A 265,557-nucleotide genomic window follows, 5' to 3' on the forward strand; every position below is an offset into this window, starting at 1 on the left:
TACCTTCCTGGTGAGCAGAATACACCGCGGACAAAAGAATTTTGAAATTTAAGGTTTACGTGTTTCTCCATCAAATCGAAAGTGTAGAATTCGTCTATGGTAGTCACGGACAAACGTTTCTTTCCATCCGTACATAGCGAGCGTCAGATGTATAATCAGTTAATTAGCAGCAAGATTAACCAATATTCGCAAAGAATTTTTCGACTCCCAAAAGATGGGATAAATTTAGATTCGTCCCGTGCGGATGTAAAATAACGGATGTTTCTCAACCAGAAAAGACGCGTTCGGGGGTTGAAACGTCTGAAATATTCCGCCGAATATTTTATCGAAACAATAGGTCGAGCTGAAGAGCGCTTGAACGTAAACGTCCGCTGCTACGAAATAAAGAACTACTTGTTTGTCGGGCTACTCGAGAGTGCCTCTCGTCGGGGTAAGTTTCCTAGCTAGTAGTGTACACCAATTATTGGCCGGACGTGGCACTGTACGGCCCGGCTGGCATAGATGTCGCGTACTCTACTGACGACTGTTTACTTCTCGAAAAGTTTTCAACGCTCCTTAGTCGGAAACGAGCCTCGTCCTTTCACCCATTGGCTTAAAAAACTTTCGGTGACCTTGAACTGTACGGTTTGTCAGTAAGACAGTCAGTTGCGAATGCGTTGGATCATCAATGGATCAAATTTTAGTTTATTAAAATTACATGACAAAATCTTTGAAATTACATTACTAAACCTTGTGACTTTGTATTATAAGATTTCGTCGAAACGATTAGCTACAAGTGTTTATTGAAATACAAACGATCCCCATATCGCGACCAAGTAGAACAGTTTGAAATGTTTAAATTTCATCGCCGCAGTGAAAAACTGAGAAGGTATCGAAGGAGACAACTAATGACAACTAACCTATCGTTTTCACTCGTGGATCAGAGACAGAAGTAACAACCAATGTATTTGGCTCTCAACTGCATTCTTCGAGACGTCTGCTGTAATGGACGCTCTCAGACGCGACGAGCAGATACCATTGACAGAGAAAACAATGGCGGCGTAGCTTTTCGTGCTTTTAACGGCGGGAAGTCGAAGTCGAAGGAGGGCGGAGTGCTCGGCCGAAAATCGATCGAAATCGCGGACTGGCTGGTTGGCTGCATCCATCTCCATTAACAGATACGCAACGCTCGAGTTCGATTCGCGCTCGATTTTTGAGTTATCGCCGCGGCGAGAGACCAAACGACGATGGAGGATCGAACAATGACAGCCGTCGTTCCCCTAAGAACGACGAGTGGATTGCCTTCTGTTAAACGTTTCTCCGCTGCGTTTCTCGTCTGCTGGAAGCGTTTGTCGTTTGTCTTCTAAATTGTTTCGGCAAACACGGGGACAGCGACCGACGAATGTAAATTGTCGTGGCAACGGTTATAGGGAAACGAAGTGTTTCGACAAACAGGGAGGGATTCCGATGACTTTCAGATCCAATTGAACTCGTGAAATGTTCGCGGATTTTTATGCCTTTGCGGGATACATACAGAATGTGTACAATATGAAACATTCAAGATGAAGTGCTTTTTTCGTAATACTTGGTATGCGAAACAATTTTCTACCAAGGTGTTAGTCTTTTAATTGTATAAAATCTGCAATTATCAAAAATCTAATTATAATGAGAGAGAGAGAGAGAGAGAGAGAGAGATGCTTATTACTCGTAATGTACCGGTAATGTAATGATTCGTTCATCGTAGCCGACGCTCTCGTATTCTTTTACCTCGATATTTCAACTGAATCGAACCTTCTTGCAAAGCAGTAATTGCACCGTGAGTGCCAGGTAAGCGAGAAATAGAAACTCAGCAAAATAGAATTTTATCGAAATTTTAGAAAAATTATATATATATATATATATATATATATATATATAAAAAAAAAAGAATTATGAACGACATGCATTTGCCACCGTGTGAGCAAAATTAAAATCAAGTGAACACGATCGTGTGTGTCTGTTTCTATTGCTTCAGGCTGACGGAGCTTTGACTTGTACTACTGGAAAGTGTTGAAACCACGTAAAGATACCACCAACGAAACGATTTTAGTTGTAGAATTACCAACTTCTAACATCTGCATATTCAAATAGTGAAGACAGATGACAGACGACACGTTTCAACGCTCACAACGTGTTCCACGTATTCTAAATTTTGATGCCCGCATTGTTGCTCTGACGTCAAGAATAATCGCGGCGATCAACGCGAGGATCGTGAAGGGATACTTTCGCGCAAAATGTAACACGCGAATGGCTCGAGTATCCAACTAATTAGTCGACCCACTTTAGACACGGTGCTCGAGCTGAGAGGCAGTTGAAACAAAGTTTTAGTACGTTGACAACGAGCCGGCCTTACCGGAGGCCAGAAAAAAGAATAACAAAAGCTGGTATTACGTAAGTAGAGGAGCGACGTTAGGCGGTGAAAACGCATAATTACCCCCGATCTTCGAGCCATTTACGTTCCTCCTCCTTTTTTTCCCCCCCTTTGCACCACGAGCGCACGATAATAAGCTCGCGAACTGAGAACTGTCGCGGTAACAGCGTCTGCACAGTCCCGTTTGGCACGTTCGTCGACGAATTTTTACCTCTCTTTTTTCTTTCTTTAAAACAGATACACTGCCAGAATTTGTATTCTTACTACGTGCTTTCCGAATTTCGTTTCTTTTCCTCTTCTTCGTTCGGGATGGAACATCAACCAATTGCACAACGTGTTTATAAAGAGTTTCCTAATCGAATTCGATTCGATTTGAAGTACAATTCCACCCGCCCGCGAAAAAATACGTTCCACCCTTTGTCAATTTATCATTTTTCGGGATCGCGCGCAAACACGGATATAGGTGTGTGTATATATATATATATATATACGTCGGGACGACCGGCTCGACAAGCGGACAGCAGGATTTTTGACCGATCATCCTGTTTACTAATTTCACGTGAGGCGAGAAGCGAGCAAACAGCGGGGCAGTTATTTCGAAAGCACAGAGCTTAATTTGCCCGGACGAGGGAATCTAGATTATCCTGGCGGGCGGATTCGTGCGCGTGAGGTCAATTTCGTTGGTCTATCGGTCGGTTAATTTGGCCTCGCGCTGGCAGCGGGCAGCCGTGTCTCTCCGCGTAACCGCTCGGCGCTGCTTGGCCGACGCCCAAAAGTACGGACACTAAAGTGAAAAGCGTTTTTGCGGCTGCCGTCGCGAGCAAGCGTTAAACTCGCTAAATTTTAAGAGCGATTTCCGCCCGCGAGTTAATGAATTATGACGTCCTTTTTTAGGGGGGAGGGAGGGAGGAAGGGGAAGTAGCCCGAAAGAGCTGAAATTCTAAATTTCGCGAAATTTCACGGTGTGTTAAAAGACACGCGCAATGGGGTGCGAGTCAACTCTGTTAATGAAAAATAGCTCAGAGTCCGACTGTGATCGTTAGTCGTAATTTAATTTTTTTTTTTTTTACATTGGCTTTTAAAAGTTTTTGATTAGCTAGTCGCAACTCTGATCAATCGTTACTGCCACTGATTAATTGTTATTCGTTTTAAATGACTAGTCGTCACGATTTTATAAAAATGAAGCGAGGAAGTTGCAAAAATGAAACAGAGACATCTTTAGACATTTTAAAAGTTCAAACAGACTTGAAAACACTGGAAGATTTTTCTCGTGAATAGATCGATGATTTTGGAAATTACAATTTGCCATAGGATCCTTTTTATTGATCTCCGAAGGACAAAAATTCAAGAAATCCTAGCATTTCGTTGTCTAACACTGATACTCGAAGTTCAACAAGATGATGAAGAGAATTCGTACGGTGAATTCCAAGGAATCACTTGTCTCTTCCAAACGAACAGATGATAAATCTAGTCACGAAGAAATCGTTTTAATGTTTCTAGAGATGTTTGAGTTTCGAGAAAAATGTATATTCCAGCCTGTATGATATAAAATCGTCTTTGGAAAAGGAAACAAAGTTAAGATTGAAATCAAGTGGATTATCGATATTTTTTTTCTACGAAGTGTAACAGTCTAAGTCATCGACAATTTCTCATGTCGTGCTCTTTATTACGACAGACTATTCTAAATGTAATTGAGCAAGATAAAGATAAAGGATCAGAAGTATTTTAACATTTAGACACTATGAATCGAATTATTCAAAACGTAAGTTATCAGGTATAATTTATATGACGATACTAATATAACTTACGTATGGTAAAAGATGTTGTTAAGTAAACGTATATAATATCACTTTTCTTCCTGTTCGAGTTAAATGAGATGATTAGAAATGAGAATAGATCTAATTTGAAATGCTGTAACTTTTTAATTATCAAACCGACTTTTTTCCTACTGAAATTTTTGTTAAAGAACCTAGTAGCATGAAAAATGTAACTTACATTGGAAAATGTAACTTACCCGCATTAACTTGCTGCCTCGAATAAGGAATGATGTCTACGTGATTTCGACTCGGGTTCGTAACACGCGCCCCAGGCACCTGCAATAAATTGTTTCAAATTTGAATAGCGCGAAGCTAACTGTTCCCAACGATCCTCAAAATACATCGTCCTTAACACGTGCGATATATATTCGTGGAAATCGTGCAAGTTGTACAGAAGACGCAGTTCCTGAATGAAAATGCCAGGTAGGAAATGGACGAAAATTGTCTGCAAGGTGCAAAGGATCCTTCTCGCGCGAACGTCGTTAAACAGCTTAACGTCGTAAGCTTGATTATTTTGTAGCGACAGTGCACTGAACCGAGTGCTTCCTTGTTAATTCGCCCCGTCGCTAGCGGATAATGATTTCGTCGGCGAACAGGAGTCAAACGCTGTCTGAGACGCGAACGCAAAGAAGATCGTTGTTAATTAGACTGGCTCGAACGAAACTGCGAATTATTCGCCGTGTTGAACATCGAGTAAAATTCTCTCTCGTTTTTTCTTTTTTTTCAAACGAAAATTTTATTTCTCGTCGTACGCGATATTGCGTCCCTCTGTTTGATCGACGAGAGTGGAACACGGATATGAGAAAAAAGAAAAAGCGAAACCGATCATTTTGTTATCTCGATGAAAGCACAGTGGTTTGGGGACTGAAATTATTTTAGCGTCACTTCAACGTTTAAGATCATAGTACGGTAGGTCGTTAAATTCGTTTCGACGTCAGCTTTAACGTTATCGAGTCAAAAAATGTGCAACGACAATTTCAGAAAACAGAGAAAATCTTGAGTTTCTGTGGAAATAAAATTTTTTCTTAAAATTCTTTGCTTTGAAATTTGTGGAAGACCGAATGCTGGTTAATTTTCGTTTCAAACGTTTTTCTTTGCCAGATCGTCGGGAATAATTGGAAAATTGTGGCGGTGGTGTCCCGCGTTCAAAATTCAAGCGTAACTATGCATTCGGGCGTCCAAATATCGCGGGTTTCTACTTCTAAATGCCGCAGGAGGGTGCATTTAAAAATATTGTACGCACTTCTCAACAATTGTTTAAACTTTCGTGTAACACAAGTCTGACGTCAACCGCTCTTAATCATTTCTTTTAAAATCAACTTTCTCAAAGTTCGAATCATTACGAACAGTATTCTGCTTGTACATGGATACGTTTATTGAATAGTCGAAACACGCTTGTCGATATGCACGAAACAATAACTAAAACCCTTTATTTACCTGCAACCTCCATAATTAGCAACTAAAAGAATTCGCTTCGCTTTAATTCGCAGAATTCTGACCTTGGTTGTACTCGTTCGCGTAATTATCCGAGATGAATAACATTTCGAATCCGAGAAGGTTTCCAAGGGTGCTTGTTTCACGGGAGAAAAAAAAATCCCGTCGAAACATCGAAACTCGGGGCCACAAAAACGCAGTTTCCAGGCCATTGTGGCACCACAGCGTGTCGACAAGTGCGAACAGCGTGCTGTAAAACCGACTAACAAACGTTTGTGTGCAACTACATGCTACAATCCGATCGTGTAAGTTTTCAATTGAGCCTGTAGCGTAGCTACGAGACGCCATTCAACTTTACGACGGGGTTGCCGGCGAAACTGTTGCAGCTAGTTCGTATCGCTGTTGTGTCGTTCGAGAGAGACTCGATATCATTGACAAATAAGCCTGGCAGTAACGTACACACGCGTTATGTGCGCCCGGCGCACTTTCCTGAGAAATTCCCCGGCCGAGAGGCTGCATGTTTTCTCGCCAGGCGTTATTTATATAAACTCCGCGGTGGTGAAAAGCTGCCGAAAGCTCTCCCAATGCGTCTAACTCGCATTATCGGACTGACACGAACGGGTGCGCTGCTATTAGGGCGTTTCCGTTTGTTGCCAATCGGGAACATGCCCCGTGGCCGACGTAACTGCGTTTAATAAATCAACATTCGAGCCAACTTTTACCGTGGGGTTGAAGTTGACGTGGAGTTTGAAGGGAACACGGTGCGAGAGAGAATCAAAAATTCACAGCTTTGCCTACGCGAGGTACCTTGCACCTCGAAGGTTTGCCTACGCACGCTTATTTCTCTTTTTCTCTTTTTTTTTTTTTTGACAGAGAATTTGTAATTTTGTACGATAACAGAATGGAACTGGAGTGAAAGGAATGGAGAAAAAATGTTGGGAGAAGAGGGAACAAAACTTGGAATACTCAGGGCGATTTTACTCTTCAATAGAGCTGTTCACGAGAGATTAAAATTTACTTTGCAAAATAGAAACGTTAGTACGCAGCATTTTTGTTATTCAAAAAAGGTTATTCGTTCCCTAGTACGTTACAGTTACAGAGAAGCTTCTACCTTCAAATTAAAAAAATAGAATATTAATTCTGGCCATATTCAAAACCGAGTTTAATCATAAAAAGTGCTCGATGCGCGAAAAAAATAGCGAGGTATAAACATTACCCGAACAGGAAAAGCCAAATATTTACAATCTATATTTTAACAATATCCGTTGAAACACAATTTTTAATCCCGGGTCACGATTACAGATCTGTTCAAAACAGTGGGCATGACGTTTCAAAAGATATCGTCACTTTAATTGCAGTGTATTATCGAGCTATCGAACGGAACGATACGGTTTAATATTTCACGTATGAATGGGAATGTGTACGTGTAAGAAGGTCTTTGATCATTAATTCGTACGTTTCCAGCCAACGTACGTTTGACCAAAGTATTCACGTACTTGTGAGCCACACTGTATACACACGCGAGTCGACACAATGGGGAAATACGTGAAAGTCTGCGAATAAAGAGGCTCATTGAACGAGAATTCAGCGAAGCCGCGAATGCATTATCACCCAATTGCCATTTTGTCCATTGCCATTAAATCGAGCTGCCTTTTCGTAACGCCAATTAAACGAACAAACGGTGTTTGCGCGCTCTTTAAAGCGTGGTCGCGCGGAAGATCGCGAATCCATTGAAACAAGCGACCTCGATATATTTCCATTTTCCTCTACTATTCTCCTATCATCAGCGTCAATTCATCGTGTCTCAGGCTATGTTTGTGTCGCACTTCCAGCATAATGATCCAAGTTCAAAGGGGAAACCAATTTCTTTCCTTTGCAATTTTTTTTTTTTTTTATAAATGAATGAATAAATGAATTAATGAATGGAGAACTAATTGCTGAGAGAAATATAATTTAACAGAACTGTTTTCAGACTATTATACGTAACAAATTTAAATATTGCTGTCCATTCGTTTTTATTATTAGTTTCACGTGCAATTTTCAAATTTTATGTCTACTTGCCTTTAATTGTGATACACTGAGAAATATTGAGAGAAGAGACAAGTTTGAGAAGTGAAATTAAAAGTCTCTTCACGTAGAAACCATTGAAATTAATAATTTTGACAGAAATATGTATGCGAAATTAAAAACTTTAAAAACCAAGAAAAAATGCACACAATATACTCAAGTATCATGAAACATTTGTGTAAATTGTGTGAAACCAATTTTTGCTCGAGCTCAATTTCTATAATTTTGTTCATAATGTACGACCATATAACAATTTCACCATTCTTCCGAAATAAAAATCATCCAAACGATTACACTTGTGTATCAATCAAATAAAATTCTTTCAAATAATTACTTCAAAAAAATGCAAAAAAACTGCAACATACAAAAATATAATAAAATTTAACAATTTATAATAAAATTTAACATGTAACAATTTAACCATTTTTATCCAATTATTACATCCGTTAGGAAGAAAAAGGCGGGAAGGGGGAAAAAAAAGAAAATACGCGCAATAAAAATCTTCCGAATAATTACATGTGTTAAAAGAACAAACAAACGAAAGGAAAAAAAGAAAAAGAAAAAGAAACGATGCGAAACGAATTACAATTACGTCCAAGCGTCTGCAACTGTCTAATCCGCAATTGCGCTACACCGTGCTGTGTCCCGCAACAGCGGCAGACAAATGTCTGGCATCGGTGAGAAAATTCGCGGTGATAACGATATTGCTGGCAAGCAACCGGCGACGATGGAGGCACGACCTACATCCGGCTGTGTAATCCCGCGAATTACATTGATTACAAGTGGCAGCTAGTCGAGCGAGCAACACGCTGGCCGCAAGAGAAGTTCAGGTTGCGCGTACACAGGCGCGTGTGTACGCGCTATGCAGAGCAAAGCGCTAAAAGCCTCTTTGGAGGGAAGAGGCAGATTCTCAGCCACCTCGATACACGCTCGTAACTCTCTCTCTCACACACACACACTCTCACTGAACAGCTAGAACGGCATCGCACTTCCGATCTGCAGCGGAGAGCGTGTACGTAATGTATGCGCGTGAAACAGTGCGGTCGATATGAACGGCGCACGGGAGATTGTTCAATTTTCGACACTCCAACAGGCAAGATGGAAGCCTTGTATGCCAAGGAACGCTCGGCAGTCGCTAGTTCACCAAGTGTGTATCACGGCGCATTGCGCGAGATGCCATGGTAATGCAACGTCGATGTCTTTTTTTATTTTTCGACGAGATCGTGCCGCGAGAGAATTCTAGAGTGGTTTTTCATGTGGTTTAAACCGGCGTTCGAAGGTCCGCAGATTCTGAAATGTCGACGCGGGATCTTTGCATTTTGGACGTTTCGTAGAAACGAATTAATATTATCAGTGAAATTTCAAGAGCTGTAAGCTGCAGGTTACAAGTATTAATGTTACAAGTATTAATGTTACAAGTATTAATATATATAGAAGTGATAATTAATATTATCAGTGAAATTTCAGAGAAATTTCTATGATAATATTAATTATCATTGACTTACAGCTCTTAATTAATATTATCAGTGAAATTTCAAGAGCTGTAAGTCAATGATAATTAATATTATAGAGCTGTAAGCTGCAGGTATTAACATACATAAATATGAAAAAAATGACAAACGAATAAACGAATGAAATATTGGTAAATGTAAAACAAACATCGTTTCACAAATAACGAGTCAAAATAATGAAATTTCTCGTAATCTATAGCTCGTAACATTTTCACCCTTTATCATATCGTTTGTTACCATCGTGGTAATTTTCGTTTTCAAATTGCATTCGTTCGAAATTTCATTTCGTCGTACGACCTGTTATTCGTCCTAAAGTTGTTCAATTATTCAGACACTTTGGACGATCGAGAAACGTTTCGCGACACCGTTGTAAAATCTTGGAATAACCTGCCGAAGCTTTGAACACCGTAACACGACCGTGACAACGTAATGTTATCTTTGTAGACGAGATCGTCACACGATCATCCGTGGATCAGATACGTTGCGACAAAGTTGGAAGAGACTTTGTTCGCTAAAAAACACGGAGGAAAATGATTTTATGGAAAAATCGGAAGACACCGACTACTGGATGATAACATCGTCATGTTCAGATCAATAACACCGAAATGTTGGGCGTCACGCTTGCTCCGTCGAATTAATTTTCTCCTTTGCTCCACTCGTACTAATAGTTTTGTTTGCGGTATAATTCCCTGCCAACGTAGAAACAAATACAGCCACGGGCCTGCTTGAACATCCCATTATTGTTGTACATTACGGTAATGACGCGCATACGAGACGCAGCCACAAAACAGGGAGACAAAGACCCCATAGAGCACGCATTACGGTGTGTGCCTGAAAAACAAAACAGCATGCACGCGGGCTCAACCTCTGTCTCATTAACAGAAATTCGTCTAATTAACATTATCGTCTTAAAAATAGTTGCTCTAATGACACGCTCGTTGTTAATTTCGTTCATTCTGATTTGGTGAAATTAGATACTCCTTTTCTCGCGGAGTCTTGCGGATTAAAATGACTTTGAATCTACTAGATGAACACCAAAGTATTTATTCGAAGATTGGAAAATTTTAATAATTCACTCGTACAAGTTCAAAGATAATATCGCACCAGAGATTGTACCGGCATTTTTAATTTTCATCAAAAGAGTCTCTATTGATCTCTACGATTATTACCGTAACGTTGAATTGATCTTCTTTCTTTTTTCTCGATGATTACAAAAATAGAGCAGAGGTATTAGCGAAATTAACACTTTTAAAATAGACGCGATATATCAAGCCCATGTTATAACTGCATCCCTCTCAGAAATCGATGAACCGATTCGTTTCGCAACCACAATCCACCGAGAAGCACCATATCCGCGAAATCTTGTACGTTTTAACCTCTGGATAGGACAGTCGGGCGGAACAATTGGTTGCTCGTTTTTCCAACGAAATTCTCCACCGGAAGACAAACGACTTTCGTGCTCGGGTCCAAGTGCAACCCGACACAGGTGCGTCGAACTGCGCCACGCTATTTACCTAAACGCGTTATTTCAGATTTGCCTCGGTTATTTCATAAATTGCGCGCGAAAGTCGCGATAAATAATCAACACATGGAACTTAACGATTCCGGGACTTGGACGAAATCCACCAATGTTGGTTTCCATCTCTAACAAACGAATTTCAGCGAAAATTTTCTCTCTCTCTCTCTTTTTTCATTCTCGAGTGAGAAAGTGCTACACTGTCGAACTCACGCGTTACAAAAACGGGAACCGTTGGCTGGGAATAAATTATCGAATCGTTATGGAGAAATTTCTCGAAAACATTGCAAGAAATGTAGGACTTTGGTAAAAGATGGTTGTTTATTTAAAGTTAAAAAATAAAAAATTTTGTTTCATGGCGATTTAAAATGATTTTACACTGTTTCTCTCTTAATATTTACTCGCTAGTAACTCTCAACTCACTCTGTTCTCTCTGACTGCTCGAAACTCACTGCCTTCCTCCTCATCTCCACAAAATTCGTCATTCATACACACGCATCCTTACCCTTAATATCTTAAATGCTAGGCTTGGAAGGCTAGCCATAAACAATTTCCAAGTCGTAGGCCTAACTTTCTTTCACTTGGGATATCTGGTTACAACTGTTGGGTACTGGAGAAAATTCTGGACTCTTTCCCAGAATTTTCCCATCCCACAGAAATAATATTGATACGATAATGTAGATAGTGATCAATCGTCGTGTTCAATATATATACGTTAGTTGCAAATTCAAGTCAAATTCGATGTCTAAGTAAATATAAAATATGTTCATTTATTATAAGAAGTCAACTTCAATGTATAAATTTCAACGTAGTTCAATATACAATGAAGAGCATGACTGTACCGATGATAATGAAAAATAATCGACAATTTGAGCCGGTATAACTTGGTAACTTTCATTTCAAAGCGTGAATTTTCTACTTTGGCAAGAGCTACATGACGTAGAGTTCAGTTCATCTTCGAAAAAAATGAACTGAAGCTTTGTAATAGCTAGTTGTTACGATATGACTGAGTATTATTACTTCATTTTCTATTATTTTCAAATCATTTCTCAATGTATCATTTTCCATGATTAATCTTTTTTACAGTTTGTTTCTCCTTCATTTTGCTTACTTTAAACAACTATTAGGTAGTAATTTCTTATTTCCTCGTTCGAGCAACATAAAATCGTCAGAAAATCGATTTCGAATATTACTTTCGTTGTTTGGAAAATTATTTACGAGTATCTCGTCGGAACTTCAAAATTGAGCAAATTCACTTTATTAATTTTACTTTATTAATTCGACCATCGCGTGTAATCTCATTTTAAATGTAATAATGAACTCCAGAATGTCATCTACGTTAAGCGTAATATAAAATTTACGAATCTCTTTAAACGTTACCCTGGTTCCCTTAAGGATCAGCTTCTTATCATCAATGATTCTGAGGTTGTAGCAGAGTTGGCAGAATTTTTTAGTCAGGAAATTCCTGAGGGAAGTAGACAATCATATCGTGAGTTCAAACTTGCTCGTAAGTCGCTCGATCCCATTTCTACTCGTCGCCATATTCATTTCCACGTTCGACCGCGTTGTCAATTTGTTACAAGCGTGTTCCAAGATATTCTTCTTAATTATTAGATTGACCTGGACCTGTCGCGATCGGTGGAAGAATTGACTCGAGATAGATTTCCCAGCGCGAGAACCAGTTTGTTCGAACGCGTTCGAGCTCTCGGGAGGATGGCACGCGGCGAGGTAAGAAGCAAGTGAGAAAGCTAAATCTTATAGACCAGGTATACACCGTGATACGTGTTCTCCTCTCTCATCGATAAAAAAAAAAATCATTCACGCTTTTGGTGTTTCGACGAATTTTTTAAGGGTGATACTTCTTCGTATATTTCTTTTTCCACTTTCGGCTTCGGGGCTTCGAGCATCACCTATAAAGAGTTCGAAAGAAACTCCGAAGAAAGAAATACTAATGGAACAGGTGCGATAACTAACACGCGTGGCATTGTTTCGACGCAGAAGCGAGAAAGCTCGCTGTGCTCGTAAGCTGATGTTACAGCCGTTGGATTTGCACGTCAAGAGGCGACGATACCCTCTGTTTCGTTGATCCTTTATTCGTGACTGTCGTTCGTGGCTCATCCTCGATCATTCGAGTCTGATCGTCGTCGATTTTTATTCATGAAAACATTTCAGATTCCGATAGTGAAATTGTTATGCCGCTTTCGACTATTTCTTCTAGAGAAACCTTCTCTATTTCTTCTGGAGAAATATTTTGAGGTTTAGGTATTATACCCAGAAACTGAAACCGAAATATTGCGAGGTTTAGGTATTATACCGGTATTTGCTCCCATATTATCGTAATATAACCGCTATTTGGGAAATCGGTTTTAATACCGTTATTAGACGGTCATATCGGTATTTTCATACGTATTTGATCCGTATTTGATGCCCACAACGATAAAAATACCGAAATATATAGCGGTACGGTACCACTTTACTGTCGAAAACACATTTTTCATTTTCTACGTACAGTGACTCTTATTGATATTCGGACATCTATTCAAAATATTGTTGAGGATTTCGATTGTTTATAGTAGTGAATTTGGATTAATTTTTTAATAATATAATAGAACATTCATTATAGTTTATAGTGACATAAATTTTATTTATTTATTGCACATACTTTTTGACTATTTTATCAATTATGAAGCTTCCAGAAATTAGGGTCAAGGAACGAGAGACAAACGGATTTAATCATCAATTGGACAATTGTAATGTGCTTGCAGTCAATTAGCAATATGTTAATGAGGCGAAAGCACTTTGATCGAATATTCTATATGAGACCATAGAAGATAGAATGTTGAAGTTGGTACACCGCATTGGCTATCTATCTTAACCTTCTGTTACATCGTAGAGTAAATCGTTGAATAAAATGACTGAATTTGACGAATAATACTAATTATAACAGTCTATTTCTCAATTTTCTTCTTCCATTTTCGCTTTAAATCCTCTTTGTTCTTCATATTTTCTGGAAATTTCTAGATCCGTCCAATGGTAGTCGTAAACTTGTCCGACAAATATATCTTCTAGTTATTTCTCGCTAAGGATACTTCCATTACATCGTAGAGTAATATATTAGTTTAATAAATTTGATAAATACCGATCGTAATAGCGTTTTGATACTCCATTTCTCAATCTTTCTTTCCATTTTCTCGCAACATGCAAATCCCTCTAACGTTAGCTTGCAAAGATACTCGTTCGACAAGTGTACTTTCTATTTATTTCTCGTTCAAAAATCATCTGCATACGACTCTAAACAAAACGAAAAAAAAAAAAAAAAGAAAAAATCTTTGGCAATTCCCAAGAGACACGTCTTCTCGACTTTGCTTTCCCCTCCCTCGCGTTCAAACAGAATGTAACGGAACGATTCCAGGTTAACCTACATTCCTCGAAACGGAAGCTCGCTCGAAGGTGGTAAACGTGGACGCGACTTTATTCGCGCGAGCGAGACCCGTTTGCAGCTTCTCGATGTCTGGAGAAGCCCCGAGTGCTTCTCGCCTGGATCGGAGCCTGGTCCCACCCGTTGCCTCGAAGACTCGAAAACGAACTTTTAAAAGTGATAACAACGTCGCGTCGCGGGCCGCCAAGGCTTTGTAGCCGGATGACGGTTCGTTTGCCTGATAAAACACGCGCCGGATTTCGTATAACGAGCTGCACCGCGGCTCGTTCATTAAAATTAATTGACCCCGGCGGACGGTTTCTTGTTGGATAATTTCGCGATACCTCGTCGAACGATTTTCATTGTCGTCACCGGTCGGTGAGAGCGTCGGAGAAAGAGACTGGGCGAGGGAGGGAAAAATGCAGAGCAAAGAGAAGGAAAAAAATAGGCAGACAGTGAAGCTGGAAACTGGAAATTCGAGCTCGAGGAAAATCAGGAAAGGGGGGAGGGGAAGGGGTGGGAATCTACGGCCACGTTTTCGTCCCTTTCGCAGGGACGAAAGGTTAATTAAGCGGCCGCCGCGAAACATATCATGCAATTAAACGTTTCCCCCATTAATATAACAAGTGACTGTGACTGTGTCCCTCGTCCGTGGCGACGTATAATGAACCCGGGGCGCGAGGACGGGTGAAATTTTCGAATTCGGCCTGAAAATGTTGGCGCGAGCGAGCGAGCGAGAGAGGCACGCGTGGAAATCCGCTCGCGAGATTTCAATTACCGCGAGGCGTGTCAGACTTTTAATGGCCGATCCCGCCAAAGAAAGGTTAATTAAGCGGTCAGCTTGATCGTATCGTGATATTAAACATTTCCAGCCCGCCCGTTCGGTCCGGGCCCCGGAGAAATAAAGCGCGGAATTCCGACGTGCGTTGTCCTCGTCGCGTATACTTTCCCCAGCGGCGGCAAGACGAATCGTTGTCCTTTAAAGCGTTCGATCGACTGGAAATGCGAACGAAACGAATAGTTGGGAATAACTGATCGATGCGTTCGATGCCGGGGGATAGTTTTCAAAGTTGTGCCTCTGTCTACAGCGGGGACGAAGCGAGAGACAAGTAGTGGGAGTAGCACGGATCGGCGTCTGGTCAGACGTCGCTGAATAACGAATGTAATGTTTGCGTTGTCCAACGCGGGGCGATACAGAAGTGTTAAAGACTACCTTTACTTACATCCCTTGGAGTGTTTACACAACGCTGTGTTCGATGTGTAAAGATAAATGGACTCTTCTGAAAACTATCCCTATCTAGCTGCTTGCATAATCCTTCGAGTATGCGCGTATTTGTGATATGCAAAAACCTCGTTGCACTTGAGACTGACAAAATTTATAGAGCGTCAATTTTAGAGTTTTCCAAGTTTGGTCAAATGTTTTAGAAATTTCTAATTTGACACGCTGGATTGGAGCATATCCATAACTATCACGTGCCTTGCTTTGAACCTTGCTTGAACAACGAGTTTTACTTAATCGCGTGTTAAAATTTTTTATCAGAAGCCGTCGGTTTCGGGAATATTAAGACGCGATGAAATTTGAATCACCCGGTGTCGGAGGGTAGCCACTGCGAAACGAACAATTAAAATTTCAGGCGACTGCGTCTCGCTCAAAGTTAACCGTTATTAAAAATCAGAGGGGGTGGGAAGGAAGAGCGGAAGACAGGGGATGAGAGAGAAATATTAATCCGATACACAAGGAACGAAGCCTTGAAAACCAGCGCGCCGAGGAGAATATATTCGAGCATGCTTCTTATCGAACTTCGTTCGGTTATTGCATTCCTGTGTGGTCTGACCACCCTGGAGAGTTATGAAAGAATAATACAATAATACCGTAGTCTTCTATTGGAAGCACTTTCATTTTGCTCGGCCAGGGGACATATTCCCCCCCGTGATACCTAACCCAAAGTAGTTTTCCGCGACAATTTAAACAAGAGAAGGGAATAAAAATGAAGGAGAGACAGATAGACAAATAAGTAGATAGATACAGAGAGAGAGAGGGAAAGGAAAAGTGAAATTCAGCGCACGAACGAAAGCAAGCGAGAAACGACGTTACGGAAGACACAATTACACCGAGTCGGATGTTCGTTTCCCGAATCGGCTGGCGAGATCGCGTGCCTATTGGCCAAACTTCTGCCACGAAGAACTTCAACTTAGTATTTTGTTCGCCGGCTGCACGCTCACTGATCTATCTTTCTTCCCCACGCCGCTGTTCAATCAGATTTCGATGGTTTCGATCCGCAACGTGTGTCCATCCTGGCGGAATCGCAGCCGCGAAACACGCAGCGTATTAATACGCGCGAAACCTCGGTTCTTCCTCCGCGGAAATGTTAATTAAATTCTGGACAAATATGTGTAAACACGCGAGCGGCGGCCGCGTATGCGGTTTTCGTAATTCGTGCATCATTTAGTACACGCCCGGCTGTGGTTATTCATTTAACGTCGCGGTGGTTCTTCATCATCGCCTCGGCTAGCTCATTAGCGTCGTTATTAAAAATGCACGGGCGTCGCAGATTCGATTTGCTGCTTTGTTGAACGCGCGATCGTGATACGCGGGGGATGTCGTTTATCAGGCGAGATTATTATTCCTTCACGCTGTTGGATGGTTAATAAGTTCGCGATGAGTTTGCAGCACTCGCGGAAAGTGACAATTTTTGAGTCAATTTTTGAAACTTCGTCAGCTGTGACACGCTACTGTATTGGAGTGATTTTGTAATGAACCTAAAATTGTATTACACTGTGACAAATTAGTATAGTAGTGCATGAGCAGTGGTTTCAATAACTGGATATTTCGTAGCCAAGTACGAATACAGCCGAGGACAAAATAAAAAGATGGCAATCTAAAAATTATTAAATTTCTTTTCATTACAACAAACGATGCAAAATTTTTCTTCTGTAGTGTTCGAATATAAATGAGAGTAACATAAATTAAACTTTTTGCAATACATCTAGTGTTATTGAAAAAAAAAGAAAGAAATGTGATAATATTTAACATTTCAGGATCAAAATGATAGCATTTCGTCGCTATTTCTCAAACATAATTCACGATACACAATGTGATGAGAGAATATGAAAAGTGCTATCTTTTTGTCCCGTTTGAACGCGTTCACGTTTTAGAATCGGTTTTTCACAAATTTCGCAAAATTTGAAGATCTAAAGCGTTTCGAGATCAACTGATCTATCGATGGTGACGAGCATGTAGCTGGAAATTATTGGGAGAAGGGGCAAGAGGTGTTGCACGTGTTGCAAACGAGAGACTTGGGGATCAAAGACGTTGTTCGCCAATGCGTTGTTGCCGCGCGTAATTTATGTTCACGGACGAGTGCATGATCTATGGGTTATCCTAGTCTCGCCTCTTGACAACTTTGTGATATATAGCACGCGTTCGCGACGCTTTATTATTATGTAAAATCGATTATTCGGTCGGCGGTTGGCGCAACTGGCGGTTGTAAATAACGATCGGCGTTTATCTCCTTCGTGAGATTACGCCTGGTAATCCTTGTATCTCGATCATCGTTAAACCCGTCGCTCCGCGTTTTTCCAAATAAATTATCGAGTGGGCAGGTTAACGGAGCGCCGGCGGGCCGCTTTTTCACCGGGGCGGCGTGTTGTTAACCGTATCGCGCGAATGTGCACGTTGCTGGCCTGTATTTGTTCACGAGGTAAGGGACGCGGCGGCGGTATCGCATAATCGGCAAATTCATTGCACGTTATACGTACGAAACAGCGTGCTAATGAAAAAGATCGCGTCAGCATCGTCTCGCGTAGTAAATAATAATTAAAAGCGAATATTGGCACCGTTGTATAAACGCGCGACTCGATTAACACACAGCGCGCCGCCGTGCATTTAATGGAGATAACAATTTCGTTTTTCCACCGTGGCGGAATTCGTCGACGCGACGCGACGCGACGATTCGGCGATAATTTTACAATCGGTGCACGCTGGCTGGCTGCGAAGCCAGGAGATAAAAATTGTAAAAAAAAGAAAAGAAAGAAAAATATACGCAACGCAATCGCAGATATATATAGATGGAAGGGGAGAATTAGAAAAAAAAAGAAGATACGAGCGATCATCGTTTTATTCGCCAGCCAGTCGAATTGTCTGCGTTCGCTGGACGAGCCAGGACAGAATAAACGGTTGAAATGTCCCGGTGAAGAGCGTATCGCTGTATCCCCGTCGTATCTACGTTCTAGTTGTGCTCTGTTTTCTTTTACCAGCGTTTGCCGACCAACGGAACGACGGGCGGCCGGCTTTATGGAAAAACTTTCCCACGTAAGGACCCGAAGCTTAAGAAAGTTTAACATCGTACAGATGCGCTGCGACGCTTACTTACAACTTAAGAAGATTTAAGGAATCGGGGCTCGGGCGTGTTACTCGCTCTGCCTCTCCGCGAAGGTTTTCGGGGCCAACTCGAAGCCACGAGAGCGCATCGAAATGGCCACACTCCGTTTCGCGTGGGGACTGCCAACAGTCTCGAGTGGTTGCCGGAATTCATGAGTCGCCGCCATCGAGGAACGTTTCGACGAAATGACTTGGAGATTTCTTTTTTTTTTTTTTCGACGCACGACCGACGCTTAAATACGTCCGACAACCTCGAACCTCGGTCCTTCATAATCTTTTATAGCACGGACGAGTACGTCTTACAGGTCAAGTGGTTTCATTCGTCCGCGACGCTCGAGTCGATCTTGAGTGAACTTTCCGCCGAATTTACGTGCTCGCTGGTACTTTGAAAGCGCGCGAACGAAAATTCATTTTCAGGGGGAGAAATCGAACTACCGTGATGGGCAGAATAGAATATTGAAAGGAGAATTAGGGTGATAGCGAAATGGACGGTCGCGCGGAAATATTTATTAGACCCGAGGCCGTCAAACGAATTGTACTATCTTTTAATCTCAAGTACTCACAAAGGGAAAATGTAATTGCAACAAGTTGCAACATTTTCAAGAGACGTTGCGTTGTTTTTTTGAATTCTCTAATCTTTTTTTCTACTCCGTCTTTTTCTTTTATTCTCCCGCTATTTTTCTCGCAGTCTCAATGTAACGAGCAGAGACACGCGTAAGCTTATTTCTCCTTTCGATCTCGCTTTCGACCGAGGAAAGAAATTTTCAAATTTTCTAATTGAAAAATCTTTTTCAAGACTATCTTTAAACAATTACGAGACTGGTCGAACAAAAATCTGCATTCTCAGTCGGTGAAAGGCCCGCACGGCGAATCGCGGAAACGAAATCACGTGTCGTAAACAATCAATCGAGATCGGATTGGTTCTGACGTAACAATCGAGCAACGCTACGAATCAAAAAACGAGCTAAACCGAGTGTCCGAACATTTTTTTTTTTTAACGCTCCATCGGACGGAACGCACTGTTTCGATAGAAAAAAAAAAAAAATAAAAAAAAACAAAAACAAAAAGACCATTTGGCTGTATCGGCAAACAGGTTGAATTTGTATCAGACGGCTCGCGCGTACCAGTCAGAATTTGCAATTAACTGCTAATTAGTTCGCGGCCGATAAATTCAAAATCTATCGCGGTCTGGCGCGCTCTGGCGAGCAGGTTCACCAGCCATCAAAGGATAAGGCCAGAAACGAGAGACAGGTTTAATCGTGACACGAAGATAATCCTAAGCTTCGGTTGTCAGTGCAAATATCACCCGCATTGTACATTATCGGAGATGACTAGCAACGTCGATACTGCTAATGACGCCGCGGAAGCATCGCGTGTGTACCCGCGGCTCCCTGTCGATCGATAATCCAATACAGAAGCGCTTCCGTGAGCATTGTTCCGAAACTTTCCCTATGAATTTCCTGCGTCAGCGCCGAGGTAAAAGTTTGCGCCGACGCGACGCGACGTGTCTTATGAAATTCTTCTCTCTCCTCCCCTCCGATGGAGGAGAAGAAACGCTGTAATATATAGGAATCATGGGAAGACTGGCGATCGTACTGGCGCCCATTCGAAAAAGACTATCGCGTCTTTGCAAATAATTTATTTGCAGTGCAACCGTATTACAGTCTCGTATAAAGTCTCGTTGCCTGGAATTTCTTTCTGTGTTAAGTATAGTTACGACCGGTGTCGATCGGTATACCTTTGCTTGTATTTCTTGAGGTTCAGAGGATCAGCCACTGTAGGTAATGAATAACTATAACAGATCTTGTCACTCCTATGATTTATTTTTAACTTGACTGTTTGACTTTTACTGTAATTTCTTGTAACTTCTTTGACTACTCTGTTTAACTGCGACAACTGAACTCACTTGCTGACCAACTCAACGTCCTTTCCTTTTATCGGGCCTTGGATTACTTTTTCCAAAGGAGGAGTCGTAGGACGTGTTAAGACGTAACATTTCTTCGTTCGCTTCGTTCGATCGAAATGATCATCGGAGGCCATAACAATTCAGGATTTCAAACGAATCATTTTTCGAATTCTTCGTTCGATTGACTTTCATCGCCAATGTCGATCAAACTGAACGCAAAATGAAACGAAATATTCCAAATTGTACGTTCGTAATTGGATCGAAACTCTGCTTCCGAAAGGATCGAGGTTGAAAAATTTGTCGCTGTGACGTAAAATTGCTGCGTGCGTTCTAAACCAACAGCGATCGTTGTATTTCGAATTAATAACAATCGAAAGAAAAAACGCGAGCGGGATGAACGAATGAAGCGATACGGATATAATTTAGTAATATTTGATATCGGCAATCGCGGATAAATCAGTGAAATAGTCGAGCACGCACACAACCGGGCCGTGTATTGGACTTGTGGCTGTTTTTCATTCGCGATAAAATCGGGAATCTCCATGGGGGTTGGAAATAATTTTTCCTAATGCTGCGAACGATGGTTTTCGCCGAAAGTAAATAGCTTTAAAAGGATAGATTTCGTTCGATCTCTGAAAATTACATGAAAGGAGATTGTGTAAAATTTTATCATGCGAGTGTCACGACCAAAGTTATCTGAGAAGACTTCTGAGGTAACACTCTGTATAAAAGGTTAAGGGATCAATAAAATTGCGTCAGTTGAGCTGTGAAAAGTCTCCTTTGTAGAACTCTTTATTTTTGTACCTTGTCGAAACTCTCGGTAATTTAATACCCCCAGTATTGATATTTTCATTTTTATAACGAATCACCGATCGCTACAACGGAATAATCGCGCATTCCTCCGTTATATAACGTATCAGAGATACGTTTCTTGTCATTGAATGACGAACGTTCAGTGCTGGTGTGTCCTAATCAATATTTTTGTTTGCGGTAATCTGGAATGACGTGCCACGCGCGTCGAGAATTTTTTGTCCCAAATTGCAACATTTTCTCAGTTTTAAGTATATATATAAATGTAACCCATAAGGCGAAACAAATGATAAGTTTATATTAATTTATATAATAATTTCTATCCAGTGATATCACACCGACGAGTTCAAAAAAGAAAAAGAAAGCGACGAATTATTGTATACGGTTCGGTCACTCGTTACGGTCCGCGAACCAGTTGCCAGTGAAAAGGGCATCCTTAGAACGTCGGCCGGTGTTGCGTCGAAATTTCGGTTTAATCTCGAGATATTAAGATTCTGGCATCGGTGTTTAAAAATACGGCGATAAGGCGAGCCTCCGCGAATAATTAAGCAGCTCTTGTCTTGGGATTTTAATCCCAACGAATGGGCTGTCGCGTGGCGCGATTAACGACGTTTCCCTTTAATTAGAATCAACCGGAAACCCGAAACCTGGCTGCGTTTGAGCTCGAAAATTAAAAGATCAGCCACGACGCCCACGACCGAAGAAAGAACACCGCGTGAATGAACGATGAAAGATCGCGAAAATCTAAATAGATAGTCGGAGAAGCGAATGAAACAAAAACGAACTGAAAAACGAGAGAACGAGGTCTCAGGGGTAACGTCTGGATAAGGAGACCGGTTGTTGTTGCTCGCAGTTTGAATAAGTTTCGCGAAACCGAGTGGCGTACTTAGCCGAGAGAGAGTTCTTCCGGGTACACGATAATAAAGTTTTCTTTGGATCGGGTAAGTAAGCGCGTGCCGGATAAATAATCTGCTCCGCGGTTTCAGCGAAAGAAAGAGTCTCTCGTTGGATGTTCTCCGGGGAGGAAAAACAACGACGAGGACTCGATGAAGATATCGATTACTATTCGTTCGAGTTATACGGGGAGAAACGTTTAAGACGCCCAACAAAATCATGAAGATTTTTCATCAGGTGATGTAATTCTCCGCGCCTCTGTCCCTCTTTGACTAGGTTTTCGTACGAACTCGAAGATCATTTATTTCTCGCCCCCGTGCAATTTTCAAGCGAACCGTTCCATCTTTTCGGCAAATATTGTTCGTCGCTGTGGAGCGTTGGAGAGCGGAGGAGTCGAGCTCGAAAATTTTTCTCAAAAAGTCGAGACGACGAGAGGAGGAGGACATTCGCGTGCACTTCGACGTCGTGGCAGATGGGTTCAAAGGTGAATAATGTACTTGGAAAAATGCATTTTTCTTGTAGCATTTTCATTCACGGCGAAAACTTTAACGTCGGGCAATCCGTCGTGGAAATTTATCCTCAAGGTTATCCGCGTCGGGTTTTAAAAGGGAGACACGATTCTACCCTTCCGGGGAGGTAGCGACTTCGCGTTTTCCCCTATTCGATCGAGAACACGATTCGAAACGAACGAAACGTGCATTCACTGCATTGTAAACGCTGGCAATAACCGGCGGGAAAATGCAGATTTAATCATACGCCGGTGGTTATTGCTTTTGCGCGTGCGAACGCGCGCCAGACGCCGGCTTTTTACATTTGTTTGGGAAAACAGCGCCGCTCGCGCGGAGAAACCGGCGCATTCGATATTCATTTTCTTTTTTTTTTTTTTTTTTTTAATCATGGAAATCGGCCACCGATTCGGAAAACGCGAAATGAGAAATTAAAAACTGGCGAGGACCGGAGCGTCAAACATGGCAGGGGAGGGGGAATGCCCTAAGATTAAATAACCTCGAAATCGCTGGAAACACGAATTTCCAGCGGAGAGTTATTGCGCGGAGAATGGAGCGGAGAGAAGCAAATATCATATTGTCGGATGTGAAATGGAAGATTTTATGAACGCGCAGAAGAATATAGAATGAAATGCAGATTAAATATAATTTATATACCCTCGTCGTGATTTAAATTTCAAAATTATCGAATTTAAGTTTAAATACACGTGAGAAAAGTTGCTGGTGATATTAACGAAACTTTTATTAAGATTGTCAAGACAGCTAGAAAAGTAATATTGTAGGACAAGGCTGGAAAAGCTGACGAAGCCATAAATAAAAGAGCACGCCAACGAGAATTTATTCTGCAGTTTTATTCTGGCAAGGGAACATATTGAAGTCGGAATCGCCGAAATTTTAATGAAATTTGGCATGAATGTAGTTTTCAAAAAAAATATTTGATCCATATTTTCTCGTATAGACAATGGTCGATGTTGAAGGGGTGAAGTTGAGGCGAAACGTATTTTGTCAAATATCTCGGACATCATTTTTGTGTAAATTGATGAAATTGATGAACTGATTTTTGCATTATACAAAAAGTTAATTATTTTCAAATGTTAAATGTTAATATATTTTAGTTCTGAAAAAAGATTTTTATTGTTCTTTAAATACTTATTGCTTTCTTTAAATAGACACGCTTAAGACGATCATGATATTGTAGGAATAAAATGAGACAGTTACAAATAAAAAGCTATAAATCGAAGTAAATTTCTTTATACGAAATGTATAGTTGAAAAAGAGTAGAATCGATGAAAATACAACTTATATTTTTATTACACGAATCTGACCAAATTAACCGCCTGATATTTCCGATCGTTAAGGATCGAACCACTTTGTCTGCAATAAATAATTATACGTAGCCAGTGGAGAAGATCGTCTGACTCTTTTTCTTTTTTCAGGGGTTAGTTTGAGAACGAAGTACAAACGCGGTGCATTCAGTCACGAAATAGAACGCAACGGGCGTAAGCGGGATCCTTGGCGACACAAAGGGAGCGTAATCGACGGCGAAGCTTACTCTAAATTACTACGAATTCAGCTATACGCCGAGCGAGCTGCCGTAGGACAGCGTCCTACCGTAGGAAAGAGCGAAGAATGAATAATGCAGCTGGAAAAATCCATTGTTCGCGCAGTCGCCCGCGCCACATCTCTAACCTTTTGCCTAAGTACACAAGAGAAAACTCGCCGAAGAGTTATCCGCGAGCATTCCGGAAGATAGAAAGGAATTCTCGCCGGCAATCTCGCAAATGGCTGGTGCACGCGAACTTCGTGCCATCGCCATTGAGGGGGAACGCTGGCTGCGCCCGAAGCACACCCGGAATTGCAATCCTCCGGAGGCTTATATCGCCGATCTCCCCCTTCAACATCGAATCGATCATCGTTCGTCGTCAAAAGCAATTTCTCCGCGACACGAACGAAGAAACCACGCGCCATCTCCTAATTCCCAATTGTTTAAACTCTGTCGATGAAAGGGGGCTAAACGCGCGGGTTTCAAACATTATACGGTACGTGGATTTTTATATACGAGCGAGCAAATAAAATACAATGATAACAAATTGATATTTTGCGTCGTTAAAGTCATACTCGGATAGACTACGGGTGTTTGATAAAATTTCAATAAAATTGCAAAAAATTCCGATATATTTGTTCATATCTTCGACTTTTATAAGGAGAGAATGTTTCTGTGTTGTTAATCCTTTACTGTCTGCGATATAACTGGACTCAAATGATTTATAAATTGAGACTAGAACGAGAATCAAGTAACGAATACTTGGCACTCTACTCTTTAAATGTGGAACAGACACGCTCTAAATTTTTGAATTGTGGAATTTAAAAATACTTGAATTTAATTAGTCTTTTTTTTTTTTTTATTCATACTGACCAATATTATTTACTCTCTTTCTATCAGTATCTTATTAATAGTAAATGTTATTTTGAGATAAATGAAACATTTGAATTAATATTTCGTTATTATTTTAAATATATGAAAATGTTAAATTTCATTATTTCTCTGAAAAATTTATCTTCTAATATTGTATAGTGACGTGACTTTATATTTTCTCATACGTTCGAATAAACGTGAAAATTTTAATCCACAACGTAACATGGCCAGTGATAAAGAGCATAAATAAAGACACACGAAAAGATATGAAACTCAAAATTTGCTAAAATCGATGTCCCCCGCTTTTTTTCCTCTAGATACTTAGTATTACGATTGTCTGAAGTGAAATCAGAGATCAAAATTAAATTAAACTTAAATTTTGTCAAAAGCATAAAGTTTCGTAAACGTGGACAAATTAATACACCGTTTAAAATATATATAATTTTGATTTTAAAACTCAAAAGTAGCCTTTCTCCACGATCGCGATACAAATATTATCAATGGAGGTCTCGCGTCTTCTGTTGTGTGTTCCGCGTGTGGACTGCGTATCATCGAAAGCACGGGGTGCAAATTGGTTTAGTCAGTTGAATCGACCCGTGATGTAATTGTCTTATCGATTCCAGCACCCGAATAATAAATGCCCGGATGTTGACCGGTGACATAACTTCCTGCCGCGAGGCCGACTCTCGTTTTTCCCTCCCGAGTTTGGAAACGCGGCACGTTTTCCAATAATTCAATTTTTCCAGAGACACTACCGCGTTTGACGTACATTGCATACCGTGGAACACGCGGGGGTTCCCCAGAAAAACTCGCTCAAACGAGTGGCAACTTTTTCCTTCTTCCCTTGTCCGCTTGTCTTGCCGAGTCGTTAAGAATAATTAGTTTCAAGCAGGGACGTGACGTCCCTGCTATTTTCAGATTTTCTATATTTCGCTCTAGTCTCTTGGCAAGACCTGGGAGAACTTCTAAGTTCTCTAAGAGAGAAGTCGAGAAGTTTTTCTTTAATAATAATTGACGCGTTACGAACTCGCAAAGTTACGATCCTCTTGTGCGAGAGATTAGATTGGATTTTCTCTATCTTAGGGCGACGTGTACGTCGCCCCAGCGAGGCCAGTAATTATTCGCGAGTGCTGCCGAAGTTTAAGAATTCAATGAATTTTTCATCGGACCGAATTAGCCTTCGTAGTAACGTCGCGTAGCGATGAAACTTTTACTAACCGTGCTACGCCTACTTTGTGAAATGACTCCCGCGGCAAAGTGGCATAAACACGCTCGAGCACCGGCTGACCCGGTGTATCGCAATTCTAGAAAACGAGGGAGTTTCGCTTCTGTGGCGAGACTCGGACAGCCGGATGCCTTCAGTTTGATGGGCGATAAAGGCGGAAATTGCTGGCAGCGATTGCCGATAAAAGCTTGCCATTGCCTATGCCAACTGGCCGAACTCTTTTGCCTGCTTTTTTCCCACCACCTCTTCGCCTTCTCCGTTTCTCTCGGCTTCCCTTTGTACGCGATTTCTCCTGCTCGTCGTCCATCTCACCCATAGCCCGAGCTCTAGCCCCGAGTCCTCCTCCATCCCCTTCAATCCGTGCTCTCTATTTTTTCCTCCTCTTTTCGCCCGGTTGCACCGGCTCCTTTTTCTCACTTCGTCCATCCATCTCTCGTTTTACGGTTTATCTACCTTTTAATCTCACCCCTCCGACACGTCACGGCCATCGTTCCTTCCTTTTATCGCGCGATTCGACCAGCCTCGCCCGCGCGATGTGCCTGCCACCGTGAAATACTCATATTACGTAGCGCGATTACAGGTTAGGAAATCCTGGTCAACGATTCGTGTTTATTATCGTGCCACCGCGATCTGCCCGGCCGGTGTATTTTTATCTCGATAAGGCTGGCCGTTTACCGACACGTGCTATTATGGCCGCGTTTATTTTCGGACAGGTACATATCAGGCACTCTTATCGATTCATCACCGCCCTTCTATTTTTATTGCCAAGTTTGTACATCGCGTTCGCTCCACGTCTGATATTTGCCAGCGTTTCTTACGATGTTTGCAGAGCTATGAAAATTGTGCAAAATCCAAAATTTGGAACTTTGTTAACGAAAATGTGTTGAATTCGCGACTGAATCTTTCTCTGCTGTTGTCTCAATTAACACGTTGCCCGACCGCTCCACGTTATTGCGATTAATTATTTTGCTTGCGAAGTATGTCTTGTAATTTTTATAACAGTGCAAAAACTACAATTATGAAGAAGAGTGTCTAGAGTTGTTAAGATGTATTGCACAAGCGATAAATTTAATTTTAAGGTATTATTTTAACAAACAATTTTATTACAACGACCAGAAACTATGTCAAAATTAATTTAAACTAAAAGATTTTGTACCAAATATTTTTACCATTATTATTTATGTTTGAAATAATAATAAATAATATTAAATAATAATAATTTATTTTATAAATATTATAGTATCTATATAATACTATACTTAGAACCCTTATTATATCAATTATGTAATACTGAATACTAATATTTACTTTAACGTGATTTTTATAACAAATTTTATAGTATCTTTTTACCGAATTGATCTTAACAATCGGAAAAAATGATCGTCAAGCCGCGTATACGGCTCACGATAAACGTCAGGATAAACGCGGTATACAAGTTATTAAGATGTTAATACATGACTTTCTAATAAATTTGAAAAAAAAAAAATTCATATCGCAATGAAAGTTCCAAATGGCTTGAAAGTTGACGATGAGGTGTATACGCCCCATGCGAGATGTCAATTTTTCACTGAACTTCTAATAAAGATTTCTTAAAACACAATGAGAACGGACGCTCTGGCAGCTACCGCGAAACTTCCGGTAGCAATCAATAACGAAAGTGTACGATTAAGATTCATCAGCACGACGGTACCGAGCCAACGAGATGAACAAGAATTTTGAAAAAAACGTTGGCTCAGCTTCCTTGTGCTATCCGTTTCCTTGTTCTCGAGTATCGCGTACGTAATGAAGAAAAATGGACGGGAAAAGCGGTGTGTTGACGACAGAAATCATTAATCATCGTGAAATATTATTTCCCCGCGGCTTGCGCGCCTACGGGATAAAATTCTATCTTGTAGCTTGTAAATATTAGCAGCAATTGCGGTTCATCTCGTGTGAATGATCACGTATAATGTGTTCCTCTGCGATAAGCTGACGAAGGTTCACCGGCACATGCCAGCAGAATGATTCTCTCTCTCTCTCTCTCTCTCTCTCTCTCTCTGCCGTTTCGCATCAGGGTTGAATCGGCAGGTACGCTCGTTCAATCGTGATTCACGATTCACAGGCTAGTGAAACGTTAATCGAACGTTATTCTGAAACATTGTGCTCCTTGTGCATGGAGTACATTGTAGACAGATTTGAGAGAAAACTTGAGAGTTAATATTGAGCGAGTAGACTATTGTAAGAAGCGTTTACATAATTTTGCACACGTCCGTTATAAAATTATTTTTGTTAAGGTTTGTTGTCCTCGTTCGTGGACCATCCCGAAGGACCACCCACTGATGTGGGAAATGAAATGAATCTTTCTACTCGAAACTAACAGTGTCTTCTACAAGTCGGCTGTGATTATTCGGCGATGTTCAGATTTATAAAAACTTACAATAGCAAAAGATAGAAGTGTCAATAAAAATTAACACTAACAATGAAAATAAATACGCATTTCAAGCGATGAGGACATCGAATAAAATTTACTTTCGATATGTCATTATTATCGTTATTATTTTTTGTTAACCTAGGTGAAATACTTATGTAAATAAAACGAATCCACAGTGGAACGGTCTCTTGTCTCCAACCTAATGGCGCAGCGATAGAAATTGCTAGAAGAGTCGACTAAAACCAACCTTAGAAGAAAAAAAATCGCAAGATTGTGGTAGCAACCCGGAGGAACTCTCGACCAAAGAGTGAAATCGCGGCGGTTCGCCGATCAATTAATTTTCGAATGGTCTACACACGGCGGAAGTTTGAAGCAAGTATCCCCGGTACGTGACTGTTGGCCGTTATTTTCGATCGGGACGATACACCGCGCCTAGTTTTGCACGAGATCGCATCCGGGAGACCTCGAGGCGGTCGAAAGTCCTCCCGGCAATTAATTCTCGCGGGATCGTTGCTCGAATCAACGCTCGGGGCACACGCGAGCTTCCCTGCCCCCTCCCGTCACGGAAGCTTGCGGAAAGTTCGCGACACCATCAGTCGTCGCTTCCACGTCGTCTCGCGTGCACACCGATCGACCAACTTACGTGCCCAACGTACGTACATACGTACGTATATACACGGAAGGCTACGCGAGCCGATGCGCAGGAAGGAAGATCGATCGATCCGCAGCGAATGTAAATGAGGGAAGAATGCCCGGCGATAATGTTGAATGCCTTTCGATATACCGCGATATAGATTCTCGCGCAACACCGGCGTGAAATTTCCACCGAAGGCGGCGGAGGAGTGGAATCTAGAACGTCGAATTCTTGCTGCGTATCGTTATAATTAATAATTCTTGAACACGGTCGACAGTACGTGGAGAATCGAAGTTTCAGCAAGGATATCGAACATCGATAACTCACCTTGGAGGAATTTCGGTGTGGAAAGCATTTTCTGCTCGATTATACGGTGCCTGGTCCGTTCGAAGAGAACCATCGAGTTTGCGTACGGAGGAATCGTAAATTTATTCTGACTCGTTGTGAAATGATGAGCTGTTATCAGCTCTGAGTGTATTGAAACAGTATCCACGTTCTGGCTCTTTAATTTCATTGTTATTCATTTAAAATTAACATCACGGACGTAACTTTTTCGATAGCCTTTTTTCTTTTAACAAGAAATTTACTCTTTAGATTGATACTTCTTTTGAATTCGTATTTTCATTTAATTTCAAACTTTCAACTGGCGTTATATGTACGTTACATATTGGCATAACGTGTGAGCTCGTACCTATAAAACATTTCCCTCCCATAATCTATCTATCCCCTTATATTCTAGAACCTATTTGTACCTATTTCGAAAATCCTCGATACAGTTCTTACAAACTCCATCGGGGCAATTCCTTTTGCTCAGCCTCAGTGATACACTAGGATCTTCGTATCCCACCAGAGAACGAACCAATCAAGAGGGAGAGAATCGAAGCAACACGCTTCGTTGTACAGCAGATGATCCGTGTTTCCGAAAAATAAATCCTACCGCTGACGAGGAAACGAAGCAACGCGCCGACACTCCGGGGAATACAATTGAAGAAGAAAGAACAGGCGGAGGAGGTCAGCGTGATTCCTGGATTTCTCCTAACTCTCTCTCTCTTTCTCTCTCTGTATTTTTCTCTCTTTCCGTCGGTGTTCCTCCGAGGGCGAGCTTTATCGCGGCGAAGGTGGCGTGCGGCGGGCTCGATTCAACGGTTAGCCAATGTAATTTCCGTGGACGTCGGTGGAAAGAGTAACGCCAGCAGCGAGCCTCAAGAAAAATGGCAACCCAGAGCAAAACGAAGAAGAGAACAAGAGTTCAAGCCGGCCAACGCTTCTGATCTGCGATCGCGTAAAATTATCGCTCTTCGCCGTTGATGACGCTGTTATACACACACACACACACACACACACACACACACACACACACACACACACACACACACACACACACACACACAGATATATATATATATATATACACGTACACAAAAATCAGATTCCCTGTTTGATTCCCCTCTGCACGCGCGAGAATTTTTAGCCGCTATTAAACGTTCGTTGCCTCTTACACGCGACGACGATGACCCGTTCTCTTTTCTTTCTTTTTTCTCTTCTCCGACTATGCTAGGTTCTTTTTTATTTTTTCTTTTTTATTTTTTTTGTTTTGTTTCTTTAAATTAATCTCCCGACTTGTAACCTAATCGAGTCGTATTCGTGGTACAAGTTAAAGTCTCGATTTCAAAGAAAACGTAAATCGCGAACCAACAAAATTTCAATTTAGATTTGAAGTTTAACTTATTGTTTATATTTTCGCTGAACATTGACAAGTGAAAATTACGTATAATGTTTCGATATTTCAAATACTCCACATTAATTTTACGACTTCACTATGATGACTAATGCTCCTTAAAATTGAAAAGAAAATCGTAGGGCAAGGGGTTAATAACAACGCGATGACGATGAACCGTTCTCTTTTCTTTCTTCTTTCTCTTCTCCGACTTTATTTTTTTTTGTTTTGTTTCTTCAAATTAATCTCCCAACTTGTAATCCATCGAGTCGTATTCGCGATGCAAGTTAAAGTCTCGATTTCAAAGAAAACGTAAATCGCGAACCAACGAAATTTCAATTTAGATTTGAAGTTTAACTTATTGCTAGTATTTTCGCTGAACATTGACAAGTAAAAATTACGTATAATGTTTCGATATTTTAAATACACCACGTTAATTTTACGACTTCACTACGACGACTAATGTTTACACCTTAAAATTAAAAAGAAAATCGCAGAAGCAGGGGGTCAATAACAACGCGACGACGATGATCCGTTCTCTTTTCTTCTTTCTCTTCTCCGATTACGTTAGGTTCTGTTTTCCTTCTCTGTTTTCAAATTAACAACCACATCGTCGCGTTGAATCGAAGTGATTCGAAGCTCGAAAGAAAAAAGAAGGGAATTTCACTATCTTGCAAATAGCATCGTCGTTTCTTCCTCAAACAATACTATGCGTTTACCCGGTCATTATCAGCTCGTTGATGAACCGTATGAACGCGGATAACGAAGGCAAGAAATCGATGCTAGAGCGAGCAAGTTGCCGGCAGAAAACAGCTGCCGTAGAACGACAAGAAACAAGCTACACGTTTGATGGTACGTCTTAACCTAACGTGGCACGTGCTCGAGCGCGATCGACCCCTATCGTTCACCGGTGTACACCGGTCGCGTCGACAGATATATCAGGAAGTGTACCGAATTCACCGGATATTCCTTCCAATTACGGTGGCACGTGTAGAGGGAAGAAAATGAAGGGAAAGGAGGAAAGAGTGAAGCGGGTGTACAGGTTTACAACGAGCAGGGGCCAACGAGGGTTCGCAAGAGGAGGAGGAAAGCAGATCCTTGGAAGCGCTCGTAATCCTGGCTTGTAGCGGCAATCAGACCGTGGCTCTGACGAATGGCACACGGCGAGACATCAGCTCGAGTCTGAATGCCTAACTGATGTCGAGATTCCAGTCGAAACGTCGTCCATCCGAAGTGGACAATAACTTCCCGGCCAGACAGGCCAGGTTGTTCGGAGGGGGTGGTATCGGTGGTACAGGGCTGTTCGTACGAACCTGTGATTCGTCGCTGTGTCCCGTACACCTGTTCTCACGCGCACGCGGTCGTGTATAGGTGCGGATCGTACGAAATTGCATGCAGTTGCTCCTACGTAAACCAAATGTACGCCGGATTAGAGATTCATAACCTGCGCTCCCCCTCCCCATCCCTCTCCCGCTCCCACCCCATCAGCACCCGCTGTCACTGCTGGCTACCGCTGCGTTCGAGGCCCTTCCGGACGAATCGGGACCGAAACTAATCTGGAACGGAGACTCCTCCGTTTATCTGCGCTCTATGGACACCGAGCCCCCCCGAGTACGGGTTATCACAGGGCAGAACCACCATTCGCGTCGCTCGTAACGCGAATTTTGCTTCGCGTACGTGCCTCGCCGTGCCCGGATAGCCCTGATTCAATCGCATGTTATTCAAACAAAATTGAATCTCTCGGCTCGGCTGCTTAATCGGCGAAATTAAGCAGTACGCGCGCTCTGCTTGTTCTCTTTCTCTCTCTCTCTCTCTCTCTCTCTCTCTCTCTCTATCTATCCGTCTATCTATTTATCTGTCCCTTTCTCTAGATCCGTAGTTTCCAACCGGTTAGAAAAGCAATTCGTGCTATGGCATCGATTACGATGCCGCGTGTAATACCGGGCATAGTTCGCGGCGGGATGCGCGATATCGGCGGCCAATTAATTCGACCGGTGTACTAATTACTAGCTAACGCAGGACACGCAGATGTTAGAAAATTTATGTTGCGCTTCGCGGAATTTATTATTGGCCGACTAGCTGCCGCGCTGCCGAAGCGGTGGGCGTTCGACGTCGCGTCGATTTCGCAATTAATTGCCATTTGCGACGGAGAAACGTTTGCCGCAGCGTGACATCAGTGTCGGTGACATAACGATGTAAAATTGATTAAAGAATTGATGAAGAATTGATATACTTAATTGAGAGCTAGAATACGCTTCGAAAAGCTGTCGTTCGAGGTTCGAGATTTCATTGTGTTCATTTAAATTGGAAAAAAGAATTCTAACGATTAAAAAAAAAAAGAAGAAAAGAAGAAAGGATTGGAGCAGGTTCCCAACTTTCTAAAATCTTCATGTCCCACCTGTGACACGCAAGTTTTATTATTCAAAAAGTGAATTTTTGATGCGGAAAAAGCCTAAAAGATCATTGACTTGGTCTAAACAAGCTTCCGAAGAACATCCGTGAAAGAAACGAATTACAAAGTTGAATTTGTATTTCAAAAAACGCAAAAAAAATATTCACTGAATGAGTTAATAACTCATTCTCGTATTGTACCCTTCTAGAAAATCAAATTTTCCCTCCTGTGGGATTCATTAGCTTCAGTTGACATGGATTTTGAATTCTAAACTCCACAAAGTAGAAATGTGACACGTCACGTAGAGTTTCAGGCTTCGTTCAACGCACAATATCAAATTTTTCTACGCTGAATATACAAATATTTTCTGAACAAGCAGGGTAGATGTACTTCGTATACTTTTGCTCGGTCGCACAGGAAATACCTGTAGAAAGTGTCAACCATGTCGTAGAGAAAACGTCTCAGCAATCTTTTACTCGACTAATTCAACACCTGCGTCCTTCGATTTTCCTTATTTATCGCCACGATAGTTTCCATCTTGGTCAATTCGAGCGAAAGGGATTTTTTATTTATGCATCGTCTGAGCTTCAGCGGCCTCAGACCTACCCGACGTCGCGCAACATACCCCTCCGCGTGTAAAAGACGCGGAGGAATCAGGTTACAACGTGCGCCGGTTTATTAACGTCTCAGACGTTACTTTTTCTTTCCATTCTTTGTCGCACCTTCTTGATTACACCCAAGAGGGAGCCCAAGTATCTTCTCAGAGGCACGGCGCGTACCGAGAACGAGTAATCTCGTTTCATTTCCCAAGCCGCAAACGGGGTCTCGTCCTCGTGAGAAGGAGAACGAGAAGGGACTGGGGTGCTCCTATCTTCTGTTATTCTCCTCTCCTCCGTTCTCGAACAGATGGAGTCGTTCGGAAGAGAAACGCAGCCGGCTAACGCGCGCGCGTATGCAATCCACGTTCCCATCGAAGGGAATATACAAGGATCGTCGTCGTTGCAAATGTTATTGGAGGCGACCGGGGACGCGAAGTGGATTGGAACGAGTGGGTTTCGGAGAATTGAATTTAGCCATTCCCTCATTATTTTATCGGCGGTGTTTCTCCGTGTGCGACGGCGAGGCCGGGATATACGTGCCGCGCTTGTTGCTTTACCCTGATCCATTTCGGCCCGGAGTCCCTTAACGAGCGAACTGTGTGTGCACCAGTGGCTCTACGCTTTTTCGCGCGATTCCACGCTCGTTTCTCCTCTTCTTTCTCTATTTTTCTCCATCCCCTCCCCACTACTCCGCTGCTGCTGCTGCTGCTGCTGCTATTCCCACCACTGTCTCCGTTCCCTTTTCGCCGTCGTTTGTTCGCGACCGGAGAAAAGGCTTTGTGAAATTGCAAGAGTTGTTTGCACTTTCCTCGCCGTCCTACGTTGCAGGACGTTTGTACCCCGATTGAGCAATTAATTAACGTCCTTGGGCCGCGTGCGCGCGCTTTTTCTCTCTTTGGCACGCCACCGTGCCTTCCGTTGTTCTTGCGAACGTCGCTGCTTCGCAAATACACACCTCGTTTCACCACGGGTCCAGGCTGCTCTTCAGGAGGAAAAGAGAGGACCCTTTAAACGATGGGAACGCGCGCTTCGGACCGATTGAACGTGGAAATAAGGAAATAGGAAGTCTCCTTTTCTCAGCGAATTTAATGTTTTACATCGTGAAAATTCGTTAAAGCTCGCTTTGGTCGTTTCGTGTGTTTCGCCCGATAAACGTTGCCCGCAAAGGTAAACGCTGCCCGCATTATAACTCGGCGAACACCGGGAGGAGAGGAAACGGAAACGCGAGGTACAACTTTCCATACACACCGTTTTGACTAATGCACAATGCGTGTAAACGGCAGAGAGAGAGAAAGAGAGAGAGTTAATTTTCCAAAACGTTAATCCCCCGATGCTCGTCCGGCGCTCTCGGTAGAGCCGACAACGTTTCGCTCTCGAACTGAAATATCGAATAACGCGCGTATTTTCCTTCGATGAGGCCGACGCGTGTCGAATGGCACAAAAACGGCACGCGAGAGCCAACGCGAACCGCTGCCAGCAAAATTAGAAACAAACGCCTCTCCATTAGCTCTCTCTCTTTTTCTCTCTCTTCCTCCCTGAGTAATTTCTTCAATGGGAAATTAAACGCAGTCGATTTGAACGTGTAAATTAATCAAAACGATTAATTGATTTTAATTTGACTTTAACGAAGAAGTGCAATTTGTCAGAGTGCATTTGGCGACTCTTTGCACTTTTCTCTCTCTATCTAGTAGTATCGTTCATTGAAAAGAATAAAGAGGGACACGAGATGGGAAAAAGCAGGAAATGCTATAACGACAACAACAACAACAACAACAACGACGACATAACAATAACACGCGCAGAAAGAGGGGAAAAAAAAAAACAAACGCGACACGTTCGTAAGCAAAATGCGGGACGCATCATAAACTCGGACATACATACATGCATACACAGGTACGTACGGGCCATTTTCGTGAATGGTGTTTTCCGTGCGTTCCTTTTCTCTACGCGGCAACAACGAAATCCTTCGAGCGGAGTTTGTCGACGGGATTACGCGCATTGTGAAAAACACTGGTCTAATTGAAACGACGAAAAAATAACGAGCCATGCACTTCCCATGCGACGTTTCCAACGTACCTTCTTAACCTACCCGTGAATTATACGCGGCCATGAAAAGAAGATATTATGGTCGGCATATGCGCGTACCGCCGTCATAATCCTGCCGCCGCGTGGTGGAAACGCGGCGGCAGGAAGTTGAAAATGGACAAGTTACGAGCAGGCCGCTCGAGGTATTTTTCAGGTCGGAATTTTTTTCGACGACAAAATACAAATGTCCCGTGCGAGTGTGCGCGGCCGGAAGTCACGCGACGGGGACATTTTTTTTCGACGAAAACCTTTTGCACCGGCCAGTACCGTGGTATCACGTACACTGAACTTTTACCTAATTTCGCGGCTTGCTCCCCGGTAATACAGCTCCCCCGTTCATCGCCACGGTAATTTTACGTGCCATCCGACGAGAGGCCGGAATTTTTCTTCCCTTAAAATAGGGAAACAGGAGGAAGAGACGTTCTCCGCGTCCCGTGTTCGTCGTTCCTTTTACGAATTTATGGCAATTTTCCCAAGGAAGAATTTAGCTCATTGGATGTTTCGATATTTCAGTATACAACTATGCTAGATACACACAGAGTGTCTTGTGCGAGGGTAACCACGTGATTTAAACGATTCGTTTAGAAAAAATGTTTCAAATAAACTTCACGTTGTTTCGACGTCGGTTATCGAATCTTGTCTAGATGGTCATGCTTTCGATACTTTAAGGCGGCTACTTGATTTTTTTTAAACGGAACTATATATTTTTGTAAGGTTAATTCAATTATCGTTATCCAGGTAACGTTCCAAGGTCATTCAAGGTCAAAGCTTATCTTCATTGAGCGTAAAAAATATAAACATTTGTGAGAAACACAATTTTACTTTTGCTTACAGACAGACGTATTCCAATTTCTGTTACATTTTCTTCGAAGGAATCAGTATTACGTTCCTTGTGTGAAAAACGCCTGTCGATAAATTACTTCTGAAACATTGGAAAGGGTGCAACTGTCGTTTACGGATAGAATAACTTAGGGACAGTATTGATGCATCACTTCGAATATCATAGATAATTTCTGGGTACTCAACGAAGGTAAGTTTTGCGCGGCACTAACGTTATCAAGGTCGTTGAATTCGTCTTCGACGTCAGCTACAAGACTATGAACTCAAAATATACAGTTATATTAAAAAAAGAAAAAAAAAAAAGAAAATCTTGGAAGCATGACCATCTCTAGGTAAGATTTATCCGCTGCTCGAAAAAACGCAAGTTTTATTTCAGACATTTTTCACTATAGCAAGATTAAGACATATCCCAGAAAGTCGTAAACGTGCCCGATTGTGAGACGAGCGGATGGTATTATGAAGATTATTTCTTTCCGCGGGTACATATACATACATAGCCGAATAATAAACGGCACGGTCAATTTGGCGGAAGAAAGTATCTAAAAATCATAAATCGGTGGTAACGATCTCAAACTCTTTAAATTACGGGAGGCGGCAATTTTCTCAGGGCATCGCGCCCGCCGGACGGTCATAAGTTTTGAAGCTACAAATTAGGGGAGGAAACGATCTGGTGATGGAGGAGACACCGCCCAAGTTAGGCTTACCATCGGCGAAGGCATGTCGTTAATCTACAGGAACTGTTCCAACGCTAATCGAGGTCCGACCAATTAATTTCACCACGCACCCGAACCGGCTACCTGACTCTTACCTCTTCCATGGATTACACCGCGATGAAATTTCCGGATGAATGGACAGAGAATGTTTTCAAATAAACGATCAAGTCTCCCGTCGTCGAAGCGAATCGCAAATTCACGCCGTCGAGAGAGAAGAAAATAGACGAACGTGGAAGGAAAGAAGGGAAGAAAAAAAAAAAGGAAAGGAAAAAACGATGGAATTTCAATTATCAACGAACCGACTAGATAGAATCGATGGAAATTAATTAACGATGTTGCTAGCCACGTTCCAAAGAAATCTCGTTCGAAGTACTCTCCAATGCTTCTCCGCCTGTACGTTCAACATTTTTTAATTACAAGCGCTTTCCTGCGTCTTTCTCTTTCGCAAATCGATCATTTTCGATTCTGGTATATCTAGCGTTTCTCTCTCAATTATGAGCGTTTAGTTCGCGTGGAAGCAATTCGAGTCGCGATAAACACTGAGCACCTGCATTAATTAATGATCGATTTCGACGATGCCCGCTCTCGCGGACATTTAAACATTTACCTTCCATCGATATAGATGGATGAAGTAATATCGTCTTCTCTCAAGTAATATAATTACCATTTCGTATCACGGCTTTGTTTATCAATTATAACGTCATAGTTCCAATCAATCGAAACAAATGATTTCTATCTTGTCGTTCCTCTCAGAGAATAGATTTTGAGTCAGTTTGATATTTGAATCAATCTGAGAAATCTATCTCGTTGAATTCAATTTTTAACCTTTTCTACTCGACTATAAGGAGACATTACACTTCAATTTAGCTAACAGCTAAAATTATAAAATTTGTTACAGCTGCTGATCGTTATAATGAACGCAGGTACGGTGTTGTGTGATGTAATATAATACAACGACGTACGAGGAATAATAAAATTTCGAAAGAAGAAATTCTTGAGGATAGAGGCAATCGCGTGTCAGCTGACACTTATTATCATCAAATTATTTCTCGAATAATTCGGAATAACTCACATGAACCAAACTTCCTATTGCTCTCTACGAAAGTTTATGAAATGGCGAAGGAAATTTTTCAAGAGATTGAAATTATGTATCATTAACTAACACTAGTGACACTTCGCTCACTATTTCGTAAATAAATTGCTGATAGATGATATAAAAAAATGTCTTCCTTAACAATTCCTAACATATTAAAAAATACACAATTTAAAATTCGTTTATCCTTGTTCGTAGAATCTTTCAAAAATTGTCCATGACGTTGTCTTAATTATCTGATTCTCGATGATTATAATTTGGCTTGCTGATAAACGACAAGCAACGAGATTAAAGATTGACATTACCAATCGAACTAGAGAACACGGTTAAAGACCATTCGATATTTGGCACTGTTATGCAAATTCGATTATTCCGTGCAGAGTTCAAGGGTTGGAATTTTAAGACGCTGAAACTTCGCCGATCCGAACCTATCCAATCCCACGACAACTTTATACGGCTAATCTTTTTCTGCGACATAGCCCACTGTCACGGCCGAGGATTTATTTAAGCAGGTACATCCTGCTTGATCTCTTCTGCGCTACGTTCCCAGTCCTGGGGCGTAGCTAAGGACAACGTAAATAGAGACAGGAACTTGAGAGGAGAGCGAGTCCCGGGATTAAACTGAAATTATTCGTTTCCGTGTATTCAAATGTCCGGTTGCACGAGAAGGAGAATGTCTTTTTAACCCCCGAAGGGGTCGGGAGTTTTATTTAACCCTCGGTCTGCCACGAGCACTTCCTATTAAAGAATTTGCATACTTTACACATCGCTTGTTTGCGGCCAGATTTACGGCCCGGCCGTTCCCTATGAACTCTCGCGACTTCGTCCATTATAACCGCCGTTCTCTCCCTCTCTATACATACACGGTGACCTTTAATTGCATGCCAATGTTCCAACGGATGAATTTAGGTCGAACACGGGTGGAAAAACGCCTCGCACGGAACTTTCTTCTCTGGATTCGTACTTCTCTCGATTCAATTACTGAACCGTGGTTTGTCAGTTGTGGAAAAATGTAATTTACGCGAGTTACAATTATTGCAATGGAAAACGACACGAGAACAACGCGACGTGAGAAATAAATTTTTCCATTGGATTTCGATCGTTTCGTTGCTAGATTCATCAACTCTCTATTAAAATCTGATAAACGTATTCTTATCCGTTTCATTTAGGTTCGAAGTTCAAAGATCGATGTTCAAAGAGTAGAGACACGTAAAAGATCTTTCATCAAACGATCTCGAGGACGAAAGGTGACATTAAACTGGCCAAAGAGCGCGCGAGCTCGTGCTCGTTTCCTCGTCTCTCGAGGCAATCACTGCGAGCGCGTTTCGTCGAGGAACAAGGGCCAAACGAGAACAAAAGCTGGCGAACGTGTTCCATCAGGGTGCGTCCTGGTATCTCTCGACTCATCCTTCCGGCGCGTACGCCGCCTCTCCCTGACCGACGGATCGATCATCACCGAGAGCACGGGACGTCCTTTCTTTCGACACCATTTACGGGGAACTGAGAATTCTGGCGGTTCGACGAGTACCGGGGAAGGAATTTTACGATGAAACGAGCATGGTGAAAATCGCCATGGTGAATCGGATATAGGCTGCGGGAAAAGTGGGTCGTGTCCTGTTTTTAACAGGCGACGAATAAATCAAAAAAGTTCGTCTCTGTAAATGTACACACACGCCTCACGCTCTTTTCCGTTCGACGTTTCTGTTTAGTATGACGCACGTGCGGACGCGGTGTTTGCAAATTTGTTCGTACTCCCTCGAGTCGATATTTTCCACGCGTCTTTTCCAGTCCTCGCGGCTCCATTTACGCATTTTCAGCGGACGACGCCCGAATACCAATAGGTTTCCTTAGTTATCGTAGACGTTTCTTAAAATGACGCATGAAAAATAAGAAACTGCTCGGAACTTGGTTCAAATTTATAAGAGTTTTTGTCCGTTTGGGATCTCAGATGGTGAGACACAGTTCGTTTATTGGATCATTCGTTAAATTGGATAATAAAACTAATAAGAAATAGACTTAGAGCGTTGAATGAGACATTTGAATAGTTACAGAATAAGGAAAATTGAAGAATTTTTCTGGAAATAAAATCACATTTCATTAAAAAGAATGATACGTTTATTCTTATTATATGTAAAGTTTCGCTTTTTAAAGTTTCAGTAATCTGTTAGCATTGAATACCAATAAAAGCTCTAAGTTAATTATTTTCTCGAATATTATAGAGTAATAACAAAGTATACAATTTTTGGGAAATCGATTTTATCAAAGGTATGTAACTCCTTAATCAATTTGATTTCTAAACGACTCATGTGAGAATACTATTGTATACTCTTCACAAATAATTTCCATATCATGTAGCGTATTTTGAATTATTATCGCACGCAACGACAAAACACTAATTAACAACGATAAAATGCCACCACGATTAACATAATTAAAACTAACTGTTTCTCTGAGAGAAACGTTCTACCCGAAATAGACAGATATCTCAATATTTATGAGCAGAGATGTGCCTAATTATAGTAACTTTTAAGAGACTTGGTCTTTACGCCACTCCATCTCGTTTACGAACAATCCATTCAATGGACCTGTCGACGGTCACGTCGATATTTCGAGAAGGGTAGTTGTTCGTTCGGACAAATGCCATTCACGGTGGCGTTGTGTCGTTTCGTGTTTGTCAACCTAATCACCGAATAGCGATCCATTTTCCAGGAGACGAAACAGTAAAATGCTATCAGCACAGGACAGTGTTGTTCGTTCGTTAATTTCGATCGACCTAAGCCACTACTCGGAGTTTCTACACGCGTGTCTAACGTCTCTCCATGAAGAAGGTTCGATACATTATATTCAAGCCACGGAAAATAAATCGGGGAAGCTTCTCGAAGAACGTTCGAGAGTCAGAGGAAATCCTCGGCTCGAGTAAAGTTTCGTTGAGCTTGAAACTTGAGTCGCAGGCTCTCATCTGGTACTCTACTTCAAGGACAGGCGTGCGTCGAACAATCGAGTCGACGAGACGAAGAAGATCGCGAGTCGTTCGATCATTGGACAGCTATGGGTAACGTGAACATACGAGGGCCAGATACGAATCAGACGTATCGAAAGGCCATTTGCGTCGGCGAAGGGAAATCCGCGAGGGTGCGAAGTAGGCCAGAGAGAAGAGAAAAGTGGGCCACACGTGGACCAGTGAACATTAGCATACATCGAATGGTCGGCGGCTGCGGTGTTGGCTAATTAGAAGGACAGAACAGTTACATATCGACGAGACAGCACGGCGAGGCGTTTCAGCCAGCACCAGTTCCTGCTATTGCTACTGCTGCTGCTGCTGCTACTGCTGCTGCCAATGGCTGCAACTTGTCCGCAGAACTGCGTAATCGAATCTAATGGTGACTGTAAACCGATGCTAATCGATAGACCACCGCCACGACATCGGCTTTGCCAGCGGGGCCATTATGCGCAAGCGATTTGCAATTGGATTTAACGGAGAAGAGATAGTGCCGTGTGACGCGCGACGTTCGTTCATACATTCGTTCGTTCGTTCGTTCGTTCGTTCGTTCGTTCGTTCGTTCCAGGGAACCGCTCGTTCAAACCAATTCAACATCGCGACATGTTCAATAAGTTTCGATAGGAAAGTTGATCGAACAGTGAGTTTTCTAGCCAGCACATCGCCCGGGGATTATCTCGATTATTGATCGGGCTCGCTGACATTCTTGTTTCAATTTCGCTTTTATGCCGTAATGGACACACGCGGAGTGTGGGTGGGAAATATCGTCGAGAGAGAGAAACTACCAAATTCGAACACCAAACGTCCGAATGTTTCTCTCGCGAGAGAGAGAGAGAGAGAGAGAGAGAGAGAGAGAGAGAGAAGAGAGAGATTTCATAAGACCATCGCCTTTTACAAATTCATCAAATGAAAAAGATCTCGCGAGGAATATATATACATACGTATATCTCCTTTTTCTGGAAGCTTCTATTATTTAACCAAAGAGGTCGGCTGATCCTTGCTGCGCGAGATCCCGAAGAAAGAAACCCGGCCGAACGAACAGATAATACAACGTAAATACTAAATCTTTCATGCTTTCGGGGGGGAAAATCCAGCTTAACGCGCGTTTCGCGTATTAAATCGTACGCTGGGAACGGTCGTTTGAAGAGTATTCAACCGATGGAAACGTCAACGCGTTTATAAATATTTTCTCCGCCACACCGATTGCCGCAAATATGAATTCACCTCGTTAAGTTCAACGTTCCACTCCCTTTCAACCTCCCTGCTTCCCACAACCAGGCTCTCCTGCCTTTACGAGCACGATGCATCAATATGCCATACTTGTCGCGAGCACAAACCAACAGAAATATATATTTGTATCTTGGAAGCAGCCCGGTGATAAACGTTATTACTTGGCGCGCTTAAAAACATAATTTATACCCTAGGACGGGATGTGTACGCAGTTTGAGTTAAATGCATGCATATCCTGAATGGGCCAAAACAAAACAGACATATATCTTGCTAGATTGGCGTAATTTTCCCCTCGAGCGGCAACGCGCGACGATCGTTTAGTTCGAGTGGCAATAACACTAGGTACGGGATAGAAACAAAAGTTTTGTTCGCAACCGTTGTAGATGAATTCTACACCTTCGATTTCATGGAAATGCATGTAAAGATGCCGATTTTCCTGCCGCAAAATTGACTGTAACTTTGAATTTCAAATATATATATATATATTTTTTTTTGCATTGTATTCTACTTATCATGAAGATGAAACTTCTCCAAGGAACCACAGGTTGCAACCTAATAATTCTTTTGAAAAATGTTTCTCATTTAACACTGCGGATGCGTGCGTGCTAACAGCGGCTTTATGGTTCTGGACTCTGATTCTCGAAATGCATCATTTCGGGACATCTTACTCTGACCATAAACGTCACACAATTGGCGATAAATATCAGCACGGGAACACTCTTTTGCCCATAAAAAACGAGTGACAGGACGGATCTCCAATTTGGACGCTGCTTCTAGTACACACGCCATATTTCATGACTGACAACAAATAACAGGCGATTACAGACGGCAAAGCCGTTGATCAACACTATCGACGGTTAAAACATAAAATTTCCATCAGAGACGTTGAAGTCAAACAAATAGATAATATTTATACTTTACAAAAATTATTCAAATCTTTAAAAGCTGTTTTACGTCCAACGAAAATTATAAATTGGCCATTTCGACCACTTTGATAGTTTCAGTGTTGAACATTGTGTTTCTGCCAAGTTTCATCGAAGCTGCAAACTCGCTGGCTTTGACTGCCACAGTCGTAACAAACTGTTACAAATCTGTCTCGGTTGCACGCGGTCGTAAGATCCAACGAATTTTGAGAAATTCACGGCACAGGAGTATCGGAAACAACAAGGGCCGACGAGTTTCGAGATTCTAATTACGGAGTTGCAGTTGCGCCTGGCAACGAGAGAATAGTGATGAAATATTCCGACCCTCCCGCAGGAAGTTTCGCTCGCGTCTGACAAAGAAATATTTAATGGGAATGTGGACGTGCGACGGAAAACTTCAGCATCTGGCCTCGCGTCGTCGTCTTTACCCGGCAACCACCCATTCATCTCGCCGTTCCGTGCCGCGGCAACGCGATTTACATAATTCGTTAACAGAACTTTATTTAGAGCTTTTAGAGCGCGGCCGAGACAATCGGCGAGTAGCGAATAACGCGAGATCATAATCGCGTTTGTTGAAGAGTTTCGGAAGAACCAAACTTGGATCCCGGCCGTTTCTAAGCCGGAGAACCGCGACAAACGAGGGAGAGGCGGGGCGAGGATAGACAGGAGGTGCTGGCCTTTGAATCGCTTGAAACTAGGAAGCTACAAATGAATCCTGGCTGAAGCGGATTCGACGTTAAAATGTAAACGGTGGTGCCGCTGCCGTTCTTGGTTAAACGGCTGTTCCGAAAAGGGGCAGCAATTGCGAGCAGTCGATGCCACGCTCGATCGGAGCCGGAAAATTAGCTAATTGCAAATTATGTTTGCAACCCTTCCCTCTTGTACTGTGAGGAGGGAGCACTCGTGGGAGTATTCGTTCACGTGACTAGAATCGCCGAGGCGCAGGCAGAACCTCGCGAGGCGAAGTGGATGCGGATCGAACGTGATCGACTCGAGACCCAGAAGGTGAAGGTGTACCCTCAGAAATTCAGACGGTCGAATAGTTGTGTTACCGTGGAACACAAAAACCTGTGGAACACACGGGGAATAATCCCTCTGCGAAATCACATTTGCCGAGCGTCTTTTCGCCGAGATACGCCAACGAGGCCAATAAACGATCCATCCATCTGTCGACGAGTAGCATTACGTCAAGCTGAGCAATAAAGCTTCCCGTTTCCAAGAGGGGCAAAGAAACGAGTATTGCCTTGGATAAAAGGTGGCCTTGTTCTTATCAAATTGCAGCCGGTAATTGAACGAACTGGCCTGCTTCTGACGGACGAAAATTGAGAAACGCGATTCGCGAGGCAACGTCTGATACGAGCGAAAAAAAATAGTTGCCACGGGAAACTCGCCGGAACGAGAAACAAACGAAGTTAATTCGCGACACACGCTGCTTATTTCTAGCGAGGGCCGGTGGTATTGTTGCCGGTGGAAACGTTCGAGAATACCGGTATAATTCATAATTCTTTTCCCGGTATTTTTGGATCGATAGCTTTTATGAAAGACGTCGATGTCTATCCATCAATTCTGTCGGGAAATTGATGATTATGTACAAAAGGTGTACGAACGAGTATGTGGGGAAGAAGAGGACGGGTACGGAGATATGCAAAAATTATTCGCGATAAAAAGCACCGGAGAACTTCTATTTTGCATGGAACTCGGGCAAGAGATTCGATTGCTGCCTCGCCCGGGGAATGAATTTCCAATATTTTTTGTAATGCTCCACAATTCCCCGCTAGCAGAACGTTGCCCGCGTAAGATTGAATACGTTAAATTTCAATGGATTTTCTCCCCGTTCTCGCTCATGAATCAAGAATGGACGAGCCGGCTGAAAACCTTCGTGTCGGGAGAACAATCGTTCGCGAGATACAAAGTAACGAGGATTGAGATACCAGGCTCGAACAATGAGCAAGCACAAAGAGGCCGCCGAATTAAACGTTCCCTCTTTATTCTTCATCGTAGCGTCGCGTCGCATCTTGGTAGTAAAGTAACCGCACGATAATTTCGAGCCAACGAAGGACAACTCATTGTCGACAGGAAACAGAAGTGATTCCGAAACTTGTCGCCGGTGATGAAGCACGAGCGGGGTGTGAAGAGGGCGCGAGACATTTTTTCCCCCCCTCCATAATCAAGACACTATTTTTCGCGCAGACGGGAGCCGAGGCACGACAATACCTCGTCGCTGGGGTATCTTTAACGAAACTTTCATAAATCCGACGAGACTAAGACTTGGTGATTGCTCGTGAAGCTAGAGACAACGAAAAGCTCGTAATCAGCTGTCTGCCGTCTGTTCGGAATTCTCGTTCGCTCCCCCGAGAGTATTCAGGCCTCGTTGCTACATACTCTATCGGTTGAAGAGGCTAAAGCTGTCGAAGTTCCGCAACGAGAACACGCACCGAGAGAAGGGGCCAAGTCTCGGCCAGGCGAACGCTATTAAAAGCTTGGTCAGTGTGGCGCGAGTTAAGGCGTATTAAGAAGCTTCTCTACGACCCAAATAAATGCCGCAACGGTTGGCTAGTACGCTGGTTCCGTGCTGTTGCCGGAATAGAAGCGACTCCGCGAAGCGTGAAACATTGTAATCCCGACAGCAGATAGCAGCAGTGGAACCGAGCTATCTCCAGGGAAAGCCTGGAACTTCGAGGTTTCTTTCGCGTAATAAAGTCGCGTCAGCATAGCCGCTACACACCTATTTCGGTTTCAGCGTAATAAGACCGAGGAACGCGAGCGTATGGTGTAGTCGAGGGAAATGCCACCTTAATTTTGAGCAACGAATAAACCATTTTTCTGATTTGCGCAACCCGCAGTGCGGTCTCATCCGCGAGCGTATAATTTAGCAATTGCCTCCGCTGCCATCCGTCGTGCTTTATACGTTTAGCGGCTTGACTTTGCGTTTTATTGGCTGCCAGATTTCTCGTTTTTTTGCCACGCGAACGATGTTATCGCGAAACTTTCTCGCGTATGTTTGTGGAAGTATTGGTGCAAAAGGACTGAGTTAGTTGTTCAGGCGAACGAAGAAATCTCTCGAATTTTTCAGATGACGAAACTTTCGTTTAATCATGCAATGGTTCATCGATAAAAGCAAAGCAGTTAAATCTCGAAGCTAAATTAAAACCGAGAGGCGAGCGATTTTACGAGATATCGGTCCGTCTGACTTTTTGCTTTTCATTCCTTCTCTGCGATGCATCTTAACACGATACGGGTGTAATTCTAACAGCAAGAGTGAAATACACCGTGGAATATCGATCTCACGAGTGGAAAAACGGGATATTTTTCCCGAGGAAACGAGGTTGTTCTCCGCAGGGGAACCGAAAGAACCGCCATTTTTCATTTTAAATAAAATTCTTTGTATAAGCTCCTTTGGCTTGCTTTCGCATTAGGGGCAAAAATTTTCGTCTCCGTACAAATGGTAGAAAGAAACCAGCTGAACCAGACAGAGATTCCAAGAGGTGGAACGATTGTGGTGCTCTTCGATGTTCGTTTTTTCAATAGTAACTTACTAATAACGTTTCCGGAACTAACAAAAAGCTCCGGCGAAAACAAAAAAGGAAACAACGAGAAATTTCCATAAAAGAAAAGGAGGATTAGATTGAACGAGGACGAATTAAAATACGTTTCATTAAATCCACCGACATGATTCATGGACGGAGCTGGTCGCAGGCAAAATCTGGAAACCGCGAAACGTACACGCGCGTTCATAGATTCATTCGGATTTCATACAAATTGTAACAATTGATCATAAATTAATTACAAATGACAATAGAATTAATTATTCTATAAACTGATAAATTAATCGATTGTCATAATTTACACGAAACCGGCGGGGTTTTAATATTTATGAACGAGAGTGTACGTTTGTGGTTTCCAAACACTGCCCGGGACCAGTTTCATCCATTAATCGATCATGATCATGATTTATTATTTTAAGATTCTATTTATCTTTGAATAAGTTTCAAACCAGATGACAATCCTAATTATTACTACAAATTATGAATTCTTATTATTTTTAGGACATGCAATTAGTTCTGAGTGTAATCTGAGTTCCTGCGTCTCGGTGATTATAAATGGAAATGTACATTTCTGTTGCTCCGAAATCGGAGCTTTCATCGCGAAAGGCAAATTCCAGGAGATTGCTGCTCCTTCAACGAGACGCATCAGTTGACTTTCGTGTTTCTGGTTAACCGATCAAACCTGACCTCGACCATAAATTATCAAAGCGCCGATCGTGATTCCATTCGAGCTTTAAACCCTAGGGGGAGGCAGGAGGGGGGAGGGGGGGGACCTTGCCTCGTCAATTCTAAGGAAAGAAAGTGGAGATTTAAACGCGAAGCTTATCATCTTAGTCTGTGTCCCTGCTCGTTATCCTCGTTTTATCCACTTACAAAAATTCCATCTGCCGATTAACTGAATCTTGCCGAAAACCTCTTCTGCGCGTAATGGAACAACAATGATTTCATCCGCTTGCCTGCCTGTGTTTTATGTTAATAAAACGAGATTTCCCGGGAAATCTGAGTGAAGGGCAGCGATATGGAAAAATGGAGGAAACGTTGTAAGAAGATTCCTGTCGTTGCACGCGGCAGCGAGAAAATGGGATGAGATGAGAAATAAACGATAAGGAAAACGAGAAGGAAAGGACAAGAGGAACAAAAAAAAAGAGAGAAGATAAATTGGAAAAGTGGATTGAAATCGAAGTGGAACCGGGTTTTTCATCGATCCAGCTTGTTACAGTTATAGCGATCGTTAGCGTTACGAAGATTATCTAACATCGGATTCAGGCTCGACTCGTTCATCAGTCGCTGTCAGATTTAACTGCGTACTACTCGATTTTGCTTCCGGGGCGTAGCCCGGATTGGTTTCCGTGCATGGAAGCGCGATAAAACGGTTCGATTAAAAGCTGATTTTCCGACTGATTTTCAGATTCGATATTTCCTCCTAAGAGATCCTAAGCACGCTGGACGGAGGAGTTAGAGACTCGATTGACGGAAATCAACTTTCCCCGAAACGATTTCGCATTTCGCGGCGAGTTTTTCCAATTAATCCTTCGAGGAACTTGGCCCGATCGTAAAGTTTCCTTTAATGTATCGAATATGGAGAATCTTGGACGGAAATTGCCCGTCTTGCGGAACGTTATGTTCGATGTCATAAACAGCGATAAGGACATGCACGAGTATGCCGAACCGCCGACGAATCCGCGAAATTTGATCGTAAAGGAAGATTATCCATCGGGCGTCCCAACGTCATCCTTCAAGCTTAATCCACCCTCTCCTTGAGAAGCAGTCGAGCTGGTAATCGGTGAAGAATGGATGGAAACTGCTATCCTCTTAAATGAAACTGGAATTCCTGAGTGGATGGATTAGAAGATGAACCGTCTACCGGCGAGAAGAGGAAAGGGAACACCCGAGTGAATCGTGTTTTGCACAAAACGATCTGTTTTGTGCAATTTGGGACGCTATTAACGAGCAAACTGGCAACATTATCCATGGATGGGTTTCCTTAAAGTTTGATTCCATTCTATGGATGAATTGTAATTGGTCGTTCAAGTAGATCGATACTTTCATCTCAAAAGTGATGTAGGACTATAATACAAATATTTCTACAGATGGAGTTCTATAATTGAAATCGTATGGTATCTCGTCTAACGTCGCAATATCAATTACCGAAATGTCACGAGTGAAAATTTACCGTGCCACATCACTCTATCGGGTGATAAAATTTGCGATTTAATTACGATTAACAGCACGCTATCACATAACGTTAGCCCTGCCGCGTTTATTTTGCTAGCAAAGGCGAAGTTCTCATCAAATTTGCGAACACACACGCTGCAATATTTATCGAAGGAAGCTCCTTTAGCTCTGTGTTATCAAATAACGTTGGCAGTAGCACGCGCGAGGAATTTATTATAATCCAACTAGCGACGATCTACAAACGGTTTTTGTTTGTCACTAACGCTTCTGAAATATCTTTGTCACAAATACCTATCGGAGAAAATGCTATGTCAATTAATTGAAGAAAGAAGAAAGGCAAAAAAAAAAAAGAAAAAAGAAAAAAAATATACGTCATTGACTTTAAAATATAAAATATTTTAAAACAAAGATATTTCATGCGAGCAAAATAAATAGTGTCATTTATAATACCTTCTCGTTCGCCTCGCCTCGGGTTGTCGAGAGAAACTGGGGTCACATGATGCTCTATCCAAAATATTTGTCACGATACCGTTCCATCATCGAGAAGGTCCACTATCTAACCTGACTTTCACGAGCAATCCATCGATCCGATTGTTGCTCCGTATTTCGGACTCTGATGTACTCCGTTCTAGATGATTACTGTACACACGAGTTGCTTGGCAATCAATTACCGCAGACAATACATACTGGCCACTTCGTAAGCGTTGACAGATCAGTTGATTAACCTAATTATACGCGCACTACTTCAAACACGTATCTTTTTCGAATCACTCACCTCAATCAAACACACTGTCACGACTTTTCTAACCTATAACTAACCTACAACAACACGCGGTTGCTGCGAAAACAAACAACTCGACTGTTTTGAGCAAATTGTCAATTTTGTCACGTTTGTCGTGCAAAAATGTTTTCGCGGCGGTAGCGCCATTTTTTTGATAGTTACAAAAATTGACATGGCAGGGCTCTGCGATCGATACTGCGGTCGATGATGCGCGCGCAGCGCAGTTCAGTAATTTGAAGTGTGACGTGCGCGTTGTGCAGCTTTACGTTCAATTTTGATGTGGTTTATTTAGTGTTCTCATTAATATTGCAAGAATCTGAAGAACCTCTCGTTTACGAGCCATTTTCGCTATCTGTAATTGCTGTATAACTGCAGTGGCGGTGAGTCGAAAGCTTTACGTTTCAACGTTTCATGGTTAAATTTTTGAACGTCATGTTGAAGTACATTAATCGCCATATTGCTTGTGAAGCAAGTTTAAATTTCAATCGATCACATATACAGTAACAGAATTCTTCCGAGACAGATAACAATTTTGTTTCACGAATGCTTTCAAACTCTTTGGCAAAGAAAAAAGTAAAATTTAATAGGAACAAATGAGAAAGATGTAATATTTTTCGCTTATTTTGGCTGCGTGCATTCGCAATTTGCCACAATTTAGGTTATATTGAATGCTATATGAGAATTGTCCCCCCCCCCCCATTTGAATTTAAACGGAACAATTTCTTTGAAAATTAATCTTATTGTTTTCTAAAAACAAAACGTTCCCATTTTTAAATCTCATCGATAAGCGCCACGTTTTATTTATTTCTGATTCTATCCAATGTCAATAATATTAATTAATAATAATATAATAGTATTTAAATAATAATAATATTTAAGGTTTTGTTAATGACATTCTTTAGTAATTTTCAATTTTTTTAACTTCAATACTTACATTAAATATTTCTTTTGATGTTAGTTCTTGTAGGTGTAAATATGATATCATTTATTTTTAATTAATTAATTTATTTTTAATAAAAATCAATTTATTGAACTAAATTCTATATCAAAACTGAGAATGTTAGTGACAAGTTAATTCATTTTCCTTAGTTAACAGGTTAGGTAAACGCTACTGCGTGTTTGGAATTTGCCTGTTTGGAATTTTGTCAAACAGCATATCACCTTCAATCTCGTTGCGTTTACCTAGAGAGTTACGTAGAACGTCAATATAATTTCTGGAGTAGAGATTCATAGGACAGTGTGTTTCTTGTTAATATGAATATAACGATATAATAAAATCTGGAAATAAAGGTGGCCATTTCGTTTAAGCATAAGCATTTGTTATGGCGGACGCGGTGGAAACCCAGATCTAATCTGTTTCTTTACGATCGACGAAAGAAACTTTTGTTCGATGTTAGTATATTCGACGTATTAGTACTCGTCTTGATATACATATTTATAGTTTATATGAGAAACCAAACTAGCTACCTAAAATCTATTGATTTAATTTTATGGGAAGCCGAGAGAGAAATGCTGAGCCAACATCGTAAAATCCATCTTGGCTTGGCTCGGCTTAAATTTCTTCGCGCAGTCTGTAATTAGATCTGTATCATTTCCAATGGAAATTGTGACGGATAGGATTCGTATCAATTATACATACATACGCGCGCGCACACACACACACACACACACTCTCTCTCTCTCTCCCTGTTTACGACGTTGAAATATCGAATTAAACGTGACGCGATAATTGCTTGACCGATGGACGATTACGGTTCTGGAAAATCTGGTGATTCTACGAGATGATTGCTCGTAATTTCTTGTTTTACATTTCTCTTTCTCTACTCGTTTTTCGACATCGTTGTATATCGTCCTCGTTGATAATAATAATTGCTTAGTAAGAATTAACTCGTTGTTGACAAAAATTAGAACGTACGTTTATCTCATTCCAAATTGGCATTGCATACTAGAAAAAGAGATCCGAGATCTCTATTTCTTCTAAAATGTCTTCAATTACATGTTTTGGCATTCGCGTGAAGCTTCAGTTACTTTTATGGCCGCGCTATATTATTTTCAACTAGGGTGCTACAATTTATGAAAACGATCGTTATTTGGATAATATTGATTTCAATATTCATTTACTAGAGATGCAGTATTTCACATGAATCGATAATTCGGTTAATCAGCGAGTTAGTATGAAAATCACCAGGTTTAATATCGTGTCGACACCGGTGATAGTAATGAGAGACCGAATCCTCGGAGACTTGGCCGAAAACTGACACTAATTAAACATCGTAGCCGGACTAACTCGTTCGATAAAGGGCTATAACAGAATCAGAGAGAGAGTGAGAGAGAGAGAGAGAGAAAGAGACAGACAGACAGACAGAGTGAAAATGAATGGCCCATGGAATGCACGCAAAATGAATGTAACATTGTGAGCTCTTTTCATTTAATTACGTATAAACTTGTATATTATATGTATAATTATTGGTACGCAGAAGTTTCGTTGCTGTAGATGTCCTGCTTCATTGTGCGGTTAAACAATCCCGGCAGAGAAAATACGATTTCAATTAAATTATCTCTATTGACTCTGCCTCTCGTAGCTCAACAGTACTTATTATCCTCTGATGTGAATTTTGTGTTCATATTTAACAAATAATGCGGCTGATATCCTGATCGGACGTTGTAAATTTATCTTCATTCGGAATGATGGACTCCTTCCCTTTAACTTCACATTAATCGTTGTCAACAAAAATCCAAAAGTGAATGAAAAATAATATTTTTCATAGATACTTGAATGAAAAATCGCGTTAGTAGCTCAGTACGATCAATGAATCGGCTATAGCAATGCGTGGACGAACAGTGTAATCAAACTTGGGATCAATCCGTTGATTTATTTCGACCGGTATAAATATCCGCTTTCCACTCGGTACATTTTCACACCTCCACGCACTGTGTCGCGTCGATAACAAAATACGTCATTTTAACGAGGCTATGCATCAGAAATAACTCATCAAACTGTCATGAATAATTTCTTCCTTTTGTCCAATCGCGCGTAAACCACTCAATTCCGATTATCTTTCTCCGTGATCAGCGGCGAAAAATTCTTCTTCCAATAATTTCCTTCACTTGCGTAATCAGATGGATTAAGAATTCATGGATTATTTTTTTATTTTTCATATAATTATCTTAATTTCAAGCTACCATATACTCGTATTTCATTCGTTATGAAACACTTTCGATATTGACCACCCTTCAAATCCTAAAACCTTTGCTGACGATGGTCTTGCTTGTTGCAACCTCAAAGCTGCATAACCTTCATGCTTTACATATTATCTTCTTCCATTCTTTCCACCATTCTTCCTATTCTTTCTCCTTCGATTCTTTCTATTCATTGTTCGTGCTCACATTTCTGGATCAGACGTCAGAGTGATTTTTCTCTTTCTCCGGAAATTCTCCGCGCTCTACCTTCTATCCACAAATCCCACGCTTCTGTTCTGAATGGCGTCATCTTTTCGTGTCTCACCTTTACGACGATACCGTGTCTCACCTTCCTCTACTCTAACGACATTTACTCGGTATTTTCTCTTTGTCCAGGGATTCGGTATCGACAATACGGCGATGACGTCGACTCGAAACTTTGTTCCCTCTTGGCACCTCTGAGCCGGAAAATTCTTCGTTCGTGGAATGTAAGGGTGGTCATGTGCGTAGGCAGCCACGGTTACGTAAACGCGTTTCTTACGGCGAGAGTAGGTTAGTCGATGCGATCAGAGTCGCTGGAAAGACCGCGGTTGGGTTCAGCTCGGAGGAAATATTTCCTCGAATCAAGAATACAGATGCTTGGGGGACGACGAGACAGAGAAACGGAGAAGGCGGAAAGAACGAATTGAATAAGGAAGAGTATAGCGTGTCAACAAGGAACGATCAGGAACGAAGGGAGACACGATGGGTTTGAAAGCCCTAAGGGACCAACGTATTGGATTAAAACTCGGAATCGAGTTGTCTTCTTCTTTCGCGCCCGACTAAATTTACTTTGCAAACATTCCACATCGTCTGCCGGTGCGATACGCTGGTTTCTCGATCCTTGTCGTCGCCTGTTCTCCTCCACCCTCTCGTCGTTGCTTTTCTTTCGCGTACTTGTTATTCCTCTCGTCCCTTTGGCGTTCGTTTTTATTCTCTCACCACCTTCGAAGCCAGCTCTTCCCCTTCGATATGTCACTGCTCGACTACTTCCCCTCGAACCGAATAGTTGACAGTCGCGGAGGAAATGAGTTGGCGCTTGACATTGTAATTCCATTACGGACGACCGGCATCGATTTTCAGATTTCCCCTGGTTCATCTTTCCGGCAAGTATAACCGAGCGCTCAATTTCATTCGCGCTTAAGCGCCGGAGAGGAAATTCGCCGGATCCATGTCGACTCGGGGCGGTAAATTTCATTTGCGTTTCAATGTCCGTATCGAGTCCTCGTCTTGACTAATTAACGTTACGTTGATTTCGTTAGACTCGCTTTCCCCCGTCGTCTTTGGACAACTCACAGGACATTCTCGAAAACGAATCGTCGGATCCTTTGTGTTCGTCTACCGTCCTCTTAGAGATTCACTTCCGCTCCGTCCGTGAATGGCTCGCTCGTTTCTCCCCAACGTTTCCACCCTCCTCGTTTTTCCTTCTTTAGACTCCCGTCTCTCTCTGTTGACTGACCTGTCGATCGTCGAATGGGATTCCTTCTTTCGTTAGAATCTTTTCCAATAACGCGTTTACTCGTAGCCCCGCGACGACCAATCTCATTTGCACGTAGGAATTCACGTTCATCCGACATTCCGAACCGCGTTCTTTGTCGATTAGTATTCTGACGCTTTTCACCTCGACCAGCCCTGGTTCGGGAGAAAAAAGTTTCTCTCGCTTTCTCCAACCAGGCACCGCAAATGGAGGGAGGAGGAATTAATGACGAGACATTCGTTTGCCAACACTTTGATCGCTTATCGATCGTTTATAACGGAACTGTATCTCCAAAAGGGTGAAACATGCTCGTTTCGTTAGTCTCACTTTCTGTTACAATGAATAACGAGTCCAATATTAAATTAAACAGTGAAACCGCGTTGCATTTTTCACGGTAAGTGGAAATTGCCTGAAGATAGTTGGATATTTTTAAAACAATGTTTTATTTTTACGTTGATTTGGACAATTGTGCTCTTTAATGTGGAAGCCTCTTATAATTATTCGGCGTAATTAAATTTCATTTTAATCTAAATAGAAGAAATGGAATTTTATTTGCAAAATATTATAGACAAATATTCTACTATTTTCTCAAATGCGCTCATTTTCCAAATAAAATTTTATACTGCTACTTTCAAGAAATGATCATTCACATCCAAACAACGATAAACAATACACACAACACAGAACGTAATAAAATTCCTAAATCGTGAGGGAGCAATAAGCGTATCGCAATTAATTGTAATTGTATTTAATTCTAATTAATTGTAAGTTTCGTCAACACCAATTGCCAAAGCAGATCATCGCTAATCCACTCATTGTCAGAATTACTTAATAACCAAGTAGATCGTAATTAACGACGGCCGATCGATACCGATTGTGAATTCACTTCGAGACATCCCTTTCACCACCGATACTCCTTCCATCTCCGGCGAATCACCGTCTCATTCCACTCCCAAGTTCAGGCGTACGTGTTCTCAGGCTGTGTCACATTGTACACGAAGTGCACAGGAATCAAAGCACATGAATCAATCGGGGGTGAACGCAGTCGGTTCCTAGGCCACGGCTTTCGAGATGCAAATTGTTATTACCGAGATGATACCGGCGCTGTATTCACGGAACAATCGCGCACTGGAGTTGTCGCGATGACCACCTCGATAAATTTGATTCGAATCTCAGTGGATATTGCGGCAGATGTAGTTCGCGTGTAGTGCCTTAAATAATGCGCGTTTCTAGTTAGCTCTGGGTGGACGACCGAATTGAATTTAAATAAATAAATGTAACGTGCATTTTCACGCCAGCGTTAATATATAATTTTATTTTTGTTTCATTTGAGACGAGAAGGCAATGAGCAAAGTATAATTTTATCATTCACTTCAATGAATTCTGGCTCAAATGAGACATTCCAACTCAAATCGAAATCGTGTTATTTCATTTATCTCGAAACTGGATAAAGGGGCAATTAACGCGTTACAGATTTTATTAAAAAATTAATTGAAAGTTCCTAACTTCGCCCCTTTGTAAATTTTATTTAATTCATCGTACTCTAGAAACATTTCTTATGTGAGATAATATTACACAATTAAAAGCAAACAATTAACGTGGCAATTATTAAAAACCCTCAAGGATACAAGCATTTTGTGTTGATGGATTAATTGGAAATAGTTTTTACGGTCTTCTGCTTTTCGATCAGCTTAAAGGATGCGTGCATCCGGCATTCGGAAAGTTCGTATCGCGCGTACAGATACCGCGATAGACGGGGCAAGTCGAAACTCATTCGGAGGCCAATCGGATTGATGCTCGCTTACGCTCGTGGAAATCGGTCTAGGCCACTATCATCACAATAGGTCCAGGAAAATCGAAGTGTGGAATTGAATTCTATTCCAGAGTGGATTCGCGCGGGCTATCGGAGTATCTTTGCCTTTCCAATTCTCTGATCCTTATATACGGCGCACGGCAGCTAGTACGCTCGTCTTTTTATCATATATTTATTATACTACCCTCCTTTTTCTTTCTTGTGCGTCAGCTCGTAAAGATACGCCTCGATTCGTTCACAATCAGATCTATAAAAAAGAAAACTGTCATCTTCTTGAAAAAGATGGAGGATCTTGAAGATTACAGGCAGGCGAAGGAAAGATTCGAGCGATAAGTCTCCGCTTCTGAAAACGTGGAACGTTGAAAGAAAAATGAAATTTCGAGGAAATTACACGAAATTTCACGAAATTTCACTGTTTCTACTGGCAGATTAATGGTTAAAGTCTCGGCTTTCTATTTCTACTTGTCGAGATCGACACTGAGCGACGATTTAATGGTTGTTCTTGGCGAAACCTGATCGACAGCTCATCTGGAACTGCTATTAACAACTTTCGAGCATGACTATTGTTTAAAACTTGGCCCCGATATTTCGAAGAAGTTGAGCGGAATTTCGTTGCGCCAAAATTATCAGAATTGCGAAGTTCCGTCAGTTCTCAACTCTGCAAGTTATTTACTCTATAAGTAGCTTTATTTAAGCCTTCATAAATCCACGGTTACTAAATATCGTATCAACGCGGAAAGTTGAAGGGCTCTGCTCTGATTAATACTTCTTTCGAACAATTTCTGAATTTCACCGTCGGAACACTTACCTGCTCACATCCCTCGGAGAAGAACGAAGACAATGAAAGTAAACAGAAAGAGTGCAAATCAAATTCAACGAAGAGAATTACTAGACTTGGTAGCAAGAAAATTGTCAGTAGACGGCAGATAATGTAATTATTCTGATGGAACAGTGTGCGCGAAAAGGTCGAGGAGGTGTCGGAAAAGAGAACACAGGTCGATTTGTTTTTTCATCTTTCTTTTATAAAACAAAGTCGTAATGTACTGATAGTTCCTTTCGTTTAATGTCAGTATACATCGTAGTACTCGTATTCCTTGACCATCTTAACGATTTCGTTGACGAACGATCGATCGTTCGAGTCGAACCCCTACGACGACGACGACGATCGACCGATCGGACTCAATCGATAGACCGAACATCCGGGGTTGCTGTAAAAACAGGCAATTCGAGCACAACGGACACAGCGAAACGTTAGACCAGTAAAGCTGCTTCGTACTTGCATTCATTTCGTATTTTATTCCCCACTTCCTTTCCCGAAAGCCCCGTTTAATTATTACTCTCTTTGTCACTGTCTCTCCTTCTCCCCGGTCCTCTCTCAACTCACATCACACAAGCTCAACTTCCTTTTCATTTAAAATTCAAAGCTAGCGCTCTGCGAAGTACCTGTTTTATCGTTGCCGGCTTTTTCTTTTTTTCTCCTTCTTTTTTCTTTTTTTTTTGTGGAGAACGAATCTCCATCCTTCGCACTCCGATCGTTTCCACCAGACCTCTCTCACTCTTCTTTTCGTCCTCGTCCGGAGAAATTTCGAAGAAATAATTACAATATTTATAATTTATATCATATATACTATAGAATCGCTATAACATCTTGATATACAGTAAAATCAAGCTCAACAAGATCGTTCGAACCTCTTCTTCTTCTTCTTCTTCTTCTTCTTCTTCTTCTTCTTTTTCTTTCTCTTTCTTTATATAAGTAGGTAAAAACCACGCAAAACCTGTACATCGTTTGAATATACTCGAGAAACTAAGGCGGTATCGTGTTTGTATGTACAGAACGCAACCGTTATCACACAGTCAACCATAAAATTATTACAACTGTACAGAAATATGCTTCGGTTTTCTCCATAAAAGACACGTTCAGTATTATTGCCTCCATATTTCACTGCTTCTCCTTCTGTTTTCTCACCTTTTTTCTCTCACTCTCACTTTCACTCTCTCTCTCTCTCTCTCTCTCTCTCTCTTTCTCTCTTTCTCTCTCTTTCAATAATTTATGATCGTTTCCACCTTTTATTCCACCGTTTCTATTCTCTCCGAAACGCGTTTTCACCTATCGACCACGCAGGAGAGAAACCGGCGTTTCCGATATCCGCAATAAGCATTTCCCAGCCAGACGGAGAGGACGAGCAAACAAATCGGCGAGCTCTGAAACACGGTTGACACGAATCGTCCTGCGCGTTTCATTTTCTTTTTCGCTCGTATCGAACGCGTTTTACAGCGACTTTATCCAGCCGAGCAACGAGCCCGGAATCTGATTCGCGACGAGGTAACCTCGAGCGTTCAGTTCTCTCTTTTCCTCTTTTCCTTTCTTGGACGAGCGAGAGACCGGTCTGCTAGATCAGCGTATCGTACCGACTCTCGACCTTGGTCGAAGTACTCCTTGCGAACACCTGCTTCGCGGCCATTCGCGGAAATTCTGCGAGAACGCAGCGCATCTAGCCCGTTCACGCGTGCTCGGAGCCTTGGCTTGTTAAACTTTTAGCGGATATTTCGTCGGCCCGCCAATTCGCGCGGCCTCCACTCCAAGACGAAACAAGTAGCCTTCGTTCGTGAAAAATGCACCGCGTGCAACGGGCGCGGTTTAATCGCGAGCGAAGACGCGTTAGAAATTCGCCGGAATTCGCTGGAAATTTTTCCCGAAAAATCCCCGGCCGGAGAGAGAACGCAGGAGTGGCGGGGATCTGTCGGGCGGACGGTCGAGAGTTTCGCTGAAGTAATCTCTGTCGTCGATGTCGATGGCGAACAAACGCGGAGGATTTGATTTTTACGCGAGTCGAGCGCGAATCAAGTTGCAACTTCGTTGTATAAGAACGAACTTCCTTAACGAATAAACTATAGATACAATTGTGTATAATATACATTCTTCCCTCCGTGTAATTCTTTCTCCGCGGAACCGCGAACGAATTAAAGAGCAGCAGTGGTCTGGAGTCTCTGTATAAAATCCATTATATTCCTCGGAGCGTTATTGTCTCCCTTCGGGGGTGGGTGGGTGGGTGGGTAGGGGGAGGGGAGAGGGTGGCGATGGAGCGAGGGATTGAGGTGGAAAATCGCAATCGAAAACTGGTCCTCTGAATCGCCATAACCGACTTACGGTTTACGATTCGATTACACGCTGGCTGGAATAGTTTCGTCTGCCGTGCGTTTCTCTCCCTCTTTCTTTTTTTTCTTCTTTTTCTTTTTATTTCTTTTTTTTTTTTTTATTTTGTTTAAATCGTAATGCAGCGAGATTTTCGATCGTCCAACGAATTATTCTCTCCGTCTCTGTTTCTTCTTGCTCCACTGTCTCTCTGTGCCTATGTGCGCGCGCGTTCGTGCAATCGGACGAAAACATTTAAACGCCGAAAATGTAATTAACGCGTTTACACGGCGCGTCGTTGGCGTCGTTTCGTGCGCGAGCATCACGGTTAAACCGCGTCCGGCCGAAATTCGTCCGCGTTCCCGGTGATTTGTTAAATTAAGGATGGTAAACGTTTGTCGGGTCGAGAGGCACGCGTTTTCGATATACCGCGCGTTCGATGGTGAAGTCGATCGATATCTTTCGCGTCTCGAGAGGAACGCGCGTCGAGAACCGACGATCCGTCAGTGCTCGGCCTCTCCTTTTTTTTTTTTTTTTCCCCCGGAGAATCATCACGCTACATTGTCGTGCGCTCCATGTCCATAACCAATCAGCCGAATACATAGACGAATACACGTTGAGGAAGGAATGGAAGACTTTTATAGATTAAACTTGACGTAAAACGAATTCTGCGCCTATCGAGACTCTCTCTCTCTCTCTCCACTCTTTCTTTCTTGATTTTTTTTTACCATTACTTCGAAAAGTAGTTTCGTTTCGTTTTTTTTCCCTTTTTACTTCTGCGTTTACGGTGTTCTGCCGATGTCTCGTAGTGTACACTTCGTACGTGCGTGTTTGTGTGCAAGAATCCGTGTTTATTTACGCTCGATCGAGAGTTTCGCTTCGCGAAAAGTATGGAAACGTGGAACCTTAAGTGGAAGGAGAAATGTACTCTAATTAGGAACGTAAATTTCTTCGAGAATTTCTCGCGAGCGGTGACACTTCAACACCGCGAGGTCACGGATTCTTACGCGAGCCTGTGATGAAAACGGGACATCTCAACCGCAAAGACGACTAACTAGCGGCCCGCGGGCTCTTGCCCCTACTTTCCTGATCGCTAACGCGATCATCCCCTCCATTGCATCTCTTCACTACATTGAAATTTCTTTGCCGTGCATCAATCCCACTCTCTCAGTCTGTTGATTTCTAAGCAAGTGGAAGGAATAGCGCTAGCGATCAAGAAAGTTGGGGCAAAGTAGGGGCTCGCGAGCCGCCAGTTAGCCAGCTCTGTCTTAACGGAAGGAATGACAAAGCTACGTTTCTTACAGACACGGTGCACGCTTCTTCAGGCTGAATATGCTTTTGGTCTGACTTTTTTTTCTTCTTCTTTTTCTTTCTCTTGATGTGGTTTTACGAAGTAGGCTGACGTTATTGCTGCGTACGGTCGCGGGATCGTCGATCGTCGAGAATCCACGCGCGTTTTGAAAGAGAAACGAGACGGAATAAAAAGAACGGTACAAAAATTCGATTCAGTCGTTCTGGTTGAATCGCTCGTTCGGTTGTTTGGTGCAGCCGGTGTGTGTGTGTGTGTGTGTGTGTGTGTGTGTCGCGTTCCTAGCGGTAAAACGCAGCGAGCGTCAGATGAACGGGTCGACGAGTGTGTGTTCCGTTCGGAGAATGTTACAATTCGCTAGACAACGAGTATCGAGAACAATTAATGCTCGCGACGGAAAGTTGTCGCATCTTTCAACTACGGAGACAAGTCACTCTCTCGCGATCAGACGTACACAGTTAAAAAATAATAAACGAAAGTCACGCCTGGTCGACACATAGGCGAGTTATCGAGTTATCGATGATACTTAACGTAGACTACTAACAGGTAATTGTGGAGATTTTTCACTTACATTGGAATCTGGAGTTCGTGTGCATTCCCATTCAGTGTGACGACGAGGAGGAGATCGTTGGCGTTGGTTTCGTACCCCGTTCCACGGGAATCAGTAGTAGCTTAGAATAAATCTGGAACGAGGATTTCGCATGTTCGCACAACGACCCGAAACGACACGACCTCGCGTTCAAGCTGAAAGCTCGAATGGATGACGAGAAATCCGCGAACGAAAGTGTATTCGTCCCGCGGTATGATCGGTACTACCATTCTTCTGATTGTTCAAGCATTTTCGCAGTGATCGATCGACGCGTGATGGTTATTTCTCACGGCCGCGACAACGTGCTTCGCGGGCTCTGAAAATCTCAGATTTAAATCGAACCATCGAATTCAAGTTTTCGATCGTATACTGACCAGCAACGCGCGAAATCCTCGATCCGAAAATCGCGACGTATAGATTCGCTAGGCTGTCATTATACACGGATCGGATCGAAACGGTCATGAAATACGACAAATATCAACCGGCGGAATCCCGTTTAAAATTTCATTATCTCCGATTGGCAAATTATTAATTACCTCTTTGACGCGGCGTAATCTTCCTTCGGTTGATTTGCACGGTTTCATTTTCCGGATCGAGGCACGCGGTAGAATAAAAGCGGTGATTCCGCCCGCGTTGTCACGTATCCGTGATGATCACTGGCCAAGAAGAGCGACCACTGCGACAGGGGGGGGGGGGGAGGAATTGTTTTTCGATTGCCTCGAACTGGCGATGAAACGTACGCTGCACAGTGAATCCCACTGGGGGTGGGAATCCTCTCGTTAAATTTCATACGTGAGTGTCGCAGCCATTCCGCGTGCCTTCGACCGACTTCAATATCGTCGCGCGGTTTATCACCTCGCAATGATCGCCCTTCTTCCGGTCATCTCGATCACTGATTTGATCGGCGTTTCGTTTAATCGCGTTCTCGCTATTGTCTCTAGAATAGAATTTTCAACGTCTCTTTTTTTTCTTTTTGAATACACAGTTAAAACATCTCTCTCTCTCTCTCTCTCTCTCTCTCTCCGAAACTTTTCGTATGTTCTCTTTACGACGATCGATGATAAAGTCGAAGAGAACCGCGCATAGTTCGCTTATACCTAGAAACGTTAGTAGTTCGAAGAAAAGCTCGAAACGAGCTGGAACCGATAGTCATGTTTTTGGTCACGTCTTGAGTGAAGAGCGATCGACTCGACTCGACTCGACACGAATCGAATCGAGTCGAGTCGAAGGTGACCAAGCCCCTCGATTCGTCCTATGTACACTAAAACAATCGTTCGCAAACAGCTCAGTATCGTTCAGCTACCGTATTATACATACGTTTCGCGTTCGGTTTTGATCCTGCGTAGGCTGCACTTTCTCTCTCTCTCTCTCTCTCTCTCTCTCTCTCTCTCTCTCTCTCTCGCTCGCTCGCTCGTTCACTCGCTCTCTCTGCGACAGACGATCAATGCTATCAGATTGTAGAACTTGTTGCATCGATAATAGTGTCGGCTAACAATAATCGATAGTAATACGACGACCGTAGTCTTTAATGATATTAAGTCATCCGTAATACACACCTATATATGTATACTCGTATATATATATATATATTATGTATAAGTATGTATACGTATATACAATATATAATATGATTTACAATAATTCACCGATAATTTAATCGATACCATAAATCATCTATTTTCCTTCTCTTTTCTCTCTCTCGCTCTCAGCCCTCCACCCCCTCCCACCGAATATCATCTAGTCCAGGACTTCTCAAAGTGTGGGTCGCAGAAATTTTGGCAAAACTGAAAAAAAATTAGCACGAGTATTCGTCTTTTAATACATGGTAAAATTATATTCACATGTATACCAAAGAATTTCTTTCGGGTAAATTTCCTTTGTCATTAGCAAACGTTCTAACTCGTATTCCTAGTTTATATACACATCTGTGTATACACCAGGGTCGCGAAAATATTTGCTCGGGTAAAAGGTGTCGCCAAGGTGGAGAAGTTCGAGAAGCCCTGATCTGAGTCCTATTTCCGTCGCTTTTCATTTATCGGGAAACTTAATCACGCTCAGTCTGGCGAGCGCGGCGGGATAATTGTCGACCCAGACGCACACCTTGAAAGCGTTTTAGCGATATCACAGTGATTTTCATTGCTCCAATATTATCGATAGAGATCGTTTCGCGGCGTCGTCGCGCGAGATCGTTGAAGATTATTCCGTTGCCGTGCGAACGAAAATCGCGAATGGAAAAGGAGGAACAAAACTGTTCGATTGTTCTCGGTATGTATCGCGTGCCGATACACGATAGACGAGGCATGATCCGTTGGATATATCAGCGGATAAACGAATCGGCGACCGGCCTGCGCCGCGTACATTTCAAGAAAGATATACACGCGATGCAAACGTATCGCTTTCAGGATTAAATCGAAAATTGTTTTTGAGCGGTCGGCAATACCGAGCGTTCGCGTTTCGGCATCGCGATACGGTAATTGAACCGGCAAATAGAGGACGCGGGTCTTAAAAGGGGGCACGGAAATGGAGGATGCTTGAATTAATTATGAACCCGACTCTGCGCGTACGTACGTATGTGTGCACGTGTTTGAAAAGGTGTGCAGTTATCGTTACATCGAAACGCGCTGGAATTTCAATTGACTGCGTTCAGCTGTGCAGGAATTCTCGGTACCAACGGCGTTATTAACGAGGTGTATTACCCGACGGCGAATTTTACTTACTAGTTGACGAAAGTTGGAGAAACGGGACGAGTAACTCGTACACTGGGTTACCGAGATAATTAATCCAAGTTTTTAGTCGTGGGCGATTCTCGGAGTGAAATATACCGGTGCCTCCTGCTTCTCCAACGAACGAGAACGAATCTTCGAAGTTTGCGTTCCCGCAAGATGAATCGAAACGATAAAAGTGTCTGGTTATGACTGTGTAAATTTACTGGATGCAGCTCGCCGTTCGCTCGCTCGGCTCGGCTCTGCTTGGCTTGGCTTGGCTCGGCTCGGGCGGCTCTCTCTCTCTCTCTCTCTCTCTCTCTCTCTCTCTCTCTCTCTCTCTCTTTTCGCCGCCGTGTCGTCGACTCGAATGGACCGAAAGAGAGATATTTTGGGGGGAAAGTTTGATTGGAATCAAGTAAATAGATCGTTAGATCGGTGTTATCGGCGTCATGGACGTAACGAACGATCTCCACTGCGGAATCTCGGCCGAACAAAGGGGTAGTTGTGCTGCCGCTCGACGGGTAGAAACGATAATTAATGGTCGATCTGTTGGATCTCTGCGGCGACGCTGGATTGCTCGATGCGTAAGAACATGATGGCCGATGGTAATAAGAATCGAGAACGATAATGAGAACGATAATAAGAATAATGGTAATCTGTTAATAATATAATAAGAATAATATTAGTAACAATATACATATCTGTGTACAACGTGTATAAATACAAAGTATCGTGTCTTCGTTAATTTTAATTATTTTAATCTCGTGACAACGTGTCGCGTGTCGCTTAGGTTCAGAGACGGTACGAGCGTAATATTTAATTAGAATGATAGTTTTCCTTGCTTTTTTTTTCTTTTTTCCCTTAAATAAATATCCTTCACCTCGTTTCTTCTTTCTCTCTTTCTTTTTTATTTATTTTTCTTTTACATCAGTCCATCGAAATCGTTCTTCGTCGTATTCGCTCTTCGCGCGATTCAGGTCATTTCTTTGGTAAAGTCCTCTTACGTTATATCCGCTTACGTTAACATCGTGTGTACGTATGGTAAGGTAAACTAAGTACTGACACACAGAGAGATTCATCGAAAAATTTGGATTGCAAAAAATGTTCGGTCGCCCGCCTAAGGCGAGATCGAGCCGCGTACACGTAGTTTCGTTAAACAGTATTTTAATGGAAAACGACAGTACGTTGTCGTAATTTACCTAGTACGTTGCATTTTACGGATTCACGGTACTTCCTTTTTCTTTTCTTCCTGTCTCTCTCTCTCTCCCTCTCTCCCTCTCTCTCTCTCTCTCTCCCCTCTCGACTTACAATTAGCCTCGTCTTAAACTTTATTACTCAGCTTCTCGACCGAGAATCTCAATCCTACTATCACACGAGCTTACTCGATTTACACAGGAAAACATCACATCAAGTCTCGCTGTCTGAACTTCGCGTACACCTTAAATATCGATTCTAATTAAAAGTCTGAAGCTAACAACGATGAGAAATGTTCGACGATCTTTTTTTTTTTTTCGTTTGTTCCTTCCTATTGCTGCGTGTATATATTATTTCGACCCTTCGCCGCTTCGATTATCCTCGATCGGCCTCTGGCTGTTTCGGGAGGAAACACGGCAGGGTGGTTCACACGAGGAATTCTCCGTAACGCGAGATCGCATAGAGCAAGGGGTGTCGGAGTAGCGACGGGGAGAGAAGGAGAAGAGAAAAAGGGACGAGCTCTCGAAATTGCTCCGCGTCTCTCCGCGACCGCTCGACGATTCCCCCGCCGATCGGATCGTGGTCGGTAAACGTGGCGCGAGATCAATAGATCGTGAAAAAGAGACGGACGAAATGAAAAAAAGGGACGTCGACGATGACGAAACGTATCTCGCTCGAGAGGGGTGGGGTTGGTGAAAAGAAAGCAACGGGGAGTCGTGTATCGGCGCTTGATCGTTTGAAATATTGTATCCGGCCTCGCGGTTTCGAACGTAAATTCCACTCGGTTACGTGTATACCATCTCCGTTACGGCTTCCGTTTACGCGCTCCGTTTCAAGAACATAATATCTCGCGAGATCGTCACTCGTTCTCGCTTTTATTTCGCGCGCGATAAATTTCCAAGGATACAGTCGGCCGTCTAACCTGCGCAGGACTTCGCGTCACAAAGTACATATAATAAAGCGCTGCGATACTCTGCGACGGGTTTACGATCGTAGGGATTAACACGTGAAGGGTTGAAAAACCGCGGCGGGGAAACAAATATCGAATGGAGAAAACAAATACCAAGAGGAAAACGCATCTTTGGTATTTCTCTTAATTTCGGCGTGTATGAACCGCTACTATCACGCGAAACGCAACAAAAGTAACCGCGTCAGTTAAAATCAATTTCCACGAGTGGACGAGTCTTGCTCGTTTTTCCGCCCAAATTCCGCTCGATAGTCGACCGTTTGCATCTTTTGATCGAATCCTGACAATCATCGAGGTACGACAGTTTGATGCACAATCGATCTATCGAAAACATCGATCTCCACTTTTCGCAAGCAAAAATCCAGCTGGAGAAAGAAGAAGAAGCAGTGTGTAGTCGCGTGTGCACGGTCTATCGATCTCGGCTATGCTAATAATCCGTCCCGCGTACGTCGCAATCTTATCAGCACGTCTCTTATTGGTTCTGCACACTCGAGGAACCCTCTCGTTCGTGTACTGTCTCGACACTTTGCCCCAGTTTGTCGTTGTAACGCGTCGAGCCTGGTCGGAGAGGGACAGAGGCAACGCGCGCGTGTGTTACGTACCACGTACGCTTTATTGATTTATCGTTGTAACGCGTTGCGTGTCACGTAGATGCGTGCACGTGTGACACACGCGGGGCTGTAAAGGGGCTGCGGCTAATTCGTAAATTAGTTTCGAATTTCGCGTGCCGCGGATAAATGTTATGCAGGGAACGTTTCGTTTCTGCGGCTGTTCTTTTTCCATGAATTTTTGTTGGAAATCGTTGGTTCGCGGAACGGCAAAAAATATGAAACTCGCGTCGGAAAAAAAGAAAGAAAAAAAGGTCGAAACGGAAGCCGTGCGAGAACGGTATCTCTGGTGAAAAATTGACAATCAAAGTATCAAACTCGAAACGTCAAAGGAATTGAAACAAACAAACAAATAACCGTGAGCTTTCATCCGTACGTTTCGCGAGTCAAATCGTTCGAAAAGTTCTGCAAAAGTTGTAGTCTGTGAAAACTTGAGAACCTATGATTTCGATGACTCTGATAGTCTCCGGTGTCTATCGATAATGTCGATGCTGCGCTTGCGATTCGGACGGCGACCGTTTTCCGAAAAAAAAAAACATGCTCTCCGTCGCTGAATGAGAACGAAATATCCCGAAAGTTGCGCGAAAGCAAAGAGATTTGGCCACGCGAAACGTACGATGGCTCTTGACTCCTAGTCCTCGATTGAAAAATAGGCGGATTTCGATCCGTCAGGTTCTGGTACAAACAGATCCCGAAAGTAGATTTTTTTATATTCAAACTTGTCGCGGTCAGGCTGCGAGAATAATCTTTAATCTGCGAAACAGAGAGTGATCAGATTGAACGCGTCGGTGAAAAAGTACCGGTGGAAATTGTTTCCCGAAATTTGTTCCGATGGCTGGACCGCTTTCGATTTACGAGCAACGCTTTTGACGCTCTTTGATTTGTTTCGAATCGCCGTTAGGGGATAGACGTGCCAACCGTGCACGTATTTCACGTAACATTCTCCGTGGCCACTTGCGATTTTTAAAATCAAAAACAGACTTGTACGTATACATCAGGATGCTTACTTATATGCAACGATACGAAAATTTTATTGCGTTACATATCTTCTCTGTAAAAACTATCAGAATAATACACATTTTCGCGTATATTCGTAATGTCAATTAATCAATTAACTTTTCTCATGGGGCAAAGAAATTTTAAAGTTTGAATAAAAATTGTTTCAACAGGGAAAGTTTATCTCAAATAACAGGATAAACAAATGACAATTTATAATTAATAGTAACTAAATATCATGTTTCATTTTCACGAAAATTCCAATACTTGCTGAACGAGATTATATTTACCGATAAAAATTGCCCGGTAAATCTGATCGATCGAAAACAAGGACTGGATGGAAAATTGTCGCGCCACGGGGTCGCGTGGCGAGGGTAATCGATTAAGTAAAACTGGCTGCGCGCTCGAATAAAAGGGGGTGGCGGGTTCCAAGCCGGTTTGATCGATTTCGAGGGTGGACTCGGTGCCTTGGTGAGGCCAGCAGGTGTTAAATATAAAGCGGCCGATCGCGAATTGGCACCCTGGCGCGCAAACATTGCGTAATGCCGCGTAATAATTGAAACCGCACAGCGTTCCTCTGTGTCGGCTTCGCGCCGCGCCAATAAACAAATATAGCTGCGCGTTCATCTTTAAACACGGTTTCGCCAGTGCGGAGTCGCAATCAGATTTTATATTTCAAGCCGGGCAAATTGAAAACTCAGCGTTGCAAACGTTGCAAACCCTACCCCTCATCCCTGCTCTCGTGCAGAAATTTTTAATTTCATTTCGACCGACCTTTCACGCCGTGCAAAGCGATCATCTCGAAAAGTCTTTCCCGTTTCATCCCCGTGTTTCTTCTCTCTCTTCTCTGTTCTCTCGTTTGATTTCCAAACTGGAGAAACTCCTACTTTATTTTTTTATTATTTTTGTTTTTTTTTTTTTTTTGTTTTTTTTCTTTTAATAATAATACGTATCGTTACGTTTTCATCATCCTTACCACGTATTTAAGTCGATAGAATTCGAAAAAACTGTCGTGATTAAACGATTACACGATTAAACCGTAGCCGCGTTATCGGTCCTATGGATAAAACGGTGCGTACCTATTTGATAGGAAACATGCCTCTTTCGTTTCGGTATTACTTTTCTTCGTAGTTTCATTCGTCCGACGTGACGATCGTTCCGATCACCGTCTCTCGTGAACTCGTGCTCGTTTCGAGATCGTGTCCCGGTGTGCGTGTATAACATCATAAGACCATTATGCATTATCATTACACCCGCGACGCGTGCACGCAGCTCGTTCCGAAAGTTTTCGTTCCACGCACGAAACAGGGTACGATTCCCTTCGACTCCCTTTCGCAATCCTCGACACGGCACCATTTTCCCTTCCCAGAAGATACTTTCTACTCGATAGTTCCCGCGCTTCCCGGAAATTGTCGAGGTTATTCGAGCCGGTTTCGCGCGAGCGAACGAATCCAATCGAACAGCAGGTGAATTTCGAAGCGAAGCGAAACGAACGCGAGACACCGTATATGCCTCGCTTGGTCACCTATGCTATCGAAGAACAGAAACTTCCTGCGACGGCCATATTATACACGCCCACGTACACGTACACGTATGCTATACATATCTACATTCACTTACATCGATAGTAAGTGGATTGTCGCGACTTTTAATTTACAATTGGGATGATGGCGCGCCGTCTGTCGAAGGAACTCGGAGAAGGAAGAACAACCGTGGACAATCAGCCTCGTCCGATTTTCTTCCTCCGACGAAGAACGATGGCGAGGTGGTCTCGATGATAAAGGTTCGACTCTCTCAGGGACGTGGGACACAGAGAGCTCGCGACTGTCGACGACGAACGAAACTCGCCCCTTCTCGAGTCGGGTATAGGAAAAGAAACGTCCCTGACACTTTCCGCGTGACACCTCTCCCCTCGATACAATTAGTTTGAAATCACGATCAGCGGCTCTCGCAGTTCTCGTATTCGTGGCGGTTGGCTGTCGCCAAGTTCCATCTGTCTTCTACTCGGTGTCATATTGAATCGACAACCAGTCGGAAGTTGTATCCGATCGAGGGAACAGCAGCAGCAGCTGTTGCTGAAATACGCCGGTAGTCCACGACAGTCTCGCAGAGGATTCATGGTCGTCACCGGCAAACGGGCTGTCAGAATTTCCTCAGCTTCCTTGCGATTTCTTCGCAAGAACTGGTTATCGGAACGTCGCGCAGCTGCGTGCGCGAGAGAACTCTCCGAGGCCGCGTTAGACACGAACACCGTGCGAGGATAACGTGTCTAACGACAATTCCGGCTGACCCGAGTTCCAATGAGTTTCTATCCCGCGAGAGTTTTTACAGTCTGGCCGGAATTTCCCAAGGCTCTCGCCTCTGGTGCAAACGCGCCTCGAACGCCGTGACGTTCTCTCAACTTGTTCGCTCGGAGACGTTGCCCGATCCCTCCTCTATCGTCGTTCCAGCTCGCAGCGGCGATTGATCCGCCGATCGAGGGGAATTTTTATTCGCGTTGCCTGGATCACGTTCGGGAACGTTCGTCCAGGAACGGCGGGATTATTTGAACAGTATCCTGCGGAACGCGCGGCGGAAGTCCTTGTTGAAGATGGTGTAGATGAATGGGTTCAGCGCTGAGTTCATGTAGCCGAGCCAGAACACAATGACGAACGCCTGCCCAGGTATTTCAACGCGCGGGAACAGAGGTTTCGCGATATAGAGGACGAAGAACGGCAGCCAGCAGGCGATGAAGCTGCCCATGATGAAACCGAGTATCAGCGTGGCTCGTTTCTCCTTCTTTCTCGCCAGTCTCCTCTTCTCTCTCTCCGGGTCCCGTGGTTTCGACGACTTCCCCTCGACGCCAGCCTCGTCCTTGCCGGACGTACGACCTCCGTCCCCGTGCTCTCTTCTGAACTTACCGAGATTCTTACGGCCGAAGATCGGCTGGCAGAGTCGGATCTTCAGAGGCTTCACCACCGCACACCTGGATACAACGCCACTGTCCGACGACGACGGGTCGAACTCTGACACCATGTCGACGTCGATGCCGACGCTGGGCGCCCTGCCTCGCGACGGCACGCTCGATTGGCCGTCGCCGTTTACTGACAGCGTTGCCTTCAGGCTGCTCTTTTGCACCGGGACTGGGACCGTTACCTGCTCAACAGACATTGGTAAAAGAACGTTTAAACCTGAACACTTCTGGCTTTCACGTGCCGAGACGGCCGTGAAAATTGAAGATATGAGGATCGAAGAATAAATCTAAATCTATCTCGGTACTTGCGCCATCAACGTTTCATACGTACTTCAACGACAACAAACGATTTCCGCGAGGTCGGTTTATGCGTCGTGTTTATGAGCGACAGCCATAACGCGCGGCAGCAGCGGTTCCAAGAAACGCGCACGTACGTACGTACATGATCGATTCGATCTCGATACTCGAGCGATAAAGTATTGTGCTCGCGATTCGCGGGACTTTTATTCGATTCTGTTTGCACTGTGGAACAACCTTGTACCACGGGGGAAGGGGCAGAGGACTGAAATCCAATAGCGAATTTCTACTTTTTGGAGATTTACTTTTGCAGTTTTTCTTCTTTTATGCGTTGCACCGGCGGAACCGGCGATATCTCGAAGACCGCGTGACTGTATCGCCAAACAGGGATGATGCTGCATTCAGATCGCAGACCTCGAAAAAGTTATTGAGTAAGTGTATTGGGGATTCGAGCACGGAGACAGGTGTTTCCCCCGTGTTTCGTGCCATCCGAGATCGCACGATCTGCTACACACTTAGAAAAAGACGACATGTTTGAGGCATGTTCCACTTGCGAGTGGATGAGGGAAATTCACGGAAAATAAGAGACCAGTTTCGGAGAATGGGGTATCGGACCGGAATACGTTTGAACAAGCCGATAACGCAGGTTTCTTCGTATCCCGGGGTAACAAAGGCTAATGTTTGCTTGACTCCGAGTTCGAGCATGTGTGTACAAGCAGTTGCGGAATATAAAATGCGTGTTCGTAGCTCGAGCGTGATAGATGATCTGATCTTGGGACGAACCGTCGGAAAGAAAAACGTCGTTATATGTACCGTACGATCCATTCTGCACCAATTCTCTCGAACAAGGAAGAAATTTTTAGAGAAAGAGCACTTTGAAAGCATTTTTCTATACAGTTATACGAAAGTAAGGCGATTCCCGCCTTGTGTTTTACGAAGCTTCGTTTCAAAATTTAACGCGTCAATTAGGTTAAGTGTACACCTCCGCACGTCGTTCGAAAACTATCTGAACATTCGCTTATTTTTGATGGACAATCTATTGGACAACTGCAATAATCTTATTCCTCGTCACAGGGGATTATGTAACAAATCTTCGAATTATTGATAGCGAGCATCCAATGATAGATAGTAACCTTCAAGACAAACCTTTATTGTATGATTAATTCTTTATCACGGTATCCTCTTATTTTCGAATAAATTCACAAGAAGCGAAATTTAAGTGCATCATTCTCCGTATATTCTAGAGAGCACTTTATTTTGCATACATCTCGGGTTACTTTTTCATTTTTGAGCTGCGAAGATAGTCATGAACAGTATTTAGGTCGTGAAGACTTTATACAGGATGAATAGAAGAAAGGATTCATAACTTTTAAACAACTTCAGGAAAGTTCCAGAAACATGAGTCGAAAAATTAATAGGCTCGAAGCTATAAACGATTTTTTGTTTCCTTTGAAAAAACGAATTTCTTCGCTGCGAAAGCTATTATACTATATATATAAGCAGTTTATCTTATAATTTTTTCTTTTTTTAATTACTGGAAGTTTCCTACGTGTCCTCATTCCATTTTTATACATGCTCGACACGGTCGTATTAAAGAATTACGTACTCTGTCAAAAATTAGATGCGTCCCAACCATTCAAACAAAAAAAATCTGTATTTATAACCTTGAAACTATTCAATTCATTTTGACTATCGACTATCTACCTCAGAAGTTACGAATCCTTTTTTTCTACTTACCCTGGTGTAAGTCACGTATACTATTTTAGATACATCCAGTATCCCCCATATATTTCGTTTTGCATTATTGAGCTGCGCAGATAGTCGCACACAATGCGTAGTTATTCAAACAAGAAACGTCGTTCGAAATGAATAAAGCCAGTAACCTTCAGCGTGTCCTTCTCCTCCATGGGGATGCTGCTACCCCCGCCAGGATCCGCTTCGGACGTGCTAACGTCGCTGGCAAAGTCGCAGGTGACAATGGGGATTTGCACGGGCTGGTTCTCGATGGTGGCGACGTTCTCCATCGCGGAACCGGGCGGCTTTTTCGATTCGGTGGCCGGCGTGCTTTGCGTGAAGCTGGTCTGCCTGACATCCGGCGACTCGGGTGGCACCACTGCGCGCGGACGTGGCTGCTTCCGGATGCCGCGGCGCGCACGGGCCTTCGCCGCGAAGTATATACGTATGTACACAAACACCATGATGCATGACGGGATGTAGAAGCTGCCGAGCGCGGAGTAAAGTACGTAGCCGATATCCTCCGAAAGCTGCAACAGAAACGGATAAACGTAAAATGGCCATTTTGTCACGCAGCGCCCTTTCGCGCTTTTCGTAGTTGATCAAGAGTGCTGAGGCCTAAGTATTATATGTGCTCCAACCCAGCGTAGTGAATTAGGAATTTGATCATTTAGAAAATTACAAATTAGGAATTTGGTACCCGTAAATTTGGTCAGTCTCATAAAATTGCCATAAAATTATAATACTGCGACAACAAAACTTATTTATAACACACACACACACACACACACACATATAAAAATAATATTCCTTACACTTCATTTCAAATATCCCATCAGGAAGATGTTAACAAAAGGGATTCGTCGCGCGACGTTTCGTCGTTTCAACTAATGAACGAACACAGCTATCAACTCGCAAAGTTTCTCCGATAATTTTTCCAAACTTTTTCTCGTCGTTCGAACGAGTGAAATGCGCGATCGTTTTGTGAAGCTTCTTTTTTCAATAATTTTCATGACGCTTTCGCGCGGAATAATATGCTTCGCTAAACGGTACATTTAGCGTTATCAATCGTTAATTAAAAATTACGATAAAATTGCACGATAGAAATAAAACGGTTGGATGGGGATTGTAAAATTTAATGAACACAACAGCTTCTGTGCATCGAATACAGTAGAACTCCATTTATCCGAAGTCCACTGATTGGAACGAAATTTTAGTTAATGTCCGATTAATCGAACTGAGCCCCATTATCTAGATACGAGTGTCTATTATACGAACGAAAAACAATAAGCAGCGAGGGAAATTTCGAGGGCGATTTCGTATTTATATGAATTATACGGATCGCAATCGATGAACACGATAAATTACATTTCCCGCTTTTACAGGGAAACAATTTTAATTATACGTCGGTAAAATTTCGATTTGAAGAAATATAAATTACGGACTATTTGTTCCAGGCAATATATCGTGAGCGTATAAATGTTGAATATGTTTCCATCGAATGTCGAGATTTATCGATATAATACATAATTGATAATTGATTGTTCCGTGATCTCTGTGAAATATACGTACGTTTATATATGCTTTAGAGACCTAACAATGATAATTTACAAATTTCCGAAAATTTTCGCTATATATCATTCAAAAAATGACAGAACGTTCATTCATGGAAAAGCATTACCAGCGACGCGACGAGCAAAGAGAAAGTAGAATTCATTGAATTCTTGGCTCAAAGGGGATGAATTCAGCGGGATAACTTTCGCGGTGGGAAAAAGCATTGCTCGTTCAATTTAACAAAATGTACGAGATTGATTTTTACCGAGTTGTTTCTTCGCAACAACGTGCTCTTCTTACAGTGTGTTTCGCGTGAAACCGTGACTACCGAATGAATGTAATTTCCACGTTCTGCGAAACTTTCGATCACGGATCGCGGAGAGGGCAGAAAGTCGGGTTACGCCGGGTTCCCACATAATAACTTTTACGGTCACGCGCCACGTACGGACGACACGCGTGCCAGAACTGGGTTACGCCGTGCCGTTCTGCAAATGCGAGAGCGACGACGCGGCGTTCCGCTTAAAAGTGACGCGTAGAACGTGAAATACGAGCGTGTGTATTACACGCGGGTTGGCGTCTAATTCCATTTAATTTACGTTCGCCGTCTCTGCCTGGAACACGCCGGAGTAAAATGGAACACTGCCCTTGAACGAAGCTCGTTCGACTCTCGCGCAATAACATCTTTGTCACTCTGAGACACTCTCGGGCCTTTTGTTTGCATTTAATTTATCTATCGTTGACTTTGTTATTCGTCTTTTATCGCAGGATCGAATTGCGCAAAGATCGAATATATGTATCTCTGATTCATTTTCTTTAAATGACTCTTTCAGTGGCGAACAACGATTTATATATATATATATATATATATATATATATATTCGATATATAAATTTATATATATATATATGTTCGATAGAATAATTCTTTATCTGTCTTTCGAAGTACAGTGGCTCTTTACTTTTTAACAAGTCTCGTAGCTTTCGCTTGAAACAAAATTTTTTTAATACTTTCCTTAATCTTTACTCAGACTACGAGTCAGTTTGCCTCGGCAAGATTACTTTCCTTCGCGCTGAAAAGATTAACTGTTCGCTTCGCACGGTTGTAGAAATTTCTGATCCAAGAGACAATCGTATTAACAAGTTAGAGACTGACTAGCGTGATATTCGGCGAATCTTTCATCAAATCCGTGATAAATCGAGCTCTCTGATAGCAGCTGGGTGATACGCGAGTAATTATTAAAGTAAACTGACGAAGCCAGAGTTATTTTGGACTTTATCAGGAGTGGGACTACGATGAAACTACCTAGTAGATCTGCCTAGTTGACCACCGGTATTCTACCGCACCCTCTGGTAATATCTGGTATCGTATTTCGCCGCAGCTTGTTCCAGTCTAGCAGATTCCATTTGTTGTTTCGGGCGCAAAAGTAACGAATTCCCCCTCGTTCGTATATACATACGTAGACCGTGATACGTGGTTACGAATCGGCTTTACTGCGCGGTTTGTCACGAGTTTCTCGTTTAACGTTATTGGCGTGTTTCGTTTTAAATCAAATTCGAAACTTCTTTCCTTCCAGACGGCCAGTAATTTCACTTCAAAGTCGAAGCGGAATACGTATTTTGCGTTTGAAGCTCACCGCGAAGCGATTAGCGCTAGTAAACTTCAATCTTTGAACAGTGGCCGTTTGATCTTTCCTTCTCCTCGAGCGTTGGCCGTTCTCGCCGGTTTGCATAATGCCTTTGCGCGAGGGCGGTCTCGAAAGTGTGACACCACTCGGTGGCTCGGGCCGCCGCTTTTTCTCTCTCCGCTTGTTTACTCCAGCGAGCCGGCTCTACAAAAAGATTGAAAAGCGACGATTGGCAAGGTACGAGGCGGGCGTCGTTATCGGGCAAACACGCGGAATAACGAGCCGTATTAGCAAAAAAATTCGATGCTCGATCGAGTTTTTCGTTTTTTTTCTTCTCACTCTCAGTTTTCATCTACGATCGAGAAACGAGCTTCACCTGGCCGCACGGGGTGGAGGAAATTCGCCCGGATGATTAGTTAGCGAAAGGCGACGAGGTCGATTCTTCCGCATCCTTGAAACCGTCGCGCGTTTCTCCGCCGCCTGTTCTCGACTCTGTTCCGTATTATCGGTCACCTGGTCACGCCGCTTCCATTCTCTGCCAAGAAGGGAGAAAAACCGGGTTGGCGACGAGGAAGGAGAGGCGAAGTCTCTCGCGGTGACGTCAAACGTTAGTGGGCCACCGACACCACTCCTCCAGACCCTGCCGCCGTTCCACGGGCGAATTTCACGGTTCACGGTTACGGAATATTTTTTTCCCCCCTTCTGTCTTCTCCTTCATTTTCAACCGTGCGTTTACACTCGCGGCTTTCTTAATGAAAAATTCATCTCGTTTCTCTTCTTCCCCTTTCTCTTTTCTCTTATTTTCCATCTCTTTCCCCTCGTTTCTTGCTCTCCGCCGGGAGAACGAAAAGGAGGAAACGGAACGGACGGCTTGCTCACGCAGACTCCTCCGTCGCAACGTAACGAGAGCAGCCGCGCGCGGAGTGCGCGCCGTCGAGCACGAAAATTCATGAAACCATGAATAACAACGTTCTTCAGTTTCGTGGAGCCAACCGTCCGGTGGTCAGCCGAAAGAAACCGTGGGAACGGCAACAGATTGAAATCACCTGCGCGCAGCCTCGCGCGTCGTGTAAATCCGCCGACACGATTGAAAAATTCACGAATTCGCGCGGCGAATTAAGGCAATCGGGTCGGTCTATCGTGTTACGAATCCCCGGGGAGATAAATATTCAGTCGGTCCGGAGAAATCGGCGCTCACTGCGGCGAAACGACCGCCATTCGTCGGAGGAGACCACGCCATTTCCACGTCGGAGCCTTGGCCATTTTCACCGGAATGACGTCGTTCACGTTCGTTGAGCTCTGCCTCTCCACCCGAGAGTTATTCCACAGCCGAACGTTTGCCAATGATCGTGATTATGAATCACTTGATAACTGCAGTTCGATATCGCGCTGTCGATTCCGTGCGATCGGGAACGAGGAAATAAATAGACAGTGGAACGAAACCGGTGTGAACGAGACGAAAGTACACGTTGAGCCGCGTACGCTTATGACTGCGACTGACACGAACGATTCTCTCTGCCTCAAATTTAATTTCGTGCAAACAATATTTTTTGATCTCTCGAGCAACTAAAGTGACCGAGCGTGGCGGCCGTTCAGACCTCTTACCAGCATGAAAAAGGGACGTACCTGTAATTATAATCTTTTGAATTTATCAAAAAAAAATTCAGAAAAAGTTCAGAAGAATCCTCATACTAATAAATTTTAAATCAGAACAGACTCAGATGGAGAATGCCTGGACTGAGGTTTCTTCCGTTTTCCTAAAGCTGTCTGAGCTTCAACAGTACACGTGCACATCTTCCTTTGCGAACAAGGTTCCATTTTGTTTGAGTTGATCAGATTCGAGCTCCGAGCGAGTTCGCGTGATCGATCGCGATCCCCTTCGCGTTTTCAGGCCGATTGTTGCGACCGATCTTATCAAACGGGCCGTGTTTAAAGTCAATTATCCTGTTTGAGAGGTGGAAAATCACGGTGGATTTCACAGTGACGTGTATTCCACAGGTCAGAAAAGGCAGGGCATTATAGCTTTGCTTTGCGAAGCGCGTCGAGTGCAGCACGGCCCGGATCTATGAGGCTGGCTCAATTAAGTTCAACGGAGCTGAAAATGGCAGACGCAAGCTGGCCCCCTCCGGCCCGTGTACCGAAATGCCGTTGGCCACGTTTTGTCCGATCCAATTAAATTTCTTTCTCTCGCCGCTGGCCCGTCCGGCCACCGTTGCTTCTTTTCATCTCGATTCGGACGGATTCGTGCTCTTTAACCGCGGCGTCAGCGCGAAACCCGAGGAAACGATTACATCTCTCGCGTTACCCCTCTAAATAATTGCATTCCGTCCGGTCCTATCTTTCTCTTTCTCTTTTTCGCGAGTGCGCCACTCCCGCCGAGAAAAAAATTACATTTTTCGGAATGTTCTTAATTGAATTGCACGTTCACGATTAAATGACAAACACTTGCCTTCGTGGAAAGTTACCGCACTCTATGAAAAGTCCTAAGTGTTCTCCACATTCTGACCGAACATAAAGATGTGCCCAGGATCTGGTCGAATTACGTGTAAGAGCGGCCACGACGTGTTTCTTTGTGAAAAGATAAGAAAAAGATGTAGGATAAAACTGTTCGAAAAAAATCGACTTTGAAATTTTATCAAATAATGCTTTTGAATAACAAGAGATTATTGTTTTTCTTTTACTTTCATTATTTAAAGTCGCATCGTGTATTATCTTGGAGTTAGTGATTATTAGTAGGTTAATTCTTGCAATTTATTATAAAGGTCGAATAATATTTTTTCGTTCAAAGCTTCAAAGGAAATCGAGCTTGAACGTGTTTAGTTAAAAATTGCCTTGGTAATAGCTCATCGAACTCATTTGATTTTCTCAAGAAGCATCTGAGAAAAAAAGATTTTATTCCACATTTTCTTCTTATTTTCGCACGTGGAACAGCCTCCCATTAATTTTCTATTCGTGTCTAGAGTTAGTTAAATTTTTCTGTTCTTACTTTTTCGTCATACCCCTGCTGCTTCTTACCCATCATTCGACCCTGCATAAAACTTGAAACAGTGTGCATAATGTGCCTCCGTCTGAAAATGTCACACGGCGAACAACCGAGAATGCTATTCAACCGCTCTCTTAATCGAGTTTAAACATCCTGCCGTGCATTCAACGCTGGATCTATTCTATTCTAGCAGTTGCAGCGTTTTCTCGGGCGAAACCTTGAGAGTTGGAAATAGGGTGAAAGATCGGGAAGAAAGAGGAAATCGATGCCGGAATTATTTCCGCGGAAGGGAGCGAAATCCAAGTTATTGGTTACCGAAATCCACCCTCCTCCGCCGGATTCTTTTCAATAAAGACGTGTCGCTCTTTTCACGAATAACTATATACACGGACGTTTTCCATTTCTGTTCCTACGATTGGACGATTCGCGGCTTTTCGCCGCGGAGGTAACTCCCGAAGATTAGAAATTCATCGTGACGGTACATTTTACAGTTCTGTTCCTTTGACGCCGCGATTGATACTCTCTTTGTCCTTGGTACCATTGTTGCGCTCGAGGTACTAGGTCTGCTCGACCTGAAATAGAAACCGCGAAGGAATGAATTTCTTCCTTCCTTTCTTGTCGGACGCCATGGTCCGAGGGGGGAAAGAAACGAGGACATTTGTGATCGTAGTTATTGGTTGTGCGGCAGAGAGATTATTAAGCCTCGTTCTCGTTTAACTATTAGACGAGAGTTAGTCGAATGTATGCATGCAAGTAAGTTTGACTTAAGTTTGAATAAAGATATTGGTTTTTCGCGCGCGTCAGATATTAATTACTATTACGAACACAATGTTGAAAGTTAATTAACGCGTTATATAACGGGAAGTTAGAACAGACGAATAGTTTGATCAATCCTGGTAGAAAGTTCCGTCATCGGGCAATCGGTCACTGCAGCGGCATTGATCCTTGAAAATTACAAAGTTCGTAATGGGATATTTGCTGTTAAATTCTGAGACTATCGCCATCCGTATCGTATAAAAAATTACATCAAATTACTGTGAAACCACGATCTGGACCATGGAAAGGAAAAGCTAAACTCCATCTTAAAAACCTATAATAAACCTGCTAACCTCGGCTAGAAACTTTCGCGAACATAGACTGGCATAATTCTCCCAGTCATTCTGCTCGAACTTCTTCCCATAATCGCGTTAATATTTGACCGCTGCAAATGGAGCGAAAAGCACGTGACCGCGCGTTCGTAGTTGCACGAAACAATATTTACCGAGACAACGCGAGAGATAATGTGTTGTTTTGGGCAATGTTGCGAGCGTGGGCAGCAGCACGAGTTGTCGCCGCGCGTTTGCCGCGAAAATTACGGTATTGAAATACGTCGTCGTCGTCGTTGGCCACCTGCTTTTCCGTCATTTTGAGCTATCACTTCGATCGATTTCGTCGCTGTGGTTAATGCAGTCTCCACTCAGGAGTAAAGTTTCCCGCGCGAAGGGAATTTGATCGAGGCGAGAGCGGTGTTTAATTGAACATCGCGAGACTATTGACACGAGAACGTTGCTCGCTCGACGTCGAGACACTCTCGCGCCTGCACACTTCCCGGTCCTTCGGACAGAGGCTCGGAGAAATCTCCGAGGGTGGAAAGAAACACGCGCGGAGCGGTCTGAGAGGCAGGCAATTGATGAGTCTGTCAGGCGCAGATGTAAAGTGTTTGACATTGAAGTCGCTATGGGGGATGAAAGAGATGGCTCGAGCCGGAGCACCGCGGCTTGCGGGACTCTCGAATCAAATTCACGCGTGGTCTACTATGACCTGGATTCTCTGTCCCCTCTAGCTCGCTTCTCATTTCGCCGCTCCCTTATGAAAAGATGTTGTCATTCCAGCAAACGTTCTTTTATTTTTTCCCTTTTACCCTTTCACCGCTTTCCCTTCCTTTTGCGCGTTTTTCAAACACACATTGCGGATTGACATGCGTCGTGACATGAACGGAATAACACACGTTTGTAGACGTAAAAAGTGAGATTGCAGAACGCAGCCTTGGAAATACGGGGCTCTATCTTTTCTTTTCGCATCTGTTCTTCGTTTTCCTATTTGGATTTGATCGTAAAATATCGCCCACGGAGTTCTCTCTAGATGGAAAGTTTGTTCACTTTTTTCCCAACCAGTCTGTCTTCTTTACTTCCGATAACTACACACGAGAAATTCAAATTAATTCAGGCACCAATAATCACGAAACTTATTGATATTTCAAGTACTATAACAGTTGGCCAGGTCGTTTTCGTAGGAAGTATCAGAGTTTCGTGGACACAATATGGTGCACGTGCCATATTGTTTCGTGGACACACGTTACACGACTTCGTGCGAAATTAGAGCGGGTCAGAAAATTATTTGCACACACAGTTTTTCGGCAATAACTTCTTGGTAAAAAGTAGGACATTTCCTTCGTACATAGAAACAATACACTCCTTTAGAAACAATAGTAATTGTGCGAAAATAATAAAAGAGAGACGAAAATTTCGTAGTCAAGAAAATGTATTTGTACATTTACATTGACTTATGACTATAACATTTCTTTGTTCTTATACGTTGTACAATTATAGCACTGTTCTGAACATTCAGTCCGAGAATTGAAAGAGAAATTGTGGTTCCTAAAAGCAGTGAAGTACCAGTATGCGGAAGGAAATTGTGTTACGTGCCGATAATTATAATTATAGGAAAATTAGTAAAATTTTTAATCTATGATTTGACCACATTTTGGGTATTTTTTTTTCAATAAGCCTGGCTATTCTGATTTACACAATTTTAATAGATGTCCCTAAATTTTGTTCATTAACTGACCAAACAGTCAGTTTGAGAAACGAGTCCTATTAAAACGAATTTCTGCCACATACTAATAAATTATTTCGATTTTCATTGATTATTTTTCATTTGAATATTTTTGTTTCATAATTATTCCGAATGTTACTTTAAATTTTCAATTATCAAACAAATATTATTCCCTCAAATAATTCATTGTTTTCTCAATTATATGCATAGCATCAAATTCCTTTAACTGGGCCAAATGAGCTACATACCATTGAAATTCATTATTTGCCAAATACTAGAGAACATCGTTTCAAAAATTTATTTACAAATTATTAGACAAATTAAATTTCGCCCCGAGGTCTGGGACTTTCGGCGACTGGTTTACGCGGTAGTGACCAGTGACGTCATTAATGTTCGCCGCGGGACGCGCAAACAGCCTCCGAGCACGATTTCACGCTGGAATCTCGATCGGTACTGCTGTTTGAGGCGAGAATTTTCGTACTGAATCGTCATTCGGTTTAATTAACGTCGCGATTACGCGTTATTTCTTGTAATTTTCCTAATGACTAGAAGTCGAGGCGGTAGCAGCCAGTGGCACTCTTTCGTGAAAAGACTCGTTCGCCTTTCTCTCTATCTCTCTCTTTTTCTCTCTCGACCACGTAGAACGCGATTAGGCTTGAAATTGCGTTCCAACCGTCGAGACAGGCGAACGTCTTGCCGCGCGGCGAATTATTTTTTAATAAGATGCAAATTCGGGGAATTTCGCCATGCTAAGAGATTACATTCCTCGGGCTCGTGTCTCCGACGTTCAATTATTAATGCCCTTCTGCTTTTGATAACGGGGAACGAGTCCCACGCAAAGCCCGTGCTTTTAAAGAATCAAGCGCTCGTAAGAAATGCAATAGCTGTTTCACGAGCACTTGCGGAAAACCTGTGGAGTGTTTCGTACAGTACGTTTTACGCGAAACGTTCTCAAATTTCGCTCACGCATTTGCGCGGGAAAATTCGATCGTCACGCGCCGGTGGTGTTTGAAACAACTGGGAAAATGAAAACAGATGGAGGCAACGAGGAATATTCGGCGAAGGTATACGCTTCGCGGAAATCGCGCGAGCATGATCATTTACGTTAGCCAAACAGGCCGCGCGGATCTTCACGCAGAATTTTTGTGGAAATTTTCAGAGGAAAAAAAAAAAAAAAAAAGAAAAAACGCGCACAATGTGCAAAAATATATGAAGCATCCAGTTATTTAGCGGAAGAAACAAATTCCGAAATATTCGAGTTGCATTCCGTTAATTGCGTTCTCGAAAGTTTGAAAAATGCACGAAAATCCACAGCTTTTGGTATTCAGCGGAACCTGAGCTGTTTAACATTTATTACACGATTAATACGGCTATTCACGCAATGTGTTAATTTTGTTTGCCAAATGCGCGTTCGCGTTAAATATACGTCGCATACTTCTATGTGCATTATCAGATTGATTTCAAATTTTGTCAATACCGTTATGACGCAGTCGTGTGTCGTTGCAAACACTAATGAAATTTCAATGCGCACATGCATCGAATAAAATGACATTCTGCGGTAAGTCCTTCGTATCAACGTGGGTGGTACGTCGGCTCTTTGTTCGCCCGTTCTAGCGTGACTTCCCCTCGTACGTTAATTTTCTCCGCCGAGTTCTTTTTTTTTTTTTCCCCCGCGCGCTGGCAATATCACCGGACAATCCGAGGCAGCAATTTCGCGAAATAAATCGCGCGGATTACCTATTATCAAATCCGGACAAAACACGAGGACGGAGGGCAAACAATTTCCAAAGCAACCCGGTTGTCGAGGCGCTGGCTTTAAAAGGGAGCATTAGTTCCAGCGCTGGGGAGAGCCAGCTTTGCTCGTTCGTTTTTTACCGAGGGGATGCAATTAAATTGTCATCTTCGCTCGCCACGCTCGTCCGAAACGCGCAACACATACACACACACACACACTCGCGCGCGCGCGCGCGTACTTGCGCCTTTTTTTTCCCTTCAACCCCCAGTGTATACGCGAGCGTGCGCGCGACCTCGCCTGCCTCGAATTAATACTTTTCCTCTCCGTTCCATCGAGCCGGGGAGAAACATCCAATTTTGTTTGCAATCCTGTTAGACGGTAGCATTGCCGGACGTTTCGCGCTGTGTCCGCCCCCGCGTACCAAATTGGCCCGCTTTAAATACTCTGACGTTCCTCTTATACGCGCGCCAGTCCGCTGTCGGCTACACCGAATCGTTTCGAAAAAAAANTTTTAAAAAAAAAAAAAAAAAAAAAAAAAAAAGGAAGACTCTCCAGAGACGACTATGGCACGTCGATCGAGATTTCCATTAATTCGACCCGCGCTAAGATTGATTTACAACGATATAAAGTGAAACCAATTCGCGCCCTTCGTTTTTCCACTTACATCGTTACTAACTTTATGGCGTCACATTTACGAAAGGTTGAATTCGAACGTGACTGAATATAGACCTGTGCTTCAGTGCAATGAAATTTTGCCTACGTAGACGTTAGATTTCATTGCATCCATTAGTATTATAAGTTCTACCACGTGTTGTGTAATGAATGCTGCCTTTAATCAAATTAGATTAACGCAATAATGAAACTGCATTATGAATCACGAGTCTGACTCGTATTTCTTACGTTTAAACCGATGAAACTTACACGTTTGACTCGAAATCCTCACCACGAGTTTCAATCGATATTATATAGGTTATTAGGATATTGGTGCATTTGCGATGGTGCTTTGTGGTGACATCTGGTATGGGAGAGACAAAGACAGGAGTACGTATGTGTGTGAGATTTGATGGTGTGAAACATAAGAAGTGAGAAGTTTTAAGAAGATGGTGTAACATGTTTGATGGTGTTGTAATAAGAGCGTGCCAGATAGTGAAGAAAAAGCAATATTGTATTAACATTAACACAATTGTCATTAATATATTAAATATATGTTTATATTTAAGATAAGAAATAGAGGCGAAAGGATTGAATGAATGTTAGAATTGCAAAAATGCGTCAGCTATCGACTGCCAACCACCATTTTACAAATGACGTAGAGTCGTGGTTATACCGTTAACCGAACGATCTCAAAAACATGGGAACATTTTTGCCCTCGGTGGTATCCTGCGTGGCGTGAGAATTTCTTGATAGGTCCGACCCCCCCCCCCCCCCTCTTGGAATTCCATCACGCTCGTTCCATCCATTTCGGGAAGCGAGAGCTCGTTCGACGAAATTTCATTCCGTTCGTCGGCTTCTCACGATGTGCAACATCGACGGAATGCTCCCGCGTACCGCGACCGATCGCTTTGAATTATTTTCTTGTCGATTTAATTTCAATCGAGCGGGCTGCATGAGATTATACGGAGCCGAGTTCTTTTGATCGCGGCGGGAATACCAAACGCGCGGTACGTTCTACTTGAGAGGCAGAATGTTGGAAAAATGTGAAAAGGGCCGGGCGTAGGAACGAGCGTCGCGCAGACGTGCATTGCGTGAAAAATCTCGCACGTGAGACACGGGGAATGGTGGCTGGTAGTCGGCGCTACAGATACAAATGTGCGGTTTTAACGGGACAGTGGAAAACCAACAGCGTACCAACGTGTGTTGGCAAATTTTTAAAACTCGCAGTATCGCGAGACAAATGCTCTCGAGATGAAATTGAAGCTACGAGGCTTCTACGGTTGAAAGTTATACTCCTAATGTTATTGTTGCGGCTCGACGGATCAACCAATGTGAATCCGATTCGCGCGCTACCTAAATAGAATAATAAATTAATAATAAAAAGAGCCTAACGTCTTTTGTACAAAGTGATTCAAACGATTAAAATTATAGAAAATGGTTCGAACAATAATTACTTCTCAATACAATATAAAGCTGATTGGTATGCCATCTGACATGTAGTCTGAACTATGACGGACCAATTCTACTCGCGCGGCTCATATTCGTACGCTCGTTTCTAGTTTCAGAGACAGTCATCTAAAGATGTTCCTTTTTAATTTCACACGATATTCTTCGTCATATTTCCTCTACGTTTTCTTAATGCCGAGTTATAATTATTGCAAACATTTCTTTGCAAGTATATGTTCGTTTTCGATTTCGGATAGACTCGAGTGGTACAGTAGATACAACTGTACGATCTCGTTCCTTTACGGTCTGATTACTTGTCAAATTATCAAAAATTATACAAGCGAAATTCAGTTGATCAGAAAATCAGATGCTACAGTAGTTTTGCTACAATCAGATCAAGATTCATACAAAAATTATATCGGCCGAAATTTTACAGAAAGTTAGAGAGACACGAGGGACTCACGGTTTGTTAACGCGAGACCAAAGATTTCATCGGAAATTTGAAAGCTCGAAGAAAATGTCGTAGAGAGTGTCACAGAGAAAATGACGGTCACTCGTGTGTACGTGACGTAGCATGAACCTGAGCTTTGCTCGACAGCCGTTTGAAGCTCGTACCACCCACAGGTTATTTAATTTCAACTCAAAGGAAGCCGAGGATAACCGAAACCGCGACGAGCTTCTATCTTGATTACCCAGTTTTTATCTGCGTGCCTTTAGCACAATCACGATGGCGAAATTTCGTTTATCTTTCACGTGACAACGCGAAGGGAAAATCATATCTCTCCGCGGAGACACTTCGCAATTCCACCAACAGTTTCATCCCGAATATTTGATTTTCAACCGAAACTTTCACCGCAGCTCAGCATTTTTCCAAACACAGTGGATTTTACTACGAACAAACCGCTGAACGAAGAGATAAACAAGAGTTTGTTTTTTCATTTGGGTTCTCGCTTTAAACGCGGCGGAGGAGGAAGGAGGCGAGTTTAATTCTCAACGAATGCCCTTTACAAGTTGCGAACAATAGCGACGACAGGATACACCTCCTTTTTCCATTCGCTTTTTGCATTTTAAACAAGCTCCGCGTATCCTTCCTGGGCTGTCCTTTAAAGATAATTTCATGGGCTTTGTTCAACGTAACGCGCGAGTTACGCGCTAGCTTCGTGTATCCTCATTACACACTCCTCCTCTCCCACCTCCCTCCCAGCCCCCGCGCATACATATTTCCGCTCCCTTTTCGCCTCCCTCGCGAAACACGCGAAACTTATGCGAAACATGAGGGTATTCGCTTTCGACGATACAGTTCCGTATTTCCTGGCAAAGGGGAGTTCTTCGCAGGGTATAGTCCACCGCGTTAAAAGTGCGCTGTGAACTTTTCCGTTCAAAAGAATCCTCTACTCGAAATTCGCAAATGAGTTAAGCATACCGTTGTTTTACGTCGTTCGTATGGGAATTTAGAAACTGGCGCTTAACTGTCTCTCTCGTTTCATCTCGCTCGGCCGACGCCTCTTTCAGAGAACACTTACCCGTGGCTGGGTCGGCTTTGCCAACTTTTTTTCACGAGAGTTGCGTCGCACAGAGGCACGCGGCCACACGCACGCCTTAAGCTTTTCGTTGTTCGTATTATTAATTATCTCAGAGGCGCTCGGACGCGGACGCCAGCCTCGGTAGCGTAATCGCGAGCCGCGTTAAGCTTCAAACGAGTGTAATTTGATGCTGATGACGGCGATATAACGGAATGAAGGAGAGGTTCGCTCGCGAAGTGAATATTATTTTTTTTTTTTTTTTTTTTTTTTTTTCCGTCATAAAGGAAATATTAAAAATATTACCGCTTTGAAACCGGTAGATACCGGGGGAATTCTTTTGAAATTTTCAGGTCTAATAAGAACGCCGATCGTGCCTGTTAGCTGATTTCTTCTACGATAGTGGGCAAAGAGATTCCCGTCCTCATAGTTGAGGCTTGTTTCACGAATGTTTCACTCTCACACACCTCCTTTCTTTTCTCTTGCGAACATTGCAGAGTTTGCTTTTATCCTCCCTATCCGCGAAAAGTCAGAAATTTTTTTCGTCTACCTTTCGCGTCTCTTGATTTTCTTTTTATGAAAACTCTCGTCGACACTGTCGTTTGTGATCACGGTGACACGATTTTGAATGATCCCTTTCGCTTGAAACTCGATGATCTTTCCTCGAATACCAACGCCTCCATACGAACCATACAGCGAGTATATCGATCTACACTTTTGCCCACGCGAGTAAGCTGGAAAATTGTCACAAAGCGACGCTCGTACGTGCAGCTTGCCATGGGTCGTCAATTAATACGGCAAATGTTTTCATCGTGGAAACTGGTGCGAGCGAATACGCTTATGGAGAGAAGGCAATGGATGGTCATTGACCATTTATCCTTCCTAGAAACCGAACAGTTTTCGCTTTGTTAGTGATCTCGAACCTCTGTGACATAATCTGTAATTAATCAAACGACAGTGACATTACCTCGGTGTACATTCTCGGCCTTCACGCGACTTTAGGTGTCAATCACGTAATTTCAATGACATCTAGTGATCTTTAAGAGACCTTTACTCCTAATTATATGATCTCGATGAACTTCGAATGACATGGAATGCAAATGATGCGACCTCTCTTGTGACCTTTTAGATAATGTAAGTGCCAATGATACAACTTTGATAACCTTCGGCGATTTTCAAATGATTTCTCGCGATCCGATTATTCGTGACATTCATCGGAAATTGTGGCATAAATATTTTGATATTTTATTGAAGCAGAAGTATATTTTGGTATTAACTCTCTCTCTCTCTCTTTCTCTCTCTCGGTATAATTTTTAACCATCATATTCTTCCCTGGAATTTGAAACGACAAGTGTTCTTCTTTCTTCTTTCGTACAGCATTTTTTTCTTTTTCATCAAGGTACGAACATTCAAAATACTCGCGACTGTTTGTCAGAAGTCACCCAACTCTGTCCATTCATTCGCTGTCCAGTTTTCGAATCCCACGTCCTCTCCTTACAGGCGCGATTCTTTCATTTTTCTGTTCCACCGTAGGTTGCCTCTTCGTCTACATTTCCCCGTTTTCCACTTTTTCAACTGGACGGACAGCTCGTCCTTTCTTCTCTTTTTTTCTCTCTCTTTCGCTTTGCCCCTGCCTCGAAGCCTGGCCGGCAGTCTCCAGTTCCCCGTGGATACAAAAAAAAAAAAAAAAAAAAAAAAAATACAAAATGGAGGACAAACAATAAGGAAAGAATTACGTCGCTACGGCGTATCTGCAGATTCATCTTCCGCCCGGTTTTGTTTTCCCACCGAGCTTCACCGCGACCCCGGGCTCGGCCATCATCCCGCGCATCCGTTTCTCCACCCTTATCCGCGGAGAATGCTGCTACAAGCACACCGGGAGCGGAGCCTCCCTGATGGATCCACGGCTCACGCGGCCCGGAAGCGAAGTCATACCGGCGGAATATAAAAGAGAATCTGGATGAATTTTAAAGACGAATTGTTTACCGACCTACCAATCCTCCCTTCGTTTCTCTCTCTCTCTCTCTCTCTCTCTCTCTTGTCTTTCTCTTACCCAGGAACGAATCTCGGAATCTCGAGTCGATTGCCTTTATATGCCGCGTTGGATAAGTCCCTGGACTGTAATTTCGTTCCCCGCTCCTGGGAATTTTCATCGAGGCGAGCGCGTAAGGAGATCGACAACGTTCGAGCGTTTCCCCCTTCGGGGTTTCTTCTCCATGGTTTACCCACGTAGCCGTCCCCCTCCCCCTCCACGGCCCCCCTCGTAGCTTTTAGCATTTTTATCAGCAATTTCACGAAATAGCGGGGACGTCACGAGCGCGAAATTGGGAAATTTGCACGAGCGAAGTGTCTCGCGTAGTTGGGTTTGTTCTTTCGACCGAGGGAGCGGTGATTTGTCTTTGCGGTGTGAGAGGTGATCGCCGCTGCAGTTAACCAGAAATTTCTTGGGCAAAAAAATCACTTCCCTCGGACAGATTAATTTGTCACGCTGTTCAACTAACGTTCAGCGCCGTCGCTTCTGGGATTTGATCAATATTTATGAACTATTCAGCGCGTAGCGACGAAGCGGGGAAGAGAAAGCACGGAGAAGGCACCGCGGCCGGCGAAAGAACAACCGGGCGTTGATTTAAATTTCAGAGTCGCGTTTTGCGGCCGTGTCGAGGAAAGCGGCGAGAGAAAAGAGCGAAAAAGAGGAGGGGGGGGGGGGGGGAGCGACAGAGAAAACGGAGAGACGCGTCGCGAGAAGTGGCGGGAGAGAGACGAGGACAAAGCAACGTGCACTCAAAGAAGAGACAATTTTTGCGTCTCGGGAGATAAAAATGTCAGACACGATGAAACGCGGCGTATTTTTCAATTTTGCGGCCTTAATGCAGCCACGCTTACGGTTTGTACCGTCTTTTCTCTCCTTTCTTTCTTTTTTCTTTCTTTCTTTCTCCCTCTCTCGTTTTTCCACCGGTCCCTGCTCCTCGAACAAGGCTTTTATTTCGAGTTTTCATTCCGTTTCATCGTTTGCACGCCGCGTACGCTCGCCGCATACATCTGCATAAGATTCCGACGGCGATCTCACGTTGCTCGCGTAAGAGAATAAATTTTCCTCACCGAACGACGGGAAATTTCGCGTGTGCCTTGGCCCTCGTTCGGCGGATAGAGAGATATTCAAATTGCTTTTGGCAAAGCGGCGCGACGAATCGCATCGGCAATGAGTAACGGTCGCGCGTCCAGTCTCCGATACTCCGATCGTTCGTTCGTTCCTCCATCGGTCCAGGCCAGTCCCGGCTCCGGTATCAACAGTTGTTCAATTATTAATGAATCAAGCAACGACAGGCCGCGCAACGCAACTTGGCATCGACTTGGTTCCCTCGTCGGTCCACGGCGGATTACAGAAAATTACGAGCGACCCACCGAGCCGGTTCTAAAACGGCTCTCGCGCCAGTCGTTGAACGCGAGGACAATTCGTCGATCGAATTGAAACGAACGAGTCCGGTGCAACAATTCCCGTTATCGTCGATTAAAAATTTACGGGCTCGCCGCGCAGAAAGACAAATAGTCGGCTCTCGTATGCCAACGGAGCCGTTGAGTTTTCCACTAATCTCGAAGTCAAACGACCTGAGCCGAAGTTACCGCTCCGCGATTAAACGTTGCGGGGCGCGGTATGGAATTGTGCAAACTTTGAACGCGGTAACCATTGGTAATGTTACGTTCGCGCGCGCGCGTGACGTACAAATCGGTTTAACGTAACAAACCGCCACGCGCGGCGAAACGATGTTTCTTTATCATCAAACGTTCCTCGTGGAAAAACGAATTTTCAACGAGATGCTTCGACCGACTTCCCATCGAAATCCAAGCCAATTTCACAACGCAGACGCGAAAGTATTTCAACGTGTTTAACACTGGAACTGCCAAAGTGGTAAAAATGACCAGTTTAAAATTGAATTAATTAATATTATTCACTTAATTTTCTTATTAAACAAAAAAAAAAAAAATCAATACTTGAAAGATACAAAAAGAAATTAGAAATTTAATGTATTCCTTCAGAATGATATTTCTTCGAGCAAAGTACGACACGTAACAACACTTCGCCTGTCCAATATTTAGATTTTTTAATCGTAGCAAGAAAATATTTAGAAACGATGCAAAAAAGACCTAACCAATATGTCTAAAATTTACAAATGTGTAACACGAATCATTCGATTTAAGTAACAAATTGTAATTAATTTTCTCGCACGACGAATATACTCGTCGTTGCACAACAAATTGGCATTCGTACATGACGAGTATATAATCGATACTCCCAGCTAAGTGAGGTCAAACGACGTACGTAATAGTGAACGTTCGTTCGTACGAGTCACACGCGACCGATGCGGTCCATCAACCGATAGAGGAAACGAAATCAGCGAGCGGAATTCTGGTTATCGCGTGTCCGAACGAAACAGGGTTGTCGATCGAACTCTGCGGCCGTCGTTTGGCGGTGCACCGGCAGCGCCGTTGGCTTCTGACGCCAGCGACACATTGTTTTCGTCGTCGACGCGTCGTCGTCCGCACTCTCGAGGACGCCAGCACGCTGCTCGATGCGTTATTGACCCCATTACGCGTCGCGATGACGCGGGACGCGCAAACCGCCTCCACTCTCCCCGCACGCAGATCGAGCGTCCAACTTCGTGGAACGGATCGCGAACTCTGTTCCGCCGCAAATTAGGCGTGCGGCCACCGACGAAGGTCTCGACACCTCGGGAAATTAATTTATTGCCCGGCAACGTAGTAAATTAGCCGACGCATTTGCCCCGAGCAGTTGATCGATGTTCCTTGGTAACTTCGTTTGTGGCTACCGTTGAATGTTGAATTTTGAAGGTTTGCAAGTAAGGATGACGCAAGGGTTGTACGAGAAATTTGCGTCTTGTAATTCGCGAGTGATTTTCAACTTTAATTTATCGAGCATTTCATTTATCACGCCCAAAGCACTTGACACGTTGAATGCCATGGGGGTGACCGGCAATTCCAAGAAATATGTAACAGAAACATGTAAACCGATTGAATTTTTCAAAATTACTTTCGTTACTACAATGGTGTGAAGGGAAAATTGGTCGCAAAAGTGTTTTCTGAAAATTTATGTGAGACACGAGACTGATATCGAGGTTATTGATTTTGTTTATCGAATTCGAGTTTATTACAAGAAGGAGGAATTGGTTGGAGGAGGAATTGACTCGTAATCGTGGGACACGGTGACCGAGTGTTCAATGGACTTGGGTAATGACCCGTGACTGTCAAACTAGCCATAAAGGTTTTCCATTGAATCTCGTTGAACTTGCTGAGTCAGTGGATACAATAATAGTGCTTTGTCAATCGGCCATGAAACAAAATTTTACTAGTTAATAATGAAGAAATAATTAAGAAAAAGTCGATTCCACGAAGGTTACTTTCTAAACTATCTAAATGTTCCAAATGTTGACTTACGTGTTTTAAAATACTTAATTTCAAAGTATTTAATATACTATATAAGTATTTATACGTAAAAGTGAAAAAAAATATTTATATATATTTATATATAAAATATCTGAAGTATATACACAAAACATCTATTACAGTATTATATCTATTTTATCTATAAGATATTATAGATATAAAGTATAATGAAAGCGTATTTTTCATTTACCGTTTAAAATCATGATGTTCATCTCATTTTAATTGTTCTAAACTGTATGATTGCTTCAAATTATTCCAAAATATTTATAGAAACAACGGCCACTAGTGATCATCGGTTAACTTTTAAAATTTTTCTCTTTTCCATCGATCGTATTCGACGAGACTTTTCGAATTTCATTCAGGAAATTCGCGTTGTTTACACCAATGTTGGAAGTAAACAACATTTTGGAGTGATATCTACCGAGAGACAACGGTGTCCCAGGCAGTGAATTAATTAACTAAACGCGTCACGGCAATAAAATACCAGACGGAACGACTGGTAACCACTGGTAGCCGACGTAAACAGTGACGATAACAATAACTCGGTTGAAAATATCGGTTGTTACGTCCGATTACGGAACGCGGTGCAACTCGTAACATCATTCTTACCTCTACGGTGTTTGCCGTTAGCAGCCGATCCGGCCGTCAGTTACACATCCATATTCGATCTTTTTTCTCCACATAATGTGTGGCGAATTTTACGCCTTTGCCGAAAAACAATGACAAAAACGAGTCAATTCATTCAGTTCCAGCTTCCGCGAGCGGAATTATTTCGAAAACGCCCGAAAGCCGAGCGTGTTCCATTCGCTAGCGTGAAACGGCAACGCTCGGCAACGGCATTAACAACGAGTGGAAATTCTGCTAAATATTCTTCTCTTTCTCTTTTTTCTTTTTGCTGATGAAAATATAACCAATAATTTCCAGCTAACAAATCGTTGTTTCGTGTTTCGCGTGCAAAGGCAACGCAACAACACCGCGCTTGCCATTACGCTGGTGGAAGTATAATAATGTTTATGTTCAACCGGGACTGCATTGTTCGGAGAAATAATCACCAACTGACGGGATACGCTAGCACGTAAATACTATTGTATCATTTTGTGTTCGTTCGGAAGCATATTTTATTATCTCCTCGCTGCTCGAAAATATTACACGCTTATAATTGGCCTAGCGACTAACGAACGTTAATGTTCCCGTGTTGTTTGTTGGCCTCGTGATTAATCGTTCGAGGATGAGTTCGGGATGCAGTTGAGAAACTTCTCTTTTACACGGCCTCACGTTTCTAATGTTTCATTATTGATGGTCAGTTCCGTTTTCCGGTAATTTGAACAAACTAGCAAAAATCAAGTTGAAGTCGATCAAAGTCAAATCATTTCTTCAGACGCGTTGTAAATTCATAATCGATGTTTATTTGTCGTAATAAAATAATATGCATTTAATATAAAAGATAATTACGTGTTGGATGAATATTTTTGTGAAATATACGAAATACGGAAATATCTTGTATTTCTTGTATATATTTCCCGACTTTACAACCTTTATAAATGTAATATAATACAAATATAAATATTATATTATTATATAAATATATAAATACTATATTATATTTATTTTTCTATTACACTATATAATATAACATATTACAGTACAATAATTTAAAATACTTTGTGATTACGTAACAATATATTCATAAAATGTATCGCGAGTCGGGTACAACTTTTCTCACCTTTTTAGCAAATACAATTGAAACATTTGAGCCCAATTTGCAATGCTGGTCATTCAAAGCAGTTGCTCGAATTCGAAATTTGTTCGAAATCCAGTCTCGGAGAAACTACAGCGAAGCATTTCTCAGCCACGTAGCCTAACTTATGAATTTCTAGGGAGCCACGAGTCGAATCGAATTACCTAATTACTTCGACGTTTAAACCGAAACCCCTTCGGAATGACTTTGACTGATCTCTAGAATTTAATCGTTCCACGATGGCAATCAAATCCATCTGCTCCTGTTGTTCTCTCTCTCTCTCTCTCTCTCTCTCTCTTTCTCTCTCTCTTTCTCAGAAAGGAAGATTTTTAAATAGTGTAAACGTTTAAAATTCTCAGAGTTTCATACGGCTTGAGGATTTTGAAAAACTCACAGCGAGTATGATTCACGAATTTCTCGCGAATGATTTACGTTCTCCGCGTTAATGTTTCATCCGATCGTGGTCCCGTGCTTTATCTGGTCGATGTTCTCGTGGATATTTCACAGGATCTACATAGGCGGAAGCGTTGTTTGTATATCTCATTCAATCTCTTTGAAACGAGTATCCGCCAGCGTCCGGCGTACTTGTATCGTTCGTCGGATTATCCGTGCTAGGTAAATTAACGTCGCTAGTCTCTTCTTTCCTCCGTGGAAATTGTACGTCGTACTGTGTAAATTACGCTCGCGCCGCACGCGCATAGGGAATTATCAAATTATTGCCTTTACCTGGCCGAGGGTCGATAAAAAGAGCCTTTACTTTTTTACTTTATAAGGCCGATGTTCTCGTTATCGCATAAATTACGTCTCGTTGATCTGCCTCGCTTAATTATACTAAAAACATCGTGCTTTGTGGTTCTCTTGCCGGGAACGACGAGTTACTCTGATCAGTGGATTAAATGCTTACCAAAGGGAAAGATGAACCATTGAAAGAGAAACAAACTCGTTCTTTGCCTCTTAGGTATGTCATATGTGCAGACTCTATAGTTTTAACCTACAAACAGAACTTACTCGTCTACCTATTGTATATACAGGGTGGTCTATTTAAGTGAGGCCATAACCTAAATATCTTTTCGAATTGTGATGATACGAAAGGTACTTTTGTTTAACATGAACAGTGTCAAAATGTACTGGTATCATATGGTAAGAATTTTTTTTTCCAAAATCATTTTTTTTGGAGTTTCCAAAGTCATTGATGTTTCTTTTTTTTTTTTTTCATACAACTGTATATATTTTTTTTTATTGCATCGCGTAGGTAGTAAAATATGTTCAGATGTGTAAAGGAAATTTATGTTTTACGTATATATTTATATCAAAATACGACAATCGAACGCCTAATAATAAATGTAAATAAATAAAAATGTTTTTACTATTTTATATTACATTGTCAGTGATAATCTCATCTAGTAGCTTGAAATTCTGATCGGAATTGTGTCAGTAATTTATAATGAAATAGCCAATGCAAGAAAAAATCGATATAATACTCATTTGTGGTAAAAGTGACTAGTGTTTGAGAGAAGCAGTCCAAGTGTAATATATATATAATTTATATAATAATAAATGATTTATTTCAAATGGTTTATATAAAAAAATCAAGAAAATGTATTTAACTCCTCCCTACGTGTCCATCTACTAAATAATCTTACCAGATTATGAAACCATCGGGAACATTTTTTTCATACATATCAGAAATATGCAATTAGGTTAGGTTAACTTATTTTTTAGGCTAAAGTTAACTTAATTGTAGGTTAGGTTGAATTATAATTTGTAGGCCAACACCCTCGAATAGAAATAAACAAACGGAGAAAGGGAGATCGAGTACTCGAACATAGGTATAGTGAAAATTCGACAATCGAACAGCGAGTCGCGTTGGGAAATTTAACTGGTAATAAAGCGTTCAGAGCCATTTAATATCGATCGTCATAATGAGCAGCCACAGAGGACCGCGCGTATTTGCGCGCGGAAATTAACGAGCGGTGGACGCCTTCCGTTGATAACTCGAGCCCGACAACTCGTGTTTCGTTCAATTTCAAGCTCCAGGACGGATCGTCGTTTCGAAACTGGATCTTTGCGTGTTCGGCTAGCTCGTTATTTTTAAATACCGATCAACGAGATCCGAATGTTTCCGCCTACATTTCACCTTTGTTCTTCTCCCGTCGGCCTAGTATTAGGTGTCGGCTTACCATTATCGGGAAAAGGATTACGTTGATTATACTGATAATTAACGGCACGGACCGGAACATCGTTCTTCCATCGACTTTTCGGAGAGATCCGTCGAGGGATAATTTGACGTCACGAAGCAAGCATCTCTACTAACGGGAACTAAGGAAAAACGAGTGAGAATTTTTTTGTTAATCCGAGAAAGAGTCGATGAAAATGATCTCGAAGACTTGAAGAGAAAAGAGGGTGAAAAGTATTAAACTAAACTTTGACTGCTAATATTAAATTAAAAATTGATGGTTGATCGCAGAGAAATCGATGAGAAAGAGCGAACAGCTACAGTGAATGTAGAAAGTATTTTCAAGCAAACCTCAAATTAGCAAGCATCGATTTTCTTAAAAAAAAAAAAAAAAAAAAAAAGGGAGATTTAGAAGTGCACTTTTGGAGAAATGGGACAAGATTTCTTAGTATATTTGTATAGTATGTATTATTTATATTTGATACCTAGAAAAACTGTACTTATTGTACAGTCAAAAGAAAATCTTACGAATTGCTATTTTTAATTGAGATAATCCATATACATTTCTACAGCAAATTTAATTTAAATTATTTTTTTTTTCATTAAAACTTATTATTGATTGATCATAGAGTAATTAGACGAATATTTTCCGCTCGTATATATTTCTGCTGATTTATCAATTTTCTTTGTCTAATTTTGCAAAGTTATGCAAACGAGTGATATGTCTTTCGTCTATTTTTGGAGCACAGTTTCTGTTTTCTACAAAAATTATTATAAACATAATAATTACATTAAGATCTGCTTGAAAATCATCAACGTACGGATACTTTCGACACTCACTGTATCGCTGTAAACTGAAAATGAAAGAACGAAGAGAATAAGAATCACAGTTTTAATAGTTGATTGAAGGATAAAAAAGTCTCGATATTCGACAATATTTCGACGATGAAGTTTTCGATCGAGAAAGAGTCGATCGAACAAAAACAGGTGCAACAAGTAACCATACCGGATCAAAGTTTTCGAAGTTCGTTTGATTCAATAATAGAGAAATGTTTGTTCCCTCGCGTTATCGAGCCTCTATCACGCTTCCAGCAAATCCGTGTAACAAATAAAATTCAAATATTACGTTTCACGCGCCGCACGTTGTTCTCCCGTCGGTGGTTTTGTTCTCAAAAATCTCTGTCGGGTCACGCGTATTCCATCACTATACGCGGACTATGCCTGCTGTTTTCGATGTTACGTATGTACGTACTTCGTATGTTTCGCCTGAATAACAGGCTGAATGAATCGTTCAACCGATGCAGCAGGGAGGAAAGAATAGAACGTACACGTGGTTTACACACACGAGGAGAGGCGATAAAAGGGATAGATACGAGTCAAACGGAGAGGGATGGAGTCGAATCAAACGGCGGAGGCCGCGGAATGCGTAATAATTCGGCAAGAATCTAAGTTACGCGGATCCGAGGACGGAAACAATCGAAACGCTCTCGCGGGGTATTCGGATCTTTCGGCTGTGACTTCGGGAAATGGGTCAGTTGATAAATTACGTGGCTCAACTATTCCCTCCCCTCCCCCTCCCGATTTCAAGGGCCGACCTCGACCCTCGGTTGGCGAGAAAGAGAAAGAGAGTGAAGAAGGGTCGTGCGGGAGAAATGATGAAATGGAGGGCGAAGGGGCGAAGTCACACGTCACGTATGATGCACCGCGTAATGCGCGTTTTGCTTCGAAATCGCGGCCTAATGTACTGCGAGAATAATTATGTGCGCACGGTCTATTCAATTATGCCTATTATGCTGTTACCTGGAGTTGCGCGTTACGGGCAGTGAGAGCTGTGATTATACTCCGTCGAAACCACTCATCAATCTTTCGAATAGTACGAAAATTGACGTAACGTGATCCGTCACAGGCCATCGCATTATAGTTTCGCCGCATGCAAACGCCACATTGATCATGTCCACAAATAGGGTGGTAGAGAAGAGCGATGATATCGTTGGGTTGGCCGAAAAGTAATTGCGTTTTTTCCCCTAATAGATGGACATACGCGTACAGCTTTTGCGGCGTCGCGCGTTATTGAAACGAGCTTGACAACGGCGACGTTAATTGCAAAAGAAGGAAGAAGATAGGAAGATAGTGGGGCATTTATATTGTAATTTCAGTTGTTGAGAATCGAGGAAAGTGAATGGTCGGCATAAACGTCTCGTTGTACATGAATTAAAATAAATAATGGTCGTTGCGGTTTCTTGTCAATTCTCGCAAGATATTTATTAAAAAAAATATTTATCGAACCTCTACACTTGAACTAACTTCATTTCAAACCGCAAATTCATTCTGATACCTGACTGTTCAAGCTTGTTTTGAAAAACGGAAGCCCACGATCTCGTTAACGATTGTTTGTTTCACGTCGATTTCAAAATGAAAAATCAAAAAGAAAGCTCGTCGAAAAATTGTCTGATGCTTAGGATGAAAAAGTCTGAATGTCAGAATTGGTTTGCCAAATTTCACTACTGGTGGAGGATATTAAATTTTTATCGGATAATTTTTTTGTCGAAAAGAATGACAACTTTTTTTAAACGCGGAATCGTGAAGCTGCCTGAACGCTCGCAAAAAATAATCGAGCAAAATGATCGATATGTTAATAAAGTTTTTGCTTGTCATGAAAAATTCGCACACAAAAGAATGCAGTTACTTTTTGACCAGTCTAATATAAACATTATTTCTTTCGGCTTACTTGTTTCAGATACTTTCTTTATTCCCTATTTTCGAATCGATTGTTTCATCTCGGTTGAAACTAAATTATACATTTATATGAAAAAATTAAGGTTGACCTAGTTGAAATTGGTTTCTCTTTATTAATTTCTCATTTTTAATTTCACCGTCTCGCGTTAAAATTACAGAATGTTTCGTACAACACTCGCACATAATGTCTAAAAGCGTTTGAATACCTTCGAACTGACACGAACAAAAGTTCTAATATATACGTACATATACTTGATCACTTTTGACTTCTGGGAAGCACACATTCGTCCCTTTTATCGTTCATTCGCGAAATAAAGATCGATCTGGAGATGTGACGAATGTTACGACAATTACCGACTTATTACTCGGCGTATCTAAAGTCGCGACACTGTCGGTGATGTTGCGCAATTTTCAAAGTCAAATTCGTCGAGATGTCGTTTGTCAGCGGCACCTCGAGCAAAAATTCGAAAAAGTAAAAATTCGAATCCATCATCTTGATCGATTGCACAAAGCCTGGTGTAACAAGTATAGCGGCGCATATCCCGTGGCATTCTGCCGATAGCTGAAACCGATACTACGTCCACTTCGTGTTTCTAGATGTAGTATCCAGAGTATCGTTCGTCCCGACAGTCATGAAATCTCCTTATAGATAAAAGATTGATATGTTACTGATTGACGAGTCTATTCGCTTTCGTCCAAGATTTTCCCCATTTTCTGTCATATTTCCCCAAATTTAAATAGACATTATTGCTCCATAAAGCTCTTCAATCCTCGTAAAACCTGCGTCTTCAGTTTCATTAACGACCCTATATTCTGCAAAGACGGCAGACGACTTTTTATACAGAGGTACATCAAAAATGTGAAATAAAATATTTTCACGCGAAAAATGGAAACGTTTCCGATCAACTTGTATAGTACGTAATAGATATTTTTATAAATACTCGAGTATCTTATTCGAGTTTTATTCCTTTCCGAATAATATAAGTGTGTAAATACTATTAATTAATTGACGTTTGACGAGAAGTATCGTCGTAAAAAAATCGTGATTGTCGAACATAGTTCACTGTTTGTCACGACACGGAGCAACCACATCAAAGAGTCTATTCTCGTATGCAGATCACTGAAAAATCGTATATACGCGCATTACCATGCAAATTACTGGGCTCGGCTCAGCCCTCGCAACCCTGTCTTATCCTTGGCGGGTGATTACATTTCACCGAGAAACTCTGTACACGACTCACTTCGATTTACTCTAAAATGATTAAATTTATCCAAAGGCCGCGCCTTGTTCGATGCCCCCTCCGGCTGTAAGATTAGAGGGAAACTTCTCGGGCGAAACAAAAGCGGGCTGGCCGTGATTGTGTGCCGCGCGTTCGTTCAGTTCCTTCGTTTTGGAAACGAAAGAGAAGGCGATACCCGGGGATTCAGCCAGAGAGAGGGGATCCTACGATCGACCTCGTTATTCTCAATGCATCCCGATGCATCTCTGCTCGTTATCACGGCCGCTGGCTTGCCGACTAGCGTGCTTCCGTCGCCCGGTGAAAAGGGATTCCGGCCGCGGCGTACGAATCGAAAGCAACGGCTCCGCTCGAACGTACAAACAAGCCGACAATGGAACACCAGTAGCCTCGGGTGCAACGAGATTCAATTACGCGCTCGCGTGCACCCTGCGAGCCATCTGCATACGAGCATGGCCACCCGAACCCCGAACGTGCCTTCACCCTCGAAGATTAAGCCTCTTTCGCCAGCCAAGGCGTACCGTGTAAGTTCGCGAATCTGCCGCGGGCGGATCGTGTACTTCCTCGAGAAACGCCGCTCGCTAGTTGCCACTTCCGCCCGTTGTCTGTGTGCGTCTTCCATCCTGTGTTCACCATCAGGGTAACCACACCGCTGCTCCCTTTCTCGTCCTGTTGCTCTCTCCCATCCCCCAGCAGTTTTCCTACCACCGCTCTTCACGTGCACGCGAAACGTTACCGCGAGCCCCAGTCCAGCGTGCGTTTGTTCGATTAGCTCGGAATTCCCTTTGTACGGGTAACGAAATTGTTTCGCGAACGATGCTTCGGGGAGAGTTCCTTTCTGATATGTTGGTTCCTCTCTCTTTCCCCCTTTTTGAGGGATAATTTCGCGTGGTTAGAAGCGAGCTATCAAGGGACACGTAGTTTGACTCTTTATGCTTCCTTTTTGAGAAGCGTTATCAAGGTGACCGTTGTTTGCTTTTACGGAGCAGTTTCATTTTACGGGAATCGTAAAACGCCCGGAGTACCAAGCAGAAGGAGTGTCTTCCTTCGGTCGGTAAACATGGTTTTTGCGTAATACATCGATAGGAACCATTACGGATCGGTTTCGATCCGTCTATCAAAGATGCACGATCGGTTCGATGGCTCCATTTCCCGCCGTAACATCATTTCGGAAAACGTATGTACGGCCCGACCGTGGGAGAAACTTCGTCTCTAAAATCGTCCCAAAGCGCCGCAAAGTGTACTTTCAGCGACTTTCAACTTAGAAAACGGAGCAAGTTTCTCGTTGGAACGAAAACCTTACGCACGCCGTGAACGAAAGTAGAACTGTCGCTCGCGAATGGAGCTCGACGGTTAATTTCAAGTGCACAGAAAACTGTTGGAGATAAACGCGAAGTGCACTTGCCACGTGTAACGTCTTGATCTTCCTCCGTTTGCACGGTTTGCACGAGGAGAAACAAAAGGAGACTGTGCGAGAGGACAGCGTCTTTCCAAAGGAAATTAGTGGGACAAAGGGAGCCCACTACACCCTCAAACGGTCCCAGAGGAAACAATGAACTCGAATTACCGTAATTGCATTCTTCCCAGGCGACTCGGCGCCGGTAAGTAACCGTACGAACGCGTCGAGAAATCTCGATTCACGGTTATTCCTATCCGCCTATCTTCGTCATTGGTGGACTAATTCCACCGTTGAACCATTCGATTAATCGCACGCGATGTAACGTACGTTGCGGTCGCAGGAAACGTTCTAACTCACAAATGTAATTTAATTGGTCCGTTTCTTTTTGTACCAAGTCCTCTCCCTCTCGCGTGACATCGCTGGCTAATGGAGAGCGAACTTTTCTAAACCTCTCTTTTCTACCTCTCTTCTTCGCGTTCTTCGTTCCACTTTCGCTCGTGCCTCGTCGTTGTTGGTTTGCCAGCGCGACTGGGAAAAGTTAATTTCGTTTTAGGAAATTAGTTTTGAAATTGTGAGTCTGCGAGGGAATAAAAATTCTCCTTCCGTTTGAAACTCGGGCGATAAAGGGTCGTTGAGGCGAGAAAGTCGAAAGTGACAATGGATTTTCCTTCGATGAAACGTCACGAAACGTCATCGTTAGCTGTATTTTGTCGTAATCGAGCTCTCGGTTACCGCAATGATTCTTACAGTATGACCAAGAAAAACTCTTCTTATGTAACTAGTCATCTTGAAGGGTCGGTATTTTATTGTCGTGAAACTCACACGTCGATCGGAAGACCTTAAAATAAACCACAAAATGAACCGGCAAGACAGAGCGCGATAAAAATAAGGGCACAAAAAAAAAAAAAAGCGGAGGAATCATCGTCTACGATAAATGTAAGACAATAAATTTCTTTATCTCAAACGGTTCTTTGTCCGTTAGAGAATGTCATAGTTGTCTAATTTTAACCTATTGCAACCATGTTTCGCAAGTATTCACAGTAAAACGACACTCGAAGTCCTCGAACAACACTCGAGGTCGACAGAAGTTACTATCCCATAGAATACTGCCGAGAGGTTAAAACAGCTTTTCGATCGCGACATTCTTCTCGATAAATGATATAATCTCTTCACTCCTCTCACAGAAAATCATTTCTTTCTTTATTTCCGCAAGTGTTCTTCTTCGAAACGTCTTTTTCCTAACCCCGAGAACACATTGGCCTATCAGCCTCGACAACACGTTAAATTACACCAAGTCATTGGTTTTTCGAAAACCACGTCCTAAATAAGGCTCGTACGATGAGAACTGGTTCAAGCTGCCCGATACGAGGAGAAATAGGTGCGCGCGGAGGTATCGAGGCCGTAAAAAAGAACCGTTCTGCCTCTCTCTCTCTCTCTCTCTCTCTCTCTCTCTCTCTCGTTTTATCTTCAACGAACGTTACACACCTATACACGTATCGGGGATGCGTTGCACGATATCTTCGGCGAGGTTATATTTAAAAGCGCTTCCGGTGACCTTAGTTTCGCCACGAGAATCCGAATACGTTCAATGCTCCGTAATCCTTCGGGTAAATACGCGCCTTTGTGGAAACCAGGAAACAGGTGAATACGGGCAAAGCCGATTTAATCTTCAATCTCTCTCTTCAGACTTGCCAGGAGGATCCTCAGAAACGAAACTCTCGTAAGAAGGGCGATGGGGTGGCAACTTCAGCAGGGTTGAATCGCGTTCTTCCTCGCGTAGTCGATGCAAATATACACGCGCCGCCCAACGTTCTGTTGCCTCGCTTTGTTAACATTTGTCCTTATGAATTGCGAAACTTAAACCGGGAAGTATCAGAGAGTTTGTTACGACACGAGGAGCTAATTAGTATTCCAATCCAGGGATTGGTCCGACTGGAGAGGCAGTTCGGCTGCCCTCCAGCCAAGGTTTACGACCAACATCACGCTATTGCTCGAGCCGCCGCGTGCTAAGGCACGGTGTAATTTCTAAATGCGATATTTCGCTGAACGAAACGTTGCCGTACGTTTCCTGCAGTTGTCACACCCCGATCGTAAACCCAGTTAACGTTTCGAACGCGCGACGTTGACGTAACTGACGCAATCGATGAAACGAACAACGTCCCACCCCCCCGTAAAAATCCACCGCGGCACTTTGCAACGCTACGGAGCAATAATCGTTACTTTCGATTTTTATATAGGTTTTTGCGCTGTAAATTAACCCTTCTCCGCTATAAATCAACCCTTTTGCAGATCATATTCATCTATTTGCAAATCAAGTTTTTCTACAAACGTGTTTTCTCAACCCATCGTAATAAAAATAAAGTCCGATGTAAAGTTATTGTTCTGAAATAAAAATTTTATTTGCTGCATGTATCAGGGGTATTTTTTTTAAATTTAATAAACATTGCCATCTAGTGACAATAATTTAATTAAAATAAAATTTTGCACAATATTAAAAAAACGACATTACTTATGGATACCCTTGCTGTTATGTAAAAATACTTAAATGAGAAGTAACATGAAGTATTTATTTAACACTGAGCATCTTTTATATTCATATATAATAACTATGAATATCTGTAGGAGCGATAATTGGAACAGAATCCACTAGATGTCCGTAGTTAAATGACAAGCCAAAATATTTCTTGCACAGAATTTAATTTTCGAAAAAACTCCATCAACAGAGTTCATCATTAGAAATAGTTCATCGTCGGTAGAAATGACAAAGTGTATTATTTCTTTTGAGCTACCCAAAAGTTGAATTTAATTTGCAAACGGATTTGATTATCAACGAAGCGAATTTCCAGTGAAAAAAATTATGAACGATATCTACGAACGGATTAATTTGGAGTTGTATTTTATATGAGAATAATAAGCAATAAATTTAAACGAACGCAATAAATCGAATGGCCGAACAACAATTTCCCAGATCTAATTCGATCCCAGAGAGTTCGCCCGTAAAATTTACGAGGGATCCCTTTCGTTGAAATGAAGGTACTGTTCGCCCGCGCGAAGGTCACGTTACCGATCCGAGCGAGGATAGCCACAGCGCCGCTATTAAAATGGATTTAGCCGCGTTCCGCGTGTAAGGAGTTCGCTCGAAGTATCCGCCGGATTCAGCGTTACGTGTGCAGTTTTACGCCAAGAGACGTTTCAGTTAATGACAGTGCATTTCTGTCGAGTGTGCACGCGAGTTTAATGCGAGCCGAGTGTGAGATTCCAGGCGAAATCCGGGGTGCAATACGTTTCCTCCTCAGTTCTGCCAGGCGTCTCTTCTAAAGGGCGCCAGTGATTTTCCACGATATTTCGTGTATACGCTATCCTTCTCTCTCTCTCTCTCTCTCTCTCTCTCTCTCTCTCTCTATTTTTCTTATTTTTCCCTCTCCCTTCTCCGAGAAGAAATTGTACCGCGTGTTTTCTCGGTATTCGCAAACCACTTATCCAAATGCACGTTCCGCCCGTCGAACTCGCACACGGGATCCCGCGTCGTTCGCGCGAATTCCGTCATCGTGAAAGTAGGTTGTGGATGTACCCAAGTGGGTTGCTCGTTCCGGCGTTTCCTCCACGCTCATCAAGATCCAAGATCTTCCTTTTCACAGAGCGCAGAGTGCAGTTTGCAGCTTCTTCCGTCTGGGAAACTGTGCGCGGGACGATTTTCGTCGTGATTTCTGGCCGTGTGCGCGTGGCGAGGAATTATCGCCGGCCAGAGAGAGCCAATGAATAATAAAACCGGCACGGCGGTTCGGTTTCGTGCAACTCCGCTCCAGGAACGTCGCGTAATGGGAGCCGGGTACGGTTGGCCCGGCATTTTCGATAATGACACCGCGCCCCTGCCAAATATGCAGATCACCCCGTCACCCGCTCGGATATTCACGAAGCGGAATTTCCCAATTTTCCCTGCCGTAACGTTTTTTAAGCGCTGCTTATTTCCAACAGTCCGTGATACAACTGTCTTCGTTGCCGTCTCCAACCGTATCCGAAACTTACGATCCACCCGAGTTCCCTGCCGAATTTATTCGAGGGACTAACCCAGTTGGGCTACGATCCAAGCGTCTGAGCATCGTCTAAATCCCCGTTTGAACTTTGCTCTCGTATTTTTGTATCTTTGGCCCCATTGGCCTGGTGTATGCTTCCTCGTTACAAAAGCCCCATTTTAGCGAGGAATCGCCGCTGGTTCCAGTTCGAACGTGCGCGATATACGAGCGCACATTCCGAGCGCACGGCAGAATTGGAACAAACATCCATCTCTGAAGACTCTAAACTCGTCTATGACGAGTACCACTGGGCGAACAATTCGCGTTTGATCGAGGATCGAGTGAATATTTAGGCTGGGATAAAGATATCAAACGAAAAACGACTCACAAGACGCGTTCTGTTGGAAATTTGAAGCTTCGTGCGAGTGCTGTGTACGATCGAAAGTATAACGAGAGGATACCGTGCGTTGCGGAGTTGAGACTCCGTCGAGACAGTGGGATTAAGCGTCGTAATTATAGCTGTGAATAGCGCGCGTTGTTCCGCGTGTTCGTAATCGCTCTTTCAATCGCGAACAATAAATGTCAGAAATATAATTTTTCGATCGGGCACGTCAGCCATTCGTTTATTCCGCAGCTTAACGTCAAATCTAAATCCGCTGACGAATACGTTAAACAATAATTGATCGATCGCTTGTACATATATAGCCCAAGTTAGTGGATAGATTCCAAAAACGGTTGCCTCCATTATTAAATCGATATCCTTAATGTCGGTGAAAATTTAAAGAGCCATAAATCGACGCAAGCACCGCCGGATCGCCTAAAATGTTCTAAATTATACAGTAATCTACAGTCGTTAATTTCCGTTCTTCTGCGCCTGCGGAAACGACTAGACTATGGATTTTTATACATTTATGAGAAACTTTTCGGTGGAAAGAATGCGCACAATGCAATATAACAAAGATATATTTCTGAAGGACGAGCGAAGAAAGTATAATCCAAATTCAAGTTAAAATAATGGCGGATCGTCGTTTCGAAAATATAAGAATAACGTGTACTTTGGAGCGTTATCAACTGGATATTACGTTGCATTTTTAATATAAATATCATAAATGCCACTTTGTGATCTATATAACTCTGATTTATCTCTTTTGCCCGGCTACCAGAGACGAGATGCGAAATATTGCAAAGCATAATGCTCCATGTAACATTTCATGGATAAAATAATTTTCTGTCTAGGCTCTATTTTTTTAAATCACTTTCGTAAAAATATGAAATAAACATGCCTGTTTTAAACCGACTCAATTATTGTTTCAACGGTTATGAGTATCTATCAGCAAAGGAACTCAGAAAATCGATATTGCAGAAAAACGACAGTTACACCCAATGCATCTTTCGATTTTCCACAAATCCGCGTAAGATCCCAGCCATAGCAATTCACCCTTGCATCTTCATTTACTCGAATCCGCGCGAAACGCGTCCCCCGTTTGTTCCTCGGTGGTGCCACAAACCACTGTCCAGCGATTTTCACTGATCCCGTGATGAAATGAATGATCCGGTGGCCGGTGTGTTCGGGGCGGAGCGCACCGGGAAATATTAGTTTCGTGAAATGCGATTGAATTTGAGGATAGGGAAACTGGCGTCGCGGGACAGTGACGGAAAGGTGGCCAGTGTGTTCGGCCGGTCGGCGAGCGTCGGACGATCCATTTGCGTCGTTTCAGGGGAATCGGCGCGTCGTGGTCAGACACGTTCTCGATACAAAGGCCGAAGAGAGCCGTTCCGCGGCGTACTGGCGTCGCGGCGGACAAATGGAAAGCGTTTTCGTCGATTTAGGTCGGGCTGCCGGCGTGAATAGCTTCGGCCACCGATAAACATGCTTTATCCGGGCCCACGATTAAAGAAGCGGCTTTGTTCGAATGAATAGAGAGAGAGAGAGAGAGAGAGAGAGAGAGAGAGAGAGAGAGAGAGAGAAAGTGTGTGTGTATGTGTGTGACTAGCCAGTTCCTTGCAGAAAAATGTTCACAAACTTCGAAATTTTCGCAAACCACGATTTTTCACTAGATTAGGATCTAAACTGACCTCTCTTTCGCAGTTTTTCTCCTTCGTAAATTATAATACCTGCAATCACATCGTGATACTGATATCATAAGTATTTGGACGTCGAGAAAATTGATATTTCTTTTGTTATATTTTGTTATAAAGTTATTCTTGTTATATTTCCATATTTCGTAAAATTTTTATCGCAAGCAGATTACCGATCAAAGTAGATGTTGCATAATTGTTGAAGCGTTCGTCCATTTCTGACGATAAAAAGAATATACTAGATTAACATTACCGAAGAAAAAAAATTTTACTGTAACGCCGGAACTTTATTACTAACTGCCGCAAATAATCAGAATAAATCAATTTTGTAATTTTCTTCTCTTCGTATTTAATAACGCCGCTGAAAATGTTTAGAGGCATGGATTTTGGCTCGAGGTAAGGAAACTGTAAATTAAAATCATTGTAACAGCTCCATTCCAAGAATTTATTTTTAATGCTGACAATTCTTTCAAATTTGGGGAATTGCCAGTGAAAAATGTTTATTGAATCACGTGGAAATAATTGGTTCAACTAAATACACGATATATTCTAATTCTTAGAACAGAGATATTACAATGATTTTAATTTGCAATTTCTTTCGACTAACTGAATAATTAATTAAGAAATTGGTCGAATAGTAGATGATGTTTTGATGAAGGTATACAAGATCAAAATTATTTGGAGAAATGACGTTTCACATGTACCAACGTAATGATCTTCACGTCTTCCTATAATGCAAATTGAAATAAAATTTTGTGAAATTTTGATCTCACGTAAATTATTGACAAGTTTCCTCCAATTTTGAAAGTATTTGCGACTTTCTAGTGACAAGAGTACATTTCCATTTTCCCATATAATGCAAATGGATTAATACAGTTTCAAAATCGTCTCTCTTTGCGTTAGAATTTCTACGTAAAACCACAACCTACTCTGATCAAAGTGGATTCTCCCAAGTGGATACTTTTCCCAAGAAAAAAAAAAAAGGTGAGATCACCGAAGAAGTAAACAATCTAATGTAATTGAACACGTTTAAATAGAAGTAGGTAAGTCGATCACCGGCATTAGACTGGAAAATACTATTTCTCTCGGGAGACTTTCTCAGTTTCAGTGGAAACAGCTTTTTCTTCGGCCGGTCCGCGCATCTTGCGGAATGGAACGAGGAACGTCTCGCGGCGTTTCTTTTTCAAAACTCGCGACAAACAAGCTTCAGCCGCGAGTTTTCCAAACTTCCTTCTATCAGCGAGAATAAAAGCGTTTTCGCCAATGGCGGAGCGTTTCATTAAAAAGGAAAACAGCGGTTTCGTGGTGACGCAGGCGTCGCTCAAGTCTTTGATTACGCGAAGGGGGAAACAGTCGTTGAGGTTCGAGGAATTAAGTAAAGAAACAGAACCGTCAATTTCACTATATCGTAAAAATTAAGTGAAAATCGAAGAAACATATTTCAGCGCTGTAGGGGTCACCGGTGATCTTCAGTAAAATAAATCCATTAAACCTGGTTATATACGTCAATAATGTGTTGCTGATAATATTTAAACGTAACATTTATTGTATAAATAACAGATTCTCGTTGGCCATTCGTCTTGGGCTAGTCGCGTGAAATCAACGTGTTAATGGATCGTGAGATTTCGAACATCACTTTCCCTTTCTCGCGTTCTTCGTTTTAATTCCTTTTTTCTCCCATCTCGCTGCTCCCCCTCGCCCCGTTCATTTCGTTTCGCTGGAAACGAAAGGCGTGCACGCTGGCCGACTTCAGCTGACCTTCCTGGAACGGCGTTAACCCGAAGGTTCCCGCGGGACGCGTTATTTAAGCCCCGTCATCGTTGAAAAATCTTAATTTAGGAGTAGCGCGAGCGCTATTTAATTTGCATGCCGTTGCAAATGAAAGCGCTGCCTGCGCGTGGCGCTGAATTCATTCCGAGTCGTGTTCTTCGGCCAAATCTTGCGGAATTAAACGGATTCGCTGGAACGATCACGAGCACGTTAACGCGCGCGTTTAATCGGGATAACGTAATCTCCCTACCGGCTCGTGGTCTCGCCGGAATTCTGATTAAAAAATTTTTTCATTATCGCCTCTCTCGCCGATAATATCCTTTCAACCGATTTATCCCGCAGGAACGTCGATTCACGTGCTCGTCAGCGAGCTTCCTCGACGTCTCTCGTTCGGTGCGCTGTATTCCAGCCAGCGCGGTAGAGAATCGCAAATCTTTTCTTTTCTACCCGCGTCAATCCCCCTGGCGACCCACCCGCCCCTCCCCCTTACCTACTGATGGTCCGACGACCATCTTCCTTTATTCACTTTTGTATCTTTCGAAATCTCCCATGGGAGTGCTCGACGTGTAATTACTCGCCGCTCGCGGTCTGACGCGCTAGAATTGTATAAAGCGCGAGGTGTTCCATTCGAGAGAGAGAGAGAGAGAAATCAGCTCGCGACTTTCTCGAAACTTTATCTCCTCGCCGTGAGCCCTTCGTTCCGGCTCTTTTATTCTCCGGACGCGTTTCTTCCATCCGCCATCGTCTCTTCCTCTTATTGCACCTCTCGCGATACGACGAACTCCCCGCGAAATCTGCTCCCCGGTGATTCATTAATTTTCCTTTCCTTTGTTGCCGCGTTGCCCCCGTGTACAATGTGCTTCTGCACTGGAACGCTCATTATGACCCGGTATTTGCAGAATAGATTTTCAAGCGGGTGGGGAAAGAAGCGTAGAAAATCTACACTCTTTACACTCGAAGGTACAACCGTGGTACGAACGGTGTCGTTCTACTTAATCCCGCTCGCTCGTTTAAATCTCTTTCTACTTTTAGTTTTGTCAAGACTTAATGGTCCCACCGTCCCATTTCGGATGCTAGCTCCATCAGTTTCCCCTCCCCCTGAAAATCACCCTACTTTCATTCGTCACCAGCCTCAAGTCGAAAGAAGAATCTAACTGCGTTTTTCGACAAACGTTCAACGATGGCTCGGCGGCGCGATAACAGATTAAGACGAGGCTGCGAACGATAAAAGGGGCGCGCGCGATCTTGTTCGTGTAACAAATGAAAGCCGTCGGCACGGAAAATATCCCGCGAAAGTGAACACGGTTCGTTTGCTCGCAGCGTGCGTGGTTCGTCGAAGGGCACGCGTGAGGGACGCCGCTTAAAGACGGCGCGGTGGTGCAAAAGGGAATAGGAGAACACGAGAGCAGAGTAGAGAAAGAGAAAAAAAGAAAAAGAAAAGGGTTGAGGGGGAAGGGAGAAGAAAAAAGAGACGAGAAAGGCGAGTCGAGCGATCGCGGTGTCGAGATAAGGGTCGTGTGTTGCACTCGGCGGCAGCCGAGTCGGAGAGAAAAGAGGTTGCGGCCGAGGAATCGATTCACCCGGCGGCTGCGGTCACTCGGAAACGATTTCGCCTCCCTCCCTCGGAATCCTTAACCATGTTAAATGGTAATGCAGGCAATAATTCCGCCATGAATAACGGAACGCTCGAACGCGAACTTTTAAATCGTGACCGGAAAAATTCCCGGATATCTGTCTTTTTGGCCTCAGTGTCTTTCGGTCTTCGTGTCGTCTGTCTAGCTCGCGGTGGACGTGCCCGCGACTCCTCTCTTCATCCACTTCCGCCTCTTCGATGACACGAATACCTCGTGGGTGCATAAATAGGCTCGAATCTTTAGTCATTGGATTCGAATCCTCTGGATAATTATTTATAATTTCCGTGTTCCAAAATTGTTCTTCAAACGCGTGCTGCAACTTAATTTGACAATTGACAGATAGAGATCTTTGAAGAATTCTTGATTTTCTTGTTCTTGAAATACGGTTCTTGCAGTCGAGTTGAAACATTTTTCTCTTCGGGTAGCATTCGAAATTTGTGAAACGAAAATTTAAATATAGAACGTGACTTGTATAAAATGTACACGTATATTGAACTACAACGAAATGTATGCGTACATTGAATTTCACTTGTATAAAGCAAGTACATTGCGAGTATATTCATTCCTATGTATGAATTCTACTATATTATTTAAAACCCACGATGTTGAGCTTGACTTGTAGAACTTGATGAAGCGTACTATATATGTGTGTATAGGGTGAAGTTCGAATGAAATGGCTCGATCTCGTTATACAGGTTATCAAATGTTAATTTTCAGTTTCTTTCGCTAGTTTATTTTATCTTGATCAAAAACTGTATCAACTGTTCTTCGATGTCGATTATATTTAAGAAGTAATAATTCTTTTTAAAAAATGTGAACCATCCCCGACTTACCCTATTGTACATTGAACTATAAATAAATTTGTAATTTAAACTTGTATAAATGTAACTTCTGAAGATTCTTTGAATCTTCGAACTTAATTTGGATTCGTAAGTTATATTAAGGAAACCTAAAGTAAGCAAAGTCGTCGATGAAACATTGCCATCTAGTGACAATACTCCGTATATTCTAGTTAAATATATTGACATTTAGTGTCCTTAAATTGTTAGATTATATTATAGATTGAACCTGTATTAATTCTTAAATAAAATAAAATTTTGTATCGAAAAACTTATGAATATCCCTAATATATATGCATTTCAAGTTCAACGTATATAATGTATATATTTCATCGTGCACGTATGGGACTTGATTCCCATATTTCTCTCAATCAGCTGTTTATTAATATCGGTGAATCGATGCGTTCGCGCTGGATTCTCGATGCTGCTGCCAATTTAATAGGATCGAAAACGAAGCGTGGGTGAAGGAAGCCTCTGGCAGATCTTGTTATTCTCTCGTATTTTTACGGTGTTGATTTTACGATATCCGTATTGTTGGCATCTCTGCTGAGTCTCATTGTAGTCCTCACGTCCCGTCTAGTTCTTACGTTCTACCAGTTCTTTCATTACCAAGTTCCTTTTTTTTTTAAGGTTTCCTACTTTATTGTCCTTTTATTAGTCCAGCTTGTTCCCTAATATCTCTGTACTGCTTTTTTTTTATAGCGTGCAACTCGCGTTGCTTTCCATTCGTGCAATTGCATGTTTCGGTGTCTTCGTGTCGTTTCTTTCGTCTTGCATCGGTTCCTTTACTGGTGCAATTCTTTCTTTTCTTTCCTAGAGTTTGTTATCCATAAAGGTCGTTTATTGGTATTTTTATCGGCAGTGTTTGTTTCTTTACTGCAACAGTATAGAAATTAAGCAGAATTAGTGCTAAACTCGTCCGAGTGGAACTCTTGCTCTGATCTCTTTTTTTACTATCGTTGCAAATTCTTCTTCCTAGTTTTTTTCTTTTTTTTTAATGCTGAAATTCCTTTTTTCTTTGGAAAACCGAAAGATTCTCTCTCTTGCTGATAGAATTTTCACTGGAATCACCACGTGGTAGAATGTCTTCTCAAATCCCAACGTCAGCATGGTGTTCCAGGATGATTTCGTGAGATGATAACATTGTTTCTCGCCACTGATACGGCATGAACCTGCGTCTACATCTAAATAGTCGTAGTCCAGAAAGAAGACCCGTTCACGGGGATAGTTGACAGAAACCATTCTGAAGAAAATGGTTATTGGATGAACCGAGTTCGTGTCAGATAGTCGACCAACGTGATAGTTGATGGCGTGTAATGGCTTCGGACATTTCACGGATCATTGGAGAGAATCGAAGGATCAAAAATTGGATTCTAATCACGGAATTTCGCTCCGTGTGAATTACTTTCTAATACGTAATTCTGATGCAACAGTGGAATCTTCACGAAATTGCAAATACCATGTTATCGCTCTGAGAACAATCGTTTACTATTAATAAAGATATATTTTACTTCTAATTTAATTTTATTTTGAATTTATTTCCAATTTTACTTATTTTCTTTCTTTTTAATTAATAAAGATAGATTTTTAATGAACAAATACTATTTACTTACTTGATTAATGACTTACAAGATTGAACGTAAATGGTTAATATCCAATACTACTTAATGTGTCTATTTTACAAGCTTCTTATTTTGAGAGAACTATTCTGCGTTTGATTTTGAGAGAGAGAAAAGAGAAAAAAAGAAAACAATTTCGAGGATATATTTGTTCATCGCGGTTATATTTAACTCATAATCGGCTCGCTCGTTCGACGTTCTTCCTAACGACAATTTATTTTATATGTAAATCGAATTATAATCGCGCACGTCAATTATAATCCTCCCTTACTGTTCTGCTCGCACTGCTTCCACCTTGCCTCGCGCTCTTGTTCGTCGGTGAACGATGAAAAAGCTCGTCGGGATCGGTTTAGTGTCATAGGTTGATAACGAAACGCGAGTGACGCGGATAAAACCGTCGTTGTATTAATCACGCGCGGCGCGGCGTTATTTCGATCAGCTATCAGCTGTTTTGCACGAATCGCACGATTCCTGCCCTCTCCCTCTCCGTTACAAATTCATAGCTATAATATTTACGACGTGTAAAAAATTAGTCGACGGTACATAGGCCACGATCACGCGAACAGCGACACAAAGATTGCGTTTAGCGTTTAGTGTTTAGCGCAACGAACTGCGCTTCGCGACGAGAGTATGAAAAGCTGGCCTCGCAAACACGGTGGACGCGAACGTCGACAGGGGGATGGAAAAATACGAAACGACGCGGCACACGAACTTCGAAACTTCACGGCACATTTTTCTCTATTTAACCTCCCCTCCTCCCGGAGAAAATTACCGCGGTCTCCTGCACCTATGCCCCAACGACGGCACAAATACTTAATGGAGTGTGAGAACTTTTACCCGCCGCCGCTTCGTGTACATATACACGAGCGATTCTCTAATTTCAGTCGTCGTTACAGTCTCGTAATTTCTTTCTTTCCTCTTTTATACCTTATTAAAAAAAACCTACGCGGCGATCTTAAGTAATTTCGTAAAACGTTGCGTTGAACCCGGGGACGATCTTTCGAGTTCGAATTTCCCCGCGGAATCACTTTTTTCCATCGCTGTTAGTATAAAGTGTACAGGATGCGGCCAAGCGAGCAGTTGTGAAAAGTAATACAATCTTTTTTTTTTTCTTGGTCCGCTTAATTTTCGAGAAAATCGAGTTTGAAGATCTGAATTAGTCATCAGAGGAATTTTGCACGATTATTAATGACACTGTGAAAAATTTCTTCGAGCTCGTCGACGTTTTCTGTTTGCCTCGTCACGAAAGGAATGTTCGATGCTTTAGTCGTTTCGTGTTGTGGAAGATTAATTCACGAATACTAAGCTACTGGTGGGATAAATCGATACGAAGATTAATTTATGAATGTTCAAGTTATTAGTATAATAAGTTATTAGTAAACCAATACGTGTACAAAGATATTTCGCAAAACAGTTAATTGAACAGTTGGAAATACGTGTGAAATTAGTTCAGCGTACGAGAATTTATTGTGCCAGTACGGTTTGTTCTCAATTCCATTCAGAATCTATGGGAACTTTGAGAACGAATAGTACAACACCTATAAATGTCCAGCGATACCGACGCTTGAAATCCTAAAGAGAATCGAGGAACAGTGGAATGAACAATCCATCCCTTTTATCGTTAAAATTTTTGCACTGAATACACAAGAGTGCAATGAAATCACTCTGAAAAATAGAAAATCGTAAAGTAAGTTGATAATATCGAAAAATTTGTCTGCAGAGAACATCTAAAACAACCGAATCTTCCTAAAAAAAAAAAAAAAAGAACACTCGCAGTACTAAAAAATTGTTTATATAAACTTTAGAACATTAGAACAATATCAAAATATTCTGTATATAAATCATTATAATTCAAATGACAATAACTAAAATAAATACATTTATACAAATGTGTTTCTGTCTAAACAGAAATCGATATTAATTTTCACAAAAATATCAGTATCTTTCAAGCCAGAAAGTCACTACATTGAAATTTCCTTGTGGCGCATGAGCCTCACTCTCTCAGTCTGTTGACTTTCCAACCAAGCAAGTGGAGAGATCGATGTAGTGGAAGGGATAGCGCTAGCCATCAGGAAAGTAGGGAGCCCGTGGGCCGCCAGTTAGCCAACTTTGTTTCAAGCAATTATAAAGAAAGAAAGAGATCTGTCACGTTGACGGGTTGTTCTAATGTTGATTGCTAAAAATATTTCTGTCACATTTATTTTATCCATACAGCTCTATACGATAAATATATTATATATTACACGCAACGAAAAAATATTTACTCGCAACTTATTGATTACATTGATACAGCTTTCAAGAAATATGTTTGACTGTTTTGTCAAAACGAGGCGTTTTCTATTCTCGCGCGGCACGTCGAAATTTTAGCCGACGATACAGGGAATCGGTTTTGAATCGTTCGGCGCAGTTAACCAGCCGATAAATTTCGTTATCGTGACGATTTTACACGAATCAGCGCCGGCGCGCACAGCCTGCGATTGATATTCCCGGCAGCCGCCGCCGCGCACCGTGAACTCTGTTCTTATAAATTTCCCGTGTAAGATGAATTATTCGCGTACACGTAGCGGAGAATGTCACGCATGCGTGTCCACGCGGCCGCACCGTTCCCCATTGTGATTATTGCCCTTCCGGGCGAATTGTTATCGCGGAAGGACGAATGCAAATGAAGAGGCAGAGCGCAGCGGGGTAGTTCCGAGTTGAACTGCGGAAAATTTTCATACATCTGCATAGGATAAATATTAAAGAAAGAGGGGAAACGGATGGAGAAAAAAAACATAGCTTGCCACCAGTGGCTGCCATCTGTCACTATACGCTCTCCGCTGCTTTCTGCCTACCTACTTCCTTCACTCGCGACATCAATTATTTATCGAAAGTGCAATTTTTATCTACGTATATACATATTTTTCTTTATATATATTTTATAAGTTATTCAACTTCAGATAACGCTAGTATGCATTGGTATATTATGGTAGGTATTTATTCCGATTGTTAGTCAATGAATAGATATCAGTTTTTCAGTAAAGTATTCTGTTGGAATATATTTGTACAAATATACAATAATTTTACAAATTGTGCTTCACTAATCTTTACAATTTATAGAGAAGAATACTATGTTGTACGTATTTCATAAGATGGAAATCAAAATAGTTTCTTAAACTAATGGATTTTAGACGTAGATAGGTTAATACTTTTTTTTATGGAGAACGGTCTGAAAAAGAATTGCACAATTATACTTGAAAAATTCTACACTTTTAGAGATAAACTAAGTGTACCAAATTACTGTCCTCTCAAAATAAAATTAAAAAAAAAAATACATTTCAGACATTTTTTAAATAACGAATAATATCGGAGATAATTTATAGATTAAAATAAAACATCCTGTATAACATAATATACAGAGTGTAGTAACATACGAAAGAGAGCACGAGGCGATGAAAAAATAAGAAAATGATATACATCAAAAGTTTTTCTTCCCTTTGTTTTCGAGAGAAAATCGAGTTAGAAAATCGATGGCTACATTTATATGCCATTACTGCAAGATAATGTTAAACGATGTATAGTATCTTTTGTGCTTGCAAACAATACCTACACGACGTTTAGAAACTACTGGACGAAAAGAAAAATACAGAGGAAGATTAATGAGGAGAAAACTTTATTCCTCAATTACAAAATTGCTGAAATTGTTTTGCCCTCATTGTCGGGACGCACAACTTTACTCGCCTGATTACTGAAGCATGAAACCTTGGTAACGTAACGAACACTTCCTGTTCGAGTAACTCATCGCCGAGGTATTTAAAGGAAAACTGATTGCTCGGCATCGTAGAGTAATGTTTATAAATACGCTATGCATCATATCATGCGTCATTCCATGAACCCTAACTTTGCCGGAACTACGTAGGAATGCACATGATATTCAAACTTCTCGAAAAAATTTTATTCTATTTTTTCTCATTTTTTTTTTTTTTTTTTTTTAATAAGGAATTATTTCGTGCCCGCTAAAGAGTATGATAAAAATAAAAAATGAAGTTGACATGAAAAATTCTCGCCAATATCTATGTTGATCACAACTCTAAGGATTGTTCTGATTGATAACGAATTTTTATAAATGGGAGAAACTATTACTGCTTGCATGTGATAAGTTAGAGAGTTCAAGAAAAATTACAGGAGAAACAGAAAGACCTCATGTGGAAAAAATGACCCACGATAAGATAAGAACTTGAATGGGAGATTGTTCCATTCACTATATTCGTCAGATCTCTCATCTAACAGATTTTCACTCGTTCCTGAGTCTGAATAACCATGCGAGATTAATAACAAGCAGTTCAATAATGAAAGCGATCGGAAAGAAGTGTCAAAATTTTTTTTACGACGGAACGAAATATTTAAAAAAAAAAAAAAAACGGTACTTGTAAATTAATTAAACTATCGAGGGGAACTCGTGCAATGTGAATAAATTTGTGTGTCCTCGCAACGAAAAAGCGGCAAGAATTTTTCTGAACATCTAATATTTTGAAGATTTGTTGAACTAATATTTAAGCCATATATAATTCAGAAAACGACATTTTACGTTACATTTCTTACTATATATCGAAGACTTGCCGAATCTCGCACCAAAGTCGCAAACTTAAATTTATATTCAAATTTAGAATATTAAACGAACATTAAACTACGAAACTTAAATTTATATTTATACTACAAAATGAAGCTGACGCTTCATATTCTGAAGACTCGCGAAAGCTCCCGGTGTTTAAACTTGAATTAAACTCTCGACTTTAAATTTACATTGAAACGAACATTGAAATTTACATTCAAATTGCAGGACACGATGACTTAAAAACGACGGTGCTCGCTATATTTCGGAGACTTACCGAACTTTCCACTTAAAGTACGAAATTAAATTTCATATTTAAAACCGGAGGACGAAGCTGACGCTATTTTGGAAACTTACTAAACCAGATATTTAAAACCGCTAAGTATCCCGCGACTAATAAAGTTGGTGTACGTCGCGGGACACAACTTTCCACTTCATCCTGCAGCACTCTGACAAATTTCCCACCTAAAGGCTCGTGCGACTGTGACTGCTGGAGAAATTCTGGTTAGCTGCAGCGAAGTGTCTCCGAGACACGTTCGCGTAAAAGCACGCCGTCAATTATCGTCGCTAGAACGTCGATAGAACGCGCGGCACACGTGTCACATTTGCGTTTTTCGCAGCTGGCACACGTCAGTTCCCTGAATTCGCGGCGCCATTAACGTTTCAGGACGGTTTCTGCTCGTCTTGCGAACCGCGATACTCGCGATTTCGCAAATAGAAGGGCATTAGTGCGAGCTGCCGCCGAACAGCAAGCACGTTTGTTCGTTCTTCAATTACTCTAATTGACCGAGTTTAATATTAAAAGAGGAGCGGAGCAAAGGGCGAACGGGCGAACAAAGCGTCCGCGACGGGATCGGAGCGTTGAAACGGAAGAGGGACGAAAGACACGTGTCGTACGTAGTCGAGAAGTTCCTCGACCGGCTAATGAATATCAACTCGCGTGGTTATCATGCCTAATTAATGAGATTGAAACGAATTAAAACGCGTGAAACGGCGCGGAGTTTCTGGCCAAACAAATATAACCAGTACTGTTTCACATTGACATTTTGCACGCAACCGAATGGCCTTGAACTAGTAATACATATTACGAATTCGTCTTTTCGTCGGTGAATTACATATTGTAATGTAATGCCAAATATGCTGTTTAATTTAACGCGATTCTGCAATTGTCACGATTTCCGGATTTTGTTTCCCTTGACTCGCTGCGGTGAATTAGATACTGCTCGTGTGGATAGGATTAGCGGAGTATGAAATGCGCGTAGTATCACAGCACGGAGGAATTTTTTTAAGCCACAAAGTAACCGAGGATAAAAGATTCCTCGTTGTTAAATGAAGATATACGTTCCACTTAAAAGAGAAAAAAGAAAAAAAGAAAGAAAATGAGAAAGGAACACAAGTTACTTATCTACGTTTGCGTCCATCGGGACAAATTCTATATACTTGAAACATTCTTTCGAGTAATGAATACCGAAGAAAATAATCACTCGCGATGGCACGTCTCGCCACGTCGTGAACAAAAGCAACCTGACACTCGAAGTTCAAACGAAGCTACAGAAAAATTCCAGCGTGCAAAGTACACTTTGGAGAGGTGACTGAAAGACAGGTTTCCTTCTTCTTCGTGCGGAGTAGTGGCGGACGAACAATCCACCGCAAAAAAAAAAAAAGAAAAAAGAAAAAAGGGAAAAGAAAAAAGAAAAGGAAAAAAAGAAGAAGAAAAAAGAGAGGGAGAAAAAGGGAGAGAAGAAAGAATTCTCGGCCGTAAATCAGCTTTAGCTCTGGGCGTTGCGCTTTCCTTCGGCCTGCGTAGCTAGGTACTTTTCTCTCTGTCCTCCCTTTTCCTTACCCTATCCGGTGGAAAAGCGATCAAATTAAGTTCTCCGATCGATCCGCGTTTCTCTTCTTACCCTTTGCCTTCCCCATCCTCTCGTTGCCGCGTCGCTTCCGTTGCGTGCATGCTCCCCCTTTCTCTCTATTCTCCAGCGTATCTCCCCTATTCTCGTTAGAGTTGTGTCCCGTGGCTTCGACCCTCCCGTACCTCCTCCCTCAGTTTCCGATTACCGTTAAAGTGCAATTCATCCCTCGATTGATCGACTGGTTGCACCGTAATCCGTTTCCATTTTCCTCTTTATCCTTCTTCCCTCGTTCGCGGTCACCCTCCCCGCAAGACGAACGGAGCGCCGCTTCTCGCGGAAGGGGTGTAAGGTTAATAACCGCGGTATACCTTCTGACCTTAACGTGAGCGCACGGTACAACGCATACGCGAGAACACTCACAAAAGAAGTGTAACGTCTCGACGTATAGAAATTTCTGTGGGAATATTCGGAAATGTTAGACACTTCGAGCAATAATTTGAGTACTTTAAAAGATGGATATTTGGCTATTTTAAAAGGCAGAATTTAGGCACAGAGTTGTTGTTATTTCGTAAACTTTATCGCGATGATTCATTTTTGACATGTTAAAATTAAATTTGAAACGTCTCAACTGTTTAATGCCCCAAGATTAATTAAACTTACACCCTGGATCTTTTTAAATAATTATTTCCTGTTTCATTTAAAAATTTATTGCGATAAATGTAGCTTGAAGTGTGAACATATTTTTTATTGACTTTGAACGTGTAAAAATTCATCATTGATACAAAAATCTCAAATATTCTCTCAGCTGTAAGTAATTAAGTTTACATACTGGCCTAATATAAGCTTAGCTAATTACTGTTCTTTTTATTATTAAAATTTGTTACGACAAATCTAGTCTAAAGTGCGTGCAGTGATTTTCCATACATTTTCCATCGATTTCAAAAAGTACGTTAATAAAAAAATCCCAAATATTTTGGCCTCTGACTGTTCTAACCAATCAAGTTTAGTTTAACCTGTAATGTAAGATTTAACATCTGCTACTTGTCGTGAAAATTTCTTACAATAAACCTAGTCTACATAATAATTCGATCGAACGTGTCACAATCCATTAGCATGAAAAACCCAAAATATTCCAATCTCTTGATATCCCAAGAAATTAAATTTAGATCAGCGTGAGACGATAGTCCGCGTACGATAGAGCAACTTCGTTCCCCCCTCTTCACCCCCCAAAGTTTCCGTTTCGATCCAACGCACGCGAATTTCACTTTCAATTTCCTTCAAACAATCGCCGCGAAATAATCGATCGTCCTGTAATCAAGCATCGGGACCGTGATATTTCATCGTAGGGACGAAGTTTCATCTTCAATTCTCCCCGACTTCAATATCGATTTCAATTTGTGGAACGTCGTTGTTCGACGCTCGTAAAAAAAGAAAAACGATCGTTCCACGCGCGAGATCGTTTTTCTTGGCGAAATCGAGTTTTCGTTTCTTTCCGTGAGCGAAAGAAGCCGGCGACTTTCGCCGGGAATATGTAGATTCGAGAGGGTTCGCTCGAATTCCCGACGACGCCCCTCTCCCCCGTCCCCGTTCGCGAATTTTTATTTGCCAAGAGAGAGAGAGAGAGAAAAAAAAAAGAGAGAGATGCACCCACGTCCCGCGTCGAATAATCCATGAAAACATATTTTCCCGGGGCGTATCGCGCAGCTGTGACACGCGTTATGGCCGCGGCTTTCGCGCGACACATTCAACGACGTTTCGTGATATATTGTTCCTCTTTTTGGGTCGGCCAACTTGTCGAAATTAAAGCTGGAGTTTTCGTGGAGCCCGAAGCGTGCACCGAGTCGCGGAAGTATTCGAACATTTGTTAGACGCGTTTCATGAATATGTCATGCGAGTTGTTGAAATTTTTCCAATCGCTGTAATAAATTATTTATAAGTAAACTGCGGACGCTTCCTGCATTTTCGAAGTTTAATATTTCAAAAAGCTGCAGTCTGTATGCAATATGTAAAAAAATATAATGAAATATCCGAAGCGGAACATTTGTTACCAATATTCGATGAATGAAGCAAATTTGCATTTGAATTACTTTAGCTAAATGTAGTCAATCAATCACTTACTCAAGCGCAATATCCTAATTCGAATTCAAATTCGAAGGAACGAAATTGCAGACATTCAGATCGTGATATGTCGTTTTCGCTTTTGGGTCAACCAACTTGTCACAATTAAAAGTGCATTTCCAGGTTAAATAAATAGAAAAAAAAGAGGTAGTAGGTAGTCCGTGATATATGGCCTCTGTTCTTTGGGTTAAAAAATTTTATCAAAATTGAGGATGAATTCTTTTTATCAAACGTACGTACGTACACGCTAACGAAAACGCGAGCTCTACACCGTATCTGAATTTTCATTTACACTCCGTCTTTACAGTCGCGGTCTATTGCCTCCCCTATAGACTCCGTTAACTTTTTTGAATTTACCTGTTCGCCGAATATCTCTATTGACGTAGCTGCGTGTTTGTTCGAAACAACAGCTAGAAACTAATCATTCCCTGCGCATATATCATCAATAGTTGACGTTGCGCGAGCATTCCGAGACCAGGAGAGAGTAAACTGCGCGCCTGTCGTGACGAAATTGGGCCATTAGTAATTTTTCATCATCCAAGAACTTTGATCCGTCTTCGACATCTCGGCCGTTAAGAAATTCGCGTGATCCTCCTCGAAACTTCAACGCATTTTCATCCGCCGTATGGCTCTTTCCTCCGATTATTACGTATTCATCAATCATCGTTCTTTCCGATTAGTTCTCAACTAGTGTTGGACGCGGAATATATATTTTCGCGGCTGGCTCTGACTCAAGAGCGCGCGTTAACTCCGCGGGATCGTTCGTCCGATTAGGAAGCGGGTGACGTCGGTTTCGTAGCGGCCAGCAAAACGGCTCGCTTCCGCTACCCGGCTCTCTGCTTCCGTGTCCAGTTCCGCTTGCAGTTTCCGCTTTTAATAGCTGTTGGCCAGTTGCCCGCGGCCAGCCCGCAGGAAGACACGAGAGGCGTTGAAGAGTAAAAGGAACAGGTGTTACCCTTCTCCAACGCCAACTCGAGAACTAGCAACCCTGTCTTCGATGCTAAGGGTGTAGCGATGAGTATACTCTCACGTTGTCTGATGCTTGACGTTACAGTGATTCACCTCGAACGAGCATTCACCGGATTGAAACATTTGTGTATTTTCGAAATATACTGCGACAGAAGGTATATGATAAAATATAGAGAGATAAAATAAATAAATATGTGTCTATAATATATTTGCAAATTTAAATGACACGGAAGAAGCTCTTCTAAATGGAAATATTTTTCAATCGTTGAAATTCTCCAAGAAGACAATGAATAAACAGAGATACAGTTAGAGGATGCTCGATATTTGATTTGGCAGTTGCATATCATGAACCGATACGAGAATTTCATGCGAAAATCTATTTGCCAAAGAGAAATACAAAGTCTTTGACTCTTCGACAGAATGGAGTACCTAACTGCTGGAGTACCTAAATGCATAGAGTACTTTCGAGCAAGGGCGAGGAAATAATATTCAATTGACATTTGAAAACTGTCCAAAAAGAGTCAGGCAAATTTTCCTTCCCGCGGCTGCAGTCAATTTTTCCCCGTTCGATTTAAAATTGTCAAATGTCAATCATCGATCGCCGCCTGCCACGCCCTTGCTTCTTCGTCAAACAAATCTACGAAGTTAATCCAACATTCGCTTCGTACTTTCGCATTTTTTTTTTCCATGGCAGGCCGCTCTAGAAACAAAAACCATTTGAAAAATTGTCCGATCGTTTCGTCGAAAATGATTATTAAAGCGCGAGCCGTGAAATTCGAAATACAACGACAATTTCAATTATTCAGAGTAGAATTCAACGTTAATCTCGGCGAGGATGATTCATGGTAATTCGATGGAATTGTTATTAAGCGAAAGTAGGAACGCGAGCTCGTAGACGTCTGAACGTCGAACCATCGGAATTATCCGACTAATGAGTTAATTCTTTCGCAAGATGGATTTTAAATGGAATTATTTAAATCGCGGCTTGCGGACTTCGAACGGCGGCGGCGAGTTTCGAAAGCGTTGCGAAAATACGCTCGTTAATTCGATACGGAATCGATAATAATATCGGTTTGCTTTTCATATCGGCCCGTAATCAGTCAGTTTTCAATTAGCGAAATGAAATCAATCAGCTCGGCAGTGTGCGCGCGCTATTGTCAACGCGGTACGATGGAAAAAGGGGGACACGACCGCGTGGACCGTTATAAATATTTCTCTTTTCACCACATCGAAGAATACTGCAGTACCGCGTAAAAAAACATTTGCGATTCAGATACACTCGCAGCGCTTCGAATCAATTTTGCCGGTCATCCAGCACGTTTCCATACATTACATATTTCATCCTGTCGCATTTCTTAGACGATTCGCACGTAATTTTCCAATCTAACCTGTACGGAGTCCATCCCTCCGCGAACAGAGGAGCAATCGACAATGAAAAAAGAAGAAAGAAGAACGACAGACGAAAATGTTACGTCCTCCGGTTCTGCCGCAACATCTCGTCAGAATTACAATGCGAATCTCATCTCGAAGCTTGTGTATGGGGCGGGGAGGGGGAGTTATCAAACGTTTGGTGCATTGCCAAGGAAATACACCACCGGCGTGTTCCTTCTCCTCAAGCTATCAGTACGCAAGCAAACAGAGTGGCACGCGGTACGTGTTCACGATAGCCTTCGGCGACCAGTCTATTGTCGCTTCGTTAACGCTACTGCGCTAGCACTGGAGATGGAATCGAGTCCAGCATGTACGAATCCAAGTCAAGTTTGACGTCTGTGTTTCGTTTCGCCAGCTTCGAATGCCACTCAAACTGTAGAAATGTTTCAATAAATACAGTTGCAGCATGTTTCACGCAAGTCAAGTTCAATGTGTCTATACAATGTATCATTGTAATTCAGTGCACAAGTTCGGTGTAACAACATACACATCTTGGAGTTCAATGTGTACATTTTACATACAAGACAAGTTCAGTATATACAGTTCATTGTGATTCAACGTACAAGTTCAACGTATATATTTTATACAGATTCAGTACATGTATATGTATATAATATATTATACATTCCATCAAGTTCAATGCACATGTTTCATTGTGGTTCAATATGATACAAATTGAATGTAAATATTTCACAGAGGTCAATATACATATTTTATTATAATTCAGTGTTCAAGTCACATAAATATAATGCATTCAAGTTCAATGCATATAATATACATTTCATAAACTTCAATTATGTGTATATAGTTCAATGTACACATTTCACTATAGTTATATAGTTCAGTGTATAAGTTCAGTGTAAATAGTGTATACATTTGATCAAGTTCAATGTGCATATTTCATTCTAGTTCAAGTTGAATATATACATTTCATCAAGATCAGTATACATATTGCACTGTAATTTAATGTACAATGTATACAATAATACATTTTATCAAATTCAATGTACGTATGTACAAATCAAATTTGTTATCAAAGTTTCGTTTCATATATTTCAAATACTACTCGCAAGCAAAAATGTTCCAACCAGAGACTGAAAACCGAAATATTTTGAGGTTTGGGTATTAAACCCAACGACTGAAACCGAAATATTGTGAGGTTTAGGTATTATACCGGTATTTTCTCCCGTATTTTGCTATTTGGGAAATCGGTTGACGGTCATACCGGTATTTTCATACGTATTTTATCTTTTATTTGATGTCCACAAGGGTAAAAACACCGAAATATATACCGGTACGGTACCGCTTTACTGACGAAAACACATTTTTCATTTTTTACGTACAGTGACTCTTATTAATATTCGGACATCATGCTATTCAAAATATTGTTGTGGATTTCGATTGTTTATAATAGTAAATTTGGATTAATTTTTTAATAATATAATAGAACATTCATTATACTTCATTGTAACATAAATTTTATTCATTTATTGCACATACTTTTCTTAATATCAAACAATAAACTGAACTATGTCGAAATGTAGCGTGGCAAAAATATTCAGACACTTGAGGAACTACAATATTTGAACCTGAAAATTGTTAACATAAACAATAATTAATATTTTATTAGGTAGCCCTTAACTTCAACAATATATCGCAGACGCTTAGGCATGTTTCCAGTAATTTGTTTAAAGTAATTTAGCGGAATATTCTTCCATTCTACGATTAATCGTTGTTTTAACTCTTCTTTCGATTTATCGACGTACGACAATTAGTCAATTTTCACCGAGAAAAAGGAAAAACGAGAAATCGGTCATCTTTTAAAATTAAATAAGAGTATCGTGGCTGATATTGTATGGGGATACAATGATGAATTAGTATTAGAAATAATAAAGGATACGTGTATAAGCGTCATCAAATTTACTATCGGCAGCTTTATGAAAACATTTAATCATTGTCTCCTTTTCCTTTTCTAATATATTAATATTTTATTTACCGGTATTATACCGAAATACATTTACCGACCTAACATCGTTTTGATAGCATCATACCGGTATTCGTACCATTTCGGTTTCATCAAACGTAACCTAAAAATAACTGTATTTTACCGGTATCCGATTCGGTCTCTGGTTCCAACGAGTACGTTTACAGCATGCATACTGCAAGCTGCTTTCGAACCTTCAATCTCAGGCAGCATTTGAATTTTAAAAATCAGAATTCTACCGAGCGAACCTGTCCTTCTCGCTGGGGAGTCCAAAGATCGGGTATCAAAGTAATGCCGCTTGCATTGTACGTTCGTTTGAATCGAGATTTGTTCCTTTCTGCTTCTTCTACACAAGCACGCACACAGAGAGACAAGACTAGCGGCAACGTTCGCTATCGGGCGAATTTTCTGCGAGCCGCGCGTTCATACCGATACAAGCGTGTAACTATTTTCAAATGTTGCAGGCTCGCGAAATATGCTTCGTCCATTCGATAATCTCTCATACCAGAAATTGTTCGTCTGTAACATTCGGAAATTCCCCGAATCTGAAAGATACGTATAATCAATTATATCGTTGCATCTTCTTTATTAATTGTCAAGTTAAAAGACTTGCGGAATCCAAGTTGCGAACGGGATGGATTCCTAGACGAGACTGCAAGCACAATGTGGGTCGGTGGGGGATCGTAATCGTCGCGGTGAAATGGAAAGAGGAACGGGTAATAAAGATGAGGAATGAAAAAGAGGTAAGAAGGCCTCGCGGTATTTGTGGAACACACAGACGAGGGGGTGACGGTTGGAAGAAAAGGACGACGCGCGGCGGAGGATGACGCAACCACAATGTCCGGCAGCACGGTGCAGCCAGCACAAAGAGACTCGATGAGCGAGAAAGGCAACGGCACACTCTATCCGCTTGTCTTTGTGCATAACGAGGAAAGGAGTCCTCCAAAGCGAACGTGACGAAGGGTTTCCCTTGGTGGATGAGCGTGGAAAATGCTGCAGCCGTGACACGACGAAGGAGAGGGGATGTTACAGCCAGGGAAAATGAAGTCGAAGCGGCTGTCGTTGAGTGGCGCGCCGAGTCGAAAATGGAACGGCTGGCTGCACTGAGAATTTCTAATGAATATTATCCGACCTGGGTTGCTCAACTTGCCGTGCGATTAAGTCTGTTTGAGAGCCGCTGTCTTTCGCGGCCTCGGACACGGAAAGCGTAATTATCCGCCGCCTCGGTCTTTGACGAATATTTCAGAAGCTCGATCTCGATCGGCATGTCCTCGATGCTACTGCCGAATTGCGTCACGGAGCAATGTCGTTGCTCTCCTTGGATCTTGAACCGTGTTTCTCCTGAGAATTCTCCGTTGTGAAATGACCACCCATCTTTCCGTGGATCGTGGAAGATCAATCGAGGAAATTATCGTGAAAATGAGAGTGCACACGTTTGTAAATAGAGAAAGGTCTTAAAATTCAATTTTAAGAACAGGAATGATCAAATTCGTTGTATATTCGAAGGCATCGTTTAATACAGCGACGAAAGAACGAGAAAATATCATGTACTTCGGAAAGGATTCGAATGACACTGTGGGTGGGATTATACGAATCAGCGAGCCTAACAACTCGCGAAAGTAAAGTAATTTATACACGCTACTATATGAAAAATTACAACTGAGAGTATCAACAGTGGCTGAGAACGAAATTTTCCTTTGTCCGGTAGAAGTTATATCCTGTAGGTGTCGAATTGTCGATGTACGTGCACATTTTGTTGTTTCATTGTTCGTAGCTTTTCATAAACATTTCCAAACGTTTTGATATTGTCGTCTAACAATTTTTCGAATTTACTCACAGTCTAGACAACTGTTCCAATATTTACGAACCGGTAGACTCGACATAAGCGTGGTAATTTCTGGACGAAAGGAACCACAGTCCTTTTGTACGGCGAACTAATTGGAGAGCTAAGCGGACTCTGTGTATCTTCCACGGACTCCTACGTGAAAGGGCTTTGAACGTTCGTTCTGTCGTGTGAAAATTCCAGCGGAATTCGAATTATGCTGCTTTCACGTGCAGGCAACGCTGACGGGTTAACGGGGCGTGATCCTGCGCGCGGATTATAGCGGATAACGGCTCTTTCATTAAAAATCATAGAGACGTAAATCACTTTGAACTATTCCGGGCCTCCCTCTCGTTCGCCGCGACGACATCGAACCCGAATGACCCCATTATTTATAACGAAAATCGGTTAATCCAGCTCTGCCACTTCTCTCGACTTTCCATTACTTCTCTGTCATTCTTCCTTCCTCCCCTTGCCCCGGACTGTCCCTGTTTCAACTAACATCGTTCGGTGGATGTAGCTCCCGCGGAATCCGTCCCGCTGCCTTTGCGCTACTCCATCGGCCAGAAAATAGCCCGAACTCGGTCACCGATATACACCGTCGAGGTACTTAAAACGAGAAAATGGCCGATGAATCCAGCGAAATCTGACGTGCACTTTGTCGAATGATTTCCCCGTTTTTTCCTCGATCCCGGGGGAATATCCGGCACGATAAATCAGCAGGGAAACGCTTCGAGTAACAATATCGGCTCGGCTGACCCTTTTCTCTCTGTCGCGGAGAAAGAGAGAGACAATGCGACGAAACTAGGGAGGAGGAAAAAAGAGAGTCAACGCGGGGAATGGCTCCCCCTTCAACAAGCCGAATGGAGTCGATTAAACGTCACCCCGGATGAGCAACTCCGGTGAAGAAAGCTGAAGAAAGGTGGAAGTCGTCCAGGGTGGCGCGGCAAACTGCGAGTTCGCGGGCGTGGAAATTTCGTTTGGCCAGCTTTTAAAGTTATAGTCTCGCGGCCATGACGGACCGCGGGTTATTAAACTGATCTTCTTCCAGACCTCCTGGCTCCTCTCCCCGTGGCGAACGTCAACTCGAAATTAAAAGTTACCCGTTCGAAGAAACTTTCGCCAAGCCATTTATGAAAGCAGCTCTCCCGCGGGAGTAGCCACGGCGAACGGGTCAAACGAGACCGGGCTGCTAAAAGTCAGTGAGGTCAAACATCGTCTTCCTATCTCTCTCTCTCTCTCTCGTTTCCCTCTGACCGATGTTCATCGAATTCTGATCAAGCTGTGGAACGTGATCGAAAATGAGGCACCGCCAGAGCCGCAGTTGATCAGTGGTTAAATTTAGAGTTCGTTGCCCGTGTATCACGGATGTGCAAGCCGCAGTCACGGAAAATTGAGAGAGACACAGGATCAGGACCGTTTAGAGTATGTAGAGACAAGTATTTGGATACTCTTTGCTCTTTGGAAGAATACAATTTAGTTAGAAAATTCCGCATTGGTTCGATTTTTTATGATCGTTCTGACTGTATGTAATGAAATATAATTCGTCACGCGATGAGATTGGTCTTCGAAGAATACAAAGCGACCAAAATCTGTGAAAATGTTTTGTCGCTCCGAAAGTTTCTCACATTCACGGATTAAATTTCCAAGCGTGTAACTCGAAAGCTCTTTATCTTCGTTTATGTTTAATTTTCAAAGCCAAATGAAGAACATTTTCTTTTTTTATTTAAAAACTCGACGCTGGTAATACGCTAATGAATTGCGTAATTATTTGCAAAGCACACATGTTAAGTTCTTTTTCAAATAATTTGAATTTACAGAGTCATACAACTCGGCACAAAAGTCTTAGGACACTTTATAATATTCAGTACTTATCGTGGATTATCACGTAAGCATATTTTACACAATGCATATTATGATAATATAACAATACAATATACATACATTATATAATACTACAATACATTAATATGTTAGAGTCTGTTTTATATCTGTTGTATTTGATTATATTGTATTGTGTAGTTTATATTGTAATTACTGTACATAATTTACATTTATCGTGCTATTGTATGAGTAGTACTTGTCCCAAGATACCCGAAGGTGAACATATATAAATACGACTTTGCCATGAATCTGCCTAAATGTCCAAAAATTAACCAACAATAATTTATGAAGTTCATCAACTAGTTAATTACATCAGAATATTATTCTTTAATGACAGAAACTTGCGACAGTCTCGAGATGTTGGATAAAAGTATATACAGGCCCATTAAGCGTTACTCTTGCTCGTCATTGTTGCTTCCAGGTGATTACAAACTTTTAAAGTGACGCGCTTTTAGGGCACCAAGGGAAATATTGAGTTTTATGGTATACACTCTGAACTACTTGTAAATTGCTGCACATCCACGTGCGTCGCGCTCTCGTCGTGGGCGCAAATTTTAAACTTTCCTACGATCGAGTGACACTTCACGTCGCTACGTTATACGAAAGAGTAGGATCTGCTTTCGCAACTTCGAATCAGCAATATGTTTCTACGAGAGTTTAACGACGCTGATATAAAATCCAATGAAAATTTTTTATTTCCCAATTACTCTCGGTTAAGAAGTAACTGGGCTCGGTAACGCAATAACGATAACGTATGTACACAAATCATACCGAGTTGCGTTTCTCTGCGAAATAACAACCTTCGTGCCTGAAGCTCGTAACGGAATTAAAATAAAGAACAAACGAAGACATAAAATAAAAAGGAAAAAAAAAGGTGGACACGTCGATAAAGTTTCTGCTTTAATCATTTCCAGCCCGATGATTTCATTCTGAATCTTTTCGGAATCTTTTCTCATACCCTGTTGTTCTGTATTTAAAACTAGCGTGTGTAATTAAAAACTAAAGAAATATTGAGCGGTAATTTTTAATATTAGTAACATGTGCTTACAATTACAGTTGACAAGATCATTATATCTCTCTTCTCGAAATTGTTTAGCTTTGTCGTATATCCGGAGAAAAGGAGATCGATCCAGATTTGTAATATTCCAATCCTATTTACTTACATCTTCATACGTACTTATATCTTTATAAACAAGCGTGCCGGGGTTGCAGATTTGGAATGAATCAATCACCGAAGTGATACGTAAACGATATAAGAAATAATGAAATTGAATTTCATTATAGAAGAGACACGAAATATGTGCAACAATGCTGCAGATATATTCTTAGGAATATTTATTGGTTAGAAAAAGCAACACAAAGGATCTTCACAGAGTGTAGCCAGACTTTATTGCAGAACGTGTTGGAAGAAACAGAAGTGAAGGAACATTCTTGTTTCCCAGATTATTATAATTGTCTTATTGATTATCGATTATCGATCTAAGCGGGAAATTCGACAACAATATTGAAAATATTGAGATGAAAGTGTAAGAAAACTGTACAAAGGATCAATTGGTCAAAACGACTCGCGATTGTCCCCCTTTTAACGCGAGTTATTTATTCATAGAACCGTGTTGGTTTCTACTCGCGGGAGAAAGTAAATCGTTACATGAATAATTCCACGTTTCACGCGGTACGTTCACGGATGTCAACGTTGGCTGGCTTCCCGACAGTGGCCCGCAACGAAGAGAGCTATTCATTAAACATTGCATATGAACGGCCGCTGTACCGTGGCCGTTGTACCTTGGCCAGGCCACGGATACGCGAAAACACGTTGCACGTCCTTACACGACCTGGATGGAGGATCCCGCTGGCCGACATCACTTTCGTAATTATGCGCATCCATATGCACGGTAGCAGTGGTCGCCGGTACATCGCGGCCACCCCGGTGCAAATGCACCGTGTTGCATGCACAGACGCGTAAGGAAACACGCCGTTCGCGTGACCCCGTCCACTGACGTCCCTTCCATTCGAGACGTCAATCGAGACACGCGATATCCTGCTACTCCCGTTTGCGCCAGCCTTCCCGGAACACCGGCCCCCCGCGCGCGCGTCGCCCAAACGGGATTGAAATCGATCTACCATCGCGAAAATTAGAGCCGTCTTTGTTTAAGGGCCACGGTTTACGACGCCAATTCGGGCAATTGCTGCTTCCGCCAGATTGATTGCGAGTTTCGCCTTTATTGCACTGGCCGAGAGTCTCGGGGCACTCGCCTGTTTTCCAAACATTTTCACCTAGCGGAGGAAAATAAGTTAGAACACTATTGCAGCATGAAAAGTCGCGTTTCTATTTCCTTTTTGTTTTGTCGGGAAGATAAGATTTCATTGATATTTATTTTAATCGTTTGTATTCGACCGTCTCTTCCGAATTGGCATCGTCTTTTTATAATTTGCTGATAATTATAATAACGTATTGTATGATGTTTGTGTTGTAGTACTTGGTATTGTATAATGCGATGTATAATAGTATAGTATCTGAACAGATCCCTAGAGCGAAAGTTATAATAATGCAAGAAGAAAGAATTTCAAACGAAGAAAATTTCTGAAAACAGTCGATTGACACTCGTTGAAATAATTCACGTAATTGCTTCGTATGAAAATTTAAAAAATTGACAGAGGATATTATTTCTCCACGGATTAAACCTATGTGTTATTAACTCTTGTATATTATAATTGTTCTAGCAAATCCGTACGTTGATGATTGCTTTAAATTTGAACATTACAGATATCGCATGTTAGAAAGATAAAATCAACAAAATGTTAAACTGAATGATTATTTCCAATGCTACATCATTTTATATGAAGCGATGATGCTTTGTAAATAAATTACTGGTAAATGATACAAAAAAAGTTTATCGAGCGTGATGATAACTTACTCGATATTCGAAAGTGACATTTTTAGCGATAACAGAAACATCGTGACGATGATAGTGATTGATAGTGATTCAAGGGGTGAATATTTTACAATCATATCACACATGCGAAAAATATTAGATATGAAAGTAAATAACCTCTAAAAATTTTGTCAAAACTAGATACTAATTTGCTAAACTTTAAACTCTTGCATGCATTTTTCTTCAATTCCTTCAAAAATGCCCGGAACTGGAGAGAAAACAATTCGTCCGGTCAAGCGTCAAGTTGCTTGAAAATTAACGCACGCAGAAGAAAATTATGTTCAAGAACAATTGAACTGACAATGAGAAGTATCAAATTATCACTGTAAACGCGAGTACTACAGCTCGAAACACGATGCAGATGCATATACATATTTCTTGTGAAAACGTATTTAGTGTACCATAAGGGAAGATGGCTCGTCAAAGTTAATGTCTCGCAAACTACCGTGTAGGTTACCGCCTGGAAACTACCACAATGTAACGTGTACATAGTGCCTTTGCATCGACCTATGTACACTTCAAGGAACTGTTGCGAATTTCCCCCGCAACTTCGTTCACGTCGCCGTCTGCAACGTGAGATTTTTCCACGGAACGGCTCGTAAGTAAAATTACACCGGCGTCGAAATTTCACGCGCGATTTCGATCCCGACGCTTCCAAATTGCCAAACGATTATCAAACAGAGAGAGAGAGAGAGAGAGAGAGAGAGAGAGGAGTCCATGGTTACCCATACGTTGGCTAACTCGATTGAAACTGTCGATGAATTTTCGACGAGCGATCATCCGCCGCTGGAAACAAAGCGTCTTTCCACGTCAGCGTGAACGAACAGCGCTGGATAACTTGTTGCCCTTTAATTGACAGCGCGGCGCGCACGTTAATGACGAAATTACTCGTTACGCGCAATTTAAATGAGAGCGTTGATATTCGCTTCGTTTCAGTACGCCGATTATCGTGTTCGAATTCCAGCCGCGTTGATTCGCGGAACGCGCGGATCGATATCCGAACGACTCGCGTGAAAAAGAAAAAAAAGAAAGAGGGGCGAGACGAAGTTCCGTTGGCCGTTCGCGTGGCCATTTCTCCGCACGACTGCTGTTTATCGGCGGTCATCTCGCGACGACTACGACCACCATAACAATATCCGCGGCCAATGATCAGACGAATATAGCCATTTGCATAAAAAGCAAGCTCGTAGAACGAGATTAGAGCGTTATCCGCCGCGAAGCTGAAGTGGCTCGTTGGTATTTCCCCTTGGCGGGGCCGCTGGCAATAGGCCACCGCGCCTGTTTCTTTTTTCGCGTCGCTGGAAACGGCAAGCCTCTTTTCCTTTTTTTCTTTCTTTCTTTCTTTTTTTCTTTCCTTCACTCTTCGCGAACGTCCCTTCCTAATTCGAGCTCTAGCTATTCGGCCTCTAGTCGGCTGGCTGCGTGCACTCAAGCCTGCCAAGGTTTACGAGCCTGCCAGGTATACAGAATAAAGCGACGTCTCCCAAACAACCCGCTCTGGGACACAAGTGGCTCTGGTTTTTTCTTTCCTCGCTGGCAAGCTGTTGCGTCAGTTCCGATAACACCGTTCGAAAACCGGACATCTCTGACTAAAAGGACGATTTCGACGTCTGTCCCGAGCGCGATTTCTTATCTGTCACCTCCACCCCCGAGTTTCGTAGCTCTGCTTGAACGTCGCTAAAACCAGGAATAATGTCGGCGTAATTGGCGCCACTCGCAACGAATAATCTCGCATCGTGTCCAAACATTCTTATCACGATTTAGCTACGATTACTTTGCCCTGGCTTACCCGTCCACCAGGTCGGCGTCGAGCATGCAACCGCACCTACTTTCCAGTCTGATCACGAACGACCGTACCCACTCTACAACCGAACTCTCGAGGACTGTCTCGAGGACCGGGCGACCCGAGCAAACACAATCTTGGGAGACGTTAACCGTGCTCGATACACACGATCTAATCTCGTGGCGTCGTCGTTTCATTGTAACCGTGGCGCTGTCCCAACCACGGAAAAATGCAACCGGCCGGTGAACGGTAGCGTGAAACGAAATTCCCCCGTGACCTTTCGGTCGCGGACATTTGCCGCGTGAAGAAGATGAGCGGAAAGAAATCGGCAACAGTCGATTGTTAACCACTAGCAACTGATTGCGGACCATAACGAGTGACCAAATCGTATACAATAATTCAATTCCGTATGATATCACTGGATAGAAATTATAGAGAAGTGATAAATTTATTATTTGTTTTGCCTGGGTTATACTTAAATATATTTAAAACTGAGAAAATATTGCAATTTTGGGGGGAAAGGTTCTCGACGTGCGTGACACGTCATTCCAGCGCAAGAAGTTAAAAAGAGAGACAACGAACGTTACAAAACGTAGATACTTTTCTGTGTTTTAAGTTTTAAGCAAAAACAGCTTGACACTACAATTACTAACAGATTTCTAAAGATTTGGATTAACAGTTTTCTTGTTTTATTCCTGTTTATTTTATACCTGCAAAATATTTATATTCTTCAGCAGGCGTGAAAATTAGAATATAGAAAATATAGTGGTCAATCTTGCAGATTTCAGTACAATTATTAATCCTGCAACTTAAATTTGAATGAAAGTATATATCTTGGACTGTAATGTCAACTGTTACCCCGTATTCAAGTTTTACGCAAATTATTCGTCAATATTTCTGTCGCTAACTGCTTTGTGTTAAATTCCACGAACGCCGCTTACCCCACTGCAAACCCCACAGTAGTAGGAAGCAACAAACGTCTTACATGTTAAAAGAATATTCATGAATAGAAAGAAAAGACGGGAAAAAAGTTGCAACGATTAATCAGTCCAACGTTAAAGTGGCTTGAGAAACCCTGTTCCGGTGCAGAGGGTAATCGGGTGGGTGGGCAAGTAGTTACCAAACCGCCTATCAGGCCGAGGACCCACAGGTTGGCGTGACTCGGCGTCTTTGACCGACGTTTCTGCATGAATACGTGCGCGGAACTCGGCCGTCGGCGTGCTGCACGCGCGTGCAGCGACCGCGAGGTTGGTCTAGCGAGCGAGCGAGTGTGCACACTCCAGCCGACGTTATCCGCCCTCGCTATTTATAGGGGATGAACGGCCGGTAAAATATAAATAGAGAAAATTACTGGTACGTTCGAATGGGCGGACTCGGTGGCGAGCCGTGGCTTTTTGCAACATCGATCGCGATATCTCGACAGACGATAGCAGACGAGGGAGGGAAGTGGGTGGTGATGAACATCGGTAATTACAAAGGCACACAGAATAGATAATTGTTCGTCATTACGAATTTCTATCGATATTCAACGAGACTGTTTTCGTTTCTAGTTAACCGAGCTGATAGTTTCTCCAACGATAAACGCTATTACGCGCGTGTTAGCCCGTTTTAATTAATTCGGCATACTAGCTTTTGGCAGCTATTTAACGCACGATATCCCGGTAATTGCGAACGATTGTTCGATTATTAATTATTAACGCGTTGCACGGATGGGACGAAAATAATATAACCGGGCGACCCTTTGATTTCGCCGAGTGTTTCGTTCGCGTAATTTTCATCTGGGCCATCGGCATCGACAATAGAAAATTCATATCCACCGGCACGTTCGGCGCAAATTGATACACTCCGTGGCAGTCCGGCCTTACTCCGCATAGGATTGAAACGCTTTGTAAATTCGATACACGGAGAAAGCGTAACGCTGGCTGCGGAAAGTCAGTTTGAACGCATACCAGAGAAAATTTCTGCGTGCACAGGTTGCACACGTTGCGCGAAATTTTGATACACCGCGTAATTATATTGATGAAACACATCATCCGTCATCCCGTCCATCATTTTCCGAATTTAATTTGAAGCTTGGTGTCCAATCGATCGACACTGCTGAAAAATTCATACTTGCAACACGCGGATAAATAGTCGAATTTGCAACAACGAACAGACTAAATTTCTTTCATCTACTTTCAGGTGTAAACGTTACGGATTTTGTATACATTTTGTAAGAAAAATTGATACGAGGAAGAATTGGACGAGGGTTGAGACATCCATCTAGAAATCAAAAGATATTTATTGCAGATATAACTGTTTAGAATGCGAAATCGTAAATAGAAAGAACGAAAATATCGTCGTTACTTCGTGAAAGAATACCGACCCAACAATTCACTTGGCTTCGCGTTAAAGCGTGAAAATTTGTACTTTGACAGTCCTAAGTTTACGTTTTTTGCTTCAAAGTTGTTTTCACTTCATACAGAGGGTGGAAAAATTTCAGTCTCGAAACCTGTCAAAATTCAAACACCTCTGGAAAGAGTGGAAATTTCTTTTTTTCTTTGTCAATTCACCGTGATCGCGAAAATCAGTCTTTTCTTTCGAAACATTTTTCGACATTCTTTGACGACGAATTTTAATTTCTCGATACTTTGTAATTTTCGTCGCAAAATTTAGAAACGATATTTCATCGACGTTTCATCGGGACTGGAAACTGGATCGCGGAGCAACTGCGAAGATTGATAGGTTGTCGGCTGGCGAGTAATTAGAAAGGCGAAACAACTACACGGAGCGGTGTTTTCTTGCGCGGCGCACGAGTGTTGCAAGGAAAATGGAAAGGTGGCGTCGCGCGATATATTTTAGCCAGCGCCGTGTAAAAAGAGCGCGGTCGTTTTGCTTCGATCGACACGGTCATAGAAACGGCGCGAACGAAAAGAATGGTTTCTGATATTTAACTACGGCCGGGAAACGCGTGAATCGTTTCTACAAATTCGCCTCTCTACTCGTAGCCATTAAAATTCTGCGCTCGCCACCGAATCCAGTGTAATTCCACGTGTGACTGAAACATCTTCCCCCCTCTCTCTCTCTCTCTCTCTCTCTCTCTCTCACTTCAAGATCCATCCTCTTTAAGCGCGAGCGTCTATCCCGTTCGGTATCGCTGCTTGAAGAAGACCCACGTCAATCCACGTTGCCTCGCCTTTCGTTCGGTGAAAAATCGAATCTCACCAAAAATAATCTGGAACCTCTCCAACGGCGGGGAGGGTTTGAGAACCCATCGCCGAGTAATATATTACATCACGAGGAACGTCTGTCGAAATTCTATCAAAGTTGGAGAAATTCGTTTATCGCGGCTCGACTCGTTGACGATATCATCGAGTGGAGTACGTCGAGAAGCCGTTGGAGGATCGATTCGTAAACACTTGGCACGCGTTGTCTCCTCGCTGGCTTTATTTTCGCGCGAAAAGTAAAAAAAGGGAAACGGAAGGGAAGCTGTGAAAGGGAGGAAGACTTGCGGAAGCCCTCGGTACTCGACGAGATGCACGATCGTTACCGGGAAACTTACCGCGGCGTTTCGCGATGAACTTGATTCGCTAATTATTCATACTGGAGAAACTTTCGATCTTCTATTCCCACAACGGGAGAAAGTACCGTCTGTCTGGAGCATAACAAAGCAAATTGCGAATTTTCAGATGTTTCGGAAACCAAAATCCTCTCTTCGGTGGAGCAACTTCTCAGCGCAATTGAATTAAATCATCCTCTCAAGGTGTCAAATCTTCTTTAAGCGTCAATTTTTAAAAAATTTGATGATTGTCAATAGCACTTGAATTTTATTTCAATTAACGCATTTTCTTCCATAAGTATCTACTTGCGTCTAAAAATACTCGACAACTGTCCATTTTAAAAAATATTGAAATCATGCACGAAATGTGACGTTGATTAAAAATTCTTCGTTCCTCGATGTATATATGTGTGCATATGTCGACGTTCCTTCAAGGGAGAAGGAAACAAAAAAGAAAAAAGAAAAATCTGGCGAAAGCTTTGAAATTGCGTCGGTCGAAAAGAGACCACCAAGAGCTTCTCGCGATTCGCTATTTCGGAATTTTCCAACGTCTTTTTAAGCACTGGTGACGAAGAGTGTTTTCTCCCGTTTCTTTCCTCCTTATTTTCGTTATTCCTCGGCTATCCTCGCCGCTTTATATAAGTAATTACGGCGAATCGCCACGTTGTCAAGCACGTTTGACGACGCCACGAAATTAGCAGCCAAGGTTCGGTGTCGCGGGGCAAACGGCCTTGACCTTGTCTCCGATTCTTCGCGGCTTCCGCTTTTATTGTTCTTCCTACTTCTGCTTGCGTTTCGCTACCTGGTCTCGGGCAACCTCTACTAGGCAAATTGAATTAAATTGTTTTTCTTGGACAACTGCTTGCATAGCAAAGCTCGCGCTTTCGTCGAGAGCACAGTGCTCCCCACGGAAGCTCCTTGAATTCGACGAATATTCCGACGAGTATGATGAAATATAAAGCCAGCTCGAGAAATGATGTTTTCAAAATATGAATATGAATATTTCTTTCTTTTTTTTTTTTTTGGTATATCATAGCTAAATAACAATGAAATAGATTAGATAGATAAAGTGATGTAGCTTTCATTCGTCATTTTTATATTTAACTTGTTGTTTTTAGATCCTGCATGTTCGCACGTCGAACTCGATTGTCGATTAATAGTAATTTTATATAAGAACGGAACTACAGTTCAGAGGAGCGTGTTCATTGTCCGGAAGTTTCATCAACTTCCAGTACAGTGATTTCAACTGCTGTTAGACAATCAACAGATACCAACTTTCGAGACGATTCACTTGTTTCTTGCAGCGGGATTATCGTTATTCTGAGGGAAGAAAATGAAGTTGGCAAGACATTTGGCGTCACTTCGTCTTGGCTTCGCTTAATCTCTGGATCATGAAATTTTAGATCCCCATCCGGCGACATTTTTACTCTATTTGTCACGTAATTGTCTCTCCTTTCTTCGGTCTCTCGCTTGGCTTCGAGTAAATCAACAATTTCTTGACAATGTCGTAATCATGCTTTTCGCAACGTTTCCTCCATCGGAACATATCACGGTCCATATCTAGGACGTCGCAAAGTATATTGGGTCGATTCTAAAGATCAAAAGTTCGTTTATAAAAATGAAATAAAGATGAAAAAGTTCATTTATATATAATTTATATATAATTCATGTGATTCGCGCTTTATGTTTTTAATCTAACAAAACTAGGCAAAAGTCCTATGAATCGTTTATCGACTATGAGTTAGTAAAACTACTATACAATGGCCAAAAAGACCAATTCATAATTTTCGTTAGATATATTCTGGATGTAAAATACTGTATTTTTAAAGATTTAAATGATTTTTCATAAAATACACAAATATAAAGCTTGTGTATTTTATTATATTTTACAATTTTTCTGTTTTTTTTTTTTTTTGTCACTTAAATATCTCTGATGAAAATTCTATGCTTTCAGTTCTGATGTATAGAGTGGTCAGTAGAGTGGTGTGAGTCCGTTTTATTGGAAAATCGAGAGATCGAACAATATGAGTACACTTTAACGTGAACTTTCTATTCGCAAACAATCTGTAATTTAAATCTTAAAATGTTCCTTTGTTTTAAATTAATTAAAGTCTCGTTACTAGATGGAACACAATCGATATCAACGCGAACGGTTCAATATCTCAAAACAGAAGAAAAGAACGAAAGAGAAACAAGAGAAACAAAAGAAGAAAGACTTGCATCACTATCGAAATAAATGATCCGTACATCTCATACCGCGCACACGTATTTCGATTCGTTTATTTCAGCTTCTCGTGCATTTTATCATACTCTGTATACTTTCGAGAGCATAATAAAACAACGTGAGAGCGTCGTAAGTCGCAAGAGCGCAAACATTTCGATATCACAAATATCCGAGGATCTCTTAATAATAAAGCGTTCGAGAAAAGATGTCGATCGATATTTCAACGTTTCTGCGCGGCGGTATGAAGAGGGAACCGTAACACAGAAGTTTGTCCTCCGGTTGACCGTGATTCGTCAATTTTTCAGATATCACGCGGTGACGAGCGCTGTCACGGCAGGTGAAGATTAAGACGCGAAAAGAAAGCCTTAGCTCGGGTCGGACGAGTCTTTTCTTAGGTCAGATGAGATAACAAGAATGGATGTAGGTTGGCCAGCAGTGAGATCTAATCCTCGATGATATGCTGGCCGTCGAGCAGTTTATATTTTCCAATCTCTTTCCCTTTCCACTCTTTCTCTCTTTCTCTCTTTCTCTTCTATTCTCTCTCTCTCTCTCTCTCTCTCTCTCTCTCTTTTTGTACAAGACGTTATTTCGACCAAACGTGCAACTGCTGGGCGCCATTAGTCCGCCCGTTCGCTGGCACAATGCAAGATAAATATTTGGCGTCCAGTCGTTGTCAAAAATTTACGATGCGAATTAGAACGTCGTTTTATCTCCCCCCGAACGGTGTAAGAAGCATCTTCGTTTGTAATTTCCTTGAGAACAGATGGCCAACGTTTTCTTTTTTCTTTCTCTTTTGTCTAGTTTTATTAACGATTTTGTCCGTAGACAACGGGTACACTGTTAAAAATTATTCTGTTCCTCCCCTGGTAATACACCGCGATTAATCTCGTTGCAAGATCTCTCACATTATTTTCATAATTATGTCAGTGACGTTAGCGAAGAACTGAGAAGTAAGTGCAACGTCTGGGTTCAAAAAAATTTGAAGAGCTTGTTTTGTTACAGTTAGTGTCAAATACAAATTAAGTGTATGGAAGCTCTTTTTTTTTCAAAGTCATTAACGACTCATGAAACAATACCGCGCACAATACTACGTGTGTCAAGTTAATGTATTAAGAATCTAGTGCCTATTAATAATCAACAACTTATCGGTGGGGTTATAACGTTGATTTATGTATCGCTGAGATGGGAAGAAAATACATATGCTAATTTTTTATAAATGCCCTTGTTTAATAGAAAGATAAACGTTTTTTTTTTTTGCATGAAACTAACGAAAATAAAAAATTTTATTTAAATTTTAACAGTTAATCTTCATGAGAAATGAAGCACATATACGTATATCTCACAATATAATCGCAGAAATAAAACTTAGCCCGTATAAAATTATAAATGTAATATTGAGAAATCAATAATTTTGTTTGGTATGATAGCCATTAAAACAATTTTTTATTTGTAATGGGACTTGATATCATATTATGCGCACATTCATCTGACGCCAAATGACGTCATCCGTAGATAAGGTGTTAATATAAATCCTACTATTATTTATTAATAATTGACATAAATTTTTCAAACAAGTATAATCAGCTCTAACTTCTATATTAATATTTTAAGCTATGCTACTAATAGCCAGCTTCAACGTAGCTATTAGTTCTGCTAACAGCTATGTTGAAGCCTTGCTGGCTCCAACGATGGCCCAACGGTGTCCTCGAAGATCTTACCAAATGTAAACCATCTGTGTAGTGTGACGTCTAGGCAGCGTCATTAATAGTCCGTCGTAATAACATCGTCGTAAATAATAAATAACAGTATAGTTCGTCCTAAGCAACTTGGAGAAAAATCAAAGCTGATTGGCTGCAGCCAGCTTTCAATTTTCCTGTAAAAAGACGACAGGAAAGCAATCTCACCCCCGCTGCTTCAACGTTGACCGCGTCAATCACTGTTTAGGGAAAAAAGACGTCGGACTCTCAGCTAAACTAAACTACGGATTTTTCAACGCGAATGGCTGTGTTACATTAATTTTTAATGCAAATAGCGTGAGTCACGTGTAAAATGCTATTGTGCAATTCGAAAGCGCTGCAATTCGTCCGACTCGTTCGATAACTCGCGCAGAATCGAAACTGACTTCTTTCTTTACTTCCGAGTGTCAGGTAGTACCTTCATTTCTAGGGATCTCGCAGTTTGTAGAAAGAGAGTACTTTCTCTTTGTGTCTCTGTTTTATGTTTTCTCTTCCGTGCGAATTTTCTTTACAACCACTAAAGCGAGTCGTGCTTACCTGTATCTCATCTGGAACATGATTCCACAAAGTTGATACAAATTTCTCGAATAATTACAAATAGTAATTCGCGCAAAAATGAATAATCCGTCTGGCCCGTAACGCGCCGATTCTACTGTGGTCCATAATGGCTCGTGCGGAGCCTCACACAGTAGAATCAGTAGGTACCTGATCAGCCGTTCTATTGGAGCCAAATCCTAATTTGTCCGTGGTTGAATCAATTCCAAACAGACTGAAATTTATTTCACGCGGAAGTAGTTACGCGTCAAAAAAGACCGGAGGAATGCAGTTTCGTTAACAAGCGTGAAAAGAAATATACAGGTGATTACGAAAACTCTCGACCCAAAGAATCGCGGGAAATTTGTTTAACGTGTCGCAAGCTGCAAGATTTTCCAGGTTGACAACTGTAAATCGTACGGAAGGACTGATTGCAACGATCGCTGCGTAATTTGCTCGCACTCGTTTCATCTGACTGAACAAACGTACACGCACGGCTTCTTGCGCCGGCGTCGAAATTTGCATTTAAACGTCGTGTTTTAAAGCGGTGGTAACTGCCTTGAAACCGAAACGCAATCGTTTCGGAATGTTTGCACGAGCAGGAGCAATTGGTTCGAAAATGACAGACCAGAACGAATGGCGCGGCCCTTGTATTTTAATGGCTTCCATTTCGCGCTCGATTTCCGTTTGATTTATCGCAACGCGTTTGCGGCCACGTCGATGTGTATATATATATATATATATAAGTTTTATTTTTTGGTTCAATTATAGAGTTTTCTCCAAGTGTCACGGTAACAAACTTGGAAATGTCGTCGCAACGCGTATCGCCGGGATGAACGAACTCTGTTGTCACTTAGACCGAGACGCTCCCTCAGAAAATCCCCATCCACTTGAAACCAGAGAAAATCCAGCTTCTCCCAAGAATTACATCTTCCCGTCATTATCGCTGTTTGACGTCTTCGAGGGCCGTCTTCAGCGTACCTTTCAACATTGCCGAAGCTGCGAGTTCTCGCCTAAAGTAGACTTCGTTTCCTGGTAAACCGCCTCTCCCAGGTCCTTTCAAGGATCGTAATTGCATAGAGAGAACGAAAGAGAGAGAGAGAGAGAGAGAGAGAGACTTGTTCGTCCGGCTATAGTGCCGACCGGCGGATTCATTATTTAATCGCGACTTCTACCTGTGCGTTCGCTCGCCGTATATACGGAATATCATTACGTTTAATGCATTTCGTTTATCTCCCCTTAATTTCCTCGAGAGCGTACCGTTGAAACGAGACGGGGCTCCGCGACTCTCTCCTCGTCTACAACGCTCCTCCTTGCAAACGTTTAACCCGCCAGCGCCGGCGAAAAAAAGGGCAAACAGAAAATTTAATTACTTCGTTGCCTCCGTTCGGAACGAAAGGTCGCGGGTGAATACTCGCGCCCGTGTACGTACAACGCCCGCGTACTCGAGAAATCGAATGTATAAGGAGCTTCGTCGTTAACCTGGCGTTGTGGATGAATTACTTTCGAGGAAGCGAGTGCGCACGAACGGCGTGGAAATGTTGGTTCGTGTGGACACGGGATTGTTCGTAGCGAGAGTGGCGATAATGGAATGTGAACGATTGGGGAAATGTATGAGTGGATTTGAATGGAAAATTTAGGTTCGTCACTACGGATACATGACGCGAGATCGTTGAGGAATTGATACTAATTATACTATTGAGATATCCACGTTCTGTTGTACAATACAATTTTTCTGACTTTCGAAAAATTTTCGATATTGAACTGTTATAATTTCTCTCTAAATCAGAATTTTGATGATTTTACATCGCCATTATAGGATAGAAGAATATACTTGTTTCTCGAAAGTTGTAACAATTCAAATGTATAAGGCAGTAAAAAATTCTTTTCTGTTGTTCAGATCATAGACCATAATCTTCAAAACCAAAATCATCTCTTAAAACCTCCAATAAAATGTTGAAAAAAAAAGTCGTATATCAAGTTCTAAGGGTTCGTCGTAAAGGGGAGACTCTATTCATGAAAGTGATGATGGATCAATTGTTATATAATCTTCTCATATAATATATAATTTTACGATATAAAGTTACAGTGATTTAAATTTTCGATAGTTTTCTTCATTCGATCGGTTGTGCTGTTCACTGTAAATACACGTAAAAAGATCACTCTGAATCAGACTGGAGTTCACGTTCGTTTATTACACGCGTGATAAAAACCTTTGGTAAATATTACACGAGAAAGAGCGTGTCTGTAGCCGAACGTTTCAACAAAAATGTAGAGGAGAACTGTAATAAAACGAATTTACACGATGCGACAGCGCGGCAGATTCGCTGGAAAGTAATGTGCTGACAATTAATTAATCGTCCCCGCGGAACGAGTCTGTCATGCCCGTTGGGATATCAGAAATTTTTAATCCGTCGACCCCCACGTCGCTATTAATGTCACGCTCCTCGAGATTAATTGCACTTATCAAGCTGTCCCAGTTTCTGAAAGAAAGCTTCTCCTCCTTCTTGAGCTTCCTTCGGCTCGTAGTTCGGCTCGATCACGAGACGAATAAAAAAACGATCCGTCGTGCGCGTTATCCATGAGAAATTCGCAAATTCGATTGAAAACGATCGCACCAGGGAGGAACCCTCGAGATCGGTGGGAAACGAAGATCAGTTCTCGATAGCGAGAAGGTTCTCACCTTGGAGATTACCGAATCTCGTTTCGTCAAAGGTTACGAAGGACGTGGAAAGTTCTCGTCACGTAACCGATTGGTAAACGGAGGCCAAAACGTCCGGAACGGAGGGGAGAAGAAAAAACAGTTTGCCCGGAGTCGATTTCGTTCGGTTAGTCGTCCATAGGAAATAGCAGAGGATACGTGGGCAGACGATGCGTGAATAGAAGCGAGAAATTTTCATTGCCACGTCTCCGGAATGATTTCTCGTAAATTTGGTCGATAGCTGATTCGAGGGAATTTCGAGAGCAAACCGGCCCAGCTGACTTTGGGATGCCGGGTGAATCGAATTTTTCTCCTCTCCACACACCGACACCATCGAGCGTGATCTTCGCCTCTCGAACGTCTCTGTCTTTCTGTCACCCTGCCCGCGGAGAAACTCCATTATCGTTTTCTATCCGATTGCTCGCTGTCTGCCAGCGCCGGCAAGTCATAAATTCCAGGACGTCAGTTCAACCATCGCTCTCCCAGGTGATCCCTGACGCATTGCTCTGCCGGGGTCCGACTCGTTGTCGGCGATAATTCCTTCTTATTTCTTCGTTGCTCTTCGTTTATCTTCGACCGTGGCTTGACGTATTTTTAAACAAATTTCATCTCTCTCGACTCTGTCGGCAAAGTGGAATACAGGCTGCGGGTTAAACTCGCTTCAACTAATTGAAGAAGATTCCTTTCGAGATGGAGTTAAGTAAATTGTGAAACTTTAAACAGAGGAATCCACTTTGATAAGTGGTGAAACATTCAAGCGGTTCTTTAAAACTTATTAATCTGATTTGGGTTATGCCGAGCTTGGTTTCTATTCGACCGTAGAAAAGACCGTTATACAGATTTCTACTACGAAAGAAGTTGAACCAAGTTTCCGAAAATGTGAGACGGTTCTTTCTTTTTTCAGTTTGCCAAGTGTAATTACGCGTTCACTGAACATATTCACACTCCATTCTTTCAAAACCAAGATCTTAGAAACGATCTTTATCTCATCATCTCTATCTACAATTTATCATGTGATGGATATATCGGGTGAGTCATCTAAGATTGGAAGTATTATTATAAATTTATTATTGAGAGCGATTTTGCAAGAATAAAATCAAGATCACTGAACGAAGAATGAAATCGCATTGACATTAATTATTTACAAAAGATTATTTACAACATGCCAACATATGTCTAAGACACGTTGTGCAACAAAACGGATATCCCACAAGATATTAATCCTTAGTTAAAAATCATTATATTAATTTTGTAAACTTAATTTTAATAATGTCCGAATATTTCTGTGACCTACAAATTAGCGATTTCGTCGATTTTCTTCCATTATTTAAACAATGATACGCAGTACATAAAAAGGTTTTTGCATTTTTGTTATCTAAAAAACAGCACTCTATCATAGCACATTATATATCGTTGGTAGTATCGATAGTACATTTTTTTAGTCCTTTGTACATCTAGATAAAATACAGAACATAAAGATCAAATCTATACTGGTGTCCGAATATTTTCGTGACCGACTGTAGATAGAACAATTTCATCGATTATCCTTTCCTGCTCAGACAAATTCACAGATTTAACATATTTTTGAGCCGATTTTCCAAAAAAAAAAAAACAAGAACAAGGAAGTTCCAGTAATTTCATGACTCCTGATCTCCTTATTATTTCGAGTCACAGAATCTCCCTGACTCTCCCACGGCTTTATGTATTTATGTCCCACCAGCCAGGTCCGAAATCACTGGCTTTCCAGCTTTCCCCGACGGTTTTTCCATTTATCCGGGAGAAGCGTATCGAGAGGCAGGGCGCGCGAGTGCTGAGAAACTAATATCCCCGGGACGGTGGCGAGACCGCGAGACCTACGGGAACGCCCGTTCCCTTCGACATTTCTCTCTGTCGCGGGGAACGTGGCTCGCAAGGAAATGCCACGGCCAACGATAACCATAGCCGCACGCCGGCGGCGGTATAGCCATTTGTAAACAGGATCGCGGCTTACCCAACTTCGCCGAGTACTTGGAATTTCGGAGATAAAGCAACCGAGTGTTCGACGGGTTGGAGTCGGGTTAGCGATTGCATCGGTCCACGTCGTGTAGACGTTGCTATGTACCATGCTTTTACACCGTCTCTTTTCACGATATTACGAAGATCGTCGACGCGACCGTGGATTTATAGGACGTCTACCAGACGTCCCGAGGAATTCGCTGCACCGTCTGTCTGATTTCGCGGCAGAAGGGAAGACGAATCGCACGTCGGATCGCGAACGAATTATTCTTCGGCGATAAAATTGCGATTCCCAGGGCATGTCCTCTGGCATCGTCTACCCTCGATTTCGGGGAGAAGGATGGCGTGGATAAAAGGAGACGACGACATGCTTCTGCGTCGCTGCCAGACGTTCGACGTATGGACTGGAATTTTCTGAATCCGATCTTCTTGGACACTGTTGGAAATATTTTTAGGTATTTCGTGTGTGTGTGTGTGTGTTACTTGTTACAACCAGGTTCTAATGTTTATGCAGTTATAAGGAATTCAAATGAGCCTAAATACACGCAAAGCGCGTAATATGAATCCTCGTTGTAATATTTAGAGGATGAGACAACTTTCTGGGTGGGTTTGTAAAAATACAAATTTGGATGAACGTTTGTCTCGTGGTTATGACTCGTCCGTCGCGCAAACGGAAATTAAAAGAGAATTTACAAGCAGCTTCACGTTAAAAGTGCCCTTAATTAAAATCTTCTTCCGTGCACGTACCACATACAAAATTGGAACGATGAGTTACGGTGGGCATTGTGAATTCACGAAGAAACATTCGCCTGTCGCAAAAAGTCAGAATTTTGTTGTCATTTGTATTACTTTCTCCAAGTGATAAGGTTACGTTCCTAACAAACTTATTGCAATACCGGAGGACAATTTTTTTCTCGAAGCTCGACATTAAAAGTTTCTAATTGAAATATTTTTGTTTCGATTATAAACGAATTGCTTTGATAATTAATTTCCTCGCTACGTAATAAATAATGTGGAAATGTTTCAGTAGAAACAAACTAATTACGTTTCTCGAGCTCCATATTCCTCGGAAGCAATCACAATTGACTCGCAGTTTCGTGATTTCTGAAGTCTCTAATTTCCCACGCTGAAAATTGAACGACTTAAAACTTCGCAGGGGTGTTCGCTCGCGATAAGGCTGTGTTTGCAATCAACTTATCGCAATATAACCGCTGATTAGAGAACGCACGCACAAGCGCCTATAGGGGTAGAAACTTGATTAATAGACGCGGGCCGCGTCTCTACCGCTGATCTACATCGACGATACCGGCAACTTAATTAATAGACGTCATCCATGGAAATTGGCTTTCCCTGGTGACCGATACTCAGGTTTAATTAATAATGATGCACGTTTAAAAACTTTCTGGCCAACCGGTTCTGCTACCAACGCCGGCCTGCCGGCCGAGAGTTGAAAAGCTACCCCATCCGTTCCCAAAACTCCAAAATCTAACTTTCTCACTGGAAACGCCAGGTTGCATCGCGTTTCACTGGACTGGTAATTTTATTTTACAACGGGATAACGATCCCCGCCGATTTTCCATCGTCAATGGAGTTGCAACGAAATGGCCCCTCCCGGCTAATGAGGTCGCTCGATTCGATGCTTGTTACTTTAAAGAGAGAGAGAAAAAAAAAGATCTAAATACTTCAAATACAGAGTATAGATATTTTGACGAAAGCTTCTCGAAACATTTCCATTTAGATCGTCCAATTTAGCGCTTTAGCTAAAGATATTTCTGTGCAAAATGTGCGAGGAATGTGTTGCAACGCGTTTAATGATTCGGGAGAGGAATCCGAATATGGAGCAGTCAAATTTGTAAAGTACTTTTGTCACGTTGTTTTATTTGGATTGTTTAATTCAGTGCTTGTGGTATTCCCATACAACGCGAGAAATGCGTTGTAATATTTAATGAGACTCGAGAAAAGATCCGAACGTGGTGCAGCACAGTTCAACAAAAGTTGCCCAAGTATTTTTATTACTTTGTTTCATCGTGGACGTTTGATTCAGTGCTTGTGGGATTTTTATAGAACGCGATGTGATATTTAATGATTTGAGAAATGCTTCAAATACGAAGCGGTATAATTTAATAATTAAAAGTCGCTAAAGTATTTTCATTGCGATCGTTCAATTCAATTGCTCGCGATATTTTTATACAACCCATTGAAAAATGTGTTGTAATAATGATTTGAAAAAATGGTTCAAATGCGAAGCAGCACGGTTCAACAAAAAGTTGAAGCTCAAGTATTTTTATTGCCTCGCTTTATTTAGATCATTCGGCTCACATTCTGTGATATTTCTATAGAACACGAAAAAATGAATATTCGAACGAGGAATTCTCTCTAAATATGGAGCGATAAATGCATTGCGATTGAAAATCACTGAACAGATTATTATAAATAATAATCTCGTCTCAAAAAAAAAAAAAAAGAAAAGGCATCGATCGAGCACTTTTATTAGCAAAACAGAGATTCAACTCGCGGAGGTTCTTTTCTGAGAGAGAGAGAGAGAGAGAGAGAGAGAGAGAGAGAAAGGTAAATTATTAAACACGGATAAAAAGGAATTAAAAAAGTTGCCGAGGCAATTTTATTAGCGAGATAAAGGTTACTTTACGAGATTAAAAGTTACGAAGCGCCGGCGAAGAAATCATCGAGCCGGTCTCTCTTTTGTGCCCGCGTTGATACTTTGAGACGCAATGTCATTAAGTCCGAAGAAAGGGGGAAACAGCGCACGGGGCAGAGCGTAAGTAATTAACGCGTGGCGAGCAAAAAAAGCCAGCGCACGACGTGTGCAACCGTGTCGTTTTCCCGTGGCCCGTAAATTCGCCGGGTTTTCCCAGCGTCCACGTGCGCCCGCGAGACGAGATAATAAAAAAGTTCGAGAGCCCCGGGACGAGCTTCGTAACCGTCCCTCGTCTCTGGCGAAATAAACCTGCCGAGTCGTACGTGCCTTTGTACGCAGATGTTCGTCCGGCCGCCATTCATGAATTTCCAAACAGCCTCGTTCAACAGCTGCTTCGTAAGTCGGATTTTCCGCCGTGATGTATCGAACTATCGAACGGCCGTTCGAGCATTGCAATTATCATCTGCCCGAAACGTTTAAAAGCTTCGCTCCTTTCTTCTGAATTTCAAGATGATGGATCGACTGGAGTGCGGCTTTAAGTTTTTACGAACACCGTCAAAAATGCGCGAGACCCAAAAAGAAATTCACTTCTGCTGCTGTAAAATTTACAACGAGTATAGCGAGTTTAGTATAGATATTTCATGTGCATATATATATATATATATATATATATATACAGGATGTCCCGCGACTGGTGTTCAACCGACTGGAAGGTGATTCTACATGCAAAAATGTAGTCGATGGAGAGAATAAAATTTTTTCGTTGGAGCCCACGTTTTCGAGTAAATTGAATTTGAAAATTTATCAGCTATGGTGATTTTATATTCGATCGGCGCGAGGATATTCCACGCGCAAAAATAAGTAAAAAGTGCGGATTAAGATTTTTTTTCGTTCAAGGCGTCGTTTTCAAGGAAATAAACTTTAAATATTAAGTACACGCTATTGAGTACTTGATAAATACTGAAACCCGATTTTTTTCGAAAAAGAAGGCTTTAGTGAAAAAAACTTATTCTTTCTTTTCGACACATTTTTACATCTAGAATCACCTTCCAGTCGGTTGATCGCGAGTTGTATACAATGAATTCTGAGGACTTTTTCCAAAGTTTTCAAAAATTGCATAAATATCCGCTTATTTATCGATGATAGTGAAGAAAAAACTAATTTTCGTCAAGTTGGTTTCCTTTTGATTAGAAAGTATTAAGAAAAATAATTCAATGTGATTCACTTTGATCTCTTTAAAATCATTTAATCATTCATTTAAAACATTTTTTTTTTTTTTTTTTGATATAACCAACGAGCAACAGAAATTATTTCAGATGACAGTTTCATGTAATTTACTTTCGCCAAAGAGAGAAAAAAAAAAAAAAGAACAGAGGATTCTCGAATACTAGAATCGTTGTAATAAAAAAATTGACAAGTTAACACACTGAGGAAGAAACTTTCATCTCGTTTTCATAAAAATATCGTTCACGGCAAAATCAATTGTCGCTTAAAGTAAAAACTTACACAATCTCTATATAACAAGTTATAGAAACTTCCCTCCAAAATTTCACAAAAATCAATGTGCTCACGCAAAAATCATGTGCTTACGCAAACCGTCGATCATGCTTCGTTGTCAGAGGGGCCGAAAGATCTTTTAAGAACGTTATCCAACCGTGATCCCGGAGTTCAGTTCATCTGGAAGCAAACACGGCGAACATGTTCTCAGGAGCGAGACTAATCTCCTCGAGATAGGTTCGTTGCGAGGCAGGGGCGATGCGTGTCAGCGTAGAAGGGCAGAGGTTGGATTTAAGGGTGGTTGATTGGAATTCGATCGTCAGGTCAAGCGGCCGTGTTAGATCGGAATGCGTATACCCTCCTCAATTGATCATCCGTGCGCTCCCTTCTTACCTGTTTCTCCTTACGACTATCCCTTTGGGTCCATTCCTCATTATTAACTATCCTTCAAGTATCTGCGTTCTTTCTCTCTCTGATCTCACGGTTTGGTATGGATTATTCACCGTTAAAACACACGATTATTCATCTCTGAATGATGCTTCTTCCATAAGGAATTTCCTTGTTTCAAAATTCCAAGTTTCTTTAAACACACTGGTCCGTTTTTTTATTTTTTCCAAACGACGTCGCACGAAACGCACAGACGCAGATGCGGTGTCAGTTACAGCGAGAGTAATTAAATTAATTAGTCAAAGTATCAAACGACGTATCAATGACTTCCATTTTGAAGCAAACCACTCTGAAGAGCGAAACGATTCGGAAAAAGGATTTCACATGTACACGCTAATGGCTCGCGTACGTTCTGTTCTCTTTTGGGAAATCCCACGGAACAAAGAACCAAACGAGCGGCAAATAAAAGCTTCGTCGTCGACCGGCCGTGGTTCATGACGTTTCGGTTAATTTGTATAAGCAAACGAAGTCCCGCGAGAGGGACCCGAAACAACGTAAAATCTCCACTTCCGTTCGAATTGTCCCGGACACGTGCAAACAGAACCAAGTCTAGTGTTGCATTAAGTTCTGATCGTTTTAACTCTCGTTTCTTTTCTCTTTCCTTTTTTTCTTTTCTTTTCTTTTTCTCTTCTTTGACGCTACGATGTTTGACCGTCTGCAGGGACGGGAAACGAGATAGGACGGGGCTGTCACGGTGACGCGGGTCAAAAGTTCAAGCAAAGGATGAGATTGTACGATCGTGACCAAGTAAACCGTGCCTTCTTGCTCGGAAGCAGATTTTCTCCTGGAAAAAGGCGACCTCGCCGAGGGACATAACTATCTCACCGTTGGTTAACGCTGAAATCTTTTCATTTGGCTGCCCTTGTTCTAAGAGAAAATGGATCCTGTGATTCGATATTCGCGCTTGCTTCGATCATTTGACGAATTTTCGTAGTATTTCTGTGTATTCAGAGATACGTTTAGAGAATTCTTCTCTTTCTCTTTGCTTGTTTTAACTTCGATTTCTTTCACGTTTCGAACAATTATTGCAAATGACGAATGATTGAGAATTTAACATTCGTATTAAGCATAGTTTCCAGTTATTTCCTAAATTTATGAATAATTGTTGTGAATGACGAATGACGGTGAACTCAACATTTATATCGAGTGTTTATACTAAAATATACGTAAGAAATAATTTAGCGAATGTATGAGTAGATTTGGACACATGGTGCCACGAAAATTAAATCCTAATTCGAAAACTACAACATCTTACGCAACTTTCCTTCGTTGTTTCATCTTTCAAATTCTCATAGTAAAACATCTGTCTATAACGTCCATTTGTATTTACCACTTGCATTTTATTGCAAGAAATCACTTTCGTCGCACGAAAAAAAAAAAAAAAAAACCGAGGAAGAACTTGTACATTGAGGCCTGATCAAGAAATAAGAGCAAATCGTTGAAATCACGCTTCAAAGTTCATTTAAAAACCAAGCCTGTGCTAAATACTTTTAAATATTTTTAAATTCCTTCGTATTAAATTCTGAATGCAACTCAACTCGTGCACATTCGCCGACATTACTGCAATGTCTAAGGCGAACTTCTCTTTCGGAAAAAATTCTCGAACAAAGTACCTTCGAAATAAATGGACAGGAAACGCGATGGTATCACGTTCAGTGGAGAGGAGAGAGAAGAAAGGGCGGACTTTCCGAGAGAAACTCAGCGTGTTGTAATTACCGGTGGAACGTCAGCGACGACTTTGCCCGGAATGGATGTTTCAGTCGGCGCCCTCGACTAAACCCCGCAGCGCCAACGCGGTCATTCCGTCGATGCCGCGAGAGCGGTATCATCGACAGCAATTCTAACGATAACCCGCTGCGAACACCCAATGGCGGCAATAACAGTAACGTCGTGACACCGGTATCCTGGGCCAGCGAACAGACTCGTCGCCGATGCAAACGCCGCTGGTCGACGACGTTCTCTGGTGGTTCTAGTACGACGCCGCTGCCGCCGCTTCCCCAGTCTGATGATCGTTCGTTTCAGGAATGTCAGATATTAAAATACCGCAGACTCTCGAGTCTCGCGTACCAGCTGTCCCCCGTCCTTTCGTTCACCCTCTTCGTTTCACCCGTCGGCGTTAAAAGCCACCCTCCTTTCTTGACGCAGTTGATCCACTTTCCCACCCTCGTCTCGTCCCGATGAACCCTTTTCAGGAAATATTCCGCGACCATCGGTTGAAAATAATACCCCTTGCTTTTCCACGTGGTTTCGCTCGTTCCCGATTTTCGATTACGTTGCGGCAATTAATTTTCTTCGTTGAGCTCGCTGGAACGACCGAGCAAGGCCGCTCATGTATTTTTTTTTTTTTTTTCTTTTTATACAAATCGAGTTTCACGATGTTCGTTATATATCCATTAAATTTCCCTTCAATGTCGTTTTATCAGTTTTTACGTCTTTTCTTGTTATTTCCAAAATTAGACAAACGTGTCACAATCTGCGTGATAATATCTACGCTTCTTTTGTAGCTTTCGCAAAATTGTATCTCTCCGTTAAACGTGGAATCCAACGTGGAATTCATTTCTCCGTCTCTCTCTCTCTCTCTCTCTCTCTCTCTCTCTCGAGAGAGAGAGAGAGAGAGAGAGAGAGAGGTTACTTCGTAACCGTCTATTCCAACGCCGTGAATCACGAGGTCGCGTAAAATCGCAATGGTTTAAAATTCCTCGACCTATCTGAATCTCTATAGCAACAGCGTCTCTCTATTCTCACCCTTCGACACTCTCTGTGTGTTTTCCTCGTAAAATCACGTAGGCGCGTAGAGTTGCGACGGAGCGTTCGTGACGAGCGCGAATATCAAATTGTCCGCTCGTTACGAAGATAACGACAATCGCAGCCGAAGGTGCTTCGTCACTTGCATTCGACAATTGTTTCGCCGCCGCATTTACGTAAATCTATAGTCGAAAGGGTTTTAGGAAATTCGAGAGAAATTCAGAGGAGATCGTTCCGCGATCGTTCGGCAGTCAGATGGTTGACATCTCGCCAGAAATTCGTGAAACAGAGTCAATTAACTGGCTACGGATCATAAACTCGATCCATGGAACGAACGAACGGTCTCAGCTATCTAGCCTACCTTTTATCGTAAATTCAAACGATTTGCCTACGCGCGTCGTAAAACGTTGGAACGCTTTCGGCTCGTAAAAATTCGAAATTGCCATTTTATTCTCCGAAACGCGCTATGGAGCAGCGTGAGACGGGTAGCGAGTTCAATTAGGCGTTAACGTTCGTGCGTAAAATCTCGACGTGAGGTGGACGGGCAGCGAACTGACGAGCGCAGAGACTACCTATAATTCCGGCAAATGCCGGAACTGTTATCAAGCCTCTTGGCCTGCTGTTCGTTAGTTCGACTACTTAGCATCGTCGAGGATCGGCATCGAGCACCTGGAAGTATTCAATCGGATAAGAGCGGAATGGCGCGGCCACCATGTCGGTGAACCTTCGCCATCGCGTGGAACTCTCTTCCAGCGGAGCTCCCCCAACGAAAGGAACGTGTTCTACTCGTGAAGTGAAGTGGACCGAATCGAGATGCAACAATGCACTCTCGCTCAAGTCTTCTCGTTCGTTGAAACTTCGATCGTTTCTTCCGTGGATCGAGCTAAGCGGGCGGGTGGGGGATCTAGGAAATAAAAGAAAGGTGAGAGAAAGGGGAAAACCATTGGGGGGGGGGGTTTCATCGTGGGAAAAGGGAGAGAGTATCAATCTTCGGAGATCAGTTTTGTTTCAATCCCATCGAGCGTCGTTGAAACGACGTCCCTTTCCATCTTTCGCTCCGTCTCTCTTCCTTCCATCGAGTTTTTTTTTTTCTTCTTGCCACACACGCTCACCGAGAACACAGAGAAACTGAGTATGAGAAGGAAATAGAGTATTCGAGGAACGAGGGAAGATAAATCCTTGCGACGATTGTGGCAATTAAATCGGCGGTTCATTGTTGAGGAAAATGTCGATACGCGCCAGCTTAAGAAGACACTCTCGCGAATCGGCGCGTCCCCTTTCGAATCCCCCCGATCTGTTCAACACTCGCCGGATTACCGCCCTTTTTTCTTGAATTTTTTGTTGAATTTCGAACTAGGAAACACGGAGAATCCCTCCCTCTCTTCCTCGATATTTTCCACCGCGAAAATCCACGTCGAACAGAGAATTGTTTACTGTGCGGACTGTGATCAGTCGCGAAATCCATTTTTCTCGTCGCGCCGTTTTTCAACAGTTGCCCTCGCGCACGCTTGTTTCCCCATCGCCCACCCTTCATTCCAAACTTTATCCCGAACTCGACTCGAAGTGAAACTGAACTGAAAATTCATAGTTGCAACCACGGGCGAGGCACGTTTCACGAAACAAGGCTCACGAATGCCTCCGGAATCATTTATCAGGGTGCGGAGCGACGACCAGGGTGACGACGACGAGCGGGAAAAGTGTCGGCGGATTCGGGCGCTAAGTGGCGTTTCGTAGCCCCGCGCATCGTGCGAACCGCAAGAGCGGCTCGTTCGCGCGGCGACCGCACAACTCGCAACTTCAAATGGGATATTAATGTCCAGCGTCGACTTGGTCGCGCGCCCCGGGCCATTTCCGGCCGGAACAACCGACTGTTTACGAGGGACGCGCTGCCGACAGTGGTTTCCATCGCTGTTCCACAGCCAGCAGCGATACACGTCCTCGAGTCCTGGATGCTTTACGGCGCCGCGATCCTTTTGCTGGAATTCGCGTCGCTGGTTCCCGGCTGAACACCTGATATCGAGCAGATTCACCAACATTCTCCCCGTTTGCGAGTTACGTTAACACGTTCAGTGCAAATCGAGTAGATATCTCTCGCGAAGATACGAATGGGGATGCCCACACTGCAATCTGTACTTGCTCCTTGGGTGTTCTGTTGTTTTTATGTTTTCATTTATGATTTTGTCTCTTTATTCTTCTTTTGTTTTTACGATTTTTATTGTTTTTGTTAAGTTTGTGACATGGGCGTGCTCTTCAGTGTAGATCATACCACGGATCGTACGAGCTTCTTCACCAAATTAGCACCATACAACTACTGTTTCTATTTTCCTTTGACTTTGGCAGCTACAGTAAAGAAAACAATTTATACGTACATGTACATTTAATGCAAGTGTGTGTGGCCGCGGCATTCTCAACGCACAGTGGAAAGATCGATGTAGTGGAGGGGATAGCGATCAGGAGAGTAGGGGCAAGAGCCGCCAGTTAGCCACCTCTGATTTAGAGAATTTACAACGAGGCTTACCTTAAATCTCTAAAACAGTTTTATTCAAAATGTTTCCCAATATGTCACAAACGACAATTATAGTATATTACGTATTTTTACCTAGATAAAGTAGTAGACTCTCATTCTTGTTGTTTGATAATTTGATTCTTTTATTTTAAAAATAATTTACCATCAAAAATTAAATACTAGCGCAGTTTCTCTTCCCTTAAAAATTTGAAATTAAGATCGTCACACACATGTGAATCTGTCGCGATCAACGTGTTAAAGTAGTCGAGTTGAAGATCGTAGCGTTCTGTATCTTCTTGTTAGACACGGGACAACTTGTGACATTGGCCGTGCATCTTCAATGTAGATGGTCGCTTGAAGTTTGTCGCTCGATGCACACTCGCTCACGGTACTATCACGTCCGCAGACGTATCTGTGGGCTGCGTAAAACAGTTTGAAGTTTCAGCAACGCTGTGATATGCGACCGTTGCGATTGGATCGAACAAACTTGAAAATTTAATAGTGTACAAGGAGATCATGAAGGTATACGCGTTCTATTGAGAGGATTTATAAATAAAATTGGTCATCATTGAAACTATATTGTTAATAATATAGCGATAATAATTGTTATTGTAAACGTAATTTGAAATAAAGTATTGTGATCATCGTTAAAAATCGTCATCAGGCGCCGTTCTTAAAATTATAATATTAATATCATAGACTGCGGATTTTTATGCATTTACAAGAAATTTGAAGATGCAGGAATGCGTGGAATCCTCTGCAAAAGAATACAAAATATCCAAAGTGCGATACTCTGAGAAAACAATTTTCTACTTAATTTCTCTTTCCTATGATGCAGATGAATCTGCATGTCTAATCACACGTTTTATTACATCTACTAATATTAAATATTAAAATTCTAATATCAATAAATATACCAATTGTTAATATTAATTACGCATCGTGGATAACAAAATCGAAAAATCTATCAAAAGTATCATTCATCTTGAAATTGAATCATTCGCCGCGAACAAAATCTCAACGAAATTTCCATTCCCACGAAATCCATACTAATAATAATGCAGCCTTAGGCGCGCACCCGGTCGATATCCAAAGAGATTTCGCGAACTTTGTTGCTTTCGACGCTGTAACATATTGCGCCGGACGTATTGGCACGGCCGATCTGGAAATTGGTTGCGGCGGTAATTGGTGGGGTCCTGCGGGCGCAACTTTCGCTGCAACTTCGCCACGCTACTACCGACACTCCACACGTTTGTCTGCACTGTTTGCTGAGGCAAGCATTTGCCCATTTCGCTGCGGTGTTACAAAGTGCAACCCATCTCTCTATTCCGCATAAACGAACGCTTGTCGTATCTCCTCGTCGGCGTCGGTGTGGTTCTTTTTTCACTCCGCACTCTGTGTTCTTTAATTGTTTCAAATTAACGACCGAGAGAAAATCGTACAAACGGAACGCATAGGGGAATAAACAAAAGAGAGGAGACTTGCAACTGAGGTACGAGCGAGTTGAAAATGGCAGGCCGCGCGTGTTTCTGTTTACCTTGACACGGGCCATCGACGTGCAAAGTTCGAAGAATTTCACTCTATAGCGTGCATAGATAAGGGGTTAATTTGAAATTCTCTTTTGGTACGTCACGCGCCATTGCCCTCGGTTTACGGCGACACGCGATAGGGTTACGCGTTCACAACACCGGTGAGAGAAAGAGACCGGGCTAGAGTGGTTTGCCAGAGGACGCCGAATAATTCATAACTGTCTACCAGCTCGCGACTCGGTATCATTCTCCTCGCTCGAGTACTATGAAACCGAGATACAGTCCTGACACGCGCGTCAATTTCACTTCTTCATTTCTGTCAAGATCTTCGATTACGGTGGCGTATGATGCGATTAAGATACTATTTCTTCAGAGACGGTATGGTTCGCAGACGTTAATAAAAATTGCATGGAAAGTTCACGAGCAAACATCGAGAAATATTTATTCGAAATTATACGTGTACGAAAAATTGAGGATCGTAATGCTGCGAATTCATCGAAAATAATATGTCTCAAGTGTTGGAATTTTGTTATAATTTTATTTGTAAATAGCAAGACAAGAGAAATAGCATTTCACAAAAAAAACTCTACAACATTATAAGAATGATATACATCGCTTTGATTCTCAGTTCTTCGTACATTATACAAAAATAATTTGTGTAATAAACGTTTCTTGATAAATTGTCTAGTTTCTTGTCTTTGTTTCTCAAATAAGCTCTGTGCAACATGATAAAGTAACAATGAGCGAACGAAGCAGATAGAGGCACATTAAATTGCCTATAAACCAGATAAACAATGATTTTGTACGTAGAATATTTTCGCCATATTTCGACGTCTAGAACCGTTTCTATTTCACGACACCCTGTATGTGTACCCGGGTTTAACAAAGGTTATCATTATGGAAAGATATTCGAGACGAATATCGTAGACAGAGGATTACGTAGCTCATCGAAATATTCATACATCCGAGTGCAAAAGAATCAAGACCCACGGAAGCGTCCAACTATGAATATTAACGCACGTATAATCCTAGAGAATACTCGATTCAGAAGGATTTGTAACTTATCCAAAACTCAAAAGGATTTCCTCGCGCCATCAAGATGCGGGGACTCGATGGCCTGGAAAATTCGAACGCGAAACCTTGCTCGTCGAATATTCCACTTTCGCGAACAATCAACGGATATTTGTCTCGCGGAATCGTGCGCCGTCGCGATCGAAAGCGCACGTCGAGCGAAGAGGAGAAAAAGTGACGCAGCCGAGTCAAGAAACGTCCAAGATGGAAGAAGGTCAAAGGGACGGATGGATTTTTACTTGCTGGATTCCCGGCTTTTACCCGCGATGGCACCGGGGCATCGTTATTGCCGAACGGACAGAGAAATCGATGAGAGTGGCATCCATTTTCGGTTCGCCAGAGCGAACATCTCGCCGCATTATCTCACCGCGTGACACTCGTACCTCTGTTCCCATCTCGCCAAATCTTGTCCCTCTATATGTATTTTATCTAGGTTGATTGACTACTGTGAACAAAAACCTTCTTCCCTCGAGTGCACCTCGATTTCAAACTCTGACTACGGCTTCGTGGTTTTTCCAGGAAGAAAAAAGAAGAGAGAGAGCGAACGAAAGAAATATTACTCAGATTGAAATGTGAGTAAATTTGTTTCAAGTCGTGAACATTCTTTGAACGATCCGCGTTTCGGAGGAACGTACGTTCAACTTCCGTTGTTAGTTATTCGAGAGAATTTTGGAATTGCTTAATTTTCGGGTGGGAAAATTGTCCAAAAATTATTCTGCGAATTGCTATAATTTTGAGAAAAAGGATCGCGCAACAATCTGCTTGGATTCATCTCAAAGCATGAAAGGTCCTTTACTTTTACAATCCGTGATTCTTTTCTTTTCTACGACGTTTGTACATCATGCAGCGGATGGGAATGTGAACGTACCCTTTCTCCTAAGAAATTCAATAAGTTCGACCGTCTCTGTGGATATTATAGAATTCTTTTCACCACAGAACTCTCCATGGATTTAAAAATTAAACTTCCCTTCGCCGTTTTATTGACCTTTAAATAAAAATTGTGCCATCGCTGTTGTACGATAAGTCAAAAATTTCTTCCCGCCTATTGTTTTTAATGAAACCACGAAATATAAGAAAAAAAGAAAATAATTCAATTTTAAATTAAATTTAAGTTCGAACGTCATTTTTTTTCATTACGTTTTAAAAATTATTTCTTTCGAACTACAGGACTGGTATACTCTATGCATTCTTGCTAGAATGAATTCGAACCGAGCTAAGACAATCCCTCCGTATCCTCGGATCGAAAGCGGGAGGAAAGAAAGCGAACCGAATTCTCGATTTCGCGTCGTCGAAATAATTAACAACCGTCTTACTTCGTAAGCTGACTTCATGTGAGGTCACAACGTGATCGAGACCACCCACGTTATTCCACACCGGGGTTTAATCCACTCGACCCAAGTATTTTATTCACCCTTTACGCGACGGGGAAATGGCCCGGGTAATCGATATCGCGGCTGCGACGATTCCGTGCACACGTCGGCTCGTGGCTCGTTGTAAAATGAAAAGGCGGCGCGATTCCAGCGTGGCCACGCTGGCTGAGGAAGAATCGTCGTTGGCTGGTTTTGTTTCAACGAAAATGCCCTGCGTCGACGACCTGCGGTGGTGCCGTTTAATCTGTACCTGGGTTACCAGCCGAATCGAATCTTCGTGCGTCACTTGCGCCGAGCAACAATGATCACTCTTCACTGGGTGAGGGGGGAAGGAAAGCAAAAGAAGAGAAAGGACGTGGGAATACGGATACGCCGCGGGCTGAATCGTTTCACCGCGGTAATCCTTTGACGATCGATGAATTTACCGCCGCCGGGCTAATTAAATCTTCACCGATCTCTGCCGATTCGCAAATCTTCCCGATTCTACTGCGAGACGAAGCAGTTGTAGGAAAGACGATTGAGAAATTTTGCGTCAGTGAGAAGCCGCGATGTTTAAATTGATGATACACTGGTCACATTTACGTATATTAACGTTAGCTGACAATGCATTGGCACGCAGAATTGACGGCTGAAATTTTTTAAACATTTTCATAGGTTCAAGTCGTATTAATAATTTGAGTAGATTCGATTTTAAAATTTCGCCGACATTGTAAGTAAATTTTGGAATTTTCGTACATGAGCGATTTGAAAGCACAAGGATGCACAAAATGTAATATGAAGGAATATATAAATTATAAAATGTATAGTAGATGAAGAATTTTGTATTCTACAAACAATTTGTCTTTAGTATTAATTAATCAATCGAAAATTAATAGTTTTCTTTTCTAATTCAAGGTCTGAAAAGTCACGATCGATTAAACAGTAGAAATTCCTCAACTTTGTCGATAATTCATCTCCGGTATTAATCAATCAATCGAAAATTGACAGTTTTTTTTTTTCCGAATTCAAGCTCTGAAAAATCACGGCCGATTAAACGGTAGAAACTCCTCGACTTTATCGATAATTCACCTTCGGTATTAATTAATCAATCGAAAGTCATCAGTTTCCTTTTTTAATTCAAGTTCTGAGAATCACGACCGATTAAATGGGAGAAATTTCTCGATTTTATCATTTGAAATAATATTTACTCTCATTTTATAATTGGAAACAAGCATCAGATTTTGTAAGGATACCGAGATACTTCTAAACGGCTGACGTAAATATACGCGCCACCGTGTATTTCGTTTTCGTGGAACGCTCACAAATCACTCGCTGCTACCACCGGCTGAGTTATTGTTCGGACGAGAAAGAAACGAAACGACACTCGGATCGTCACCGAGTATGTTCTTCGCCAGGCCGGATTACGACTGCTCCCTTTATCGAGGCTAAATCAGAATTCATCGGCGCCGTGAAATCTCTTGTGATTTCTTCTTCTTCTTCTTCTTCTTCGTCGCCTTACATTCTTTCATTCTTCATTATCCTTCAGTATCTTTCTTTGTATTTTTTGATTCTTATCTTCGAACCGATATCGGCTGGATATCTACCCAGAGTTGCTCAGTGTAGTTCTTGCTCTTCTTACTTTCGTCGAGCGAAAATTTCGCGGAGAAATTTCCCGTCAGAACATGTGTTCTGTTGCAAGTGCAAGTGAGATAATTGGCGTGTCGAGACTTTCCAAAATTTTCACTGCTCGTAAACCAGCCAGAAACCTTTTTAGCCCATTTTCGTCGTCGTCTTTTTCTTCTCACCGTGATCTTCGTCATGTCGCCTTGGCCTTTTTTCCTCCCAAAAACTCTCCTCATATGTATGTATGTATGTACATCGTATAACTCCTCTCTCGTTCTCGACGAACTTATATATGTGTATTTTGTCGTTGAAGAAAAGACGAAGGAAAACTAGTTCGAACATTAATTACAGTGTTACGCGTATATGTATATTACAGAGATGTATCAACGGGTGAAAATGTAATCGATCAAACTTATACGACTATTCGACGATAATTTAATCTTGCAAAGTGCTTTCATGACGTTGATGTATTAAATAAAGAAGTTAAGGCAACTTGTCAACTTGATTCATCAATTTCTTCCATACGATAATAGCTTTATCTAAGAATCCTAATTTTTATTTCTATTAAAAGTATAATAAATTACATCTATTGAGTAATCTCAACTTGATTCACTAATTTCTTTAATACGAACTTCATCTAACAATAACTTTTATTTCTATTGAAAGTATAATAAATTACATCTACACGTGAACACTATTCGTACATGATTCAAATTCCTTGGTTAAAAAAACAAGGTATCACATAACTCTCAATTTCCACGATCATCGAAATTTCCCGGAAGTTTAGAGACAAATGAAACCGATCGACAATGTTGCCGAACTACATACATAATGATTCTTCTTTCTTCGGTAAGCGTCTGGCTCGTTCTATCTGGAAGATGATTCTGATCTCTGTAACCGTTCACCCTTCGTTCACCGTATATAATGAAGCCCGGAGTGGAGAAACTTGGATGAACGAAAATTCCCAACGAGCACGCCCGCCGTAATAGTGCTACGAATATAGAAGTTTCAGAATTTTTACGAAGCTCGGGTAGAAGAATGAAAGAAGAGGCATCGTTGTTGACAATCGATCGGCCAGCTTAGCGGTGACGTTGCTCCCCAGCGTGAGCCGCCGCCGGTCGATAAGCCGACTGCGTGTTTATAACGCTAATAAAAATGATAAGCAATAGCTCAGCCGGTGGGAAAAGGTGACTATCGAGAGGAGAACTGGCTCGGTGAATGATAAGAAAGACGCTTAAATTTCTTAACGATTTTCACCGTTGTTTATCGCGATCCATTTTCTCGAATCTACCCTCCCAAAAATTAGCTCTCTCGAAATCAAGACGAAATTTACGTTTCTTGCAATCAAGCGAGACCAATTATGTTTCACGATTAAAATATAATGTGTTCTTGTGTCAGAAAAATACTAAAGCTAATTTTTGATAATTTTTTCCTGAGATTTATTTCTTTATTTATTTACTTTTTTTTTAATAAAAATAAATTTGAGGAGAGACGCTCAAATTTCTTGACAATCGGGTCTCTTAATTTCTCGATCCTCTTGAAACGATCGCCAAAATTGGTTCACTTGAAATCTACATATGTGTTTCGTGATCATGTAACTAATTGCAACGCAAGTTTCACAACACAAAATAATGCAGTTTTATATTGGAAGAACAATTATTAAAGTTTCTCTTTTTAATAGAAATCTATTTAAAAAGATGCTCGAATTTTGTAACGATCTTTTTCTCTTACTTATTGTGGTTCATTATCTCGAATTCACCGTCAAAATTGCCTCGACTGCACGAAATCACGATGATGAAGCAACCAATTACAACAGAGCACGTGTATTTCGAGTCTTACGACTCAAGATAAAATACAGTTTTATGTTATACATAGACGAGATTAATATTTGTTTTCTGGAGTCTATTCTTTTCGCCGACATTACGTGTAAAAGTCAAATAAATTTTTGCCTTTCCTGGGAAAAACTTATTCAAGTCGCGTCACTTTTGAAATACACCGGCGATATATGTGATAGAGAAACCTGTACGGGAGAATGGATGTAACGCGTTACGTGAAAATGCGTTTTGATACGCTCCAGAATCTTTGCGATGCCCCAGTGTGAATAAGGTCCATGCAAGTTATGATTACATACATACTCTCATTTGTAAGCGCGCACGTGGAGCAGCCAGAGTAGGCGTTGTAATTTTTACTTTGTGAAATAAATCTCGATTCCAGTAAAAATTTGCATAAAAATTTACAGTTCGACGATCGGGAAATGATATGAATATTTTGATGGACTAGTTAAAATTTTGTACATTTTCGAGGGATACGTTGAAACGTTGAGAGTTTTTAAAAATCTACGAGAAAAACGACATTATTCTATAAAAAAAAAAAAAAAAAACGATGCAGTGGGTAAAAAAAATATTTTCAATGAATCTTGTTGTCACTGGCTTCTATACAAGGAAACTACAACCGGGAAGCGGTTCTACGTGAAAAAAATATATGGAGAATAAAGAATAAAGTTTCTTCATCTAGTCATCACTTTCGAAAATTTGAATACGTTTAATTAAAACTTTGCCTTAGCAAACCCGATAAAGATTTGAATTGAATTTTCTCAAAAACCGGAAAACCTTGTGAAAAAGGTTGTGACGTATTTCCAAAACTTTTCACTCATTTTCACACGTGGAATAATTTCCTGCTTTCGTTACTTATTCCTGATCAGTCCAGAATCGATTATTAAATTCAATTTAATGAATTTTCTTGAAAACAATGAATAAATTTTCGATTTATTTTTTCACCTTCAACACTTGTATCGAATTTTCACAGTGCCAAATTATTGTACTTGCACAAAAATATTACTAAATGAAACTTCAATATACTTAAGTCAAAATAATTAGTCCATATGTATCATGGTAAATAAATATCATGCTTTATAGATGTACAACAAAAAAAAAAACAGGACAAGATCGCGATAATAAAAAAACATTCCACGTAACAATCAACACAGGTGATCATCGTCAATCTGTCAGGCTCAACCAGAATACCGGGAAATTGCGTCTGACGGGTTTATTATCTGTTCAGATTCAAAATTGGATCTACTGCTGGCCCCGGTGACGTTTGTTAATTGTAATGTTGATAATGTCCTAACGGCATACCTAACGGTAGCCGTGTTTCACGTGTTGTTACTGCACAAACGTCAAAAACAGGAGCGCAACAACGGTCGAATGGCCGTGCAGTTGGCCGATTTTATTTGCCCAGCTGTAATTTCGCTGACAGAGCGCTGCACGTACGTACCCGCGAGCCCAGTACACCGGGCTTAAATTTGGCAATGTATTTATACGATCGATCGGCAACGCATCGGCTCGTTAAAGTTTCACGCCGATCACGAAGCTTTGCACACGTCACCGGAAAATATGTCCCGGGGCCAATTCGCCCGATACGTTCCTCCAGCGATCACGGCTATCGAAATTTCCGACGAAAAAAAAAAAAAAAAAAAAAATCCAACCGGACGTAAATCGGAATTTTTTCGAAATTGAACCTCTCGCCGAGTCTTCGAAATTACTCGAGCGCCGGAGAAATACTCTAATCGATTTAATTCTCTGTTATAGCTGTCCGTTAGACATTTTGATATTTTGGAATTTTATTGGCTCGCAAGCGTGCAGATACACACCCCTCACGCAAACACTTTGTAACTAAAAATTTTACCAATACAACGATTTCACTGTTTTTTTTTTTTTTTTTATCGATGAGATTTCAAAGAATTGCCGTATATAACGCGTGTGAAAAATTGTCCACGGTACCTAAGCTGGAATACTTTATTTATACAGAAAACCAGAGAAGCGGAAAATATTATTCGTTAGAGAAAAAAAAATCACTCTGCTGTGGCGTGGAGGACGCGTTTCACGAGGGAGTAGCAAACTTCTGAAAATACATGTCGCCGTCGTTCGACGTGTGTATTCCGTTTACGTCACCATAACGTTGGTAGAGGCTGCGTTTCCGGCGAGACGTGGCCGCGGTCGCCTCGAAACACTGTCGAGGAGGCGGTTTCCTTTCATGGAAAGAAAGTTACCGGGCCGTGTCCCGGTTTATAACGCTGTTCAATCCTCCATTGTTTGCGTTAAAGCAATTTCGCTCGACTCTCGACGAGATAGGCCGGGTTAATGTTGAAAATTCGATAATCACCGGATAATCCACGTACAGTGAGCTCCTGGGAGACGCTAGACGGATTGAATCGCGGGGTTACGTATAATTGAATAGACGAATCGGATTGAACGTATTCGTATATAACTAAGGTAAGTAATTCGAATCCTCGAGATAGTCGACTTGGTTCCGACGTCTAAGGAGAAAGATATTCATGCATTGACATATTCGAAATATTCAGACACTTTTATAAATGATTATGTATTGTGGATATTATGAATATTCAGATTTTATGATTGTACTCTGTATTTTGTACGAAATTTTGTTTCGAAATTTCTTTAGCTGTTATTAATTGTTGCAAAATAATTAGGATTTGGAAGAGTTAGGATTTATTATAATAAAAAAAGATATACTTGTTATAAGTATATACTTGTAGAGTATTTAAGTATTTATCTATTATATTAATAGAATCATTTCATGTTAATATACTATAATATGCATATATTTGTAATACATTCAATGTATTTTACTTTATAATATACATATATCTTGTCATGTGATATATATAACCTATATATATCTATCAGGTTGTATAACAAGTTCGTTCGCATTCATCTCAGTGAAATTAATTTGTATTATGTGGCTGATTATTTTTTACAAATTAATTCAGTAGCTTTGATATCTCTTTTTCTTTTCTTTTTATCAAAAAGTTGCATGCACGTAATATGTTTGTAAAACGCTCTGTGAAAAAACATCTCGTTGATAACACAGTATACATTTCAATAAACTCGTTCATCAATCACAGGTCCAATACTGTCATTCGCCTTATTATTATTACATTCATATTTCCCGTTATAATGAATGATTATTTTAAATATGTTGTATTTAATAATTGTATGTTGTATTTTCAACAATTGTACTTGAAATATTTACTGCATTCGTTTTCTTTCTATTTATAGTTGTAAAAATAACATTCGTCCATACCGTATTTTCTTTTATTCAAACGATGGATTGTGTATATGGTCCATCTCAAATTCGACACATACTTTTAACATCATCGAAAACGAAAACACAGAGCGGCGAACGAACAAATTTACTGATACGCAGCCTAATGCTCTTTCAGAGACTGATTTCACGAATTTCGCCGATGGAATCGTGACATGTGAACGTGAAAAGTTTCCTGTGTATTAAATGTTCAAATATTTCCGTGACCCGGCGTACTTGCGCGTTTCATCTGGAAACGGGGGAACGTGTTTGTAACGTATAATCGAGTTTTGTTCCGTTGAGTTACTCCCATCGCAGATATGCAAACTTCGTTATTCCAATTAACAATGTAGCGTATGTCGCGTTCTTCGACTACTGTTCCTGTAGCAAGCTATCGTGACGAGGCAAACGCTGCTCCTATTTATCATCGAATCGCAATTCTGCCCGTCTTTACGGCACAATATCTGATGCATTCTAAAACGCCATTTAAAGGAAGAAACAGAAATCGAATTTTAGAAGGACAAACGATCATTTCAGTTTCGTTGGAATTCGATCTTTGTTTGAACAGCTGTTGACCACTCTGACGTGATGAAAATACTGTGCTCAAAGGACACTAACACTTGCTAATTTTCATAAACTCTAAACAGAGTGTGTTTGGTCAGAGTGTCGACATGTTCTACGATCAAAAATAGGAAAAAATATTAGGTTCGTAGATGCACTATTAGAAAGTTAAAAATACCAAAATTACATAAAATGATTGGTTTCTCGTTTGATTCTGCTTGAAAATGTTAGCAATGTCCAACCGTGTTAAAGAAATTTATTGTTAACGAACTATGTGTTAACGGACACTACAACTATGCGTACGTTATTGTACGTTGCAATATGTATGGATTATACCTATGGATTTTTATATGTATGCAGTTTTAAAAGAAATGGTTTGCCGAGTGCGAATTAAATTGTATCAGGATTTTCGTTTTATTCGGAGAAACAAAGGAAAAACGAGACGAAATTTCAAAAACAATAGACTCCATTTATCAACGACGCGATTTTCACAAGATTTTGACAAAAAATTCCGGTATTATAACGTGACCAATCGATCGAACCAGAAAGTCATTTATAAAAATATTATTAAATTTTTTATTAAATATTATTAAATTTTATTAAATATTATTAAATTTATAAAAATAATATTAAATTTTTTTTAAATATTTTCATTATAAGTTTCTAATAAAGAATTTAGGACTCTGTATAACATTCTTAATTATAGAAAAGAGTTATAATTGTAGTTGTAGAACGCCGTTTAGCGGGATAAAAAACGAAGGACCCTGTATACTCCTTGAAATACGACTACATAATTTACCATTTCAATTTTTCCATTTAAGAGGAAAAGAATGCGATACGAATGGACGAATAGCATTCTATCTGGATAGAGCTCAGCCAGAGTTCTTAACGACTTCCAGTAAACTTACAGCCTGTTCAATGGCGGCACGAATCAGTTGCACGGACGTCATACGTTTCCCGCGGACGAAAACGCGCTCAACGTCTCGTTGCTCAAACTTTTAAAAAGGCTCTCTCTCTATCTCTCTCTCTCCCTAAATCTCACCAGCAGCATTTGCAACATGTACACCACCACTTCGAACAGTGTGCACGAAAGTCACGTACACATACCCCGAAGCATGGACCTCTCGAGGGGAAGAAAATCACCCGGTGCACCTACGCTCGCCTCGTTACCCCTTCCGGCCATCATTTCGCTCCGTTCACGGTCCGGTGATCGTCTTACTTCAGTTTATTTCTATTCTAGCCGTTCGATCTTTCGCAACGTTTCGTCAAATTGTCGCGTGTGCTGCAATTCGAGACGACTTTCACATGCACGCAAGAAACCAGAAAACGCGAAGAACGGCAAGAAACACGGGCGAGACGATCATTCACGCGAGAGTACGTTTGGCCCAGCGAGATCGGTCGTCCATCCTCTCCCGGGTTCGTTCGTTCGTTCGATATCACGCAAGCCCAACCATTGCCTCCATTCGCTGGCTCTCCGTGCGAACGATCGAACCTGAAAACCACGGTGAAAGTTTCTCCTTGGGAAATAGCAAGGAATCCATCTTGCCGGTCGAAAATTCGTAACTCGACTGGTGCATGCATAAGGGTAATGGAGCACATTTAGTAGGGGAAGGTTAAATGATCGTCGGTCGGATGAAAGATTCAGACGAGTGTTAATTATTATTCTGCGTCGATTGCCACTTAATACGAGAATTAAATTTAACGCGTCGCCGTTGGTTATTCTCGGTTCGTTTCGCGGACTTTCATATTTCATTGGATCGATCGGGCCGGCCCGGAACTCGAAATAATTAAACGATCCGATGTCCGAGCGTGCTGCGCCGCTACGCCTTTTCTCGTTTCACCGTTTCATAGGCAAAGTTTCGAGCACCTTTTAGAAAGGTGCACCCAGTGCCGCTGGAGAAAAAAAGAGAAAGAGAGAAAGAGAAAGAGAGAGAGAGAGAGAGTGGCGAGTGGCAAGCGAAAGGGAAGGGAGCGCGGGGGACATAGGGGATGAAAAAGAGACGCCATGGAGAAACGATATTGCGTGAAAGGAAAGCGGTAAATGGGATGGGGGTGAAAGGATGAGGAAGTTGCTGCAGATCGATGTTCCTCCCACCACCGACTTCCTCTCGGTCTCTGTCGCTGCCGTTCTGTCCCGTTTCTCTTCCCTCTTTTGCCTTCCGCACTGTACACGATGCCCAGTTTTCGTTAATACAAGGCCGTTCAATAGCAAGCCTCGAAGCTCCGGGGCTGTTTGTCATACACCCTCCATCCTCCTCCTCCCCCCCCCCCTCCTCCCCTTCACTCTTCCCAACCCCCCTCCAAATACATTTCGTATTGGCAGACGGTTTGCGACTGGTCTATCGTCGAGACATTCCTGTTTATGCATTCTCCGATGTAGACCACCCCCCCCGCGTCTCTTATTCAACGGCTGATTCCCGATCCGGAATGGATAATCCGCCGCTTTCCCCAAATTATTTACGTCCGTCTACGTGACTCGGCTACCAATCAGCGTCGCGATGATGCATTTAAATCCGCTGCGTATTTGCGTATTTCCGATCCCGCTTTAGTTTTAGCGCGTAGTTGTACACGTGTCGTGACAGAAAGTGACTCGAAAAGCTACGATAAAAATCGGAAAACTAATTTTTGAATGAAATTAGGTATTGCTGTATCGATTGAGGAAACAATGAGTGAATTTATCAATAGGCGTTTGTTCAATGGGCAATGATAGTCGGGACAAAATTCGCAATGAGTGATATATTTATAGAATGTAATATATTCTCACGTGAATCAGGAAGAGCAACACGTTAGTCAATGAGTAAGATTTTCACAATTGACGAAGGACTGTCGCTGCAACATTTTTACAGTGATAATTCGAAAATTACTCTCATCGCAAGTAAGCGATGTATTAACAACGATTCACTTACAATGACTACTGAGAAATGTTCACGCGTTGTTACGATTGAAAGGCTACGTGAAAAAGATCTGACATGAACTTTTTTTTTTATGAATAGTCACTTATTGATACGAAGTTCGAAAAACTGTTTGTATAATTAGTGTTACTAATAGACTGCGAATTCCTACGCAAATCACAATAAGTCAAATCGAATTTAGATAGAGGAATCTTGATAGAAAATTAATTTCTCTAATTGTTATACAAAATATTACACTTTGGGTATATTTTGTACATTTTTACATGTTAGAAATCCACGTGCAAGATTGCGACGAATCGCAAAGTGTCTTTCATTTCATTGGAGTTGGTCGAATTTCATAAACGGATAATGAAGCGATATTTCTCTTGCTCGCAGTTTACAAAGGCAGTATGCAAAGAGTCACAATCGGCCGGACAGCACAAAGCAGTGCAACCATAGGGGCAATGATCCCATTCGTTACAAAAGAAAGAAAAAAAAAGAAAGAAATACAGACGCCGTAAGAGCGGCCTGCGATAGTGTATGAAACATAGTCGCGATATATCTCCCGTTGCTCCGAATTCTTTAACGTCCCCGATAACAGAGTTCGCGGAAAGTTCCCAGTTTATTGACCATTTAAATATTTCGCGCGTTTATTTTCCAGAGCCAACCATATCTGGAACGGTGGGCCCTTTAAATAAAGCTATACTAGCTTTGGTGAAAAATCCAGTAGTAGTGGTAGTAGTAGTGCAAGACGAGCAATGGTCAGCCGAGAAACGCCCCGCGACTCTCCTTCTTCCTTCGTACAAAGGGGACGAGACTATTCAACGAAATCAACCTGCGGAAGATCGCGCAAACAGCCGGGAAGTCGACAGAGTCAATGGAGTCTTTCTCAGTCGATGATTGAAAATTTAATTCGGCGAAAAAAAATTCAACGGACGGGCGGTTACGGCGTAGCTAGTGGCGATTCAAAGGGTGAAAGGGACGCGCGGGAGCCGCGGTAAAAAAAAAAAAAAAAAAAGGAGAGCCGGCACTGATTACCAGCAGACTATCTCCTAATGATGAAGAATGGATCGTGCTAATCCCGCGAGGGCGGGCCATGCACCATGAAACAGATAAGGCATAAAATAGTGGCCGCGGACGTGGCCGCTTTGTGCTCGAAGAGGGGCGAACGTCTCTTGCCGATGAATCCGGCCCAGCTCGTTCTCTCTCTCTCTCTCTCTCTCTTTCTGCTTTCCTTCTCCTTCCTTTTTCCACTAAAAATAAAGCTGCCCGGATAATGTGGGACAGTGTTTCCCTTCTCGAACAATGCCTCGGCGTACTATTCAACGCGCACCAGTTTCTCTCTTTCTCTCTCTCTCTCTCTCTCTCTCTGTCTGTCGATGTCTCTCTTTCACTGCTGCTGAGAGAAGCCCTGCTCCTTGAACCTCGTATAATAACCGATCCCTCCCCTCTACCCTTCGTCGTCTCTTTTGCAGCTCTCTAGTTGGATCCAGCCGATACGCGCTCCCTCCCTCCTCTCCCTTCGAGTGCTTTAATCGCGCGCGGTGCCCCGCGTTCAGGATAGCGCTCTAAGTATCCGCCGGAATCGTCCGGATTACACGGATCATCGCGGATCGGATCGTCCGAGCGTTTCTTCCCGCTGATTCACGCCGATAGCAATCAACGGCCGTGTCCCGATCCACTCGTCGTTTCCATCCGTGGAATTTCATTCTGCCTTGGACACGATCCTGTCCGACGAGCCAAAAAAAAAAAAAGAAGAGAGAGAGAGAGAGAGAGAGAAAGAGTGGCGGAAGGGAGAAAAACGGGAGAAAAGGAAATAAATTGTCACGGCGATCGATCGCTTCGACTCGCGGCCGTTCGTTTCCCCCGCGACGTAGGAATTTCACGGGCGGCTGGCTACTGAAATTAATGAACTTTATCTAGCACGCGCAACGAGACCTGCACAAATATTTAATCGGTCTACCAATACTTATTGACTTTCCAACCGGGGCGGCTGGAGCGTGGCGAATCGTCGAAAAAAAAAAAAAGAGAAAAAAAATACGTCGATTATCCGGCGGGCGTGAATATCCACCGAATATTAGCCGGCCGTGGCTCGATGCGCGTAATTGGCCGTAATATGTATCTGTTGCTCTCGATCGTTGCTTCGTCTTGAGCCCCGATCAAGTATCCAAATATAACTGATTTAACAGTTCACGTTGTGAGTCTTCGAAAAATGTAAATTGACGTACGAAGCGGAAAGCTTTTACTCGCGAACAAAAATAATATCCACTGAAGAGAGGAATACTTCAATTATGACACATCAAAATACACGTATGTGTATTCGTACGTCGAGTTTAAGTAATCAAATTTTATGCAACAATCCAAACACACGTGCATTATAAATAGCAAACACGTACGTAGCATCAAGATAAAAAAAAAAAAAAGATAAACGCATTACAATATTTAGTAGATCTAGTTACTGAATGATTCTGATTGAAATTCTGTCGTTTCCATTGTGTTCATCGATCGTTACCAACATTGGCGTGTTACTATTGATGGATCAGTATTTTCGTTAAAAAACGAAGCGATTGTTAGTTGAATGGATAAAGATGAAACGCAACGTTCCCCAATTCCTGAATTACGGAGCGATACTCAAAGTAAGCGACTAACCGTAACGAACGTAATTTGACAGGGAAACTGCAGATTGCCGATTGCGCGCGGCTCAGGTGGCCTGCAGCCCGGCGGTTCAGATTTATCGTAGATCCTCTCTAATTGCTGTTAAATTATTCCCAGGCTATTATGCGTGTAATTCCGTTAAACTGATTAAACACTGAACAATGACGTGCGTCATATAAGATGCAGTAGGAACCCGTACGTACACTTTCGCGTTCGACATCTAGAATGCGGTTCCCCGATACCGCGCACGAAGACAATCGGAATGCACAATCCTCGGAGTTAATATCCCCTAAATTTCGCATGAGATTAATTATCGCGTGGATTCTCTTAATTATCCTGCCGTGAATATTCGCGGCACTCGCTCGGAGCCGCCCGTTTTGCTCGTCTTGCGTGAATTGTTTATCTTTGGATGCAAGTAGAAGACGGGCGGCGGTTGGATTAGGTTTTCAGGGAATCGTCAGACCGAGATTGGAATTAGAACGATCCAACACCTCGTTGAACCCTGAAACTACCCGAATGGCGCAACTTCCGTGGAACTTGAGGCTTGCGGAGCTTCGGCAACTTCATCGAACGTCGCAATTTATTACATATTCGAACGTTATCGAGACGCCGAGCGTTAATGTCTGTAAATCTGGCTACAACGTCCCGTTTCTTCGCCAGGAAACTTCGCCAAAATTCACCCCCGGGGGATTTGGCGGTCCAAAGAAAATTCTTCAACTCTATCGAATCTTACGACCCGGGAATGATAAATTATTCTTTGGCAAGAACGAGATCAGTCGTTGACTTTGGAGAGATAATCTTCTTTATTTCTTTACCGCGACATACCGTTGGCGACGTTTGGCGGTGTGAGAAATAAATTGATCGGCGAGTCATTCGTGTAACTCCAAAGGAAATAACAAGATGGAACAACCATCGCAATCTTCCATAAATATTGTTACTTATTGTATAATTATATTATTATTTTAAATAATATTATAATATATTATGTAATTTTTATTTAATTATTAATTATTATATAAATATATAATAATATTTATGGAAGGTATTGGTGGTTGTTTTATTTTCTTATTTCTTTTAGAGTCATGCAACAATATATTTTCGAAACATATCCTTAACAAAAGCTACATAAAAATCCGACATTTCATACATGACAGGTCTAACCCAAAGCTTCGCCGACAATCTATCAACAGCAATCATACGCGTCAACATCTGTTTCTTAGGACGTTTAACCGAAACTTCCTCATAAGTAATTTTACATCGGCACGTCGCCCCAAGTCTAACGAGATCGAATTAATCACGTCGAAGGACGCGAAGCAGCGTCAACGTTCGCCAATTCGTCGTGTCTATGTACACGGTCGTCTTAGAGGTTATGCGTATCAGCTAGAGAATAGCGGCGCGTGCTTTGGCCGCAGCGGGGCATCGATCATCTCGCGCGCGGCGTTACGATCTTGTCAGATGACAATCCCGCTCGATTGTTGTCCCGCCGACTTAATGAAACTAATTAGTCACACGCGCGCCAGCGAAAGCGCCACGAACGTTCGATCATCGTACAATGCGGCTGGTTGTATCGACTCTCGAAGGTGCTCCCGATAACGTTGCGCACCCGCGGTCCCCACGAGGATGCTTGATTGCGAACACTCGGAATAACGCGTCGTTAACGTGTCTAGAAGGATAATGTTTGCCATAGGGAGGAGATTCTCTGCCTGATTGCGCAACCGTTACCTTTGCTATTCAAGGAAATTTCAACGTACGAGAGAGAGAGAGAGAGAGCGCGCGTGGGCGCTGTGCTGCCGGCTTCGAACTCATTTGCATATAGACTGGTCGATGCGGAATGAGTTTTATAGACGACGGTGGATGGTTATGGAGATTCCGCGCCCAAGCGCGAGTTTTACAATCTTTTTCCTCTCAAATATATGCGGAGGAACGTATAAAATAGGGAAGCTGCTGATTACACGTGTTTATTACTACGTTATTCAGCTGGAGATTTTGTTTCTTCAGTTTCTAAGTCGATCTTCGACTTTGACTTCATTTCGAAGATGAAATATGAAGTCAGGGATTCCGTATTTGTTTGAGAATACAAATGGTGAAAAATGGGGAAGAACAATCCTAAGAGAGTGAAGACGTTTCTTTGAAGCAGCGGTTCGCAAGCTCTCCTCTCATAAATCCCCATTCATCTCTCGAAAATTTTCAAGTCTCTCTCTGTAAATCGAAACTCTGTAACTTTGTTTTTTGTGTTTTTATTTTAACTCACTTTTTCTTTTGTATTTTCCGCCGTTACCCCCAGGCTACGCGTACTATAGGTTGGGAACCGCTGCTGCAAAGAAGTCTTGACTACTTTCACGAGTTTTGTGCACGTCGGAAATTTTTGTCGCGACCAACGTTTCTATTTTTTTTTTTTATACGCGATTTACTAAATTCTGTTGCATTCGCGTCAGCAAGCCCGCGAGAAGTTTCGACACAAACGCGCTTGACGCGAAAGGTGAAAATCCCGAAGAGAATAAAAAGTTGTATCGTCATGAGTTTCGTCCTCAATTTTTGGAAATTTTCCGCCACCGCAGTACAGACCGTGATATACAAATTTTAATTCAGGTTCAATTCCGCAGAAAATGAAAAGCTGACATTTCTTCGTAGGTTGTTCCTTCCCCAAGAATCAAGAAAAAACAAATTTATCATCACGTCGAATGTCGTCCGTTTCTAGCCGCGTGTTAGTTGTACACGACGACTCAATGAAATTAATTACGAACGACGTTGACGCGACCCGAAATCGAATCGCAGAGTCGCTTATTTACTTTTCCGAATGATGCTCGACGTTGGACCGCATCGCTCGCTGTTAGGCCGGCGCGGCGACCGCGTTATTTGCGAACTCGACAATTAGCGAGGCATTCGAGAGGCGGCCGGGAAGGATGGTTAATGAAATTAATCGGTCACGTAGCACAGGCCACGACAAAAGATCGCTGGCTGCTTCGTTAGCGGCCCTGGATGTAATTATCGGCTCTTGTATCCATCTTGACGAGATGAATCGATCAACGAGGATGCCGCGCAAATGGAGAGGCGATAATCAAAGCGCAGTCACTCTCTCGAAAAGCTCGTGAGGGGAGAAAAAAACGACGACCGATGGGTATCTAATCTTACGTTGGTTACCTATCGGACGACAAATTCCGGCGACGAGTTCGTTGTACTCGTGTTATCGTTGCTTTCGTGTTGTTCTCGCAAACGCGAACGCGAAGAAGAAGAAGAAGAAGAGTAATCAAGTCTCGGCGAGTCTGGCAGTGAAACGAGAACCTCTTTCAGGCGTTTCCTTGATGACCGGCTATTGAATTGATTAAGTGTCTGCAAAGCTCGAGAAATCTCTTCCGGCGTCGAGGATTTATGTACCTCGGAGCGTAGCTCTCCCTTGTTATCTTATTTTCCCTTGGATCGGCGTCCCTCTGTTGATCGTGGCGCAGTTTGATTGTCCCCTCTCCTGTCAATCTCCTCGAACCGGAGGTAATTTCTAGAAACGATCGACCAAACGACCTCGCGAGGCAAATTAGATCGAGGCGCGGTCGCGAGGAAAGATTCCAAAGAAACGCAGCTGCGAATCGCTGTCACCCATCGGGACTATTTCGATTAGCTTAGTTCGGCTACACTCTTCCCGTTTCACTCTCTAAAAGGTTTCCCCCAGATTCTCCGAGAGGGAAATCTTCCGCTCGGACTAATTGCAAGCGTATCAATTCGAGATAATTCAATCCCTATTAAATCGTCGTTCGAGAATTGGCCGTGCCGACTGAGATGAAAGAGCAACCGTTCTCAATGAACTCTATCCAGCGAGGGTTCATCAGTCTCGTCGAACCAGGCCACCGTCGAAGGGGCTTAACGGGTTAAAAAACAAACGGCTCTGCCCGTTAAAAACCCTCCCTCGCCGTTGATCGTCCCCGAGCCAACTAATGAAACTCGTCGATCACGTTCGACGATACGTTCCACGAAGGTCACGAGCACCTACGATACCCATTTTCATCGAGTAACACAGTGAATTCTCTCTTTCTCTCTCATACACACATACACACGTTCTAGCCTCTGACACGAAGGCATCCAAACGCTCGTAGATGAGAGAGAAAGAGAGAGAGAGAGAGAGAGAGAGAGAGAGAGAGGTGCCTGTGTGTTCACAGATAAGGCAGAAACACTGGAATTGTATATATCGATCCTCGGGCTCGATAAGATACGAGAACCCTAGCAGCCTTGGGCTTGGCTTCACGAGCTACTGCTCACGAGAACAGTTTTGGTCGGGACGAAGGAGCACGACAACGAGGAAGAAAAGGGACAGAGGGAAAGAGGGCGAGAGCGAGGAGAGACGAGAGGTTTTGTTCTGTTCTCTTTGCGGCGAATCGATCGTTCGAAGCCGTCCTTCGCCCTGGAAGGAAGGGAAAGGACCTGGTAATGAAGGAGACCGCTCCTTTCTCGCCTACTATCGCCGATCAAAAGTTTCACCGATCCTCCGTCCCTCGTCTTCCGTTCGTCGTTCGTCGCAACACGGCCAAATGGTTGCAATTTCTCGCCAAAGTATTCCAACATGTATAAAAAAAGAAATCCGTGTCGGATGAAACATTTTGAAATTTCACTGACACTTCAGCAAGGCCTGTAGATTCTGTCTACGTATGCGCATAAAGTTTGGAAGAAATCTGAAAATGTACGTAGAAGCTCCAAAATATTTAACGTATTTTGTATTTATAAAAAAATATTTTATTACAAGTAAGTATAGTTATATATTTAATTATTAAATATGTATATTATCGTAGATCGATTAGATCTCCGATATTTGGTCTATCGAAGAATTTAATATTTGTCGTAGGTAATAAATTTGTAAATATATCATTTTGTATTTACAAAAGAAATTACTTTATTACAAGTATAGTTGTATATTTAACTTCGTGCACGTATATATTTACAAAAAGTGAATTATCTACTTTGGTTGGATCATTTTTAACATTTGTTGCACGTTTAGAATAGCTGTGTACAATATTTCACTAAATATATATTCGTGGTAAATACCTTCTAATTTATACGTTTCTAAACTAGTCTCAAATTTTGCCACTGCCTCATTACAATGCTAATGAAATTTCGAAAGGTTTACTGCAACACGTGCAAAACACTTTTCTGCCACAAGTGTTTGTATATTATATATTGTGCGTGGTACGTTTCACTGCGCCTTAAGGCGAGTCCACACATTCACGAGTTAGATATCCATTGAGGATGATTCACCTTTATAACGTGAGTTCACCTTACGAATATGAAAGACGAAAGCTGGAGTGTTCATGAATTCAGTGCTTGAATACACTTCGCTAGTTGGCAAAATATCTGCAATCGAGATTGAGTAAATAAGTTTGGCCCTTGCAGGCGAATGTTGTTTACAGTTTGATTACTCTCGTTATAGTTGGATAACTCTCGACTCATCACTCGCCGATTTCGGTAGGAAACGAATCGCCCGTTCGACCCGTGAAAAGTAGACGCTGCTTCTATTCTCATTCAAAAATCTGCTCGCTTTGTATTACGCCCGAGGCGTACGTGAAAACGATCTTCCCACCTCTGACTGCCATTGGATCGCGAACGTATAAATTCGCGAAAGTGTAAATCCACCTTTACTCTTCACTCTGTCTCCGAAGTTATACTGCCGATGTATAGAAAAGAAGAGAAAAATTGTCTTGAAGAGAAGGATAGGACGAAGGTTTTCCATTTTAATTTTCTCGCGGAAGAAATCTCGTTTTCGGAAACTTATTCCACAATTTCGTCGTCTTTCCATTCCCAAGGACGCTGGCGGGCGCGCGCCAGCGGGAAAGTATTGCATTCACGTTTCCATCCTTCTCGACACGTGTAGTCAAAACTTTCAGACGTCGCTGTATCTTTTCCATCTTCCCTCCTTGTCTCCTCCCTAGCTTTTGTCGCTTCGTCATCTATCCATCTTCTCCGGACCGAATTCATCTCGCGGATCCTCCGCAAAACTTTCAACCTTCGTCACCGGGAATCGCGGGAGAGATTCTCCTCTCCTCCCTCGTCCGTGAAATCCATTGCTAGGACACCTACAACTATTTCCCTATCGGGCGAAGTTTGCCTGGCCGAATCCAAGATCCGAGTCTCCCTGAGCTTTTCGGCAATCATCGCAGTTATTACTGGATCTCCTTCGTGTCGCACGCGCGAAAGACACGACAGGAAAATTTGGAGTCAGCCGCGATTTGTCAGGAGTCTCGCCAGGGAGCGATAAAACGACACGGACGACTTCGAGCTATTCAGTGAGTCTCTTTCCCGACGGGGGTTCGCCTCACTGAGCGAATTAATATGAAAAATAAGCCCCGGAACGGTCGCCCGAACTTCGACGGGAATAGTTCGTTCGCAACGTGTTCTTTTTGTCGCGATGAATTCAGGCAGATTGGTGCAGGAAGAGGAGTATTAGAGAGAGGAACGATTCAAGTATGGAGGGGAGGGGTGAAGTTTGTTCTTCGTATTTTCGTGAATGATGTAAATCGTGCTCCATCAGTAGAATATCAGAATGTAGAGCGCGTGCGTCTTTGTTAGGAGACTTGTCGAAGATCTCGAATGTTGGAGAACAGACATTTGCTACTGCTGCTAGTGAAATTCGAATTTACAAAGAGTAGAATTCTTAACAGCGAGTTCAATTCTCAGAGTTGAAAATGATAAATAAAAACTGACATGCACATAAAACAGAAATTAAAAAAGAGAATTTTAATATGTGGACAATGAAGTCTAAAATCCCCTGTTGTGTTCCATACCTTTGAAATATATTCAAAAGTAGAAACGTGAACTTATTATTAGCCCTAAAAAAATGAGTAGCCTAAATGATTAAAAGATACAAATGGAGAGAAAGCGTCGTTGCACCTAAACTATCGTCAAAGACAAAAAGTTGCACTTTGCGGGCGAAGATTTTCGTCCTCGCCAAAATTGAAGAACGACGAGATAGCTTGATCGAATGTGGTCGTGAGAGCCCGCATGGGAATTCGATTTAACCGGAAGCGCAGGTACGTCGAAGAAGAATACCGGGTAGGCAAAGAAACGGCGAGGATCGACTTACATCGTTGCGATAAGGTACGTTTCACTCACGTGCGAGGGAGAGGGGCTTTGCTGTAGCGTCGGCTACAGCAAAGTTCAAAGGTCAAATCGATTTGACGAATTTGTGACGTAAACGAAACTGCTGACGCACGCCGCCGGCTTCGGGGGTTGCAGTTTTTTTGAAACTGCACATACATTAAACCAGCCCGCCACTTCGCTTGAACAGCCACCGGTACCCGACTCCGAACCAAAGAACTAATCACCCCAACAACTTTGCTCCCACCACCTAACCAATCGCAATATTATCGACCGACCCAAATTGAATAACCTCCGCGTCCAACCTCCGAAAGAAAATCCACTTTTTTTTTTTTTCATCTCGCGACGAGACGAATTTTGTTTCGCGGTTTCTGACTTGACGCGTGTACGACGTGTACGACGTGTAGTTAGAAGCTGTGCAGAGCACGGAGCATTGTATTTTAATTTATTGGACAAATGTTAATGGTTGAATGGTCTTGGACAGGATTCAGTCGTAACAGGTTTTATCCAGGTATTTTAATTGTTCAACAGCCTTTTGCTCGAGTAGTACAGCTTTACTGTCGAAGATATTTGATGTAATAACTACGTATATCGAAAAAGACACATTTCTTAAACTGGTTCCAATGAGTATGATTTCACTTATACATGATATACGTAAAAGCAAAAAAAAAAAAAAAAAAAAAAAATGATTTTGCCCTCTTTAAAACAACATTCGTATCGCACAATTTTTCATTAGACGCATAATTTAAACGTTATTTCAGGTATGCAAGTTACGTGAATCATTCTGTATAAATAGCACGCGATCGTCACCTAACTGACGAGGGTGCGTGCAGATTTATTATCGTTCCGTTTCACTGTTATTGAATATATCGTGGTAAGAAACGTGGACAAGAATCTCGCCTCGAGCTGTCGAGCCAACGCGGAGGAGTATCGATGCTCCGTTGTTACACACACGCACGTTTCAACCGCCTACCTACGACGATACGAATCGACATTGTCAATCGTTCACGTTGTAGGCGACGATTTTAACGCCCACCGCGGAGGAGACGCGGTAATCCAGTCGGAAGCTTCCAGCAGTTTCCATTATCTATGAATTTCCAGGCAAATCAAGGCTCCGGCCATCTGAGGCGGGATTCGATCGTCGAGTCCGTCTGACGATTTCCGCCGACAGCGAGTTCGAAGAGCATCGCCAATCGAGAGTCACCGTTCGCCTTTCCTGCAGAAGTGGAGGGGAAACAGGAAGCGCCGAGCGGATACAGGAAGAGCAGGAGGTGACGAGGCCGATATCGACGACGAAGGCGACGACCATGAAGCTGGCACACGTACTTCCGAACTGTGCGTGAAACCAGCACGAGGTAAGGTGAGCCCGCTGGCTCGCGAATCCATCCCCCTCCTTCATTCTTGCTGAAAATATTCTCAGCACGTAAAAGCTGGCGACTATAGTCGACCGCTTTATGGTTGTTTTGCGTCTCGGGAATCCTCGCAAGCTTCTCATTTGCCCTGTTTCGTCGAGTGACTCGAGAATTGGCCGACTTATTGATTTCGTTCCTCGGATTCGCGCGCGCGCGCGTGAGAGAGAAAGAGAGAGAGAGAGAGAGAGAGAGACAGGGGCGATGTATTTTTAATTTGTTGGTTTGCACGGTGAAAGTCTGTTGCAAAATTGCGCCGAGGGGGCAGGCGAACGATTAAAACAACCGGAGGAATTTAAAAATGAACGAACTCCCGATGAGCACGGTCTTCTCACGCAGGCTCAATTTCACGAAAATGCATTTTACATTTAACGCAAATTTGTTAGGAATCATATAACCGCAATTAAGAGACGTGTTCATGTTTCATTGGATTTTGTGCCGTGAGAGAGGAAATTTTCAGTTTTAAAATGTAACACGGAAGATAGAATATCTCCGGTCCACGAAGATAGAAATAAGTATTCGTTGAAAGAGGAATGTTCCACGCGGATAGGGAAAAAACCTAATGCGTGAACTCGACTTCGTCGACCCTGTACTTTACGATTCAGTATTCCGTGCGACTCGCCAACTATAAAAACCACCAGTCGGTTAAATCGAAGAATTGAAAGAAGTTGTAGTTAACTGTAATCGAAATGATACTTGGAGCAACTGAAAAAAAATGCTCGAACCATCCATTAATCTCAGGCGATTAAATGTAAACGTTGCGAAATTGCGAGAGCCAGATTTCGCTCGACAAAGATCGAACGGAAAAGCATTGCTCGCTAACGAAATATCGCGCACACCCCCTCCCTCTCCGTGCCCCGAGCCGCCGCCGTATCGTTTTCATGTCGCGACAGGCGGAAAGCGACACGTCGGTTCGCTGGAAAGCCGCAATTTTGTCGCTCCGCCTCAAGGAAAAGAGACGAAAGAGGGAAACGAACAGGATACGAGTCTAAGCCCCGCTTATGGCACGTCTGTGGCAAGCCAAGATTGCGTTTTCCCGGCTGTGAAAATTTTCAGGAACCCGCAACGAAACCTCGAACTTTCACCCTGGCGAAACGGTGGGAGGGGAGAGGGAGGATAAGAGAGAATGTTTTAGCCAATATTAAATCACGACTCGCTACCGTAACTTAGCTAGGTACATGTATCAACCATTTCGTTATCGTAATCACCGATTCTATCCTATTTGCGTATTACACGATATTAATTGCTCTCGCTGATGCATCACACGATATCGTGGCAATCGCACTCTACCAACGCCAGTCCGTGCAAATTTGCTCCATACACGTGTGGATTGCCAATTCTATTATTTGTTTGAAGTTGTTCACGACGTTAGGTCCCCAATTGTATTTTCTTCGAGTTGCTTTAGGAACAGGATAGCGTTGGATCGCGTGGGTGACCTGTCGGAATTAATAACGCGGGATTTTCGACGAACACGAAAAGGTGGCTCTTTGAGCCGCGACTTTTCACAAACTGTTCAATTTTAGTCGTCAAAATATTCTTTGGATTAAGCGAATTTGCTGCTGCTTCGCAATTAATAATTTCTTAGAAATCAGAAATTTCAGAGCGTGGGCCTTTCGAAAATCAAACCGATCAACTCCACTTTTCATTAATTTCTTGATTAATTTTCGTTGTGTTTAAGCGCAAGATTAACATTTGATTTCTAAGAAACGAACGACTTGTTGATATTAATGAAATTCATAAATTTTAATATCGATATTCTTCATTTTAAAAATTCACACGTTCACACTTCGAAGCGGAACGATAAATTCCAAGGTAAATTCAGAAAAACAATTTTAATAATTATTTCTCTATGTTCTTTAATTTCTGGAGTTGATGAATGAGGTTTCGTACAATACCGCGGCGCAGGTGTGCGTATGAGCGTCCGGTTTTTAAAACAATTCGCACCGTTCTTTCCAAGTTAAGAGTATTAAACTCACAAATATCATTGGTATTAATAATATTAATATTAATATCATTAACATCGACGTAAAATATCATTAGTATCAATATTAAAAAATTAAGAATTTGACGAAAACAGAATACGAACCGTCCGATGTTAACAAAGTTAGATACCGGAAGTTAACAAGCGATCCTCGAAACTTCCGAAGAGAACCGAGCGTAGAAAGAAGCGGTGGCCACATCTTTTTACAAGCGACAGCGGTGAGAAGCATGGCGCCAATTAGGCAGGACAAAAATTTATTCTTCCGTCGGAGGGAGCTCCCTAATGAGTTCCTTTGAAAGGAAGGGGTGAGACAGGGGCCGATCCGAGCCGCTTTAATCGCGGTCGAATTACCGTTATCCCGCGACCTCGCTCGTTGTTAATCGTAGTTTCATGCGACGGTATTTCGCGCTGCTTAATGCGGTTATAATTCGTCTGCTGGAAAATTATTCGGCGAAGCCGCGAGCCGTGGAAATTCGCGGGCGATTTGTTTGCGTTAGAGCGTCCTCCCTCGATTTATCCCAGGTGTCCGATGGAATTCCGCGGGCCATCTCGTCTCGCCGCGAGCCCCCCTTCTCCTTTCGCGTCCGCGTATCACCGAATTAATTTCCAACCAACCTACCCACTCTCTCTCCCTCTCTCTCTCTCTCTCTCTCTCTTGTATTCAGTACAGTATTCGTCTTTTTCCCAGCGAGGACGAGGTGGAACGTCCTTGTATCACGACGAGAGAAAGAGAGAGAGTATGCGTGTAAACGAAAGGAAAGTATATTTCTACGTATACATTCCTCAAGGACGATGTTCTTCACCGTGTCTGTTACGGACCGAGTAAAAGCGACGATAAAGAGGAATATTGCTTCATCTCGAGACGAAGCTCGTAAACCGGAGATTCCCGAGTGTGCTCTATTTTTCTCTCATCAGCTGCATAATAACTCGGTCTTGGGGTCATTTTCGGGACGTTTAATTATAGTTGGGGATTTAACTACGCTCCGAGTGATCGAAAGTCGATACGTTTGTCTTCTCAATTTTTTGTCGCGATAAGTACTGCAATACAAAGTTTGCGCGCTCGCGACAATTTTCATTTAAAGGTTTCGTTCAATTATAGTCGGAGATGAGAGTTTAATCACGGTCGGAGGTTGATACGTTTGCCTTCTGAATTTGTTAGGCATTTGCTATCGACAATGATCATTTGCATGCTCCATGTTTGTTTTGCGACTAAACGAGAGAAAGTGGGATCATGCGTATTGCTACCGTAGTTTCCAATTTCCGTCGCCAGATGTAACTAATTGCGTGCTAATCTAATTTGGTGGCCGGAAGGAAATTTGAAATTGGTCAGTAATTGGATATCTTTTCATTAACGCTGGCTAACAATACGAACTCCGTTTTGTTTCAACTGAATTTTTAGTCGAAACATCCAATTAAATGAACTTTTGCTCGTTGCGTCTAGTTTATGTGAACATAAACTCTTAATACACGAACAAAAAATCCGTAGAAAATCGCACGGTAGCGTAAAACCCCAATTATATAAATTATTTGTTTCCTGACAAGACTAAATTATTTGTTTCATATAAACACAGCTTTATTGCACATTCTGCGCGAACGTGTGAATATTCCATTTTATAAAATTATATTCATTTGTAAGAATCCTTGTTTCTAGAAAAAAAAAAAAAAAAAAAAAGGAGACAAAGTTTCCAACGAGTTTCCAATTTTTAATGAACGCGAAACGCAATCAGTCGACAAACACAAAATTTCCTTTCGCCCGTTTTCTGGCCGATCAAGAAGGTCCGTCCGGGACATCGAACACTTATAACATCTACAGAATCTATCGAACGTTACACGTGGCACGCGTTTCCAATCGATCAACCGAGGCGATCGTTGCACAAGCTTCGACTGGTCGAAATAATTTTCGATCCCGCCGATTAATCAACATGGGACGACAAGAGAGAGAGAGAGAGAGAAAGAAAGCGTATCACGGTACATTTTCCACGATCGAGGGAAAGGCTCGCTAGCGAGGGAGAGATGGGTGCGCAAATAGCCGAATGACCGGTCGACATACCGGGTCAGAGGTATCAATAGCTCGGCTAGAATTCCTTATCGTTCGCCTTATAGTGCATGCTTCTTGGCTTCTTTCTGCCGATCGTCCAAGTATTTCGATAAAGAAACACCGAGAGGAAAATGCTGGTGTTTCGACTCCCCGTGGAAAACAGTCTAACTGGAACTTGGACGAAGGAACGAAACAAAGGAGTGGCTCTCTCTCTCTCTCTCTTTCTCTCTCTCTCGTGGCAAGAGCGAGGGACGGTTTCCCTTCGAAGGGAGATCTGGAGGTCGAGCTCGTTCCACGATCAAATGACGCGTCGCGATCATTCGTCTTCGATGTAATAGACTGTCACCGAAAATTGAGCGTGCACGGGATCGATAGAACGATCCCACACGTGTGTGCTTTTTGCATCTGCGTGTCCCGTTTTTTTCCTGCTTGACGAGAAAGCAAATGCGATTTACTCGTCAATTGCACACTCGAAATTGTCAGTTCGTTGAAAAAAAACGAAATTGATTTCACGTTCCTATATCTTTTTGCAATAGCAAACACAAGGAGACATTTGTAACTAATCGTTTGTTACTTCCGATATTAATATTCGGAACTGTATACAGAGTGTTTCGTAACTTGTGGGACCCACTTCGGGAGCTGATTATACGCCTAAAAATAATGAAAAAAAGTCATATAAATATATGTCCTATCTGTCTTTATGAGATATAATGAATTTTATAAACAGAGCAAACTCTAGTAAGCTAGTTTTACCAGGGATGGTATATTCAATTTTCATAATAATCATAATTGGGATGAAGAAAACCCACATGTTATTGTGCTTTCAAGACATCAACACCAATTTAGTTTAAACGTATTGGCAGGAATAATTGATAAATTTTTAATTGGACCCTTTTTTCTTGATGGGAAACTAACAGGCACAAAGTACGTTGATTTTTTGAGCACGCGTTTACACGAAATATTAGAGAAAGTTNTGCTCGTTCTCCGGATTTGAATCCATTAGATTTTCATTTGTGGGGACATTTAAAATCTATTGTATACGCAACATCAATTGAAAATGCTGAAATACTACGAAATAGAATAGAGCAAGGCTTCCGACAAATTCGAGAAACACCAGGAATGATAGAGAGAGTAACCAGATGAATGACAAGACGCGTGCAGGCGTCTTAGTCAGTCTAAAAGTAATTAAAATAGAAAATTCATTATATCTCATAAACGGAGACAGATTAGGACATTAATTTATATGATTTTTTTTTCATTAGTTTTAGGCGTACAATCGGCTCCCCAAGTGGGGCCCACAAGTTACCAAACACTCTATATATGCTGAATTGCGTAACGCGACGCAACACAATACGCAAATAACAATAATTAAAGTGACATAACGATAGTAAACAGGCCGCGCCTGTAAACGTAATTACGTTTCCACCTCAATAAAAGTCAACATTAATTTCGCTGAAAGCGGCCACGCGTTTTCAGTAATTATACACGAACGCGAAACTCCTGAGGGGCGAGGGAGGGGAGCAGCGTTTCCGCTGCGTTTTCGTGTAAATAAGAAATCTGCAACGCAACGCAACGCAATCCGTTGCCCCTTGTCTAAAGATCCTGACAGCCACGTTTCCTACCGATGTTCCCTATGTTCTCCACGCGTTCCCTCCTATTTTTGAGGAACACTGCAACGTTATACGGCCCGCTGGGAATTCGACGTTTCAATAAACCTCTCGTTTCTGGTGGAAACTGAAGCAGCGCTGGAACGCTTGCAGGGGAATAGAAATTTACACGGAAGTCCATTTTCGACGGGGGTGCTCGCGGAATTTCAGCGAAATGTTTCTCGACGTTCGTTAACGCGGGGATGCACGAATGGACGTCTCTGTGCGATTCTGCCTCGGGTTTCGTTGCCCGCGAGAACCGTATCCAGAATCGCGGCGATATCTCGCAACCGCGGAAACTGCTAGAGTACAGCAGTCGAGGATTTACGTTTTCGATAAATAAGTGCAAGGTGAGAAAAGTTGAGACGCCGAAAGTCGAAGTACGTAACGAGGGAACGTACCAAAGTCTGAATCGCCGGATGCAGCATTCAAAAAAATATTTGACCCGTATTTTTTTTTTTTTTTTTATCGGCAATCGTCGATGTTGAAGGGGTGAAATATTTTGTCAAATATCTCGGAAATGATTGAAGATATCATTTTTGTGTAAATCGATAAAGGTAGTGTTTCTTTTAACGACAATTTAACAGTGTATGCCGTTTTGCAAAAAAAATGCAACTTATTTTTCATAAGTTTTTCCAAGTAAATGTTAACAAATTTTAAAATTTTGAGCGACTAGATAGCGGTGGAATAAATAATTAAGACGGAGGGTTCACTCTGGATTGCGTTTGAAAAATGAGAAGTTTCGAATTTGAAAATGATGGTTCGAGGAGCGATCTCTGCTGAAACAACATGCTACGAAGTTTATCGCGATTGTTGAAGCCTGGGCCACGAACTTTCCTCGTCGCTTACTTAAAGGCGCGCGCGGAGGTTGCAGAAGAATGTCACGAAGTTTGGCAGTGATTGAAATTTATATAAGTAGCGTGCGGTGTAAGAGAGATTGAATTGAAATGATTAAATTAGATTGACGACGAATGCCTTTTGCTTCCTCGTTCCAAATTCAAATTACACAGAAAGTGATAGAAATTCTTTTGGCTATATTAGAGTGGATTACATAGGAAAAAGTGGAATAAGGGTGGGCGATGATATGTATCAGCGTTTGTGTTAAACTCTGAAATATCTTTCGAAATTAACAAAAATGTTTTGTCGCCAGGTTTTTCACTTGCAGTTCGAGGTACTAAGTTGAAATGTGTGACTAATTCCTCTTTCGGTGCAGTTGTCCGAAAGATCCCAAGTTACGAGTTGTAAACCCCATTGTTGCGTATACAGTATGCGCGAGATGCAACAATAATTTTATTTCTTTCTTTCTCTATTTATTTAACGGAAAACAAACGGGTTCATTGATACGATAACAATAAAACGAAATAACAAAACAAATTGCAATGACGATAAAAATATAAGTGTAAATGATGGTTTGAAGCCGTTTGACATTTCGTTCTCCGTATTAAGGATATTTGTTCTCTACATGTTGTGACATAATAACAAATAATGACTCTTTTACAAAGTCAAAAGATTGTTAAAAAATTATTGCATTTGTCACGTTCATTGTATTCGTCGTAAAATTAAAAAATACTCAATACTTGTTATACCATCATTTAATCTGACATTTAAAATTAAATTATTCTATTAAACATATGTACGTCGATCGATTTGAAAAAAAAAAAAATGAACTTATTCGTCTCTTTGTATCTCTCTAGTGAAGCTTTTTCGCTAGAATTTAACGTTTTGTTTCCGAGATCGTTTTAAAATCGGAGCTTCACGACTCTTTCGATGACCAAGCATAAATCGTGTTTCCTGGTACTGCCAGCGTGTCTATTAATTTCAAGGAACGTCATAAAACGGAAGCTAGCAAAACGTCTAATAAACGACTGGGGCGGAAGAGAGTTTTGAAGGCGTCTCGGTGCCTCCGCGTTTTCTTTGCGAAAATCCGTCTTCGTTCAACCTCCTTTTCGTCGAATAATTCCCAACGTTTATTAAAGGTTCTTTCCCGAGCTTCGTGATTATTCGACGCGAAATCAGAAGAGCTTGCGCCCCGAGTTAAATTCGTGCTTGCCTCCTCTGCTGAACTCGAATTTGCAGACAAGGGAAATCTCTTCGAGCAGTGTCTTTATCTGGGATGTTTCAGAGACACGAGGATGTAAGACGATCCTTATTTACCTGCTTCTGCCGATTAATTACCTGCTTCTGTCGCGTTTTTATCGCGCGGAAGCTTAGACTCGAGTGAGATTGCTGACGTGCGATTTTCGAGTACACGCGGGCAACCGATCGGTTTGAATAATTGCGAAAAAGAGATCGTTTAACAAATGTTTCTCTTTCAGAGATAACAATATTCCTACAATTCTTGGATTTCGTTACATTGTTCATGGTGTAACATCGCTTACAGTTTTGCAATTACAACCAGACATTACCTGGTCGTGTTCGATATTAATTATCGATCGAAAAAAACTTGCAAGAGGAACAACAATCGGTGTTATTTTACATAAAATGGTCTCTCGCTACGGCGAAATAGTTAAAAAAAGAATAAACCGTAACGATAAAGAAAACCGTGCTTCGACTAGAACTCCTTCGTCGGAGAACCTATATTTTTGAAGTTTATTCCACGGAATGAACCTCCCCGGATCTAAAAAAAAATGCAAAAGATACAAGTATATAACGTCCTTAAAAAAAAGCAGGCTTAAGATTGCTTCGTCTTGAATTCTGAAGAAAAGCACTTGAGGTATATCGGAGGTCGGGTTTGCACGTGGTGGAGAATGATTGCTCACCCAATGAAAAGTTTGTAATATGCTAAAATGAAATATCGAAATTAAAGAGGAAAAATAATTTATGCTTTACTGTAACACAAAATAACAATTTTCGAATTGCCTTTGGTTTGGTTTTACTTTTTACATTTTACCGAATCGCCTGCTTCAATTTTGTTTTCATATTCTTGCACATCTCTCTCTCCCATTTTTTCCATCTATGCCAGCCTTCATTCATTATACTGTCGCCGGCTTTCACTCACTCATCATTCGTACCAACTGATCGAAAAAAATCAAATTGTTACCAACAATTAAGGTAGAACTCACAGTCGGAACGTTTGTCCGCTGTTTGAATTTTGAATTCTCCCCGTTTAGTAGCCAAAATACCAAGGTGGCGGAGGGCAACAACGATGTCTCACTGGTCGTGTTTCGTTCGGCGGTCGGGTGAAAAGTTCGCGGGATGGAGAATCGGCTGAGAACAAGCGGCAGTCGGCGCGAGCCGATGCAAATGAGACGTCTTGAAACAGGGAAAAAGAGCAGAGCTGGGAGAAGGAACGAGCCAACGAGAAAGCTTATAAGTTATTCCGACGAAACGAGACGGCGCTCTTGTGGAGTTGCGATGCCGCGAACGACAACGACGACTACGTTGTCGTTGTCCTCGTTTTTCACCCTTTCCCGGAAAACGACGAAAGTGATCGTGCGTCGCGCTCCGCGGAAGAAAATTCGGCGGTGCGAATCGTTCGCCGTTGGGGTTTTCAGCCCCCTGGAACGGAGCGGGTCGTCGCGGTCTGCCACGCGATATGACGCGATGGGAGCTGCCGGCTAAAAGCGTATAAATTATGGAAATCCGCGCCAGACCAGGAATTCGATATGAAGATCGAGAATTCATGGAACGAGAACGCGTCTCTCGATAATGTTCGCGAGTAATTTCTCGTTTCCCGGGAACGAGCCGCGTTTTTTCTCGTTCGGCCGCGCCTTCGCGAGGGATGATGGCCGAGAAAGGGGTGATTCGAGGACGTGAAAATTGCATTTAGAGTGCTTGGCTCCCGCTCGGTTCTATTGTGCGATGGGGGGAAGGGAGAACTTTCTCTATCCTCGACTCTCCAATGCATCGGGATTGACGATGTTTCGCGTGTAAATAGAGAACGGAGAATAAAGCACGTAATCTTTGGAAATGAAATGCAGCGTGGAGGCGAGAGGATGATTCAGCGTGACGGTGCAGGTTGAAAACGTGGAATGCAATTTTTCCTCTTTTCCTTTTTCGTGCGAGATTCCCGCGAGCACGCGGAAATTCGCTTGAAATAATTTACCGGATAAATGTACGCGTGTGTTAATTGTAATTGGAGTTGAAAGATCCGCCGGCGGATTAATATCTCTCACTATGATTATATTTATTGCATCTGGCAGTGAAACAAGATATTCGCGATGAATTTGCGTAAAATGATACGTAAAATGATATTCGAGAAATTGAGAATGGATTTTTTTTTTTTGTTCTTGTTGCAACGCAGCAACTCCATGTTGAAGGGAATTTCGTCTAATGACAATATTATACGAGAATCAGAGTGGTGATGAGTCTTATGATGTTTCTCGTAAAATTATGCTTTGCGTTGCTTTCTTAATTATGCTAGAACGAAGTACTGCTATTTCTCGAGTACTAGATAAGTGAAGTTAGAACAATAGTTGACTATGAAACGAAACGTACAGAGCCTCCAACGCTCGAAAAACGTTATTAACTCGGCAGAACGCACCTGAATTTCTAAAACGAAATTACCCATGTGGAATGTCCGTGGAAAGAGTATATAACATTTATTGACCAGAATAAAGGAATATCTGTGTGTTTTACGCTCTGCTGGTGAAATAATAGCAACGTTTTAATACGTACAAATATTATTTTACTTCAGAGAATCGAGGGAGAGATTATCTACAATTAATTAGATCGATCTTCCATGGATATCTGCGTATATAAATTGTACGAATTATAAAAACTGTGTACAAATTGTAAAAACTAAAAATATATTAAATTGTGCAAATTATAAAAACATATAAAAATTATACAAGTTATAAAAATTTGGAAGTTACAAAAATTTGGACGCCTACTTTTTGTCAAACATGATCAAACATCGGCAGAATATCCGCTACTTACTTTTTTCGTAATAACAATGCAAACAATAAATTAATATTTTTATAATACAATTAATATATTATTATTTGTTTATTTATTCTTTGTATATTTAATATGGATGTAAATTTCGTTATTGCACTTTCTTGTACAGTTTGCAAGGCCTCGCCCTCACAGAAGTGTAGCTTCGCGAAAAATCTCGCCGCGGCTAAGAGGTTAGGAGATATCTGAAATTTATAGAGCGACGCGGGAGCGATATGATCGCAGGTTTTCGCGCGCTAAGCAAGGCACAATAAAATGCGTAAGTAAATGCAAAATAAATGGAAAGATAAACAGCCGTCTAGGTACTTCCCAACTTCCTTCCGACGTTAATCCACTTTGCGCGTTTATTTATGAAAACTCCCTTATTATAACTTCCACATTTCGAACGGACACACACACACACACACATATTTATATATAGAACTTTGTGAAAATTTCTGCAGCTCCGTAGCAGATTGCATCAACATTCCACGAGATCTTTTATTAGACTGGAGAAACACACACGGCGATGCAATTTTAATCGCGCTCAACTGCATCGGGCTTGATTATCAACCTTTTTCCCCGGCTGGCTTCGCCATCGAGATTCTAATATCCACGGGCTGACTCACGGGCTTTACCTTTAGCTCGGCTCGACGATATTCTCGACGAGCCGAGAACTCGAGAACAAGCGAAGAAAGAGAAAGAGAATGCGCTTCTAAATTTTGAAACCTTCCCCCTCCCCCCTGGTTTTCTCTTTCGGTTCTCGTGCCGATTACGGTATCGATCCGACGAGTTACGCGGACGCCGGCGATATCCTCTCGATATCCCACCTCTTATATTTAACCGGTTCCCGCTTTTAATATTTCCCGCAACTTTCTCAATTTTCGGCGGTTCCCATCGCCGCGGAAACCCGGTCCGCGTTTAATCAAGTGCTGGGGCCCGCGGAAAGATCGGGGGCGTCCATGTTAAAATCGGGCGGGGACGAACGGGCGCGAGCAGGACAGAACGACGAGAAGGAATTCCTGTCGTCGCTTTGTTCCTCGTATCGATCCTCCTCTCCTCCTGTCTCCTCCGAGTAAACCAACGCCATCCTGTAAAATTCACGGGTTGCTCGGATCGCCGTCAAGAGGAAGGATCCGAAATGATTCGTTCTGATCGTTGTTATGTCCTCTCCCTCCCCCGCCACAACTTCTTCGCCAGCAACTGTTCAACATCTCCCTCTCGAGTCGTAGTTAGCAATGGGAACGACACTCGCGAAATCAAGTTACGCGCAATACTCGTTAAAGATAAATTGTATTCAACGGTTCTCTTTAATAGAAACGAGAGTTATCTTAACTGGATCTAAACTGACGCATTCTCGTCTCATAATCAAGAACAAACCGAGAACGAACGCAACTGTATTCTCTCTGTCTTCTCAACGTTCCCCGACACGGGATTAAGTACGATCCTTCCAATGAGATTCAGTCGCGTCTGAAGTGACGAGAAACTTTGCGAAAAATCTTCTTTTATTCCTTTGCAGACGTAAAATTGTACGACCAATTATAATGTAAATTACTCGTTCAGTATTTGTATTGTGGAATGTATTCTTATTTGGAATTAGTTTGATAATACTGTTTCTAGATATACAAATATTATTATTAAGGGATCTTATCTGCTTTTTAATATGTATGTTTTCTGTGATGCATTTGTGCTCGCTAATGACTATAGAAATGATGCCATTGACTTCAAATAAAATTAATAATAATGGTAATAAATTGTGTGTATCTATTAAGTTACTCAGATTGTACATGCTGGTTTGACACATGAATGAATCAAGTTCATGAAAAATATTAGTCGTACTCTGAAAATTCACACAAGTTATTACGTTCGTTGAAATTATAAATAAACTATTTATGGGAAACACGAAGAAGTAAAAATACATTGAAGCAATGCACGAGATATGTAAAAATATTGCATGTGAAATATCCAAAGTAGAACATTCATTATATTATAATATAATCTAATAGATAATGTAAATTTCTATCCGTCATTCTTTCAGTTACATTCATAAAAATATACTTATACCGAAGATTATGCTTAGAGTTATAAGCCATAACAATCATAATTACTACAGACGTTAGGTAGACTAATTGTTTTTATTATAAAATTCATTATAAATAATTCTTTGTAGACATAATGTCACATAATGATGGTCCATAAATTTAACTTCACAGTTTCTTATCTCTCATTTACAATCAGTATATTTAAATATAATTATCAATATGGATAATATCTTTTGTTTTACCAATAATTTGTTTAACAAATAATTTCACTTAGTCTTGATTTTATTTATAATACTTTTATATAGTACAGATGCTTGTAGAAGGTTATAATTTACAAGAATTTAATTACCCAGATATTCAATTACACTTCGCTTTCGCAGGCATTCGTGTGTGTAAGGCGTACGAACATTGTTTGTATGATATTGATTATGCGCAGTATACACTTGATCACTAGTTATGGTCGCGCGTACGTGCACGTGGTTCGAATAGCTTGCAAATTGCATCGTGCTGACAGCGAACGTTTTCTCCGCGCCATTCGCTTCATTTGCCTTTTTTCCGCTCGCGAATAATTTCAAAATAAACACCCTTGACAGCTTTTTCGCGATATACGATCGATTGATCACTTTGCCGATACACGAATAGATGTGGAACGGTGATAGAAATTTTTGGAACAGGACTCGTGTAAAAATTGAAATTTTCCAATCGGTGCCTATGAATCGAGACAGTGAAGTAGCATGAGAGAAAGAGAAAGAGAGAGAAAGAGACAGTAATGATCAAAGTGTGCCAATTGAGCTACGCGTTAATCTATCCTATTCATTTCAATTATTTTCTACGTAATTCTAGTAACTGGGATGGACGCCCTACCAACTCCATTCCAACTGAAATTAGAAAAAAAAGAACGTAAATTTGTCTGATTATTCTACTGTAAAATATTTCTCACCGAAGCAACTTTTAAATGGAACTCCGAATTTTTCTGCTTATAAATTGATTTCTTCGGTGTATTGTTAAATTGATTGCACGTACATAAGATCCAAGATAAAATTGTTACAAAATATTAATTTTATTATTGAATTTAATCATCATTCGCCCTGTCATCAATTTGACACGTGTTTCTCATAAAATGTTATGTTATTTCACAACATGTAAATGAAGTAGATGACATTTATTTTTCTAACATGTGACTCATATTCTTGACATTTTCGATAATAAAGTATGTCGCCATAGTTGCAGATGATATAGTCATTTTCTTCAAATGAAAGTCCAAAATCAATGATCCTAACATTGAACTACGCGTCCAAGCTAAAGAGATGAAATCCGTATGAAATTGAACTACGTGGGAGTGAATTTCGCGCGAATAGAAATTTATTGTTGATGAAAGAATGTCTCTTACCCCACCATGGGACAAATTGAAAGAAATGACAATAATAATTATCACATACACATTATGATTATTATACCGTTATATTGTAATTTTATCATAAATTTAATATAATTATCGTTATAATTAATTCCAAGGATACTTTATTTTATTTCAAGATCCACTTCAATTTCCAGCATTTTTAAAAATCGTACCTTGTGTACTTCTATGCCAACCAGCTCGATTTCGCCGCTGCAAAACAGTTAAATTCAACAAGATATTTATTTCCCCTATTGTTTTCTTTCATCGGGAGCGTTGGTTCACGTTCTTCCGTTTCTGGTGAACGCATCGACGGTGAAAGAGAGCGAAGGAGATTCGTCGTCCTCCGCGCGTCGACGTTGAACCGGCAAGTAGCTGCAACTGGCCCGCGAAATCTTTGTCTACGCGAAAGCTCGGGTATTAAGGCGGGTACTAAGAAGTTTACCGACGTAATCAAAACGGCCTCTCGAGTAAGATTGCACTCTGCTCGACAACACTCTCGAGCACCCTCAGAATTTGAAAAGCCTGCAAGTATCGACGAGTCAATCCCGCAGACTCTTGTAACAAAAATTGTAACACAGGCGTCGAAAAATCTTCCCGACTCTCCCCTCGTTCCCGTGGGGAACCGATCCATTTCGTCACGTTTTGAAACAAATTTTCAGTCATGCCATACGTTTGCGAAAATTGCCAATTTTAACGATTTCTAATTATTCTCACAAAATTCCCTGACTGTGATTTTATTTATTGTCATCTTTCTGTTATTTCTGTTTATCTCAACTATCGCAATGATCAATTTAATTTTGATATTTCAGTATCAATTGAAGTTGATAATCAAATGATAATTTCTGTAATCTTATAGGTTACACATCTGTGTGAAAGCTTGTACACTCTGTTGTATTACAAACTTTTTCCTATTCTTTGTAATTTCGTTTCTCTGATGTAAGTATTAATTAATTATATCGAAGTGCCGTGCATTGAAGAATTAACAGACACGCACACATACACAGTGATCGAGTTAAATTTTACTTTTATTCAACAACATATTTCTTTGTCTACGTACCCGGAAGCAAATATTTATATTTATTAAATTAAATATTTATATTTTTCCTTTTGTTGGACTATTCTAAGCTTTCAAATTATCCCAACGTATAATAATCAAAGAGACATATTTGCAAGTATTATATTTTTACACGCACATGTAAACACATGTAAGTGCAATTATTGTCGTTGCCGTTGTTGTTACATTTTCACTGATGTTGATCAATACCTGATTCTAAAATATCATTCCAACTCGTACGGCCATTTATGAGCAAACGGTGACGCATGATCGAGATTTCGTCATCTCTGAACAAGCTCGTTGAACTAGCATCCCGATTGTCATTAGCTACCCTAGCTGGCAGACAACGTTTAGGGACGATTAATTCGGCAATCCTCTCGGGAACTATTCCGAGGGTCGACTCTTGAAATTATTATAATTCAAAGGGAGGTGTGGCGAGTGTATCAAAGCAAGGGAGCCCGGTCTAAGCGTTATGACATAAATCCTGCCGATAGTCCCAGCTCCATTCTCGATATGATAATTAGCATTAAACGTGCACAAGCCCGGTGGTTATTTGTCCTGGTTAACGACACGTTCATCCCACTCTCCCGCTTCCGTTTTCTCGCAACGGAAGTTACTGTTCGTCGAGAACGGCCGTCGTAAATACATCAGAATTCTCGAGAGCCGCAAGAATTTTCAGTTCGCTCGTTGGCCGCGGGAACGAGAAAGAGAGCGCGCGCTGTCAATTGTCCTAGCAATTGACCGGTATAAGATCTTGGTAAATTCGCCGGAAAATTGGGTCGTTAAAAAAGTTTACCTCGGCGAGAGCCATTCTTAGACAGCGACGGATTTAGAAAGCATTATTCGACGAGGTTGGGGAAACGACGCGTCAAGAGGAACGGCGACGAGGAGAAGTCTTCCGGCGAATTCGAGTATCGCGATCATTTAAATCTTCAATTACTCCAGCGGCTTGCTCGAAAGAACGAGTCTCTCAACTTTTTTTTTCCTTTTTCGTTTCTTTTTTTTTTTTTTCGTTCGAGAAAGAGAAAGATTCCCTGGGTGAAAGGGAAGCCGGCTCGTTACTCAACATCTTAAGCCGCGGTCGCGAAATAAATAATAATCCGTACAAATAACGCTGTCCGCGTTGGTGGTGAAAAGCCGAGCGAGAGCCGGAATGGTCGGGACGGAGTCGTTTTTCGAAGAGAAAGCGCGGATGCAGCCGGCAATTCCGGCCGTTCGCGCACCAAGAAAAAGCCGGGGAATTACGGCTTATCCGTAAGCCTCGCTGGAAGCTCTTTGGGTGGAAAAGAAAAATACGTGGCGCTTAGATGTACAGCCGCTGCGCCGGAGAGGCGAGTGCTGGCCATCGGGAGCGGGGGGGGGGGGACGAACGAAAGATGGCCTGATGGAACAAAGAGACACACGACTGAGCAACCATTAACGAGCCTCAAAGGCCCAACACCTTCCTCGGTTGCATCCGTGTTGCATCAAGAGTGCACGTGTGCTTCGACGAGCTTTGAGGACCGTCGTGACGAGCAACCAACAACCACCGCTTTTTCTTTTCTTCTTTTTTTTTTGCTTCATTTTGATCGTGTAAGGCGGGTGATTATTGGGGGATCTCTCGAGATTCTTTGAGCCTTTCTCAGTTCTGTTGATCTTGATTGTGTGAAAATGCTGTATTTAGTAAATTGTCGAAGTGTTTTCAAACGTAGGTGTACCTGAAACTTTAGTTTACAAAGAATTTGTAGAATTCTTGGAGAATTGGTCGGGTTAATCTGCTCAATTTGCGTTCTGGTGTCGACTTTTTCTATTGAAAAAATAATCCCACGTATCCCACGGGAAATTTTCACCAAAAAATGGACGTGATAAATATAAAAGCAAATTGAGATATACATCGAGGTGCGAAGAACAGATAAAACAAATTAATGGAATAATTAATAAGCTCGATTATCAAAATTCTCTGTTTATAGAAGTTTAAAATACAACGTCGTAAATAATATAGAGAGATATAGAAGTTTCTCACGTTTTAATATACGAAAATGTACGTAATATATGTTTATGTCCAGTCCTGTCCGATGAAACGTGTATATGTACGTGTATATGTACGTTTAATATATCATGCAACAGCTACTCTCTGCAAGTTGTATGCGCAGTGTTCAAAAATATTCGCAAAGAGATGTTGCATGTATCTGACAGATCAACCGCGACCTCTGCGGTGTTAATTAATATTTGTTGCGGTTGTTAATCATAGTTGACTTAATTAGCTGAAGTTTAATGCTCTTTCTTTTTACTGACAGAAATTTGCGAAGAGTTGAAAATTAGATTAAAAATCCGCTCTTTCTCCTTCTTTCTTTCCTACTTTCCTCACGTTTCTTACATTTATTTCCTTCCCCTCTTGCTTTGGCAACAACTTTTTCAATTAATTTGGAATATCGAATCCTATCTTCTGAAAACTATGAAAAGCTACAAAAAAAATATCTCCAAGCTTGATATTTTTCCTGTCGTTATCTCATTGATCTTTTTCTTTTCCGAAATTTAAAGAAATTGAAATTGCATCTACGAACAGACTGCATACATATCTTATTTTTATTTTTATATAAAAATAACTAAAAACAATTAAATTCTTAATAAACAACTAAAGAGACGAAGAATTCCAAATTTATTTTAACCTTCCTTTTGAAATTTTAGAAAAATTAAAATTGAAATTTAAGGAATCATACGTATGTAAATTTCGAACCTACTCGAAATGCACAGATTTCCGCGACTTCTTCGTTGATTTCTCAAAATTCGCCTAAGAAGAAGGATCGAAGTAAGGGAGAAGGATCAAAGATCAAGCAACGGGGAATCAGCATTTACTCGCGCAGGAAGAAGTCGTGTCTAGGAAGAGGGGGGAGGGAGAGAGAGGGAAATATTATCGCGGCGTCACCGGTCGGACGATTAATGGCTCTAATGGCGCGCTTTGCATGCACCCTCCGCTGATATACACGCCGATCCAATTGTTTTTCGCGCGTGCACCCGATTACTGTCGTCCGAAATAAAAACGCGGCGCGAACGTGTCGCCGATCCGGAAATTCAGATTCGGGGCTGCCGCATTATTCACTCGCCAACGCATAGCCAATAGAATACAAACGTGAATTTCACGTTTCGCGCGCGTCCCTTTCGCGTCGCATTTTCGCAATTTGTTTCTAATACCTCTCGATATTCCATTACCATTTCGCCTTTCCATTTCAAAAAGCAATATTCCCATTGAATATTGATCCTGAATTCAACAAATCACCCCTGAATTCAATGATAAATTTAAAATCTATCTCTGAAGCTTTGAAGCTGTTTGCGAAAGTAATTTTTTATCAGAATTTTCGTGTCTGCGAATCTGTAGAGTAGAGTTTAAACGCACGTCGTGTTTGTTTTACATTGCTTCTCTTTGACGATAAATCAGTACAGTACTCGAATCGCTATCAAGGGAATTTAGAGGAAAAGATGAAGTTTGCAACGCAAACGAATACTTGTCAGGCCTGCATACGTATATTTCCACTCGCTCGTCCGTTTCGCAATGATTTATTCTCCTTGTTCCTCACAACGATGTTTGACGATTGTGTAGAATTGCAGATTGCGCCTCAGTCGTATAAAAAGATATGCTGATCATTCTTAACATAATTCGGCAAACGCGAGAACGAAACGCGGAACTTTCGTCGTGAAAATTGGTTTCTGCGGAAAGTTTCTTTGTCGATCTCCGTCTATAGTCGTCGCTCGCCTTCGTATTTCGCTGCAGTCGGTGGTCGGAAATCTTCTCTTAAAACGTGCCGCATCATAAAACACGCCCCCTGAGGTTAAGATCGTCCCTTCCTGTAAAGTCAGCCAGGCTTTAAACTTCGCCAGAGTCCAAAGATTCAATTTGACACTGCTCCGTCTATGACATTTGACAGCCGAGCGAATTTTTCTTCCAAATGAAAATAACAGACTTGTCCTTAGACCTCGTATCTAATAACCGAATCAACGCGTTCGAGCAATTGTGACTACTCGACGAGAAAGTGAAAATTATTTGTTGTCTTTCATAGTCCACGGTGATTTAATACCAAATAAAAATTTGTATGAATTTCATTACTGAATAAAAATTTATGCAGACGATGAGTGATTAAGGAATGAAAGAGAATTACTCAAGATTATCCAAAGAGCTAGTAGTTGTTTCGAATGTAATCCTCGATCTAATTCTTATTGAACAATTATTAAAAAACATTTTCTTCTTCACTGTAAAAAAAAAAAAAACCACATAATATCCCCCTTTCTACTTAGACTGATTCACTCTGTAAATCAAGTTCAACCTCCATCGGCCAATTCAAGTTCCAGTGAAGCAAATCTGAATTGGCAAAAATCCAAGCGTTCGTGCACGTTATTGCTAGCAATTAACGCTCGGAGGATCATCCCGAAACATTTCAAGAGAGATTAAAGTTAAATAAGACCGTGGCGACTGAAGTCGTTGGAAGAAACGCGAGTGGAAGGAAGTGAGAGACACGCCTGTCGGATCCAGTAAATTTCAACCCTGGATTGCTGTTCCCTACGTTTCCTGTTCGCTCGCCGGTGGTTTCAAGTTCGCTTCTTTTATCAATCTAGCCAGCTCGGTGGCTCGGTCTTTCGATAGGCGGTCAGCGGGCGCTGACAAAGGCGTCTGTCTGCGCGAGTTTTCTCGCCGCCTGACTCGACCTCGATCTGACTACTGGCACTCGGTCGGCGCCGCGACTTAACGCCGGTGCGTTATCGATTTAATTTGCCGACCCGGGGCACGTTGATTGTCCGATTCCACCAGCGGATTCTCCTTGGCCAGGCAGTTCCACCGAGTGCAAAGTAGTACGAGTAAAGGGATTTTCGTAATTTTCGAATGACGCAAAGCTACAATGACGTCAATCGAGCTGGAAATTTGAACTGGGAGCGAGACGGCTCCCGAGCGTTGCTTCGAAACGAACGAGGAGTTTCTAGTTTCGTTTCGCGCCTCGAAATTGGAACGATTGCTTCGATGAATTTTCGGGGATTTCGTCGCGTTAAATTCATGCTAATAGATATTAAATAATGTGACAAAAACGCACCCTTGCGAAAAAAGTGACGCGATTTAAAAAAAAAAAAAAGAGCACGATTTTCAAGTTATCACTATGAAAATGTTACACAGACAGTCTTCGACCGATTATGAAAATTTTTGTAGTTTGGACGGTGGAAAGGAATTACGTTACTCTCTCTGATTTCATGTGACATTGTACTATATTCTATAAATAGAAACTCCTTCCATTATGAATTTTGTTTTAATTATCACCGTGAACAAATGCATAATTGCAGTTGCTTTGTTCCTTTAATTAAGAACAAATTCTTAATTTCTAATATTGATCGAAACCAATTTTTCTTTTTCTCTTAAAAAATACACCTTTTCGAGGGTGCCTTGCGATTCTCGATACGAGATTAATTTTAATATAGCGAAAATCAAAATAAATTTTGTACGTATGTATAAGTATAATATATATAAGTATGTATATTACGTATAAGTATCCTTCTTAAGATACAGTTAACCGCAATTTGTTAGATTTGCATTAATTTGATTTTCGTTAAATTAAAATATGTACGAACCATGTGAGAATGCCAAATAAAATTCGTATGTACATATTTAATTTCGCGTGCACGAATGTACACATACCTTTCAAAATAAAATCAAATATAATTCGTTAAATTTATACTAAACACACACGTATGTATATTCAAACAGTCATGCGAAATGACAATCATACGTGAATTGTCAGGTTTTGGAACAACGTATGGAATGATCAGTGAAACTGATATAACAAAATTATAAAATCTCTCGCACGTTCGTGATAATTACGAAAGATGAATCGGTTTAATCGGCTTAACGAGTCTAAAGACGATTCTAACGTTAAAGTGGAACGATCCTTTCTTAGCCAGGCCGAACGCGCGTCCCGATAAATCTAAAACAGACGTCAACGAAAGTTAACTCGCTATATCATCGCGATCGTTTCGTCGAATTAGCATAACAAAAAGGGGGTCGAGGAATAACCGTGGTTCGAGAAAAGTGTGGAGTACACGCGAAACCGCTTTATTCGTGGCGGATGCTCGAATCTTGGGAGTACGCCTTGGCGAACGGCGAAACGATTTGTTATTCCTTTCGTGCAAGACACCGAGTGAATTATCGGTGCTATTTCCACTCGTAGCACCGTGCAGAATCTTCTTGGTGAACGATACGAATTATTGAACGCAGACAATTATCATTCGTGGCTGACCATTGTCTTCTCTTTTCTAAGGATCCGTTGTTAATGCATTCCTCGCTAGTATCGGAAACATTATTCACTTTGTGCTCTAACGTTAAAATTATTAACGTTCAAGCATCCTGCGAATCCATATATTATTTTGCACTTGTCTGCCTGTTTCGAAGACAAAATTAGGAGAGTGCCTAGAATTCATGCAGCAGATTCGAAAGTAAAAATACTGAAAAGAATTCCGTGTCCCGAAGGCAAAGAAATTTAAAAAGAAAGAAGTCTAACATATTAACTTCAATGTTATATTAAATTATATCGCTATATTAAATGACGAAGAGCCTAGCTATTATACTACACGAAGTAGGAAGTTGTTCAAAAAAATTAGTAGAATTATTAAAATTATTAAAGAATCATTATTTTGTTTGAAACGTTAGGTTGCACAGAGTATATATCGTACGACATTTTAACTACAATTTCATTGATGACATTAAACATTAAATATTCATAATTAAAATACTCTGCATAATCGAAACAAAGGACATAGTCCAAACAAAGCAATAATCTCTGTAACAGTGGTGCAATTTTATTTCAAAAATTATTCTCAGACCATCTGGCTATACTTCATTTCTCTCCTAAACGTAACCTCTCTCGTCATACCCATTGAATCAACAAGAAGATAAAATTACTCTAATCGTACATTTCCAGTAATATTCGCGTATTTTTCCAAATTGGCCGAGACACGTGCAAACAGTGGCCGTGCATGTTTGCATTGTCTCAGCAGGTAACAAATTTCCATTAAACGCGAACAAAAGCGAAGAACGAGGGAGAAGGGGAGGGGGAGGGGGAGGGGGGGTGACTTCTTAATGCTGCTGTTCGTCCTGTCTCGTCAGTCGAAACAAAAGGGGATATCCTATATTCATCCTTCGCCGTTGAATTCCAAACGCGCGCTCTCGCGCTGCTAATTGATCGGAGAAAACTGAATCAAGACAAATAAGGTGGCCAGTTAAATGAAGACAAACGGGTCGTTCGCGCGCCGGCAAATTGCCGGGGCAAGACGCATCCGCGAGACAAGGCGGCGGCGGCGTTCGTTTAAAGTGGCGCGATTAATGGAAACGCAGCCCTGCCGGGGCCATTCGTTCCCCCGGAATTTATTTGCGAGAAATTAATCGACCATCGGCCCAGTGTGCATCGGTGCGCGCTATACGCTGAATACGCGTTTATTGATCTGCGAGCCGGACTTTATTGAAAATTGGAAAAATTTTGGGTTTGTTGTGATGCGAACGGCGATGGGCACGCCGTGGTATTTTGCATTTCATGCGATTTAATACCTCTCCTGTTCGCGAAACAGCCAAATTTCATTTCGACACGAGCGAACCTCAAGATTCCATTGGGATTTCTTGGAACTGGAAGTTTCTTGTGTCCAAGTCAACTTGACTTCATTTCCAATTACCTTAGTCGGTTTAAAGAGCTGAAAATTCATGTTTATCAAACCGCTGTAAAGAACGAGAAATTATTGCACAACCGTTTATTATGTACAAGTGCTTGAGGATGTTCTTGAACCGTAGTTTATAGTAATGAAGCTTTCCATAATACTAAGCTAATGAATTTACGAGTAAGCACGCGACACTTTATGCTCCTAAGAGCGGAATATTGTACCTCTGATGACAGAACGGCACGCTTCCTGTAAATTGCATCGTTTAAAAAACGCTAAACTCGAAATAAACTGTAGCATAAATTACGAGCCGTACGAAATGATAACGATATCGCGACGGTAATTTGCGTCCAGTCAGGTCTTACACTCTTAATAGCGGAGTCACACGCTCGGAAGTAACGAAGCATCGTAATTATTATAAATATATAACATATCAGATGTTCGTGCCCTCGCAGCCCTCCTGTGTTCTTCTCTATTTAACGTTTAATTCCAATAATTTTTATCATTGACATTATCAACTGTGCCATGATTACAACGAGACATCCTTTGTCACCGTTCTTCTTCTTTATTGATCCTCGAAAGAACCAGTCGATGCGAAAAGAAATTTAATTAAAACGAGTCATTTTTCAAAAGAGAAGAGACGGGGAGGCGAGAGGGGAAAGACAAATATTTTCCGAGATGAAGAGAAACTCTCATTTCGCACTTAGACTCGGCCGGAAAAGGTGTGTGTATGTGTGTGTGTGTTGATCCGCGACGAACAAAAGAATCGTTAATGGGGCGGAAGCAACAGCGAGGCTGTTGCATATTCCGGAAACTTCTCATTAAACCTGGATCGCTTTTACACGAGTCGCCACGGACACCGGCCGTTTTTGAATTTCGGCCGGCCCGGCTTTTTGTCGGGGCAAAGCCAGGCCAAAGAGCTAATAACTCTCTCCTTGGACCGCGAGTTTTCTACTACCGGTCGCCACGGAAATTAACTCGGCCACGCGAGTGTCCGCCGGTTTTTCGCACCTGTTCGTTTCAATTAACGACGATTAAAACGAATCCGCGACTTTGCGCATTCTCGATCGAGAAGAGCTTCAGGACTCAGACTCCCATGCTGGAATTTTTTGGAGAGAACGAGCGAAGGAATTTTTTGGAGAGAACTGAAAGGAAATCGGTGAAACGCGGTGACAAGCAATCAGCTTTTCTTCGAGCTTTTTTACGACGATACACGACGATGATGATCGATGAAATCGGCAAACGAGAGCAAAACAAGTCAAGCCAATTTTTCTTCGAACTTTCTGTTCATCGCTGGAAGTTTCTATGTAGATGAACAATTAATTGAAAAAAATTGATGAAATATAGTTTTCCTCCGAGTTTCCTGTTTCTTGTTTTCTATGAAAATGAACGACTGACTTGAAAGAAATGAATGAAATGATGATCGACGAAATCGATGATAAATCAAAAAATGGACAAACAAGAACAAATCGAGTCAAACCAATTGTTTAAACATTCGCTCTCGCTCTCGCTCCGTGAGAACAAGCGGTTGATCAAAAAATTGACGAAACATGTTCGAAGAGATCGACAAAATTGTGAAACAAGAACAAAACGAACCAAACCAGGTTTTCTTCGAACTTTCCATCCATCGCTGAAATTTTCTATGTAGATGAACGATAGTTTTCCTGCGAGTTTCCTGTTTGTTTTCTTGTTTTCTAAACGAACGACTGATTTGAAAGAAATGAATGAAATGATGATCGACGAAATCGATGATAAATCAAAAAATGGACAAACAAGAACAAATCGAGTGAAACCAATTGTTCAAACATTCGCTCTCGCTCTCGCTCCGTGAGAACAAGCGGTTGATCAAAAAATTGACGAAACATGTTCGAAGAGATCGACGAAATCGACGAACTTGGGAAACGAGAACAAAACAAGAGTCAAAGCAATTTCTCTTCGAACCTTCTACTCGTCGCTCGAATTTCCCACGACGAGTAGCGGCCAGCTATCGATTGAACACGACGACGGAGAAACGGACAAACGAGGATTGTCAGAGGATCGGCGAAAGCTTGGCCACGTTTGTTCGTGTTACAGTAAATCGGGGTCTCGGCAAGTTCAGCCAGGTTCGCCGTTGATCCCGCGCAAGCATACATCGGAAGCGGCATTACACGCGGAATTATTTACCCCCTTGTCAGCGGCATCCACACCTCCGTGCACGCAGACATTCCCCCGCGGGGCCATCCTCCGCGACTCCATCTTATTAGACGTTGCATCGGGAGCTCCGAGAGACGCGCTGATGAAATTTTCGCGCTGATCCATCGAATTATTAGAACGCCTGGAGGGTCTGTATCGATATTCTGCGGATTACAGGCGACGCGCGACATTCCGCGCCGATAATTAATATCGCGTTTAATCATCCTTGTTGTGCGTTGGTAAGATGCTGGATATAAGACGATGAAAGTTCAGAACATTACTACTTTGACGCCTTTTCTAGAAAAAAAAAAAAAGGTGGAGGGGAAATATGTTGGAGACCTTGAAAATTAGAACTTTGTTGGATAAAATAATTCAGAGAAGCGTCACTTTGAGAAATTACTTTTATTGTTTCTTCACACACACAGAAGTTTCTTCGCGTTTCTTTATCCTTCACACTTTGGACACATTCTTCACACTGACTATTCTCCTTCTTCTGTTTTTCCTAACTCCCAATACGCCGACGTTCATACGTCGACATTCGTAATGTACCAACCTAACAAACTTAACCTGAATTTTAAGAATTAACTTTCGGCGTGGAATAATTAAGAAGGTGGTAGAAGGACGAAATGATTAAATGATTAGAAAAGTAGAGCCACGATTATCGGAACTGATCGAATAACATTTTTCTCTCGTCGTGAGTAACGCAATACCAAATCTTCCGATGTAAAAGTGTAAAAACCTTTTTTTAGTTTCTACCCCCGGCGAGAGACCATTCCTAAATTCACCCTAATCGATATTCCGATGACAATCGATCCGTGCAGTTAATCGAATTTCCGATTGGCGAGAGCGGCTCCGGCTGTATTTAAAAACCCAAGATGCGCGAAATACCGTGGAAAAAATCGTGGTGGCAAGTTTCTCCGAATGGGTCAGTCCGATCTCGATGTAAAATCAGAGGTCGATGAATATGGAAGAATGAATATGAAAAGTCAGCGTTGATTGAACGAGGATTAAGATTAAGTGAACGGAGATATATCCGATTATAGGAACTGGGCAGGCGGACTGTGGTAATAAAAAGAAAAAGAAAAAAAAAGAGAAGAAGAAAAAAACGAAAAAAAAGAGGAAACAAGGGAGAATGGAAATGTCGGATGGAGGCTTGAATATTCGCGGACGAGTGTCAGAATAGACGAGCGACGGGGCGAAACGCGAAAAGGACGTTGTAATAGCGAGATGGCCGTCGCTGTTTCGAAAATCGAAACGTAAAAATAACGAAGCGCCGGCTCGCGCGGCGCGATCAGACGTAAAGTAGAATAAATATTCGAGACGGCTATGGATGGAACTGTCTTTGAGGATCGAGCGAAATTCATGAAATTCAGGAGCACCGTTCGGCCCCCGTACCGTCGGATTTAAAATTCACCAGCGAAAGGACGGTTCCCGATACCTCGAACGAGTTGGAATTTTTTTTTTTTCTCGATCGAAAAAATGCAGATCTGTCTAACTGGCTTTTACAAAGGGGAAATGTATTTCCGCTACCGCCCGAAGTCCATTCGACCAATATTTTACTTAATCCTGATGAATTCTCTCCGTCGATTTCGCTCGTGCGGACGAAATAACGCGCGAGTGAAACGTTTCTTTGAAGTTGAAATTCGACGGGCTCGTGGAATTTCATTTCACCGTCGGCGATCAGCCAAATTTGTAGAAATTTAATGCGCCGAGAGTGTCGAGAAGATTCTACAAACGCGTGTTTGCCCGATGCTTTGCTTCAAGAAAACTTGAAGAACCTCGCACTCGGATCGACCGTTTTACATGGATGACCTTTTTTCACGAGCAAATGATTCCAGAAGAACCCGTAACATCTTCGCTGACAAATTAGCGACACTTAATTAGCCGCTCGATGAACCGTACGAACGTTACTTTGGTCGATACTCAATCCCCTGACACGCGAAATAAATCAAATGAAAATTCGATATGAACCGAAGGAAGATGTTTACTTTACATTTTAACATTTGTGCGAACCTAACAAATTGCACATAATCTTTACACTGTCAAAATGTCACAAACACAATTGATAAAACATTCTGTCGCACAATTGATAAGCCATTCTGTGTCAAGTGGTTGAGCACAGTTTTCCAAACGTGGCACGAGAATCTACGCCAGGGGAAAGATAAATCGAACCAGGGAGAAGTGGGTTGCGAAAATCGCCCAACAAACCGGTTGGAGCACCGGTTGGCGCGAAGTCGATTTTCACCCTTTCCCCGGCGCGGTCTACTCGAGCCTCTCGATTAAGGCGGCCGCTCCACGTAATTATCCAATCGATTTCGAACGAAGCCGGGGACTGGTCGTCGTTTCTTCCGGCGTGTCGGTCGGATCGTCTCGATTGCTCTCTCCTCTCGTTACCTGTAATTTCCCAGACAGGCCACCTGGATCTAATTCGGCGAAGGTGTTGACTCGACTGCGATTAAGTATTATCAACGAAGCCGTTTCACTGCTCTGCTCTCGAGCACTTGCACACGATACAGAGATCCGCGTTACCGGCAATATCCAGCGAGGACGAATCGCTTGCGGATAAACGAAGCAACTTGTTCGCCGTTTCTCGAAATGAGTTTGCTAGGCCTTGGTCCGCTCCGTCCGCTCGACGTTTGCCTTTCCCGACCAGCGCCCTCGGAATTCCATCATTCCCTCCCTGTGTTTATTCGGCCGACGACCGATCGGTTCTCACACCGAAAAGTTCTTCGATTTGGTCAAACCCGGTCCTCGTTGGTTTTCGAGTGAACAGCGGTTACTCCGAAGTTAGACGCGAACACGCAACGTGCAATTGGAGAACACGGTAGGTGTTTCGGATTCGATTGAGTTCCAGTTCACCATTTAACTATAGATGATACGTATAATGGTGTTTGTTGCTACTATTAACCCCTTGTGATTACGACAGACTTTGATACGTACCGCACCGTTGGAGTTTACGTGCGAGTTCAATCGCGAGATACACTGAGAAATTTTCCGTCAGCGTGTCCTCTTCTCAGAAAATACATCGAAATAATCAAAACACCGAATTGCACTACGTCGAACTAATATTATTTATTTACTCGTATTGTGTCGCATTGAATTGCTAATGCACATACTGAAAATTTAACAGCATCCTTAAGCTTTATTTCATAGTACATCTAACGATCTAGTAAAGTGTGAGACAATTCGAAACGTGGGTCAAATACATCGTATTTTGTGCATCCGTAATTTGCGTCTTTTCGTGATTAATTTATTACTACACTTTTTCATTTTAAGAGCATTAAACGAGATATAATAAAAATGTAAAATAATCAAATGTAGAATAATCACATTTACGTTTAAATAATATATGACTAAGATGTAACTGTTGAATTAGAATTCGTCCGATCCGATATTTTTTTTTTTTTTTTTTTTTCCTTTTTGTTGCAGTTATCAATAACATTCGAGGAATGCGAAGTGAGCGCCTATAGTAGCCAAGGGATGGATTAGACATCGCAGTATTAAGGAATCTTTAATACACGTGTATGTGTGTTTAGTATTACGTGTATTTTTATATGCTACGTACGTCTTCCAATTCAGTTCTATCCCCGAATATTACAGCATTCCTGAAGGCTGACGAGTTCTCATACATCTTTTTATTGCGTTATTGATTCCGAGGGTTGTACGCATTACTGTCACCGAGGATTTCATTTCGAAGGGACCTAAGCTCGTCTTCCGTCCTGAGGAAGTACCGTCAAATAATTTTTCATTCTTCAAACGTGGTCTTCGCGCGAGAAAATTTGTCACGTGAAAAATGTTCACGATCAAATAAAACGCTCGAATGAACCAGGAGAGAATGAAAATATCGAAAACATTTCGCCTCAATGTATACCAATTATGCTACCTGTATCCAATTTGATATTGGTGTTCTACACAAAATCCTCCTCTCAATCATTTGTTACTCGACTTTTGATAAAGATAAAAATTCGAAAATTATCCCACGAAAAATATTTTTTATATAAAAATATTTTTTATAAAATAAAGATTTGAACGATCGTCGTTGAAAGTAAAGACAAGTTTACTCGGAGCAACGCGATTCGTGCGTGGCCTCGCGGAACCTTATGCATCTCAAGCACAAGCATCAGGAGAAATTCTTTCAATTTTCAGACGTTTAGCGTTTGCAGGCCACGTGCAAGGAGGTATTCGCAGCAGGACGTCTAATTAATCCAGGCTGGCTTTATTAGCGGAGGTCAAGTGCGGTCTATGGTTCACCAAGGCATACAAGACCCTGTCGGATTTATCGTGCCTAATCGGGCGGCCGCAGTCGTGGCCGTAGAGCAATCGTCGCCGCGGCCTCGTCTGTTAAATCCACGTCGTCGATCATGGCGTGACGATGTCTCGCCTTTTCCCTCGTCGTGTCGAGCCCGGCGAATTTTCGTGAGACCGCGGACTATGATTCGTCGGCGGGCCTGAACAGGGTCGTTCGACCGTAAAAATTTCGAGGAGATTCCTGCCGCGACGCTGGAATTTTTCCGCTACCTCTGGAATGTCTACATTTTTCTTTTTTCTTCTTCTTTTCTTCTTTTTTTTTTTCCTTCTTCTTTCGAATAGTTCGCCGGACGTTTTTCGCCGTTGTGCAATTTGAAGCCAACCGACGACAAAGGATTTACGAAATTCCACCAGTTTCATATTACCACACCGGCTCGAACCTGGCTGCCAGCAAGTTATAATTTCCCGCGAAAAATTCGACGAACTTTGAAAAGCCAGCCCTTTCCCGAAGGTGAATTTGTCTTTGTCTGAAGGGACGAGGGGAAAAGAAAACAGAACAAAACGACGATAAATTACAAACGTTGCGCTCTAAACCCGCGAACGTGATTACTCCTCGCGCTCGGCAATGAATCGCGTTATCATAATTGCGATAACCGCGCATCAGCGAAGCGCTTTATAGAAACAAGCCCGGGAACAAGCAGAAAGAATTTCGCCACGGGTTTGTACATTATGAGATTTCGTTGGACAAACACGGCCCTCTCGCGCAGTTTTTGCAACCCTTGCACCGGAATTTTTCGTCCCGCGCTTTTGGTTCCACCTCGTTTCAGCACGATGAATTTTATCGAATGGCTAGTCGAATGGCACGTTAATGACGCGTTTATGATAGCATATTCCAAACGAATTGAATGAATTCCACCGAAAGAATCTCTCGAGTTGTGCGAAATTTCCCCCGAAAAGATTGATTCTTCTTTTTTTTTTTTTTTTGTTTACTCTGCATTCCGAAAGGGATGAATCAAAATGATTTAACGGGTATTCTGTTTTTTAATAGACTTTAACGTTGCTACGTTGGACACTTTTTCCGGAATTTAAAAATTAATAAATTACCGTCGAACAAATTTTCTTATCTCATCGCCTGCATGCACAATAGTTTGCACGATATTTGTTACGCGTTTTGTTGCTATTACACATCTCTACACTTGTTAAAAAATATCAGCCAGGGTATTAATTAAAATTCTTCTACTAGATATTTTTATAAATACAAGGATTCTCTCTAGCTTGATACCTTTGCAAATACTTGTTTTAATGACTAATCATAATCACTTTTGAGGCTCTTTGAGAACGGGCCATGAACATTGTACATTTCATTAACGAGAAATCGGAGAGGATACTTTCGCGAGCTTGTTATCGAAGAATGGCCTAGCGAAGAAAACTTCTCGCGCCGTTTCGCTATCTCGAGAAGCATGATTATTACTGTGCATCGTCAGATTTTGGGAAACAACGTTCCTACTTGCTTTACCTGTCGATATGGATAGAACATAAAAAGTACAGAAAAATTTCTGAAAATATACATTTTTTCTGCTTATTAACCTTCGACTCAAATTGCAATGCAATATTGAAAGTTTCAATCGTTTAGATTTCAAAAGTTCGTTTTAAAACATAGTTCTTCTTTTTTCATTTTGATTATAATTAACAAATTTCGTTACTATATTCCATTTATTTAACATTGTTTATCAGGCGAATGAAAACGTTGTTAAACGACGAATGAAATGTATTCTGCCAGCAATATTATGAATTAATATATTGCAACATACGAAGAATAAGTTCAACTTCCTTGGCTTCCTAGTTTCTGCGCAGTTTGATATGTAAGTTGATGTAAGAATAACCTGTCCTTGAAACTGCACAAGAATACCAGCGAAGCAATTAATTTAATAGCAAGTAATATTCAGGTGGCGATTTTAAAACTGCTTTCCCACGAAAATCGAAAGACGCGATTTACACTTATTCCCGGCCATCCTCCAACATCCAAAAGTTCATTGCAATATCAATAAACTGTCATCTTGCAAAATGAACGAGGCTACGTAGGTAAGAAACCTGTGGGAAAACTCGTGGCAAATCTCCAGTTATACCAAAGATCTTCCAATTCTGAAAAACTCGCGCGCAAGTGCCGGACAATTAGATAAATCGGATTTTTCTAATCCGTAAGCCGTTCGTCATTCTCAAGAACGAACGAGCGCGCAGCTCCGAGTGAGTCTGCTGCCTCCCCTGCCAATAAACTAGAATCTCGACGCTCGGGCGAAACGTGAGGATAAAAATACGCGGAATATCGGCAGAGAACGAGGTGGTAGAAAATCGCACGAGGAACAACTTTACGCACGCAGCTATCTCGTCTTGGCAAATTTTCTTTCGTTTCTTCGTAAGTGTACTCTCGCTCCCGGAACTATTCAAACATGGACTTGCACGTGAAAAATTTCTATGAATATATTTTATACGTGTTTCGTTGCTAATCTCAGCCAATTGGTTACAATGGTCAGGTACGAAAAATGTGTACAGAAATTACAAGATAATTAAGATTGATCAAAAATTGTGGGAAATATAATATAAAAATTATATATACACAATTTCGGTGATATCACAAGAGTGTTTCAATTATCCATTACGTTAATATTCAATTCTTAAAACAGTGGTTCTGTGTGTTGTAGTAATTTTTTATTGAAATATATGTTCGCAATAAATCTTGTAACTTTTACATAATGAATATCCCGAATTCAAACATGATGTAGTTGTAAGTATTAAATATATAGCTACACATTTTTCTTTGCCATTTGATTATTATTTATTCATGGAGCGTAATTTTTTTGAAGCTCAGTAAAATTCTCAATTTTCTTGTATACTTTTTCTTTATACTGTTGTCAATTCTGTCACCGATGTCGAGCTTGATGGAATTAAAAATTATTCTTTTGTTGTACTATTATAATCAATACGAAATTGTTAGCACATGAAAGAAGACATATACTTGACGATTGTACGTTGCAGTAAAAAAAATGCATCACTACTTACATGTTTACAACTTTGTAACAAAGCGTTTGGTATATAATATTTTTATATAACATTTTTTCCTTCTTTTCTCTCGCAGTTTGGCTGTTCAAATTTGATCCTGCATATCAAACTGGTTTCAAATTTCAAAATTTCGAAATGTAAGCTTCAAAGTGTATCGCAGAAGTTCGTAGCTGTTGAAACATCTTCGTGAATCACTCAGTGTGTATCGAGAGAAAAACGCTTCCGATAGTAAAACCGATCAACAACGCTCGGCGAGGCTCGCGAGATATCGCTGGATCTCGACGATGCGCCAGGGAAAATCGAATTCGTGCATCGGTGGAGCGGTCTGAGTACTCGCAAATTTTATTTCGACCAAAATGCACACCGCGAGTATCGTTGATTGGAGGAAACGAGTCTCTCGATATCTTGCTTGTATCTTTAGTTTCTTGACTCGACGGCACGCCGAACGATCGGCGAAGAGCGGAGAGAAAAAGAGAAAGTGGAAGAAGAAGCTAGTTCGGAAGAGTCCGACGAGTGGGTTTCAAAGAACTTTTAAATTGGTCGTTCGAGTTTCCTCTGGTAGAATCTGTTTATCGTAACGGAGCGCCAGAAAAGCAAGGAAGACACTGTCCTCTAAAAATTATCCCCAACGAAATTATCTTATTTACCATTTCGAAAGAATACTGAAGAATACTGAAGTTTCCTCGCTTTCTTTGTGTCGCCGTCTCTGTTTCTCTTCGTTGAACACGCGAACTCGTTTCTTTCAATTTTAAAACTACGTGTGTACATTCGAAACTTGGAAAGTAACTGGTTAATTTTTATTAATATGGTAATAGAAAGATCCACAGTGAGAGGTTCCGACATTTACATTGTATTCAGAGGAAGAGGAAGAAAGTGTAAAAGTTTAAAAAAGATTCGATTTCAAGTTTTGTTCTACTTCAATTACTGAAACGAGGATTCGATTATTCTTGAACAAAAAAAGAAAAACCATGGAAACTTAATGTAGATGTAATCAAAGTTTTAATTAATTAGCAGATAATCCTTTTGTAATCTGTAATTCATTTCAGAAAGCATCGTACGATCATCGTTTCGATTGTCTCTCACTTTAATTTACGACCACGTAATATACTTAATCCTTTGCAGTCGATTGTCTCTTCTAAGAGGACATCGTACTTGAATCTAGCTAACAGGTCTTCCCTTTTTCTCTATAATTGCCGATAATTATAACGATAATAATAATTATAATAATTATAACAATTTCAGAAGAAGAAATTGTCTTGAGGACAGAGGCAGTCGTGAGTCAATTGAATAATTCGAAAATAATTCACATCAACTAGACTTCTTGTCACTTCTTACGAAAAGCTTCAGCAAATGACGGAGGATATTATTTTCATGGAAATTGAATATACATGTCATTAAGCTTTATATATTACACTTGGTTGCCTTAAACTCGCGCGATATTACACGTTGGAAAATTATAAATCAATAGAATATTTCGTGCCGAATACCATTTGAACAGGATGATTATTTCCAATGCTATACCATTTTATCTTCGCAAAGAAAAAAAAAAAAAAAAAAGAAAAAGGAAATTTCCGAGGGAAAAGGGGTAAAGCTAACAACGTGACTTGTAAAGACAAGCTGCGACATCAAATGACCGAACCGATACAGTCACGAGGAGTCTCTACGTGTGATCGCGCCCGTGTTTGCCACGTCGATGGAAATCGTTTCCAGCCCGATAGAAACAATCGTGGATTCACGTCGATCCGTCGTTTGCCGACGTGGCACTGCTTTTGACACTTTCGACTCTTTGAGCCAGCCGAATTGTCGTTCCTTATTTCACGGTAATTTTCTTATTCCGGCGCGACGATTTTTCACAAAGGAAAGTCAATCCCGAACGCTCTCTATTCCCCTCTCCCGCCCCTCCTGTCCCTCCCGATTTTTAATTGCAGCTAAATGCAGTTAGATGTTGGAACGGTCCGGCGAGCAGGAATTTACGAGGCAAGTTGCCTCGTAATTTGGATAACTCGATCAAGCTGTCGTGAAGGAATCGGAGGATTTGTCGAATCGACGGAACAACGGCACAGCCGAGTCTCCGCGGGCATTCGGCAAATTTTGAAGGAAAATACAATTCCCGAGCATTGCTGCGGAAGGAACGCTTTGGCTGGGAAAGCAAAAGGCCGTTGTTTGTCAGAAGCTCCGAGTTCCTCGCATTTCTCGCCCGAAAACGAGCTGCAACTTCCTGGGATCCCGTCAATCTCTGCCGCTGTAGCTACATACATGCACAACCTAGCCAACCTTTTTGCCCGTTTTCGCAAATTCCATTGTAAATCATTGTGCGCAACCAAGCGTTTTTCTTTCGAACCTACTTGAACGTACTTCCCCGCCTCACTCTCGATCAATCACGTTCACCTCTCCGAGTGAAGTTATCGAAGGGGATCATCCTTTGTGGAATATCCTCTTCGCAGAACTTTCCACTGGGTACATGATTTCTCGAAGAGGGCGTCAAGTCCAGCGGAATTGTGTTTCTAAAACCCTCCATTGACTTCTCCTTTGTAGAAACGAATTTTTTTCTTTCGAGGGGAAAGAACCTTTTCGTGACCATTTGCTGGCAGTAAGAATGCATATTTTCTTGTATTTTTGCGAGGAAGACATTATTAACATTTTATATACTTGAGTATTGTTAACTTTTTTAATACATTAAGTACGTGATATTCATTTTAACATTGTTATCATTTGCGTTATAAGTCCCAAACTGAATATATATAAAAATAAACGAAGGACTAGAGTGTTTATCTTTTCTGTATTTTATAGTATATCCTCGGTTCGTTGTCACACTTACTATAAAATAGTAAACGAATAGACAATAAATTAAAGTAGATAAATACTACGCTAGAAGTACGTTGTCAATCAACTGATGGAGAAATAATAATTTCTTTCTAAACTCTTGAGCGCAAACATTAACTTTGTTGTCATTCATATAAACCTCAAACTGAACATATAAAAATAAACGAAGGATTAGAGTATCTATCTTTCCTAGTATCTATTTGACAGTATATTCTCATTATCGCTATAAAATAGTGAATTAATTAAAGCAAGTAAATACTACGAAGTATATCGCCAATCAATCGATAGGGAAATGACAAATGAAAAAAAAAAAAAATAAGCAGCTAAATTAGCTAAATGTCGCGTTAGAACTACGTAGTCGATCGGCCACTTCGCGAAAGAAAGAAATTTCTCATAATCTTACTGGCGTTTCTTGCGAGCCAGCTGCCTCATTCAGACACTCCATTCTGCCCCTCACGATTTTCTCAATCAGTTTCTCAATGACCCGTCGCCCCGTAATTCCAGCAGTTGCGATCTCCGTCGCGACTGGAGAACTCGTCGCGAGACTGCTTTTGATTAACATTTCCATCGGCTGCGGACGATTCGAAACGGCCGCGGAAAGGATTTCCATTTCATTACTCGATGGCTGCCGGCCAGGGTTAATTCGGGATTCCTCGGGATTCCTGGGAATTCGCAGCGAACGAAATCGACTTACTGTCGCAACTTTCTCAGCTGTCGCCGAGAAACGGCGGGAGGGTGGAGAAGAAATCGGGTGGAGCCTTCGGTCGAAATTTATTAGAACTTGTAACGGATACTGGACCCCGGAGGATGCAACTTCCTCACGGCAGGCGTGAACTTAAGCGCATTAAGGAGATTGAGTCACGTCCGCCTGCTTCGAGACGGTGCGCGCTGCGGACCTTAAACAAATAATCCCGACCTGCTATTTATCCTAAGACTGCTTGACAAACGTATCGCGCCGCGATTGCTACCGCGGCAACGAAACAAAACGAAGGATTGTCGTTTGAAGGTTTTCTCGGTAACGCGGTCGGGACAGAATCGAGGAGACGACGTGGGGAGACGAGCGAGGCGAGGTTGCCTCGGCTGAATGATGAATAGACGTTGAACGTACACGGTGTTTCCAAAGTATAGCTCGATCAAACGAGAATGATAGAGCGGATGATGAAAGGTCGCTTTCTCGCCAACTGTACGATAATAACGTTCTGCTTTTTATTATAGTAACGAAGCTTTGAAATTAAGGGTGGGCGCCTGTTGATGAGCGTTCGCGATATGTGAATCGCTTGGCAGCCCACGATCCTAATCAACTGCGTACAAGAGAAAAGATCGAAGAAAGAGAAAAAAATTGCAATCATCTGGACTAGCCTCTGTCATTTGTAAAAGGTGGAATTGATCGAGTTTCATTCCTCAGTTGTTGCAACTTTCACGAAGAAAAAACAGGTGCTTGAAATAATTTTGTCGCTACACTTTCACTTCACTTCGAATGTGATCGGTACACTGAGAATCATTTTTATTTCTTATAATCTTGGAATGTATAAAATTGAACGAAGACTGTTAACAACTGGCACGTAATTCCTACGTTTGAAGGAAAAAACTGTATTACTTAGGAGGCAAGATAAAACGAGCTGTTTGATTAATCCGAGCTTCTGGAACACCTTCTATACGTGTAGTTATTTAGTAAACTGTTGCAGACGAGACGAGTGGCTACGTTTGAAAAGAGGGTCTCGATATCGCTCGTGGATCTAATTCGTTAAAGAGCCAGCGAGCTGTCGGATCTTTTTAGCTTTACCGACTTCGCAGAGTTCCCCAAGGAAACGGCTGATGTTCAACGCACGATTTAAGAGACTAACAAACGAGACGCGGCGAATTCTAGCGAACACGCTCCTGAAAGAGCGTTTCTTCTTTCTAAAATCTTAGACTCTGCGATTTCGCGACCCCGCCGATTTCGATTGACCAAGCGGCGGAAAGAGCCGTTTTAAATTGCATCGGATGTTCCAGAAACGATAAAGAGTCCGTTAATTACAGACTAATGAACAGTGTAACAAGCGAACGCCCGGCGCTCTCTCAACTTTATTTACACTCGTTCAGAAGTTGATAATTAAGGGACTTTACGCTGTTAACGAATCGCCAGAGCCAGTTCGCTGCCCTTACATCCGGGAACACTTTAATCGGGGCTCGCCACCGCTTTCAAGTTTCCAGTCCAACTTTCCTCCTCGTCGAGCTACGCGTTATATCCACTTTGCCCATTCGATCTTCGGCCGCAGATCTCTCGCCAGAGTAGGGACATCCAGTAAACAGCAGGAGTTCCGCTTTTTCCACTCAGCGTGGAACCTGCTCGTTCTTCGGAGACAGACCGCCCTGGTAATTCCATTTAGACCGGAGACCTTCGCTTTTTGCCAACGCCGTAATACCATCAGCGTCTTCTTGTTTCGCCATTTGCCAAGTTGGCCATCCTCCTCCTTCGCTGGCGATTCCATTCCTGCTGGACCACAGCGTCCACCAGACCGCGGCTAAATTCCAGATTCGCCGAGAGGCGCCATCTGAATGGCGACTCTGGTCTTTTTGTTCCCCCCCGCCGCAGACAGCCAGAATTCTTGCCGAGTGTAATATTAGGCGCGGATGAAGAAAGGAAGGGATTCTCGGTCATTTCGCAGCACCAGTCGCCGGTAATCCGTTACTGAACGGGAAAGTCTCACAATTTCGCGTCTTCGAGGATGTCTGAAGGGTCGCTGAGGAGGAAAGAGTGAGGGTGGAGGGTGGAGGTGAGAAAGAAACAGAAATGAATCTTCCTTAAGGCTTCGCCGCCATTTTTCACCGGCCGTGAATTCAACCACCGGCGCTGATTTCACGTTGGAACCGCTATTACGAAACGGTCGACGATTCAGCGACCACCGTTTCGAGCGTTCGTCGTCGAATTTCCATGGTTACAGTGACAAATGAACAGAGACAAATACTCTTTCTAAGGGTTGACAGAGAACGGCCGAGGAAGAAACGGTGCAAGAAGGCTGGCGCTTCGATCTTTCTAACGCGATTAGCTCGCCTTTACCGAACCGGAGAGGGAAAAAGCGGACGGAAACGAGCGAAAGCCGGCGTTTCTCGTTCCTCGGCTTCCGTGGCCTGACTGCGCCTCCGTTTGGTCGCTCTCGCCGCTTAATCTCGTTTCGTTCTTTGCCATTTTATTAAGCATTAGCAATCGAGAGCGCATTCGAGAGAGGTCCAAGGCCTTTCTGACGATGAAAGCAGTAGTAATAACTCTTGTCGCGCAAAGTTCAGGGAATATCAAACTTTCGAACGAGTCCTACGAGATCGTTGCAAAATTGAAAGATTTCTCCCGATCCGGATGCCGGTGAACGCTGATGGATTAAGATTACTGAGAATTTTTGATCTCGGTTCAACTGACTTCGAAAAATTTAATAATTTTTCAATGGAAAAGGAAATTTCGCAACCTCACGATTCGCTTGAAACGTATTTAAGACGACAACTTGGTAGCTTCTGTGGAAAACTTCAATGGAAAAGAGGAAACTTATGAGATCATCGTTCATATCGACGATCACGAGTATGTCAAGTTCAATCTAATGATATAGATTCTTTCAATGTTTATAATGTACAGTATATCAGTGTCATCTGACTTTTTTTGTACATAAATTTTTTTGTTTACTATAGTTTAATTATTGGATGTTTTATTGCGTGAATAAATCAGACGAACGGTTGTCTAACTATAAAAAAACAACTTCGTGCACTAAATAGATTGTGAAAAGTAAGAAAAAAAGAAGAATGTCCATTTTCTGCAATTTTATATTTTACATGTTCTATTAAATTGCTATGATTATAATATTCAGAATTTCTTCACAAAACGATGTTGAAAATTTGATATATTGGTTACAAATAGGAAATGTCCCATTTATTTACTAGCAAGTATTATATTTTAATTTTTTTACCTGAATATCGGTAAGGTGGTTTTATGTCATTTCAAAATTCACGCTCCTGCTAGCCACCGCGAGGCTTATATATATCACATAAATGGCCGAATACAATTTTCATTTGTCTAATAAATATATGAACGTTCAATAAATAAATGATGCAATAATATTCTAATCAATAATATCGCTGAATGTAGTTGATATATCAGTATCAAGTTTGCAAAGTGAACGTACTATCACTCGCCCGTTTCTTTTTTTCTTTTTTTTTTTATCAAAATTATCAGTACCTTCATTTCAAATTTTTACTAGCTTACATATTAATCATTGAAAGGAATAATTTTATGAATAATTTTCTGATTATGAATTGAAGTCGTCCAATAATAATAGCGACACAGGCAGCGATGCACCAGTACAGTTCAAACGAAAGAACATAAGAAATAATAAAGAACGATGAAGAGTCGAGTAACAGAATTCTACCGATAATAGAGACGAATCTCTCAGCCATAGATTTCCTTAAATTGCATACGACGTTCTAACCGAACGTCTCACCCTACGATCGCCTATGGTCGCGAAAGTGTTAGATCCACGACGCAGAACGCGTCGTCCTTTTGTACCTTACGTAGTATACCGATGGCGTGGTGCGGCCGCTAAATGGCACGCGGGCCGGATTTTACACGAGAGAGACTCGGCCGTATCGCGGCAACTTAATGCCGACTTCAGTCAACATGCGCGGCTTAGCCCGATAAGCTTAGCCCCTTGATTCCGCGTCGTGCCGGCATCCTGTTCCCTGTCACCCGATTTCATCTACGTACCTCTGCTCCTCCTGTTACACTCTCTTCCAGTCGTACCAACTTCGCTCGTACCGTACGTTCTTCGAGCAACGAACGAACTCCTTTTCCGCCTGTAGTGAATGCTCCGCGTTCGTGACTCGCGTGCGCGTAATGACTCCCTCCCTCCACGCCCGTCACGACACGGGCTCCCTTTGAACCGAAGCGATAACTTTGGTTACAACGCGACTTTTTCCCTTCCTCTCGATGCCTGCTCGAAGAAACTTGCAACAAGTTCTATAGTGAACCGACACGCTCCGGCGAAATGCTTCAACGATTGAGGATTGGCTGTCTTCGTTCGCAAGAGCGGGAGGAACTCGAGTTTGGAGCGTCGCCGAATTATTAAAATCGTTCGGATTTAAACAACGATGGACTCGTGTGTTACAACGTCGTTAATTATGTATAATTAAATTGAATAGCTCGCTCATCTGTATTCGTCGCTTTTAGACTATATATATATATGGGATTCATACATTCAACGTTTCAATGATAATCTCATCAACTATGTGGAATCAAATTAAATAGCTTCCTCATCTGTATTCGTCACATCTCCCGATAATTGTTCCGACGAAACTGGCAGGTGCCCTTGCGAGCGTGAACGTACATCGAGTCGGAAAATTAATCGAGTACGGAAAATTAATCGAGAGGTATTGTCGGTAAATTTTATAAAATTAACGTTTCATAGACTCCCTCGTGACTTCTCGCGTCTGTCAAATCAACGAGCTGATCAATTACTGTGTCTACGAGGAGTTAAATCGGCGGTTTCAGAGCTGTTTCGTTGTACAGGGTGGTCGCAAGGGCGCCAGCAGGCTTGAATCGCCATAAACGTGAAGAAAATGTTCAAGAGATAAAGTGAAATTACTCGTTAGCTGTTAGGTTTAGGGCTAATAAAGGTCAAAACTTTTTTACTCGGAATTCGATATTCTTTCATACTTTGACATAAAAAATATAGTATTCCATTTAAAAAAACAAAGTTGACCTTCAAATCTCCGAAACGTCACCACCTATAAAAAAAACATAAATGCACTACACAGTGTACTTTTGAACCATGCAACCTTTCTATTCAAAATTTTTTTGTGCAACGCATAGTTTGGAAGTTACAGGAGATGCACAAATTCCGTGGACCACCCTGTGTGTATATATATATCATCCATACATTCAACGTTTCAATGATAATCTCATCAATTATGAATTAAATTCCACGTAATTGTAATTCACATAACTGTATTCGTCACATCTCTCGATAATTGTTCCGACGAAACTGGCAGGTGTCCTCGCGAGCGTGAACGTATATACCGACTCGGAAAATTAATCGAGAGGTATTGTCGGTAAATTTTATAAAATTAACGCAACACGCGACGTCTCGCGATTGTCGAATCAACGAGCTGAAATCAATTACTGTATCTACGAGGAGATAAATCGGCGGCTTCGGTGCTGTTTCGTTGTATATTCCTCCGGGGGAGGAAAACGGTGGAAAGAAGTTACGAAATTTAAGCGAAAGCAACTCGACACCTAGGAGCCGCGTTGTTAAGAGAACAAGAGGGAAGATCCGCCCGGTAGACGGTTAACGAGGGAAACACGAAACTTTTTTCCCCGCCATTAGTCCTCGAAGGTTATTAACATCGCGTGGCCGGGGGAATCCGGGGGCCGAGTCATCGCATTTCGCCACCGCAAACAACAGGTAGCCTCGCGAGGCTCGATTGCGCGTGTTATTAACGGCCCGTTGGCTTTCGGAGTCGCCGGTGCCGCTCGATTCCGAAAATTCGCCCCGTTAAAAAGTTCGCGTTCCAGTCACGAGCTCGCGAGGCTTAATTAAACCGGCTCGTACACACGCCCGCCCGACCGACAGAGCCTTCCAATTAGCGAGAAACAACGTGATCAATGGGAACGATAAAGCTTCGCTTCGGCTTCCCCGAAACGTCGACGAAAATTTCGTGTTTCCGCCCCGGCGACTTCGATCGCGTCTCGCGAGTCGCGAGTAGTCGAATTCGTGGCGCCGCGATGCAACTCCCGTATTTTCGGAGAGAGAAAGAAAACAGAGACAAAGAGGAGCGTGAGAGACACGAGTGGGGCGAAAGAGGTGGAAAGAAACGCGACAAAATGGTAGAAAAGTCAGCAACACCGCGAAGCAAAGTGTCGGCGGATAGAATTGCAATCTTGCACGGCGGCGTTTCGTGCAGGCCGACATAAGCGAGTTTCTAGGGGTTTCGAGGGGTGACGAGGGTGGGTCTCGCCGATGCATAAAAGGCGAGGCCACCCCCTAACGTGTGACCAGGATAAACCGAGAGAATGCCGCGTGCGGGGAAAATCTTGCCTTTTAGCGTACACCGTGTCTGCCGCTATCTGATTTTAAAGGAGTCAGCAGTCTCGCGGGTATTTCATAATTGGTCCCAGTTATTATTCGTGAAACGTTTCACGTACCGCAAGCTGCGCGCTAGGAAATCCACTTGTAACAAGTAAGAGCGAACATTACCGTCGATATTTTACACTGTTAGTGACTTTGTGAATGAAAATTACACTACGACAATCGAAGTTTGTATTTTTCAATACGGGTGAGAAAATTAGAGTACTTTTGTCATCAAAGATTGTAGAAAGTTGAAAAGATTCATTCCTAAAAATGTTAAAACATTTTTCTTGTCGTTCGATCTATCACAGAAAGATTGAAATTCTACAACTCCTTAAATAAACTTGTCGTGCGATTTTTCTTTTGCGAAGGAACTTTAAAATTTGATATCAGAGTTTACGTTAGAGTTTTAAACGACGAAACGGGATTTCCAGAATTTTTGTTGTTTAACCTTAATGTATAAAGTTTGATAAAATAACGGGAAACAATTCTACGGCAAGTTTTAAAGAATCGTAGAGGGGAAACTTCAATCTCCAAGACCACGATAAATTTAATCGCAAATAACATTTTTCAGTGTTTTCACGTGCATTTTAATTTTTTTACCATTTCTTGAAAGAAAAGAACACGTTTTCATTTAATTTAAAGTAGTCGAAATGGAAGTTTTACGCTTTAAAATAAGACCTAATGTATAATTTCTTTTTCTCATGTTATTTAAATTATCGATAATTTTTCATTTAAATTAATTGCGGTGCAAAATTATCTCAACGAAAACAATTTATATCTGTCAGAATGATGATGATAACAGACATTCCACAAAATACTTTTGTAAAATGTTTTTATTCTGTTTGTATTCTCCGTGCAAACACTCAATAAAATATTATTAATGTCCCAAAAATCCATATGTGTGCTCGTCACTGTATAATTCGTAATACAGTTTGTGTATTTTGATCGATTAAATTCCAATTTGAATATTTTCCTTTTTCGTTACTTTTTGGGATTTAATCACTTTCGTTTAATATAGTAACCCAATATTTACCCAAATTAGTGTCTGAATGTCTTGCAAATATGTTAAGTGTATAACATTGTAACATAGTATTTGTTTCAGTATATAAAATACAGAGAGTTATAAAAATAGGATTTTAGAATCAGCAAGCTCGTAGTTTTTGCAGAAAATTGTTCCGCCATTACCAAAAGAAGAAAAAAAATGTTCGACGTTTTTCGTCGATTTTAATATAAAATCGTCACTCGCGAATCATCATCAATCAACATACTTGATCAAATATATGCACGACGTGCCGCGTAATTTATCGGCGATGAATAAACCAAAACTTTTCAATTATACCTAGAAATCTGTAAATTCGATTAAAACATCGTCTCGTGTTAATTGAAAAATCAGGAGGATTTACAACCGCGTCGGAAGCGCGATAAATTCCAGAACTCTTAATGTCTCGAGTCGTGTTATCGCGTTGTACGTATCGCGTTGTACGTATCACGTTGATATACACTCGAGGCGCGAGTGGAATCGGTCGTCGCGTAACAGACAGCTACACGTCACGACCGCGATAATAAGCAGGAGAGCTTCGAGGACGAACGGGTGGCTTAGGATCTCGAGGATTTACAACGCAACCCCGTTAACCTCGAGCACACGTAGCGATCGTGGAGAACAAACTCGAGTCGAATCCGATAAATTTGAATCTCCGATTCACACTATCTGCCGGTGACTCGTCGTTTCCCGACCGAATCGAACAACGAGTCCGCCTGGCTGGAAGTAATTAAGTGCTCGCGCGGTATTCAACGTTCGATAAGCGAACGAATTACACGGTCAAGTAACAACGGACAACGTTGTCCGACCGTACGACAAACGGCCGGCTAGAAATCATCGGGAGAATGACGAGAGGGAATTTCTCTGTCTTTCTTCGCCCGTGAATCCCCTCGTTACGACCGATTTAATCCCGCGTCTGGAAGACGGAACACGAGCTCGTAATCTGTCATCTGCAACGACCCGTCCGACCCCTAACAACCAGTTTCGAGGAAATAATTAACTCTTGTATTACCCGCTCCTGTTTGCTCGAGTACAACCGAGCAAATTGTGTTTTAAACATTAACCAACCGAATCACGACTCACTAGCAGCTGTGTATCTTTGCGCTATCCGCGTTATTCCACCTCCCCCCCCCCCCTTCCCAACTATTTTATTCTCTCTTATAAAATCCGACTTAATTTTCCGTTTTTCATCGAGTATCGTAGAAATTCATCGCGCGCGAAGAAGAAGAAGAAGAAGAAGAAGAAGAAGAAGAAGAAGAAGAAGAAGTTCCACGACGAGATGAGAAACGAGATAAAAGAGGAAGTGGAGTCTTACCTTGCACTTGGGATATTGCTCGGCGGGCGTCGGTCTCTTCCACCCCAACAGGGGTGGGATGCAAACGAGAGCGGAGAGAAGCCAGACGAGCGTGATCATCAGCGCCGCCCTGGCCGGTGTTCTCTTCTTCAAATAATCCACCGCCTGCGTGATGCTCCAGAACCTGTCCAAGCTTATCAGGCACAAGTTCATGATACTGGCGGTGCACAGCAACACGTCCATCGCCGAGTAAATGTCGCACCACCAGTAGCCGAATATCCAGTAGCCCATGATCTCGTTGGCCAGCGAGAAAGGCATGATCACCAGGCCCAGAAAGAAATCGGCCACGGCCAGGCTAGCGATGAACCAGTTCTGTATGTTCTTCAGCGCCTTCTCCGTGGCGATGGCGATGATCACCAGCATGTTACCCACGACGATCACGATCATCAACAGTGTCGCCAGGACGGACGCCAGAATAATGTGCGGCAGCGTGTACCCGGACGGGTACAGGCTCTCCCCGAACACGATGTACGACGTTTCGTTGCAGCGGGTGCCGTTGCACGGGAACAGGAAACTCTCGTTGAAAGAGTCGTTGAACGATCCACCGAGATCCTCCATTATACCGCCCAGGCCGAACAGCAGTTCCAGCTCTCTGAGTCCTTCCACGTCTTCGCGATCGGTGGTGGTGACGTCGAGGCCGGTGCTGGTACCGTCGAAGCCGACGGAGGTGGTGTTCACCTCGCTGGTATTGGCGAGCTCCGCTTCGTCGAACGACGAAGGTTCGCCGACGAAGAACGGCAGTCTGCCCACCTCGGACACAATGTCCCCGGCACCGAATCTATCGCAGGCACAGCCGTCACCGGTCCTACCGATCGTTTCCACCTGTCGAACGTTCGTGTCGTTCGCGTCGCGTTCAATTTCGTTAGAGGTGGTTCGCTGTTGTTCGACGCTGTTTGGTCCTTGTTGGTCGAGTTCTTCTTGGTCGGCGATTTGGGCGGTTCGTGAACGATCGTCGCGGGTGGTCGTGGTCGTGGTCGCGGTCGCTGCGGCAATCAGCCGGCGCAGTTGCTGCTCGTCGTCGTCGTTGCTGAGAGTCGTCGTCGCACTGTCAATCGAGCGGGCCTCGTTAGTGGAAGACGCAGAGCCACCGGTTGGTCGAGACCACGTCATGTTCTCGTCGAAGACGCTGGTGGACGCCGTAGTCGGACTACCGGCGACGTCGATGGTCATAATGCTGCCGAAGAGCGGCATCACTCGCACCCTCGCCGTCGACTGTTGATGCTATCTCGACAAAGTCGAGGCGGACGTGGTGGCCGCGCGCGAGTAGCAGCGTGCACCGGGTGCAAGCTCGAGTAGCAGCAGCAGCAGGATGGTAGTGGTCTCGTCGCATCTCGAGGCCAGGGGCGTCATGCCCGTTTCAGGATGATGTCATCGTCATTAAACGGACAACGGGCGTGTGGCCTGTTCAGCCTTGTTGACGATCGGCCGCTACGCTTCCCTTATTCCCTTTGGTCGATCTCTCTTTTCGTTCGAACAGAGAGCGAGGAACGGTCAAACACAGATAGACAGATACAGAGGGAGAGAAAGAGAGAGAGAGAGAGAGAGAGAGAGAGAGAAAGCGAGACAATGAGAGAGAAGAAAGGACTGGAACTGCTACTTCCTCGTCTACTCGATATAGAGAGTCCTTTCTGTACTTAACTGTTATTATTCGCGGGAAACTTGGATAGTACCGGACAGTACCGTTCCTTCGTAAACAACGCGACGTATATCTTTTGTACGTAGTTTTCACCCTCCGATGAAAAATCGCAGAAAGATCGTTCGTTCGTTCCTTCGTTGGACCAAAGTTTCTCGGAATTTGATTTTTCAACGATCCTCCCTTGACGATTGCTTACGTACCACCTTCCTGTTGGCCGTTGTCGCGGTGGTAGGTCGGCCGTTGATTTATTGCTTGCGTGAGTTGCGACTCCCTCTTCGTATTCCCGGTATTCCGGTCGGTCTCACGATGACGGACTTAATACGGAAAGAGCGTACAGAGAGATTTATGGATAGTTCGTTGGCTGGCTGGATTAAGGAGATAAAGGCGGATAGGAGAAAAGAAGGAGACAGCTAGAGACAGGAGAAAGAGAAAATAAGAGAGAGAGAGAGAGAGAGAGAGAGAGAGATGATGGAAAGAGAAAGGCAGCCGAGATGGAAAAGAAGGAAGAAACAGAGAGATTGAGAATGGGCGTGAAAAATTGGTCCCTCTTTTCTTTTTTTTTTTTTTTTTTCTATCTTCCTCTTAGATTAAACCGATTCGACCCGCTCAGACCTTCGAATTAAGCGAACAACGGCCTCCGATCGGCGCGACACGGATCGGCTCGACGACGATTCGCGAAAAAAAAAAAAAAACGAACGACGATTCGTCGAATCTCCGTGCTATCGAGCTGTCGACGAGAGGAAAATTGACACCGAGGACGATAGTGACGATCGTGTAGCGTGACACGATGCCCGAGCTTTTCCCTCCACCCCGCAGCATCCGCTGTACACCGTACGCTCGGCTCGTACGTTTGCTTACTCCCGAGTCCGAACGACTCGCCCTCAAGCTAATTAATTACCGCGCCACGGCTAAAAAGGCTAAGCGCTGGATATATTATACCCGTACTGCTCCGACTTGCGACTTCAGCGAATTGTTTACGATTAAAACTCGTAAATTTACTGTTCGTCCTGTTCAGTTAACCGGAACGAAAACACAGAAAATCGAACGCTGCCCACCGCGCGGGCACGAGAAAAAACGAAAGAGAAAAGACGAAATGAGAAAGAAAGTAACAGACGGACAAACGGAGATTACAAACTTTGTTTGAACTCTACGCACGCACAGGCACGCGCGGCGACGTGATCGCGGAATCGCGACGATTTAAATCCGTATAGGTTCTATGCATACACACTTACACACGTAGACGCGTTTCTACTTGTTCGGAGATTCTCTAGAACTGCTAGGCTCGATCTGCTTATTACGAACGTCGTTGAATGGAGGCTGGTCCTTGAATCGTATAGCGTAACGGACTTATCCTGCGTTTTATTCTATCCTTATCGTTACAATCCTAGCACGTAGATCGTTGGAAGAGGAGAATGGGAAGGAGGAGGACCCGGAGAACGTGGAACGAGCGAGAGCGAGAGTTCGCGAAAGGAATTGGAGAATCGGAGAACTCGCGGATCGTAGGACTCGATCCCTCGATCAGTGTCGACGTCCTCGACTCATCTGTACATCTATTTACACGCTCGGTATTCGTCGACACGCAGGAGACACGTCCCTGAACCCTTCACTCTCCCGCCCGTCCTTTAACCCTCTGCCCTTTCACACACGCCAGGATCAACAGGATTCATTCGCGCACACCGGTGTCCTCGAACTCGCGATCGGGGGGTCTCTCTCTCTCTCTCACTCTCTCTCTCTCTCTTTCTCTCGACGTCAGCTGATCACCCAGCGAGCAAAGTTCTCCCGACACACCACGGCAAAAGTTCGCTCGACTGTATTCCCCCTTCGTTCGTCGACACTTCCAGCTTCCAGCCACCGAGCAGACGTCCCTCCGTGTATTTTCGCGAAATCTCCACCAGCAGAGCGAAGATCACCGCCTCCCTCGTCACGCTGCTAGCTCCTCCATCGAGCTTGACGACGTCCGCCACGCGTCATCCTTCGATTCATTTCCCATGAGAAACGCCGCTCGACGATCGCCGATCGTTACCGAGCTCGAACACGAGAAAATTCTCTCGCCTCGTATCGCGCGGAGCAAACTTGTTCTCTCCCCTCTCGTCGGGATCAACCGTCTCGCGTTTCACCTTCGGAACACCCCTCGATGAAGAAGAAGAAGAAGAAGAAGAAGAGCGAGGTAATCTTCGAATTTGTTCGCTTTCGTCTTTCTCTCTCTCTCTCTCCCTCTCTCTCTCTCTCTCTCTCTGCTTCCACTTGTCGCCGCTTCTCTGTTTCCGCTTGGTCCGTCACGAGGTGCACCGTCGCACGCACGAGATCCTCGGGGCGGCTTTCCCTCTCGGAGAGTCACACACGCGGCGAAACACGCGCGGGAAACTCGAGCTCGCTCGACTCCGACCGAGTTCCAAGCTACGGCCCGGTGGAAAACGCGGAGTTACGCGCCCGATGGTGAAACGATCAAGCGACAACACTTGCCTGTCGGAGAGACGACGAAGAGAGGGAGGGAAAAAAAAACTATCTTCTCCTGCTGTTCGACGATAGAGAGAAGAGCGACGAGCTCTGGGATTGTCGATCACGGCATTCGAAAGCTCCTCGGCTAAAGGTCAACAACGGATAAAAGCCAGCGACGAACGTGCAGCACCGTGCGTGGTCGCGTGCGTCGCGTATCCGACAGTATTCGTATTCTAGCTAGCTTCAGGATCAAGCTTCACGATCCTCTTTCTCTCTCCTCGTGGTCCTTGAACGGCCGATGCGTGGTGCGTGCGTGCGTACGTGCGGACACCTCGAGGTTGTCTCGTGGATGTTTGGGAACGCACTGCAGCCGCGAGGGACGAGCCAGGAACTCGGACTCCCTCTCGTGTCGTTCGTTGGATAGAGACTCTCCTCGCAGGATCGAGGCGGGCGTGCGACGAAGAAAGTTCGGGGAGAGGGATGAAGCGAGAAAGAACGAGACCGACTGGTGTGCATGTGCGCGTGTAACTCGCTCTCCACACCGACGACCCGTTCGAACACACCGCGTGTCCGTGAATTCTCCGCACTCCGGCTCTGTGTGTATATGTGGTGCCTGTGCGCGCGTGCCAACTCTATATGTACGTACATACGTACGTGTGTGCGTGTGCCTATGCGTGTGTGTTGTGTGTGTGTGTGTGTGTGCGCGCACAGTATCGTATAGGTGGAGAGGACGCGGCTACGCGCGCGCGCGCGCGCGCCTCTACGTGCACGCGAGAGAGCGAGCGAGAGGGAGAGAGAGAGGTTGGCTGGCTCACTGGAGGCTGACTGGTGGCCCGACCGACCGGCCCGTCCGACGGTACCAGCGTCGAGGCGCCGTCTGACGGAGTCGCGGCTGCTGCGGCGCAAGCGTCGCGACGCCGCCAGCACCCGACCGACGCGGCCCGACAGTCGACTTTGGACCATCGACCGAACGGTCCGCTAGCGAAAAAAATAGCGCCTCTTCTGCTTCTCCACTCCACTCGCTTCCCCTTCGTCGTCTTCTTTCCCGGTGTCACTTTGCTCCGTCGTGTCAACGGTTACACATTTGTCTTTCTTCTCTTTCAATTTTGTCTCGTCGATTTCTTCGCCACGTTTATACTATCGGGCTGTTGTTCGAGCAAGCGAAGAGGCAGAGGCACACGATCGAGCAGATCGACCGATCCAAGGTGGATCAAAGATGACAGAGATCCATGTTCAACAGAGCCAAACGGAAATGCCAACCAGTTGCCAGTTTCTCCGTCGTCAGAGCGGATCGATTCGCCCGAATCTGAGATTAGATCTGATCAATCAAACCATCCGGGTCAGTGGAAGATGCGTTCCCGCCAGCCTTACCGTTCCAATTGCCTGACGGACTACAGCCCGATCGCGTGCTGATCGATCGTCGCTCGCTTCGTTCCGCGGATCGTGACACTGGCAGCAGGATATTTAATATTCCAATTGACTTCGAACTATCCAATTAAACCACTCGCTAATGGGTAGCTTAGAATATAACAAAAGCGAATGTAATTACCGAAACCAGGCCAAGTTCAGTGGAAAACTCGCCCAGCTATTTCAAACATCTCTCTCTCTCTCTCTCTCTCTCTCTCATTCTCTCTCTCTCGCGTCTGACCCATCCGGACCATTCAGCCCGGCCGAATTTGTGTCCAGATTTATCCAAGTAATCCAGCGAGCAGCTGCAAACGTCCACCCTCAACCTCGAGCTTAATATTCGAAATAGCCGTCCCCTCGAGCTACCCTTGCGCCGCTTAATTGTTCACGTTGCTCCCTGGATCGTGAAGTTCACGCGTTGCTTTCCGCCTGCGATAACAAACTCCCCGGGGAGGATCCTTGCTGCTTGCTCGAGAAACGAGAGGCGAAAGAGAGTGGCGGTGGCAGGGAGGTGAGGGTAGTTTGAGCGGCCGAAGCCGCGTCCACCGAAGCCGACGTCCATTTGCCGGGATCGTAAATTAGGCGACCACAACTTGATAGTCGCCTTTAGAACATCGAGCCACCGGATCGGGAATATATTATGTTGCTCTCTCTCTCTCTCTCTCTCTGTCTCTTTCTCTTTCTGACTAGTTGCTTGTTACCAGCCCCAGGGGAATAGATTCACGGACGTGCCTACCACCAAGACGCAAGTAAGACGGGGAGAAAAGCTCGACGATTCAGGGTTTGGATGGCACGATCGCGATACGCGGATAACAGAGACCAGTTGCCCTAGTGAAAATAGTTAATCGATCGATCGGCGTCGTCGTTGATGGCCGTGGACGTCGATGATCGATTCTCTTCCCACTGTCCGATTCGTTCCCGTTTTCCACGGTCGAATCGCGGTTTTAAAGGCGAAGGTCTGCAAAAGAAACGAAAACAAGATGTACCAATGCTCGAGAGTGAGAGTACCGAGGAAAGTTATTTCCACTCCATGTCAGAGAGAACTCGACACAGGCCGTTACTTCAGCCAATTAATTTTAACGCGCGTCCGCACGCGTTGTTTACGCAACGTTCCGTTCTTCCGTGTAAGCGATCCTAGGGTTTATCGATCCCGCGCACGAGAATGTGCAACAATGCAAACAACAATAGAACGTCATTGACCGAGTCGACTGATTTCTTCTCTTCTGGATCTATTAATAAACGCGAACGAGCGCTCTACTCCACTTTCTCTCCCCGCTCTTGACTCTCTCCTCTTTTCCGTTTCATTCGCAACGTAACCGGCCCCTTAAAAACCCAATTCGTTTCGCAGGGAGGTTGTGAGAGGACGGCGCATGAATTTTCTATGGTTTCGGAAGAGGCTGGGTAGGAACAGTGATAGCAGTTTAGACGACAAAACTCGATGATCGGGTATTCCCTTTTAGAGCCAGTCGCCGAAATGAAGATTTAAGAATGCATAGAATATTTATTGGAAACGCTTGGTTCGGCAGCCGTTGTTTGAGAATTCGTCGCCGGTCGAGGTCGAAAATTTTTTAACGAGCCAATCCTTCGGGCGTTATCCGGAAATCGGCCCGCGTTTAAGGACACTTTGTCCACTGCGCGGTGCCAATAAAAATTTAATTAAACATCTCCCCCCCCCCCTCCTCCCCCACTGTCGTTTCCTATCTCGTTCCAAACTCGCGATATATTTTCGCCACGCTTTATTAAATTTTTATCGAGCTATCCGTTCTCGGATCGAAACTCTCACCCTTACTCACCGTTGTACAAACTGATCGAGATATTTGCACGCGAATATTCCACGCATCGGTCGGTTCGCGTGGCGCGCGATAATCCCTCCAGATGAAATCGTTTCCGGCCGTTTCCTCGAATAAAATCCGGATCAGTTTGATCGAACGTCTAAGGCGAGGGAACGCGTGGTTTAGTCGGAAAGGACGGTGTCGAGTTGAAAAAAACCATTAATTAAAACGGACAGCCGGAGAACGCGTGATAAAGAGGGGGAAGGCGTTGATCTTGTTTCTGCCCGCGTTTCCCATCGGTTTAACGAAAATTGCCATTTTCGTTAATAGGTCTCGCGGAACAAGCGGATTAAATTTCACTTTTTCTCCTTTCATAAATCCCGCTGCTGTTCGCCAGAGCATGTGAACCGAGTATTTACGCGAACGGAGCGTACCAGGCGTGTTACCAGGCGTAATAGGTCGAAATGGCCGAGCGAGAGTGAAGCAGTTCGGAAATTACACGCCGCGACTTCGACAACTCGGTAACCTTACAAGCGAACTTGTCGAAAGGAGCGAGAAACAAACGGTGGCATTACCAACGCAGATCCCTCGTTTAAAGTTGCGACGACGGTTTGAAAGTTCCGATCGTTCGGCGAATCTTCGCGACGCGAGAGGATTGAAACACCCCCTCACCCGCAAGTTTCAAACTCGCAACAACCCCGTTGTCGCGCGTCAGCGTCGCGCGAAAGAAATTACGCGAGAGCAAGTCGGACGGACGATACTCGCCTGGCTACGAGGGCCGAGCGATGGACAAACGTATAATTGAAAGTGGCTCGGAAGCAATTTTCCGACAAAGCGATGAATAATTCAAAATAAGGGCGCGAAGACAGAAAGGGATCCGGCAGTTCCTGTGTAAAATAATTCAATCGGAATATATTACTCGGGCCGTGGCATTAATTCGCGGGGTGAGGGGGAGGAGGGAAAGTAGCGAGAGAAGTCTCCGGGTGGCATTAACTTCGCAACCGACTTTTTCTGCCGGTGAAAAGAACGGGGGGGAGGGAAAGGGGGCGATAATTGACGACACGGCCGCGTCCCCGTCTTTGTTTCTTAATGTCTCCCACCCGAAGGAATCGATCGTTCCCGAGAAGCTGGAGAATCAACTTGTTGCTTATTAAAACCTCCGAACGGTAATTGAACGCGTCGTGACTCGGACAACTTTCGCAGGTATCGAAAAAATTTGTCGGGTTGTTCGCGCGGCAAAGAAAACTGTGTCGCGCAGAGCAAAAGGACAAAGCGGAGAGAATTCTCGAGATCGAAATTTCCAACGGTGGCTATCGCGGCCGGCCTTCGAACGCCCACGACCGCTTCTCTCTCTCTCTCTTTCTCTCTCTTTCTCCCCCAAGTGTATCCATAAGGCAGACGTCCTCGGTTCCTTTGACGGCGTCGCGTCAACGTTGCCATCCCCATCCACCCTCGCGAGTTGCTCTCATTCTCTCCGTCTGTCTCTTTGCCGAAAGTTTGTGGTCGGTAAGTTCGGGATATTGTCGTAACTCCGACGTGCAGGCCTCTCCTCTCTCTCTCTCTCTATTCCCGTGTATAGGACACGTATTGGTGAGCAGTGTGTTCGTGTATCGGCATTGTTCCCGTCCGGAGAACATGCACGGAGAAACTAGTTAGGAACTCCTTCGTTTTGGCCGGCGTCCTTGCGCCGAGATACGGGCCCGCCTCGCGGCCACCATCGGATTCGACCAGTATTGTCTGTCAACGGAGACCAGAGGCGATCATTGCAACTCACCCAGTCCGATATTAGCTACTGTGTATAACCGGAAGCTCCCGGAGAAACATAGAAGGAGATTAGGACTTGGACTCGATCGGGGTAGATTAGATTTCTTCCTAAGTTATTTTGCAGAGAACGAGCGTCGTGTCTTGGTGAATTAGTTGGAACGTTTCTTGCCACAGTGTGGCGATTGAAAATGATATGTAAATAGACAATAGTTCATACGCATATTCGTATGCATAAGTTATTTCGAAATTTCACTGGCCAGTTTAATGGAACCCGATATTATCATAATTGTATAATATGTTAGTATGGTTTGAAGTAAAATGATAGGTGGAAATTGCAAGTGTACATTTCAAGTATAAAGCATAAGACGGCAACTTTGTGTTTGAAATAGACATCTTGTACGTGTATACTCAAATTCAAATTTTACTATTATTCTTTGGTATCCGGTGTATTCAATGTACCTGTTTATGCATTTATAGGAAATTTAAAGATGCAAAAATCTACAGGATATACTAAACGTACGAAATTATAAAAAATATCCAAGATATGCAACATTGAAAGGCTTAATTGTAATGAAAGAAACTTCTTTCGTTATACACATGAAAATATGAATTTGCATAAACACCCACTAACTGTTCGTTATAGTGAGAATAAAATTCAAAAATGTTCTTTGTAACACATATTTACGTGTTTACATAAAAGTTCCTTTACAGCAAATTTTTCTTAAGGTTCAAACATATTTACGACCCGTTATGCAAGTCTATAAAAATGTTAGAAACGTTATTTTTTAGAATATCTTTTGAAATTTCCAATTCTTTACGAGGAAGCGAAGAACCTGCTAGAAGATTCAGCAATAAAGGTACCAGACTCGCGTTTTAAATCTACAAAGACCGGGGAATGTATACCGTAAGAGAAAACGATAGATATAGCGTGATCGTAAAATCAGTCAGGAGTTAAAGTTTACGAGCTTCGAGAAGGTTTTCGAAACAATTTCGAACGTTTTTTCAGAAAATAAGAGTTCTACAATGGAAATTCAATAATTATCTCCGCTTAGTATTCTTGATTTTAACATCGCTCTCTGGTTGAACAAATGTACGAAGAATATTAAATAATTGAAACGAGTGAATGAAATGTGTCAGTGCCTTTTAAAAATAATGTTGAAACTTTATTGAATCGTAAAACTGTTTTCCCGCGAAATGTGCTTTCCCCCCTTCCAGCAGTGTTTGCACGCACGTCGTCAGAAATGTATAAAATTCTCCGGGAATTCTGAATATTCCAACGTTTTAACAAAAGACCGCAAACAAAATATGAATTCGCAAATAACTTCGAGCACCTAAAGTGCTTTTACACAAGTGTACACAATCGGTGCAGTTGCATTAACGGCAGTCGTCGCCCGATACTTCATTTCGACGTTGTCATCCAAGTACACTTGCAGGAAATGTTAGTTAAACGGTTGCTAAAGAATCTCGGTGCTCTCCAACAACTCTGAAGGATTTCTCCACGATTTAAGTGAAAATGACAGACGATGATCGAGAAAATACTTCTCGTACCGACCGGCGACAAGGGTTAATCTGACAGGGGAAATCTTGAGGGGTAATATTTGCATCAATCTGAACGGGGCGGTCGATAGCGAGAGGCCACGATTACGAAAGAACAGTTGGAAAGCTTCTGGGATGAACGTTTGTCGAATTACTCCGTCTCGGCGTTAAGACATGAGAACGTTCGAGCAAGAACATAGCCAAAGAAGAAAGAAGATTACCCCGAGATCTTGCCGAGCAATTTCAAAACAATTTTCTTCAGTATTCAAAATTTCTTGTGTACTTCTCGCCAAGATATTTCATCGTGCTACTCGAACCGCGTACTCGAACGAAAACGGTTTACAACGGAGAAACACCGTGCGTATTGACTTTGTAATTTACCCGCCGCTATCCGTGTTATCGTCGATAGTTCGCACACACCGATCGAAACACCCGCGAAACTCGCGCGATCCGTTCAATCGGCGTTTAAACTCCGTCCGTTGCGTTTCTCCGGCTCGTCAGAATTTCGATATCACGCTTGCGCTGGGATGCAAATGTTTCTGGGAATCGACAAAGGGAAACTTTTGGTTTCGCAATAAATCGGCCGATAAAGCTTCGGTTACATGAGATCTGTGCGTAAGTGATTTTCAAGGGTCTACGTGGAACTCGTGTTATTTATGTGGAGAAAAAAGAGAGAGAGAGAGAAAAGGGGGGAAGGAAAAGGAACAAGAGATAAGGGAAAAAGAAAGAAGTCGTAACCAAGTTGTGATAAATTTAAGCGCCCTTTTACGAGTTCGTCCACCATGTAATTAAAAATAAGATTAAAATTAGTCTGGAGATTTGCTGGAAATTAACTGCGTGAGCTCCCCGGTATCGGAGTCGGCTAAGCACGTATAAAAAGTCTTTGTAACGAAGGTCGATGAACTGGTTGCGCGACAGTTCGCACGCAAGGTCGAGGAGAAAACGCCGTAAACCATCCTGCTGCTAAATTCCACGAAAACGATTGTATTTTCATCGTGAATTATCGTCGAGCGTTTTATCAAAAAAGACCTTCCGATATGTGTCGCGTCCTGAATTATTTTCACCGCAGCACATATTCGAAGTGCCCTCTCGACACTTTTACGACAGACTTTGATTGATTAACGAAAATATCAATTGACATGAATAAACAAATGAAATCAAAATAATCGTAACAAAATATTCCACATATAAATCATTGTGATTTAAATGATAATTGAAACAAATAGATTCGTACAATTATGTTTCTGTCCAAATAGAAATTAATATAAATTTTGTAAATTGCGTATCTGTATCTATCTATCTTGTAGAAAATGAAAGTCTGAAATAATCAGTCACATTGACGATTATTATTGACAGCGTAGAAATAATAAGATTGTACAATTGTTTGTAAAACTTCTATAATGAACGTTTTAATAAATGATACATACTTCTCGCACGTGACCGTAATTTCAAACATCCCGTCGGGAAACTGTTACGTTACGTTTGCTCGTAACTGTGTAACAACATTATATAAAATCAGCGTTATACGTTGGAAAGATATATATGTATATCTCGATGAAAATGTTTCTAGCCAGAGTGTGGAACGACACACAGCGAGACTCGATTATGCTTTTTCGAGGGAGCCTCGCCCAGTATCATCTATTTCGCGCGTAGAGGTCAATTTGTACGGGTAAAATCTATCTAATTAATCAAGAGGATAAATTCGATTTAGAAACGGGGTCTGGCCGGGGATACGGTATAGCAGCGTCTAACGCGGCAATAATTCCCGCGATATCGCGATTCCCACAAACTCGTTTCAACTCGTGTGCGTTTGCGTAAGCAAACGTTTCACCCCCGCGATTTCTATCAATGAAAATTTTCCACGACCGCGCACGGAACGTGGTAATTACGACGAACGATCGTCAGTGGTGGTTCGCAAGATCGTTCGGCTCGATCGATAGATAATGGGCAAATGACTAATACGACGGAGCGCGTGGTCGTAAGTGCGAGCGTGAAATGAAACGTGACGTGGAAGAATGACGTTCCCGGGAGACGCGTTTCGTCGCGTATCGTTGCGTATCGTCACGGTGGCAATAAACGACGAGGAGAAGGCGACGCGCAATCCGCACCTCTGCGACCCTATTCAATCGCCAATCTGCCCCGAGTCGAGTCGTGCACATCGTTCGTTTACATTGCCTCCCACAAGCAATCACTTTAATCTATTTGTAGCGATGACTGCTACAAATGAAAGTCAGACGAACGAATATGCTCTGGCGCATGTGTAGTTACACGTATATGTATATTTTCGATGTGTGTCAGAGTGTAAGTTAGATTTTGATCGAATAATGCGAGTCGGAAATGATGTATATTTTTCGAGGTACAATGGAACGAACCAACATCTGACGACACCAGATTTGGCACTTTAAACTTAGATATTACAGGCTAACAATTTTGAGACTTTACAGTCTTTCTCCCAATCAGTCATCTTGCAGAACAAACGTTAGAGAAAATTTACTTGTTTAAAATTTGATTTATATTAAACATTTGAATTGCATTAAATGTGTGAGTTTCATGAAATAAGCTCCTTTATTTGATCTGTGTGTATCTTACAAAATTTTTTCAACTATGAAAGTTCCAGTACTACGCTACGTAAATCTCTGTAAATCAATTTTATCTTGTAACTGCGTGTACACTTTTGGGACTAACTACGGTAGATGGAATCACATATCTTCGAACAATTTTTCACTCCGATCGTCATTTATCTCCCTCGCAATAGAGTTCTTTCTTGAAAAGAAAGCTGCTGTAATTCTTCTGGAAAAAATACGTCAGACGATTCTGTCGCTTTCTGATTAAAGGAAACGTAACCATCAATTCGCAGAACCGTGGAAAATGCAGATTGTTCGCTTGTAATGGCGATTGGCAACGAACCACCAAAGGAGGAACACAGTCCCGGAAGAACAGTTAAAACAAATACAATAATTTTCGCGTCGCTTTCGGAGAACCAATTTGATTCGTTTCTCTCTGATTCGATTCGCTGCTGCTGCGAACTGCCGCCCCGCGTATCGCGCCATCGTAAACCATCAAACGCGTTTCACTGGCTGACGTTGCGTCCATAAATCGTTCGTCTGCCATTCCGTGTGAAAAGCCCAAAAATGTTCGAGCAAACTCGCGAAAATAAGAAGAAACACAAAGCGGAAATGAATTGCGTTCGAAGCGAGATTAATCGGTGGTGATAGAAGTTGAGACACGCTTTGAAAGAACTCCGTCCTTCATTAATTTCCTTCTTTGTGGAAATTTCCTTCTTCGTTCCGTCAACGCACGAGGCCAGATCGGATTCTCTTCTTGTCGCGTTGCACGGCAAGAATTTTTCGTCCGAATTTACAACGGGAATTGTTTGAAATATTCCGCGGAGGATTACCGGTCCAGTAAATATACGTTAATAATGTGGGAGAAAAAACGCCGACACGCTGGCCGTTCGTTAATTTCCTGTTTCACAGTGACGTCCTTGGGGAACCTGACGAATGAGATTACTCTGACCGCGGAGCTTCCGCGTCCACCAGCGGCCTCGAATGCCACTTTTTAACATTACGAATATCCAAAGCTTGGGACACGAACACGGGGAAAATCAATTTTCCGCTAGCGTCGATTATTTCCTTCTTTCCCGTCGAAATCGCTAGCTTTCCGCCGGTATCGAAGCGACAGAGGAGACTACTCAGGTCCCTTTCCGGAAAATAGATTAACAACGACCGGTTTCCAAACGAACCGTCAGATACTCGCAGCGATTCGAGTTCGACAGAGTCCATTTTCGAACCCGCAAGAAGTTACTTTGCCGTTTTAGCTTGTCTCTCTCTCTCTCTCTCTCTCTCTGCGCCACTCCGCGTTCACGGATTTGATCTAAATCGATCTCTCTCGCCTTCCATTCTGCGGATATGTCGAATGGTTTATGGTAGTGACCCTCGAGGCTTCAAACATTTTCCCGAGCTTCGAACACGATGAGTCCGGGCAATCGACGGACCGCACTCCTCCCTCATGCACTTTTCCACGATTTTCCACGTGTCGGAATTTCGGGCACGCTGGTCCATGGAATTTCACACCGCACCGAGATGCACGTGAACTCGGTTTCCATTTTCGACTGCAGGACGCAGCGTGCAGCTGTTGATTGCGGAATTTCAGGGCTGGATTAATTTTTACCATTTCGACGAGAAAGGCTTTCGAGGTTGAATTTTCACCATTGATTTCCAGTATTTTCCAATTTTCCCCGAAACTGACGACAAGTTGTTCTCCAGAACAGAAGTTTGTCGATTTTTTTTTTTTTTTCTTCTTTTTTCAGAGTCAGCTTTTCGAACAAATTATATCAATTTGCTCGCTTAATTTTTCGTTATCTCGATGAAAGGAAAATTCTTGTCCGCGAGAGTTCACGATTTCTGAAACATTTCATACCGCCGAGACCATTATTTATTGTGACACGAGCGTATTGTTAAATTTTCCTCCAACCCCGCCGCTCACTCCAACGGAAGTGGCGGTATTCTCGGTCGCGGAAGACACGGGTCACCGGAAATAATGCTTTAAACCGATAGTATCTTCAAGTTCCCGCGTTCTCGGCAACCCGTACACGGCTGGTTCAAAAAATTACTCGACAAATCAACCATCAACCGTCTTCCTGCCCGCGGTCGAAACTTTCACCTTTAAAATTTCCTTCGTATTCCTTCGTCTTGAATAACTTGTTTAATTCATGCTGCGATCTCTGAATTCTTTATGTCTCGTTTCAAAAGACAAAAGGAGTTTCAACGTTTTCAGAGTCTTCAACAACTTTTTCATATTCCTCCGTAAATTCGAGAAATTTTCCAAGGAATAATATTCCGAGGTACTTATTTTCGTCGTAATTTTCTTGGCTTGTTAGAAAACGTTTCTGAAGGGTCGCAGGTTATTTGGTTATTCTAAAAGAAGAACGCGATCCCGAAGATGTCGGAAAAATGAAAAGGAACTGCTGAAAAGGGAGATTGCGTGTAACGTTCAACGTTCGTCAAAACAATCATCCTGTCTACCACATTTTTTCCAGAATTATCCGATATCCTGACCGGGCGGTTAATTATTCGTTTAGATTCAAAATGAATCCCAGCAGTAATTCCGCTAACGTTTGTTAATTGTAACATCGCTAATTAAACCGCGTTCGTACGTGCTCCTGAGAGATTTAAAAACAGAAGGAACCGGAAATAAAATACGTATTACAACGTTTGCGAATGTAATAAAATCTTTATTCAGGTTTTTATCCCCTCGGCCACGTTTCGCGGACTATTTACCGATCGAAACGAAGTTCCTCTCCAGCAAGTTCCGTTACTTTGCCGCTATTATATTATATTTTCTATCAATTGGTAGTATCAATGTTGACAATGCTAATATCCAGCTCGGCAGATAACCCAATCAAGGAAGGAAACTGCGATTCGACGTTGGAAATCGAGCTCCATCCAATGTTGGAAACGACACTACCCAACGTCTACCCAATTTGCCGGTGAATGTGAGGATACGCTGGCGGAATTAGGGTGAAGGGAAGACAAGCGACGAGTCGCGAGACAAGCAGAGGTAAAGTCGGGGGCGTTTTTTAAACGCTCGAAGGGCAAGTCGACGAGAGAGAGAGAAAGAGAGCGAGGGACACTGGTCTGGAGGTGATGGACGCGCACCGGTCGTCCGACACGACCCCTTTTCCACGTGTTGCTCGCCTCTTCGTCGTCCTAGTGCACTGCCAGAGTGCCGCTAACGAGAACCCCGCCCTTGTGACGTCATCGCGAGGTCGCGCTTGCGTGTGCGTGACCGTGTACACGACCGTGTGCTCACGCACACCTGCGCGCCAACACGCATGCAGTACTGTGTGCGTCATACTCTCACCCCCTCTCCAACGCACTCGTTTGATTTCCTTACGTCGACTTTTTTTCCCGCATCTCCTATTCTCCCCTCTTTTCCTCGCTGTCGTTTACTTCATGATTCTCGCTTCTATGCTTTCCCTTGGCTCTCATATTTCCTCCTCCTTTCTCGACTAGAATCTCGTTTTTTGCCCGCGAATTTCTACCCCGACATTTCTTTCTCTCTTCGTTAAGCTGTCCAGATTTCACCGTGAGGACGACTGTCAAGTAACGAAAGGCCCACGACGATATGGAAACTTACTGTACCAGCGCGAATTCGAAGGGGTTGGTTAAATTCTCCAACACAGGCTTTAACATCCCGTGTGCTCGTCGTGCGTTCGTCAGTTTTAGTTCCGAAGTAACTAACTCTCGAGTGAAAGCTTCCGAACATTAGCACCTACACGTTCACAGACACACAGCCGTCGCAGCCTTTATTTTCTCATTTGCCCCTTCGTCTTTACATTTCACCCTCGGAAAACCACCCCGTGTGTGCGAGACGACCGTTGCTTCCGCTCGACACGTACCGAGCAAGAGCGAGCGATGTGTATGCAACGGGGTTCCAGAGGGAGTGGGCAGGAAAAATGGTGAAAACGACGGATAGAAGGGTTGCACGGGGGAGGGAGGGAGGGAGGGAAACGTTGGAAGAGACAAATGGGAAAGAAAACGAGAAAGCACGCGAGGCAAGAAAATAGGAGCGCGCGGGGTCACGAGAGAGGGAAGAAGTAGAAGGCCAGTTCGCCTCGCGACGGAGGGTGCGTGGGGGTGTATCGACCCCTACCAGATTCTATCCTAACTACAAGCGGGTTGCGAGGGCGTGGGAGGGCAGAGGCGGTGGTAGGGGCAGCGGTGACGTCACGGATAGGCGAAAGAAAGAGGGAAAAGGACAGGACAGGAGAGGCGAGGAGCGAAGTTTGCAGAGTAGGCCGACGCATACACGCGCGTTCGGTGGAGCTTGTATCTCGAGCATCTGCTGACGCGATTCTCGATCGTCCGATCGATTTACGATCGCGCCTCCTTTTTTTTTTCCAACCCTCTGTTCCTTAGCCCCTGTGCAACACGCCCCATCCACCCCCCCCCCCCTGGATCGGAGAACTCTCTCGTCGATTGCTTTTTGATTGTTGAAACACTGCTGGCTGGTGCCGACAGATTTTCTGGACGGACGTCGCTAGCGTCGCCGACCGATTACGTCGAGATAGAGAGAGGTATGGATTTGTAGGACGTAGATTTGTGTACGTGCATAGAATAGAATAGTCCGGGCTTAGGGTGACCACGTAGTGGTCACGACGTTGAGGTAATCGAGGGTAAACCCAAGACGCCTTGACCTAGGCTCGGAGCATCTTGCATTAGAAATGCTGCAGTGAGTCTACAAATTACTGAGGCTTGAGGAATTCTATTGCGCAACGTTACCACTGTATTTGATATATATCGTTGTACGTGAACTTGAATTACGTACGTTAAATAGAAAGATTGTTCTCTTTTGATCTATTTTGCAGCGGTGAAGAGTTTTCGAAAGTTGGCAGCAAATTTTATATCGCGCAATACTTCGCAATGGTATAACTTCTATTTAGAACTTCTCCTCTGTGTCGCAAGATGTCGCGGTTGAATCGCGTGGTTCGTCGAGTCGATACAATCAGCGTCACGCTAAAAATCATTCACTTGTAATATCGGAAGACTGCTTGACCTAGAAGGTACATTGGCAGTATGATATCCAATATATTCCCTGAAGGAACGTTTTCGCGTCTAGGATCATTTCTGAGCAGAAAAAAAGAAATTGTTCCGTTATTAGCGTCGTGTGCAACTACATTTCTGCAAAGTTCCGAATTCTTCTGAAATTTTCCAACTTGTTCTTGCAAGAATATCAGCTCGATTGAGCAAGAAGCGTTCAGCAAAAAGGTTCGAACGAACGACATTTTGACAAGAAATTCGGTACGATCGGACAAAGGGAAAGGCGCGCTTGTCGTCCTTGATGGATCAGTTTCATCGATCGGTTTCATCGTCGTCAACAGAGTTAGCTGATGCAAAAGGAATCCACGTAGTCCACGTTGGTAATCGTCATTTTCCTGCTAATTGGCCAGAAACCTGTCGGAGCCCCGTCGTTTATTAGGAGAGTATTATTTTCGAGCTAGCGAAGCTTCGCTGATGACTGCCAGCTCTCTTAACTAGCACCGGCAGGCATCGCGCCGCGGCTGGTAATTCAATTCTTTCGTGGAAGGGAACTTCCTCGGGCGAGCCTCCCGCGATCCTGAAATGCTTCTGGAAATGTACTCTGCATTTCCCTTCGTGTAAATGCATTTCGGCCCCTTTGGCCGGGGCTCGAGCTCTCTTGGAATTACGCGAGACATGGAGGAGTGCGCGGCCTGCTTGAATCGAATCGCACGCCACGTCGAAAGAATAACGCGCGCGGCTAATGGGACGCGCATTGTCCGGCTAACTGAAAGCTACGCCCGACTATAATTAGATGACCACTCGTGGCCCATCTGCCATCGAGCAAACATTCCTCCCTGTTATGCAAATACACGCGATCAATGCGTCTACTGTGGTGATGTTTGGTCGAATGCCTAGGAATTTGATATTTGAGCACGAAAGATTTCTCGCCACAACAGTCGCCACGGTTTATTCAATCCTCCATAAAGTTTTCGCGCTTGCAATCGGTATCGATTCTGCGAATATTAAGCTGCGAATATTAGCTCATTGTATGCGGGTCACGTAAAAACATATGCTGTTCGTGTATTGTTGGTCACGCGCGGGACACGTATAAATCCATCTTTTTACACGCTGTACGTTGATTGCTCGACACGTAGAAATAGGCAAATAAATGTTTTAATGGTAATTAGATGGAATTAAATAGAATGATTTTTCTCCAATCATCTTCCAAAATCAGTCAAACTACTAAAAATAGCCCGCAATAGTCACACTGAGGTAAAATGATTGAAATAGCCTCACAAACAACGTGTCAGTGTTCATAAATTGTTATTCAATTCTCTAAATACTATAAATTCTAGCAATACCTGATATTTGTATTCTCCGTTAAAAGTCTGGCATAGGATTAACTAATTGTAAGCGAAAAGTAGGCCCAAAAAACGACTCAACGAATAAACATAAATTTCTAACAAATAAACAGTACAAATAATACGTGTTATTGAAGAAAATATTGTTTTCATTGAATTTATTTACTTTATTTAAGAAAAAGAAAACAATAGCGTACTTATTTTATAAAATTCCAGATATAATTATGATAGATGTTAATTTTTCATACGAGATAAATAATGTTCACTCATTGGGAGGTATACGTTAGATAGTTCACTCTATTTTTGATTAATTTGCTTCCCAAATAATTGATATAGAAATCTTTCTTTTAATTCTTTGCACTCGGAAACTTTTTTTACATCATATATCAGCAATTTATTTACGAAACAGTGAGCGAAGTATTGCTTCAAGTAAAATGATATAATATAGTAAACAATCATTTATGGTATTTAGCATGAAATTTTGTTGATTATATTTCTCTAACATGCGAGGATATCGTTTGAAGCAATCATCAACGTGTATTGTGAATTTGCTAAGAAGAGCTAAGAATACATACTTTCAATTTCCTGAAAAATAATTTCCTTCACTATTTTGTAAACTTTCGCGAGGAAAGAAGAAGTTTAGTTCACGTGAATTATTCCAAGAGATATCGATTGGAAAATTCTCTTATTCTACTTACGTTAATCCAACTTTCACTCTAGACGTCTGTTCAGTTATTATACATACTTGCCGTTCATTATATAATTATCAGCAATTATAAAAAAAAAAAAACAGTTCGAACTAGCTAGACTATCATTAGACTGAAGTGTCTTTGGAAAGGACAGTCAAGTGCAAAGGATGAAATTGGACCTTACGTAGAATATTGTTCGAGAGTGACAATCTTCGAGTCGTCTAAGACTGACCCAAATCCAGGTCTCCTTTTCGATTACTTCTCCTCGTCGAGATTGATCCTCGGTAGCGACCTACACAAAGTTCTTCGAACGTGTGTGCGAAACGTTTCTCGTTTGCCTCCCTTCTCCGTGTGAAAAGTGTCTGTCCGTGACTGTCGCTTTCTCCTTCGATCCAGTCCGCTGCTCTGCGACTGGCGTTTGCTTGAAAAAGAAAAAAGAAAAGAAACAAGAAAAGAGAAGGACTAATAGACACGAGTCGTTGCCGCAGTTGGAAAATTCGGATATGGCGGCTGCGGCGAAAGATGAAAATTACCATCGCAGGAAATGAAACTCGCGTCGCGGAGCCCGCTAGCGAGAGATACTTGCCAATACTTTTAAGCCGACGAGATGGCTGGTTGACTGGCGTCGTCTCCGCGGGATGTTTCGCCGCCTCTTTTCTGGCCTGTTTGCTCCCGCGGATATATTCACGAGCAGCAACTCGTCCCGTGGCTGCCGCAAGCTCGACGCGAAGAATCGACGGGGAATTGTTAGAGATCGTTCGTCCGTTTGACAAGCGCTGTCGGCACGCTCGAATCGATCGGCCGCTGGCGAGATTGCAGCGCACATCCGATGTAAAGAAGTTGCCTGTCGGGCCGAGTGACGAGACAAGACATTTTGGGACGTGTTGGTGTTGAAATACGCCGATACATCGTCGGCGGGGATCGTTCAAGGTTGTTCATACGTACGTTGCCGGCCGTAAGCATTCTCGTCACGTTGAAATATTTTAATACCTTCTTTAGTATTTTATATAAGATAATATATTTATATATAATATATAATATGAGATAATATATTTATATATAATATATAATATAAGATAATATATTTATGTTATATTAAATTACAGGATAAATAATGTAATTTGATCAGCTGTTTTTAGAGATATGGAAAAAAAACTTTGTTAACTAAAGTTGTTCACTTCAATTGGAATAGCACATAGCATATTATCGGAAATAATCATTCAAATAATGTTTAACACGAAATTTTGTTGATTATATCTTTCTAACATGTAGTTGATATCATTTAAATTTAAAGCAATCGTCAACGTGCATTGCGGGTTTACTAAAACAAGTATAATATACAAGATAACATTCTTTACTGTTTCGTAAGAAGCAATAGGAAGTCTAGTTTATGTGAATTATTGAGTGTCAATTGACTCATTTAGTACTGTCTTCAGAAATTTCTTCTTCTGAAATTCTTTCGTTTTTATGTCGTTGTCACAGACGTCTGTTCAGATATTATACTATTACACATTGCATCATACAATATTATAATTATGTATCAGCAAATTATAAAAAGAGGAAGCTGTTAGTTAGATCTCCCCCCCCCCCCCCCCCAGAAGGGACAGTCGAGTGTAAAGGATTAAGTATTAATGGACGGATTATCTGAGACGTTCGAAAAGAAAGGCAAAAAGAGGCACGTTCCCGCATAATGAAGACATTGGAACAGGTGATAAAGATGTCGAAAGCCGATTCGTGTTGGCCTTTTTTCTGTGTAAATCGTTGCCAAACAACGTCCGCGAATAAAACGAATCGTTCACCCGGGTCGATCGCCGCTCGAAGGAATTGAATTGCTAATTCGGCCAATTATTCCCTCCAGTTGTTGGTCATGTAAAATTGAAACCGTCCGCACGTAGTCGTCGATCGGCTGTGAAACGAATTATCGGCCGTGTCTTCGATCGTGGGCGTTCGAGAGAAAACAAATGACAAATGAAAAAAAACAGAGCAGCCGCGAGACAAATTCCCCGACTTTTATAAAGAGTTTACCGCGTCGTGTCGAGCTTTGACAATCTGAGAATTTCGACGTCGTTGCACGCTTTACGAGATTTTTACACAGCCGTGTCCGCCGGGCGATCAAAATGAAAAATCATTTCCGGAAGACGAAAGGAGCTTTCGACAATTTCCAGCCTCGCTTCGGCACGTTCCTCGCGAAATTAACGCTTCTGCGATATCCAACGATGGAACGCGCGTGCCTGTAAATAGAGAGAACGTTACCTAATTATCCGTGAAGTTTATCCATCGATTATGCCTGCTCACCCATAATTAGCAGCACTTGGGGCGCCTCTGATCCTCTCGTTTTCCAAATTTAGAAAAAATTCTGGATGAACGCGCCACCCGTTTTACAGAACAAACTCGCTGCTCTTCTTCATATTTCTTTCTTTCGTCTCTCGAACGGTGAACGCGTTCGGGAAAGGTGTGCGAGTGCAGCTTTCGAATTACGTTTTACAAGGGAGGGGAAACTTTCCTTTCTCGACGATTCCTCCTTCCGAACGAGGAAACAAACTTCCCAGAAGACGCGCGAAATTGAAACTGAACATAAACGACCCCTCTCTCTCTCTCTCTCTCTCTCTCTCTCTTCGAGTGAACATTTCTGAACTACTGCTTGTCAGAGAATTATTCTTTGACAGGGCGCGGCGTACGAAGGGAATTCGCGTTGGATCTCGGACGATGCTGGGCGCCTTGAAAGCGGAGCGAGGCAAACTTCTCTCGAGAGGTATTCAAAAAAGCGTGCAAATATTATTCAAATTCCGCGAGTAAAAAGGTGGAAGGCAGCTTGGGAGTGTCTGGGAGTGTTTTGATGAAACTCTAACTTCGCTTCGCGAAAAAGAATTCGCGCGACAGTGATGAAATTGTTGATTAAACGTACGAGCAAGTTTTCCAGAGGGAAAATAATCGATTTTTAAATGACACTACAGCTGGGAGACCGGAGTTCAAGAGCACGAGCTCGATGGCCGAGCAGGTACGGTTCTTATCTACTGCGTGGTAGGCTCGAGTTCGATCCCAGCTTTGGAGCTTCAATCAATTTTCCTTCTCGTTTGATTTTTCACTTCTCGGAGAATTAATTATACTCTGGACTCATCTTTCTGCAGTTCTGCAATGGACTTTTCGCTCGGAAAATTATGAAAAAAATATCCGCGACCAGAGAGGAACAAAAAGGGGGGGATGAGAAAAGTGTGTGCGCGTGTGAATGATAAATATCGATATACCTAGGCGGCCAGTTCCCCTAGATTATGGAGATATTGATGTCAATAATTGATAATATTTCATTTAAAACGACGAGTATTCCAGAAATAGACGTTGCGTATAAAGGGATGATCCAACTTTTCTCCCCTATCGCTCTCGCCATCTATTTCCATTTTCAACATTTCACGAGTTTACGAGTGTGTAATGACGCATATCAGCAGAGAGAGATGAGCGGGAATCTAATCTCACACGTACGTCATAAATCCTAATGTAGCATGCATGCGACGAGAGAGGAATGTGTGTGCAGGTGGCACATGCACGAGCGAAACAACTATCGTCGCAGAGGAGAAATGACTGTAATCAAAAGTAATTTGCCTGTATCGTCACCTGCCATGATCAATGGCGGTTTATCGTCACGTTGAATGGTCAGATAACTACTATAATGATCCAGGGGGAGATTATTAGTAGCTTAATAAATACAATCGTCTTCGCTCGAGAACTCTGTGAATGATGCGTGACATTGCCAATGATTGATTCGATGCAATCGACGACTGAAGCAAAAATCTTGTGCAACAGCTGCTCATTTAACAATTAATAATAGTGATACAACGAAAAAGCAGCCAAAAGCTCTCCTTCTCGACTTCGAAATGAATCATTGCAAGTCATCATTCGTTAGTCTGCTTGCGAGCAGGAATAGGAGTATCGCGTCTTTCTCTCGCAAGTAGGCGCATAATTCATTCGGAACATCCGTCCAGGAATTATTATCACGATTTGTGGAACAAGAAAGCCAAGAAGAAATTTGTCTAGGTTCCCTCGATGCTTTTTCAACCGTTTCGACACGGATGTTTTTTGATCGTGAAACGCGAAGGTTCGTTCGGTTCCCGAGGAGCATCACGATGTCCAACACAGACGTTTATTATACGGGCGAGCGATCGGACCGAATGGGTGCCAATTTTCTGTGCGGATGCGAATCGAAGGACCTTGCTTGGCGCATCGTCGACCGAGAGGAGGGACGTCCGTCGCTGCGCGTGATATTTCGAGCACCTCTAAGAGATCGCTATCCATAAATCAGGCAAGCGAATTTTTTCCTTCCCCTTCTTCGCCCTCGCTGTTTCTCGGTCAGTCTGTCCGATCGCGCATGTACTCGATCTCCTTTTTTTCCCGTCTTTCGTTCGTTCTTATTCGATGGGCAAGCACGTGCAAGTCAAGGAAGCTATTTTGACTGTTTGAGTAACGTTTTTCGCTTTCCAAGATTAGTCTCAGTTTCTTTTTTTTTTTTTTTTTTTTTTTTTTTTAATAACGTGGTGAATTTTCGTGTCTCGTGCAAACAGGCTCGACGAAGAAGACACATACTTGTTCGAAATAACGCGCCATAAATTTGCGGAGAACGTAGCATTGCCACACACCGGCAACGCGAAAAAGAAGCGTTCGCGATAAATCAGCTTTTCGTTTATGTGTGCACGCGCAAAGGGGACGTGGAACTGGGTCGACTTGCGTTTCGTCGTCGTTAACGGTGTTGTTGTCGCCCCATTGCAGCCGCTTTCAGCGTTCATCGATGAATGGGGGGGGATCGAGCCGTATCAGGAACAATGAATCTCTCGTTCGTTTCGCGCGTTGCGTTCCATCCAACGTTTTCAGCCGACGCGACGCACGGAGATTCACCGTTCGTGGCGGCGAATCCTCGAAACGAAGCCTCCGTAGGAGAAATCTGTTCCTTTGTATCATCGAAGTGGCTAGTTTCATCTATAGACCGCCGCCGTCCTTATATCTCCTGAACACGAACCGTGGTATTTTATTTCAAAAATATTGAATTCCCAAAGGCGGGCATAAATATACGATGGATTCAAGACTGACAGCTTTTCCATTTATCTCACAAAAGACTCTAGATCTTGGCGTAGATAGAAACCGCCGTAGTCACTAAATCACTCTATCTTCTCTCTCCCTCTCTCTCTTTATACCAAAAGACGTTCAAACATCTACCTTTCCAATAGCAAAATATATACCGTATTATACATGTAGCATGTACAATGGCTTACGAAACATCACATTTGAATATTTTCATATCTTCTCACATACACGTTATATAAAACACTCTGAAATTTTATGTAACCAGCCTGTCATGATTATATCGATGCGATTTGTAATCAATTTGAAAATGCCATACTGCCAAATCTATTTCTTAAAAAATTATTAAAATAACATCAAATGACATCACTGAAATTATAAAATAATATTAAAACACTATTAAACATCAAATATACAATATTAAGTATACAATCAAATACACAATATTAAATATTGTTCTAATAAGGTTTTTTTCCTTCAAATACGACAAATAATCTAAATATATCTGTAAAATATCAACACCTGTGCTAAATATATTTTAATTTCCGTGTATACATATATATATATATATTTACAAATTCATTTCAAATTTTGATCACGATGGTAATATACTTTAGGCGTAACATATTCATAGAATCTACCTTCTAACACTTGCATAAGCCTCTACATGTACGATCAGCATCGATTATTTTCAACCTGCGAAAAAAAAATACATACTAAACTCAGAGTGATGCAGGGAGGAGGAGAGTGGGTGGGATTTTCACGCACAAAGCGAAATCACGCTGGCTGCATACGTTTTCGAGCCGCAGCGGCCAATAACGAAGTGTTTTCCACGTGCGGCGATACAAACGTTCCCTTGAACACGCGGTGGCCCCGGGCGTAATCCACGTTTCGCGCTCGCATACATACAGACGGCCCGGAAATTACGATGTAATCCTATTTTTGCATGCGTTACGTGTTAATCTTTACCAGGCACTGGGGACCCGTTGCAATAAAGTATCCACGTTCCTATTGGAATTCTCGCTCGTGTTGCGCGCGTGTCGTAAATCAGCCCCGCGGACACTCTGGATTGCACGTTCGCCCTTCGCGCCACGGCCGTTCGTCCTTTGCTTTGAAAAACTTACACCTTGTTTCGTTGTTTCCCTCCCTCCTGCTTTATCTATTTTTTTCTTCTTTTCCTCGCCTTTCTCTCTCTTCCTCTCGGCGACGATCGAACGTCGATCACTGACGAAAATTGACCAGCGAAAAATTCGACCAACTCGCGACGAGTCTGCAATCTCGGCTTTTTTTTCCATCCAAAAACCGGGAATTCTCAAGCGAGTTATTATCCGCGGGATACTTTGCCATTGAATCGCCGACGAGAACGTCGATGTTTCGTCGTATGGGGAGTTGTCAGGATTTATGACCCGAGAACGAGGATGAATATTGTCGTTCAAGGATCAAAACTTAGAGGATAAACTCGCGAAGGATAAACGTTTTCTCTCTCGGGCAAGTTTCTAACGGATACGGACATCGGGTAGTGTCGATTGGTTCGTACGATTACTCAAGGTGTATGGAACTCTGTCTCGATTCACGAGCAAGGTCCTCGAGTGCTGTGATTATTCGATGGATTAGTGTCTGTTCCGCAACAACGAGGCAAGTTCAACGAACTACTCGAGCTCTCGGGACTAGAAACTTTCTACTTCGACATCTGTTAGGAAATCGACTCACGTACATGCATACATTCATACATATATATATATATATAGGAAAAATGGGGTAGATAGTATTTGCCGAAACAGGAAAAAAAAGTCCAAACATGGGTCGAAAAATTAATAGTTTCAAAGTTACAATTTTTTGTTTCAGTTGAGATGCTTGTAAAAAAGTTCGAATACATCCGGGAAAGAGTACGTAATTCTTTAACACGAAGGTGTCGAGCATGCATAGAAATGGAAGGACACGCAGAAAAGGATTCATGTAATCAGAAAAAGAAGAATTATAAGATAAATCAGTACTTACGTACAGTACGATAGCTCTCGAAGCGAAGAAATTTATTTGAAAAAAAAAATCGTTTATAACTTTGAAACTATTAATTTCTCGACCCACGTTTATCAGGACTTTCTTTTCTACGCTTCTACGCGAGTATTATCCCTGCATGCACCGAAAATTGAACGAATCGCGGTTTATCTCGCAGGGACTCTCTCTGAAACTGCGCCTAATAAACCTATAATAAAGCTAAATAAAAATTCCAAGGACATTCTTCGACGCTCTGCGAGAGAGGACACGTTCGCCGAAAGGAGAACGAGGCGAAAGGAGAACAAGCGGCGCCGTGAAATTCTTAATTTTCACACGGCCGTAGGAATGTTGTAATAAGACCGTGTTCGTTTCGTGGCTATTAACAGAGAGCCGTGACCCGCGGTGTCGGAAGGAGAAAAGAAAACCGGCCTGCGTCTCTGTGAAGCGAGTAATTTCGTTTCGGCCCGCCTCGGCTCGGAATTCCTGCGCGTCTCGCGGCGAGGGAAGACGCCCTGTGGCCACGTATTTCCGGAATGCCGGCGAAAGAGAGCGAGCGGGTTGAAGACGCGGAAGCGCGAGACAGACAAGGGCCAGGGCCGAAAGAACACTCGGGGGCTGGCGTGCAACCGAGTTGAAAATAAACTTGGAAACGCGGCCGAGCTGCACGCGAAACACTTTTCGCCTGACTTTGTACTGCTTTGGACCCCCGCAAGGCTGGACCTTTTCTTCCATCGTTCCTTTCCACTTCTCCCTCTTTTTCCTCCTTGTTTGTTCTCTTTTTCTTTTCTTTTCTTTTTTTTTTTTATCGTTCGTCGGGCAAACGAACGCAGTCTGTTATTTTTCTTTCCGAGCGAGTTCGTGTAGAGATCGAAGGCGTGGATGTTGAAATATTGCAGATACACACCGTGTATCATAGGTATCCACGATTGTTTAAGTATATTTGCCTGAACGTTTAATCCAATTTTATTTGTTTGGGCCTGCGTATTAACGATATAAGATAATTTCGATCTAGGTGTGCGTAGCTTGATCAGATTGTTACAGATTTGAATTGTAACTTAAATGAATAATTTAAATAATAAATTACAATTTTGAACGTAATTGTTGTTCGAACGAAATCCATTCAATTCTTGACTGTATACGACAAAACGTAATTTCTGTTCAAACCAAATTCATCCGATTCTCGACTGCATACAACCAGTCGATCAATTCACACGAATCATCAAACGACGATTCAACAAAATTCCAGCTGCGTCCACGAATTCGTGACTAATTTTTCACATTTGGAACACTTAAAAAACACCTGAAGCTACTTGTTTCAATTTCAATTTCATCGCCAAGCTATAATTTATTTCCTCACTTGAACCACAGTGCAGCTTTCGCTACGTTTGTATTTGTTTACTCAAAGTATCAGCAAACTACCCCCAAACCCATTAGATTCTTCGCCAGTATACTCGTGCAGTATACTCTCCTCTGGTATCTTCCAGACCTTCCACGGTTAGATTTCCCCATTCGACAAAAGTAGCTTGCACGGAGGCCGAATCCCTTCATCCGCTCCTTTGGCTCGCCTACCTACCTTTCAACGGTGACTCCGTGGTGTTCCCGGTCGCAGATGAGCCAGCACCGGAAGCCACTCGTGGAACCTCAATATCTTATCAGCGGTCTCCTCGTCCCAGAAAGGTACACGAGAAGAAGGAGCGAAGAGACGCCACGTGAAACTCGGCTATAACCCACTTGGCCTCCCTTTTCTTCCTCCCTTTTTTCGTCGTTGTGCTCTTCTTCTCTCTCCTCTTGGTTTTTTCCCTCGTTCCACGAGCCACCAGCTCTCGTGTGGCTCGCTTTCTAGTTCATTTTTTTTTTTTTTTTTTTTTTTTTTTTTTTGGACTCCTCGAAGCAGTCCCTTTTTCTTATCACCTCCGCGCCATTTTTTTTCTTATTTTTTTTTTTTGTTAGCTTCTTCGACCTAGTTCGGTCAGTCACGTGCCGTTCGTTTCATAGATCGTCGTCTAACCGGTTCTCAATTTACTCGATCGTTGGAGCTTCTTCTCTCGAACGACAGCAGTGACAAGCATCGTCGAAAGTTGGACGAAATTTCGCGGAATTTTTCTTTCGCGGGATCGACCGGGAATTACTTAGAATTTGGGATTTCTCAGGAGTGGGATTCTTTAGAAATATTTCGGGAATTTTCAATTCTTCGGCGCCCTCCAGCTTTCCAATTCTTTTCTTATTGAAATTTAATTTTATATATTACATTTTTATATTTTATATATTATTATATTAATTTTTATTATATTATATTATTTTATTTTATTATATTAATTATTGAAATTTAATTTTATATATTATAATTTTATATTTTATATATTATTATATTAATTTTTTACTTTATATAATATTATATATATTATTTATATTTTATGTATTATAATATTATATTTCATATAATTTTATATCATTTTTTTAAATATTTTTATATAATTTTATATCATTTTTGTATTACTATAGAAATTTAATCCTCTGCTACAGCTGGGAATTTTTCGCCGAATTTTTCCTTTCAATCGAATTTTGTTTGTCAGTTTGCAGAATTTGTTGGAACGTTTTCGAAATGTTTGCAATTTGAAGTCTTAAATTTTCTAAGATTCATTAGGAATTTCTCAGAAACTGTTTTGGAACTATCCATAATTTTTTAGAAACTATTTACGAGCTTGCAGAGACGTTGGAAATATTTCTGAAATTTTTAAGAATCAGTTCACACGGCCGGAAATTTTTAACAGCATTCCCTGGGGAATTTTCCATAATTATTACGAATTGTCCAAAGCTTTCTAAAACGTTGAAATTTTTGTAACAACACAAGTCTATTGGGCTCTACTTCATTACTGTATATAGAGTGTCATTTATCAATTAAACATATTATTATTTATTGAATAATCGTAAAATTACTCGCACACACACACGCGCGTGAATATTCAACTTTTTTCACACTTCCGTCTCAACGAATTCGCAAATTCACCCTTGAGTCTTACTTTTCACCGCTTACTTCACCCGTTACAATTCGCCTCGTCTCAAGATCCGCTGCTTTTCACCTAGAATCCAAGAAGTATCTCATTTAGATCTCTCTCTTGCCTCCTCTCTCTCTCTCTCTCTCTTCATTTCTCCCGAAAGGTAACCGTGATTTAATTTCATTTCACTCGTAGGGAGCCTCAATACCTCGTTGACCCTCGTTCGAGTCGGTTGCTTCCAAACAAAGGTTGCCACGAGATTCAACCGATCCGGTTGGTATTTTCCAGTTAATTTTCGACTTAGCACGCCGCAATCGCGCGCCGAAAACCCCGTTACACTCACCTCGTGCTCCTTTTCGCTCGCTGTTCGCCGATTTCTCGCTATCTTGAACCGAAACTAACGTCGGAAGCGCTTTAGCCGGGAGAAAAAAGAAAAAGAAAACTGCGTGGAAACACACAGAGGATCGTTGATCGTGCGATCTGACTTTCTTGGCTCGGTCTTGTGGATTAGTGAGGCGACGCTTTTTCTTCTCTTTTTTCTTCTTTCTTTTGTATTCTTTGGACCTGGCAGTGAAAGGAGGTTTTTGATGCTGAAGATTTCTTTTGGATAATATACATAATCCTAATATATATATAAAGATTTCTTTAGGATTTTATATATATATTTATATATATAAAATATTTAAATATAATAATTTATATTTATAATATAAATATTTATACATATATAATTCTAATATATAATATATAAAGATTTCTTTAGGATTTTATATATATATATATATATTTATATATATAAAATATTTAAATATTTATAATATTTATAATATAAATATTTATACATGTATAATTATTTTGGATAATATACATAATCCTAATATATATATATAAAGATTTCTTTAGGATTTTATATATATATTTATATATATAAAATATTTAAATATTTATAATATAAATATTTATACATATATAATTTTAATATATAATATATAAAGATTTCTTTAGGATTTTATATATATATAAAATATTTAAATATTTATAATATTTATAATATAAATATTTATACATGTATAATTCTAATATATAATATATAAAGATTTCTTTAGGATTATATATATATATATTTATATATATAAAATATTTAAATATTTATAATATTTATAATATAAATATTTATACACATATATAATTCTAATATATATAATATATAAAGATTTCTTTAGGATTATATATATATATTTATATATATAAAATATTTAAATATTTATGATATTTATAGCATAAATATTTATATATATAATCCGAATATATAATATATAAAGATTTCTTTAGGATTATATATATGATTTAGTACTATATTTTATTAAATATTTAAATCTTTATAGCATAAATATTTATATATATATATGTATATCTAATATATAATATATAAAGATTTCTTCAGGATTATATATATATTTATATATTTAAAATATTTAAATATTTATATATATACAATTCTAATATATAATATGTAAAGATTTCTTTAGGATTTATATATATAAAATGTTTAAATATAATATAAATATTTATATATATATAATGCTAATATATGATATATAAAGACTTTTTTAGGATTATATATATATGTATGTATCTATGTATGTATATCGTAACTGTTCGTTGTTATTTTTTTTAATTATAATTAATTTTCGGAGAGCTGTTTTCATTTGATATTGATTTTGCCGAAAGTTGGTTAATTTAACTTCTTCAAATAACATTGAAACCAATATTGAAATAATAAATCAAAAGCTACGTGTTTAGAAATGAATGCATTCTAAATTTGTCATACGCAAGTTTAATATTAAACTTCCAGAGTTCTGCTAATTTTGAGCGCTCGATGAGTTAAATATACAATTATTATTATTGTATATGTATTATATATGTCAATTATACCTACTATAATTGTTCATTATTGTCTTAATTAAAACTGGTTTTCTCAAAAGGTATTCTTATCCATATTAATATGATATAATATATATTAATATACATACAAATACTATTATTTACTATTTAAATACTATTCAAATCTCCTTCCTCGTAATAAAATCAGAAGAAATCACGAAATCAAAACTGAGAATCAACCGATGCCTTCAATCACGAACCTCAAAGAAAACTCCAATAAAAAAATCGCCCGATGTCAATTAAAAATCCACCAATCATCGACCGAATTAAATTTCACGTCAAACCCCGCGGCGAACTTCCTGAACTCGATCTGCTTTAATCATCGATTCTAAATCATCTTCGATTTCGCTCGATGGGAGGAAATTTTCCACCCTTCGAAGAAATACGCACGATCGACAATCTTCTTTCATTGGGTAGAACTTGAAGGAAGTCTCGCGTAGCGTTTTCAGTCCAATTTTTTTTTTCTTTTCTAAAGCGGCTTTCGACACACACATACACACACATACACACATAAAGGTTCGCGAAAACGGAAGAGGCGCGGATCGCAGAAAAACGGACCCACGTCCGGATTTCATTCTGCCGGTTCTCTTTCCTTCACCTTGCTGCTTGTTGACCCAGCTCCCCGGCGATTCTCTCATCGAGATGGGGAAATAAACGAGCCACTTCATTCGCGATTTCGCGGCGGGAAGAGTTTTCATCGGCGTTGTGCGGAGGAAAGACCGGTATTTCTTCGCCGATTTTTTTCACCCTTTTTTTCTTTTTCCTTTCAGTCGCAGCTGCAACCAGGCGGGTGCAACGTTATGAACGTATTCGCTTGGAAAAGCTCTTCGCGAATTGATATAGCTGATGTTTGGAACGTCGAGTGTTATTGCTCGGGGGGATCTTTTCGGCGGAAAATTCGTAGTGAAGAGAGAATCGACACGGTGGTTGTTGAATGTTGGACGAATTGTATTTTATTTGATCATTCGGGTGCTTGAAATTACATTGAGTTGAGTGTTGAACGTGAGCGTGTTGCAAATTAAGAATGCATTCGTCTTTTATTGTAGTAAAATGTATGTTATATTAAAGTGTGTATATTATATAACATATATTTTATTATGTATATTATATTAAAGTGTATATTATAGTGCAAAGTAAATTATGAAATGAATTTGTTCCATATATAGTAAAATATATATTACAATTTATTATTTTTAATATTAAAATATTAAATTTTTAATGTTATTTTAATATTAAATATTAAAATATTAAATTTTAATATTAATTATTAAAATATTAAATTAATATGTTAAATATTAAAATATTAAATTAATATGTTAAAATATTAATATGTTACAGTAAAAAGTAAATTATAATTGGGTTATTTTATTATCGATTATAAAGTTGTGTAATGTTCCAGTACAAATTGAAGATTAAGAATAAGATAAAGGTATTAATTGTATTAAAGTGTTTATACGAATTTGAAGCAAACCTTGTATGAATCAACTTCTATGAACTTGTATGAATTTTGAATTAAATTTTAAAATCAATAACAGATTAAATGACTTCCACTGGCTATTTGAATCTGAACTCCTATTACATAAACTATTCGCCCCTTCGACAAGTTCACGTAAATGTATTGCAAGTGATATTATATTATCATATGATCGAATTTCTTGAAAAATAAATTTCTCACATTAGATTATTTAATTTCGAGAATTCAATTAATTTAATTAATCACGAAATATAAAGAGTGTTCCTGTAATTCCACAAATGTTAGTATTCAAAGGAATCAGAATTTGGAATTACGAAAATTTTATTACGTATTTTTAATATCGTAACATCGTGCCAGTATATACATATATGCATAAATGATTTGTACAATTGTAAAATTTGTAACCTTTACTCCTACGTTCAAACTGTTTTGTATGCATTCGTTCGTTGCATCAGGAAATTACACAATCTCTCCGTTTGTGCTACAAGTCTTTTCCGTTTTGTGTTACTTCGTACTTGGGAATTGAGGAATAGCATACCGGTTTTTGAGGTAGAAGCTAATCGCCTGAGTATACCTACATGAGATATATTCATGAGACCTTTGCTCGGGCATGACACTAACATCCTTTGACCTAACCCCTACTGTCAGAACGTCTAAGAGGCATTGCTCATGAATCCATTAGCGGACTTTGGATGATATACACTGAAAATTCTTTTCCCTTAGTCCTTCTCTTATATTCTTTTACACTTGTAATTATAATACACACACACACACACACGAAACTCTTTAACGATTGTAAATTTTAATACAACGTATACTGTACACAGTTTTATTCAGTGTGTATTATCATACGCTAAATTACATCGCGAATATTTAATACAATTTAATAATTTAGTAATAACAATATAATATAATATATTATATATACATACGTATATTCTATAATACTATAATAATACTATACTGTACTATATACTATATAATACTATAATAATACTATACTGTACTATATACTATATAATACTATAATAATACTATACTGTACTATATACTATATAATACTATAATAATACTATACTGTACTATATACTATATAATACTATAATAATACTATACTGTACTATATACTATATAATACTATAATAATACTATACTGTACTATATACTATATAATACTATAATAATACTATGTACTATATAATACTATAACAATACTATACTATGCTATATATTATAATAATACTATACTGTACTATATACTATATAATACTATAATAATACTATACTATGCTATATATTATAATAATACTATACTGTACTATATACTATATAATACTATAATAATACTATACTATACTATATACTGTATAATACTATATAATACTATAATAATACTATACTATACTATACTGTATAATACTATATAATACTATAATATATTATACTATACTGTACTGTATAATATCATATAATACTATATTAATTATATAATTATATAATACTACACTATATAATAATACTATACTATACTATAGTATATACTATATTATACTATATTATAATACTATATATATAATAGTACTATATTAATTACAATGTATATTATAATACAATTATAATTACATTGTATGTACGTATTTATATATAATATATTGTTGTACGTGTTGCAAATTATATTAGTTATTATATTATTGCACCTGGTTGATAACCGTGTAACATGTTATATTATAAACACATTATTCCAATTCATGAATTACTTGCAGTTACAAATATTAATTATAAACTTGTAACAAATCTTTTTCAGGTGAGTGGACGTGTTGCTGTTTACATGCATTAACACGAATGCTCGACGATGATTAGTAAATCCTGAAACTGACTTTGATCCATGGGCTACCATGAATCCTTCACGATGTCTTTGGCAAATTGCTGAGGAAAGTTCTGTCCCGTGGCTCTAACTGCAAGCGTAAGTTTCGAATCATCCCCTTGGAGGGATTATCATCCCTTTGATGTTACTTTGATAGTGGCCAGGTATTACTAATTTCATCGATTCCCGCCATTTTGTTAGCTTTCGTTAATCGTTTCTCAGTAACAATCGATTGGTAATAAAATTTTCACAGAGCTGCCCTTTGACCTCTCTCTAACCAGAATTTCGTTGAAATTATACGAGAGAAGAAATTGTTAGTTAGTTAAAATCCAATCTAATTGACAATTGGCATAAATAAATCTTTTCCTGTCTTTTTCTTTTTTCTCATTGTAATATTGTATGGATACACTATTAATATACTGTTAAAGTTTTAAATATTGTTAATACTATTAATATTCCAAAATACATTTAAAAATACTATTAATATTTTAAAATACAATTAAAAATACTATTAATATTCTAAAATACATTTAAAACTACTATTAATGTTTTAAAATACATTCAAAAATTCAGATGAAGCTAATGACTTCATCTTTTGGTGTAATTAACTAGAGTTTCGATGCTATAAATATAAAATATTTACTTATTCAGAGAAAGTCATCTATCATTATGAAATTCTTATTTTTGAATATATAATATGAGTTGTAGTTTCCAAGTTACAGAATGTTACAAAGGTTAGTAACAAACGTCGTAAAGACACTTTCATTTCTTCTAATTTTTCTCTCTTTCGCAATACCCCGAAAGAAATAAATAACAAAATAAAAAGCAAAGCACAAAGCAAAACACATTTTTATACACAAAGAAGTGGAATGTTCCAAGTTACTTGAAATACGTATACGGTACAGTTCTTAAAAATTCATCGGAGCCTCTGTACTATAACAATATTAACCGATATTGCAATTATGCGAGGATTTTTTCGTTCGCAATGCAGTTATTTGTCATCGTCGCGTTGCCACTTTTAGAGGACGACAAACGCAACCCGTTCTACGAGACTTACAGAAATCGGAACGCTGGGAACATACGGATCAACGTGACACCGTTAAACAAATTTATCCCCTCGTACGCAATCCCTAACGTAACACTGACAAAACACTCATCCTTCTGTGTCACATCTGAAATCTCTCACTTGCCAAACAAAGCCTCTGGCTCTGGCCGTAAGCAAAAAGAGAAGAGGGAGAAAGAGAGAGAAAAAAAAAATGTTCAATACCTCTGACGTGGGTGTCTGTGCACTGTTGGCCCGTCCGTAAGCGAACGAGATTATGCTACCGTTCCCATTTATTTCTCAGATACGGAATTTGCAGCAGGCAAAGCTGTCCCATTCGTCGGATCGACAGCTCGACTTTTCGCTGCAACCTCTCGTCTCTCGCCTCTCCACTTCTCTTTCTTCGATTCTTTCTTCCATTTTTTCTCTCTCTCTCTTTTTTTTCTTCTTTCTTTATTTCTCCAGCCAGGATTCGGAAATTCGCTTCGCAGCCTCGTGGAATTCGTCGATTCCTCTCGAGACGCGGGGCCCGATCTATCGACGCCATTCGTCGAGACGTGCCTATGTTGGGGGGATTCGGGTTTGCTCCTGAAATCGCACGAAATGACTCCACGAAATGGATGTTCCGCGGAGGATGTTCGAAATGATTGAAATAGTCCTCTGGTGATCGATGTCGGCTATCCTTCTCCTCTCGTTTCCCCTTCTCGTCGTTTTCGTCTGGGGTAAATAATTGTTAGGGTGGAAGAAGGTGGACCAGTCGCAAGTATTGCAGTTTTTTCCCTTCGTGAGATATTTTGTTTCAATCTAGTGTACACAGTATCATTGCACACAATATTGTTATAGAGTTATTATTGCATATAATTACATTACATCATAATTATGCGTGTGGACAAAGTATTTAAAATTATATT

At 41.9% G+C, this 265,557-nt stretch overlaps 1 protein-coding gene across 1 annotated transcript; it reads right to left on the bottom strand.

The window, feature by feature from the left end:
- Positions 1–60,198: 60,198 nt before the first annotated feature.
- Positions 60,199–233,044, bottom strand: LOC122536553 (alpha-2B adrenergic receptor). Its single transcript, XM_043669007.1, has 4 exons — positions 229,974–233,044; positions 228,099–229,598; positions 73,569–73,949; positions 60,199–71,570 (listed from the first exon to the last, which is right to left on the bottom strand). The coding sequence occupies exons 2-4, from the start codon at positions 229,326–229,328 to the stop codon at positions 70,977–70,979; spliced, it is 2,205 nt and encodes a 734-aa protein (XP_043524942.1). The 5' UTR covers positions 229,329–229,598; positions 229,974–233,044; the 3' UTR covers positions 60,199–70,976.
- Positions 233,045–265,557: the final 32,513 nt, after the last annotated feature.

This window comes from Frieseomelitta varia, unplaced genomic scaffold (genome assembly GCF_011392965.1).
Source record: "Frieseomelitta varia isolate USP_RPSP 00005682 unplaced genomic scaffold, Fvar_1.2 scaffold_157, whole genome shotgun sequence".
Classification (NCBI taxonomy): Eukaryota; Metazoa; Arthropoda; class Insecta; order Hymenoptera; family Apidae; genus Frieseomelitta; species Frieseomelitta varia.

Bases quoted from the DNA above. Each gene is read 5' to 3' on its own strand.
- LOC122536553 (XM_043669007.1), bottom strand. From the start codon at position 229,328: ATGCCGCTCTTCGGCAGCATTATGACCATCGACGTCGCCGGTAGTCCG. The intron at 73,950-228,098 runs GTAAGACTCCAC...TTTCTGTTGCAG, and splicing joins AGCAATATCCCAAGTGCAAG to CTTTCGGAGGATATCGGCTA. The intron at 71,571-73,568 runs GTTACTGGCTTT...TCTGTTGAGCAG, and splicing joins AGGAGAAGGACACGCTGAAG to GTAACGGTCCCAGTCCCGGT.